Here is a 234,676-nt window from a genome sequence, read left to right as displayed (position 1 = left end):
CATTCATTCATTCATTCATTCATTCATTCATTCATTTTTGGACATTTATACCATTGCTCCCAGCAAGCTGGCTCGTGGCGGTTCACAACAATAACGTAAAACCACATAACACGTTAATAATAATCCTAATAATCCATTAATAGTAATCCTAAAAAGGATTTGAACTCTTTATTAGGACCCCGGCACAGTACAAGAAGTACTGAACTGAGCCAGAAAGACCGTTTATGCACTGGAGGTTTCATGCCAGGCTGCTGGCTGGAGTTTTAGTCATGGCAGGTTGCCCCACCTCTTCCTGTACCCACATGCGGGAGCATTTGGCCTGGTGCACCTTATCCACCCCCGATTTGTGCTCCTGCATGGGAGCTGGGGCAGTGAAGTTCCCAGTGCAGAAACGGTCAAAGTGAAGCAAAGAGCCCCCCCCCCAAAAAAAAACACCCCAATTTATACACAAGAGCAAATGGATCTTCCTGCCAGTGTGTGCTATCGGTCAGTTTCAATTTAAACGGACTGGATTCGGCAGATAGGATCTAGCCACATATTTACATAGTAAGCTACGATCCTGTCCGCACCTCAAGCTCGGTCCTGGTATTCAGACACAACACAGCCTAGCAAGGAATGTATAGCTGGAATAAAATGTCTTGCTCCGTAAGGTGCATTTGGCTAGTGTTTGGATGGGAGACCCCCAAGGAAGTCCGGGGTTCTGAATGTCCCTTGCCTCGAAAAATCCGATGTTTTGTTTACCTGATCCTCCTTGTATCTGGAGATCGTTAGGATTAGAACCAGGCAGGCAGAACAGATGTGGGAGCACTGTGCCCCCCCCCCCAGGCCCTTACTTTAAGTTTCCTCCCTGAGATGCTAGTTTTCTCGGTGCTGGGGACATTCTGGGGAAAGGAAGAACAGTCAACCCTGTGCCAGAGTATAAACCTAATCAGAGTAGACCTCTTCCCCCCCCCTTTCAGTAGACTTAGGAGGGTGTAACTCTGCTTTGGACTGCACTGCAGGGAGTTTGTAGGAGGTGTACTATTTGAACTCAGGACTTTCTGGGTATCGGCTTGAGTGTTGTCTAAATAGCGTGCTTTATCACTCCCCAGGAGTAAAGCTACATAGGATGAATTAGAATGTACCACCAAGTCTGACCTAAAATTCCAACGTTAATATTTACATTGTTGTTCTTTCCTAGAGTTCCAGATCCTACATCCAAGGTGAATTTTAAAATCTTCAAACTCTTCTTGATTTGACAGGCAGGCTCCCCTTCCCATCCGGGGAGGTGGCGGATTTGTCCCTAATGGAAGGAACAAGAGGTGGGAGGGGGAGGGGAGGGCAGGCATGTTGTGGCTGACAAGATGATCTTTCAATACATCCAAGTCAGCCTGTCACAAGGAATTAGGCGTCCAGCTCATCCAAGGAGCCGGACATGGAATGGCACAGCGCAAAGGAGCAGGGGTCACCTTGCTATACAATAATATTATGGGATGCCTGCGGCCCTGTGACTGAAGTCTCCGAAACGCAGACAAGAGTGCGCCGGGTCTTGACGGATAGGGACAACTAGCAGAGGGGGAGTGAGAGGGGTCGGCCGCATTTTCTCGGGAGGGGGAGACACACGCCCGGTGGGGGTGGGGGGATTGGAGAGAGGACAGATGGTTGTCTCCTGTCCTTTGGCCAGCAGCCGCGCAGGGTGGAGGGGGGGGGAGACAGGCAGACGAAGAGGGCCGAACATCAGTCAGGTTGAATAGAGGGCTGGAGAGAGGCCATCTCGCTTGGAGAAAAACTGCAGAGTCCGTGCAGAGATCCTTCCTGCTTTGAACTGTGGAGTGGGTTTGGGGGGACCTGGACCAGCTTGCTCACACATGGAGGTGGTGCTCCACTGAAGCATCTGGGCTGGAGCAGGGTATTTTTTGTGGGGGGGGGCAAGGGGTGAGGAGGAGTTGGAGCATCCAGACATCATCTCTGAATCCCCCCTCCCCGGCTTTGTTTCACACCTGGGCCCATTCTGCACACATTGGATAATGCAATTTCAGCAATGTGCTTTCGTAGCTGGATTTTCCCGTGCAGAACAGGATAATCTACTTCTAAAGTGCATTGAAAGTGCATTATCTAGTATATACGGAATGGGTCCTTGTCTGAAGCCCATGGGATACTCTGAATCTTCCTGACCACTGGATCCCTCACCTCTGCAGTCGAGGTCCCCTCTCTATCCTCCACCAAGGTCAGGAGGATGCTGGATAGACCTTTGTGCACGAGGAAGGGAAGGCGACTGTAAGCCACTTTGAGACTCCTTCCGGTAGTGAAAAGCAGGATATAATAACCAACTCTCTTCTTCTTCTTCTTCTTCTTCTTCTTCTTCTTCTTCTTCTTCTTCTTCTTCTTCTTCTTCTTCTTCTTCTTCTTCTTCTTCTTCTTCTTCTATATTGTTAGGAACAGTGACATGGAGGTTCGTGACTGAGTCCCTCTCCACCACACATGTTAACTTCAAAATGCAGCAGTAGCCCCTTCCCGCACATGGATATAAAGACAGGAGCACTTGGGCAGAAAGGTTTTTGCTCTGCCCACTCCTGTCCACACAATTTTCCTGACCAGGAATATACCTGCTTGAAGTGGAAAAGGTACAATGTGGATGTAAGTCTTCAGGAGGGAAAAAGATAGGCACAATAGGGGGTTAAGTCTTCAAGAAGGAAAAAAGACAGGCGAGTTTGTGTCTTCAAGAGGGGGAAAAGTCAGGCACACAACAGAGGTGTGTATCTTTATTGTTACTGGGGCTTAAGGCAGCCTAAATGAGGGGTAGCATATCAGTGAGAGCAAGCATGCTAGTTTGCTAGCACGACAGCCCTGGGCTATATCGCAGTGGTCGTTGTGAATTTCCTGCGTTCTGCAGGGGGTTGGACTAGATGACCCTGGAGGACCCTTCCAACTCTATGATTCTATGACTCACTGCTACTTTTTGCAGCTAAATTATATACTTCGGATCCAGTTATGGATATTCATGGTTGGATCTGGGGAGAAAAAGCAGCATGGTATAGCCTGACTTTGTCAGATCTTGGAAGCCAAGCAGGGTTGGAAGGGAGACCACCAAGGCCGACTCTGCAGAGGAAGGCCATGGCCAACCACCTCTGCTTCACACTGGCCTACAGAGCCCCGTCCTGGGTCACCATAAGTAAGTTGTGACTTGATGGGGCTCGACCGTTTGGCCCTTGAGCCCTGTGTGTGGCCCCTGAGGAGCAAGCGCTACTGAACACAGCTGGACTCAGACCCGAGTAAACCCACCCAGAGATGCAAATGAAACAGGCGGTGTTCAGATACGCAGGTGCCTGGTTGCGTTCGCAGCACACGTGAAGGACGCAAGCAGCAGGGTGGGAGTCTGCGCCTCGGTTTCTGCATCGGAGGGGCTCGGGAGGGGATGCCCGCTGACCCTTTCCATTGTCCCACCACTTCTTCATCCATCATCTTCTCCTCCTCCTCCTGGTTTCCTTCTCTGCTTGTGCCTAAATGGGCTCTGGGGAGGGTCCGGGCAACAGCTGCCTTTGATCAGTCCCACATCTGGGAGAGCCAACACAGCAGGAATGCCGAGCGCTGATCAAAGGTGGGACCCCTCTGACAGCGGAGCTCTGTATTAATAGGGGGGCTGGGGGTGGCCAATCCACGCAAGCCCAGCCCCGCCCCCACCCCTCTGCCTTTGGGCCTGCTTGTGCCACGGCTGTCGAGAGCACAGGGAGAGATTCGGCTCTCTTCTTTCTCCTTGTCAGCAAGACCCCGGGTTCCTCCCAGTGGCCTCTCTCCCCAGTTGTTTTACTGTGCCTTTGTGGCCCACCAATCTTGGGCAACTCCTAGTGCCGGTTGTCTTGTTTGGGTCTTCTTCTCAACAGGCCAAGGAGTCAAAGAAACCCTGTGAAATGGTCACCTGAGCTGGAAGTGGGTTGACTACATACTGGTTTGTGATAAATGAGCTCACTTCTTTAGTTACTTTATTATAATGGTAGTGGTAAAGGTATCCCCTGTGCAAGCACTGAGTCATGCTCAGAACTAAACCCCAATGTGTGGAATGAGCATAGAGTTGGCGATGATGCACACCAAAGCTCACACCTTGAACAAAACTGTGTTGGTCTTAAAGGTGCCACTGGTGTCTTGCTACTTGAGACCTTGAATCTGTGTTCAATAAGGTTTAAATTCAAATTAGGATTGCAGAAGGTGACCTTTTAGCAGCTTAGTAGGCTGTTTAGGCTGAGAAATGGGAAATGGCCCATAGTTACTCTCTGGTTTTCACACCTGAGCAGAAACAAAGCATTTATCCCACTAAAATGTAGAGCAAAGGAAGGATTTTAACCCAGCCATCCGCTATTGGATCTAGAGAAATTGTCCTTTAGCAGTTGAGTCCCAGGACTCACAAGCTTCTAAACTCATTGACCTCAAATGACTTGGCTCTGCTCAAGATCTGACTGAAAGTCACGCCAAATGGTCCGGTCCAACTAGCATGCTCCACATGGTGTCAAACATCCAACCAACTTAGAAAAAAAATAATTGGATACTTTTATTTTTCCTTCTTCCAAGAAGAAAAAAAGATGCAACTTGATACAGGTGCCACCAGACACAACTGCAGGGCATTCTCCATAGGATGCTTATGAGAAACCTGAAGACCTGTTTGGTAACTTACCTTGCTAGCAGGCCCTGTCCTTTCCATAGATGCTTAAAGATAAAGGTAAAGGTATCCTCTGTGCAAGCACCGACTCATGTCTGACCCTTGGGGTGACGCCCTCTAGCGTTTTCTTGGCAGACTCATTATGGGGTGGTTTGCCAGTGCCTTCCCCAGTCATTACCGTTTACCCCCCCAGCAAGCTGGGTACTCATTTTACCGGCCTCGGGAGGATGGAAGGCTGAGTCAACCTTGAACTGGCTGCTGGGATCAAACTCCCAGCCTCATGGTCAGAGTTTCAGACAGCATGTCGGCTGCCTTACCACCCTGCGGCACAAGAGGCTCTTTACTTTATTATACAGACGGATTAAAGAAGCTTCATCTGGAAGATTCGTATTACAATACAGTGAAACATCAGGATTATGAACTTACAACATTTCTAACAGCAGAAGAACTTGTAAGGAACTTATGACATTTCTAACAGTCGAACATTATAGCTATATATCTGCGTAACAGTTAACTGTACCCTGTAATTCTATTATTCTGTGAGCATTGCTGGAAATCAGGAATTGTTCTGTGCATCTGTTGGGTGCAGTTTGTGGTGGGAAGGACCTTTGAGAGCTCCAGTTGGTGGACTTGTTTCATTGGCCTCGACCGAAAGTTTGGCGGAAGAGCTCCATTTTGCAGGCCCTGTGGAACTGGTTTAGCTCTGGCAGGGCTCTGATCTCTCTTACCAGTTTGTGTAAAGATCAGTACCCATGAAGACAATGCATGCTTCATAGGGTGGGCTCTATGGGATTCACTGAGGTCCCTGTCCTTCCCATTCCCCATCCTCAAATTTCCAGGGATTTCTCAGCCTGGATCTTATATCTCTACCCCACATCCCCCATCCCTTGCTGATGGCCAGGAGGGACCTGGCTGCTCTAGATCAGTCACTGCCAGAAACAAGATGCTGGACTAGATGGACTGTGGTCCCAATTAAGCCAGCCTCTCCTTTTCTTATCACATTTATTCTCCTCTCTGGGCAGAAGGCAAAACGTGTGAGAGGACACCTGCATTTACAAGTGCGGAGCCCAGCAAGTGTGGTCAGAAGAAGAGAGCGGTGGGGAGGAAGGCAGGCCTGACATGGGAAGGCCGTCCCTGACAGCCTGAAGATGTCACCCTGAGAAAGAAGCGAGTGGCAGAGGACAGGAATTGGCGGCACCTGTCAGCAGATGCCAGCCTGCTCCGTGGCTTGGAGGCAGCTCAAGAAGACAGGCCAGCTCCGGCCTTGGACAGGACAGAAGCTTAGGGGGGCATCCCCATCGAGCCAGCTCAGTTTGCAGGTGGCTTTGCCGGCTGACCTAGAGATCGAAGGTCACAGCAGGGTCTCAGCCTTGGCTCAGCTGGGAGGGATGGAGGGGATCTTGGGGGTCCCCATGAATCCTGAAAGCAATTGTCAAAGCAATGCCTCCTCTTGACTCCCAAGAAGAAAGGAGAAGTCAGGCCAGCAGGAGCAGGAAGGATCCTGTCTACTCTTGGAGTGTTTAGGGGGCAGGCGGAAACACATTGAGTCAAATGCCTTCTGCCATTTCACACATGAAAACGCAAATGCTCTTCCCATGCCTGGGCTGTCCGCTGTTCCCATGCCAAAGATGACTGCCTGGTCTTCATCGCAAGCCGCAGACTGGGCGATGTGTCCATGGACGTGCAGTTGCACAGGTGCTGAGGTCACAGAGATGAGAGATGCTTGATGTGGCAGGCAGTGTGATGCAGTGGTTAAGAAGGCGAAGGCCATTTTGGGCTGTATCAACAGGGGCATCACATCAAAATCACAAGATGTCATAGTTCCATTGTATGCGGCACTGGTCAGACCACACCTGGAGTACTGTGTGCAGTTCTGGAGGCCCCACTTCAAGAAGGACGTAGATAAAATCGAAAGGGTACAGAGGAGAGCGACGAAGATGATCTGGGGCCAAGGGACCAAGCCCTATGAAGATAGGTTGAGGGACTTGGGAATGTTCAGCCTGGAGAAAAGGAGGTTGAGAGGGGACATGATAGCCCTCTTTAAGTATTTGAAACGTTGTCACTTGGAGGAGGGCAGGATGCTGTTTCCGTTGGCTGCAGAAGAGAGGACATGCAGTAATGGGTTTAAACTTCAAATACAATGATATAGGCTAGATATCAGGAAAAAAGATTTCACAGTCAGAGTAGTTCAGCAGTGGAATAGGCTGCCTAAGGAGGTGGTGAGCTCCCCCTCACTGGCAGTCTTCAAGCAAAGGTTGGATACACACTTTTCTTGGATGCTTCAGGATGCTTAGGGCTGATCCTGCGTTGAGCAGGGGGTTGGACTAGATGGCCTGTATGGCCCCTTCCAACTCTATGATTCTATGATTCTTCTTATTCTTCTCTTCCTCCTCCTCTTCCTCCTCCTCCTCCTCCTTTTTCTTCTCTTCCTCCTCCTCCTTTTTCTCCTTCTTCTCCTCCTCCTGCTCCCCTTCCTCCTCCTCCCCATTCTTCTTCTAACCTCTCAATTTCTGAGATGGGCTTTCCCCAACCAATCAGACTAATGGCCTTAGATAGAAATACTTTGGGGATATAAAATCATCCACCTAATGGATGTTCACTCCAAAGCATCTGAAGAAGTGAACTCTGACTCATGAAAGCTTCTGCCGGGATAGATTCAGCTGGCCTTTAAGGTGCCCCTGGACTCCTGTTGCGGCTCACACAGCTACCCATCTGGAATCGCCACGGAAACCGATGCCAGTTTCCTGTGCAGAAATGATGAACCATTTCCCCCATAGAGCAAAAAAGGCATCCAAACGGCATTCGAGCAGCCAACGAAATGAACGCACTACGCAAGGATGCAAATCCTCCATGTAAACACATAAGGAATCGGCAAGTTTGAACTTCCGTGCCTGTCAGCATAAAAGAGGTGATCTCCAGGTACATGAAGACAAGGAATAATATTGGGAGCTGAGCCTCCGGGTGAAGTACTCTCTCTTCTCCTGACCTCCCTGTTTTGTTCCGGAGTTATTTTTGGAAGTAAAAGCTTTCCATTTCCCTCCCTTCAGACCTACAAAGTGCCAGTTTAGGGTTTCTGTCCACCCAGCCAGAAAAATGGTGACTGAGCCTGGGCAGAATTAACCTTTCGATTCAGCAGACAGGAATCTGAAGCTTTCTCAGCGGATGAACTCCTGGCGTTAAAAGCAACATCTGTGGGATGAGGCCTCATCTGTCCAGGGATCCCGACAGAAGCCAAGAGACCGCTGCCAACTTGGTTCCACTGGCCCCGCTCTGCAACCTTTCGCCGCAGCTGGCTGTGCGGAAATTGAACTTCTGGCAATAGCAAGACGAACGTGGTCGTGGCAGCAAGGCTAGGAACGACGTGGGGTTGCCCCTAAGAGCAGAAGGCGGAAAAAAGTAGTCGGGGGTTCCATGAAGTTTCAGGGGCCGCTTTTGGCTCAGCCTGGAGGAGGAGAGAGCCAAGGGATTGGAGTGAAAAGAAAGGTGTAGGAACAGGCGAAGGAGAGAATATTGCCAAAGATGTAAGGCAGGAAGGAGGGAATAGCGTCCAATTAAGGCTGCCAGTTTTTCAGACTGTGCTGATAACTGCAGCTTAAGGAATGAACACCAGTTGAAGCCCCGAAAAAGAAGTCAAAAAACTAGGGACAACCACGGTATCTACAGTTTGGCAGGTGAGATTTAAAAAATATCCTGCAGACATAAATTAACAGTTAATTGTTGCCGTCCAAGCAAATGACTTGAGGCTTATTTCACACAGTTGCCAACTGCTTGGAGGGGGGGGGGAGTCCTGTTCCTTTAAAAGGGTCATCATGGGAGATTATTTTCCCACTTGCTGTTATTCACCTCCACATTGATTCTGCACTTACTTTGTTTATTCCATTGTGGAAACTGCTGAATTCAGATCGATTTGAACTCTTCCTCTATCTCCCCTCCCCCATTGAAACAGAAAGTGCTCTGCGCTGGATTGTTGAAATTCAGAAGGGGAGTCTCTTTCTTTTCTTGAAGGGGGAGGGATTTGGAGAGAGCAAAGGCGGCGGGTAGGGGGGGAACCAAGAGGCAAATCTCTGCTGAGAGACGTTAGGGCTTCTGGAGTGCAGTCACTTTAAGGGAAGCCTTGCAACGTTTTGGAAATTTACAAATTTCAGGGTACGTTTGAACCCAGGTCTTCCGGATCTTAGTCCTCCAGCCCTCTGACCATAATGGTTCTATGGGGTTTTTGCTTGAGGCCAAGGTGGCCACCTGCAACCCCTTTTAAGTCTGCAAGCATGTCTTTCAATCTTCTGTTGATTTCATAGTTGTCTTCGGAGGCTTCTTAAGTAAGTAGAATTCCGCTGGGGCAACTGAGGAACCAAGCCAGGGAGAAGCATGAATATTGGTCGCGAACTCCAGCAATCCAGTTGACCATTTTATTTTATATTTTTATTTCTTGATTCACCCCCAACAAGTGGCTCGTGGTGGATTACAAGATTGATCCCCAATAAACCCCCCAATAAAAACCCATGAAAACAACATACACAACATACAATATATAATAAACATGGCGGTAAAAACAGCCCTAATCCCACAATGTCCGACGGGCAGCCGGGCATCAAGGGGGGAAACACCTGCTGGTCACCAGTGTGGCTTGATATGGTGATGGATCTTCCTCGGGGGGGGCATCTTATGACGGCACTGACCTCATCCATAAACCTGGTGGAAGGGCTTTGTTTTACAGGCCTAGCGCGCTGCCCCCCCCCCCCGGGAGGGTCTGAAGTATACATCATCTCCCCCATTCTCTAACGCCTTGGCAGGTGGGAGTAGATTGTGATTGGCTGCCGCCATATTATGATTTTTAATGTCTTTTAATGGGGTTTTAATTGAGATTTTTAAGACAACTGATACCCGCCATGAGCATTACCCAGGGAGTGGCGGAAAATAAATCTAACAACAACAACAACAACAACAACAATAACAACAATAACAACAACAACAACAACAACAACAACAACAATAATAATGCCCAAGCTCCCACAGGGCCTGTAGCTCTTCCGGGAGCTCATTCCGCCAGGTGGGGGTCAGGACAGAAAAGTCCCTGGCCCTGGTTGAGGCTAGGCGAGCTTCTCTGGGGCTGGGAATGACCAACTAGTTGGTACCCACAGAGCACAAGGTTAGCTTCCCTTCACATCAAGTATGACGGTGTCCCCAGCCTCTTGAAGCCTACGGGCACTTTTTGAGTTCTGACACAGGGTGGTGGGCACAACAAAAAAATGGCTTCTACGGGAAGCAGAGCCAACAACAAAATGGTAGGCATAACTCTAATAGTAAGTGACTCTTCTACAATGCAGGTATAATAAGCTCTCTTTAATCTGCACAGCCCATCAGAAGCCCTGCAAATACTTGGTGAGTGCCAGGAAAGGTCTTGGTGGATACCATGATGCTCCTGGACACCGTAGTGGGGACGCCTGAACTATGACATCCTACAAACCTCAGCCCTTACCAACCTTGTCCTTTGTCTTTTTTCCAAGGACATGGATGATGTCCATGTCACAAACACAATGGAAGGGTCGGTCTCCAGGATCTGACACATCTCCCTCAGGCCCAAACAATGCACCATCAAGGACATCCTTGGCATTCATCAGCATCAAGTCAATACAGCTTGACCAAGAAAACAATCCTCCATCACTCAGTTTTGGAGACGGCGACGGGAACCTGTTGGGAAGCCTGACTGACACAGACCCTAAGGAAACCTCTATCTGTGTAGAAGGCACTTGGAGGAAAATATGGAGAAACCGTGTGTGGTGGAGAAAGACTCCCCAAGGCCCATTATCAAGGTCCCTGGGGCCACCCCCAAGCCCTATAAAACCAAGTGTGTGCTGAGCATTCTGTAAAGGTAAAGGTAAAGGTATCCCCCGTGCAAGCACTGAGTCATGTCTGACCCTTGGGGTGACGCCCTCTGGCATTTTCATGGCAGACTCAATTTGCCAGTGCCTTCCCCAGTCATTACCGTTTACCCTCCAGCAAGCTGGGTACTCATTTGGCCGACCTCGGAAGGATGGAAGGCTGAGTCAACCTTGAGCCGGCTGCTGGGATTGAACTCCCAGCCTCATGGGCAGACAGCTTCAGACAGCATTTCTTCTGCCTTACCACTCTGCGCCACAAGAGGCTCGTGAGCATTCTGTACTCAAATTTAATTTTCAGCCAGGTGAGGTCGGGATCTTAGACTTGTAAATAAGAATTCCACGTTGCTTAGTTAGAATCTTTATTCAAGCTGTGTCACTCTGAACTCAAAGAGGATTCTGGCTAGGCCAGGTCAAACAGTACATTGTAAGGCCCACATGAACCCCCCCCCCCACTAGTAAACAAGTGCATTGGAGAGAAGGGTTTTTATTTGGGCATCAGATCTTCCGAGGTAGCAAGCTGCAAAATCAAGCCTAAATAGATGGAGATCATTCAGTGCAGACAATGGCATGAGTAGTCTAGTCACGTAACCCCACTTGGTTTCTGTTTGTCCTCTTCTGTCCTCAAACCTCAGGCCCGGAAAAGAAGATGTTTCTCTAAAATCTTGTGTACCCAGTGGGCTGGTTGTCCTGCAAATGCCTCATAGAAAGGAATGGAAGTTGGTCAAGAGCCAGCACTGCTTGTGGTGTGCCTAAACGCATCCCATGTTTGCCTCTGGTGAACAGATTTGGCCGGGTTTTCGCACTGTTTCAAAAAATCTCTTTGACCAGAACGTGACAGCGGGCTAGAGAAATATCTGCGGCCCCCCACAGTCTAAGAGAGACCTCTCTCAAGTGGGTTTCAACTTGACTTGAAACTATTGCTTGCCCCAGGGGCTGCCTTTGCCATTAGTCCTGTCTTCCTGCTCCGGCAGGAAGCTCTTGCCTCTTTTCCCACCTCCACCAGCCCCCCAACCTCTTGTTGTCCAGCTCAAATCACACGTTGTAATGGGCTGGCTTCTAGAAAACAGCTCTGCTGTGTCCTTGCCCCCAGAGCATCTTTTAAAAACCAGCAGTAGAGCAAGTTAGTAAGTCTGCCCCCATCAGCGCTACAGTTCTCTCCACGGGCTGGTTACAGTCTTGTAAAAAAACTTCTGCCTGGAAGGAGAATCGCTCTACAAGTGTTGATCATGGAGGTTATTTTATTGGCTGTTTTTTTTTTATTTTAAAAACAAAAGCCCCAGACTGTATTTGGGGGAGCAGCCAATGTTCGTGGCTGCCCTGTGTTCAGAAGGCAAGCAAATCATTAGTCTATTAACAACCACCCCTTGGCCTGTTTTCCAGCTTTCAAAACAATGCGCTCAAAATTGGCAGCCGGGTCAGTCTTAAAACGTTCGCTCTTGCCTCCCATCGTTCGCAGCACCCTGTAAACCGAGTGGCTTTTGCCTTCTTCATCAGGGGAGTTCTCCTGTTAGTTTTTCCATGCGTCTCTGACATATGGAGCTATTTAAAAAGAGAGAGAGAGAGGGAGCAACTCAGCCTCCTCGCTGTGTCACGGAACTGCTGCGGGATTCACCGGTGTGGCCGGGCGCAACCCTGGGCCCAAAGGAAACGTGCCTTTTTTTATGATCCAGGAAATTGAAATCCAGGCCCGAGCGAAGCAGGGTGTCCCAGGCCTGTCCAAGTTACACATCATAATTTGTCCTTGAGGCCGAGCCGTTTAAGATGGAAAGGAGGGGGGGGGACTGCAGAATGGTTCTTTGGGGGGGAGGGGAATAAAGAGACCACTGGGGCTTATTCACTTCCCCACCCAAAGGCTGGCTCATCCCTCCGTTTTGCGCAAAGTCCACCCCTCCCTGGCAACGTTTGCAAGTTGGAAATCACGGATTGCTCTCAAAAGGCGGTGTGGGAGGGGACTGCCAGGGGTGTAGCTGGTCATGAAGGAAAGGGTCAGTGACTGGCTGAAGGTCATCCATGACTGAGTGGAGATTTGAACCCCAATCTTCCAGATCCTAGATCACGAAAACTAAAGGCCCTTATGGGAATACAGTGGTATAGAAATCCAATAATTAATTAATTAAAATGGTTTTGTTAGGTGCGAAGTCGTGTCCGACCCATCACGACCCCATGGACAATGACCCTCCAGGCCTTCCTGTCCTCTACCATTCCCTGGAGTCCATTTAAGTTTGCACTTACTGCTTCAGTGACTCCATCCAGCCACCTCGTTCTCTGTCGTCCCCTTCTTCTTTTGCCCTCGATCGCTCCCAGCATTAGGCTCTTCTCCAGGGAGTCCTTCCTTCTCATGAGGTGGCCAAAGTATTTGAGTTTCATCTTCAGGATCTGGCCTTCTAAGGAGCAGTCAGGGCTGATCTCCTCTAGGACTGACCGGTTTGTTGGCCTTGCAGTCCAAGGGACTCGCAAGAGTCTTCTCCAGCACCAGAGTTCAAAAGCCTCAATTCTTTGACGCTCGGCCTTCCTTATGGTCCAACTTTCACAGCCATACATTGCAACTGGGAAGACCATAGCCTTAACTAAAACCGTTATTGTTAAAATGGTTATTGTTAATAATTACAGGGGTCTCGGCGCCTGATCCTGCATGTACACGAAAGCTTATACCTAGAAGTCAACTGTGGCTCTTTCAACATGTAACGCTTGATTCTGATTCTGATTCCCACTAGTGGGGCTTTGAGGTTAGCTCAGCACTTGTCTGGTGTGGTGACCTCTATACCACGCTGGGTCTCCTCTTCTTGCCCCCTTGCGAGAAGCCAACAGAAGCAAACAGACAAATTAGGATATCAGCACCGATAGACCCATGAGTGTTTTTTGTCAGCATGCACGGCCCATGCTTGGTACACGTTTGCACACTGGGGATTGGGTGGGTGCATGTGCTTTTTCACACTCCTCGGGGGTTGATGGGAACAGGGCAGGCATTCCTTGATAAGGAAGATGAACCCCACCAGACTTCTGTGATCTCTTCTCTCCTTCTGCCTGGATTCTCTCCAGCAGCCGAGAGAGAAGGGTTGGGGGAGGCTGGCGATGGAGCCTGTAAAGTGCTGCTCAGCTATCAACGCTGGCATTTGTCAAAGGAAGCGACCGCTTGCCAGACAGAGATACTATTTCAAATGCGGATCTCGCTTTTTTAAAAGTGAAAAGGTAGGAGGCTATCTTACAGTAAGAGCATAGCTGGGGCCCCTCGTGCTTGCAGGGAAGATAAGGCAGTGCTGGATCATTTATGAATGTTCAAAAGTTAGATCTCTTCCCCCTCCCCCTGCCCCTTTCCCAGGGAAGCATTCCTCAGGCAATTTGCAAAGTCAGGACAAGCGACATACTTTTGAAAAATCCGAGCGGCATAAAAATGTTGGCAGGGTTTGACTAGGAGGAGAGAGCAAAGCACCAGGCTGCTTAAAGAATAAAATAGGGTTTTTTTATTCAGAAGAGAAACAACTATGTACAGAAAGAAGAGAGGAGAGACCTAACTATCTAGCTAGCTGTTGTCTGCAGTCATGCTTCTTTTCAACTGTTCTGGAGGCAAGAGGGGGCAGGGGGGAGGGAGTGTACGCAAACAAGCAGGAAATCCCCTGTTGTACCAATCAGGACACTGGAGAAGATGATTTGAAAAAACATCAGGAAGTTCCTGTCCTGTCTATGCTGAATATATATCTCTTCTGATACCCCCCTGCAGGACAGCCTTCAAATTCTGCGCAGTTATGCACTCTGCAGATCTTGCATATTCCAACAACAACAAAAAATCAGTAAGAGTATCAATAAAACCAGCGGTTTAAAAAAGCAATCAGTAAGATGATTTTAAAAAGTAGCAGCCTCTTAGAATCTCAAAGCACAGGTCTAGATGCTTAGAAGAAGAAGCCGTTTATCAGGGCTGTGGCAAGCCCAAGGTCACCCAGCTGGCTGCATGTGGGGGAGGAGCGGGGAATCAAACCCAACTCGCCAGATTAGAAGTCCTCACTACACCAAGCTGGCACTGAAGACTGCCACTTATTAACAAGCCATAAACCGTCCACCAGCCGCACAAGAGCAAGGGTAGAGTGGTGGTTATGAGTTTCGGACTGAAATCTGCAGGGAAGATCCTTGTGCAGTGGTGCCAACCACTGCCTAAATAGCTTTTAAAAAACCTAAGCTCTCTAACGTCCAGTCAGGAGCCCACCTGGCCACGCCCACTTTCTAAAAACACTGGCAGGCACCAGGAAAGGTATGGGGGGGGGGAGCATGACACCTATAGGCACCACACTGGGGATACCATTGATACTAAAATTCGGAACCTGGGTGAGCCCAGATTATCTCTGGGCCCATCCCAATAGTGTTTCAAGTGTTATCTATTTATATGGGGGGGGGGAGTGTCAGGGGGATATGGGGAAAGGAGGCTTGCCTTTGTTGTTTCTCCAATAGCTGCACCCCACTGATTTGGCCCCATTACCCTAAGTCAAGCTTTCTCAACCAGGGTTTTGTGAAACCCTGGGGTTTCTCGACAGCCCTGGAAGGGTTTCCCGAATGGGTGGGACTTAACTAATTTTTAATGTATTGTTAAACATTTATCAGGTGATATGATCATATATGGTCATGTCAACCCGTCCCCGCCCCTCCAAAATGGCCTATGATGGGCCTGGAGGGGGTAGAGAGGTCCCTGGGTGGGCGTGTCCACAGCTATGTTTCCCAGCAATATTCTGCACGATTGTGTCTCTTCTGGGGTTTCTCAAAGCCTGAAGAAAATTACAGGGGTTTCTTTTGAAAAATCCGCTGGGGGGGCACTGCCATCAGCAGCTGTTACAGTGCCACACCAAGGGAGAGCCCCAGCCATGGTGGCTGTTGAAGAGCACCAAAGGTGAGCCGATGGCAGAGTGGCAGGGCAGCCCCCGTGGAAGCAGCTGGGGAGGAGGATGAGGAGGAGCCGCGGCCCGGTACCGACTGATCTACGGACTGGTACTGGTCCCCGGACCGCGGGTTGGGGACCACTGCACTACACCATGCTGGCTCTCGAGGAGATTACACCTTCAGGCTGGATAACCAAGGGACCCATGGTTTTCTCCCACACCCCTATGCAGCAAAACCCTCTATGACATCGTAAAGCCTTGTTTTGTCAGTATACAAAAGGAAGTGCTGGGGGGGGGGAAAGATAGAAGAGAGGAGGTGGATGCCGGAGACCAGCTTCTGTGGCTACGCCACACTCTGTGAAAGCAGCACGAAGCTTACATAACGGCCAAAGGTGCAGGCAGAATTACGAGGCAAGCTTCCCTATGGGTATTTACTCCTTCTCCCTCCCGGAGCATGCTGGGAAGTGAGGAAGTTCACACTGGGACAAAGCGCCTGGAAGGGGAGGATGCCATTCCGGAGCTTTCTCTGGGGAATGAGAAGTCGAGACCCATCAGCCAGAAAAGAGGCAGCAGCGATTCAGAGAAAGGGAGGGAGGAAGAAAGGAAGGAAGGGGGGAGAAGCAAATCGAGGAATGCTGCTGGAATGAAGACAGCATGGGCAAGGCGGTTGAACAGAGCAGGAGAGATATTCCACTGGAATATGGGGGGAATATGGAGAGTCCTGGGTTCAGATCCCCGTTCTGCTCTGAAAGTGTACGGTCATCTCTTTCCCCACCTGGGAGTCTCTTGAAAATTCGGCTTGGGTGTGTGTTTGCATTTAGAAGCTCAGGAGAGCCTATTTTCAGAACAAGAAATGTTCTGGTTAAGAAGAAGAAGAAAAGCTGGGGGTTTGTACCCCTCCGTGTACTGCCTGGCGGAGTCTCAAAAAGCTTTACAATTGCCTTCCCTTCCTCTCCCCAAAACAGACACCCTGCGAGGGAGATGAGGCTGAGAAAGCCCTGACTGTGAGTGAAGAAACATTAGAGGCCCCCTCCGAATTCTACTCAGGTCTATTCAATGGAGAAAGTTTCCTTAGGATTGCATTGTTAAGGGAATCATTCTTTAGTTAAGGAAGGTGTTCGTTGTAAGGACATAAATGTTTTGGAACAGGATCATAAGCCGTTGATCCATTTCTGATGCTAATAATTCAGCAACAATTTAAAATTTTGCATTAGGGTCTAGGAGACCCAGGTTTGAATTCCCACTCTGCCATGGAAACTTGTTGGGTAACTAGTTACACTCCCTTAAAATAATCTCCCTCACAGGGTTGCTGTAAGGATAAAATGGAGAAGGGGGAGGAGCCAGCGGGGTGTGGTGGTTAAGAGCAGTAACTTCTAATCTGGAGAGCTGCGTTTGGTTCCCCACTCCTCCACATACAGCCAGGTAGGTGACCTTGGACAAGCTGCAGTCCTGATAGTGCTGTTCTCACTGAGCAGTTCCGTCAGAGCTCTCTCAGCTCCATCTACCTCACAGGGTGTCTGTTGTGGGGAGAGGAAGGGAAGGCTACTGTAAGCCACTTTGAGACTCCTTTGGGTAGAGAAAAGCAGCATAAAAGAACCAACTCTTCTTCTTCTTCAGTAATAGCAGGGCTCTCTCAGCCTCCCCCACCTCACAGGGTGTCTGTTGTGGGGAGAGGGAGGGAAGGCGATGATAAGCCGCCTTTGAGACTCCTTCAGGCAGCAAAAAGCGGGGCATAAAAATCAACTCTTCTCCTTCTTCATGTTGCACGCCCTTTAGGTCCTCATTAGGGAGGGAAAAGCAGGTCTAAATGAAGTAAATAAAGAATAAATAGTTCAGACACTGAAGCACACATAGACACATGCGCTTGGCGCCCTGGTTCTAGAGGAATCGCTTGACTGATTCTCCAGTTAGTTGGCCCCCTCCAGGAAATGCAGCCACTTCTCCGAATGAGGACTACGGCCCTGGCTGAGCCCCTGACAGCTACACACGAGATGACTTGGAATTGTCTCTGCGGATAAATCCAATTATAAGCATAGACGCGAGGACTGGGGTGGAAATGGGGGGAAGGGAGAGGGGGTGGGGGGGTGATGGAAGGTCCTGAGCCGGGACGATGGAGAACCTAGATCAAAGGCCGAAATTCATCAGAGATAACAGAATTATTTATTTTTCCTGCTACTAGGGAACTCCCCCCCCTTTCTGAGGCCCCCCATATCCTACACGCTCCTAAGACTCCAGACAGTCTATGCCTCTCTGCGTTTCCCATCCCCAAAATGACAGGTTCATTCCATCACACTGGCAGGTTGGTCCTAAAAGACTTTTTGATCTCTGACTTCGGCAGTGTTTATGCAGGACGATACCAGCGATGTAGGCATGGTCCACGGAGTCCCTATTAATATCAGTCAGCTTTGGGGATAAAAGGCAAAGGGAAAAGGCCTGTGATTCCCAGAGTTGCTTTGAGAATCTTGGCCTGTTTGTAGAGAGGGGAGAGAACTTTCTTCCTTGTTTGTTTGAGACAATTGTATGTGAGGCCTACCTTACCTACCTTAGGTAGGTTATCGAACATGCTGTTCTGCTAGGACCGCCCTGAGACAAAAGGGAGGGCAGTAGATAGGTAAGTAGGTAGGTAGGTAGGTAGATAGAGTGAGAGAGAGACACAGAGAGACACAGAGAGAGACACAGAGACATTGTCAGAGAGACACACACACAGAGACAGACAGAAGACAGACAGACAGATAGATGAGAGAGAGCGAGAGAGACACAGAGAGAGTATCATCCATGGAATGGCAATGCGGTGAGCAAACGTTCCTGGTCAAACTGGCTCCTGCTTCATGCATTCCAGGCTTCCCCACATTGTGCACACAAGAGGCATGAGAATGCTATGTTCTCTTGGGGCTTCCATGCAGTTCAGAAAGGCTTGCACAATAGAGTTTCCAGATGGTCTACACCTAGAGAGGGTGCACGGGCACACACACACACACACACACACACACACACACACACTCCTCCATTCCCCCCTCCTCTTCCATCCCAGGTAGAGTGGAAACTGTAAGTCCTGCTGCCTGCTGCAGTGAAGAGCTCGGCCCCTCGCTGCCTCCCTGCCCATCCCTTGCCCCTTCTTGAAGCTGCCGGCGGAGCGGGGTGACTCACAGCTTTGAAATCCGTGCAGGATGCCAGCCGCAAACAGGGGCTTTGGGCCATCAAGTTGACAGATGGCGCCCAGGCCGCCCGGCTAGGCACCGGCTCATCCATATTCCCGGTTAAAAGAAATATTGCATTTCTAAAGGGGAGAGAAACATATTTAAGAGATAAAGGGGAACGCAAAGGGGGTTTGCTGGCCATTAATTATGGGAATAAAATTGAAGAGGGGGGGCTTTGCTTTCAAGTCCTCTTTAAGCCCCCTAATCTTCAAAGAGATCCAGGGGAAGGGGAGCAGCGCTTCGAGAAAGCAGCTCCGCCAGGCGGCAGTCTCGGGCCGGGAGATTGCGGAGGGCCTGGCAAAAGGTTACTCCAGCAGCCCTCGGGAAAAGGAGCAGGGAAAGTCACTTGAACTATGCTTGACCGGGCTGAGATGCTAAAAAGGAGGGGAAGCAGGGAAGGAAATGCGAGCATCAAAGAGGTTGCCCAGAGTCAGGAGGAGCCTTGTGGCCACCTCCTCTTCTTGCCGGGTGACAGCCCTTCTGTGCGGCTGATCTTTCTCTCTCTTTTTTCTTTTCCCTTCTCCGAAACAAAAGAATGAGCTGGCTTTTAGGGCCGTTGTTTCCCCGGGTTACAGCAGGAAGTTGGCCCAGATCCTTCGAAGCACCCATGTGATGTTATCAGTTTGGGCTGGCTGTGACTGTGACTGTCCTCTGGCAATTAGGGATCGGGGTGTAGCAAAAAAAGGGATGTTGTGCTCCTTAATGGCTAGAAATGTCTCTCCAGCCTCTTGGGAAGCATCCCTGCTGTGTTTTTTCTGGGGAGCTGCTGCCATTCATAATAGGTCACCATGAGCTGGACAGACCGACAGGATGACTCCATATAAGGCAACTTTGAGTGCTCAAATGAGGAGAGCTGAATTGTCATACTGCCTTTGTGTATGTGTGTGTGTGTGTGTGTGTGTGTGTGTGTGCGTGTGCTTTCTGCTCCTGATCTTTGGATCTATTCCTTCATTGTACCAATGAGGACTCAAACTGGCTTACACCATTCTCTCCATTTTTATCTTCACAACAACCCTGCCAGGTAGGCTGTGACCTGCCCTAGGTCACAAGCTTCTGTGGCATCAGTGGGGATCCAAACCCAGGTCTCCCAGCTACGAATCCAACTCTCTGAACCACTACACCGCATTGGGATAGCCATGTTAACCATCCGGAAACAGGTTGCACCCTAAAGACTAACACAGTTTTATTCTAGTGGGGCTCTCTATACAATTCCTGCATTCATTCCCCTTCTCTGAGGTCACAGCATTCCAGCCAATAGCGGACTCTAACAAACCCACCAGCTTGGCTTGTCTGCGACCACAGGGGCAGCTCGGCTGTTTTCTGCCAGAGATTTCATCATGCCTTAAGACATTACTATTATTACAATATTGGCTGAGGGAAGAGAAGAAGGCGGTGCTGGCTGTTTATGACAGAATCCAGCAGGCAGCATTCTTCAACCCCAGCGCCAAAACTAACATCAACGCCATCTTAACATCGTCAAGAAACCCCAGAGTTTCGCAAAACCCACGTTGAGAAAGATTGCTGTAACCACTACCCCATGCTGGACTCCCTGCTTGAGGAGATCGAGAAGAAGAAAAATAAGAATTGGTTCTTATATGCCGCTTTTCTCTACTTGAAGGAGTCTCAAAGTGGCTTCCAGTCGCCTTCCCTCCCCTCTTCCCACAACAGACACCCTGTGAGAGAGGTGAGGCTGAGAGAGCCCTGATGTTACTGCTCCATGAGAACAGGACAGGGCTATGACAAGCCCAAGGTCAGCTGGCTGCATGCGGGGGAACGGGAAATCAAACCCGGCTCTCCAGATAAGAAGTCCGAACTCCTAACCGCTACGCCAAGCTGGAACAAGAGATGCCAAGGATTGAACCTAGTGCCTTCTGTATAGAAAGTAGGCATCCTCCTAACCACTTTGCCACACTGCCATAGCAAACAGGCCATAGTTATTGGTATATCCTTTGGAACTGCCCTTGCTAGGCTATACTGATTGTCCTTATTTCTTACTCCCATGCTGAAGGCCCTCGCTGTGCCTTTCATGCAGCTATTGTGTTCTCCTGTTTCATAGATTGCGCTGATTTTATTAGCTGAATGTTTATTTTAATGTTTTTATGATATATTTACGTCTGATGTGACCTTGATGTGACTGCTTTGGGAATATTTTTGCGGAGAATGACGCTAATAAATAACTTAAAGGAACAAATCGTGATATGTTTTCTTCTTGCAGGATTGTATCCGTTTTGGACAAATTAGTAATTAATTCAATCCTTTGCCATAATGTGTTATGCTGTCCTGCCATGGAATCTTTTTTCTTTCCTCCTGCTTTCTGTTGAACTGCAATTAATATTTCTGCTGCTAAACGCATGTTTCTTATTAGGCGCTGATTAGTCTTTTGTACATAATGTCAAATATTTCTATGCAGTATTATTTCAAGATTAAATGGAAGATTGCAGCCCTTTATCTCTTTGATTTCTTTCTCCCCAATAAATGTTTTATTTTGGGACACTCCCACCATATGTGTATAAAATTAGCTTCACTACAATTACATCTCCAGTAATTTCCCTTTGATGTTTTAGCAATCTCTGCAATCTTATCCGGTGTTAAATGCTGTAAGGTTTTATAGTGGCTCTCTTTAAAATTTACACATGGGGAAACCGTAGGCCCACTTGCAAGAATATTGTGCCATTGTTTTGAAGATACTTATTAGCTTTTCTAGGAAATTTAATTATTTTTGAGAAACGTGTCAAGATTGCAAAAATTACATTTGGGATGTAGTCCTTTCTCCAAGTCTGGTTCCAAATGCCAGCGATTGCCAATCAAATCCATATCTGTGAATGTCGCACAATACCAACATTGTGAGACCGAGATGGTATGAAGCCACTATATACTGTGGAGGAAAACATCTTTTATTATTCTTCACTAATGTCATTAATATTCTGTGGGTTTTTGTTTTATTTACCCAAAGCATATACACATTTGTGTTTGCACCAATCCTCTGCAATCCTATACCTACATTGTTGATTGGCCAGGAATTCTAGAATTTCATCTGGTCATGAAATTGGGGTCCATGTGGATTGGCAGGTAGTTTTGAATTTCCTGCATTCTGCAGGGGGTTGGACTAGATGACCCTGGAGGCCCCTTCGAACTCTGGACTACACCAGCGCTTTGAGACTCCTTTGGGTAGCGAAAAGGGGCTCTTCTTTTCAGACTTCGCTACCCGAAAGAGTCTCAAAGCAGCTTACATTCGCCTTCCCTTTCCTTTACCCACAACAGACACCCTGTGAGGTAGGTGGGACTGAGAGAGCTCTAAGAGAACTGCTGTGTGAGAATAGGACTAAGAGAACTGAGACTAGCCCAAGATCACCCCGTGGGCTGCGTGTGGAGGAGCGGGGAATTGCTCTTAACCACTACACCATGCCAGCTCGCAAAAGGCACCACAGGGAGCCCAGAAGCTTTATTTGTGACCTCATGAGACCTTTGTAGCTGGCTGGGAGATGTTAGGCATGCTTACCTAAAAGTCAGCTGATCTTGTGAGAATTTGGAAATTGGTAACACCAGCTACTCAAGTGGTCGGCTATGTATGTTGGGAGGGGAGAGGGAAGGGGCTAACCCTTAGCCCAGGGGTAGTCAACCTGTGGCCCTCCAGATGTCCATGAACTACAATTCCCATGAGCCCCTGCCAGCCTTTGCTGTCAGGGGCTCATGGGAATTGTAGTCCATGAACATCTGGAGGACCACAGGTTGACTGCCCCTGCCTTAGCCCATGCATAACATTACTGGCCAAAAATATCACATGCTGTTGTTAAATGGTAAAATGTAAAAAGACAGGCAGAGGATGCTTGTATTTTTCCCATCCCAGGGCTAATAGAGTACTCTCTCTCTCTCTCTCTCTCTCTCTCTCTCTCTCTCTCTCTCTCTCTCTCTCTCTCTTTGTGTGTGTGTCTGTGTAAGTAAGGAAGAGGCATATAACAGGCCTTTCATTTCCCCTGATATCTCAGAAATGGGCCTTCATACTGAGGTTTAGGCTAGGGTTGTGCGCGGCAGCCAGCCTGGAGCGGCTGATTCGAACGCCGCCACGCACAACCCTAGTTTAGGCTGAAGACAATTTAATCCGAAACGGGCAGATGAGACTGAGACCCATCTGCGGAGAACTGCTAAAGAATCCCCAGCCTGGCCAGGGACATGATGCACCCCCGCCCCCACCCCCACCTTTGCAATCTCAGGCAAAAAGCAAAGGAGAAGGAGTGTTGAGCTCCTGGTCGCAGACCTCTGTGGTTTGTGGGCTGAATTAGTCTTGGTGTCCCATGTTGCTGTGGTTACTTAAATGAGCTGATAGGTCAAGGTTTGTGTCACAAGAATCTCTGTAAAAGCAGACTGGCCTGAAGTTACAGAGGATACATCTCTGCGGAGCATAATACAATTCCCAAGAACACCAGTGGTAACTTAGACCGGGGATTTCCAATCAGGAGGCTGAGGAAGCCTGGGGTTACATGAGAGCTACTGGAGTTAAACACAAGGCATCTCCGGTGGTTATGCAGCCTTTCCCAGAAGTTTGGATGGTCCCTGACATCGCTAGACATCGCTGGAGTCCCTTTCCCCTGTTCCTCTTTCTCCACAGTGGAAATGGGAAATGATCACTCGATTGATTGGCTGGCTCTCACTTCTCTGAAGGGGTGTGTCGCCACTTCTGGGGTTCCAGGGCTAATCCTGCATTGAGCAGGGGGTTGGACTAGATGGCCTGTATGGCCCCTTCCAACTCTATGATTCTATGATTCTATGAAATACATTCCAGGGGTTCCTCTTTGTTCAAACGGTTGAAAAAGGCTGGCTTAGACAAACCAAATTCCAGTAGCACAAAAGTCCAACAAGGAAAGATTTATTCAAGGCGTGAGCTTTCGAGTGCAAGCACTCTTCCTCACTTGCACTTAAAAGCTCACTCCTTGAATAAATCTTTGTTGGCCTTAAAGGGGCTCCTGGACTCTGATTTTATTGTGCTGCTTCAGACCAACCCGGGTACCCATTTGAATCTTAGACAAACCAAGGATCCTGTCAGCTGCTGCCAGTCCAGCTGGCAAATTCCCAGTTTGTCTTGCAACCTACTCCCTGTTCTGATCCGATCTGACTTCCGTTTTGCACATTCTGGATCTCGTTTGGCTGTTTTCGGATCCCCATATCCATCAACACAAGGAGAGAAAGGGGATGGGGGGGGAGAAGAGAGATTATTATGGGGCAATTAAATTGATTTCCAATGGCCTGATTTGCTTTAGAGCCCTGAGCACCGGCACTCCTCTCCCCCACGAGGCTCCCGGAGCAGAGGAAAGCAAACCCCTATAAATAAAAGACACTGGAAAAGATATCACAGGCGCTCCAGGACTAGTTTGGGAAGCTGAGCTGGAGATGCAGGGGAGTATTCTGGTGGTTGAGAGGGGGGGGGGAGAGGCGGAGGACTGACAGGGTGATTTAGAACCTGACGGGAAAGCAAACAAAAGCCATTCACTCCGGCATCATCCAACCAGAGCCCTGGTAGGTTGTATTTTCACAAGTGAGGATGGATGGTAAAAACGGCTGAATCCCCCAGTGGGCTCCCCACACCTCCATGTGCAGCCTGACGGGGCCAGCTGGTTTATCTTGCGGATGATGCTTGACATAACATTGCTCCCCCCCCCCCGTCTTTGGGCTTTTGTTTCTTTTCTCTTTTTGGGGGGTGCAGGAAGGAAAGAAGTGGGCTCCCGTGTCCCAGCATGGTGTCGCCTTTACTAGAGAGCCCGTTTCGCATAGTGGTCAAGAACTGGGCATGATTCCTGACTGTTCCGTGTGTGGCCAGCTGGGGGAGCTCGGGCCAGTCACAGTTCTCTCAGAGCTCTCTCGGCCCCACCCACAGTGTCTGTTCTGGTGGGAGGGAAGGAGGGGCGTTTGTAAGCTGCTTTGAGATTCCTTCCAGTCGTCGAAAGCAGAGTACGAAACCCAGCTGTTGTGTCCTGTTGTGTCTGTAGACCTGCAGAGGACCGAGCTTGAGGTCCAAGGCAGGATCGGGGCTTACAGTTAAATTGACCAATGTGCAGCTAGATCCCATCTGCCAGATCTGGATGGTTTAGACCGAAACTGGCCTGTAGTGAGTGCTGGTGGGAAGTTCCATTGTGGGCTTATGTATATAAGTTGGAGTTTTTGGTAGGGGGGGCCTTGTTGATTTGGTTTTGGTTCTTCTCCTGCCATGTCGGGGTCCTAAAAAAGAGCTCCAATCGCTTCCAGTGTCCGTGTCCAACTGAACCCACCGGTTTAACTCCTTGTTCTTGAGGCCCCACTTTGCCCTATGAAGCCTGCTGGGCGACCTTGGGCCAGTCACAGATCTCTTAGAGCTCTCTCTGCCCCACCTACCTCACAGGGTGTCTGCTGTGGGGACGGGAAGGTGATCGTAAGATGCTTTGAGACTGCTTTGGGTCATGAAAAGCGGGGCATATATCCCAATTCTTTTTCTTCTACTTCTTTTTTAAAAAATCTCCATTTCTGAGATGGGCTTTCCCTCACCCAGTCAAACTAAGGGCCTGGGATAGAAATACTTTGGGAATGAGAGGAAGAGAATGTGCTTGTAAGCTGCTTTGAGATTCCTTGGAGTAGAGAAAGCGGGGTATAAAAACAAACTCTTCTTCTTTGGAGGAAGGATGGGCCAGTATACAAAATCTGTAGTTTCTGGCATTGCTGGTTTACAGGTTCAATTTCTGCATGTGTCCCATGGCCCATGTAGATTAGAGCATATCTACAATGCAGGCTTACACTGGCTAAGTAGCCCTTCCCTCTTCTCGAGAAGCTCTGCCCCTGTACTTCTAAAGCGGAGCCCATTCGTAGCACTAAACGCCCAGATTCTTCGAAGGCCCCATCTGTGATATTTAAAGGCATTTGAAACCAAGAGACTTCACTGCTGCCACTTTGCTACCACTTTGCTACTGTGCTACCAATCCTGTGACCGTAATTCTCAAGTGAAAACATGAGGACGTTTTTGCATTCACGTGTCAAAGCTTTTCTGCATGTCCCACGAGAGATCCATGAGCACATCAGAAAAAACACACTGGATCAGGCCAATGGTCCATCTAGCCCAGCATCATGTTTCCCAAAGACGCTAACTAACTCCCTCCAATCCAGAAGGCATACGGACAAGACGTAGGGGCTGAATCAAGCCCCCCTCCCTGAGCTACAGTGACTCTGAACTGGAAGCTCCCATCTGTTGGCTGTTTGCAGATGAACACATCTCTCCTGAATTTGTTTCACCCCCTTTTACAACCAACACTGCAGGTGCCCATCCCTGTATTCCGGGGCTGTGAATTCCATACGTTAAATGATGTTTTCTTTAGTATCTCTGAATAGCGTCTGTTGAAGACAAATAACACAGCAGGAAACAGGAAAGTTGCCTTCTTGCCTCATTTGTGACTTGCCACGGTTAGAAACAAGATGCTGAAACTGTCATGGGTGACTAAATTGTGGCTTTTACAGATGTCTGTGGACTACAATTGATTTATTCGTTTGTTTGTTTGTTCGTTCTTTGATTTATTATTATTATTATTATTATTATTATTATTATTATTATTATTATTATTATTATTATTATTATTATTATTATTTAATTTTTAGACCGCCCTTCTCCAAATAGGTCTCAGGGCGGTTTACAACATAAATAGTTAAAACACAATAAAATCCCCATAAAAACCCCAATTATTTATATCCCACCACTCCCCGGAGGCTCATGGCGGTCACAATTACGATGTAATATACAATACATAATTGTATGTATTGTATACAATACATATATTGTATACAACAGTGGTCCCCAACCTTTTTATCGCCGGGGACCACTCAACGCCTTTTACTGAGGCCCGGTGGGGGGGGGGTAGTTTACTCCTCTACTCTCAACCACTGCCCTAACGCTCTCTGATCGCTATGGTAATGTTTAAACATCCCTTCAGAATAAGATACAGACATGCCACAACAATGAAGTGTGTTGTAAAGGGCTGGGGGGGGGATGAAGTAAAGGGCCGGGGGGGGGGAAGGCGTCTTTCGGGGCCCACCTCCAATTAGTCGAAGGACCACATGTGGTCTGCGGCCCACAGGTTGGGGATTGCTAGTATACAATATACCAAACATGAAATCTCCCAGTAAAACACCCTTGAAGCTAAAAACTATAAAACACCCTTAATCCACAGTTCAAGGCATAAAGCGACGAAAAAGCTATAAAAATCCCTATTATCCCCCTCCCCCGGGGGGTGGACATCAGGGGCAATTGTAAGCCGCCGACAGAATGGTCCAAAGGGGGGGGGGTCAGATCTACCTTAGCGCTCCCTGTGCTGGGAGGGGCTCGTGAGAATTGTAGTCCACAGAGACCTTGAGAGCCACAGTTTGCCCCCCCCCCTTGACTAGATGAGCCCTGATTAGCAGGGATCTTTCTGTGTTGCATCCTTAGACGTGAGAATTAGATTGAACTTCCATGTTTAGAGGCAGCATATCCCTGAATACTGGTTGCTGGAGTGCCAAAGGAGCACTAGCTGCACTGAAATCCTATTTGGACTTTGGGGAGCCCCTGGTTGCCCTCAAGGGGAAACACGATGCGGGGTGCAGTGGGGCCTTGTGGTAAGACTTTTCTTGCATTTGTTGAGCTGCAGGTTCTCAAAAGGCGTAGCGGAGAGGAGAGTTCACTTCTGACAGGTGCACGACCTCCTTCCCATCCCAACCACAGCCCCCCCCCCACAGGTGACTGAGCCCAAAAGCAGTGGAGTGAATTGTCTGGCCTGCCCATCCTTCCTCCTGCCAGACCCAAGCCGCTGTACGCAGCCACTTGCTAACCAGGGAGAAAATACACTATTAATGAAGTGTACCTGATTGCTTGCTCTATGGCCAATCCATCTCCATCAGGGGCAGGGGCTGTTGACAAGGGGAATGGAAGCAAATAAGTCGATCCTCCCAGCTAAAGTCTGGAAGGGGGAAGGAGGAAAAGCCCCCCGGGAACAGAAACACTCCAACACGAGAGCCGGTCCACTCAAGACGCACAGCAAACGGTGAAACCCGGGCCTGTCTCAGGAAATCAATTAGATGGGGAGGACGTTTGGGTCACTTTCCTTCTGCTTTTCCACTGAGTGTGTCCCCATCCCCCACCCCCTGAAAATGGCTAAGGTTAAAGTTATGGAAGTGCTTCTCCCAGCTGCAGAACGGACCCTTTTCTGTTGTTCATGTTCACAGCTAGAGTGCAACGGAGCTTGCTTGCCAAGGGACCTGCAATCCCTTTGCTTTCAGGCTAGAGACACAGAGAGAGAGAGAGAGAACTGGTGGGCAGAATGCCTCCTTGGCTGCTTACTTTAGAACAGGGGTAGTCAACCTGTGGTCCTCCAGATGTCCATGGACTACAATCCCCATGAGCCCCTTCCAGCAAATGCATCTGGCAGGGGCTCATGGGGATTGTAGTCCATGGACATCTGGAGGACCACAGGTTGACTACCCCTGCTTTAGAACATCTTGATGGTGGGCTGTCTCAGCACGTGTTTGTCAGGAGGGATGCCCGTCACATTGCAGGTTTCCTCTGACATCTTCACACCCTTCTCACCCCTTCCTGGCCCATCATTGGCCAATTTGGGTGGGGTGGGTGGGTCCACATGACTATATATGGTCATATCACCTGGTAAATGTATACGCTTGAAAATACAGCATGCACTGAGTATTTACAGCATGGTGAAGTCCGGTTGCTTTTTAGTTACATCACCACTCTGGTGCAAAAGTGAGTTTTTTTAAGTCAGCAGTTTTGTTGTTGTTGTTGTTGTTGTTTTCTTTAGTAATCTTACTTTGGTAATGAAACACCCAAGAAGCATTGCCTTTTCAGCAGATTATGGTCTTCGGTTGCCTTCCTTGCCCCACAGACCATAATGTTCAATGCCTAGCCTCACGTCCCATCACATCAATGCTGGGTTGTGCAGAGAGCCAGAAGTAGGGACCAACAGGAGGACAGCTAGAGACTGACATTTAGGGAGAAGCCGAGCTTGAATAGTTCGATGCTGAGTATTTAGTTTGTCTCTTAAAATGTTTGTTTGTGGCACTCTCAAAACAGATGTGTGGGGCAGATCAGACTCTGGATAAAACCATAAATCTGGGTTACGGCACTAAAATCCAAACAGCAGAATTAAATCAGAAGCAGCCCAAATCAAAGTACAAACATTAAGATGTGGTTTTTAAAAAGTTCAGCAGGAAGCGAATTACTTAAAGAAATGTAACCGCAAAGCTCTGATCTGGAGGGCCTGGGCCCGCCTGTTCTCAGCAGAGCAAGAAAGCAAGCAGGGTCAGTCCTGGTTATAGGGTTGCCAGCTCTAGGTTAGAAAGAACCTGGAGACTTTGGAGGTGAAGCCAGGAGTGGGCGGGATTTGGGGCAGGAAGGAACCTCAGTGGAGTGTAATGCAATGGAGCCCACCCTCCAGAGCAGCCATTTTGTCCAGGGGAACTGATCTCTGTTGCCTAGAGCAGGGGTAGTCAACCTGTGGTCCTCCAGATGTTCATGGACTACAATTCCCATGAGCCCCCTGCCAGCGTATGCTGGCAGGGGGCTCATGGGAATTGTAGTCCATGAACATCTGGAGGACCACAGGTTGACTACCCCTGGCCTAGAGAGGAGCTATAAAACCAGGGAATCCCCATGTCTCCCCTGGGGACTAGCTTCCCTACCTGGTTAGTATTTGGCTGGGACAGCACCAAGGTCTGAATTTTTTGCTGCAGGAATCCTCGCCTCACATAGCTCCACTCTTGGAGTCATCCCTGGCAGAGAGCAAATTAGGATGTTGGCTTCACTTAGGGTTGGAGGTGCAGTTTAGGAAGAGCAGGATTCAGGGAAGGAGCTTGGTAGTGATTTGACGCCATAGAGTCTTCCCTCCAAAGCTGTGATTTTTCTCCAAGGGAACTGATTTCTGTAGTCCGGAGACAACCGTTCTAATTGTGGGAGAACTCCCAGCCTCCCCAGGAGACTGGTGACCCCATGACTCTTGCTAAATGGGAAGGCCCTTTCCGGTGCTTGACCAGATCCGGGACAGAAAGTAAGAACATCTGAGAATGTTGGGAAAGCAGGAACTTTCCCTCGTAGTCCTAGAAACTTTGGTGTGCGCGCGGGGAGGGGGTGCTGGTGTCTGGAGAACAGCTTGAGTCTGGTAAATAGTTTTGCTGTCATTCTAAAGTTATTTCGCAAGTCGGCAGCTAAGCTTCAGCACAGCCTGAGAGCACAGCGAGCCCCCTGGTCCCCCACCCATCCTTTTGTAACGTCCCAGTGGTTAATTTCTAAAAGGTGGTGGGGCGAAGGAGCCCGAGGCTCACGAAAGCTTCTGTAATAACAACTGCCTTGGTAAGGTACCACAAGCACCTTTGTGGCTTTCTCTGCCCTGGCAGCTCTAACTGTTGATCCTGAATCTACGGGGGCCAGTTGTGGTTGCTTGATAGACACTCTGCACAGATATGGACCCACAGGTCAGTCTCTGCTATGGCAAACTGAGCCCCACGCCGTTCCCAGGGAACGTTTGCGGCCTTTTAAAACGGATTCCTCTGTTAGCAAATAAACATAGTCATAAACAATTGTCCAAGTGATGGCTATGTTTTAATTTTTTTTTTTTTAAGTAGTCGACCCACCTGAAGATTGGAGCAGGGGTCAGACAGAAGAGTGAGAACAGTCTTCAAACTGCTGTGAAGTACATCTGTTGCCGCACATGGGGAGAGGGAGGGAAGGAGACAGGCTCACTCTATGAGAGAGGAAAAGGTCAAAAGCAAACCCTTCTTAAAGGGACCTCAGCTTGCATGCACTGGGATCTCTAAACACTCCAGATTCTGCCAGGCTCCACCCATTTCTGTTTTATACAGCCGTTGTGGGTATTTGCTGTGTTGTGATGTTTTATTTACTTATATAATTTTAAAAAGAGCCTCTTGTGGTGCAGGGTGGTAAGGCAGCCGACATGCTGTCTGAAGCTCTGACCATGAGGCTGGGAGTTCAATCCCAGCAGCAGGCTCAAGGAAATCTACTTGCTGGGCAGAGACCTACAGAATTCCACGCTCCGGCAGGGGTGGCCAAACTGTGGCTCTCCAGATGTCCATGGACTACAATTCCCATGAGCCCCTCATGGGACATCTGGAGAGCCACAGTTTTGACCACACTGCCTATTGTTTGTCGAGAGGCTGTTACAACTTGGAAAACAATTTCCAGTGCATGCACTACCCATCTGCTAACACTAGGGGTCCACCTCATACACAAAACGGCAGCAGAGCCTGGCTCAGCCCCGTGGCTGGACCACAGGCCACCCTAAAGATGGTTCTTGATGCTCTTTTCTTTCGCACCGTCTGCTTCCCCAGGGGTGGGAGCCCTGTGAAAGGAAGGAATAACGGCCTGCTGGAGGCTCATTCTAGATTGGTCCCCCCTCAGAAGCAATTCAGAAACTCCAGCTGAGGCAGGATGCCACAGTTTGGCTATGATGGTGACCTAGATCAGGGGTAGTCAACCTGTGGTCCTACAGATGTCCACGGACTACAATTCCCATGAGCCCCTGCCAGCATTAGCATGATGAAACAGCATGATGCGGCAGCATGATGAGGTAGCATGATGTTGTGGTTGAGAGCAGCAGCATCCCCTGTAGCCTGAAGTGGGACAGTCCTCTTGATCTTTCAGAGTCTCCTTGTTGTCAGAAATAAAGTTGCCAGATAGGCTGGCACTACACCAGCGTGGTGCTGGGGTGAAAAGTGGTGGCCTCTAATATGGTGAACCGGGTTTGATTCCCCATTTCTCCTCTACATGCAACCAGCTGGATGACCTTGGGCCATTCACAGTTCTCTTAGAGCTTCTCTCATGGAGAAGTTCTCTTAGAGCTCTCTCTGTTCCACCTACATCACTAGGTATCTGTTGTGGGGAGTGGAAGGGTAGGCGATTGTAAGCCACTTTCAGACTCCTTTCAGGTACCGAAAAGCAGGGTGCAAAAGCCCGACTCTTCTTCTTCCTCTTCTGCTGCTTCTGAAGACCCAGGGTGGGGCAGTGGTTAGACTAAAATTTGTCATGGAAGCTCACTAGGTGATCTTGGGTCAGTCACTCAGATCCTACCCTACCCTACAGGATTTTGGTGAGGTTAAAATGAAGGAGAGGAGACTGACGAAAGGAACTTTGGGTAGCCCTTGGGGAGAAAAACAGGATATACATATAAGCAAATAAATGAATATATGAAAGAAGTATATAATAATCAAGGGCCCTCATCCAAAGTACGAGACTTTTTTTTTAACCTTGTGGGGAAAAAAATAACCTCCACGAATTCAGGATTGCCGACTGAAGCATTAATTTGGGCATCATTGCCAATGTGGTGCTGTGGCTAAGAGTGGTGAACTCTGATCTGGAGAACCAGGTTTGATTCCTCACTCCTCCTCCACATGCAGCCAGTTGGGTGACCTTGGGGCAGTCACAGTTCTTTTAGGGTTTTTCTTGCAGAGCAGTTCTATTAGGGGTCTTTCCACCTCACCTGCCTCACAGGGTGTCCATTGTGGGGAGAGGAAGAGAAGGGTATTTGAAAGTACTCCTTCAGGTACTGAAAACTGGGGTTCTCCTTCTCCTTCTCCCTTCTCCCTTCTCCCTTTTCCTTCTCCTTCTCCTTCTCCTTCTCCTTCTTCAGAGTGGCAGAGTGCTGGGGAAGTGTTCTATGTGCCTAATTTTTTATTTAGAAAAATTGTATGCCACCTCTCCAGGAGTCTGTTCACAAAATAAAAGGCTGTTCACAAAATAAAAAAATGATAACAAAAACACCTGTTTCGTTCCAATACCATCACTGGAGCAGATCCCAGAATATTTTAGAAAGATGCCTAAAGGAATCACAAGTAGGGGACTAGTTTTCTACCCAGAAGCCTTGGCTTTCGTTGGCGTTGGCCAGCAGCTGTGGGTCAAGGCCTGGTCTCTTCTTCTCAACCTGTCCCTCACCCCCCTCTCTATAAATTGATCAGCTGAGTGAATATCAGTTCCTGAGTGGCAGGAGATACCAGGAGGTCTTGATAAGATGTTTCAAGTGGAAGTCTGCTGTAAACATTCCCAGTGGGGCTGTTAGATTAGAGTGCTGGGAAAAATGCCTCCCCGTGTGCCAAGAGAAAGGGGCGGTGGGAGGGGGGGGGAGGCTGCAGAGCTGTTGACAACCAAGGGGAGGAGTTGCCAGGCCCAAAAAGGGCTGAAGGGCTTGGCTGACAGGCCACAATGCTGCCCCCTCTCAGTACCACAGAGAGCGTGATGTATACATTTTAAGCCTACTAGCTCTACCATAGATTCAGGTGGTCTGATGTAGCAGGACAAGCCTTGAGTCCAGTGACCCACTGAAGACCTACAAAGCTTTATTCAGCTTGCACACAAAAGCTCACACCTTGAATAAAACTTGGTTGGTCTTAAAGGTGCCACTGGGCTCAAATTTTGGAGCAATGGCTAACAACTAGGACCTGCCCAGAGCATTACATCAACTTTGGAGGTCCCCCAACTGGTTTCTCTCTCAAAGCCTGGCTTACCCATTAGCAAAGTCTCCATTTCTATAGTATTGATCAATTAATTTCATCAAGGCATTGTTTCAGGGTTTCCATGCTCTGCTCTAGCCCCCAAAGAACAGAACTGGCTATAAAAAGGGAAAAGAGAGTATCCATCTCCGTTCTCATATTTGTCTTTCCATGCATGAAGCCCAGCTCGTAGGTAAGCTGCCGTTTCTTATAGAATCACTGAATCATAGTTAGAAGGGTTCCCACAGACCATCTAGTCCAGCCCCCAGCTCAATGCAGGATCAGCCAAAAGCATCCAGGGTAAGTATCTGTCCAGCTGCTGCTTATAGAATCATAGAACCATAGAGGTGGAAGGGGCCAGACAGGCCATCTAGTCCCACCCCCTGCTCAATGCAGGATCAGCCTCAAGCATCCAGGATAAGTATCTGTCCAGATGATGCTTATAGCATCATAGAATCATAGAGTTGGAAGGGGTCAGACAGGCCATCTAGTCCAACCCCTGCTCAATGCAGGATCAGCCTAAAGCATCCAGGATAAGTATCTGTCCGGCTGCTGTTTGAAGACTGCCAGTGAGGGGGAGCTCACCACCTCCTTAGGCAGTTGATTTCACTCTTGAACTATGTTTCACTACCAGTCCCGTGGAGTCTCAAGGCGTCCCTTCCCTTCCCAGTTCATCGGAGAGATCATGCCTGAGAGAAATGGAGGGAGACCACAGTGGTGGGGGAGGGAGAGGAGCTCATTTCACAGCCACATGGAAGAGAGTCTTAGAAACAGTTCCATATGGGACATGCCAGACCCCAAGCCAAAGTGAAAACCTATCCGTGTGACTGGGAATGGGCATCACAAAATCCAGGAAGCCAAGAGGCTCCCCCTTCTACAATACCACATTGAGGGGAAATGCACAGCAAGGAAGGCCGGGGAATGCATCCCTCAGATCGGATGACGGCCGCGTCTGTTGCACACCCTGGGCTCTGCACTTTCTTACTAACAGATGATAAATCCACCGGCGTTGGTGCTGAGGCATAACCCTAGGAGAGGAAAAGGAGGTTCACCACTGGCATCTTTTTCCACATTGCATTCCTTGCAAGTTGTCGGTGATGCCCACAGATGAGGGGTGTGGGTCGCTGCAACGGCAAAGGATTGCCATGTGCAGAAGAAACAGTTTGGGCTCCTTGAAAATCGTTCCCTGCCTGGTGGCCCTACAATGACCTCCTTTCCTGGAGCAAGAGCACACAGAATATCACTGTGTCACTTTGCACGAATTAGTTAGGCTGGGCCCACCTGTTTCTTTGTTTATTGCAAACGCGTGTCCATTACATTTGCGTGAACATTTCTCCTTTCCTTTCCTTTTATGTTTGTTCTTATTTATAGTAATGCTTTCGGTTCCCCAATTGACAAGACTGATTTTGTAGGTTCGTTTGTGTGACGTATGGGCCCGATAGGCATCGTAGACAATATTTCGATGTACGTCTCTTTATGCCTGATAATATACTGTATTGTCCTGATTTACCAGTCCACAAATAACATTGCCAAGTGTACACATTTTAATAGAAAAATTCAGCACAAGGAAACAATTTTTAAAAAATTGGGTTCTAGTTCAAAGAAGAAATGAAGTTGATTCAGTATTTTCAAGCCAAACGGACAGAACTGAGAAACACAAAATCAATCCTACATTTTATTTTGATGGTACACAATGTCCACCGAATGAGAAGTCAGTTACCTACCTGTCTCAAACCTGGCCCTAGATAGCCTGATCCACACATGACATTGAAATCACTTGGGATCATAGAGTTGGAAGGACCCATCTAGTCCAACCCCCTGCACAATTTTTGAACTGCAAGTGCACAGGCTACAGACATAGATATATAAAAGGCCACCTACTCCCATACATCTGATCTCCCCACTCTGCTCATCTTTGGGAACACTGTGTTGGGTGTCCCATCATCTGAGCCAAAATAAGTGGCAACCCAAGGAAGGGCCTTCTTGGGTGTGGCACCAAGACTGTGGAATTCTCTCAGTAAGGAGATTCACCTATCGTCCTGGATCATTGTCCGAATTGGACAGATGGTTAGGGTGCAAACAGGATGGCCTTTCAGAGAGTCAGTTTCAATGGTAGACATGGACAAAAGTTTTCGTAATATCCAGTCAGTTGTTGCTGATGTTGTTGTTGGCAGGTGATCCCATGGTACAGCCGCTGCCATGATCCTAGATTCCATACCGCCTCCCTCATCCATGCAATTTTCTGTCCGGTGTCCATCTTGATCGTGTCCAATCACCACGTTCCTTGTCATCCTGGTTTCCTTTTCCACTGACCAGTCCTGGCACAATCGGTTTCTCCATTGAGTTGGATTGCGTGACTTGGCCAAAACAAGTGAGCCGGAATTTCATGATTTTGCCCGCCAATAATATATCAGACTTTATGCCCTGTAGTATTTCCTTGTTTGTGACTTTTGCTGTCCACGGAAGCCACAGAAGCCTCCTCCAACGAGGGATAGCACTGATGCACCTTGGATGGTGATTGAAAATGTGGGTTGTTTGATTCTCTGCTCCCTCCCTCTGGAGAGCTCCTGTGGTTTTCTAAGAAGCCACATCTCACTTCAGCATGTACAGCTGTGACCAAAGAAACAGCTGGCCCTCCCAGCTTTGTCCTGGATCGATAGCACCCCTGCTCACACCAACCCTCTTCTTCAGCGCTGGTGGCCTAAATTATTTATCCCCAGCCAATTGGGGTGAGGGCTCTCCAAGGGCTCGATCAATCAATGGACAAGCGTTTCCCATCCAATTTGGTTGTCAGACTCTAGAGACACAGAAACAAAAGGGAGTGGGGACCAGTGGACAACGGAGAGCTCTCCCAAGAGTTTTCTTTCCCAGGCCCGCTTCAGTCAAAATGGGTATCCAGAGATGACCATTCCTTTTTTCATCAGTTGCAAAACTGGCTGAACCCAACTCATAATTCTGGAAGCTGCCGTCATGCTCCTATCTTAATCATTTTCTCCCCCACACTAAAACCCTCCAAGTCCTACAGACCCTCTGATCTGTCATTCCCCCCCCCCCTACACACACAGGGAACTAAACAACTTTTCAAAGGACAAAGACTTCTTTTTTTGTGTATCCAGAGATGGGGGGGAGAGAATTGTTATCCCTTTCTCAGCACTCCAGCAGCAATCAAACGGAGCTGTTCTTGGCTGATTCCCAACAGATGTTACCCTAATGAACAACAATTTAATCTCAGTTCCTTAATATAGTGCCGGGATGATAAAGTCTGAAATGGCTGTCATCGTTGGAGCAAGGAAGATCTGGTCATTGTCCTGGCCTTAGACAGTCCTCTGACGGTGATCATGTGAAAGGCATCCATTTGTCCCCCCCTCCCAGATTTAAAACAGTCCGTTCTCTGCAGCAGGAGAAGAAGATGGAGACGGAGATGCAGACGAAGAAGAAGAAGAACAAGAAGAGCCATTGGTTTTGTACCCCGCTTTTTACTACCCGAAGGAGTCTCAAAGCGGCTTCCAATTGCCTACCCTTCCTCTCCCCACAACAGACAGTTTGCGACTGGCCCAAGGTCACCCGGCCGGCTGCGTATGGAAGACCAGAGAATGTTGCAACCACCTTTTATGTCAGGGGTAGTCAAACTGCGGCCCTCCAGATGTCCATGGACTACAATTCCCAGAAGTTCGCTGGCAGGGGCTCGTGGGAATTGTAGTCCATGGACATCTGGAGGGCCGCAGTTTGACTACCCCTGCTTTATGTGGTGAACCACCCCGAATCCATTTGTGGGGAGGAGTGATACACGCATTAAATAAATACACCTGGTTCTCTTAACCACGACACCCAGCTGGCTCTCACCAGGTTTGAGATACCTACTAGAAGGCTACAGATGCCGGTACAGACCATAATCTCACAGTGTCTCATGCCAGACAAAGAGTCTGAAATGGTATGTGGATGGAGCATAATAACGGCTGAGAAAAGGAAATGGGCACCAAGCTTCTAAAATGCTCCCTGGCGAAGTTTCTTCCTTCTTAACCAGTTTCCATTTTTTCCCCCAGTGATCTGCCATTCTTCAACCCACTGGGTGTTTTCCACAGTGTGCAGTTGACACCCAGAAAATTTGCATTGGTGGGAGGGCGAATGAGTACATGGGTGATCAGCTGCCATTATTTATTCTCTCTGCTTAACTTCAACATGATTTTGTACACCCCTCCTTCCTTGCAGGGGTTTGTTTTTTAAAGCAGGAGGACTCGTCAACCCTGCTAACTACTCATTCTGAACATCTCAATAAACCTGCATGTGTTAAAGTGTCAGGGCACTTTTCTCCAGGCTGTTGGCAATTTTAGATTGAAACACTCTTATACCTCCCAGTAATTTGCAATGAGAAAAAAAAAATTGCATATGCAGCAATTCCAAAATGTGAGTATTCAAGAAGTTCCAGTTCACATAAATGTGAGTTATTTTGGCTCAGTCTTGCTTGTAACTGCCACACTGGTGGTGGTTGTTCCCCCCCCCCCCCCCCAATCTCCAGACAGTCTGGAACTTTGCATTTTTAACCTTTTTCCTGGAAGGGATTCAAGATTTTCAGATACACCTAACATAATTTTTTTTTGGGGGGGGGGGAGACTTTGCAATTTTTGGCTCCTTCGTATCGCTTAGTTTTACTTATGGCTCTTCATATTTATATTTATATTTATATTTATATTTATATTTATATTTATATTTATATTTATATTTATATTTATATTTATATTTATATTTATATTTATATTTATATTTATATTTATATTTATATTTATATTTATATTTATATTTATATTTATATTTATATTTATATTTAACCGCTGCTCTCAAATGTCTCGCAGCAGTTTACAAAAATCCGTGCATACAATAAAATCCCATTTAAAAAACCCATTAAAATATACTTAAAACACAATATCAAGATGTAAGAGGCTCAAAGGAGGCTCAAAGGGGGCTTACAGTCACCTTCCCTTTCCTCTCCACACAACAGACACCCTGTGAGGTGGGTGAGGCTGAGAGAGCCCTGATATCACTGCTTAGTCAGAACAGTTTTATCAGTGCTCTGTTGAGCCCAAGGTCACCCAGCTGGCTGCATGTGGAGGAGGAGCGGGGAATCAAACCAGGCTTGCCAGATTAGAAGTCCGCACGCCTAACCGCTACACCAAACTGGCTCCCCTTCTGCTTGTAAATTTGTAAGTAAAGCTGCTTTTACCAAGACGCTTGTGATAACGAAACTTTGGGAGGGGTTCTGTTGGGGGAAGACTTCCAAGGCAGCTCGGTGAGTCCTCCCTCTTTGGTCTCTCCATCCAGGGAGCCAATCACCATCTGCCACAGCCTTCCCGCACCACCTGGCAGCTTTCCAGGGGGAAGGAGGCCGCACCTGTTTGCAATGTACAGCAGTCCTTATGGCCGTCCGACGCAGCTGTAATTAAGAAAGGGCCAGAGGATCAGATATCCCAAATGGCATCTCCTCTCCAGCTCCATATTAAAATTCCCTTGCAATAAATGCACAAATAAATCGCCGCTGAAAAACGAGACTCCTCCGGCAAGCTGCTCCGAGCTGAGCTACCTTGACAGAACTCCTGACGGATTTCCTCTGATCATTTCCCACTCCCGCCGTGTCGATGCCCTGGCTCAGTAGCTTATTATTTACAGTGCTGGGGGACAGCAGCTTTGTGGGGAATAACCCCTGTTTTCAAGTTTATCTTTAGCACCCCACTGGAAACAAGTACCTGCGATCACATCTTACGAGGGATTAAATTTGCCAGGTCTCAAGATTTGGGGTTTATATGAAGAGCCACAGGATGAAATCTTAGGTCAGCTACAGCTAACTCCCATACTTCATGGTTTCTTCAGAGACTTCTTTGTATGTCTATGTCTAGAGCAGCAGCCTTTCTCAACTTTTTTATCATTGAGTAGCTCCTGAAACATTCTTCAGGCTTCGAGAAACCCCAAAAACCCTAGTAGTGGTATGATAGTGCAGAATATAGTGGGGAAGCAAAGAAGAAGAAGAGGAGGAGGAGGAGGAGGAGGAGGAGTTGGTTCTTATATGCTGCTTAATGTTTAAGCATTTTTAAAATAAAAATAAAAATTAACCCATTTGGAAAACCCAGGTCTATCGAGAAACCTCAAGGTTCCATGAAGAAGAGGAGGTGAAGGAAGAGGAAGAGGAAGAGGAGGAAGAAGAATAAGAAGAGTTGATTATTATATGATGGTATATCTTGCAAAAAGATGCCTACCATTCTATAGAAGAAGAAGAAGAAGAAGAAGAAGAAGAAGAAGAAGAAGAAGAAGAAGAAGAAGAAGAAGAAGAAGAAGAAGAGTTGGTTCTTATATGCCGCTTTTCTCTACCTGAAGGAGGCTCAAAGTGGCTTACAATTGCCTTCCCTTTCCTCTCCCCACAACAGACACCCTGTGAGGGAGGTCAGGCTGAGAAAGCCCAGACATTAGAACAGCTTTATCAGTGCTGGGGTGACTGCTCCATGTGGATGCAATGCACCATGGATCTTAAGATCATAAGGACTAGATGTCGCAGATCCATGACTAGAAATTGCCGGCTGCCTGTTTTCCCTGCAGAAGCCTGCCATTATTCCCTCAGAACAGGATTCCCAATAACCTAATTAAGCTCTTGATCCTCCCAGACTCAACCCGACCCGGGATGATTCTGAAAGGGTGGGGGAGACACATGTCTTGGTCATTTGAGCGTGTGTAGCGTGTCTACTCCGGGACAGCCTCAGGAGAGCCGGCGGCCGACTGTATCTCTCTGTTGTTTTGACCCCAACCTTTCTTCTTCATGCCGAGATGTTCGTGGAGCTGTTGAATGCGGCTTTCAGTTGGGTGACCTCTGAGGTCATTTGTTTTCAGAGCATGAAATATGGCCGCCTGGTAGACAGAAGCAAGGAGATAAAACTTTGCTGAGGAGCTTTAACAGGCCGATGAGCCGTGACTAATGATGATTGTGGCTCATCAATCCGGGGCATAATTTATTCGGCCATTGACCACTTAGCATGCTGCCAAGGGAATTAACTCTTTCAGGGAGAAACCTGGGTCTACCAGTTATGGATTGGAAAACTCCTGTCTGACCTTCGAGGTTCTTCAGGGATGCGCTTGAGGCCAGACTTGTGTCTCGTCCCACCCCTTAATCCTCTTACCTGGGGAAGTGTTCATAGTTGTGTGTGTGTTTGACTTTTTCTTACCTCATGTCTCTTGGCTCATTTCTTTCAGGGATGCTAATTGTCCTGAAAGCCTTGTGCTTTTTGTGGAATACAGATTTTGGATGTGTGAAGAGATATGTGTGTGTGAAGTGCCACCTGGTCGATTCCGGATCATGGTGATCCTTGGAATTAACGTCCCACCAAATGTCCTATTGTTAACAGCCTTGTTCAGGTCTTTCAGACTGAGGGGTGTGGCTTCCTTAGTTGAGTCCATCCATTTCATGTTGGGTGTTCCTCTTCTCCTTTAACTTTCCTTAGCTTTGTTGTGTTTTCCAGTGTCTCTTGCCTTCTCAGAATGGGACCATGGCCTCAGCTTAGTCATTTTAGCTTCTAAGAACAGCTTCATGTGATCTTGACCCTACTTGTTGGTCTTTTTGGTGGCTCATGATATCCTGAAAAACTCCTTCAACACCACATTTCAAATGAGGAAATAACTGTTTATAAAATACACCCAAGTGGAGTACCCTCGCAAACAATCTAGCCCTTGGCCTGGCCTAAAAGCCCTCTAAGGCAGGGGTAGTCAACCTGTGGTCCTCCAGATGTTCATTAACTACAATTCCCATAGCCCCTGCCAGCAAATGCAGCTGGCAGGGCTCATGGGAATTGCAGTCCATGAACATCTGGAGGACCACAGGTTGACTACTCCTGCTCTAAGGCACCCAAAGACATTCCATTGGAAGTGACCATTCTCTTCCCCATTGTGGCAGTCCCTAGTCTGACCTCTCCTGGAAGCAACCAGAAGGAAGCTGCCACATCAGCTCCGTACCCCCACATTTTTTTCCAATGGGGAAAAAATGTAAAGCTCCTCTAGTTCCTCCAAGAGAGCCAGCTTGGTATACTGATTAAGAGCGGTGGCTTCTCATCTTGAGAGCCGGGTTTGATTCCCAGCTCCTCCACAGGTAGACAGCTGGGTAACCTTGGGCATGTCACAATCCTGATAGAGCTGTTCTGACTGAGCAGTAATCTCAAGGCTCTCTCAGCTCCACCTACCTCTCAGGGTGTCTGTTGTGGGGAGAGGAAGAAAAGGCAAGTGTAAGCCACGTTGAGACTCCTTCAGGGAGAGAAAAGTGGCATATAAGAACCAATCTACCTGTGAAATCCACTTTGAGCTCCTGTGAGAAAGTGGAGCAAAAATAACATAAATGAAATCATAAATCAAATCAACAGCTAGGAACTGGGAACCATCTTCAGCTTGGAAGCCCTCTTCTGCTTCCTGATTTTACTCTTCCCTGGCAATAATCCCACAATAAGTTTGTGAGATGCTGGGGTTTCTTGATGGCCTTGGAAGGGTTTCCGGAATGGGTGACAATCTTTTAAAATTGTTAAAACATTTATTAGGTGACATGATCATATATGTCGCCCCCCCCCCCAAAATGACCAATGATGGACCTGCAGGGGGTGTGAAGGGGAGGGGCCCCGGGTGGGCGTGTCCACAGCTCTGCTTCCCAACCCTATTCTGCACAATCGTGCCACTTCTGAGGTTTCTCAAAGCCTGAAGAATGTTTTAGGGGTTTCTCAATGGTAAAAAAGTTGAGAAAAGCTGTTCTACAGCATAGAGGTCATTTGTTGGCACAAAGCTTGACTGATTCCCTACGGCCAAATAAGAGGGGAACTAAAATCTGTCAACTTGAAGAGTCGCGTTCTAGATCCTTCGTATGCTTTGGCTCCCAGGAACCCAAGACGGCCTAGAACTGAAGGAGTAAACACACACAGTGCAATTTCTTCTCAATGGTTTATGTGCAATTTGCCTGAAAGTTACCTAAGAGAATCCAAGAGGGGTCAAGTTTAACTTAAACCAAAAGCATGCCACTTGCCTGCTTCTAATGACAATCACAATAAAGATCTGAGAAGCTTGGATTAGGTTGCTCCTAGGAAATGGAAGTCTTTATGGAGGCTGATCAGGTTGAGGTATCACCTTGCTCAGAATTTAATCACATGAGGTATGTATGAACCTTCTTTTGAAAAAGAGAATCTCAGGAACATTCTTTGGGAGCTCAGGGTAATATGGGTCATTGGAGCCCTCCAGTTGACTGGAAGATTACACATAAATACTTAAATAACTTAATGATCTATATCTTGCCCACCAGTGACCCACAGCGTATTTTTGATTTTCATTGAAGATGAGTCAGTAGGGCAGCCTTTTCCAACCTTTTCACCATGGAAGAGCCCCTGAAATAACTTGTCCGGTTTCAAGGAGCCCCGGAAGTGATGTCATCTGGCCATGCCTCCTTGCCACGCCCCCAGAAGTGTCATGTCACCAAAAGTGACGTCACCACCCATATTAACAAGCAGGCTCAAGGAGGACTGGAAGGACGGGTTTAAGAAGTGGTTTAAGATGGGGGTAGACATACAGGATCTACCCCTCCCAAGCACAGATACCAGGAGAGAATTCACTCATGCTTGCAAAGGGGGGAGAGGGAGCAGTGGAAGTGGTTGGTTCTCTGCCGTGTGGCTGAGGCCATGAAGGCTGGAAGGGAAAGGCTGCAGATCCCCTCCAAAGTTTGCAGACCCCCTGGGGTCCATGGACCCCTGGTTGTGAATCCCTGCAAGAAGGCTTTATGTTGAATGCTCTGTGTGTGTGCTCTGCAGTCCCTAACTGGATTGTTTGGGAAACCAAACCAAGCAAGCAATAAGAATGACATCCAGATTGCTACTGCTGGAAACAACAGCTGCAACCATATAATCTGGCTTCCCCTGGGTGGGTGGGGCAAGGAAAAGAAATGCGCAGTTGCCTACCTGAACTGAAAGATGGAGGATTTCACCTGTGCATCATCACTTCTCCAAGGCTGACCTGGACCGGGCACTTGGCAGAACAGGCTAGCAAGCACTTCCCCGCAAAATGTGGCATCGTTGCCCCTTGTCACCTGAGCAACCCCCCAACTCCCCCATTCTTTCCACTGCCCCATTTGTGCCTTGTTGCTTGCTCTGGAAGTGATGTCAGCAGGCCACCTCCCTGCCATGTCCCAGGAATCGACCTGCCAGCAGGAGTGGCATCACCCAGACACTCCCACCGGATGTGACATCATGCTCACTTGGGCATGAAATTGGGGTCACTGTGGGTGGGCAGGTAGCTGTGAGTTCCTGCATTGTACAGGGGGTTGGACTAGATCAGGGGCAGTCAAACTGCGGCCCTCCAGATGTCCATGGACTACAATTCCCAGGAGCCCTTGCCAGCATTCGCCAGCGAATACTGGCAGGGGCTCCTGGGAATTGTAGTCCATGGACATCTGGAGGGCTGCAGTTTGACTGCCCCTGGACTAGATGACCCTAGAGGTCCCTTCCAATTCTATGATTGCTGTGAGTTCCTGCATTGTACAGGGGGTTGGACTAGAGGTCCCTTCCAATTCTATGATTCTATGAACTGAAAAAGGAATGAAAAAGGAATGCCAAATTGCATGCACACATCTTCCACGATGAATTGCAGATTTTCCATTCCGTCCTTTAAAACCCTACCAGAAAACGTGGAAGCCCTGAGAGTATGGCTAATGTCCAGCTGCGCATATTGGGAAGAAAGGCAGGTCTACAGAGCTCACGACAACGCCCCTATTGTTGCTTTTAGAAGCACCATCTGAGCAGGTGGCTCCCTTCATGGGTTTTTGCAAGGCCTTTTCTGGCTGCGACTGGATGACTCAGTCGTTTCCTCCCAGCCATGGAGATTGTTTCTCTTCCCTGTCTCAGGACGGCCCTTCCTACCCTCCACCCCCACAACAGCAAATGACCTTCCTCGCGCTGTTATTGTTATCAGTCACACACAACCCCCCCCCCCGGCCCCAACAGCCCTATGAAGAGATATGAAACGACAACTTTGCCCTTTTCTCTCCCCAGGTAAAAGACCACACACACACACACACCCCAAGGGGACATGGCCTGTGGCCCCTTCTGCCCCACCTGTCTACTCCTCCATAGAACTGAGTGAAGGGTCGAGCAGGAAAAACCTAGAGAGGATGGAAGGAGATGGATGAGACGAAGGAAATGTACATGTCTCAGCGTCTGAAAGCATGAGAGACCGACAGACTGTTCATAGGGTGGCTCAGATGAAAAATAACATTTTCGTCCATGTTGTTCCCCACAATAATCACACTAGGGATCAACAGAGGCTCTGTGTTTTGTTTCTTATATTTATTTATATTTCTGCCAGCAGTGGGAGTTCTCTGCGTTTCACAACTGGTTTTCTACTTTTGTTTGTTTCCTGTATGCATGTTGGATGGCTTTGAGAGCCAGTTTCTATGTGGTTATGCCAGATAGATAGATAGATAGATAGATAGATAGATAGATAGATAGATAGATAGATAGATAGATAGATAGATAGATAGATAGATAGATGGATGGATGGATGGATGGATGGATGGATGGATGGATGGATGGATGGATGGATGGATGGATGGATGGATGGATGGATGGATGGATGGGCGGGCGGGCGGACAGATGGCTAGATAGATAGATGGACAGACAGACAGACAGATGATGGACGGACACACTCATTGATTCTCTCTGATTCTCTCTGTGGATATAGATATGGACTTTTACAGATTTTGCATTCATTTCTTTAAAGCCCCGCTAGAAAATGTGGCCAGCCCTGCAAATATGGCAAAGGTCTGATGTGTGTATGGGGAAGGAAGGCAGGTCTACAGAGTTCATGACCATTCCACTATATATATCCCCTGCAAGATACCTTTTATATTCCGCACAATCATGCCCACTGCAGATTTTGCATATTCCAACAGTTGTGAGCATACTGTGGGTGGCAGAAGAACTATGTTAGACACAGCAGGTAATAAATGAACCCTGTTCGCCACCCTAAATTCCTAGGAAGGAATGTGAGATGAAATTGCAATTAATAATACCTTGATAATGGCATGGAACCTGAGAGATCAAACACTCTAATTTTATAAATCCGGTCAGATCATCAGAATAATTCAATTGCAGAGATGGGATCTGAATCTGGCTCTCCCTAATCGAGGAGTTAGCTTGGTGTAGTAGTTCAGAGCGGTGGCTTCTAATCTGGCAAGCTGACTTTGATTCCCTGCTTCCCCACACGCAAACAGCTGGGTGACCTTGAGCTCATCATGGTTTTCTTAGAGCTGTTTCACAGAGCAGTTCTCTTAGATCTCTCTCTGCTCCACCAACCTCACAAGGTACCTGTTCTGGGGAGAGGAAGGCACTTATAAGCCACTGAGAATCCTTTGGGAAGTGAAAAGCGGAGTATAAAAACCAACTCCTCCTCCTCTGGACTTCCAATGCTATGCAAATGCTAATTTTCTAGTCACTGCAGACGAAAGATCTGAATAACAGAGAAACTCTCAGACACTGTCCAATCAGGGCAGCCGGGACAGAGGTGACCAAAGGCCCATGTAGACTAGCATTCTGTTTCCTAGAGATTCTGGCAAGATGTTTTGGGGGAAATCACAAGCAGGCAGCAGCCCCTCCCTTTCCGCATCTTCCCAGCCGCTGTCATTCAGAGATGCATCAAGCCTGAACATGGAAGTGTCATTTATCTTTCCTAATATTCATTGAGAACATGGAAACTGAGCAACGGAGGCAAACCTCCAAAGAGAGCAAAGAGGAGGCGGGAGAGGACATCATGAGGGTTGCTGGGAAAACCAAAGGGGGAAAACTGAGCTGTCTGGGTACAGGGCCTTACTGTCTCCAGTCTCCAGCAGCAGAGATAGCCAAGACATGACCCAGCCATTGCTGGCCTGATACAGGGTGAGAGGTCATCAGGAGCCAGATAAATAGAGCCTCCTCTCAGCTTTCCATTCCCAAGGTGAGGGGTGGGAGTGGCGGGGTGGTAAGGGGGCTGGATGGAAGCAATTGCAAATGCTTTCATGGAATCATAGAATAATAGTTGGAAGGGACCTCCTGGGTCATCTAGTCCAACCCCCTGCACTATGCAGGACCCTCACAACCCTATCGCTCATCCACCGTAACCTGCCACCCTTTAGCCTTCACAGAATCAGCCTCTCCATCAGATGGCTCTCCAGCCTCTGTTTGAAAAGTCTTTTCTTCCCTAGGTTAAAGACAAACTAGGCCAAGTCCTCAATTGGCAGTCATCGTTACAAACCTCATCAGCTCGTGAAAACGCTCTCCACCTGCACCTTTGGGTGTTTGCCTCTCTGGTGGGTTCATCCGAAATGAGAGTGTGCCAGCCAGCCAGCCAGCCAGGCGCACAGAGACAGAACTGCTGGAGACCTGGGAAGAGAGCTGAGCTTCAGGGAAAGAGAGCAAGACGTTGGCAATGCTCAAGTATTATGTCTGTGTTTTACAGCTAGGCGTTTCGGGTGCCACTGGATTTATTTTGAATTGCTCTCAATCAGAGGTAGCCAAACTGTGGCTCTCCAGAGGTCTGTGGACTACAATGACCATGAGCCCCTGCCAGCATGGTTGCAGGGGCTCATGGTCATTGTAGTCCACGGACCAATGGAGAGCTACAGTTTCACTGCCTCTGCACAGTCTCACCTGTGGCTGCCACCCTGACTGCTATTTTGCTTTAATGAATTGGTTTGATTATATATTTTTTAAAAAACTGTATTGTATTATTGTTGTTAATAGAAGCAATAGCAGCAGTTTGTAAACTCCGTTGGCAATTTGTCTGTGGATTTGACAAACTCTTCTTTCCATGAAACAGATCGAATCTCTAGCAACCTTAAGCTCCCATCCCGCACGTATCGGTTTCCTTATTACATTTCCCTCCTGCCCATGTTCTGCTCCTCAGTATTTTGTGCTCACGATAGCTATATGGGTTAGCTTAGCTTAAGTAAGAGCGTCCCCAAGTCACCTGAAGATATTCATGATGGAGGATGGATTTGAACCCAGGGCTCCCTACTGGGGGTGATCTGTCGCTAGCATCGCCACCTCACCAGTTCTTCAAGGACTCTTGCGAGTCACCCACACACACACACACACACCCGTCTCCGCAACAGTTTTGGCTATGTCTCAATGGGTTTTTGAACTTTAACGGTTTATACCACGAGCCATTCCCATATCCAAGTCACTGGAGGGGAGGAGGGTGGGGGTCTTAGCCAGGGGTTAATGAGAAAAGTAGATTTCCCCTCCCGGTTTGAAGCTTGGCATGAGCATGAACCCAGCTGTGGGTCTTCAGAGGACTCTGCTATCTGTCAGACCTAATGGATGACCAGTTCCATCCTCCGAGCAGGTCTGGAATTTCCTTAGTTGAACTTTGGGACAAATATAGGCTAGAAGAAAAAGAGAGGGTTTCTACCGTGTGGGGGAGGGGGGAGGTTTTTCTCTTCCCAACTGAGCTTTTTGTGTGGTTCTTCGGGCAGCAGACAGCCTTTCCCCTTCCCCAAAAGAAGCCGTTTTCACAAATGACACAATCCTTCATGCATCATAACCGCTGCCCGGGATTTCTTTTTTCTTTTTAAACCTGCTCTGCTCTTGTGACTTTCACAGCAACCCGACATGCAGAAATCAAGCAAGCAAAGGTTTTCCAGCCATGCTAAGGAAAGCATCCTCTTGCTAGATTTCTGTGTGCCAGGCTGCTGCTATATACACAGGCGGGGACTACTTTAAAAAGAAGGCAGCCCTCTTTTCGTAACAGCTAGTGGAATCACAGCCATGCTGAACTCGTGTATCTGGCCATGCATGATGCTTGCAGTGACCATGTGCATACGCTATGCAAATAGCCTAAGATTGCCCAATATCCAGAAAAGCTGGCTGAAACCAGGAGGGGATGCAAGCTGGCGAGACTGCTCAACATGACAGGCAACCTGCTGCCTTCACCAGCTTTCCCCACTCTGCATGTTCTTGCTGTGAGTGAAAAGGCAGTGGCACAGGGGGATGATGGCATGAATTCAATGAGATCATTTCTTGTCTGTGACACTCTAGGATTTTCCCCAGTCTCTTTGGTCTTTACCATAGAGATCAGGTAATATTCCTAGAGTGCTGTGCAACACAGAGATGTTACTTCCAGGTCTTCCTTCCATCCCCCACCCCTTAATGCTCCTGGGGGGGGGAGCAGGTGCAGGCCTGGCAACTCTACCTGGCACAGAGATCTGCGTTAGTGCTAACTAATATTTGCATACTTTGCTACTGTGAAAAATGTGGGACAAAAAAAAACGAAACAAAAACAGGAAGTGGAGTTGGCAGCCCTCTAATGAAAGAAGGTCTAGATCAGTAGTTGAGGTTTGCATGCAGGAGATCCCATATCTCTACTTCAGAGACCTTCTGAGCCACTGGGCCAGCCCTGACCTGTGGAATTCAGAGACTGAACCTGGAATCATCTGCTTGCAAATTTTACATTCTGCCACCGAACGAAAATCCTCCAGTGCAAGGAAATGACAGCCTGCCTTTCTTATGCCACTCTTGACCCCAAAAGAGACAAGTTCTGGTCTTTAGACTTAATGGCAAGCAGCATCTCTTTGATTCATTGTTGCAGTCTGAATTTGTTCTGAATTCAAATCACACTTTGCAGACCTCATAACCACTTCAACCAAACTAAAGACTCCCTGGTATTGCCTCTGACTTTCAGGGATACTCCATGCAAATGGAACATCACACAGCACTACTGGTCAGCCTGCAAGCCCTTTAACAGGTTGGGGACGTAGCTGGTCCCCCAGAAACACAACGGCTACCTTGATCCATTTCACAGGTTCTCAGACTGAGCCCTGGATCTTCAAGCCGGGGGTCAGCAGGAGAGAGACGGGCTTGCAAAGGGATCTAAAGCTTTCGGGGCTGGTGGTTTCCCATCCTGCCAGAGCTGCAGCCAACGCCTGCAAAAGAGATAAAGGTGGCCCAAATCTATCAGGCCAATTAAGCTATCATCCTTCTCAGTTCGTACCCAGTGAAACTTTCCCCCTCTCGACTGAGACTTGAGTTTTAACGCCGTAGATTTGAGGCTTGCTTTTTAATAAGATCATTTCCACACACCCTTTTCCGTGCCTCCTTTAACCTTCTTCGGGAAATCCTTGAAAATGCCCTCCCCCCTTTCCTATTTCCAGCAATACGCTTTACATTTGGATCCGTGGTCCGCACCAAGGCTATCTTGAGACTGTTTACACTGAGCCACAAGTACAATTATACCGACGTATCTAATAGTCCGCTCTGTATATGTTACCAAGTACTTAGGGTCTTTTAAGAAAAGAAAGCCATTATGGCCACGTGATTATCCTCAAAGCCCTTCGGAGGGATTTTGTTTTGACAGAAGGGCATTAAGGGGGTGAAACTGATAGCATAAGTACCACTTACAGACTTTGATCATCTCGGGCCATAATTCTCCGAGGGAAAGTTTTGTATATATTAGGGGGGGAAATTAATTTTATTACCACTGCAGGTTCTTCCCTCTGCCTCTCCCCATAGCATACATTGCAAGTTCGGGGGGAAGGAAAAGCTGGATGATCCTCTCCTGATGAGAAGCCTTTCCAGCAGGGGAGGAGGTTTCCGAGTCAACAGGGGCCCCAAACTTCTTCTCGTTGGAAAGAGAGCTGATTGTGGGCCACTTGCAGGGATGTGAAAAGGCATGGGATGTTTTTCAAGCACTGAGGGAGGCCTGGGACGTCCTCATGGTGGTCACTCAAACACTTTACGAGGCAACATGCTATAAAGGAAGGCGGAGTTTCCCTGTTCTGTCTGAATGCTCTCATACAATGCAAACTTCCTTTGCATGCAGAATGCTAAGGAAATCATGGAGAAAAGCCCAGCCTAGCTGTCTTAGGACCTCACTTAGGGCCTAATTGTGACTGAGTCTGCTAGGGTAGCCAGCTGTGGGTTGGGAAAGGCCTTGGGGCTGGAGCCAGGAGTGGGTGGGATTTGGGGCAGGAAGGGACCTCAGTGGAGTACAATGGATCAAAGCACCCTCCAAAGCAGCCAGTTTCTCCAGGGGGACTGATCTGGATTGCCTGGAGATGATGTGTAAAGCTGAGGGATCTCTTGGTCCCACCTGAATCAAAATGCATCAGGACATTGTGGTGCTGCCCAGGGCCTATTCTGCACACGTAGGATAATGTACTTTCAATGTGCTTTGGCAGCTGGATTTTCCAGTGCAGAACAGGATAATCTACTTCTAAAGTGCATTGAAAGTGCATTATCCTATGTGTGCAGAATAGGCCCAAGTCTGACCTACATCCAGCTTGGTGCAGCTAGCTGGGTGACCCTGGACCAGTCACAATTTTCTCAAGAGTTCTCTCAGCCCCACCAACCTTACAGGGTATCTGTTGTGGAGAGAGGAAGGCAATGGTGTTTGTAAGCTGCTTTAGGATTCCTTCGGGTAGTGAAAAGCAGGGTATAAAAACCAACTCTTCTTCTTGTATATAAATATACAAGCTCTTCCACCAGGCATTAATTTGAGGCCGACCAACTCAAAACATCAGCTGGTCCCTACCTCAGACATCCCTTCCATGACTGAACAATCTGAGCTACCCAGGAATCTTCAGGATCTGGCCTTCTAAAGGAGCAGTCCGGGCTGATCTCCTCTAGGACTGACCGGTTTGTTCGCCTTGCAGTCCAAGGGACTCGCAAGAGTCTTCTCCAGCCCCAGAGTTCAAAAGCCTCAATTCTTTGATGCTTGGCCTTCCTTATGATCCAACTTTCACAGCCATACATCGCAACTGGGAAGACCATAGCCTTGACTAGACGCATTTTCATTGGCAGGGTGATGTCTCTGCTTTTTAGGATGCTGTCTAGACTTGCCATAGCTTTCCTCCCCAGGAGCAAGCGTCTTTTAATTTCTTTGTTGCAGTCCACAGAGGCAGGCAATGGCAAGCCACCATTGAACATCTCCCACCTTGCAAACGCTATGGGGCTGACGGAAGTCAGCTGTTGACAGAAGTCAACCATAGCTTGACAGGTCTTCCTTCTGCCATCAGGGTGAGCATCCCTAGTCTCCTACCCAAACAAGGCAGCATGAGATGGCCACATGAGTCCAGGGTTCTGTCTCGAACAGGGATCAGCCACTCAGACATTCGCAAGATGCCCTCCGGGGGTGAAAGGGCGGTGAGCAGGTCTTCCAGGCAGATTCCACCCCTGCCACCTCTTTCTGTAGAAATCAATCATGGCTTTCCTCCTCATCCCTCCCCTGCCAAAGCCCACAGCCTCTGAGAAAGGAAATGCCTGAGCAGAGATAGGACCTGTAGCTCAGCGTTGTGTCTGCCGTAATTAATCTTCTCTCTTTCTGCTTCTTTTTCTATCCTTTTGGGCGTCCTTTGCTGATGGGAATGGTCTGCTGGGAGCATTTCCACCACCTCTTTTGTCCACCCCACCCCCCAACGGCCCGAGTTGGAGCCAACGGGAACTGTTTGTTTGGAAAGGTTGCCGGTTATCTCAATCCTTTCCACCTCTCTCCTAGCGGAACTCCTTAACTCCTAGCTCTGGTGATGAGGAAGCAATTGCTAGAGCTATCTCCCAATGATGCTCCGGGGCTGAATCAGCAGGACCTGCCAATCTCCTGGCCTTGGGCAGGAGGCAGAGCAGACATCATTTTGTTGGCCTGAGCAGGGAGGCGATGGTTTTAACCTCAACAAACTCTGGGCAGCTCTGCTACGTAATAGCAACGCCACTCCTGCCTGCCAGAGGCTTTCTCATAAGTAATGTTAGTGATCTTTGCCAATAATGAGGCTGAATTATTGACTCTGCTTGCAGGACCCCATTTCTCTCAAGCTGATTACTCTGTATTGTAGCCTGCCAAAGACACTGTCCAACTACTTCTGCAGTCCCACAAGGTCTTGGCTTCCATCTTGGCACAATGGCGACCGTCCAGTTGCCCATGAAAGGCCGACGTTTCGCACTTGCACTGAAACAAATATGGTCAACAAACACCTCATCTGAGAAACAAGCTTGGAACCAAAAGTAGGTTGAGAAAGGTAAAAATTATTATTAGAATATATGTTAAATACATGTTTTACTGCACAGTGGTAAACAAGGTCCATTAAAAACAATACATTTAAATTGGAGGTTTTTTTAATAGCCAAAACCCAAAACAGTGCCAAAATATATGACACAGGTTGCAAAATGACCTGACTGACTTTGATCCAATTGGGTGTTCTTCAGAGGTCAAATGACAACCCACACATGCATCAAGAATATCCATATACAAAAGCCCCTTTTTGCCACCAGGAAGATTACATTTAGGTCTGTACTACCATGAGGTGCCAATAAATATCCTGGGTCTATATGTTAGGAATGCATGGGCTGTGTGCATATCAAAGGAGTAAGCCACCTTCCTCCTTTGATATGCACAAAGCTGCACAGTTGATTTCCTTTCTGTCCAGGAATGATTTACAGAATTGGTTTTTTTTAAAAAATCAGCCTGGCGATCGTGAATTCTTTACATCTGTAATTCAGACTGAGAATATTTATTTGCACCTCATTGTAGTGCAGACCTAAATTTAATCTCCTTTGTACTGTCTGCACTCACAGTTTCTCCCCACTCTCGATCCTGCCTAATTCCGATCGATCTGAACCCGGATCTTGTAACAGATCTGCAACATTTCTTTTTTTCTGACTGGAAGCAGCTTTCAGTCAGACACTGCTTTCTGCACGTGAATCATTCCATAGAGTTCCTGGTGATTCCTAGAAAGATATGATGTCACTTCCATGTTTTCTCTGTAATGGATATAATAACAATGTTCCAACAGTGATTTTTCTTCGTTTTTCTCCTGCCTGCTAACAGTGCGGTAAAGGACAGTAGGGGCTGCTGCCAGGAGATCTTCTGCCATAGAAAGAGACATGGAAGCTCTAGGTAGGGGGCTGGTTGTGTGCTGGAAGCACCATCTGAAGTTGAGTCTTTAGGGGCAGGTCCTTCACCAAGGACTCTGGATCAGGAGGGGGTTACGCAGCGTTCTATGTCACCTGAGCTTCCTGATCACTCTGATGGTGGTCTCTGGTTCCTCCTGAACCTGTCCTTGTCATTTCCTCAGAAAGCCCATCCTAGGGTCACCTTCTTTGTGGGGCTGTAACTGAGACCCTGTAAATCTTTTTCTCACTCTTCTCCCCAATTGCATCCTCCTTAGGTCCTCACCCAATCGCAGCCATACCTTCTCACATTTCTCTTAGTCCCATGAATGCTAGGAGGGTTAAAGGGAATGAATACATCATCCCAATGTTATAGGGCCGTCTGAGCTGACAGGGAAGGGTGCTTGGAGGTTGGGACAGTAGGATTCTCTGTTTCCCCCAATTCCTCCCTCCCAGGGAGCTCCAGAGTCCTCAATCAGGGGTGAACCCCATGTGGGGCTGCCAGATCCAGATTGGAAAACTCCTGGAGATTTTTGGGATGTAGCCTGAGGAGGACAGGGACCTCAGTGGGGCACAACGCCACAAAGTCCACACTCCAAAGCATCCGTTTTTACCAGGGGAACTGGTCTATAGTCTGGAGAACAGCCACAATTCAGGGGGATCCCTGGGTCACACCTGGAGCCTGGCAGCCCTAGTCCCCTGGCCAGGTGGTGGGCTTGATCAATTGCCCCATCATGCTGACCGCGATGCCTTTTCGACTTGAAATCCCCAAGGCTCTAGCGAACGGAGGTGCACCACCTTAAATTGTACACCCTTGCTCAATAATCCCATTTGATTTATGATGACTTGTCTGGACTGTGTACTTTCCCCTGTGCATCCACGTATAAACACTGAGGGTTTGGGAGGAAAAGGGAAAGGCTTACTGCTTAAAGACCAGCTCAGCTACAGTCGGGGCTTCGTCTACTCCAACACCCTGATCGTTTCCTTTCTCCCACAGTGCCCTCTTGTACAATGCATTGTTGTTGTTGTTGTTGTTGTTTTTAAAGGAGCAGAACATTGTTTCTTCATGCGATTTAAAAATTGCTTCTTAATGCACCGTTTTAAAAGGACAGTGTGTGCGAGTTTGGATAGTTCAAACAGCACACACACACACACACACACACACATACACGGCAAACTTGTGTGCCATGGATGGCGTAGGAAGGATCATATGTCCTTTTGATAGGGTACTAAAAGGACATCAAATTATAAAGGGCTTTCCACACACACATTTTAAATTAATTAGTCATGTCTTCAGGATGGCCAATCCGATATCAGTTTACTCAGAGGCTTAAGGTTAAACCAGATGCATTACTGGGGGTTCTATGAACACAGCTGCTGGCCTTTTTACTTTCTTCAAAAGCAGGTGCCCAAGTCCGTCTTGCAAAGTGAAAAAGGTTTAAAAGGACCCCACAGAGCTGTCATTCGCCGTGAAAAGGAAGTACATCGTCATCCAAATAATATTTATTTATTTATGAACAAGTAAAATCCAGTTCATACAAATGATTATACCAACAAAACCACTTCTTTTGAAATATCCATTTAAAACTAGAGCGCTCCGAAGACTTTTTGACCTGGAGGGTCCTAGATTCCAGATTCCAAGTTCCAGTTCCAAATTCCAGTGGTAGGAAAGCAGATAGGAAAGGAGAGAGGCCCATATCAATTTTGGTCTCAACTGTATGCCTGATGGAAGAGCACCGTTTTGCAGGCCCTTTGGAACTTAGATAGTTCTGAGGGGGGCTGGATCTAGGCTGGCAGCTCATTCCACCAGATTGGTGCCTTGGCCGAAAAGGCCCTGGGTCTGGTTAAGGCCCATCACACTTCTTTGGAGCCAGGGACCACCAACAAATTGGAATCAGCACCACACAAGAATATTCGGGGTGCATACTTGGAGAGGCGGCCCCTCAGGAATGTAGGGACCAGACCACGTAAGGGCTTAAAGGTTAAAACCAACACCTTGAACTTGACCTGGAAATCGACTGTCAGCCAATATAGCTGCTAGAGGACTGGTCGGATATGAGCCCTTCATGGGATCCTTGTAAGGACCCAGGCAGCCACATTCTGTACCAGCTGGAATTTCTGGATCCAGTCCAAGGAAAGACTTGCGTAGAGTGAGTTACAGCAATCTAGCCTGGAATTCACTGCTGCAGGCTGTGACGGTGGCTACAAACAAGACGGGATTAGCTAAATTTATGAAGCAGAGGTCTATCAGTGGCTCTTAGAAAAAAATGTCAAGATAGAACACTATATCCAGGGTACTGATGCTCTATATGCCTGGAGCCTGGGAGGGTTTCTAGAGTTCTGGTCCCACTGGTGGACCTCCTCATGGCACCTGGATTTGAGAGCCAGTTTGGTGTAGTGGTTAGGAGTGTGGACTTCTAATCTGGTGAGCTGGGTTTGATTCTGTGCTCCCCCACATGCAGCCAGGTGAGTGACCTTGGGCTCACCACAGCACTGATAAAGCTGTTACAACCGAGAAGGAATATCAGGGCTCTGTCAGCCTCACCGCCCTCACAGGGTGTCTGTTGTGGGGAGAGGAAAGGGAAGGGGATTGGAAGCCACTTTGAGCCTCCTTCAGGTAGGGAAAAGCAGCATATAAGAACCAGCTCTTCTTCTTCTTCTTCTTCTTCTTCTTCTTCTTCTTCTTCTTCTTCTTCTTCTTCTTCTTCTTTGGCACTGAGTGACACAGAGTGTTGGATTGCAGGAGCCGTTGGTCTGATCCAGCACGCTTTGTCTCTGCTTTGTATGCTGAAGATCCCAGGTCCAATCTCCAGCTGTAAATGTTCAGATAGTGATGGGGATAACCTTTACCTGGGAAAGCGGCTGTCCTAGATAAAGTAGGGCAACGCTGACCTAGAAAAAAAAAGTGATCTGATTGTATACAGCAATTTCTTACGTAGGTTCGTTCTGTCGAAGGAAATATCGTGTGGACCACCAGAGGGAGCACTTCCCCACCAACCCACTATTTGGGGGATGGGGGGGGGGGAAAGGAACCACGCAGGTTGGCGTGGTCAGATGTTTTTATTTTCTGGCAAATGCTACCATTTTAAGGCAGAAGCCGTTTATAACCCTGCTTAGCTTGTGAGACCTGAAGGGATTGGGCTTGACTGGGCTATCTAGGTCTTTAAAGTGCTCCTGGACTCCAAATCCTGGCAGAAGCATACCTGTCTTCCCTTTGCAGATGTTGAAGCCTCTTTCAGCTGCTGCTTGTGCTGCCTCCTAAACATTCAAAAGCTCAGAAGGTGCCACTTGGCCCACTTCCAAGAAGCACTCAGTGGGCACCAGGAAAGCTGCCCGTGGGGCACCACGTTGGGGAACCCCAAGCAAGACTGCGACTTTGGGGAGAGAACACCGATGGTGCTGGACAAGAATGGGATTCCCTCCATCCCAGGATGTCCTCTGGATGCTGTGAGGTGCCTGCTCAACACTGAAAACCTGGAAGTGAAAGCATAATGAGGTGCTCATAACAAAACTCTCCAGGAGCAAATGTCTCCCTTTGACCATCCGTTTTGATGATCAATGCTGAAAGGAATGACAGAGGAGAACTATTGGGGTGGAACTCGACTGGTGGAGTGGACAGGGGCAGGTAGAAGGGAGAGCATCAAAGGCCTTTTGGATGTTGGCTCTTGAGGGTCCCCTTGGAAGGGACTGTGATTCAAGGCTCTGCCAACACTTCTGTCTCTTCCTGCTTTGCCATGCACAAGGACCGTTTTTCCCTTGGTGGGGGTTTCTCTACATCCACGCCACTGTTTGTTTGTTTGTTGGTTTATTATATTTATATACCGCCCTCCCCTGAGGCTCGGGGTGGTTTACATGGAACAGGAGAAAAACAGTACAGATAACATGATAAATTGGATAATAACACTACAGTCGTAAAGGTAGAACAATATAATAATGGAACAAACATGGTAAAAACATCCATTTAACTGTGACGTACTGACGGCCCCAGGGGATGGGCATATTGGTGGTGGTTTCTGTGGGAGGGGGGCTCAGAGGTCAATGGAAGGTGATTGAATTCAGGTCGACCTCAACCAGATGCCTGGCGGAAGAGCTCCCTTTTGCAGCCCCTGCGGAACTAAGCCCCACAAGGGCTCTGATCACCTCCAGGAGCTCGTTCCACCAGGTGGGGGCCAGGATGGATAAAACTCTGGCCCTTCTTGAGGTCAAGCAAGCTTCCCAGGAGCCAGGGATCACCAGGCAGTTTGTCGTAGAGGAGCATAAGGCCCTTTGCGGGGTGTAGGCGGAGAAGCAATCCCTTAGGTACACTGGGCCTTAAAGGTCTTTACCAGAACCTTAAGCCTGATCTGGACTTCAACTGGAAGCCAGTGCAGTTGTTGAAGGATGGGCCAAATGTGGGACCTCCATGGTGTTGCTGTGAGGACCCTGGCTGCATTCTTGGCCGGTTGTCATTTCCGGATCAAGGTTAAGGGCACGCCTGCATGGAGGGAGTCTTGCCAGGGTCTCCATCACCTGCCCCAGGGGGAGGTGTTGTCCGCATGCAGCGGGACTTCTGACCTTGTCAGTCCTGTGAAACTCAGTCTGACAAATGTATTGATAACAACTAATGACAGTCTAGGATTCTCTTGAGGATTCCGCTCTCCCGGTTTCAGCAGAGCGGCCAAAGCAACATCAGCCACGGGGAAAGGCACCGGCAACTGCGTTTACTGAGGCCCCATCTGGATTCACTCTTTGCCCAATTCAGTGAACATATATTTTTTTTGTTTGTTTCCATTTAGGAAGATCAATACGCTACTGGATGGTATACAAGCACACACACTCATGCACCAACATACACACACGCTCTCGGTCTCACCCCACCCGCCTTGCTAACAAGGTAAGCATCCGCATGATGTTCTGGGAGCATGAACCAGAACAGGAAGAGGAGCCCAGGGACTCTGAGAGCAAACCTTCCCCCCCCCCCAAGTCTTCCTTCTTTGCTCTGCTGTGTGGAGTGACATAATTGCTCCCTCTGCGGCTCCAGTCGCATAAGAACACGAAAGCACCAGTCCTCTTGGACAGATCCAAGTGTAGCAGCACTCTGTTTCCAGCAGTGGACAGCCAGGTGCCTCTAGAAAGCCCACAAGTGATGCCAGATCCAGGGGCGTGAGAGGTGTGGCCAGCAGACCTCACGAACAGGGCTCCTCAAAACCTGAAAGATTATTTCAGGGGCTCCTCCATGGTGGAAAAGGCTGGTCTAAGGTCATCCAGCAAGTTTGCATGGCGCTGTGGGGATTTGAACCCGGTTCTCCCAGATAATAACATGCCAATAATATACGAGTATGACTTTGGGCTGTACCATCAACTTCCATGCAAGCCTGCTTTCCTTATCCATCTCTCTCCTTCAGCGGACGATGGCTCCAACAGCATAGCGATTGCCTCTCTCTTACAGTTTGGGCATCAGCCAAGCTAGCGGCTCCCTTTGTCCGACAACGCGTCCCACAGAGCCAGCATTTACCAGCCCGGTGGGTGCTTAAACCATTTGCTAACACTTTTGAGTGTCCTAACAGGTTTATTTTTTTTTCCCCCAGCCCACCTGCTCGGTGTTTCAGTTGCCCCCACACTCATGTAGGCTCGAGGAGATGGAACATACCGACCTCTGACCCCTGAAGAGCAGTAATGGATTGGCGTATTGATCCCGGCACTTGTCACTGCGAGTCGAGGTGCCACGGTTAAATCCCCCAACCCCAAAGCGACGCCTGGTTTCTGTACATCCCCACTTGGGCTAATGCAAAGGCAAGCGAACACCATGTCCGACAGGCTATTAAGCGGCCGGACAGCCTGTCCCTTGTCAAAACACACAAGGTGTCACGGTCCCCGTGGGGATCCTGCTGCCGCCCGCTCTCTGCAGCCGCCCCTGACCACCGCGACAGGAGTTACACCACGGTCTGAGCGCTCTGAGCGTTCAAGGGTAATGAAACCTTCTTCCAACAGGAATGCAAGTGAACAAGGTGCCCACGTCCGGGGCAAGCTGCCTTCTCTCATGCCAGGTTTATGTTTTTGATTTGTGGCTTTCAGACCCCTGAATTTCATCGGAGCAGTTAAAATTTTCAAGACAGGCCAGTATTGTTGACCGATCTTCCTTTCAATGAGACTGGTTTGCTGTCCTGCTTAAGAGCATAACTAGCGCAACCGAGAAAGCTTGTCTACTCATAGAATCATAGAATCATAGAGTTGGAAGGGGCCATACAGGCCATCTAGTCCAACCCCCTGCTCAACGCAGGATCAGCCCTAAGCATCCTAAAGCATCCAAGAAAAGTGTGTATCCAAACTTTGCTTGAAGACTGCCAGTGAGGGGGAGCTCATCACCTCCTTAGGGAGCCTATTCCACTGCTGAACTCCTCTGATTGTGAAATTTTTTCCCCTGATATCTAGCCTGTATCGTTGTACTTGTAGTTTAAACCCACTGTGTCCTCTCCTCTGCAGCCAACAGGAACAGCTTCCTGCCCTCCTCCAAGTGAGAACCTTTCAAATACTGTAGCATTCTGGGCAAGAACTTCAGAAACTAGCAAGCGTCTGCCTGGATGTTGACCAGTGATGATGACCATCTCCAACTATGTCAAGGCCACACATGAAGGTGCCTTATACTGAGTCTGACCATTAGTCTATCAGTATTGTCAGACTGGCAGCAGCTCTCCAGGGTCTTAGGTTGGGGCCTTTCATATCACCATCAGCCTGGTCCTGTGTAACTGGAGGTGCCATGGATAACACCCAGAGTCATAGAATCATCGAATCATAGAGTTGGAAGGGACCTCCTGGGTCATCTAGTCCAACCCCCTGGACTATGTCTGTTTGTTTGTTAGATTTCTATATCGCCCTTCCATATGGCTCAGGGCGGCTTACATACAACATGGGGGGGATAAATGGAACAAATTAATATATAACATAAACCAATACAACAACAACAATAATTTAATAACACAATTTCAGGGATTTTAAACAACAATATAACAGGAAGGTGACTGTAAGCCGCTTTGAGACTCCTCCGAGGAGAGAAAAGCGGCATATAAGAACCAACTCTTCTTCTTCTTCAGTAATATCAGAGCTCTCTCAGCCTCACCTCCCTCACAGGGTGTCTGTTGTGGGGAGACGAAAGGGAAGGTGACTGTAAGCCGCTTTGAGCCTCCTTTGGGTAGAGAAAGCAGCATATAAGAACCAATTCTTCTTCTTCTCATGGACAGGAGAAGATCCCACATTTCCCACCCATGTGACCTCCTTGCACTTCAAATCACACACCCTCTGCTACGTGAGATCAGGACAGATCCGCTGGGTCTGCCAGTATACACAAGGAATCTGGCCCTAAAGAGCAGCAGGGACCCCCTTGACTTTGTTTACTGGAGCCTCAGGAGTCATTTATCTCCACGTCTGGAGCCCCTCTGTTTTCCATGAAGCCTCTCCCCCGTCCTCACAAGGAAGGGAAGTCAAGATGCGGGCAACCTTTGGTGACACCTGCAGCAATCCAGCCCTTGAAAAGATACAGGAGGAATTCTTAAAATATATTTCTCACAGACCACAATATATTCCATATGCTTCCAGACTGGCGGAGAGTGAAAGTGGTGTATTCAGCTACTTCTGGCAAATGTTTCATTCCCACACTGGGGAAAACCTTATCAGTGCTTTCTCCTTTCTTCACAGCTGGAAGGAATTTAGAGGCAAATCCTACCATGCTGCTGCAGAGGAAAGCTTAGTTCACAGAAGCACTTAAAACCCACAACTGTTAGGTAGTTGGGACTTTGGGTTTCTGCACAGGCCGGCCACCGAAACTGGGGAGTCAAAGATTCCTTGTGTGGATCAAGTTTGTTGTGGGTGTAACCTGAAGACTTTGATCGACAGAAGTATCTCACCAGGATGGTATGCATTCTATGTACAGGAGATGAGTCAGGGCCGCTCAAAATTCTGCCACTATAACCTGTCATTCCTTACTTATTGGGACAATCCTGTTCTTCTTGGGCTTTTGTCACTGAAATGAACTGCTTGGCAAAATGAACGTGGGACATCTGCAATATTGGGGTGCTTTTTTTTTTTTTAAGTCCACTCAAGTATTTCTAACGCATCAGTTCAACTTCAGAAAGAAAACCAAGTAATTTGTAAACCCAGTGTCTGGGGGGAAAGGGGGAGAAAGGAATCCCTGTGCATCCTCCTGCCGCCAACCTGGAAAGGTCATGTCATGTGGTATTCACAACCATCCATCTCTAGTTCCAGGTTCTAGGGTAGATGAAGAATGATAGAGGTGGATCCATGATTACATTTCCGTTTTGCAATTGCCAAGCTGTGATAGAACTAGACATTGGCTCTGGGCTGTGAATTGGCTAGACAGCCAACATGGTGTAGTGGTTAAGAGTGATGGCCTCTAATATGGAGAACCTGATTTGATTTCCCCCCACTCTTCCACATGCAGTCAGGTATACTCCTCTCAGACCCACCTATCTTATAAATTGGGATGTCATCTCCAGGTGGGACCCGGGCATCCCTCAGAATTACAGCTCTTCTATAGACTTCAGAGATCAGTTCCCCTGAAGAAAATGCCTGCTTTTGAGGGTGGTCTCCGTATGGCATTTTACCCCACCGATGTCTCTGTGCTCCCCAAATTCTCCATGAGCTTCCCAACAAGGATCTGGCAACCCTACCTGCCCATCTACTGCCGATGGCCCAAATGCACCTGGTCAGCTCTAATCACAAGGTGCCTGTTGTGGAGAGGAGAATAGAAGATGACCATAAGCTGCTTTGAGACACCTTAAGATAGAGAAAAGTAGGGTATAAAAGTCTTCTTCTACCACAGCACTTAGGTTACCAGAATAGCTCCATGCTGAGGGAAAGGGGGAGGAGCTTGGACGCCTACTCCAGCTGACCTCACTTCCTACCCAGTTTGTTCCGGAGCTCCTCCATGATTAAAAAGCTGAAAAAGGCTGCTCTACTGTGTTCACAGTGACAGAGAATGAAAGACGATACCAACAATGCCCTTTCCCTACTAATGTAGGTCATGCTTGTTGCCTTTAACATGTTAAAAGTGTCCATGTGAGTCTCTGAAAGAATTAACAGCAGATTTTTTTTTTTAATGGTGCACATGCTGGGCATTGAAGAAAAGTCCAAAAAGTTTTGTTTTGGATAGGTCCAGGGGGCAGAGCAAAACCTAAACACCCACATATGATAACATATCAAAATCTGAACTGATTACATTCTGTTCTTATATAAATCCAAATTCGAAACCCTGTGATCTTGGGAAATAATCATGGCAAATGTTTATGTTGATTGTTAATTATTTACCTCATTTATCGTCATTATCAAACATAGACTATATCAATCTCATAAGAGGACAGAGCTCGAATTTTTGTGATGCCTTGCTGATGTTGTTTCATCTCAATGGAGACAGGAGAGGAATGAGAGAGAGACAGAATCAGCAGTAAGTGACAGGCCCATTGACCAACCAGCAGAATATATCATTGTAACCACCAAAGAAGATTGCATCAGTTTATGCATTACACATTTCTGCTCATCATTGCACCATCTATCTAAACATCTTTATTGGTGCCTACCTCATTCACAGGGGAAATGCAAACCTCTGTAAATTTGCCTGTTGATCTTGAGACTCTCAAGGGTTGGCTTGGGCTGGCTGCCTTCTTGGGGCGCCCAGCCCTTCTTTCCTGTGCCCATTGGTCAGTGAGAGAGTTGTCTCTTCTCTCTCCTTCAGATAAAACATTGTTATTCTGGAAGTTAACATTGTTATTCTGGAAGTCTTCAGCTAATTTGATTTTTTAGAAGTGAATGCATTTGAGGAAATTAAAACAAATTTAAAAAATAAATCTGAATAAAATTTCAAGGCACTTCAGACTAAAATCACTACCTTTTTTTTAAGGTAAAAAGGCTAGTAAGGAGGGCAATCCAGTTACCTCTTCTTATAAATGTTGGCCAGGTTATTTATTTACATTCTGCCAAACCCAACCTCTAGTTATGCTGCCCCAGCCAGACTGGAGTATTTATCCAGCTCTTGAATTCGGGGCATGAGTGTTTCCACTTAGCACATGACCTGGACTTCAGCAGCCGTTTCTAGATGCTGTTTGTCTGACATCCATTGGGGGACTTTGTATGGTGGCAAAGAGCAGTGCTATCTAAGTAAAACATGACCTTGCCGAGGGACATGCAGTGGAGGAGGAGGAGGAGGAGGAGGAGGAGGAGGAACAGCAGCAGCCAGAAGGTTCTTGAAGGAATGAATGCAGGGCTATAGTCGGAATATTTCGCAGAGCCGGCCTCTCGGCCATGCAACTGCCTATCTACAAAGCAAAATGGATTAGAAGCTGGCTTTCAATCAGGCTGAATTATGAGCTCAGCGATTTGCTGGACATTTTACATGAACCAGAAGATGTGTTATCTGATGAAAATTGCTTAATTTAATATCCTGGCTTGACAAGGCAGCGAACTGTACATCTCCTAGAGAATTTGCCAGGGCAGATGATTTTACTTAGCTGCGAGGATTAAGCAATCCCCTCTCTCGGCTCTTGTCACCATTTAAAAAAAAATGCCCCCACAGTTGTGGAGGATGGCTAGAGACGGTCCTGAGCTCAGCTAGGTGTGAGCGTCAATGGGACATACAAAGCTCATCAAGCCCCAGAACAAATCTCCTTGGAGCATTTGTTTGTACGGTGTCAAATTTGTTCCAAACCATTAAGAATTGTAATAGAACTTTCACATGCAAAAAGCTCCCTAAACTTTATCTCGACGCACTTGTTACAACATCCCTGCAAGGTGGGCCAGGATTATAGTAACTTTCCTTAGACCTCCCCCCCCCCCTTAATGACTTCATGGCAGAGATAATGGTCCTCATTCCGTTGTGAGTGAAGGCATATTCTTTATTTTCGTTAATGGTGTCATTCTCTGCTCTTTACACATTTTGTAGATTTGTTTGCATTCTGCCTGTATAATGATGATCTTGCAGTCCCTCCCAGGATGCTGTCTGGGGTTCTACTCATGTTCCATTTTGTTCTCGCAACAACCCTTTGAGGTAGGTAAAACACGGAGAGAGACTAGCCCAAGGACACAGAGCTGGGTGGGGAATCTGAGAACTATAGTCTCCAGAGTTGTAGTTCAACATACTGGTTGCACATTGTACATTTTCAGGTGCAATTTATATGATGCCATTTAATTTTTTGACTTAGTTCTCTTATGCCATGCTCTTCTCTCCAATGGAGAAGAGCAGCATCCACGGTTGTCTTCCCCTCCATTTGAACCCTCACAAAACCCCTAGCCTGTGGGTAGGGTAAGAGGGTGTGACTGTCCCAAGGATACCCAGATGGCTTCCATGCTAGGACTGGTAGCTCCAAGTTGGAATGGAGCCTGAGGAGAATGAGGTTTGGAGAGAGAAGACACTTCAATGGAGCTTCCAAAGTGACTATTTTCTCCAGGTTAAACTGATCTCAGTCACCTGGGGATGAGCTGTAATAACAGGAGACCTCCAGCCACTAACTCAGGCTTTCCCTACCAGAGTTTCTCAACCACAGCAGTAATGTCAGGGCTCTCTCAGCCTGTTGTGGGGAGAGGAAAGGGAAAGCAATTGTAAGCTGCTTTGAGACTCCTAGTAGAGAAAAGCAGCATATAAGAACCAACTCTTCCTCCTCCTCCTCCTCCTCCTCCTCCTCCTCCTCACCATGAGGTTTCTTGATAGCCCTAGAAGAGTTTTCCAAATTTGTGGGAGTTAGCTAATTTTTAATTTTTTTAAGGGTTAAACATTTATGGGCTGATATGACCATATATTGTCATGTTGACCTCCCCCCCAAAAAATGTCCTATGATGGGCCTGGAGGAGGTGGGAAGGGGAGGGGCCCCAGGTGGGCATGTACGCAGCTATGCAATATTCTGCATGATCGTGCCAGTTCTGGGGTTTCTCAAAGCCCGAAGAACATTTCATAGGTTTCTCAATGATAAAAAAGTTGAGAAAGGCTAGACTGACTAGAGGTTCAACAAAGAAGGCCAGTTGATTAGCAGGGGGGCAGTTTGCTAATGAAGACACAACTCATATTTGGTGTTAACATGGCCACAGCTGTTTATTGAATACCTTTTAAACACTTGAAGATGATTATCAGATCCTCTCTCAGTCGCCTCCTCTCCAGGCTAAACGAACCAAGCCCCTCCAGCCTTTCTCCACATGTCTTGGCCTTCAGGTAGAAGCATTGCAAACAGAAAGGAAGATGAGGCTTTGTTGCCAATCCAACCAAATCCAAGCAAACAGAAATCCTGACAGCCACTGGCCATGGTTGGCCAATATGTGACCAATGTGAGTTCATGGCAGGAGTGGGATTCAGACCTCTGTGTGATAACAACTTGCTTTTTCCAGTTCCCCTAGACGCGAGAACAGGATAAAAGTAACTCATGGAGGAGGAATCCGGAAGGACATTCCATGGCTACTGAGAAGAAACAGACCAGAGGCTACACAGAACGGTCTGGAGGTTTTATGACTCTGAATCAAATTCGTCTTGACTTGGCCTTGAGAAATCCCATGAAGTGGTGTGCAGTAGACCTGCTGTAGTCAGATGGACCTCCAATAGATGGATGGTTCTTACATTCTTACTTAGATAAAAGAGCTATCTGGAACTTTCTAATTGTTTTGATTGATAGGCTTTCACAGGGCACCCTAGCTGGATAGTGTCCAAACTGGGTTGAGATGCCTTGAACTGGTGACGCCGAAGCTGGTAAGTTCTGAAATGCTGACGCTTCATTAAAAGGCCTTATTGATTTGATTGATGCTAGAGCAGAGGAAGTGTCTTTTAATAACTAGGGACTCCCGGTTGCTCTTGGGCTTGGAGGAAAAGGTTACTGGACTCTAGAGGTGACAGATGCCTAGCCTGATAGAAACTGGAGGGTGATAGTGGAATAGGGGGAATTGAGTGGAAATGGGTGATTGACAAATAGGACTCTGGCGATGATGGGAAGAGCTTGGCAAAATCTAGGGACTGGTTATATGACGAAACATGGTTTTTTCCAATAAAAATGCACAGCATCCATCCCACAAGGGTGGCCCATGTCTGTCCTCCCCTGACATAATATCTGGTCAGACTTATATTGTGAATTAACAAGATACTGTCATCCCCATCCCCTTCCTTCAATGTGGAAATTGGGAGAGCTGACTGGAAACATGGTGATATCACAGCACAAGGAGAATCCCACAATTTATTTATTTGTTTGTTTGTTTATTTGTTTGTTTATTTATTTATTTATTTTTCGCATTTATATCTTTCACGTTTATATATATTTTTTCACATATATACAAGAGACAGTGACATTCAGTCGGCCTTTACAGTTGCTATCATTAGTTTACCGACATGCACAAACCGCGGAGAAGTCTAAACTGCATGCATTTCCCCTCTATTTTTCTAAATGTAGGGTGTGTGTGAGTGTGTGTGTGTGTGTGTGGGGGGGGGGTTCCTCCCTGAAGAAGTATGGAAACCTTTTTTTTTCCCCAATCCGTCTTCTGTAGCCTTCAGTGGTACAGTCTAGCAGGTCGGACAGCCGACTGTATGAGATACGGCGAAGATTAGACTGGGATCATTGCAGAAGTGTGCCTATGAATAATGAAATGGGGCTTGCCTAACATTAAGCCAGTGTGCAGGGCAGGCTTTCTCCGTCTGGGTATTGGAACCCTGGGGTTTTTTTTTGGTGGCCCTGGAAAGCGTTTTCTGAGTTAATTCATTTTTTACATATATTTGAAATTTGCTAAATATTTATTGGGCAATGTGATCATACATGGCCATATTGACCCCCTCCCTCTTCCCCAAATGGACAATGATGAGGGGGTGAGAATGGGAAGGGCCCAAATGAGCATGTCCACAGCTGTGCTTCCTCACCATATTCTCCAAAATTGCGCTACTTCTGGGGTTTCTTAAAGCCTGAAGAATGTTTCAGGGGTTTCTCAATGGTAAGAAAGTAGAGAAAGGCTGGTATAGAGCCTCCCTCCTTCCTTTCAGTGCAGGGATGGTGAGCACTACAACAATTAATAGAAACTTGGGGGTGGGGGAATCAAGTATTTATGGGCAACACCTTCCCCACATGGTAGTCAGCAGAATGATACTCTGGAGAGAGAACCTTTGGCCACCGGCAAGCATTGGATGAGACTCTTTGGCTTCACTGAAGGGTTACGGCTGTAGGACGGGGAAAGATTTATTGTAGGTTCTGCACTGGAGCAGAGCCGACAGCCTTCCTTGGCTTGCGTGGACCTTGATGAATTGGCTATTCACGCCCAGAGGTATTTTGAAAGATCTGCAAGCATATTTGAACAGCCTGGTATTTCATCTGATTGAATGGAAAGGCAAAAAGGAAGAGGCTAATTTCTGGGCGCTCCCCCACCAAAGTCATCCTGGGCTGGATGGTTATTACTTACAGTATAATAAATAACACGGAGAGGAATTTCCCCTTCCGAACATCTCATCCAGGGGCAGCGTCAAGAGGCAGCGTGATAGCTAAAATTGCAGGGAAATTAAGTCTGAGAACTATATATTGCATCAGGGGTAGTCAAACTGAGGCCCTCCAGATGCCCGTGGACTACAATTCCCATGAGCCCCTGCCAGCGAATGCAGGAATTGATTAACAGCACATCGGGAGGGGGGGGAGGAAGAACATTTGAGTCCATGTTTTGCCCATGAATGTCCAAACCGCACTCCATTACCTGTCTTTACTTCTCCTGTGCAGTTATAGAAGAAGGTGAGCAGAGAAGGGTGGGGAGACTTTGGACTGTGCTATTAATCTTCAGCAAAGTCTTTTGCCAGCCCCAGCAACAAAAAAGACCCCTGCAGGGATTCTTTACAGGCAAGTGGATCAGGGGTGCCCTGAGCTATGGGAAGGCATGGTATAAACCAGGGGTAGTCAAACTGCGGCCCTCCAGATGTCCATGGACTACAATTCCCAGGAGCCCCTGCCAGCATTCGCTGGCAGGGGCTCCTGGGATTTGTAGTCCATGGACATCTGGAGGGCAGCAGTTTGACTACCCCTGGTAACGTTTGAATAGAGCAACACGCAGCCCGTCATGGTCTGGATGAATCGAGGGCCCAAAGATCCACCTGAAAAAGCATGCTATAAAAAAAATGCATTCTGAATCAGGAGACAGGGGTCACCTTCCCTCCCCAATATCCATCATGCCTTAACCTGGAACATCCATTTTGATCAAGTTGAAGGTTTCATTTTTTTTTAAAGTACATATTGCCCCTCATAGAAGACACTTTGGTTCGATTCCTGCAAAGCATTATTTTTCCATATCCTCTATATTTCCCCCCCTGTGCTTTACTTTCCCTGTCCAAAGCCAGCCCAGTCCTGGCTGGCCACAAGAAAGACCCCCATTCATCAGGTTCCCAAGATCTTATACACTGGCAGGCCTGCAAGGGGTTCCCATTGACACGGCTAACGCGGCAACATATGGAACCAGTTGGGCCTTTTAATCCCTTATCGGAGCGTATGTCTGGAGTGGTATTCCTTCACATTTTCCCCCTCCAAGTGTTCCTGCAGCCATACATATTATGGGCTGTTTTAGCTCTTGCCTTCCTTAGTTTGCTTGTAATGGCTTTTCTTATGGAATGTTCACCTTCACAAGCAAAGGCTCACAACTGCAAACGATTGTTCTACATTCTCCCACTTTTTGGATACTCTCAGGTGAGGTTCTGATGGCCCGGTGGTGTAGCACAGGCTTCCCATGTAGAAGGTCAGGATTCAAGGCCTGGCATCTTCAGTTAAAGGATTTCAGGTAGCAGAAACTGGGAAAGATCTATTTGCACATAAGATCTTAGAGAGTTACTGCCAGTCAGAGCAGAAAGTACACAGCTCCATGCACCAACGGTCTGATTAGGGGGTTTATAGGTTTATATGATCTACCCTGTTTCTGTTGACTGGCAACAATCACCAGTTTATCATAATTACACAGATGGTGTGCATTCTTTCAGATGGTTTACTCACTTGGAGAACTGTGTTCAGTTTGGGGCACCCCAGTTGAAGAGGGATGTAGACAAACTGGAGCATGTCCAGAGGAGGGCAACAAAGAGGGTGAGGGGTTTGGAGACCAAGACATATGAAGAAAGGTTGGGGGAGCTTGGTCTGTTTAGTCTGGAGAGGAGATGACTGCGAGGGGATCTGATAACCATCTTCAAGTATTTAAAAGGGTGCCATATAGAGGATGGAGCAGAGATGTTCTCTCTTGCCCCGGAGAGATGGACCGGAGCTGGGATGAAATTAATTCAAAAGAAATTCCGTCTAAACATCCGGAAGAAGTTCCTGACAGAGCGGTTTCTCAGTGAAACATGCTTCCTCGGGAGGTGGTGGGTTCTCCATCTTTGGAAATCTTTAAACAGAAGCTGGATAGCCATCTGACAGAGAGGCTGATTCTGTGAAGGTTCAAGGGGGTGGGCAGGTGACAGTGGATGAGCAAGAGGGTTGTGAGCATCCTGCATTGTGCGGAAGTTGGACTAGATGACCCATGAGATCCCTTCCAACTCTATGATTCTATGATTCTATGGTTTTGACCTAGAACTCTATGGCCTTCAGACCCTGAAACCCTCCTTCCCAGGAGCATCCTGCAAACACTCCAATTGCCACAGGCCAAGAAGGCCATGTGAAATCCGCACCAGAATCTTGCGGAGGATTCCTGAGGTGGCACGCTACCAACTCAATACACCAAATGCATGCGGTTACTCGGATAGCAAGCCAGTAAGCCATGTGAAAATGGAAATCTCCCTGTGATGGCTTCGTAGGGTTGCCATCTGAGTAAGGACAACTGCTGTGAAGTTTGGGCAGGGAGGGATGTGCAAACAGGGACATGGGTGATGTCATAATGTCACTTGCAGTCCAATCTCTATTTTATAATATTATTGTTTGTGATCTTGTTGGCTTATTATTGTTATATTGTTATTACTGTTACCTGTTACCATCTGTTAATTGTATCTCTTCCTGTTTTCTGTAAACCGCCCTGAGCCCTCGGGGAGAGCGGCATATAAATATAATAAATAAATAAAATCAGAGGCGACATGATTATCGTATTGGATTCCTCCAAAGCTCTATGGTTTAAACTGCTCACGGCTCTCACAAGCTATGCTCCCTCCCTTGGTATCCTGCGAGGCAACCTCATCTCATAGTTGCCAGCCTCCAGGTGGGCCCTGGAGATCACATGGAATTACAAGCGATCAGTTCCTCTGGAGAAAATGGCAGCTTTGGAGGGTGATCTCAATGACTGTACCTCACCGCAGGCCCTCCCTTCCCTACACAATAACTCCTGTGCTTTCTTTGAGGCCCGTTTTATGGGAAAGGAGTTAAAAAGGGGACTGGGAGGTAACTGGGTGGACAAATAGCTGTGGTGAGGTCATCCCCACCCAGCAATGGCTGTTCCGGACTAGGAAGCTGAGGAAACAAACCAACAACGAGCCTGAAGCTTCAGAAATTCAAAATCAACATGATTTCTCTCTCGGCTTCTCTCCTCTTCCTTCTTACCTGCCTGCCTTCTCCCTCCTCATTCATGGCAGAGGGGGTTAGAGATGTTCACAGACCCGAAGGCTTGAAAGCGGTTCCTTCAGCAAGCGCCAAGATTTTCTAACCGCTCCACAAGAACCTTTTATGTGTTTTCTAAATCATCTGTCTCTGCCCCCCACTTCCCTCTGAATGAACAGAGGGTGTTGCAAACACATTTTCAGATCCTTCTTTTCATCTCTCTCTGTCCGTCTTTCCTTCTCTTCTAAGCCTCGGCTACTGCAAAGGGAAGCGAGCTGAGCTTTCAACGTCATTTTTTTGGATCCGAAAGAGGAAAGTAAGTCCAAAGTGTTTTCTGTGGGAGGATTTTCTTTCCATTTCAAGGCAAGGTGCAGGCTTAGCTGGGCTATTTTCTTGCTCTTGGCTTCTCTCTCTCTCTCTCTCTCTCTCTCTCTCTCCCCCCCCCCAAAAAAAATAATAATATTGGAGCCCATCAAAGAAGGATTTGTGGAATGACTGAGCCGCCTTTGCAAAGATGACTCTCGGAGGCCCAGCCCATTCATGTGTGTCTCTCCGGAGACAGACGAGGAGACCGCTAACCGTACAGTAGATGAAACTCTTCCTGACATCTCAGTAATTCAAGAGAAGAGCCCTGGACCAGATTTGGAAGGCTGGAAACAGGAGCTGGCCCAAGAATGCAAGGACGTTTCCACAGCGGTTGAAATGAAAAGCTCCAAATACCAGGGTTTTTTTTTTAATCTTACCTTGCTGTGGGAGAGCAAACACATCCTTGAGGGAAGCCGCTCCGGGGGAAAAAGCAAATGCACAAATCCAGAGGCTAACTAGGCAAGGGCCTAGAGTGCCAAATCTATGTCAATGTTTCCTAGCTATTATTTATTTATTTGAGTTTCATACCGCCCTCCCAGTAGCCCGGCTTAGGGTGGTGTACATTATATAGAATATACAATCGTTTAAAATTTTTAATTGGAATAGAATAAACCAGGGGTAGTCAAACTGCGGCCCTCCAGATGTCCATGGACTACAATTCCCAGAAGCCCCTGCCAGCATTTGCTGGCAGGGGCTTCTGGGAATTGTAGTCCATGGACATCTGGAGGGCCGCAGTTTGACTACCCCTGGATTAAACAGTTCAGAAACAATAACAGCATTCATAGAATCATTGGAAGGGACCTCCTGGGCCAAGTATGTAATATCTGCTTCAGCTGCCCAGTTTAGAAAACCCTTCTAATTTCATCTGGCTGCTGCCTCGGGGGCTGCCCTGCCACTCTGCTGCCGGCTCACCTTTGGTGCTCTCCGGCGGCCACCATGGCTGGGGTTCCCCCTCAGCGTGGCACTGCGCAGCTGCTGCTGGCAGCGCCCCCCAGTGGGCGGCGGGAGGTCGGGGGCGCCGGCGGGAAAGCAAGTGGAGCAAGGGCTCAGGCGGCAGCGGTGACGCCCCTCGGCAAAAGACTACCCTGCCCCCCCAGCCTTAGTAAAATTGTCAAGTGTTGACTGGTCCCCGGTGATAAAAAGGTTGGGGACCACTGATATAAGAAGTGTAGTTGCCTCACAAACTCACATAGGGAAAGACAGGCCTTTAGATATGTAGGTCCCGTGTAGGAAAAAGCCGTAGAGGTGGTGATGGGAAGTGCCATCAAGCTGAAGCCAACTTATGGTGACCCCTAGAGGGTTTTCCAAATAAGAGATGATCAGGGGTGGTCTGCCATTGCCTGCCTCTGTGTAGTCTACCATCTGAGGACTAGCTGACCTTGCTTAACTTGAGCTGTCCAGGTCAGGGCATCATAGAGGTAGGAGCCAACTAACTGACCCTGCCTAACTGCCTAGATCCGGCTAGCTTGAGCTGTCCAGGTCAGTACACTGTAGTGGTAGGAGAAAACAAATTGAATCTAGAAGTAAATGGGAAGCGCAATGCAATGGAACTGAGTATTTCTTGTTAACTGAACAGTGAATAACAGAAGCTTCTGGCATACATAGAATGTGTGACAGTACTCAAGAGCAGTCCGACAAAGAGTGTGTGGCAGTAATCCAACCTAGAAGATACAGGTGCATGGGTCACCACACTCTGTCCAGGAAGGCTAATACCTTGTGGGACTAGTGTAGATGGAAGGCCATCTCTGCCATCCTTGCAAAAATATTGTTCTAAGAGGGCTCTAAGAAGACTACTAGATTCTTGACATAGTCTCTGAAGGTTGACCATACTGTCAAATAGAGATCATTCAATCTTCTGCAGGGTAACAGATTTGTATTGAGCACTCCCTTTTCCTCTCCTGTTTCCTGGCTCTGGCACATTTGTTTTGTTTTGTTTTGTTTTGTTTTGTTTTGTTTTGTTTTGTTTTGTTTTGATTTTTATCCCTCTTTAGATGTCAGGCCAAGATTTTTTTATTTAAATGGGCTTTAAATTATGGGATGATTCTTCTATTGATTGCTTGTTCCCCAATGCTGAGGTTTAACTGGTCAGAATCATGTTGTTTTTATTGCTAGTGGTGATTAGTTTTAGGACTGATTTTGGTTTTCATTTTTAATTGTTTTGTGAATCTCTGCTTGAATCTCTATAAATATTTTAAAGAAGAAGAGTTGGCTCTTATATGCCGCTTTTCTCTACCAGAAGGAGTTTCAGAGTGGCTTACAGTCGCCTTCCCTTTCCTCTCCCCACAACAGAGACCCTGTGAGGGAGGTGAGACTGAGAGAGCCCTGATATTACTGAAGAAGAAGAGTTGGTCCTTGTATGCCACTTTTCTCTACCCGAAGGAGTCTCAAAGTGGCTTACAGTCGCCTTCCCTTTCCTCTCCCCACAGCAGACACCCTGTGAGGGAGGGGAGGCTGAGAGAGCCCTGATGAAGCATTCATCTGCCACATCAGGTCTCACAGAATTCTGAATTGTGACTATGGCTTTTCAGGAAGAATTCAACTCCATTTAGAACAAGTCATTTTCATTTTTCTGATAGTGCCCCTGTTTTTTCCCTGGATTCAACTTCCATTTATCGATGTCCTGTCAGTCTATTGCTGACTCCAAAAATCTGTCCAGAGCCTCATCTGGGTTAGATGAACAGGAGACAATAAGTTATAACATTACATTCCAGATCCCTGAATGATCTGCCCCAGTGGATTCATGCAGATGTTCAAGACATGGGAGAAATGTTGCAGGACCCTATAGCAAATCCCTTCTGGATGCAGGCCAACAAACATGAATGGATTCACGGGATCGTGGCACCTTCATTTGCCATCCCAGAGAGTTGGTTGATACTATTGTTGATAGTAACATGTCTGCCATGCTGCATCTTGGATTTTCAGTTGACATCAGTCAACGGTACCAATGGTGTAATGCCATTATGATCAAGCTGTGTATGGCCATATAACAGGCTTCTTCAACTAGCATTTCGTGAAACCCTGGGGTTTCTTGACAGCCCTGAAAGGGCTTCCTGCCTCTGACACATCCATCATTAGATGTCAGACCAAGACTTTTTATTTCAATAGGCTTTAAAGTTTGGGGAAGAAGAAGAAGAAGAAGAAGAAGAAGAAGAAGAAGGATTCTATGCCACTTTTTTCTGCCCAAAGGAGTCTCAAAGTGGCTTACAATCACCTTCCCTTTCCTCTCCCCACAACAGACACCCCGCGAGGTAGGTGAGGCTGAGAGAGCCCTGATATTACTGCTCAGTCAGAACAAGCTTTATCAGTTCTGTGGCAAGCCCAAGGTCACTGCATGTGGGGGAGAAGCAGGAAATTAAACTCGGCTCGCCAGATTAGAAAACCACCTTCCTAACCACTACACCAAAAAGCCCTAGTATGGACAGAACCAAGATTTTAGAAGTTCTTCATCTGATGTTTGATTTTAAGTTCTGCTCAAGCTAAACCATAATTTCCTTTGCTGAGATCTCCCTTCCTTTCACTTGCCATCACGGAGACTCTGCAAGAAGTGACAACAGCTGAGGAAATTGCTTTAGGATGCTTAAGGCTGATCCTGCGTTGAGCAGGGGGTTGGACTAGATGGCCTGTATGGCCCCTTCCAACTCTATGATTCTATGATTCTATGAAGATGGCGACTTCCAAGGTATGCTGCCACAGTATACCATAGATTCTAGGTGAAATCCCCCCCCCACACACACACACACACACAACATGGGCACCATTCCCAAATCTCTAAGAGTTTCTGAGGCCTGAGCTAGCAACATTCTTTTGTCTGCAAAAATGCCACACGAGGCCTTCTGGTTTGATGCCAACCACTGGTGGGACAAGTTCTGTCAAAAGGGTAGAGAAAACATCTGATTTCCACTTGCTGCGAGATCGGGAATTCGAGGATCCAGCTGTAGAAATCATTGGCGATTGAAAATGTTTATGATTTTTTTTTTTGTAAAGCTGTGTCTCCTGCAGACCTCGCCTGCCACCCAGTTTCTCTTCTCGTGGTACATAAAAAAGTCTGCTGCTCGCTTGGTGTAGGAGGGGGAAATTGTAATCTAATAATATAGGCCCCGGCGATCTCCTTGGCAGCTCCCATCACATTACGGCTCTTGGGGAGCTCTCCCTTTTCAAACGGTTAGGCCATGTCCGTCTGGCTTTATAGCCTCCCTCCCACTCCCTTTCCAAAGCCAGGGTGAGTCATTTATCTTGTTTGGTTGCATTCAATCACTTTTTAATATGGAAAACTTCTGTTACCTTCCTTTTTTTTTTTTGAACCTGGAATTATCCTGGATGCCTCCTCTTTGTTGGACAGAATATCCTTCTTGTGACCACAAGTGAATGCAGCTATTATTTTAATGTGGTTTAAGTCCTGGCTCGTGCAAAGAGGCAGTAACTATATCCCTTTTTTTCCCTTAGCCTTTAGTCCCTGGTAGAAGCAAGATCCAATATCCTCTGGTCTTTCTTCTTGTCCTTTTCATATATATATATGACTAAAGACAGGGAGGGATCAGAAGGCATAAAATATCGTCATGATTTATTGAATATCCCGTTCTTTTCCTTTCTTTCTCACGCTTTTGAACTAAGATTCGGACTCAAAGCTGCTGCGAAGATGGTTAATTGCTGTATCATACCGCTAACGTCCATACCGCTAATGTGGCGCAGACTGGTAAGGCAGCAGAAATGCTGTCTGAAGCTGTCTGTCCATTAGGTTGAAAGTTCAATCTTACCAGCCGGCTCAGGGTTGACTCAGCCTTCCAACCTTCCGAGGTCAGTAAAATGAGTACCCAGCTTGCTGGGGGGTAAACGGTAATGATTGGGGAAGGCACTGGCAAACCACCCCATATTGAGTCTGCCATGAAAACGCTAGAGGGCATCACCCCAAGGGTCAGACACGACTCAGTGTTTGCACAGGGGATACCTTTACCTTTACCTTTACCGCTAACGTCCAGCCTGCTGAAGTCAGGAGAGCATGAAAGCACGCACACTGTGTTGAGGTTATGTCAGTTGGTATCAAGAGAGGATATAACATGGCTTTGTTTTTGGGGGGTTGCTGTGGTCCAACAGGACTACCTGACTTTCTTGCATGTTATATTGGAAAGGTCTTTTTTTCTGATAAGTGAATGAAAAGAAAAAGCAGGGTCGAGTCTACACTTTGCTTTCTATCCACTCCCAGCCCGAATAAAACCCTCCCCTCTGCACTTTATTCGATTTACGTTTTGATTTTGGGTGCTTTAAATTTTCCCTCTGCAACATCCATGATTGATTTGTGGTGACCCCACCTTTCCCACGCAATATACAGGAGCAGATATAAGTCAGTATGTTTGAAGACCTGGCTTTTAAAGCTCCCAGTAAAACGTGTAGATGTTCTGAGTTTTGCGGAACAACAGAGAGAATACTATAACTTTATTCTCAGAGAATCCAAACACTTCATTTTGTCCCTACATTTCTCCAGCTTGGAGGAGATGGCTCCAGTGCTCTCCCCTCATCCCACAGTGTACCTGATTCTACAGCACAAAATGCATTAAGCAGAAATCTGATGCAATCTGATTTCGGTGGAAGTGAGTTCTCGAAGAAATGGTCTTGGGACACTATTGCTCCTTTGCAATAGACCCTCTTGGGTCTCTGCATTCCACGCTGGCCAGACTCCTTGAAGGTAATATGGCTTTCCCCTTGCAGATTGCAACCTGAGGCAACAGTTTTTAAACATGGAACCATATCAAATGATTTTCTTGACAATCTAGTAACTCAAGAAGAACCATGGGCTTTCCCCCCTCAAGAACCAGAGCGGCAATATTTCCACAGAACTCCTACTTAAGTAAGGTTTACTCCTCATAAATCACATCCCTTCGCCAGCCGGTTCTTGATCAATCTTTTCCAGGTGTTCCTCCCAGAAACCCACAGAGGCCTTCCTTGTAGCCTGGAGTTTTTGATTAGCTTATAATTATCTGATGTTCTTGAAACATTATTGTAACGTGGCAATGGCCTCTTCCTCGCTCTTCTCTGCTGCGGGAAATCCCAGCCAGTCTTCAGGAACTTCTGATAAGATTAAAATTTGATCTGATTTCTTAGCATCGGCCCTAGTGAAAACGTTTGTTTGGGCAGAAGCCGGTGCATTGTGGGAGTTGTAGTCCTTTACAGCCATGGGCAACCAATGCAGGAGGGGAAACGATATAGTTAAATGTGGGTGAAATTCCTTGATTGTTGCCATGTATTGAAGTGTTGAAAAGTGCCTTGTGCGCTTTTATTGTTCTGCTGCTATGTTCTTCCCCCCCCACAAGCTTTGTGCAATTTTTATTAATAGTCACACACAGAGTTATTAAACTCCAGATGGAGACAAATTAAGCCTCTGAGAAAGGGGTAGGATATTTTTCTACAGGCCTGTTAACAACCTTGTATTTTCCTGAATTTTGGAGAGGAAAATCTGATGACATTTCTGTGGGATAGCTGCAACCCAACAGCGTTCCTTTTGCATTTGGCCACTGGCAGCAGGCAATCCCCCATCCTTACTAATTTGCAGAGCAGGAGAAAAGTGGGGGGAAATAGCACTGATGCTGGTGCTCTAGGAATTTCCCCTGGTCTGTATGGTCTCTACCATAGAGTTTAAGGCAAATTCCTGTAGCATCATCCAGAAACGCCAACAACTCCTCTTGCAACTCCACTCTACTGGGAAATTGCCCCCAAATCTCCCCCAAATCACCTCCAGTGTGTGAGTGGGCATCTGTATGCAGTCTTACTCAATAATAGTCGGAAGTATTTGTCCGGAACAGGAAGTTCAGCTATGATACAATCTGAGTGGTGCTTCTGGCAAGTGGCACTTCCCCAACTCAGAATGTGAAACCTGAATCTGCATACAAGCTATCCAGTGTTCAGAAGGATTGCACTGCCTTTGTGCACACTCACAACACTTCTTTAGTGTGAATTCTCTTTCTCCTGATGAAATTCTCATTCACCCCTATGAAACAGCAATGGCCAAGCTAGCTGTTTCATAGGTGGATGTGTAGGCGTTCTTTAATCTTAACCTCTGTCTCTCTGCAAAACTCAGAGGTTGTGAATATGAAAGATCTTACTGAATGTCATGACAACTTTGCCTGTACAAAGAGCTCAAGCTTCTTTTATGACTTCCATGTTCAGCTTAAAATCGCTGTCGTTCCTTTCCTGCCCCTAAGCAAAATTCAATAAATATTACTGCTAAAGCTGAATCCCGTTTGGCGTCTGTTGCATGGGAATAATGTTAAAATAGCACTGAAATGACAGTAATGTTAAAAGCAAACCAATAAGATTACGGAAGTAATGGAGACAATGAATTTCTAGCACCACAATGCGACGCCTATACATAAATTTCCCAATTTGCTTCAAAATGAAAAACATTTATTTCTAAACCGTGGTATCTTGTTTGCTAATCAATACTAAAAATTTCAATGTTGAATATTGGTGCACAAGGATAATATCAGACAAGCCACCGGTTAAGGCTGTGTTTCAATATGTTTTTCGTCAGCAATAGTATGGGCAATTCCGCACATTTAAAAAAATAGCATTATGACAACAAAATGGCGTAATGCTGGCCATTCCTCACCTTCTGGCTCCCTTGCTTTCCTCTGCCACCTTCTCACACTTCTTGGCACTTCACATGCCTGCTTGAAATGGCGGAAGAGAGCAATGTGATTTACATGCAACTCTCCTCCACCTGTCAATCAAGCCAGGCAGCCAATCACCTTTCTCCGTGTTTTAAAGAGTCTGCAATGCCAGCTTCTCCATTGAGACACGTGAATCTAATCATAGATGTATAGTGCTTTTTTAATGCCACCCCTTTTGTAATCATGAGCCTTGAAGCTTTTAAAAATTAATCTCCAGCACAATTACATTACATACATTACATTCACAACTACCTGCCCACCCACAGTGACCTCCATGCCCAGATGATGCCCTACCCCAAATAAAAAGAATCCCTGGCCAGACTGGCATGGAAGAAATTTGTCCCCTGATCCCAAAAGTGGTGATCAGCATTTCCCTGGGCATTCAAGAAAGGGCCACAAGAGCCAAGCACTGACACAACCCTTCCTGCTCACCCACTCACAATCTGCCTAAATTCACAGTATCAGCCTCTCCATAAAGAGAATAAAAGTGTTAGAGATTAATGGCTAAGGAGCAATGCAGTAAGGCCACCTTGACCAGGTCTCTAGAGAGGCACCATATACTTTTTCTAAATAGATGCAGAAATAAATAAACAAGGTATATGCGTATATGAGCTGGGAAAGAATACTCAGAAACAGTCTAGCTATTTTCTGCCAAGAAAACCCATAAATACCAAGTTGATTCCAAAAGCGATCCAAAAAGAGTTCTCTCATCGATAACAGTCACATTAGAGCCGTTCCCTCTGGCTTTCGCACAAAGGGATGAAGCCCAGTTTGGGGAGCAAAAAGCCGAACGCATCAAGATATGTTATGTATTTATTCAGTTGGCCTGGAAAAAAGCTATAAAGCACACATTTTGAGTAAAGAAGGGAGATTTATGGGGGGTTTGCAAATCTAAGTCATATCTTACTGTGTCCCCCAGGCTGGGAGACTCTAATCATTAACATACCCCGAGCATGGACACACGGTGGCCGGAGAATTGTTTCCTTCTGGCCACGGCTCTTGCTGGAGACACAGGAGGGATTGAGCTACTTTGCCTGACAGTTGGGTAAATGAATTGCCAATTCCTTCTGAGCTTGGAGGGGGTTTCGCCAGGTTTCTTTTTCCTGAAATGAAAAAAATGGGGGCATTTTATATGCTTCTTTGATCACTCGGAGGCTTGACAAATTATTTTCCGAGGAATTTCTTTAGCCTTAATACTGTAAAGCGGGGAAATGGATTGATTCTCAAGCAGGCACTTTCATGTTACAGAAATTGCAACTGGGAAGGGTCCTCTTCTCCTCCTGTATACAATCCTACATCCTCTGTCTACATTTGCTCTTCTGAAATGGGGCCGACTGCACAGATCCATTCATGAAGAGAAGTTGTATTTAGTATTTGCAAAAAAATTGAATGTATAATCTGGAGCTCAATTTAGCCTGGAGTTTAAACTACATGTAGAAAGGGACTGGCTGGACATCAGGGGCAGGGGGGAAATCACAGAGTAGTTTGTTAGTGGAACTAGATGCCTAAGGAGGTGGTGAGGTCCCCTCCACTCATGTTCTTCAAGCAGCGGCTGGACAGTTATCATGGCTGCTTTAGGCTGATCCTGCATTGAGTAGGGGGGTGGACAATGTATGGCCCCCTTCTAACACCTTGATTCTGTATTTTTGCAATCATCATGGGACTGCAGGGAAAACAATATAGCATCAGACTGGGTGTTTTATTGTTGAATGTAATGATTTGATTGTATGTTTATGAACAAAATAAAAGCCCTGCCAGATCAGATCAGTGATCCATCTTGCACAGTGGCCAACCAGCTCCTATGGAGGTCCAGCAACCCGGCATAGAGGCCAAGACTTCCCCTGGCTGATTGCCTTTGAATGTGAACAAAATGTCTTCTTGGGCTCCAGGGACCATGTTCAGCATCTCAGAAATCCACCCAGACAGAAATAAACTGCAAAACAACACAAATCCCAAAGGGGGGGGGGTGCTGTATTGTTCTGGCATTTCTCCATAGAAACGCATCAGTGCTGATTTTTATTTCAAATGCATCTGTGTTGTGGCATTACTGCATAACAATGTGGAAGTGCCTTTTTTCAAAGTAATTGTGGGGCTGGGGAGGGGCGAAAGTTTCAGTCCACAAGAGAACTGCTGTGCTGTGATTGGTGGCTTGCTATGATTGACAAGCCAAGGAGCAGAGGGATAGTTTGGTTTGTTTTCTCTTGCAGCCTTATCAGGAGGCAAAAATCTGTGATGTGGAAGAGGGAAAACATGGGAGGGGTCTCCCTGTGAGGAGGGCTGCAAACACGAGATTTACCATCCCACGTTTGCAAGCAGGAAGCCACTCGTGTTTTGCCCCTCCGTGCGGAAACGGTCAAAAACATGGAATTCTAATAGGTGCTGCTTTCCAATCTGTCCAACCTGTGGCCTTCTGAGAATTCAGGATTTCCACACCCACTAGATAATGGACTTTCAATGTGCTTTTTCAGCTGGATTTTCCTGTACAGAACAGGAAAATCTACTTCTAAAGTACACTGGAAGTGCACCATTAACACCAATGAAACCCTGGCCTCCCTACCCACAAAACAGAAAAAACACAAACAAAAAAAAAAACCACCAACTGCCCAACCAAATCAGGCTCCCTCTATAAGGCCGTTCATAAATATAATTCAAAATAAGTTAATTAACGTAATTTGATTAATTTGATTAAAATGTTAAAAGCTGTTACCAATCATTTATCAATGTAAATTAATTGTATAAATTCCTGTTGTCACCCACCTTGAGCCAACTGGGAAGGGCGGGTTAAAAAAAAGTTCTTATTACTGTCTAATGTATACAGTGGATTTCTGTACACCTTGGATAATGCACTTTCAATGTGCTTTTGCAATGTGCAAAAATGGAAAATCTATGACTAAAGTGCAGTGAAAGTGCATTATCCAACCTGTCGAGAATATAGGGAGGTCCATGTAGTCTCATCCAGACAAGGACACAGAGCTGCCACCCTCCAAAGGCAACCTGGACATCTCCAGGAATGACTGCTGATCTCCAGACAAGAGATCTCATTTTTTTCCCTGGAGAAAGTAGCTGCTCCAGAGAGTGGACTTGGTGGTGTCATACCTTTTCCCTAAACCCCACTTTCTCCAGGCTCTATCCCCAAACACAGACTTTCCCAATCTGGATTTAGCAGCCTAAACAAGAACAAAGAGACTGATCCTGTGAAGGCTCAAGGGGGTGGCAGGTGACAGTGGATAAGCGATAGGGTTGTGAGTGTCCTGCAAAATGCAGGGGTTGGACTAGATGACCCAGGAAGTCCCTTCCAACTATTCTATGATTCTATGAAAAGATATGTGCAGAACCAATATCTCTAGTCTGCTGAACGGTGTAGGTGTGAACATCCTGTTAATAAAATTAAAAATCCACTGCAATTTATTTTAAAAAATACAAGGTTAAATACTGCAGACCTGACATGAGTAGAAGGTTATACGAAACCCTTCCAAGGCGGAAATCACTTGGCTGGCAGGGCCCAGCCACGCCTGAATTCCACCCCTGGATCTGGAATTGCGTCAAGTGAAAAGGCTAAAGCCTGTTACGGGAACAGGGTAAATATTTCACAGGTGCTGAAATGAGGAAAGTCAAAATCAAAGGGCTTTCAAGTCTTTTTCAGTGTATCATGCTGGCGAGTGAACAGAGCAAATCTGGCAGAGGAATTTGGCTGAGGAGAAATTGGTGAAAGTGTTACATGGAAGCATCCCCAGCTGTGTGCAGGGATTAACTCAGGCTACACAGCAGTTCTGCCTTCTCCTGTGTGACCTCCCTGTCATCAGGGATTGCCATTGGATGTCCTTTCCCAGGTGTTCCCACCTTCAGAAGTTAGACAGGTGTCTGTCTAGTTGTTCCTGTTATAGCCCACATTTCGACTTCCATAAAGAACGTAAGACAATGGTGCAACAGTTAGAGAAATGCAGCAATAATAATATCATTTGGAACTTCTTGGCACCAATCCTGTTGTTGGACGGAGGAAGGGGGACACCTTCTCAGGTAGAACATTGGAAGCCACAGGGCAGACAGCATATATCTCTCTCCTCTCTTTAGGGCAAGGTGGTCTCCGGGGTAGGGGACCTTTTCTCTGGCTACATCTTTATCGATACATTTTTGGTGCCAGGCAAAGTCTGTCCTCAATTGTTACCCAAGACTTGAGTCCCCCCCCCCCCCGTGTGTTTTATTGTTGTTCATTATTTATTAATTCATTCATTTTTAATTTTAAAAAAATTAATTTATGGTTTGTTTGTTTGACGTATGTTCCTGCAAGCCCCATGTGGAAAGGCTGAGGGACCTGGGAATGTTCAGCCTGGAGAAGAGGAGGTTGAGGGGGGACATGATAGCCCTCTTTAAGTATTTGAAAGGTTGTCACTAGGAGGAGGGCAGGGAAAGGTTCCTGTTCGCAGCAGAGAGGACCAGCAGTAATGGCTTTAAACTACATGTAGAATAGTACCAGCTAGATATCAGGAAAACATTTTTCACAGTCTGAGTAGTTCAGCAGTAGAGTAGTTCAGCAGTAGAATCTGCCGCCTAAGGAGGTGGTGAGCTCCCCCTCACTGGCAGTCTTGAAAAAGTGGCTGATCCTGCATTGAGCAGGGGGCTGGACTAGATGGCCCCTTCCAACTCTTGGATTCTATGATTCTATGTTAATGACACTTTATGCCATGCTTGCTCTTTGTGTTGACTTAGAAAACTTCTTGGGATGGAAAGGCACACCCACTTTTTTTAACAAAGAGCAATGGATTATGTTGCACGCATGCTAAAGAGACATGATATTCTTTGCAATGTCTTCATACGCTGCGTAGTGCGGTAACGAAAACTTCATCCCTTCCCAGGCTGAGGCACAGTGCAAATTAAGCCCCAAGTCCAACCAATGCACTTCTGCCCCAGTTGGAATTAATGAAAGATTTGTTCCCCTCTTGATGCTAATCGGGGTAGACGTAAACCCAAAGGAATCAAATGGGGGGAAGGACCTTTCAGATCCAAGGTCAGGAAGGGCCTGTCCCTCCTGGAAATAAGGTCAAGTAGCCCTCCACTGCATAGTGCTCGACGGGGCATCCGTTCCTACTTTGCCTTTCCCAGAAGATGTGGAAGGAGACTCCAGCTGCTCCTGTAGGCAGACCGTGGTAGAGTATGAACATGACGACGAACCGTTTCTGTTTCTCGGGATGGTGGTTGCCGTAGTCTCTTCACAACCACCAAGTGCAGGTTGGTCTCCCAGGTCAAATCAGCAGCGTGATGTCACAGGTTAAAAAGGTAGTGAATGCAACTTTGGCCATACACACAGGGCCATACTAGAGGGGATGGCATCCGCAGGTCCAACCCATTTGACAATTGAGGCTGTGTGTGTGTGTGTGTGTTTGTGTTCTTTGGCTGGTTCCAGTGTCTCAGTCCTTGAAGAGGCACAGGGGAGAGCATCTCACCCAAGTGCGCTGTGGGCCCCCATCAGGATCAAATCCTCACCACGTTGTTAAATGGCCTCATCAGGCTTTGAAATGCTGGTGGGATTCACTGCTCGATTGGGGGGTGCTGTCTGAACCAGTTTGGCCCCCAGTGTCCAGATTGCATGTTAACAGTCTATTCTGTGCTTGTCAGGCCTCACCTGGAGTACTGGGTCCAGTTTCGTGCACCACGTTGGGCTGCAAGGTGGCGATTCAGCACGTGAATTTGGTAGCAAGTACTGTCAAATCAATCATACTTGTGTCTATGTAAAATGCCAGCAAGTCATAGCTGCCTTAAGGTGGCCCCGTAGGTTTTTCGAGGCAAGAGGCTAAGAGAGGTGGTTTACCATTGCTTCCCTCCTTCGTGTCACAACCCTGAAATTCCTTAGTGGTCTCCCATCCATATCCTAACCAGAGCCAACTCAGCTTCCGAGATCTGAAAAGGTTGAGCTTGACTGGGCCATCCAGTTCAGAGTTACCTCAGAGTAAATGAACAAGAACTGGAAGGCTTCAGAAGTATGCATGTTGACTCTGCTAATCGCATGGGTTTTACTGTTGAGTACATTTGTGCATTTGATCCAACAAACTGGACTCTACAGTGGCACCTTTAAGACCAGCAAAATTTTATGCAAGGGATGAGCTTCCATGTGCATGCACATTTCTTCAGGTACAATGGCAGAAGAAGTGTTGGTTGGTCTTGAAGTTGCCATTGGACTCCAAATTTATTCTGTTGCTTCAGGCCAATATAACTACCTGCTTGAATCTATTTACTCAAATGTAAACCTTGTGGATGCTGATATAGCGTGATGGCTAAGAGATGCCACAGAATTGCTAGGGGGCCTTAGACTAGTTACCTTCCATTTTCATCTGCAACAGGGAGATAATAAAGCCCTATCTAAGAGGTTATTGTAAGGATTACAAGATTACATATGTGAAACATTTTACAGCATCATGCACTGTAAAGTCCTGTATTTCTTTTCTTTTTTTGCCATTGTGTTACAGCCATCTTAAGGTGACCCTGTAGGACAGACCTTATGATCGTGGAGGAGCCCCTGAAACAGTTTTTCAGGCTTTGAGGAACTCCAGACGTGAGGTCAGATACCCACCCCTCCCTGCCACATCCCCAGGAAGTGACATCACTGGAAGTGACATCACCACCCACATTAAGAGGCAGGCTCAAGAGAGACCACTGGGGGGAGAGACAGAAGGGCGTTTAAGGTGAGATTAGGAGTGTAGGCTCCGCCCCTCCCAGGAACAGAAACCAGAAGAGAACTCAACAGAAGCCCCTGGTTCCTTAGCTTGTGGGTAAGTCCATTAAGGCAGGGTCCACAGATCCCTGGTTGGGAATCCCTGCTGTAGGGTTTTCAAAGCATGTGACATTCAAAGGTAGTTTGCCATTGCCTGCCTCTGTATCATGACCCTGGACCTTCTAGGTGGTCTCCCATAAAAATACTGGTGAGCTCCCCATTGCCTACAGTCTTCAAGCAGTAGCTGGACAGATACTTCTCATGGATGCTTGAGGCTGATCCTGGACTAGATGGCCTGGATGGCCCTTTCTCATGCTAAGGTTCTACGATTCTATTAACCAGGGTTGACCCTGCTTACATTCTGAGACTTGGTAAAATTGGACTAAGGTGGGCTTACCAGAAGAGGGTACATGTTCTACTATGTAATTTTAAACAGGTGCTATTCTATTACAGCCTGGGACATCGGTTAGAAAAGATATACCATGAAGAATGAAGAATTCATGATCAAGCTTACATTTAGTCTGTGATTTTGTTCAACAAAATAAACGAGAACAAAAAGGGTGTCCAGATACCTTGTACTTCATAGCACATGGTATTTATTAGACATAAATTGCCACACAAGAATATGGAAAGGTTAGATAGGTAGAATTTTTTTGTTCGTAGCAACATACATTTGACATATCTGCATCCTTACATACCATCATTCGCTCACACTCATCCTCTCTGGCGTGCATACACATATACCCTGTTTTCTTAATTAGGGTCACTTGTAATTTTTAAGTACAGTTCTGGGGGGGGGGAAGGCAAAGGAGGAAACAACCTTACAATCTGAATATCAATAAAAAAAATTAAAAAGTTTTCAACCAGCTGCCTTGCTGACTTTATCGCCTGTTATTACTCATTCGAACGCCTGTTTGTCAATAAATAATACCAGTAAAATATTACATCTGAAGCACCCTGCAAATGGAAGATTTTTTTTGACCTCGTCAGTTTTCCCAACCCCCTCTCAAAAAGAAAACCCACAACAAATTTGCTTAACATCTCATTGAATGCGTTAAAGTAATATTCTTTAAATTTTCCCATTTCCCCCCTTTTGTACAAAAGATAACCCCCCCCCAAAAAAAAAGAACAAAAAGTCATTTTGCAAACATGTTTGTTTTTATAAAACTCACTGGAACCCTCTTGTTCATTTCAGATATTTTTCGTGTTGTTCACAAAGGCCTACGAGGCTCTGATCTTGATTTCATTCTTGAGCTTAGGTAGACTGAGCATCATGGTGGAGGTGAAACAGGTGGAAACATCCTGAATTATTCCAAACTGCTCTTTCTTTCCTACCATTTGTTTATTAAAAAATCACTCCTTAGGTTTTGGTGACCTTTTTGGCAAAATGTCTTCTTTAAATGGCCCTCACTTTCTCTCCCTGCCCTTCTTGGCCTCCGATCATCCTGAAGCAGCTGACTGGTTACACCAGCCCACATTCGTTTTAGGAATCCAAGGGTGTTGTCTTGCCGGATGTAGCATGGCGCTCTTATCCTCCTTACTATAGTATTGTGTGGGTGGGTTGTCCATGGACTCCACAAGGATGGAGGACAAAGAGTGTTAGGGGAATGAATGCTCTAGACTGGGTTTTTGGCGGGAGGGGAGGAAGATGCCCTATTTGTAAAATGTAAGGATACGATTCCTTTCGTGCTCTGCACCTGGACGTCTTTCCAGGTACAGGAAATGGAGATTCAAAGGAATTATGCACACTAAGCAGCATTCATGGAAGAGGATCAGAGAATGACTCAATCATCCCTTGCGGGGAAAGAATCAGCTCCTCCAAACTGGCAATGTTCATGCCCAGAATCAAAGCTGCTGAACCTTTGGCACAGCCTCAGTGGAGACTACTCCAAATTGTTCCCTTGAACTGGTTGTTGAATGGCTCCCATATTCCAGAGCAAGTTCACATGAAGGATTAACTACTTGTGGACGAAAAGGCTCACCCCAAGGAACAATTTACTGGCCACTTACATCCCTGCCTATATCCGATTTAAGAATGGGAAATTTTGAAGATATACAGAATTTGGGTCTAGGAATAACAGGTTGAAGAGCTATTCCATGCTCATATGGCACCCAGGGAACTGGAGTTCTATCATGGGAGGAGGCAGCATCTTAGAAAACAAGACTCTCAGCACTAAGTTACAAATTTCACAACTAGCCGGTGTACGCCATGATAGTTAACATATTACAAGAACTAATATCAAGCCATGTAGAGCAGGGGTAGTCAACCTGTAGTCCGCCAGATGTCCATGGACTACAATTCCCATGAGCCCCTGCCACCGTTTGCACAAACAGTGCAATATATATTTTACTGGCTTAACTATTGGGTAAGGTGACCAGATGTTAACATTGGTAAAGCGGGACACCATTGACCGGGGAGGGGGGCTGTGTTCTTGATTAAAAATTTGGTCTATTTGGAGCAACAAAAAGTTTCATAGAACGCAAAAATAGTATTGTAATATATATTTTTTTTAAAATTCAACATAAGTACAATTTGCCAGGTACCCACAGATGTCACTCCAAAAGTGGGACAATCTAGTCTCCTTACTATTGGGTTATGTATTGCTGCTTGCAAAGAGTAGCTGTACCCATTTTCCTCAAGAGCTTTTGGTCTCCCCCCCCCACACACACACACACTTCTTCCTCTCCAGTTTTATCCTTAGATCATGGCTACATTTGCCATGCAGAAAAGGCACGATTGTTTTCCTCTCCTGGAAAATGGCATGAACCCGGGGCTCCTGAGAGCCCATTCAGATGCACCAAATGCATAGATGCTGGCTCAGAAGCATCTATGCTGGCAGCATGTGTGCTGTTGTCCCCATTGCCACCCATTAGAATTCACTTCTATCCTGCTATCACGGTATTCCGTGTTCCTCCACCCCATGTGCTAGCTAACTGTATGATGTAAAGCTGGAAAAGGAAAACGGAGAGTTTCGTGATCTCGGGGCATGGCAAATTCTAGGGGATAAAACATAACGGAAAAGCCAGACGCATAGCTGCCATTTCTAGCAGCAGCAATGTGTCCAGTGAAACAACCCCAGCTTGGCCCCCAAGCAAGGTTCATGTTTAAACATGCAGTAGGAAAACGCTAGAGGGCGTCACCTCAAGGGTCAGACATGACCCAGTGCTTGCACAGGGGATACCTTTACCTTTACCTTTAGGATTAGGTGAGCCATTAAAAAAAAGTGCAGGTCTCTCTTGCTTAAAAGAAACAGGAAGGAGACAAACGTTGCAGCTAATTTGACAGGAACGCTTTTCTGTTCTTGGACTCTCGAGCATAACCCGGCAGATTATGAAACAGGCACAGGGAAGAAAAAGTCGGTCAAGGAGTGGATGACAAGTGGTAGGTTAAAGGGTCTTACCTGTGGAATAATGGTTTTCCCCACCACCCCTTTTATGACACACAACACTGAGGAGTCACAATCAGATTCCCCAAAAGTTAGCTCACTGCAGAAAGTCAGCAGAGAGGGGAGAGCCGTTAGGATCGGGGCCATAGTGCTGGAGAAGGGGGAGGGGAGATATTCTTCCTTTCATCCTTGCCCAGCTACTTTAAGAAGAAAGGCAAAGACAACCAGCTTACAGCAACCCCCCCCCCAAAAAAAAAGGCCACCTTCACAGGAACAAAATCATTATGCTATCTTTGCTTCACACTATGATCCTTATCCATAATGTTGCACTCCCCCCTGCCTTCACTTGTAGTTCTGTTTTGCACATCTGGGGATCGGATGATGGATCACCCACATGACCTTTCAAAGGGAACCCCACCTACTCTTCAGGCCCACCCATTTTTTTTAAGTCACCGTTGAAACGGACAATTCCCCCCCTCGCCCCCCAAGTGACTTGAAAGGATATATATCTATATATATTATCATTTATTATATAACATGTCAATCTCAACACCAAAGAAAGAAAGGAAGGAAGGAAGGAAAGAAGGAAGAAGCGCAAGGTATTCTAGCTGGATGCTCAAGCACTCTTCTGTGTGTCAAAAGACAGCAAAAAAATAAAAATATAAAATAAAATCCCGTGAGTCAACTGAAAACGAAATTTTTAAAACGTTTGGGTGCAGAGCCAACGCAAACTCCGTTGGGCAGCAGTGTCCGGGCATAGGGCCTGTCAGGGGGAAATATGGGGGGGTCAGCTTGTTGGTGGCCTTTAGGAGTTAAAGAGGAGGAGATACAATACCATGGTCGGGCCGGATAGGGCAGCATTGTCCGTCTCTTGAGTGCTTGGATACGAACATTCAGTTAAAGCCAGTCTCCCCGACCGCTGACTGTTCCGCAGTCTAATTTCCCCAGCCGCTCTCTTGCGTGGCCTTGTTAGCTGTTCTCACTCCAGTCTGGCACCATGCCCACTCCGTGCACAGAGTGGTACTGATGCGGGGAAAGGGTCCGGGGCACCCCGTGGGAATAGAGGAACTCGGGCGGTTGGAGGCTGCTGGGAGCAGACTGGATGCCCGCCTGAGGTCCACATTGCCGAACGATAGGCTGGTGAGGGACGGAGGTTTGATGCTGGAACATGGCGTGGGTGTCCCCGATTTGTGGCGAGGTATGATTCGCGACAGTGGTGAGGCGGGGCATCAAAGGGCCGGAGGTAAAATGGGCAGAAAAATGCTGGTACGGGAGCCGGTCCATGGGCTGCATGGCAGTCACTGTGCAGCTGCTGTAGGAGGGCACGGCAGGCCAGGTGTTGCAGCTGATGTCTTCCAGGCTGGGCACAGCCTCTGTGGCTGGGGCAGAGCTGGCGTACATACAGGCTTGACGCTGGGCCGACTCAGTCCGGTACGAGCTGGCACTGAGTCCCTGCTGCTGGGAGTAGCTGGAACGGTAGAAAGAATCCTCTTCAGCGGGGGACGTTTCCATGTAGGGCTTCTTGTACGGATGCTCTGTGGTCGAACATTCTTCATCTGAGGATAGAAAACAGACTGTGAACAATTTGGGGGGTGTTATAAGGTAAAGGTAAAGGTATCCCCTGTGCAGGCACTGAGTCATGTCTGACCCTTGGGGTGACGCCCTCCAGCGTTTTCATGGCAGACTCAATCCGGGGTGGTTTGCCAGTGCCTTCCCCAGTCATGACCGTTTACCCCCCAGCAAGCTGGGTACTCATTTTACGGACCTTGGAAGGATGGAAGGCTGAGTCAACATTGAGCTGGCTGCTGGGATTGAACTCCCAGCCTCATGGGCAGAGCTTTCAGACTGCATGTCTGCTGCCTTACCACTCTGCGCCACAAGAGGCTCTATACGTATAGGTAGGTGTAGATTACTTTTAATGGCATAAAAATACAAATAAATACAGATAGCCACAACAAAGATGGATGTAGGTGATTTACGCTGAAAGCCAATGTGCAGGCTAGTATTTTTGCAAATACAAAAGATTGACTTTTAACATAGAATACAGTACATTTGCAGTTTTAGCCAACAGAGTATGATTCTTCTTGTGAGGAGGAGGAGGAAGAAGAAGAAGAAGAAGAAGAAGAAGAAGAGTTGGTTCTTATATGCTGCTTTTCTCTACCCGAAGGAGTTTCAAAGCGGCTTACAGTCGCCTTCCCATTCCTCTCCTCACAACAGACACCCTGTAAGGGAGGTGAGGCTAAGAGAGCCCTGATATTACTGATGAGGGAGAAGAGTTGGTTCTTATATGCCACTTTTCTCTACCTGAAGGAATTCGCTGGCAGGGGCTCCTGGGAATTGTAGTCCATGGACATCTGGAGGGCCGCAGTTTGACTACCCCTGATTTAGAGCAATGCTGCCTAAACAGTTCAATGCATCATCAGCGATTTATGTCTACTGGATAAGGTGGATGGTGGAGTGGTCTCACTTTTGGAGGGACATCTGGGGGTACCTGGCAAATTGTACTTACGTTGAAATTTTAAATATATATATTGCAATACTATTTTTGCATTCTATGCGTTCTATGGAACTTTTTGTTGCTCCATATAGACCAAATTTTTAATAAAGAACCCCCCGGTCAATGGTGTCCCGCTTTACCAATGTTAAAATTTGGTCACCTTACTCTAAGGGGCAAAAAAGGGTAGAGAGATCTGAGGGAATCTGTTTGCTTTTGAATTGCCTTCAGCATGGAAATGAAGCAAGGAGGGAAATTGCCAAAAAAAAACACTCTCAGAAAACCCAAGGAAACAACTGGAAAGTGAACTGAGTGCCGAAGGGAGGCAAATCAATGCAGAACAAAAAGGAAAAGCTGATGGACATGCACAGCAAAAGCGAGGGAAACCACCCGTGCATAATAGGCCCTCGTTCTGCTGCTTTTGTATGTACATGTGCAAGCTGGTAATTTGCCTTGAGTCTCTCTGAGAAAGGTTGGCTATAAATAAAGTCAATGAAGAAATAAACAGGGAATGCTGCTTTCTGCTAAGAGACTCCCAACAGCCTTTTTGCAAAGCTCTTACAGCTGTGTTAACCTTACCTGCCATGATGTCAGAACTGTTCGGGACTAGCCCATACAGAAAATCAAGTCTATTTTGCCTCTCCCGTCCAAATAAAATATCCACATTCCACAGAATTTTATCTCCATTGCGAATCAAGCTCCCATCTCTGATATAACAATGTTTGGCATTTGTTTAGGTGTTTTGAGTGTTCCAAGAACCCCACATCCTTTATCTTGTTGAGCATCCATAGCAAGTAGTATTACAGAACTTGAAAAGGGGGTTAGAGCCATGGAGAATAGCTCCATCAGTGACTACAGGAAACCTCCACCTGCAGAAGTATTCAATGCCAGGAGGCAATGCCAGGGGAAGTTCTCAGCCTCTATGCCTTATTGTTGGCCATCCAGAGGAACTGTTCAGCCACTGTGTAAGGCAGGATGCTGGACTCAATGGACCACCGGGCTGATCCAGCAGGGCCCTTCTTATTGTCTAATATTGTTATTATTCACATGTTATAAATGTAGGGTTTGTCACCCGTATGACTTGGCAGAAGGTTCCTAAATCTGACCTGAACTTACCAGGAGCCCTTATCCAAGCCAGGAATTCACCAGGTGCAAGCCAGGGGTGGTCTTAGACACAGGGGATTGGGGCAGTTGCCCTGGGCTCCAGGCAGGGTGGGGGGCCCTGCCCCTCTGGCAACAGAGGGGGAAGAAGAGGAGAAGCTGGTGGTGGCCATGTGCTCCCTCCTCTGGGGCTCAGGTGGCACTCCTCATGTGCCAGGCACACCAACTTGCTTTGCGCACTGAGAGGACTACCCCTTTCTTGAGCCTCAGGAGGGGATAGGCCGCAAAGAGGTGGCAGCAAAACTGGGGCTGCATTCTGTACTTCTGCCCCAATCCCTAAGTGAGTCCTGGGGATCCCCTGGTTTTACAGCTCATCTCCAGGCGACAGAGATCAGTTCCCCTGGAGAAAATGGCTTCTTCAGAGGGGGGATTCCATAGCATTAGACTCCACTGAGGTCCCTCCCTGCCCCAAATTTCGCCCACTCCCAGCTCCGCCCCCCAAAATCTCCAGGTCTCCCCAAACCCAGAGTTGGTAACCCTTGCCCCAGAATTACTGAGACCACCCCTGAATGAAGCTTCTCAACATCAGCTCTTTCTGCACCGCTGTACCACACTTACGGGTTGTCATGAAGTGTTTGTAACCCTCGACCTGCTACATTAAACCCAAGGACTATTTCCTAAAGCCACAACCTTGACACAACCAAGCCAACAGGAAGCCAGAATGTCTGCAATCCGGGTTTGCTTTAGGGCTTGTACGCTGACTGGGGCCTCCTTCCCCTTTCTTTCTGAGCCCAACCAAGGAACCCTGGGCTGAAACAAATGCTGGTTGCAAAGCCAGCGGCAAAGCAGAGATGCCACTATCAGCCCCATCTCAGAAGAAGCACCCGCCCTTTGTTGCCCCAGGCCCTTTGCTGTCACAGGATGCCTCTTCCAGGCTACCCCCCTTCAAAATCTTCGACCCACAAGCCAGCTTTTTCTCCTCCAAGCGATTGCTCTAATCCTTTGCAGATTTAATCCGTTAAAACTCGCACCATCTACCGATGACTGTTGCAAGTCACAGGACTAGCAGTGGCCCGTGGTCTTAAGTAGATGGGTGGGGGTGGGGGGAGCCCCTCCGCTCTCTCTAAATGGCACCCTAAGGAGATCTCAGCGCGAGAATGGCGCACTGCGAGTGGCGCAGGCCGTGGATGGAAGGAGCAGCCGGGGATTACAACCACCGGCCTCCTTTCTCACTGCTTCTCCCACTGAGCCCCAGCTTCCTTCCGCAAGTTGCATGAGAAATGCTCCAACCTAGCTTGGGGCTTGTAACGATGATGATAATAGATACTGTCACAGAATGAATAATTACACAATATAGGACAGGCAGGGTCTGTAGCGCGAAGGGAAAGCGTGTGCATGAAACGGAGCAAAAACTGTGCGTGCAGAATCAGGCCGTCTAAGACAAAGCCGCGCTCCTGGATACCCATCTTTGTGGTCTCCAGGTAGCATCTTTTGATCAGCACATGCAGGTGAAGAGGGACACGGATAGATAGACTGGATGGAGGGGCTGGACTGCACCGGGTCAGACCGCAGGGGTGGGGGGAATAATCGCTATGTTTAAAAGCCCCCTGTCTTACGTGAGAAATGAGAAGCTCAGAAATTGGCTTTCTAGGGTGGCCAACCAACAAACGGGGCCTGGAGATCTCCCAGGATTACAAGTGATCTCTAACCTACAGAGATCAGCTCCCCTGGATAAAAGGGCTGCTTTGGAAGATGGACTTGATCATTATCCCCTGCTGGTGTCTCTCCCCTCTCAAAATTCTATGCTCCCCTGGCTTGGCTCCCAGTTTTGTTAAACGGATGAGAGCAGCAGGCTTTAACCTGGAGAATTTGGCATGATTCCCCACTACTCCTCCACATGCAACCTGTGAGTGACCTTGGGCCAGTCACAGTTCTCACGGAGCTTACTGTTTAAAATGTACTCCCAGGGTCCATCAGAATTTTTGTGAGGTCTTTGCCACTGAGGAAAGCACTTTGAAAGCGGTTTTTATTGGTTTTTATTGGACGGTGCTTTGATGGATACAAATAAGTTAGAGATAAAAATTATCTTTATTATTATTATTATTATTATTATTATTATTATTATTATTATTATTATTATTATTAAATTGTGACCCGCCACTCCCAAGCAGGCTCATGGCGGGTTAAAGATGTCCAGTTAACATCCCCCCAATTAAAACCCCACTAAAATGGACAGAAAATACCAATACAATAGACCAACAACCCAACAACATGGCGGAGAAGGAGGAGGAAGGAGATATGAGGTAATAAAGGTTGCACCTTGACACCAAGGGGGCCCCATTGATCTTGCCCCACAGCCCCAGCCTCAACCATAGTCCTTCTTTCCTCAATTGCTTGCTTTACTTTTACTTTACACTATTCAGCCCCTGTTCAGGATTCTTGGTGATTTCTGTATCTTCACTGAACTAGATGCTTGATTGTTGTTGCTTTTTAGCCTCCTGCTGGGACCGGGGGATCCCCTGGAATTACAGCTCATCTCCAGGCAACGGAGATCAGTTCCCCTGGAGGAAATGGCCACTTAGAAGGTGGGGTGGTGGCATGGCATTATATCCCAGTGAACGTCCCCCCTGCCCCAAACCCTGCCCTCTGCAAACTCCACCCAAGTCATCAGGTTTCTCCAACTCAGAGCTGACAACCCTGTGCCTTACCGGTTATATGAATGCATCTGTATGCACACCGCATGCCCTCGAAATGAGATGCCAATTCAGAGATTTAATTTCTAGTTACGCTAGAGAGTGAGCCCCATTCTAGAAATGGCCACATATAAGAATGGGTCCCTAATAAAGCAAAAATAATGATTTTCCGAGTGCGGGGTGGGGGTGGGGTCTGTCTCTAGAAGGCAGGGCAAGATTAAAAGTCTCTCCTTTAACTGGAGAAGCTAAAGATTAAACCAGGTGGCTTCTGCATGAAAATCTGCCCCCAAACAATGAGCTTTGCACACAGCGCCCGTTTCCTGTGGGGTCTAGAGACTCCCTGGAATTACAAATGGTCTCCAGATTACAGGGGTCATCTCCATCCGAGAAAATGGCTGGAGGAGGGGCTCTCTGGCATCATACCCCACAGAGGTCCCTCCCTGAACCCTGCCTTTCCTAGAACCCACCCCAGATCTCCCGGAATTCCCCAGCCCAGCGTTGGCAACCCTGCAACCGCAGTTTTCCTGCTCCTTGCCGACTTTGCGGCTCGCTTGATCAGCCCTCCCTCTTTGGCCGTCAAAAGAGGGCCAACCAATTCGGGTTTCCTGAATGAGTACAGCAAAGCGGCGCGAGGAAAGGCCAATTTACACCCCAGAGATGTCCCGTTCAAAGCTCTGCAGAACATGCCGGAAGGTATCTGACAGGATGCGGCTCCTCCGGGATTAAAGCATGTGGCAGCTTTGATAAACGAGCCTTTTGCGGCTGGTCAGGCTCCCGCCACCGGGCAGATAGCGAGGAGACAGTGAAAGGGGAGGGCGAGGGCCCCCACGGCCACCGCACAGGGCTAGGCCCCGACCGAGGGACCGAGGAGGGGGAGATGCGCTGGGAGAGAGATAGTCCTCTGGCCTGGGACAATGCAAGGAAGCCAGATAAGGGGAGGGGAGGGGAGAGGAAAGGAGCCGAGGGGAGCCACCCACTTAGTGGGAATCCCCAAACTAGAAGGAAACCTTTGTTGATTCTTTATCACGCTGTAAGGCTGGGGACAGATGATGGATGGCTTCTCTGCGATTAGGCTGGCAATCGGAGGGCCTGGCCTTTTCTTGCTAAGGCGAGATATTGGGGATACTGGGGGAGGGAGCTGGCTGAAGAGAGAGGGCGGCTGCTGGCTGGCCTGGGCCTCACACCCCTGGCACCTCCAGGTGTTTGGAAAAGACTAATATTCGCCATGCCGGGGTAGCTGTGCAAGGCTGGGGCTATAGGGGGGGGGCGAGAGGGGACAATTCTCAGCCCCCATAGGCTTTCACAGAAACTAATTTCCCACACCAGCTCTGGGATTCTCCCTAAAAGACGACAGCACTGGAAAGAGTCTAAAGCAGGGGTAGTCAAACTGCGGCCCTCCAGATGTCCATGGACTACAATTCCCATGAACCCCTGCCAGCATTCACTTTATACCCTTTGCAAGACCCACCCTTTAAGAGCAGCAGCTTCTGATCTGGAGAACAGGCTTCGATTCCCCCCTCCTCCACATGCGGCCAGCTGAGTGACCTTGAGCCAGCCACAGTTCTCTCAGAGCTCTCTCAGCTTCACCTCCCTCACAGGGTGTCTGTTGTAGGGAGAGGAAGGGTAGGTGATTGTAGGTTGCTTTGCCTTACAATCAATCTGTTCTATGCAATACCCCGCAACGTTTTATGTAACCTGCCCTGAGCCATTTGGGTGGTATAAAAATCAAATGAGTGAGTGAGTGAGTGAGTGAGTGAGTGAGTGAGTGAGTGAGTGAGTGAGTGAAAGTTTTGAAGGGTAGATTCTATGGTATTATACCCCCACTCCAAACCCTGGCTTTTTACTACCCAAAGGAGTCTCAAAGTGGCTTACAATCGCCTTCCCTTCCTCTCCCCACAACAAACAGGCACCCTGTGAGGTAGGTGGGGCTGAGAGAGCTCTTGAGAGAACAGTTCTAACAGGACTGTGACTAGCCCAAGGTCCCCCAACTGGCTGCAGGTGGAGGAGTGGGGAATCAAACATAGCTCTTAACCACTACCACAAACTGCATGCAACTCGTATTAGCAGGTTGTCTCCTATCTCTTATGATCCCCTTCCTTCACCTTCATTCTTTGGGCCATTCGCCCACTTGGGTCCCATGATCCCTAGCATCACCTCCTAGGCAGGCTCATCACCTCCTAGGTGCACCTGGAGATGATCTCCAGGCTACATTTCCCTGGAGGAAGCGGTGGCTTTAAAGGACAGACTCTCTAGCATCATATCCCCCTGAACTCCCTGCCCTGCACAGACTCTACGCTCCCCCAAGTACTGCCCTCCAGTCTCCAGAGATTTCTGCAATTGGAATTTTCAAACCTATGTTTTCGTGCTCCAAGGACCCCAATAGTATAACAGTATTACATTTGACAATAACACATCGCATTGCACAGCCCTGAATGAATGACCTAGCGGCATGTGTTTCATTGTGATTGTCCCTTAGAATGACGTTTTTAAACAATCACCAGTAACTTCCAAAATGCAAAAGTTGCCATATCCAAAACTCTCACTTGCATATCCCAGTCTGTTTCACAGCTTGGACAAATGTTTTGACTCATCCTGCACGACTACTCAAGACAACAGTAAACTGAAACACGAACCCCTCCGCCTCCTGAATAAGCTTGCATGAACCATTTAAGTATTGGAATTAATCCCGAATCCCTTTTGGTGGCCTCCCACCCTGATAAGCTATCTTTATCCCAGGCACCGGCTATCTTCCTGGATGTGGATTCAGTCTGCCTACCGCTATGTGCTCAACTCTCTGTATTCCATCTTGGTTGCTTTCTTTAAAGCATTTGAGCTGAAATTGTCAGTCCTGATGGGGCTATACATGGAGCATCTAAGACAACTAAGACAACTAAGACAACTAAGACAACTAAGTAGCTTCAGTTCATAGAATCATAGAATCATAGAGTTGGAAGGGACCTCATGGGTCATCTAATCCAGGGGTAGTCAACCTGTGGTCCTCCAGATGTTCATGGACTACAATTCCCATGAGCCCCTGCCAGCATTTGCTGACAGGGGCTCATGAGAATTGTAGTCCATGAACAACTGGAGGACCACAGGTTGACTACTCCTGATCTAGTCCAACCCCCTGCACTATGCGGGACACTCACAACCCTATTGCTCACTCACTGTAACCTGCCACCCCCTTAAGCCTTCACAGAACCAGCCTCTTCATCAGATGGCTCTCCAGCCTCTGTTTAAAAATCTCCAAAGATGGAGAACCCACCACCTCCCAAGAAAGCCTGTTCCACAGTTGGTATGAGATGCAGCCCCATGCAGGACAGATTGGCACAGACTTATCTGGCTCTTCTGGAAACAGTTGTCAGTCCCAGCGTGCCTCTGGGTTCATTTCAAAATGGAGGTTGGCAACCTCATTCTACATCGAAGGGTCACCTCTTCCCTTATTAGCAGCCCAGTCATCAACTAAGAGCAACATGCAGCTGTCACAGTACACTGTGGTTTATAAACCATGGTTTCATGGATCCCCAGTTCTGAGATCTGAGCAATGGCAAGTCATTAAAACAAAGATTTGGGGTTGGTACCAAAATGTGATTCCAAAGAAGGGGTTAGATGTATCAGTTAGATCAGGGGTAGTCAACCTGTGATCCTTCAGATGTTCATGGACTACAGTTCCCATGAGCTCCTGCCAGCAAATGCTGGCAGGGGCTCATGGGAATTGTAGTCCATGAACATCTGGAGGACCACGGTTTGACTACCCCTGAGTTAGATGAATCATTTTTCTTGTTGTTGTTGTTTCCTTGATTTTGCCTTCCTCACAGAAGCCCCCATCCGAAATCGCTGTGGTCCACATGGATCCCACAATTCTCTGCAAAGGTGATCAGAAGGACCTTTCTACTTGTACCAGTTGCAAAACTGGAAGGTTCCAAAACAGAGTTCATAGCTTGTTTATTAAACAGACCATACTAGGGTTACCAGCCTCGAGTTGCCCCAGAATTACAACTGATCTTCAAACTTCACAGATCAATTCCTTTGAGGAAGCTTTGGAGGGCGGACTCTATGGTATACAATAGACTTGAGGAGAATTCCTAGAGTGGCATCACGTCTTCATTAAGCCCTCTGCCTTCCCCAGGGACAACCTCTAAACCTCCCAGAATTTCCCCAGCTGGAGTTGGCAACCCTAATTTGTGATAATTGTGGTTTCTGGCATTTTCTACAGATTATTAATTCCTGCTTTTAGTTGTTTATTGTACACTGTCTTGACTTTGGGCCAAAGTAGGAAGGGGTGCTGGCTCTGTGAGAGAACCCAGATTTGGCCTGGAGAAGATTCAAAGTTCAGACTCTGTCATCTCCAGCTCAAAGGAGATCAGGTTCCCAGTATATATATATAGAATATAAACTGCTAGAAGTAAACTGAGGTACAGACATAAGGAGGAGTCGTATCTGGACAAAGCTCTCCCATACCTGAGAGCTGAAGGCCGACATTATATGCAGAGAATTTTGATTAAAATGTTGGAGTTGGTTGAAATATTGAAAACTTTTAGGATAAGTCAACCACCGACGAAAGGTCTACTTTGAAAACGGAACAAAATCTAGAGTCCGTTCTGGTTGTTTTCATATACCATTAAAATTGAGATTGTATAAAAGATATTGCTAAGTGATTTTGACAGCCTGGGACAGGTTCTCTCTTTTTCTGTTAGGATATTTATTCAGAACCACCTGTTTTTTTCCATGTTGTAGTTGCTTTAGAAGTTCTCCATGACAGCTTAAGCTGTTGGGATGGGGCAGGATTCGGTGTGCAATTCCGTTGGCTCAAAGCTGCCAAGGACCAATGAAACAGGACATTAAAGCCTCTTTAGGATAGACATGGCCGTTAGTCAACAAGAGAACCTGGACTGTGACCGTGCCACTAGCAGGAACAGACTTGAAGAAATGAACAAGGGTCCTACGGATGGGTAAAATCAGCAGCCCATATCCTCACGTAATTGGATACTGCGCTCTCTCTGTGAGACCACAATAAATTCCAGCTGAAGTTCCAGATGAAATCCCTGGTGTCCCCCACCCCACCCCAATCCTCCCCAGAACCCACCCCCAAAACCTCCAGGTATTTCCCAACCCAGAACTAGCAACTCTACTAATAGTGGCATATCAACTTGCTGCTAAAAGTAAAAATCTGGCATCCCCAGTCCTAGGAAGATTCTTGCCTATGTAAAGACTTCAACCATGGTGGAGATCTTGAAAGGTGCCGAAATGCTAGGAAGAAAAGCACCTGACCTTTTCTCTTGGTGCAGTGGTAAATCTGGCCGTGGTCCTGGGATACAGGGTAGGGGTTGGCAGGTGGGAGCAGGTCCTGGGAAGTGCTGGAGACACCGTTCTCACACTGGAACTGAGAGCTGATGTTCGAAGAGGCGGACAGAGCTCGGGTTTCCCCACTGAAAGGGCTGTGGTTGGAGGCCACTTTCTGCCTGACCGTGCTCCTGGGAACCACCGGATACTCTTTGCTGGAAACACACGCAAAAGAGAGGGGAGTATATTAATGCAGTGCTGAGCTTTTGCTCCCGTCCTCCAAGCAGAGCCACCTTTCACGATAAGGATCTGACCACTCCTTATCCCTGCTGCCCTACTAAACCCATTCACAGATTAGAAAAATGCAATGATTGCTTTAAATTAGATTTTAAGATTTTTTTAAAAAATCAACTGATGTGTTTCCTGTTAAGTGGAGATTTGATTTTAAAAGCATAAGAACGATGAAATTCGTTGGCAGCTTCAAAGAGAAAGTCCTTCTCTTTTATCATGCATGAGACATGCTTCTAACTAGAATGACACCTATGCAGCATCACCTGAAAGCAAGAAAGAATTATTTCCCTGCAAAACTATTGCTTTATTCAGATATAGGTCTGATCAAGAACTTGATCAAAATTCTTAAAATCAACTAAGGATGCACCCATACGTTTGCTTGCATGGGGAGGTGAGGTGAGAAGTCCTATTATACAGCAAAGTCTGGATCCGGTGACACCTTTAGGACCAATTCATTTTAATTCTGGGTAAAAGATTTCAGGTACATACACATTTAATCCAATACCAGATAAATGTTTCCTTAAAAAAGAGTTCGGCTTACAATTGCCTTCCCTTCCTCTTCCCACAACAGACACCCTGTGAGCTAGGTGGGGCAGAGAGAGCTCTGACAGGACTGCTCTTTGAGAATAGTACTATCAGGACAGTGACTAGCCAAAGGTCACCCAGCTGGGCCCAGTTTCCCAAATTAGAAGCTGGTGCTCTTAATCACTACACCAAGCTGGCCATAACCTTAAACTCAACTTACTAGGCAGCAAATCCCTTTGGGCACAGTGTGACTTACTTCTGAGTAAAAATGCGTAAGAATTAAGCTGTAAGCCACAAGAGACCAAAATATAGATACCTGTCAGAGATGCATTGGTCATAAGGCTAACCATTTCCATATGGCATGGCTGTCTATAACAAATGGTCCCAAGTCAGTAGGGTGACTGGTTATATCATTTCACAACGGGCTGCTTGTAATCCTCTCATTTATCTTGAGAGATCCTAGAGAAACTCCACCGGGAATAGGCAAAATGAGAAGGGAGGCAACTTTCTTATACCAGTGAAACTTGGATCACTCCTTTCAAACAGAAATGTGGACGACTCTCATTATTAGCACAAAAGCAGCAAAACTAGTCCACTGACAGAAAAGTTAAGGGTGTCTCCACGCCACTATAACGCCCAAGATAAGATGGATCCACATGGGTAGCCGTGTTGGTCTGAAGAAGCACAACAAAAATTGAGTCCAACAGCACCTGTGAAGAAATCTTGGTTGGTCTTAAAGGTGCTATTGGACTCAGTTTTTGTTGTCCCCAAATATATACGTGACTTTGTAAATTATTTTTTTTAATGATCTAAGCGTGCTCTGAGTGAAACAGAATGTTCAGAGCAGTTGACAAATAAATACAAATCAGGGATGAGAATTTAACCTATCCAAGCCTCTGAGCATGTGTAGAATCCTGGTAAGAGGGGGGAAATATTCCCTCCTCCTGCAATTCCTTACAAACCACCAGCTTCTGTTGGTCTAGGACAGCCTTTCTTGACTTTTTTGCTGTTGAGAAATTTCTGAAATGTTCTTCAGGCTTCGAGAAACCACAGAAGTGGCTGGAGTGTGCAGAATATGGTTGGGAAGCAGAGCTGTGTCCATGTCTACCTGGGGTCCCTCCCCTTCCCACCTTCCTCCAGGCCTGTCACTGTCCATTTTGGGGGGGGAGAGGCGTCAACATAACTATACATGGTCATATGACCCATTAACTAATTAAAAATATATTAAAAATTAATTAATTCCCACCCATTCGGAAAACCCTTCCAGGCCTATCAAGAAAACTCAGGGTTTCACGAAACCCTGGTTGAGAAAGCCTGGTCTAGGATCTGGGGGGTCCCAATCTGAACTCCCACCTCCACCATGGAAATTTGCTGGGTGACCTTGGTTTGATTGCACATTCTCAGCCGAACCTCTCTCACAAGGTTATTGTGAGGTTAAAATGGAAAAAGGCAGAACAATGTAAACCCCTCTGGTTCCCCGCTAGGCAGAAAAGTGTGATATAAACAAGGGAATGAACATTAGAGGGAAAAGCAGAGGCAGTTCATAGAACAGCTGGTGATTAGATCTGAAAGTTCCCTTGTCCAATAAGCACCCCCTCCGTACCCGGTTATGGGAAAACACGAAATGCCGCTCGTTTGCCGAACAAGAGAAACCGAGAGCAGCGTATCATCATAGGCTGATTTCATCTAGTGGGGAGGGGGGAGAGAGAAGGGGCTTGCAGCTGCACTGGCAAAATTAGGAAAAGCCTGAAAAAGCCTCCCTTTCTGATGAAACATCCCTTCGCAGGCGAGAGAAATGCCCTGAGATTATCAGTCGATGGGCGAACCGAAAAAGAGGCACGCTCATTAGAACCATATGCTTTGCACTGTCTACAAGACGACACAGTCTCTTCCCCAGACACGGCGCACTCTGAAATCTATTGTTACGTTGACATCAGGGCTGGCCCAGCCCAAGACGGAGAAGGGGTCACGGCTCAGCAAGCTGAACACATGCTTTGCACGCGGATCGTCCCCGTTTTAATCCCCGGCGTCTCCAGTCCCAGATGTTGGGAAGAGCTTTTTCGGCTCGAGACTTTGGGAAGCTGCTGCCCTGGAGGGGAGGGAACGAATACAGAGCTAGGGGGACGCAGAAGAAAGGTCTGTCGGTGAGCCCAACAGTGGGAGGATGTTGTCATGTTCTAGTCAAAAATGAAGGACTTGGTTTGCATGAAAAAAAGTCCCAGGTTCAACCCCTGGTATCGCCAGATAAGGACCAACACAACCCAGTCACTCTGGCTGGATGAGAGCAAAAGGCCCTTCTCTGCAACTACACAGGGAATGGAACAGCGGCAGGCAGGGTAGTTTCCTCTTGTGCCTTCATATGTGGTCAGAGAAAAGAGGAATATTTTCCATATTATTATTATTTAATTTATTACCCGCCACTCCCGTCAAGCCAGCTCGTGGCGGGTTACAACGGTGCAAGACCATAACAATCCCCAATTAAAACCCCATTAAAATCCCCATTATAGAAATAAAAAAAAACACAGCACAACAAGAAGGCGGTAAATACTAGCCCTCCCAACATGGAAAGGCTACTGGCCATAGCGACAGAAGGTACAACATCTATTCACGTCCATGCTGGAACTGGAGTGACATCAGATCTTCCTAGGGTGGCCCATCCACTCTTCCTCTAAAACTGGCCTCAACCATAAACCTGGCGGAAGAGCTCCATTTTGCAGGCCCTGCGGAATGCCGAGAGCCCTCTAGCAGTCAGGAGGAACATATCCCATCTGTGCCTAAGGCAGGCTTTCTCAACCAGGGTTTCAGGAAACCCTGGGGTTTCAGGAAACCCTGGGGTTTCTGGAAAGCCCTGGGGTTTCCGGAAAGCCCTGGAAGGGTTTCCCAAATTGGTAGGAGATAATTAATTTTTGATATATTAGTAAAATTTGCTAAACCTTTATCAGGTGATATGACCATGTATGGTCATGTAGACCCGCCCGCCTTCCCATAATGGCCAGTGATGGGCCTGGAGAGGTGAGAAGGGGAGGGGTCCCGGGTGGGTGTGTCCACAGCTCTGCTTCCCAACCATATTCTGTATGATCGCACCGCTTCTGGGGTTTCTTGAAGCCTGAGGAAGGTTTCAGGGGTTTCTCGGTGGTAAAAATGTCAAGAAAGGCTGGCTTAAGGAATGCAAGCTGGACTCTGTTGTATTTAGAGTGCTTTTCCCCATCTTATACACGGGCCTTCAAAATGAAGTACTTGCTCAAGTTATCTAGTTTTTTTGTTTTAAAGAAAATCCAGGTTTTGTATCCAGCTGGCACTAACTTGAGTACATGATGTCAGCCAGGGTTGCAAGCAGCAGGATCTCCAGATCAAGCCAAGGAACAACACCTGGGACTCCCGGAGCGACTGCTTCAAAGGTTGCCAACTGTGGATTAGGAAATCCCTGGTGATTTGGGGATAGAGTCTGGGGAAGGTAGCAACCTTAGTGGGGCATCATAACCACCCTTCAAAGCATCCGTTTTCTCCAGGGAAACTGATCTGTAGTCTGGAAATCAATTGTAATTCCAGGAAATCTCCAGGCCCCGCCTGGAAGTTGGCAACCCCTTAAAATCACGTCCCAGTGGAGCAAAACAAAAACGGGACTCTGATATTTTTCTCACAGGATCCCAAAACACTTTGGTGACAGAGACACATAAGATGACTTTAGCTAGCAAAGTTCAGTTACAGCAAACATCTTACTCTTGTTACAGACCAATTTGTGTTTTTGTGAGAAAAAACAGGGGGGGAGGGGGATGTTCTGAATGCACTCAAGTCTGGCATCTGTATTACAAGCCCATTATGGGGGGGATGAAGGGGGAGCCCGGTTTAAATAACATATTTGTCATCTTGTGTGAAAGTGCTCCACCTGTCAGTTGATATTTGTCAGACAACATCAGAATGCCTCTTTTCCACGCTCATCAATTCCCCACGGATCTCAACGGGGACACTCTGGGGTAACATTCTTACTCTCACATCACTGCCTCAGCAAATCCCTCCCCCCCCCCACACACACACGCACACACAGACACGCAAATCCCAAACCGTGCACTTTGCTAAAAGCTCATAAGTACCTGTAGGATGCGGTATGTGCTTACTCCAGAGTAATTTTCCCTGCACTGGTTTCTCCCTCTCTTCCTTTCTCTTGGGTTATACTTATGGTGGTTGTACGGTCAGCCACCCTCTTTTGCCCCCGTGGTTGTTAGTGGACTAGGCCTAGTTGTTGCAATTTCCACCGCCTTAGACATTTTGCGGTTGTTCTGGTTATTTTATGTGTACTGAGTAGTAGGGGTAGTTTTAGAGGGGTAGTTTTATCAGGGTTTTTCATGTATGTTGTAACCCACCACGAGCCTTTTGGGAGTGGCGGGCTAGAAATCGAATGAATGAATGAATGAATGAATGAATGAATGAATGAATGAATGAATGAATGAATGAATGAATGAATGAATGAATGAATGAATGAAACGAAACAATCTGGGGTCATATTTCAAGCAACTTCAAGCGAAAAGCCAATTCTGGAAAAGGAGCAATTTCATTTGGAGACAATCTGCTCCTCCCCAGTCAAGCTCCTCAGTCAAGCTTCTGCCAAAACCATATTTTATGCTTTTGCCACCTATCGCCTGTATTGCTTGGCCTCTTTCGCATTGTATTGCATGAATCGCTTGACCTGCCTTGCCACGGGTTGTTTCCTGTCCTCTCTGCACCGACTGGCTGTGAAGCAGTGATATCACCAACAGTGCAATCCTATGCAGAATCATTCCAGTATACATCGATTCCGTTTGGTGGGTTTAGACTAGAACAGGGGTGGCCAAACTGTGGTCCCCCAGATGGCACATGCTGGACTAGAGATACTCTGCATAAGCCAGTTCCAGAGGGCAGCCATGTTGGCCTGACGTAGAAAAATAAGAACATAAGAAACATGTCACTTCAAGAAGGACGTCGATAAAATTGAAAGGGTACAGAGGAGAGCGATGAGGATGATCTGGGGCCAAGGGACCAAGCCCTATGAAGAGAGGTTGAGGGACTTGGGAACATTCAGCCTGGAGAAAAGGAGGCTGAGAGGGGACATGATAACCTTCTTTAAGTATCTGAAAGGTTGTCACTTGGAGGAGGGCAGGATGCTGTTTCTGTTGGCTGCAGAGGAGAGAACACGCAGTAATGGGTTTAAACTACAAGTACAAAGATATAGGCTAGATATCAGGAAAAAAAATTTCACAGTCAGAGTAGTTCAGCAGTGGAATAGGCTGCCTAAGGAGGTGGTGAGCTCCCCCTCACTGGCAGTCTTCAAGCAAAGGTTGAATACACACTTTTCTTGGATGCTTTAGGATGCTTAGGGCTGATCCTGCGTTGAGCAGGGGGTTGGACTAGATGGCCTGTATGGCCCCTTCCACCTCTATGATTCTATGATTCTAACATCAGAGAAGCCATGTCGGATGAGGCCAATGGCCAATCCAGTCCAACACTCCATGCCACACAGTGGCCAAAACCCAGGTGCCATCAGGAGGTCCACCAGTGGGGCCAGAACTCCAGAAGAACTTCCCACTGTTGCTCTCCAACACCCAGAGCATCATTGCCCCACACATAGCGTTCCAGCTATATTTTGTGGCTAAAAGCTCTGCTCTACATGTTTATTCAATCCCCTCTTAAAACTGTTTATGCTTGTGTCACCACTTCCTGTGGCAGTGCTTTCCACATGTTCATTACTCTTTGAGTGATACCAAGATATGTGTAGGCACAGTTACTAATAATCCATATCCTGAATAACACAAGAGGATGTGTGTAACTGCAGCTTCATATAATGCTGAGAGTGTTGTATCCATCTTGGAGCGCTTGACTTTCTTTCACTTTCACACTGCATTGGACAGACTCACATGTCCGCAACCTGAATTTTATATCCAGTAGGATATAAAACCTTTTCAATGCTTAGATGCACAATGCGAGCATGTATTCATGTACGTTACATCCCACTAGATTCTTTATAAAATGAAGGTGCAGGAGTACTTTGGAAGTGGGAAAGGAGTTGGTAACAGGGCAAGCACTAGCCAATCAGTGCTATACTCCTTTCGTTTCAGCTGTAAAAAGCAGAAACCCTTTGTATCGAATGCAGTGCCAGAAATAAATATCCTTAGGATGAGAATGTAGCCGGAAAGACGATCACCGGCTTCTGTCTTTAGAGCATCTCTGCCGATTTTACCTCTGCATTCTTGACATTCTGTGCAGCTCCATGTCATCGCTGCCTCTGAACCCTTTTGCAAATGGGTTGTTTTCAATCTTGAGCTGGGTGATCTGAAAAGAGAAGGATGAAAAAGAAAGGGCTTTGTTTATTCTGACTACAAGCCATTGGCTGACCTGCCCCCGGATGGCCCAGGCTAGTCCAGTTTCATCAGATCTCAGAAGCTAAGCAGGGTCAGCCCTACCCAACATTTGGATGAGAGACCTCCAAGGAAAATGGGGGTTGTATCATGGAGGCAGCCAACAGCAAACCACCTCTGAACGTCTCTGGACTCAAAAGACCCATGAAGGGCTGCCAAGCATCAGCTGTGACTGGAGCACGCTCTCCATCATGGCCACATTCTGCCCACCCCCTAAAAAACTTATCAACTAAGTTTCCTCTCTGCAGATCTGTCAGATTTTGAACTCTGGTGCTGGAGACGATTCTTGCGAGTCCCTTGGACTGCAAGGCGAACAAACCGGTCAGTCCCAGAGGAGATCAGCCCTGACTGCTCCTTAGAAGGCCAGATCCTGAAGATGAAACTCAAATACTTTGGCCACCTCATGAGAAGGAAGGACTCCCTGGAGAAGAGCCTAATGCTGGGAGCGATCGAGGGCAAAAGAAGAAGGGGACGACAGAGAATGAGGTGGCTGGATGGAGTCACTGAAGCAGTCGGTACCTATTTAAACGGACTCCGGGGAATGGTAGAGGACAAGAAGGCCTGGAGGATCATTGTCCATGGGGTCGCAGTGGGTCGGACACGACTTTGCACTTAACAACAACACTATAAGCATAGGAATCCTTGTTAAAAAAAATCATTAAAAATCATAAAAGCAGAATAGTTTGGGGTGGATCCCAAAGAGCCTCCACCCCTATTGAGCAAAAGTGTGAAAATTAAGGCAAATGAAGATTAATCATCTTATTTTGATCTCCCAGGTCTTATTTCCTGGGCCTATGCAGGATGCTGGAACCTTGGGAGGGGGATTAGCTCCCTCTCAACAGAGGAAGATCCTACGGGGGACTCCAGCCAAGTGAAAACAGCCACTGGCAAGGGAACAGAGCAGTCACTTGACCTGCATCAACACCTCCGTCTTCTTCTTCGGGGTCTGCTGAGCTGCTGACACGTTGCAGTCAAAGCCTCATAGGAATCAGCCCAGGAGCCCAGGTCTTACTGGAGAATGGGATTTAATAAGTCTCCTTCAGACTGCCAAGACATGGAGGGAAATCACAGGCTGCTCCTGTTTCTGTTGCTGGGCTTATGTATCTGAGCTCATGCTGGCTGTCAGCTCCCCCCACCCCCCAGTGAGATTTCTGCACTTTTATAACAGTTCCAATTCAGAACTGAGCTTTTTTCCCCAGAAAGAAAATGCAGAAGCCAGAAAGGCTTCACCAGTGGGATTTAGGGTCGGGCACGGCTGAACCGATGACATCATCATCATTAGAAGAAGAAGAAGAAGAAGAGTTGGTTCTTATATGCCGCTTTTCCCTACCCGAAGGAGGCTCAAAGCGGCTTACAGTCGCCTTCACAGTCGCCACATCGCCTTCACATTCCACATTAAAGGCACAGGAGCCTGGGCAGGGAAACCTAGGGGCAACCTTGTTCGTCTCCACCAGGGGTAGTCAAACTGTGGCCCTCCAGATGTCCATGGACTAATCCATGGACATCTGGAGGGCCGCAGTTTGACTATCCCTGGCTAGCCCTCATTTGCCTGATTGAAGAATGTCAGGAAAAGAGCTCTTCTGGGCCAGGCCAGTGGGTTGGTCTCATCCATATTAGAATCCCCACCCCAGTCCATCGGACAACCTACAGGAGAGAATGCTGTGGACGTAGTTTACCTTGATTTCAGTAAGGCTTTGGATAAGGTTGTTATTATTATTATTATTATCATTATCATTATCATTATCATTATCATTATCATTATCATTATCATTATCATTATTTAATTTTTAGACTGCCCTTCTCCAAATAGGTCTCAGTGCGGTTTACAACATAAACAGTTAAAACACAATAAAATCCCAATAAAAATTAATGTCAACAATAAGTCACATATAACATATAAGCAGCGGTGGTCACAATTCTGACCGTAGTTACCCGACTCCCCCCCCCCCCGGTATGATATTCTTATTGGCAAGTTGGTAAAATGCGGTATGAATCCTATTACTGTTAGGTGGATTGAGAATTGGTCAAGCAGCCGGACAGGTGAGGGGTCAGTTTCCTTTCCGTGCTGGGCCATATTTATGCCAAAGTATTCATTGGCAGAAATGTCACCCTGCTAATCAAATGACTATTATACAAGCTTTATTTATTTCTGCCTTGCATTACCTTAGGAGGGTTTTTCCTGGTGGGACGTGCTTAAGGTTGAAAAACGAAAATAGGCCTGTACTCCACAACTACTTTTGGATTTTGTGCCTCATGCAGGGCGTGTTTTTCGTTTGTTGGCTTGCTATTTTTCTACTTCCCAAAGCTGCTGGCAGAGATATAATGCCTCTGTACATGGAGGTTCCGTTGACCCATCCCGGCTAATTGACACTGATGAATGCATCCTGCATGAATCGACCTACCCCTTTGAAAACCCACCTAGGTATTTCAGAGAAGCTATTTTCTTGGTGTGCAAATAACATGGCATCTTTTCCAGCAGGGCTGCTGCAGTGGGGGAGTTGTCTAATAGAATCGTGTGCACTTCCAGGCTAGAGTTGGCAAGCCACCACTGTTTTGCTAGTCTGCCCAGTGAAACCACATCCTGGCAAAGACCCAGCATGGATTCTGAGAGGCTAATAAGCTCCAGACTGCCCAGCCAGCGATCCTGTGCCACCATCACCTCCCCCAAATTCCCAGGCTCCACCTAGGTGGTTTCTGTCCTGCACTGGAAACAGGAAGGGAGGCAGGGAGAGAAGCAGCATCTTTGAAAAAAAAAAAAGAACATGCCCTGCGAATTTTGTACCAGGGAACTGGGCAGGAGTCATTTAAGGATTTGCAGGGCCCATAGCATCATGGCAGGTTGAAGGATTCACAGGGACCAAGCAGAATACAGCTGCAGTGGGAGGAGCCCCCCACAAGGGAAAGGGGTGTCACTCTGAGTGTCCTTAAAGGGGGGAAAGGGGGAAGAGAGAGGCTGCAGCCCTGTTCCATGGGAGGGAGGCACAGCTCAGGGCCCCTGAAAGCATGGGGCCTGTTGCATGTGCAACACAGATAAACCGGCTCTCGGACTGGGCTGGGCCAGCATCAAGAAGTGGGGGACGGGACGGGTCATCAGCTTTTCAGCCAGTCTGCATACCTGTAGCTACCAGTGAGTTAACGCAACATGTACAAGTTAACTGCGTGATAAGACAAGATTTAGGAACTTGCCAGAATACTCAGGTAATACTAAGGTAGAAACACAGAGAGAGGTCTTCATCCCATTCATGCTGGATAATGCACTTTCAATGTGCTTTTGCAGCTGGATTTTCCTGTGCAAGACCGGGGAAACCTATTTCTAAAGCGCATCGAAAGTGCACAGTCCGGTGTGTGCAAAGCCGAAGGGGTTGATTGTAGCCCCCCCCCCTAATCTCGGCTTTAGCCCATTTCCAGAGGGCAGAATGCCTGCAATCTGCCCCAGCCCCCCTCCGGCCCCAGAGATCCCAGCCGCCACGCTCCCTCCTCTTCCTCCCTCCCCCTTTTCTGTTACCTTGTGATTCTGGTAAGAGGTCACGGCGATAAAAGCCGTCTCCGGAAAGACGTGGGTGCAGAAGGCCGTGTTTTTGGAGCCGAAGCCGTTGTTCTCGTCTGCCTTCACGATATGGAGCCGCGGCTGGTATTTGTGCATCGAGTTGAGGATGATCTGGAAGAGAAGGCGACGGGCAGGCGTCAGACTGAGATGGGAAGCCGGTGATGATGGAGACCAGGATGGGGATCGGTTAGGGAAAGCGGCATGCACAGTGCCCGAGTGCCCACAGGCCGGGGAAAGGCTTAGCATCCCCAGAGTGATAGATAGATGGTTCTGTATGGGAGGCAGCCTGGTGGCGGAGTTAAGAGCCATGGACTCTGATCTAGGGAACCAGGTTTGCTTTCCCATTCCTCTTCCCATTGCAGCCACCTAGGTGACCTTGGGCCAGTCACAGTTCTTTCAGAGCTCTCTCAACCTCCCCTACCTCGCAGCATGTCTGTTGTGGGGAGAGGAAGGGAAGGCCAGGGTGAGCTGCTTTTGGATCTATGAGGTCTGCCAGGTGACCTTGAGTGAGTCGCAGTTTTCTCAGAGCTTTCTCAATCTCACCGACCTCACAGGGTGCCTGTTGTGGGGAGAGGAAGGGGAGGGGAGTATGAGCCACTTTGGGATGTATGAGGCCTGCTGGGTGAGTTTGGGCCAATTCCAGTTTTCTCAAAGCTCTCTCAGCCTCACCTATTTCACAGGGTGTCTGCTGTGGGAAGAGGAAGGGTAGGCAATTTAGAGAGAGACATGTAGGATATAATGATAATTTAGGCATGAAACTGGGGTCACCCTGGGTGGGCAGGTAGTTATGAGTTCCTGCATTGTGCAGGGGGTGGACTAGATGACCCTGTAGATCCCTTCCAACACTATGATTCTATGAAAGATCAACTCCTCTTCACTATCGAGTAACAGTTACAATGTTTTGTGAAAAGAGCTCCGAGTTCAAATGTTGGCATTCCTGAATTAACTGGGACCCGTCATACCCAGCCTCACCTCCCTCATAGAGCTATTAAGAGGTTCAGACAGCAGAGGAGAGAGGTCTAGAAGCAGTGCTAAAGGGTCTTCTCAAAAGTAAGTTTCATTTTATTCAGTGGGACTTACTCCAAGGAAAGTGTGGCCCCAAACCTACCTCACTGGATTCTGTTTTTTTTTTTTTTGGGTGCTGGGCAACATCTGGGCATGGAATTGGGTCACGGTGGGTGGGCAGGCCATTGTGAATTTCTTGCGTTCGGAGGGGGTTGGACTAGATGGCCCTGGAGTTCCCTTCCACATACAATCAGATCTGCATTAGACGACAGGAAGTCTCCAGAGAGAGCCTTCGACATACATTCCTGCATTCTGTTATAGATTGCGGGAAGGGGAGGAGCTAGGCCATGCCGGATTTTGCAAGCAGAAGTAGCAATTTTGAAAAGGGAGGATGCGCGGAAGTTGCAGCCGGGGACAGCCGTAAACCACAGGTTCGCTCTCAGCTTTCCTGATCTACCTGGCAGGTCTGATGCCAGGATCAACGGCCCGGACCAAGGACAGATAGGAGGACTGCCAGCAATGGGGGCAGGGGAGGGATGGCCTGTTCCCTTTAAGGGAGGATTCATGCACGAACAGGGCCGGCTGAAACTGGAGGTAGCTGACCCTGCCAGATAAGCAACCACAACAGAAAGCCCTTTAAGTGTCTGTTAAAGGGACCGAGCAGCACCTGACCTGGCTTGCCCCGATCTCAGGAGCCATGACTAGTATGTGGATGGGAGACCTCCAGGGAACCCCGGGACGCGGAGGCAGAATTTATCTTGCCTGGAAAACTTTAGACAGCTGTGGTCTGGCCGCACTTTCCACCAGCAAAGGAACTTTTTTTCTCTCCAGGCGGGTGGCAACCCCGCCTGCCCCTGACCTTCTGGAGGAAGGAGATTTCTTCTTTTTGTTGTTGTTCAAGAGAACAAAGTTCGAGGCCGGGGGCACCTTTTAGAGCAACGAAGTTGCGAAAGAGGAGCTTAAGGCGTTTCGCTCAGCAAAAAACCCGTGCGAGAGATTCTCGGTGTGAACGCAAGGGATCGCGAATGCTCCCCTCGCTCGCCACCGCCGCAGGAAGGAACCTCCGGACTGAGGCCTCGAAAGGAAGGGAGGCTCCGGGTCGTCTGCCCCCCGCCCCCACCTCTCCTTTGCACGGGGAAAGAGACGCCCAAAGCGGGTGCCGTCGGGGCGAAGAGCCCGCCTCGCCAGGGAGACGCTGTCCGGGCTGGTGGCAGGCCGGCTCCGGCGCTCCGCGGAGGAGCTTAACCCCCCGGGGCCAGGGGAGCGCCCCCGTCGCCGATGCTGCCCGGACAATGCCGGCCGTCGAGGCTGGCGACGAGGAGACAGACGCGAGCCGCCCCGCCGGGCCTGCGCCAGGGGGCCCCGGGAAGTCCGCTCGCCTCGCCAAGCGCCTCTCATCCCGAGGGCTTAGCCAAATTGCTCTGACATCCCGCGGGGCCGCGGCCATCACCGGGGAACGATCTAATGGCTCTTAATTTCATTACGGCGTCGCTCGGGGAGAGGCGACCGGCGCGCCCCCTCGGCCAGCTCCAGGCGTCCCTCCCTGGTGCCTCCCCAGCGCCGGCGGGAGCGCAGCCGGCCTCCGCCTCCGAAGGGGCGCCGCCCAGCGTCCCTGCCCTCGAGGGACAAAGGGGGCGCCGGGGCGTCGGGCCGGCTCCAAACGGCGCATCTCCCGACGGGCCCAGGCAGACCTGCATCACAGGTTTGTGGGAAGGGTATATGGGAGGAACGGGGGAGTGCTGTGGCCCTTGGGGCAGTGGCAGCCAAACTGGGACTCCCCAGGTGTCCTTGGACTACAATCCCCATGAGCTCCTGTCAGGCAGACACTCAATAGCCAATGCAATACGAATAGGGTTGCAAAACCGACCAGAAATCTAAAAACAAGTGAAGCAAAGCATCCTGGCACATGAAATTATGCGAAAATTCCACAGCAGGGTCCGAAGAGTTTCAAGGAACAACGCACAGTCCCTAATAATTTTTCTAAGCAACTTTGTGTGACATTTAGTACAACGCAAGTCCTTTTGCCGGCATAGAAAAGCCCCCTTGAATAATTGTATTGGGAATGTTCATTCCTGCATGAGAAGATTAAAGACTGTCCTTGCACCCTTGGCTCTTTTGGGGCTCAGCCCTCCCTAACAGGAATCCCACAGATGGCTGCAGTGCATCCTTGGGCACAGAGATTCTGCTTAGCCCACAGTCAGAAATCTCCTGTTTTCACAGGTACTGGCAGTCATTCATAACAAAGGCTGTTTTTTGCTAGTAATGTGAAGGCTTCAGGTGCAGCCTCCTGGACAGTGCTACCAAGCTCATAAGCAAGAAGGAAGAGAAAGTCTTGCCGTCTTCACTGTTGCCCATGTCCACAATTGTTGGCCCATTCCGCACCCATAGGATCATGCACTTTCAATGTGCTTTGGCAGGTGGATTTTCCTGTGCGGAACAGGAAAATCTACTTCTAAAGTGCATTGAAAGTGCATTATCTATCTAAAGTGCATCGTCTATTGTGTGCAAAATAGGCCCTAGGTTTTCTGCATTGTGTTTCTTGGAGGTCCTTGCTGTCTGTTAAGTCTCATTGAGAAAGGCAGGCTGTAAATGTCTTTTATCAAATCTGAGATACGCTACTCTTGGATATGCAGGTTGCATCTTTGGCTTGTGGTTCTAGTAATTGTTGACACTTCCCTTGATTTACTTAATAATTTAAAAGCCATATACACTGGTTCAAAGACATTTTTTAAAATGTGGTGGAGCTCAACATTTCCTAGAAAGCCACACCGAACTGGTGAGAGGGGAAAAAAATTCTGGACATGCTCAGAGGCACTCTCTTCTTGGCTTCTGCATCTCATGTTCCTCCAACTAAGCCCCTCTATGCTACACAGATAGCAAGTGTGCAGCTACAGTGGTGACAGCCTGCTAAACAAGCAAGCGACCCAAGCGACTCACACGAGTCAATCTGTATGTTACTAAAGTAAGGGGGAGAAAGATGAATCAAGTCACCATTTTCACCACCCCAGGTTTAAAAAATGGTGGTTAGTGAGACCTAGGTGAAAATTCCTGCCCAATCGACAGTGCTCAGCCCAGGATGGCCCATTAGGTACCTTTTCCTGGGGTTCTATCACTGGTAATTAGCTATAATATTGACACAACTTCAGAGGTAGTGTAACTCTAAATACTGGTTCCTGGGATTAGCAGGAAAGTTAGTCCAAACCTATGAACCTCCATTAGGCATAAAATGTAGTTAAAGTATGTAAAAATGGTTAAGGTGTGCGTTTAGGAGACTTCATTATTCACAGTCATTTCCTGAAGACTCAAAGCTTATTTCTCTCAACATGCCAGAAACTGGGGAGGTACAGTTTATTTAGAAATTCCATGTCAGATTGCCAACAGGACCAGAGAGAAAAGTCCTCACTCTTTAATAGTGGCTTCATATGTACAAATTGACGGGTGGTGTTTTTAATGGCATGGAGGCAAATTAACGATATTGGGTAAAAACATCCTATTGTGCTGCATGTGTGCTGTCAAATCACTTCCGGGTTAGGGGCACACCCTATGAATTAATCAGCTATGAAACAGCCAACTGTTAACGCCTTGTTCAGGTCTTGCAAACTGAAGGCTCTGGCTTTCCATCCCATTAAGCTTCTGTTCCCCCCTTCCAAACAATTGATAGCCCTGATCGAATCTTTGAATTCTTTGCAGATGGGGAAGGAACCCAAAGATCAATTCTACAGCATCCAAGGACTGCAGACGTGGCCAGTGCTGGAGTTTAATTTTTAAATTAAGGGTTTTGACAGCTGAAATTATTAAGATAACCACAATTTGTAATCTGATAACCACTTTACAAGCACTAGCTGGCTTCAGCACTGGGTACCTAGAATACATTCAAATGTAGTAGAAGAAGAAGAGTTGGTTCTTATATACTTTTCTTACTTATACTTTTCTCTACCCAATGGAGTCTCATAGCGGCTTATATTGGCCTTCCCTTTCCTCTCCCTTCTCCTGTGAAGGAGTTGAGGCTGAGAGAGCCCTGATAACACTGCTTGGCTAAGACAACTTTATCAGTGCTGTGGTGAGCCCAAGGTCACCCAGCTGTTTGTATGTGGGGGAGTGGGGAATCAAACCCGGCTCGCCAGATTAGAAGTCTGCACTCCTAACCACTACACCAAGCTGGCTCTCTTTCTTTGCTTGGATTGAGCCATAACTCCTTCCTCAAATTCAACTTGGGCATTGTCCACTAATTAAGTTGTTTCCCATTCAACTTGTTCCCTAAAAAATTGACTGCCATCCATCCAAAGACATCCTTATAATCACTGGATTGTTGCATTCAGTTTAATCAGTACATGAGGCAGAATGAGGTGGTAGAGTCTTGAGATAGTGGAATGGACTGTTCCAAATCAGGGAAAAGATGAGGGGTGACATTATTTTCTATGTAACCCTCCCTCTTACAAGTAGTTGATTAGCACAGCTGTTTTTTCAGGCTGTTTTTAACGTGCAGTAACATAAAAAATGGTGCAGTCTACATTATCATCTCGCAGTTCTACATAACTCATTTTGTAGTATGTACAAACCAGCCCTAAACTGGGTTGTTTCTTTTTTTAAAAAAGAGTTTTAGTTTACTTTAAAAGAGCCTCAATCATAGCAAAGATGGGAGGGTTGTGACTTCACAAGTGCTGGACAATCAGAGCTGTGCACAGCTCCATTGTGTTATAAACTTGGAGATCTGATTTTACCCGAACTTGACACTGGAAATGAAAGATGGTTTGTCTGAAAGCACTCTGATGAGTACATATGCCCCCAACACTCAAATAATGTTACTTCTGCTTGCCCCTCAACTCTTCTAAGGTATCTATAACTTGATTTGGGAAGAATATTAGCTGGCCAGCATATAGAACTGATGCCAGCCAAGCTGCCTCAATTATACTTGGCAGCTACCAACACCTTTTAATCCCCCTGGAAAGTTTTCTTGTGGAGATTTTGGACAGAAGTCTGGCTGGAATGCCAAGGAAACTGGCATGTTTCCACATATGCTTGAATAATTATGCTTGATGAGGTTTTCCTCAGTCAATGGGGGAAGCAGACTCCTACATTCCACAATTTGGAATTATAAGAGGCTACAGTGCCAAACTGTTCACGTTTCATTTTAAGAAGGCAGCTAGAACCCCTGGATCCAAGAGAGGGTTTTTTTTTTGAGGGGGGAGTCAACTTTTCTTTCTGCTTCAGGGAAGAGGAGGGCAGCAGTTGTGTCACTTTAGTTGCAGATTATATACAAATTCTTTCCATTAACTGCAGTTTCATACGAAAGATGGCTGCGGACTTCGTTATCCACTGATTTCGCATATTCATCAACAAAGCTGGCTGCCCACCAAAAGTTCAATAAGCCTTGTTGTGTGATATATTTACAGAAATTTTACCCTGCCCATTTTCCAAAGGGCTCATACAAGGTTATCCTCTCCTCCTCACAACAACCTGATAGGCTGAGATACTCGAATATAAGCCGACCCGCATATAAGCCAAGACACCTAATTTTACCATAAAATCTGGGCAAACTTATCAACTCGCATATAAGCCAAGGGTGGGAAATGCTCCATGATCACAGGTTCTCCCATCCAGCCTCCCCCAAAACAAATACAGAAAAGTCAAGAGGATGAATAGCTGCTGGTTTTGGTACCCCGCTTTTCACCCACAGGAACTAAGAGAATAGTTTCGAAGGAGTGATTAAGAAGAGGAAGAAGGGAAGGCAAAAGGAGAAAAAGATCAGAGTCCCTCAGTCAAACCATTGATGTCCTACAAGCTGCCAGAGCAACAATTGGCTGGCTGGAGCAGGCTTTTATTTCAATTACCATATATACCCGCGTATAAGCTGAGGAGGGCTTTTTCAGTGTGAAAAAGGTGCTGAAAAACTAGGCTTATACACGAGTATATAGGGTAAGTGCCCAAGGTCACTCAGTGAATTTTATGGCAAGGAGAGAAATGTTAACACTTCATGCCCATTTCTAACCATTTTACTGTCATGGTTCTCTTGTATTTCTTATGCCCCCAACATTGGAATGTCAAACTTGATTAAGGTATTAAAGGAAAGATATATAAATTAGTAAAAACAACTAACTAGATTTCAACATTCAGTTCACAGAACAGACTAAGCCTAGGGGGTGTTCTCTGTCCATGGCACCCATTGCTCTTTGATTGCTAGTATTTCTGTTGGAGTGAACTACTCACCATGCCTAGACATTGGGGAAGAGGAAATACATCACTCACAGTGTAAGGTAAAGGTAAAGGTAAAGGTAAAGGTATCCCCTGTGCAAGCACCGGGTCATGTCTGGCCCTTGGGGTGACGCCCTCTAGCGTTTTCATGGCAGACTCAATACAGCACAAACCTTCTATTCCCAAACAACATCAGAGACCTCTAAGCAACTGCTTGAGTTCATTCATGTCGATGTGAGCATATCAAACTAGCATCAACTAGAAATAAGTCTTATCTGTTATCTTATATTGATGATTTTTCAAGATGTACAGTGTTGTTATTTGCTGAAGGAAAAATTCCCATCTGAGGAGAAATAGACTGTTGCCATGGTTTCTAACAAGTTCGACAGGAAACCCCCAAGCCATCCAGTCTGATCATGGTGGTGAGTTCCTGTCTAGATCAGTGCAAGTATTCATAAAGGAACGTGAAGTCCTGTACATACTTACTGTACCCCCCCCACCTCAGAACAGAATGGAGAAGAATCACTTTATAATGGGCATGTGCTTAGCTCCATTCTAGTGGAACTCTCTTCCAAGTAAGATCAGGGCCATGCAGGAGGACATGAAACAGTTCTGCAGAGCCTGCAAGACAACTGTTCCACCAGGCCTATGGTTATGGCCTACAGCAGGGGTAGTCAAACTGCGGCCCTGCAGATGTCCATGGACTACAATTCCCAGGAGCCCCCTGCCAGCATTCGCTGGCAGGGGGCTCCTGGGAATTGTAGTCCATGGACATCTGGAGGGCCGCAGTTTGACTACCCCTGGCCTACAGAATACCATTAACAAACTGCCCTCTTTCATAGCAATACCATCTGCATATCACTTATAAGCAATATCCACTCCCCATGCCCCCCCAATAGAGAGAAGGCAGGTGGTCTTTAACTTTTAACATATGCTGGATTTTAATGTTAATTGTTTTAATTTTTGTTTTACTGTTTTAACATGTTCATGAGGAAGAGCAGCATAAAAATCTGAAAAGCAAACAAATAAATAAATGGTCAGATGCATGCTAATTGGCTCAGGCTTTCCCTTCAGGCACTGGAGAGAAACTCCAATGACCACAATTTATTTTCAGAACAGACTGCCAACCAAAGCCATAAAGAAAACTCCTTATCAGTTATGGTTTAACAGAACACCAAGCATAGAAAACATTAGAGGTTTTTGATCTAAGGCTTATCCAAATAAGAACCCAGAGCTGAAAAAGGCATATTTGTAGGCAATTATCCAAAGATCAAGGGATACAGAATTTAAGACCCAAATAGTAACCATATTACTATGATCAGAGTGGCGCAGTTTGATGAGTGACCAAGAAACAACATGATTGCTGCTAGAGACCATCCAGAGGGAGATGGTGACAACAACCAGAAGCCCATGGATGTAATCACTACACAGACATAACCAGTCTCAACCAGAAAAAGAGGTAAAAGCCAAAATCCCTGAACCAAGTGGTCATCCAGAGGAGCCCAAACCTGCTACACAAACAAGACCCTGAACCTCAGACACCCATTTTGGGCCAACAAGGGAAATATGGAAGATGGACATTTATCATGACCTATGTTGATGATCGGATTATTTGCCATGAAAATCAAAATGACCATGCTGAGATTATATCCCAATTAAACAAGGAAGTAGAAGACAAAATGCTAGCTTTTACTTGGGAATTCAGATTGAATGGGAACTATGTAGAAGCTACCATATTAGTCAAAAGGAATAGGAACTATGTAGAAGCTACCATATTAGTCAAAAGCAGAAGTAGAACTATTGCAAAGCCTGGGTTTGGAAGACATTGACCCAATTCCCACACCAATGAAATCAGTCTCCTACAAAGAAAATGTATCCGAGGATCCACTGCCAAACAACAATAACCACAGAGCTGCTATGGTTAACAGCCATAAGTATATTATCCAGAAGGGTTAGCACGCCCACCACAAAGGATTGGACCACAGTAAGATAGATGGGGAGGTACTTAAAGGGTACTTCACACCTTCAGTTGAGTCTGGCAGCAACGAATAATCCCATATTGTTGGGGTATGTTGATGCAGATTGGGCTGGAGGAAGATCCACTAGCAGTTATGTATTTTTCTACAAAGGTAGTGCTACAAGCTGGGCAAATCAGAAATCAGAAATTGTTGCCCACTCATCTACTGGAGCAGAATTGTTATCCACTTCTGAAGTTTGCAGAGAATTAAGAGTGGCTTATAATGTTACTGAAGGATTTTGGTATTAAGGGAATCTTTGGCAGTTCAAATGTTAGATAATAACCAGGGTTGCATAGCCATCTTTTAGGGGGGGAAACAGCATGCAGACAAAGCATATTGGAATTAAAGGTAAAGGTATCCCCTGTGCAAGCACTGGGTCATGTCTGACCCTTGGGGTGATGCTCTCTAGCGTTTTCATGGGAGACTCAATATGGGGTGGTTTGCCAGTGCCTTCCCCAGTCATGACCGTTTACCCCCCAGCAAGCTGGGTACTCATTTTACCGACCTCAGAAGGATGAAAGGCTGAGTCAACCTTGAGCCAGCTGCTGGGATCGAACTCCCAGCCTCATGGGCAGAGCTTTCAGACTGCACGTCTGCTGCCTTACCACTCTGCGCCACAAGAGGCTCTTTTGGGATATTGGAATTAGGAACGAGTATATAAGGGTCCTGAAGGGAAAATGCTGGATAGCCATCTGACAGAGAGGCTGATTATGGGAAGGCTTAAGGGAGTGGCAGGTTACAGTTGATGAGCGATAGGGTTGTGAGTGTCCTGCGGGGGGTTGAGCTAGATGACCCAGGAGGTCCCTTCCAACTCTGTTATTCTATGATTCTATGAAATGACGTGGATCCTGGTCCAAAGACACATGATGATGCAATCATGTCAAAGACAAGCAGGTCTGGGTCTCAATGTTGAATGGGAGACCCCCTTCAGAACTCTATGAATGGTCCACAGAGCTCCAGGGCACATCCTTTGAAAGTTGCATGGAACATTTAATTTAAGATTTATATACATAAATGTAATCCAATGTGTTCAAAGACAGTGCCAATTAGATCAAAGGGATGGCCACTGAATACTTACAATGCCACTGAATGCTCTGCCTGTTGTTGTGAACCACCGGATAATGTAGGGTTTTGTGTAGATGGTGTTGGGGCAGGAGGAAGTTGTCACAGCTGAAGGGCCAGCCGTGCGTGGAAGAAACCTTTTCCATCACATACTGTTTTCTCTATGCATAAAAGGTTTGGTGGATGTTGTATGCATGGGACACACTGAAACACAACAACACACCCACAATCGCCTTGCCTGCAGCCAGAGACAGTTCAGTCCAAGTACACTTTGACCACTCGGATTCTTTTGAATGATGGGGAGGGGAGAGGGGAGGGGAGGGGAGGGGAGGGGAGGGGAGGGGAGGGGAGGGGAGGGGAGGGGAGGGGAGGGGAGGGGAGGGGCCCCAGATGGGCATGTGCACAGCTAAGCTTCCCAACCACATTCTGCATGATCTTGGGGGTTCTGGGGGTTCTCAAGGGTAAAAAGGTTGAGAACGGCTGACTCGCATACTGAGATTTGAGTGCCAGGAGTGAAATCCAGGAGATTTTGAGTGCTGGGACCTCTTTTGTTTAGAAATAAAGAACAGGATTTGGGGGCTTTGCAAAGATCTTCCCACCTGTCTGAGTCTTCCTTGTGCTTCTTAATTGGTTATAAAACATAAAATAATCATTGCATACACTCTTGTTTATATTATGAACTCTGTCGCCAATAAACAATGCAACACGCATAGGAGCAGATATCACATCTCGTTAGAGTAAGGCAGTCACCTTTTGCAAACAGACAAAGCTCCCTAACAGGAACAGGAAAATGTGAACAGGAAAATGAACCTGCAGCCTTTGCTGGTTTCCCTCCTGGACTGAAACACACCATAACACACATCGGTATGGTCCAGGTCTAGTTAAAGAACACTTAACGTTGGCCACCTGTCCATCTGCCAGGGCCTTAATCCAGCAAGCAATGGAATCAATGAGCTTCATCCAGCTTTTTCCCCACAGTTCCCCTTGTTTAATTTCCAACATGAGACGTGCCGGAGGACAAGGCTCCTGGAAAGTCATAAACGAGAGTATCCAGTGATTTCACAGTGGTGAAAGACGAGGACTCTGACCATGCTCCACTCATTGTCTGCTCCTCCTGTTGCACACTGGAGTCTTCAAAGGGTGGGAGGAGCTCTGGCTGATGCATGGATTCCATGAGAAGCCAGGAAACCACTCAAAAGTGAGTCCCAAAGTCAACTGCCACAGACCAAGGTTAATGTGAATAGGAACTGTCTGGTACTTACATGTCCAAATGGATCAAGATGATTGTTGGTCAGCTTGAGTTTTTGGAAGGAAACCAGCTGTCTCATCCAGTGGGCACCGGTGGCGGGTGAGTCCGGATGGACATATAATCTCCCAGGCATGGCTGGTTCAGCTTTCCCGGTTACTGACCTAACCAAAAGGAAAGAAAATGTTTTTTCGAGATGCTATTTTCAAAGAGTTTGAGGTCTACCCAATATTCACCACCGAATGATGGATGCCACATCATTTCATCTGAAATAGTCTTTCCATGCCTCTGTAGCACTCAGAATTAGCGTATAGTGCAGCTGAATGAGGTGGTACAGTCCTAGCATGTCAGAACTGTCTGTACCATTTCATTCTGCAAGTGGGGAAAATGAAAATGAAAAGCCATGGTACATTTTTTAAAAATGTTTTAGCACAGCAGGAGAGCACCTGGCCATTTTGTTTGCAGCGAGAGGGAATTTATTATATGATTGATCAAAAATGCCACCCCCACGTACAACCTGAGGTGATATAATCCACTCCCCCCTCTGGGAGCAACCATTTGATTTTTCAGGGGTCCAATAAACCTAATGTTAGAGCCATTCAACACATGGTGAAAACTGAGGGGACGGGATTCTGGACTGCCTCATTGAAGCTAGGGAAGCTCTCTGAACTGGGAATTATCAGGTATAGAACACTCCCAAGTTCCATTTTCCTGTATGCAGGATGTTGATCTCCATACACCCACACCCAGGGCAATAAAAATACTGAATTCTAGCACCTAATTCATCGAGTCTTGTAGACCATTTATGAGTTTTCATGTTGCAACTAAGGAAAATGAGGGGACGAGCCAGTATGTAATTAGGAGAGAGATCATCTCATCTGGGTACTATATATTTCCACCATTCCGACAGGAGGCTACCTTTGCTCAAAAAGGAGCGCCTCTCCGTCTTTCAGAGAGGACCACAGCCTTTCCGAGTTGAAGACGAGGGAGAATCCTTGACCATTCTTTGACATTGCTCCAAACAGACTCGTCCCACCCAAAGGCGGACATGTTTCTTGGCATGTCCCATCCTCCCTGCTGTACTTCTGGGAATCCCCATATCCAGCAAGCTACCAAACTAAAAGAGCCAAAAAGCTAACTCAGTGAGATCTCACTTAACTAAGGCTTAGTCAGTCAAGGGAAATGGGTGCAAGATTACAGGTGCTTTCTCTTCCACCATGAACTGCGGAAGATGCTTTAAACCAGTGATCCCCAACCCCCGGGCTGCTTCCTGGTGCCAGCCCGCGAAGGCCTTGGCACTGGGCCGCCGGCAGACACAAACATGCGGCAGCTCTGCACATGCGTGTTTGCCAAGAGCTGCCACATGTGCGCATTTGCGCCCACTGGCAGGGGCACAAACATGCACGTGCGGCAGCTCCACGCATTCACATTTGCACAGCGATGCCACGCATGCACGTTTGCGCAGTGATGCTGCGCATGCGCGGCGCCCAGGCTGCCAGCTCTCCCCCACCCCCGGAAGCGGTCCTCAACCTGGGAAAGGTTGGGGACCGCTGCTTTAAACAACTCCATTTAGGTGGGTTGGTGACTTTGTTCGCAGCCCTAACTCACCCAGCACCCGATCGCTCTGAACAACCTCTCTCTCCCCCCCCCCCAGCTCTTTCCTATATAGCATTACGTACCATTTGTTATCTGCAAATTTGTATCTGTGGTCATCGGAGGGCACAATGTCCATCAACAGGATGTACTTGGTTTTGGGGTTGAGCCCTGTGACTTTCACTTTGTAACTGGGAAACATACGCCTGAAAACGAACAAAGATAAAGTAGTTGCACATCAGGAAGAAACTAGCAAGGAGTCCCAATGACTCTTGAGCCAACTGCAGCTGGCCATGGTCGGTAGAGCAACTCTGGTAAGGCCCCTGTTCTTCTACTCGGGGGTCCTCTCTACTATGTATCACTGGAGTTTCTGCTCTGTTTACAGAATCAGGTTTGAGTCTGGCACCACCTTGGAGACAAACAATGTTTAATTCTGGGAATTAGCTTTTAGGTGTCTGTAACCTTCTTCAGGTGCTCTGTCTACAGCTATGTTTCGAAGAGCTCGGATCTCTGTGTGCCTAAGAAGTAAGAGCTGTTTTGCACAGCTGCCTTTGGCAAACGTACATAGGATTGCAGCCTCATTCGTGTATGCTGCACCCATCGGTCCTCCCAAAATGGTGGTTTTCAGCTATGCAGAATGAGGCTCACTTCCCAGATGAAGCTTAGCTCTACCTGCTCCCAGGTGCTCCCAGGTGCGTGGTTTCTCTTTCACAAGTCATTCACCTCACCTTCCAGAGCCCTTATTCCAGTTCCCTGAACCCCCCCCCCCTTGCGATTTTCCCCTCCAAGACAAACATTTTCCAGATTGGCTTCCATTCGATTCTGGGCACCGGTGTCCCTCCCAACCCATCGTGGGATGCCCAATACGGAGGTTGCAAGCAAAGTCCTTCAGTGGATGGTGCCCGTTTTTGGTGGTCGTGGGGAAACTGTCGGCTACCCTTAGCTTCTGTCAACAAGGTTTCCTTCTCCAACCCCCCCATCCCCAGCCTGAGGACAAACGGCCTGTTGACATCCATAAGCAGACAAGGAAAATCCTGGCGACCATTTCTTACCTTCCAGCTTTCGTGATGATCATTTCTGTCCCCACGTCGTGAAATTTCAGCCACAATTCCCGTTCGTGCAAGAAGACTTTGATGCCCTCCATGCCCTGGGAAAGAAGCAGGGAAGAGAGGGGGATAATGGCAGAATCAGGCAAAAATCAAACCCTGCAGGAATTGGGGGGGGGGCTCCCTTTCGCCCTCTGCCCACTAATCTGTAAACTAATCTATATATCTATTGAGTGTGGAACCAGGAATGAGGAGGCCCGAGTTCAAATCCTCCCTTGGTCTAACAGGCCTCCCCAGGGCTGTTGTGAGAATATATTGAGGAAGAAGAGAATTGTGCGTGTGATTTACTAGTGTGTGCAGATTTACTAGGCCAGGGGTGGGCAAACTGTGGCCCTCCGGATGTCCAGGGACTACAATTCCCATGAGCCCCTGCCAGCATTCGCAGGGGCTCATGGGAATTGTAGTCCATGGACATCTGGAGGGCCACAGTTTGCCCACCCCTGTACTAGACAGTCCAAAGTGCCCTTCCATACGTGGATCTCTCCCGTTCGTGCTGCCATCCAATATACAATCCTCGGAGAGCGCCCCCTATATTCCAACCCCTGTCGTTTTGAGATCACCCGTGGGCGCGAAATCCCCGGACCCGCAATGGAAAGACCTGTGCCACATAGGTGCACGCGCAGCTCGGCGTTTCGTGGAAATGGTAGCGTCAAACTCGGGTCTGGTTCAGCATCACGTGTGAAGCGACCCCAAGCGGCTGCACGCCTTTTTCTAGAGACTCGGGAAGTTCGCGTCGAGAATCTCAGGCGCAGGGACTCCAAAGGAGTCGGAGAGGACCGAGGACCGAGGCTTAATTCGGTTGCAATAGCCAGGCCCTTTCCTGCCTGCCACGATACCTTTTTGGCCATAAAGGCCAGGCTCAAACGGGGTCGTAGGGAGGGGACGCGGCGCGGGAAGGAGGGAGGGAAGGAGGGAGGGAGGGAGACAGGCTAAGGTTCAAAGAAGCCCCGCGGTATTGGGCCGGAGATCAGCCCAGCGCCAGCGGTCGTGGGAGCCGCTTGTAACTCCCTGATAGGAGCCGGCCTGATAGGCTCCGGGCCAAGAGCATCAAAATAGAAGGGGCTATAATGGGATCGCCGAGCTGCGGCGTGCGTGCGCAAAGAGTGGGCCGTGATGGGGGAGGGGGAGGGGGAGGGGAGAAGACCGGGGTGGAAACCTGGGAGGGATGCGGGAAGGGGAAAGGGCCGTAGCTGGGACCCTTGCAGAGGGAGAGGGAGAGAGAGAGAGAGAGAGAGAGAGAGAGAGAGAGAGAGAGAGAGAGAGAGAGAGAGAGAGAGAGGTAGATGTCTTGCTCTGCCGTAGGACACCTTGGCTCGAGTCCAGCAGCACCTTAAGAGATCAACAAGATTCTCAGGGTGGAAGGTTTAGTGCAGGGGTAGTCAAACTGCGGCCCTCCAGATGTCAATGGACTACAATTCCCATGAGCCCCTGTCTCATGAGCTCATGGGAATTGTAGTCCATGGACATCTGGAGAGCCGCAGTTTGACTACCCCTGCTTTAGTGAGTCCCTGCTCAGGGGAGCTTTGACCCCTCCGGGATGCCGTGTCCAAAGGGACAAGCCCGACGCGGCTCTACCCAGGAGCTCGGCAGACGCCTTTCCGCTCCCCTCGGCCAGGTGGCGGCGGCGGCTGCTGCTAAATGCATTGTTATTCCCAGCCTCCGGGCAGGAGCAGAGAATCCCGACGGCCGGAGCCGAATCGCTATCCGCGGGCTCCGGAAGCTCCCCGCTCCGGTTAGGGTCGCCCCGAAGTAGGTGGACTGAGGTTTGCCCCAGGAGGGCAGCATTCGGCGGCATCGAAACGGATTTGCATGGGACCCAAACAGCAAGGGTAGTCACCGACATAAGCTGTCCACTTTTTGCCCTGCTTTTTTTGTTCCCCCCCCCCCAACTCGGAACCGAAGCGGCCTCAGGGAAGCCCACTGGCTCTCCCATCCCCCCACCCCCGCCCCCAAGAAAGAACTGGGGCTCTATAGGTGGATCCAGGGGGCCAACCACATTCCCAGGTCACCTGCATCCCAAGCGCCCGTTCTCCTCCTCTTTGCGCAAGTTGACTCGCTTTCTTTTTGTTTTTTTAAACTAAATTAAGACTCCTTCAGACCAACACGGCCACCCACTTGAATCTGATTTTTTTTTTAACTCTCCCCCTCCCCGTAGAGAGAAACAAGCTTCCAGTTTTAAGGCCGCGAACCTGGCAGAAGGCCCCCGCGGCAGAGCTTACTCTCGAGTAAGCCTGCACGGCGCTGATTTCAAGGGCTGCGACCGAAAATGCGCGGCGTTCGGCCTACAGGCTTTCCCGGAAAGGGCGGGTGGGGAGTAGGCCGCCGCAAGCAGAAGCAGGTTCGTTGTTTATAAGGCGCTTGTATCGGCCTTAAGGAGTCGAGAAGCGGCTTCCAATCGCCTTCCCTACCTCTCCCCTGGGAATCAGACCCCCGGTTCTCCAGATCAGAGTCGGACGCCCTTAACCAACCACCCCACACTGGCTCGCTCCCCTCTGTCGCCCCCAGGCTAAGTAATTTCCCCAGCATTCCCACTTTTTAAATTAAAAAAATAAAACTTTACTTTTTGTTTTAGCTCTTGTCTGCTTCGAAACTCCTGTAGTCCGGCGGGAGGAAAGGTGGGGGATGGGGAGGTCAAGGCAGCGGAATTACTTTCTCCTGTAGACCAGAGGTAGTCAACCTGTGGTCCTCCAGATGTCCATGGACTACAATTCCCATGAGCCCCTGCCAGCGTTTGCTGGCAGGGGCTCATGGGAATTGTAGTCCATGGACATCTGGAGGACCACAGGTTGACCGCCCCTGCTGTAAACGATTAAAACTTCTCTCTTTTAAAAATGTTTTAAGCCTGTGAACCCGGTTCCGGAGGAAAACTCTCTGCGCCACAAACGCGCCACGACCTTCCAAAAACCCCGACCCCATTCCCGGGCTTCTTCGAAGTCTTTCGCGGCCCGAAAATCGCAACCTCAGAAAGGGACCCGCCAGAAAGTCCCGCAGGTTCCAACCGGACTGGTTGGAAAACTTCTGCCCTCTCCTGTGTGTGTGTGTGTGTGTGTGGTGCACTTGTGTGTGTGAAGTTTTCCTCCCAGTGCCCTCTGGATGTACACAAATCCACCTGCCTGCCTGCCAGCATGTACCTCCGCGTGACTGCCTTACAAGTCCCTTCGCATTTCACCATGACTTGTCCCAGAGTCAACCCCGCCCGTCAAAGGTGGTTGGGTGGGTGGGGGGGGTGAGGATCTGCTCTTTCATCTGATCGGGTGTCTGTGAACCCGGGGAGGGGGTGCCGGTTTCGACAGGAGATTGGCTAACGGAGCATATATATAATATTCGAAGGGGCCTTCTTCTGGTTATGGAGATCCCTGATCGACGGCAGAGGCCACCAGGAAACAAAAAGCTCACTCCTTCCCTTTTGCTCGGTGAGGTAGAAGATCCTTTTGGACCTGTGCTGAATGTGGGCGCCACTTCTCTTCGGGGTCCAAAATGCAGGGAAGATTCTGCTCTCTTGGCATTATCTCTCCCCCCCCCCCGGAGCTGCAGCAAGGGCCTTGCCAAAATGCAGAACGACGCCGGTTGTCTGTATGCGATCCCTCCACTGGGATGCCGGAGCCAGTCGAACCCCGAACCCCCGACCGAAGCGGGCTCTCCAACGCCATACTGTCTACCGCGCCTGGCCACCGACGTCCGGCGTCCAGGACCACCCCATGACGATTATTCCCGCTCTCTCACTAATAGACATCGCAGGCTGGCCGAGGAGACCAGTGGGACCCCCTCACCCGCGCGCCAACCCCGGGTTTCCCGCTACCCCCCCCCCACTAGCCCCCCCTCCCCGTCGGCGTACCTGTTGGGTAAAGGCGGCCTGGGGCGAGGCGGGTTGCTTGCTGCTGGCCCCCAGCTGACTGTCCGGCTTGCCCTCGCTGGCCAGTTCCTTCGTCTCGGATTCGACTGGCGTCGCCGGGAGCCCGAAGCCTTCGTCGGCATCCGCCATCTTCTCGGCTGCTGAGCCCCCCGCTGCCTACGCGGCACAGGCGGAAAGGAAGAGAAGGAGACGGGCGGTCAAGCCGGGCCTTGCGAGGCGCACCGAGCCGGGCGGCGGGGACCCTTGGCCGCGGTCATTTCACACCCGAGGCCGGTGGGGAGGTCGAAGGAGACACGCACACGCCGCCGTGGACATTCAGGGGCTGTCTGAGTCAAGGCCCGGGGAGCCCAGCCAGAGGGGTTGCTTTTGGAACTCCCTACCTTGCTTTCATCCCGCTTTTTGCTAGGGAATGTATAAAGGAATGAGAAAAACTATCTGAGAGCCAAGTGTACCAATGACGCCTCTCTCTCTCTCTCTCTCTCTCTCTCTCTCTCTCTCTCTCCTCCCCCCCCCCCAACTGCACCTAAGCAGAGTTACACTCTTCTACGTTCCTTGTGGTTAATGGACTCAGAAAGAAGTCTAACGTTTAGGATCGCACCTTTCCCCCCTCCCCTCCGCCCAGGAGCTCGTGTTTCCTCCCTCTGATAATCCCCGCGACGCATTTCTTCTCTATACCTTAGGAAGGCAAGATTGCACCCTGTCATTTCGCCCCATACTGATGCGTGTTATTTATGCAGCCGGATGGTTCCCTTCTGGGCCTGGGATCGGGCTGCGGCCGACACAGCTCAAGTCCCTTTGATGCCCGTGACTTAAAGAATACACGAACAGCGCCCAGGATTGAGGCTCTCCTTTGCTGGATGGCGTGGCCTCTCCCCATCTCTTTCCCCCCTTTTCGCTCCTTCTCGATTCCCTGCCATGTATGAAATACGAAGTGTGCACGTAGGTAAACACACACACACACTCACGCACACCAGCTGGAATGTTTACATACACTGGGTCTCTCTCTCTCACACACAAACACACACACACCGGTGCACATGTCCGTAGAATCACCCAAAGAACCATATATTTTAAGGAGACACAACAAGTCTAGGAGCGAGCTCGATCAAAGGGAGTATCTGAGGTTTGTGTACACGGGCCAGCAATCGTGCACACCCGGATGCTCTCAAAATGAACAGAGAGGATGGGGGAAAGAGAGATTAGTGGGGTAAGAGGGCCGAGAAGCCATCCACCCCTGCCCTCAGGTACCTGTCAAAATTATCTGGGAAAGTCCCCATAAATACTCCCTCTGGGTCCTTCATTCAGAAGCCTCTTCACTTTCACTGCCGATCCCGATTTGATTTTCCATGCTTCCCCTGCTGACGCCTCCCCCACAAGATCTTCTCTAAACCTTTCTCAGCTTTTCCATTATGAGATCTCCTTTCTTTGTTATCATGACCTGCAAGTCTGATCTTAATTATATAAACAAGTTTTTTTTCCCCCTCCCCAAAGACAACTTTGATTTTTCTTGACAAGCACAGACAGACTACGAAATTCACACTTACTGGATCTTGGGCCTTGCAGTAACCCTCTTCCAAAAATGGTATTTTGGGGACCGAGTTAGGAATCAGAATTCGGAGGGGAAGGGGAGTGACATCTGTTGTGACATATGAAATCAAGGTCAGTTTTTGCACGGTCCTTTTTGGCCTAGGGATGGGGGTCTTCCGAGGGACCTTAAAATAACAACCCGGCAAGGAAAACACAACTGAACACTTTCTGACAGTCCCGATCCTAAATATATTATTTATTTGGGGAGAAAATGCTCTGGGATTTAACTGCAAATAATGGTGAGGGATTGTTTATTGGTTTTGAGAGCCATGTTTATTTGAAGGCCTTCCCCCCAGAAAAACAACAATCAGTAGGGCCTACTTTCTGAATAAACCATGGTTTCAGTCTGGCTGTAAGACCTTTTAATTTTGGAGAATATTTTAATTTAAAAAAATTAAGGCTACCTTTGCCAAGAATAATTCTACTGCAAGCAATGGGAGATTGGCCGAACCGAATAAAGCAGGGGTTCCTAGCAGCGGCCTATTACTGAGCTTGTGATCCATGTACACTGTGAGAAAAATGCCCCAATTCATTCCCAGTAATTTAAGAGGGGACGTAGAAATCTTCAGCATTTTTGAATAATTGCAAGGAAATATTACCTCAAAACAATTGTGGGCCAAACACAGACTAAACCCATGCTTAATGTGAAGCCTGTTAGAACATTTACTATTTAAATAATTGCACTTTCTGTCTAAATTAAAGCAGATTATTCATATTATAGTTTAGGAAAAAATGATTAGGAGGGAGGAAATAACATCCAACAACATGCAGATGAAGATGAAGATGAAGATGAAGATGAAGATGAAGATGAAGAAAGAAAGAAAGAAAGAAAGAAAGAAAGAAAGAAAGAAAGAAAGACCTTCCTGTAAACTGGTGAGAAACAGGAGGGGACATGGATTTGGTGGAAACAGTATTTCAATCCACCTCGGATTAAGAAATCAGAACAGATTGGGAGCCTATGCATATTTACTGGGGGGGGGGAATAGTATGGATAAATCCCATCGAAACCAATGGGATTTGCTTTTAAATTAGATTCAAATGGGTAGCCATGTTGGTCTGAAGTAGCACAATAAAATCAGAGTCCAGTAGCACCTTTAAGGCCAACAGAGATTTATTCAAGGCGTGAGCTTTCGAGTGCAAGCACTCTTCCTCAGACAAGGATTGAACTGGGCTGCAAACATCAAAGGGATGTTTTTCCACTCTTTAAAACAAATGAGATCTTGGCTTTCTGTGTGTCTGGGGGGGGGGGTCCTAAACTCTGTGTGTGTGTATGTGCTTGGGGGAGGAGGCCTAGTATCCTTACCGTCTTCATCTCGGAAACGCTGGCGAAAGCAGAGAGGGAGATGCACGAAAGCCCTGACAGTCCACGGAGCCTGGTTGCGGCTCAGATCGCCGAGGAGCCCCGCTGGCAATCCAGCGGCTGGAGGGGGGGGCACCGAAAAGCCATCTGGCCGGCTCAGCCCAGGTCACCTCCCGCGGAAGCGGAGCAAACAAAAGGCGAAGCAGCGACGCGCTCCCTCGGCCTCGTCCGGCCCGCTCGGCGCCCAAGCTCGCCTCTCTCCCGCAAGTTCGGTCCGCTGGTGGTGCCGCCGCCGCCGCCAGGCTCCCGCTCGCCACATAATGAAGCGGCAGGCGGCAGGAGGGGCGGCAGGCCCGGCGCCGAGAAGAATGGTCGGCGAGCAGCCGAGAGCCCCCGAGAGAAAATCAGCCTTGACAGAACCAGGCCGCGGCAGAAGCCGGATGGAAAACGCAGCCACAGCGGCGCGCTGGAAGCACAGCGTTGGCGAGTCGGGCGCTGCGGGGAGAGGAGGGAGGGAGGGAGGGAGGAAGGGAAGAAGGAAGGGGCTTTCTCGCCGAGAGAAATGCTTCCCCGCACGCATCGGCGAGGCCCTGGCAGGCTAGATCTCCGGCTTCCAGGAGCCTGCGTCCCCTCACCCCCACCCCGGGGCCAAAGAAAGACGCCCTGGAAGGGCCACCCTCTCTGAAGGGCCTGGCACTGCTGTCCCCACCCCGCCTCTTGCTCTGCCTTCGGGCCTTGCACCGGCTAACCGCTCGCTCGCTCCGGGACCGCGGAGAGCCCCTTACCTTCGCCTGCACAGCTCCGGGCGATCACCGCATCTCTCGCGCCTCTCACGGAGCTCCCCGCATCTCCGGGTCTCGTGTCGGAGTCCAGAGACCCTCTTTAGAGCAGCGGCATGCTTGAGGGTTTTTCTTTTTTTAAGGGAACATTTTAAACGGGGGGAAATCCCCGCACAGGCGCGCGCGCGCTCGCGCCCACCGCGGGCGCACAACCTCCGCCTTCTCCACCGTCGGTCTTTCCCGGGCGCTCCCGGTCCAAGGCGGCCACGAAGCCTTCTGCAGCAGCCTCCCCCTGGCCCCAACGAGATGGGGAGAGACGCTCCGCCCCCGGCCCCCGTTCGGCTCCGAGGCGCGCACCGAGAAAGCGGCAGGAGGGACGGGAAGGAAGGGGCTCCGGACGGAGCTGCTGCCGGAACGGACTCGCCTCTTCCCGCGATCGGGTGCAGAAGGCAGGAGCGAGCCGAGGGAGGGAGGGAGAGAGAAAGCACGGCGAGAGAGGGCCGGGGCGCCAGGCTCCAGTCGAATGCGCCCAGGCAGAGGCAGCGAAGCGTCGCGGGCGGAGAGCGGAGCTGCCTGGCCAACCAGCGGCTCCCCTGCCCCGGGAGGCCGCCTCTCCTCTCCTCTCCTCTCCTCTCGCTCCCTCCCTTCCTCTCCTCCCTCCCTCGCCCGCTCGCTCGCTCCCTCCCTCGCCTCCCCCAGCTTATTTTTCTTGCAGCCAAACAAGGCACAAAGAGACGTCAAAAATCTTTGCCCCCCCCCTTTCTCCTCCTTCCTTTTGCCTTTCTCTCCCAGCTTCTCTTCGCCCCTCCATCTCTTTTCCATCCATTTTTCTCAACCAGGAACATGCAGCTCTTGAGACAGCGTCTCTCTCTCTCTCTCTCTCTCTCTCTCTCTCTCTCTCTCTCTCCCCCCCCCCCTTCTTAAGGGGAAAAACACGCACCCGCAGGCAGAGAGAGAGGGAGAGGTGGATTCTCTAAGGCAAACCATACACCGATGCCTTGCGCTCCCCCAGCCTATTCCCGAATCGGGGGGGGGGGGGGGGATAGATTGGTGTGTGTGTGTGTGTCGTCAGAACGTGTTTCTTTTCCTCGCAGAGAGCAAAGGGAGGGGGAAAGGGGGAGATAAATATAGAAAAAGAGAGCGAAGGCAGAGTAAAGGAACCCTGTCCCTAAAAGCACCTTTCCCATTTTCAAAGGAGTTCTTTTCCTGCAAAAAAAAAAAAGGGGGGGGGGAATTGTGACTTGCATTTTGTAACGGGAAAGTAAAGGGCAACTTTCCTTCCTCCCGGCTAAGCAGCCACCTTCCCCCAAGCAGATGGAATTCCTAAGGTGAAAAGATATACACACGCTCCAGAGCCCGGCTACACTCAAAATAAGCAAGCCGTCAGAGCGGCCCGGGGATCCCTGGGTGTGTTTTCTCTGTCCTTCCCGTCTCGGTTCCCTTTTTTTTTCTTTCTTTAAAGAAATGCCTTATTTTGAGGGCAAAGTTGAATAGGTCAGAGCAGGATAAACAGATCCTCGCGTTCTGGAGTCTGAAAAGGGCCAGGCTGCTGGTGCCGGGCGAGAATTCCCTCTTCGGTCGGGAGGACAGAAAGCCCGTCGGTCCCCTGGACCGTTTCCTGCCATGTAAAGCCTGAGATACGGAAGCCACCTGGGTCCTTGTTCCTCTGCCCGACAGGTCAAAGACAAGTGCAACTCGTCCAGGGGAGACCCGGGGGAAAGCCCCGCAGCCTTGGGTCCCCCAGCCGGTTCTGCAATTCGCCGGCGATTCACTACAAAAGTTTTCCTACGAGTCCAGCGTAGACTTCAAAAGCGACTGCGCCGGCTGGATCCCTCGCCGAGGAAGGAATCCAGCGTCTGTGTACAGATCGGCACCTTTGGTCCGACGTATTGGGTGCAGAACACACAAACACACACACAAAACCTGAGGCACACTCTTTCCCTACCCTCCCTGTATTACAGACGTTACTGATGCAGAATACATTTTATTATTAACACAGGCACCCGTTCTTTACACACATGCGATCACACTCCACGTGTGTGTAATATGGCGCGTTCTTGTTATGCACAAAAATGACCGGTGTGTGGGATACAAAGCGTCTTTGCCTCTTTAGCTTGACTCCAATCTCTGCTCCCTGCGATCTCATGCCTGTCGCTGTCCTTCCTTTTTCTCTTTACCTCTACGCTGCTCTTGAGTTCTGTCTCTCTCCACACATCCAGATCCATCGTAGCCGTGCTCCCCCCCGCCCCCCTTCCTGCTTGGTTTCCAAAAGGCATCCTTAGGCCGGCGACTCTAATGCATAGATTACAGTCTGCTGCTTGTGCTAAATCTATGTGCACATCTGAGTTAAGTGCTATTTTGCGGAGGTGACCTTCACTACAGGACGCAGAGAGGGCATGTGTAAATTTTATACTGCAAAACAGTGTGAAAATGTCGAAGCCCGTACATTCGGCCTGAACCTAAACTCAGCAAGTGGAAAAGCAGACTCCGTCGATTTCACTGGTCTAAACTGGAAGGCTGTTCCAGAGAAATCATCCGGATTCTGTTTCCTACCCTCTACTCGGTCGGAAGGAAGACATAACTCTTTAGGACCCAATGCAGATACTCTAAACAAAGAAAGGCATTTTCTTTCTCTTGTCCCTTGTAAGTTTCCAGCTAAAATCGCCCGAAGAAATTTTCGTTTAGATTTATGGACAAAGTTCCTTGTTTTCACAGCATTTCCCCAGACTCTAAAAGTATTCTGCGTTTCGCCCCCCAGAAAAATCAGCTTTCTTGGGAAAATAAATAAGCATCTTCCAGCCCTAGCAGCGTTCCGAGGACCTCCTTAAGTCTTCCTAATTCTGCAAGCTGAATTTGGAAGACAGAGAAGAGGGGGGGGGGCAGGGCGGAAGGAACTTGCATTTGCGCCTTAGAACTTGGGCGCTTGCGTGTATGTGGGCCTCCCTCTCTCTCTCTCTCTTACACACACACATCCTGCCCCCTAAAGAAAATAAGTAATTAAGCTATCCTTTTACTGAGCCGCCACAAAATAACCGCAGCGCATCCAGTTGTGGGCACACCACTATATAAATACCAGCCCTCCCCCCCCCGCACCTTTTCTCCCCCCCCCTTCTAAATGCGAGCAGCCGGAAACTTCCGTGAGCGCCTTTCTTCAAAAGTAGGTTCCCTGCAGAGTCCGGGCCCGATCCAACCAAGCTGCCCAAGCAAAGAGAGGCCTTTCGAAGTCCCCTGAAGTCGACGGGAGGGCCTAACTCTGCAAACCGGCGTCTGCAAACGTGCAGAAATCCGCTGGACGGGACCAGAATCCCAGTTGGTTGGATGAGACCCATCCCTTTTTTTTATTTGCACCCCTCCGATTGGAACAACCCCCCCAGCCTTCCCCCCCCCCCCCCATGCCTCCAATAAAGCGCACCGGCCTAATGATTTCTCTCACCTTTGGCAAGCCAAGTAGGCTCCTGGAGAGGGACTCGGAAGAAGCGCGGAAGAGCCTGAGACCCGATTTCCCTTCTCCAGGCCGAGCGAGATCCCGAAATGTCAGCTCTCGGAAGCCAAACCTCGGGCCGGGGCGCCGTACAGTATCTGTCAAGGCGAGACAGGCTCCCGGCTAGCGAGCGATTTGTGGTCTCGGGCAAATTAAATATTACTGTTTATTACCAGCCATACTCCAATAAAATCCAGCGGGTCCAAAACTTTCGCTCCTATCTCACCAGCGCCTGCACCTATAGGACACGGAGACGTCACCGCACACGCAACGGCCCTCTTCTGTCATGCTTCAGCGCAGCGGTAATGGAAGGTTAATCTGCCTTCTTCGGCTTTAAAGCGCCATCAGTCAGCCCTCTCTTCCCTTCCCCCCCCCCCCTGCGCCTTTTTTTTTTCTTTTTTGGCTGGGGGCGACGCGAAAGAATGCGGCTCTGTTGGGAAGGGGAGATGGAGGGAGGGCAAAGGAATGCGCGAGCGGGCAAAGGGGTGCCCCACGAGCTGCGGGACCGTCAGCGCCCTATGGGGAGAAATTGCGGAGTGAACTTTGGAGCCGGGGAGTACGAACTGGCCGTGGGGGTTGACCCGGGAGCGTGAGTGGACGGATCCCACGCTCCGGAGACCTTTCTTCGCTCGCTCTTTCCCCGCGGAAGTTGCCCCAGAGGAGCAAACAACGCTCCCCGCCGCCCACGCGCGCCCCAGGGACTCTTTGCAAGCCATGGGGGCATTTCAGTGGGCGTGTGTTGGCCGTCTTTAAACTGCATGCTGCCGCCCGCCGAATTGGGCAGGGCGGGCAGCTCTCCTTTCTTTTGCAGGATGCCAAAGCGGACTGCGAAGCCGGCTGCTCCCCGCAGCAGGCAGGGTGAAAGGCGGAGAGAGGGGAAAGGAGGAAAGGAAGAGCAGAAGGGAGAGGAGCTGAGGTCACCCGAGAGAGGATCTACCTAGTCGGGAGATAAGTAGCTCGGCTTAATCTCACCTTTCTTTCTTTTTTGGGGAGGGGGGAGGTGACATCCCTGAGGCTTCTTCACGCCCTTTCTCCCTGTTCCCTTGTGGACTTCTCTTGAGGAGCTACAAACTGGCCGAGGATCTGACCTAAGGCCCAACTCAGACAGTAGCTGGGCGGAGGTAGGGTGGAGAGGGGACCCGCGGGTGGGTGGGGGTTGAGCCTCCAAGTTGTGCGGCAGTTCGCGGCTGGGGTCGGCCGCGGATACAAGCGCTGTCCCCAGAGGGCCCTCCAGTGCACGTGGGCGAATGCTGCCCTGGGGCTGTACGGATTCGAACGCTTTTTGAAGAAGGCCTTTCCCCCTTTAAAGTACACGTAGGGTTGGGTTGCGACCCTTAAAGCAAAACACGCCCATCAAAATAAACGGGCCGAGTTCCAGTCTTCCCTTGCACTAACGTTTAACCAAGCTGGAGAGGAAGTTTTTCTCCTGGCTCCCTTTGCAAAGAGGTCGGAGACCCCACGGGATCCATCCGATGCCTCCTGTTAGCGGAGAAACCTCCCTGCGTAGATCCAGTCCTACCCACACTTTCTACTAAATAAAGTAGGACTCTGTTTTGAGTAAGTGAGTAGAAGCGAACTGCAGGGTTGAGAGCCTGCAAATAGTTACTGAGGAGTAAATCCCATTGAAATTACTTGTGAATCAACTCTCATTGGATCGGGCCGCAAAGCCTCGCATTGTCCCTCAACAGGGAAAAACTCGGTTTTAAGAGCCGAGTAACAACTTAAAACATTTCTTGCTAGATCGACTCCTTAGGTGGCAAGAGATTGTATTATTTAGAGAAGCGCTGGCATATTTCTATCCTGTGCCCTTTGAATCTAGCCGGGCTTGCTTCAGAATACACAGATTCGGTCCTGGACCAGTTTATATCTTGAATAAAATTTAGTTGGTCCCGAAGGCACCACTGGGCTCCAACTTTGCTGCTTCAGTTCAACACGGTTACCCACCTAAAATCTATTTGCAAATAAACGGGATGTGAATCGCTAGGCGCAAAATGATGCAACGCTATTTGTAATTGACATTTAATAGGAAGGAAGACGCTTAGATTTCAACTGAAACTTACCATCAAGTATTTACTTTAAGGTGGGAGGGTGTGGATGTCTGGTGCGAGTGTGAGAGAAATATACCTGTTTAGTTTTTAATGAAGTTTACTTCCAGGAAGATGCGTTTAGACCTGCAGATGCAGCACTCAAGAGGCTGACTCTGGCGAAACTCACCTGGTATTACTTTCAAGTCAATAGGCTGCAAAAATGTTTTTCCTGTGGCCCATAGTGCAGTTCGCAGTAGACTTGTGTAGGTTGTATGACATCTGGCCTAAATACTATTACATGATATAACTGCAAACCGACTACAGACGAATCCACTTTGGAATAAACCGGACGGCTAACAATCCAGAGGCCACTGGCTGAGGAACAGCCTCTGACTTGAGAGTATTTTGGTTTCTGGCCACGCAAGCAAATTCCATCTCGCTTTTCTTGGAAATAAAATCCTCTGTTACCCTAGGATTTGCATCCCAAAAATCGTATTTATTTGCAACCTCCTACACTTGATGCGTAATTTTTTTTGAAATTAATTCACTAATTAGCAGTATTGGGATGAGAGAGTCTTCCCTTCCCTTTCAGCGACCCATCTTGGATTTGGGATGGCTGGATTCAGAAAGAATTTCAAATGGCATTCCCTTACTCATAACCGTCTGGAGTGCGTTTGCCGAAAAGCGGCATACACTACAACTGTAGGTAGCCAAACATCGACTACAGGGAGTCACAGCACAATCCTAAGAACGCTGCTTTGGGAGTAAGGTCATACCGAAGGCCCTGCGTAGGATTCTGAGACTGGGTGAGACAATTTCTCTTCAAAGCACAGAAGCCCAAGGAAGGTTACCAAGGAAAGGGAGTCAAGAAATCTGAAATGAAAAAGTGAAAGGGGACAACAGGTGTGTATGTGTGTGGGGGGTTATTCATCCCCCACCCCCACCCCAGGCTCCCCATTGCTCCTTTGCCTGGGACTCACCTTACAGGAAAGTTCTAACCAAAGCCTACTGGAAGAACTTAAGTACAAGTGGTTATCCCACCTCCACCCAACACCCCTCCCCCCCCCCGCTATTACAAGAAAGCATTCCAAGCGAAATTTAACAGAAAATAACATCCCCCCCCCCCTATGTGTCCCTATAACCTACATGAGAATTCCTTGACAAGCCAGGGCTAATTTTTCTAGTTCAGCGAACCTTTAGGGCTCCGTTTTTATATTATTTAACACCCTTTTCTGGGAACAAAATTCCTTTGCAGGTGAGAGAATCGGGGTCAATTCTCTTTTAATTCCTTGTCGAATTTCCGGACCTATTTTGTTATATCGGCTAGAGTTTCTTTACAGCGGGCGTGATCTTCTAAATAGTCATAGCAACCCAGCTAACAAACCACGGCCCCAATCCAATCGAAGTCTAACCCGACTGGAGATAAGATCCTGAGCCCAGATCCATGGGCTTTCCCATCCACGCATGGGGATTTGACTGAATCAATCGATGAGCTCTGCATTAAAACCAGTGAGGAAGGTGATTGGTTCAATTAGTTTTAAAAGGACGAGCTATAAGAACCAGTTCCTGTTTACTGGCGTGGACAGTCCTGTTGTTCAGTGGCTTTTGTTCGCCAGTCAGCACACTACGGTGGCTGCTGGATTCGGCCATGATTTAACCCACGAAATTGTGTGTGTGTGTGTTGCTAAACTGGCGCTGCGCACAAACTGAATCAGGCAGCCAACCTTTTGAATTTTCTTCCCCCTCCCAAATTTACTTTCGATGTCATGCTTCAAATGAGACCCCTGTTTCTCCAGGGGAGGGGGAGGTTCCCCCCACCCCAGTCTCTCACTCTGTCCCGGCACCCAAAGTGGGTTCTTAGTGCCTTGCTGCGGAATGAAACTTGGAGGCCGCTAGATTCTCTGGCCTCCACCTTGGAGAGTCACAGGTGGACACAATTTTCAAGAAATGACCCTTTCAGGTGCTGTTTTATTTTCCTTAGATGAAAACCCTGCAATATTCCCTCCCCCCCTCCTCCTGCAGTCCATTAATCTCTCCCTCCGTCTAAGGGCTCCATGAAATTGGAACGCAAACAGCCCTAGAGTCGCCTTGAGAAAGAGAAGATTGTATTTCGGCAGAGAGAAGCCGCCTTCTGAGAAGGAGCCAGGCGGTGGGACCTGTTCGCTCAGAGCTTGGCAGCTGAACAGCCCGACCGGTCCGGGAGCATCAGGCCCAAATCTCTGGGGTCGCTTCTGTCTCCGGGTCGATGCCCCCTGGAAGGGAGAGCTAAGGGGCCTCTCCCTGCCACCGTATTCTAAGCCCTATTCCCATCTTGACTGTTCAGAAGAGGGCAAGCCAGCTTCTTCTGTTACAGTATGCTGCCAAAATTAAGCGATCTCTCCCCCCCCCTCCCATGTATTTTTGTTGAGCATGTCTGTTCCTGCATGAAGTTCCTACACGTGACTGGCTAAAACTAATCTCTCTCCCAAGCATGCTATTTTAAATATTTTCTGTGTGTGTGTGGGGGGAGGATTTTTTAATTGTGGGGGGCCACTGCATGAAGACCCTGACTCAGTTTGATGGTCTCCGTAGCTGCAGTGAAAGCCCGGTCCCAAACTAACTCTACCAAGACAGCAGGACTTCAGAGCTCCATAGAAAAATGTCGGAGCACCACCCGAACTGTCTATGAATTGGCTGCCCAGGGTAAGAGGAGACTGGAAACCAATATGCATTCACAAGAAGGCTGTCTGGAGTCCTTGGCCTAACTCTGTGAGACAGAGCCCCAGTAAGTCCCCCTGATACTGGGACTGGGAGGCACATTCCCCTTTCGTATGCTGGTACATACCCGTTAGGTGCTCTTATCTACCCAGGGCAGTAGGTATGCAATATGATAAATAGCTTAATATAATGACAGTAACACTGCACTAGATCTGCTTTAGATCTACATGGACAGGGAAATAATGTGGAGAAGGGAATAAAGAGTGGTGAAAAAACAATGCCAGTTTTCGAATGACGCAGCATTCCTGATCATAACAAGCATCCCTTCTGACCAACGAGGAGTGCTGTGTAAATTGAAAACATCCTAATTTTGAAACGGGCAAAAGGGCCAGAATACAGGATGGCCATCTGGTCAGAATATCAGACTAGGATCTGGGGGACTCTGGTTCGGATCCCCATGTTGCCACGGAACTTTGCTGGATCCCCTCGGCTCAATCAGAGGCATTCAAATCTACCTCACAAGGTTGCTGTGAGGATAAAATGGGGGGGCTTAATTTGGGTCTCCAGGGGGGGAGAGAAAAGCAGGGTACAAGCGAACCAAAATAAATCCCTGGTTTCTCTTGGTTAGAACTCATTTGTTGGGCATGAATGGAAACAAACAAGCCAATCAAAAGGGGGCGGGGCCTCTGCTTTTCCCAGGGGAAAGTCGCCCCCTCTGCCTCACACACCTCCCTTAATCAATCCGCTAATGGAGGAGAGCCCCGCTCGGGAGGCCAGAATAGCCGCGCTAATCTCCCCATGCCAAACATCGCGTCAATCAACGCCCGATTGCCACCTAAGAGGGCAAACGCGACCCAGATAAGGACCCTCGCCGAAGAAGGGGTGAAAGGCCCTCGCGCCCCTTCTCCCGCCCTGACAGCCGATCTAGCTCGTCATGTCCTTGGGGGTCTCCGGGCAGCGGCGGACCCAAGAAGACCACAAAACACACACAGAGACACATGCACGAAATGCTTCAATACCAAAGAGACCCCCCGGACTTCCTCCGTCTTGCTTCTTTCGCTCCATCGTTCGGGAATTGCTGCCCCCAAAGGCAACCATACGGTCCCCCCTGAAACTCGGCCAAAGGACGTGGAAGGGGAAGGAGGGGAATTTGGCCTCCGCTTCTCTGGTCTCCTCCCTTCCCCTCTCTTGCTTCTCCTCGGGTCGAATTTTCCTTGGGGAAGCTTTCCGGGCTGGGGTGGGAAGGTGGGGGCGGGCAGGCGGGAGCCGTTCTGGTTTTGCTTTGGAAAAACCCAGACAATCGACGGCGTTACGTGCGGCTATACGAGCGATAAAGATACGCCACCGGGGGGGGGGGTGTGTGCAAGCGTCAGTGTAAAGCCACTGAACACGGCGGCTCGAGCCCCTGAAAGGACGCGGGCATGCGCTCAAGGCACAGGCAGGGAAGCACATGGGCGACCCAAGCGAAGACGTTGAAAAGCGTTTTAAATGCCTTTAGTTAAAGGTTATGGCTCGGCTTCCTTCCAGAGAATGGAATTCTCATTTTCTTTCTGAAGGCCTTTGTGACCTAGAAACGCTGCCAGTAGAACAACCATCCAGCCCAGGGGCATTAGAAGCAAGAGGCAACTTGCAGGCTGGAAAACTCTGCAAGGATGGTTCGTTCTTTCTTTCTTTCTTTCTTTCTTTCTTATCCCTCAGTGGAATATAAAACACAGTTCCAGTTGCTTTCAGATCTTACCTAGAACTTTTGTGACTCTTCTGCTTACCCTCAACTCTGTGCATTTTAAGGGATCTATTCACGCACATTCAGGGGCCAGGCACGGAGTGCAGAATGACGGGGAGACCTGTGCCAGCCTAAAATAATGATCAACTGCAATCTGTCCATCTTCAACCAATGTGGATTGGAAAAGAATTCGAGCAGCGATAGCCCAGCTATCAGCGACCAGCTTCCACTGCTAACCGCCCAACTCCTTGTTGGTACCCATTTGACAGCACCCAGTCTCCAGTCAAATCTGCCATGTTGCTTTCCTAGTTTGGAATCTTCTGCTGCCCTTGGAAAGGTAATTTCCTCGGGAGGCTACTTCGCTACTCTGAAATAGATAGTCCTCCTGCACAATCAATAACAGCTCTCGAATTGCTAAGAGGCTGCCCAAGCTTTAAAAAGAGAACCGCCTGGCTGCAGGTTTGCGGTTCGATTAACACAGGGGTAGTCAAACTGCGGCCCTCCAGATGTCCATGGACTACAATCCCCATGAGCCCCTGCCAGCTGGCAGGGGCTCATGGAAATTGTAGTCCATGGACACCTGGAGGGCCGCAGTTTGACTACCCCTGGATTAACAGGTCTGTGCATAGTTTACGTGAAATGCGTAAGGCCCGTTTCCGACGTTTGCTTGTGCAGGATGTTTCCCCAAAGAGATCGTGTCCACCTGTGCTTAGGATAGCAGAGCGGCCAGAAATATATACGCCTCCCCAATATAAAACTTCAGCCTAGCTCCTCAGCCTTGTTCAGCAGGCACGAACAAGATGGCGCTCAGGGCCTTGTGAATGAAGCAGGACTTTCTATCGCACAAAGGACCAGGGTCTATTAAAACCCCACTATTGAGGACCGAAAGCCGTTATGACTGCCCTTTGCGTTCACACCAGATAAAATTATTACCGTCTGTTAAATATGCACACATTCCACGACCAGCATTTCATTCCCGAGGTGCAGGAAAAGTTGCAGGCGCTTGGGTTGTAAAAATCTGGGTCGGGGACAAAAGGGGGAACTTTCCCAGTCGATGGCCTTCTGGCAAACCACCCACGGACATTTTTTTTCCAACCCAGCCTGCTCGGGTGAAGAAGATGAAGTTTCCTAACCGTAAATGATGTCTCTTTTATGGAGCCTAGAGGGGGGGGGGGTGTGAGAATCCTGCGGTCTCCATCAGAAAACCTTTCGCCTATCCACTGTCTTTTATCATGCACGGTTATATTTATTTGTATTGGCCAATGAACACATCCATCGGTTAAAAGCGAGACAGCTGGGGAGGCGGGAGATAAGATAAATAAGCCAAGCCCCCCCCCCCCCGCAAGTGTTTGCTTGTGCGTGGTCCCCGGTCCCGTGTCTCATCCCCAGTTTTATTCCCGGAGCCTGGATGAAGGATCCAGACTTTGCTTTAGGATGCTTTGGGCTGATCCTGCGTTGAGCAGGGGGTTGGGCTAGATGGCCTGTCTGGCCCCTTCCAACTCTATGATTCTATTATTCTAAGGAGAGGGCATGCTCGGACGACAACCAAAAACTAGTCCCGTCTGATTGACAGACGAGAGAATCCAAGCCCATCTCGAGGTTTGCTCTGCAAGTCGAGGGGAAAAACTTAAGGCACCGTCTAGTTGAGAGTAAAAGACAACTTAAAATGCCAGGATCCAGTCTCTAAGAGTTTAATATCTGGACTCCTTGACTTAAAATGAGAGAATCCAGGCTCACTGAACTTAAATGGGTAGAATCCAGTCTTGTTGACATGTCCAGTGGTAATGAAGAGAGCCAGCTTGGTGTAGGGGTTAAGAGCCGCAGCTTCTCTGGCCAGCTGGGTTTGAGTCCCCACGCCTCCTCTACGTGCAGCCAGCTGGGTGACCGTGGGCTAGTCACAGTCCTGTTAGAGCTGTTCTCACAGAGCAGTCCTGTCAGAGCTCTCTTGGCCTCACCTACCTCAAAGGGTGTCTGTGGTGGGGAAAGGAAGGGAAGACTATTGGAAGCCGAATTGAGACTCCTTAGAGTAGTGAAAGGCAGGGTCTAAGTACCAACTCCTAAAATTGTCCACATATCTGACTGCTTTTCTCCTTATGCCCCCCCGCAGGGCACTTTGCTCTGTGGGTTTGAATCTGCTGGTAGTCCTCGGTCCCCAGGAGTTACATCTGGCCTCAACCAGAGCCAGGTCCTTTTCAGGCCTGGCCCCAACCTGATGGAATGATCTCCCAGAAGAGCTGAGGGCCCTGACAGAGGTACCGCAGTTCCACAGGGCCTGCAAGACACGCGCTGCATTCGATTGAGGCCGGGCTAAGGCTAAGGAAGATCTGGGTCCCCTCTTAAAAGTCCTTGGGAAGCCCTTGGACACCTGTCCATCTGGCCCCCTTCTGAGGCCAGTAAGGTGGTGAGAGGGAACAGATGGGGCTGTGCTGCCAATAGTATATTTTATATTGGGTTTTTTTTTGGGGGGGGGATATTGTAAACCGCCTCAAGCCAGCATGACCCGGAGTGACGGTAAATAAATAAATAAATAAATAAATAAATAAATAAATAAATAAATAAATAAATAAATAAATAAATAAATACTTCCCTCAGCAGCAAAATCGAATTAAGGACAGCTGGATCGGGAGGGGGAATTTCACTGTTCTTCCCAAGAGGAATGTTTCTCCGGCTGACTGTGGAGGAAGTCTTCAACCCTCCATCTCACCGGAAAGAATTTTAGCCACCCTCGACCAGCAGTTTGCAGTGACGCCTTAAGCGGATCAATTCAGAACCTAACGAAACGCGCTTTACTCCCAGGGGAACTTTCTCAGAGTTGCCTTGTCCCAAAAGCAGCCCACCGCACCGTCTTCCTCTCTTCTTACACACAAGACACCAAGTTCAGTCGTGAACCTGTCTTCTACAAGGTCAAATCAATCAAAAGGCAATGAAAAGTAAAATGAATTAAAATCGATCCGGACTGAAGTGGATCGAAGCCCCAAATGGGCTCACATTGATTTTTTATTGAATTTGCTTTTTCATGCCCACGTAGACTCTCACCCTTCCTTCCCCCCAAGTAAAAGTGAGTTTCGGGAAAGGGGGTGGGTGGGGATTTAGGGTGAACATCAAGGGGAGATTCTTTTTTCTTCCAGATGGCGTAACGTTCTTTAGGTGCTCCCTAGTAATTCTGTCCTGTTCTGACCCGCTCTTACGACGAGGCAATAGGATGGCTACGAGGTTAGTATGTACGCCCTGGCGTAAAAGGCTGAAGTTATGAGCCGTGTTTGCTCTGGTGCCTTTTCCTAACTGGATCGAGTGAGTATTTATAAGTTCAGGACCTTGACTATAGCTGTGGGTCTTGGGAGCCTCTCGCTAAAATCATGCCCCCAATTCAGAAACCGGGCGTGGGGGAGGGGAGCTGTTTAGCGTTCGGGTGCGCAGGAGCGAGCTTTTGGCTCGCGTTTGCATCTGGTGGCGTTTTACCCACATCTTCTAAATGAGTAATCAGCAATATCCCAAAAAGGCGGGTGGTGGTGGTGGTGGTGGGGGAGATGGAGAGTTAATCGTAGTTGCAGGCAAACTCCAAAGCGAAACAAGACCCTCCTCGATGTCTACGAGATCGCTAACAAGCTGCTGCTGGCGAAGAAACAAGTTCTCAAGATAATATTTATTATTCCATGGGATTCAAAGCGTATTCGGGATCGAATTGTTTGGGGGTGTTCCCCTTATGTGTGTGCGTGTGCGCGTGTGTGTGACTGTATGTGTGTGTTAATGGTTCATTGGAACAAGACGAAACACATGTTAGTTTAAGCAGGTTTATGGAATCACTGTAAATTATATAAAGGTTACGACTCTAGCAGGAAATGCAGGGTAAATGAGGGGGGAGGGGTAGAGTCGATAGGAGCCAAGAGGCAGGGGGGAGGGCCGGGGCTCCGGTGTCTCCTCCTCTGCCCCTCCACCTCTTGGAGGATTAAAGGCCTTGCCCCCTCCTCGGAGGCCCTCTTTGGCGCCGGGTGGCGTGTTCTTAATCAGTTGTCCATAAGTCCAGTACACATCAGGAAAAATTTAATCACGAGAAGCCAGACCTAGCTTAAAAGGGAAATCGCCATTTCCCTCCCTCCCCGCCCCCCTCCCCCTTCGCCATCCTGCTACGGTCATAACTTTAGCTAGGCAGGCAAATATTCCAGGGGTTGAAATCTGGGGATGGGAGGGGGTCAACCATGCCCCTAAGAAACTGCAGAAAAGAAAAGGAAAAAGTGAACCCACCAGGTAACCCAAAACTCCCCTTGATCTTCTTATGACTTTAATAAGGCAATAAGCGGTATTTTGGAGGGGGGGGGGCCTTTGCGGAGGATCCGCATCATAAAGCCTTCCCCCCGTGGACATAAAAAGGACTTTGAAGACGGTGCGGAACCGCAAAGGGATCCTTTCAAGCTCCACGGCTTTCCTTTCCCTTTGCTTAGACCCCGTCGGCTCGGTTCTCGGGGGCAGCGTCCAAAGGGGGCCGCTTGAACCTTCTTGCGGGGAAAACCGGGGGAGAGGGGGGGATAATGCCGATACTCCTGTTTAAACTGACTTTGGACGTTGCCTATCCGAAAGCTGCTTTTGGAGGCGCCAAGGGGGAGGGAAAAGCCACCCCCCTCTGCGCAGCCGCTCCCTTCCAAATTGGTCAACTAGCTCAGCGGCTTCGTTTCTCCTCCTTGCCCGGGTCCTTTTTGTTCCCCGCCCGGGCGAGTCCTGCGGCCTCCGGTGGCCGCTCACGTCTAAAAAACCTCCACCCCAAAAGGTCTCTGTGTGTGTGCGATTGTGTGTGTGTGTTTCACAGCACAATAAAATCATAGTCCAGGAGCACCTTTAAGACCAACAAAGATTTATTCAAGGCGTGAGCTTTCGAGTGCTGACGCCTTGAATAAATCTTTGCTGGTCTTAAAGGTGCTCCTGGACTCTGGTTTTATTGTGCTCCTTCAGACCAACCCGGCTACTCATTTGAACCGCAGCAAAATGTGACTTCTCGGCTCTTTGTGACCTCACACGCCCCTTTGGAGCAGCGGGGCTCCTGTCCAGCGACCGGGCTTGACGCCCCGGGTCGATTTCAACGCACTCTGATACTGGCCGTTTCCGAGCTGTGTGGCCGCGTGGTCGGGATAACTGTGGACCCACAACGGTCAGTTGTCACCTCCGGCCTCCGGAGACATTTCACGGACCCGTCTCCCCCTGGGAGACCCCAAAAGCCGACCCTACCCGTACTTCTCTCTCCAAAGAGCTCATTCTCCACGGAGCTCCATAGTCTGACCTTACGAGCGCTAGTCTGCATGCTCAGGGAGCCGTGCATGGAAGCATCTGGGGCCGGCCCAGGGCTGCACCGAGGCTTGGGCTGCCGGCTCTTGAATTTTTCATAGTGCAGCTTCGGGAACAGCGGCTTAAAGTCCAAGTCGGAACGCAAGGGCCGGCTTCCTCGCTAAAGGGAGAGAGTTGCTCCCGCTTTCTTAAAGGTGCCACTGGACTCTGATTTTTGTCTTTTTGTGCTGCTTCAGACCAACACGGCTGCCCACTTGAATCCCGCAGGATGCGTTTCTTTAAATGTCCCTTAAGCCCTTCGGTGGGAGCCAAAACGAAAGCAGGTTCTGAAAGGGCAAGCCCGACATCCAAGGGTTTCCCCCCATCCCGTTTTTGCCCCGTCCAGTTTTTGCCTTCCCAAAACCCCCTGGCTGCCAAGATATCTTCCCAGGGGGAAATCTCCCCACCCGTGGCTGCGGCTGGGCCAAACCGCTCGTCTAAAACAGCGAGGAGATCCTTTGCAGGGGCTTTTAGTGCAATAGCAGCGACAATAACAACGGCTCTTATTTAACCCCCCCCCCCTTCAGTTCTTCCGTTCACCCTTTGGGTAGTCATTGAGCTCTGGACTCTTTCAAAACCGTCGCGATATGACACGTTATTAAAAGAACCGAATGCGCAAAATAGCAGTAAACAGATAACTCATTTCGAGGCTGCGGCTGTTGTTCAGCCTAGACTTTGCCTCTCCGCCGGCGCCCCCCCCCTTCAACTTCCCACCTTCCTGCCACAAAACGACTGGCCGGGGGGCAAGGTCTTTCCTTGGCTTTCCTAAAATAATTGCGGGAAGATTTCGAGACCAGCGTCGCCCAAGACCAGAGGTAGTCAAACTGCGGCCCACCAGATGTCCATGGACTACAATTCCCATGAGCCCCTGCCAGCGGATGCTGGCAGGGGCTCATGGGAATTGTAGTCCATGGGCATCTAGAGGGCCGCAGTTTGACTACCCCTGCCCAAGACGGTGAATGTGGGGGGCGTAGGTGTATCTGGGCCTGTTCTTAGGGGAACAAGCTAGGGGAGAGCGCTCCATAAGCAAACCATGTCGGTGAAGATGGGCGCGGGATAACACGGTTCGGCTTCCGAAAACCGGGTTGCTTGGTGGTTAAGACCGCCGAGACGGGGTTTGATTCCCCGCTCCTCCCGGTGCAGCCAACTGGGTGACTTGGGGCTCGTCACAGCCCTGATAGAGCTGTTCCGAATCGAGCAGGCTCTCTGAGTACTTAGTCCCACCTACTTCACAGGGTGTCTGTTGTGGGGAGGAGGAAGGAAAGGCGATTGTAAGCCGCTTTGAGACTCCTCCGGGCAGTGAAAAGCGGGGTATAAAACACCTACTCTTCTTCTTCCGATAGCGTTTAGATTTGCCACAATGCATCTAAGAGGATGGGAAAGGTACAGTGCAATTCATTTCGACTCAGTGGACCAAAATGGCTCCCGCCATAAAATGACTTTCATTTCCCCTTGTTGCTTATTTTTGGACGTCTCTCCCCCTGCCCCCGCTCCTTGCATTGCTCTCCCAGGGCCTCAGCGACCACTCCCCCAGCCCCATCAGAGAGAGAGAGATCCCTCTTTTAAGAAGGACTTAATTACAATTAAGAATGCTCGCTCTAGCCCAAGGATTACCCAAAAGTAATTTTCGCCGCGCTCATTGGTATTTATTCCCTTGTACAGAGGATCGCAGTCCCTGGGTCTGCTTGCAGTACCACGGTGCTCTTTTAGCCGATAGTCTACTAGAGAAGGTAGAGGCACAAAGGCTTCTTTCAAGCCACCTGCGGAGTTTGGCCGAAGGTGTGGGAGCCGGTAGCTCAGTTTCTTTCTAAGCCGGGGGGGGGGGGGATTTTAATATTTGTTTCCTTTCGAATTTAAAGAAGCCTGCCCTTCAAAAGCGGCAAAGGAAACTCGGACAGAGTTTCCTTTGCAGGAAGACTGCATCACTGGCAGTCTTCAAGCAAAGGTTGGATACATACTTTTCTTGGATGCTTTAGGATGCTCTGGGCTGATCCTGCGTTGAGCAGGGGGTTGGACTAGATGGCCTGTCTGGCCGCTTCTAACTCTATGATTCTGTGATTCTATGATTCTAGAAATTCCAGGCGTCAAAAACTCATGAAGGACGGTCCCCGTGCGTAGTTTCGCTCAGGCGCCCCTTCCCAGAAAAATGTCATTGAGAGGGCTCCAGAGACCTGAATTCAAATTCCGACTTTAGCCGTGACATTTTCTTGATAACCTTGGATCTCTCTCTCCCCCCCCCCCCCCAACCTACCTCACAACCTTATCGTGAAGACAAAACACAGCCGCAGAATAAAAAATATCGTGCCTTCACCCTCCGGAGTCACCAAACGACCATTTTATTGCTTTAATACTGTAAATGCAACTGGATCCCAGCGTCCGGTCCAGCAACGGTAGCCCCTGTTTGAAAAAGGCACCCCCGAAACCCTTCCCTCCTTGAACCCCCTCGCCTACAAAATCTGGAAAAATGTAGACATTTCCTTGCCTAGTCCCCAACACTATAACTCACTTTTAAAACACACACACGGTTTTTAATAGACTCGCCAGGAGCTTTCCTGGAAGGCCATCTCCCAACTCTTGTCGAGGGGCAAAAAAAAGGAAAATCAAATCAAATTGCAACCCCCAGGACGAGGGAGGGGGAGACCCCCGCCCCCCGCCGCCCGCGTGGGTGCCGGCTGCCCGCTCCTGGCTGAACCTGCTCTGGGCCGTTTCTCCGAGGAGGCGGCCAGGATCTTGCCGAGGGAAAGGCGAGTCTGGTTCTAAATTAGTTCTGCATACCTCTCAACAGCTGGGGACTGCTTTGCCCGAGCGCCGAATAAAGCCGGGAGTGTGTGTGTGCGCGCGCGCGTGCCTGCGCTGGGGAAGGACGGCTGGAAAGTGCGCCCAGAGGTCATAAATTTGACAGGCATGGGGCAAGATTTAAGCCTATAATTTGGCCGGGGCTCGCTACCCCGTTGATCCCAATGGCGATGTTTAGGCTGACTATTAGCTTTATAATTGCTGATCGCCAGCCTGGCTTGTTAATAAAAGGGGGGAGGGAAGGAGGAAGGGGAGGGGGGGTCGATGGTTGGGGTTGCTATATTTGGAAAAGAATTTTTAAAAGTCCTTCCAGGAAAGCTGCAAAAGAGAGCTGGCTGGTCTCATCGGCAGACTTGCAGAGAGGAGGCTGGGAAGAAGAGGGTGGAAAACCAACCCCTCCTCCCAGGAATAGGCTACAATTTAGGGTTCCTGAAGTGAAAAGGAAAAAGTGCTGGGGTCCAGTCACTGCCTGAGATCCAGGTTCTAATCCAGGGCCCAATTCTGCACACTTTCATTGTGCTTTTGCAGCTGGATTTTACTATGCAAAATAGGAAAATCCACTTCGAAAGTGCATTAAAAGTGCCTTACCTAACATGTACAGAATGGGCCCAGGTTGGCTAATGCACTTTCCATGCACTTTCAAAGTAGATTTTCCTATTTCGCACAGGAACATCCAGCTGCAAAAGTACAGTGAAAGTGCATTACCCAATGTATGCAGATTAGGCCCAGCAGCAATTTGAAGACTGACATGGTTTCTAGGAGAGAGGATGACCAAACTGTGGCTCTCCCGATGTCGATGGACTACAATTCCTATGAGCCCCTGCCAGCTGGATAGTTCAAGAACATCTGGAGAACCACAGTTTAACCACTCCCAAGTTAGAGTGTGGAATTTGTATCTGGAGGATCCAGGTTCAAATATCCACTCTGCCAAACAAATTTGCCAGGGGACTGCTGGGTGACCTTGGGTGAGTCGGTCACTCATTTTCACTCTAGCCTACTTCACAAGGTTGTTGTGGGGATAAAATGCAGAGTGATGGAAGCAAGCTGCTTTGAATGATGAATCTGATTCCGTGGGAGTTTCCCTAGCAAACATTAGAATCCAGTTTGTCCAAAATGTGTATGTGTGGCCATTAGAAACAGTGATGCCTCACTTGTAAAAAAAATTGTTTTAAAACTTCTTTTCGGCTGCCTTGAGGGAGCCAGATGGAAAAGCAGACTAGTCACATGCAAGCAATGAAATAAAATCATAGAGTCAGAAGGGACCACCAAGGGTCATCTAGTCCAACCCCCTGCAGAATACATTAACCTCGCCTCTGGCCTCCCCTTTCTTTGGAAAACAGAACGTAGAGGGGAGAGGAGAGACGCTTGTTGCAGTGGTCTCAAGCGGATGGGCAGCGTTTCCACATTCACCAACTAACACGGAACTTCTACAAACGCCGTGGGGATGCCCGATGAAAACCGATTTCGATTTTTAGCAGGATTTCAAACAGGGTTTGAGGAGAAGCCGGTGCTGCATAGGAACGCAGGAGGCGACCACTTAAATACAGATTTTTCGCCCCACATTTAAATCAAAATGTGCTTAAATCTTGCTGTGCTTAAAAAAAAAACAGTGGCAGGCAAGTTTAGGGTAATATCTTTATTTAGCACCTTATTTCTCATCATCATATGGGGCAGTAGAGAAATTAAATATTATTATTAAATCTCCGCGGTGGGGAGTGGGGAGAGAAGGGGGGGTCCAATAGTCTCAGTGGCCTTTCTCCTTGTTTTCGCTGTGTCCCCGGATCCGGCTGGCATCAGCTACACCCGGGGTAGACAAACTGTGGCCCTCCAGACGTCCATGGACTACAATTCCCATGAGCCCCTGCCTGGCAGGGGCTCATGGGAATTGTAGTCCATGGACGTCTGGAGGGCCACAGTTTGCCTACCCCTGCACTACACTATCCGGAATAATAAAAGGTATGTATGCCTTGAGCCCTCACCCATCCAGCACTGGACCTGGAAAAGGTAAGAAACCAACCACAAAAAATATAGACACGCACACAAGCACTACTTTCCCTTCCAAATCAATCCCCAGTCCTGATGCTCCACCAGATGGCAAATAAGGCCGATGGAAACAACCAGAGGCCTCCCATCCAAATACTAGCCAGAATCGACGCTGCTTAGCTTCCAATGGCTGACAAGTTCACACCAGCTTAAGTTATCCAGGTCGGAGCCAAATAATTTTCCTTCTGATTGCACCTGTTCCAGCGGTTATTTTGATAGTTACTCTTCCTGGCCCTTCTCGCCGCCATTTTAATCCTCCCAACAACCTTGTGAGGTAGGTTAGGCTGGAAAAAAAAAAACAATCTGTCTGACCCAATTAAGTCACCCAGTAAGTATCTCAAGAGTAAGACCTCCTGGGTCAGTAGCCGGGTTAGTCTTGAGCAGCAAAACAAAACGGGGATGCGGGACGCCTTGAGGACGAAGGGAAGATATTCCGACCCTCCTTTCGCTCCCGACCACCTGCCTGTCAGTCCCTGGTCACTGGACGTCCCTTAAGGCAGCTGCTGTCAGTTAGCCTAGCCTACCTCTACAGGGTTGTTGTGGCGATAAATGCGGGAGACTATCCGGTGAATTAACACGGGATCCAATTCGGGAGTGCGGCATACACGTGTAAATGGTTCGGACGCTAGCGGCACTTTCCCCTCTTCCGCTGCGGGCCGCCCAGGACCTAACGCTTAGCCGGCAGCTGCCAGCCGGCAGCGCCACAGATAAGTGAAAGTGGTATTTTTATAGACTGATAAAGCAAGGCTTATCTGGGTTCCCCTCCTCCTTTTCCCTGTTACTACCAAGGCTCCCTAATCGGTCACTTGTCCAGGGCGGTCTCTGGCCCTTCTGCCCACCCTATTCCTTCCAGCCGAGACTGCCCGCAGAGATCTATTTTTGTGGCTCAGCTCGAGACCTGCAGCCTGGGCAGCTCTCCTTAGGTTGCTCGGATGGGCACCTCCCATGGCACATCCACTCGGGCATCTGCGCCACCCTAGGGAATATAAAGAGGCTCACCTATGCGCAGCTATGTTTCTTGTATAGTTCTAAGTTCTACATAAACCGCCCTGAGCCTTCGGGGAGGGCGGTATATGAATGAATGAATGAATGAATGAATGAATGAATGAATGAATGAATGAATGAATGAATGAATGAATGAATGAACTAGATCGGCGCTTTAAAGTCGTACCACCGTCTTAACGGGAGCCAAAACCTGTCAAGCCAAGAGCCGAAAAGGAAGCAGAAGTGACTGTACTAACTGTCATGGTGCGCGCGCGTGCGCAATGTATCCTAGCCCCGATTCCGCTTTAAGTAGTTTATATTGGAGGTGGGGCCCAATTACAATTTGATTTCTCCGAATCAGTTCTCTTTCTCCATAGATTCGGTGTTCCCTGGTGCAACCTCGGAACACAGTTCGAGTCCAGCGGCACCTTTAAACACCAACAATTCTGAAGGACTGTGGTTGCCCACGAAAGCTTCTGTCTTGATTAATACGGCGCCGGTCTCCCCAGGAGCCACCGGACTCCAACTACCAGACTGAATCGATGGCTTTAGCCCCCCCCCCCCTTCCGTGGGCGTAGATTTCTAGGTAGTTCATCCCTACTTGAGAACCAGGTGAAAGTATGAATGGACGCCCTAGCAGCGCGGTTAAATTAATACAATTTAGTTAATTAATATCATTGAGTCCCGAAGCAGCTGCCCACCGGGTATAACCCCAAGAATTTCTCCCGCGCAGGCGCCATGGAAACGAATCTTACCAACTCCCAAATGTGCGCCAGCTCAAGCCTTTTCACCTGGCCAAGAAGCCAGCCCCGGCCGCTCCCCGATGGATTTATGAGCACTTAAGCAAACGTGCACATTTTGCTACGTGCAAAATTTATCCCCTGCCTTCCTGCCCTCGGAGGGGGCCACCCAGGTGGCGGACAGATTAAAAACATATATAATATTTTTTTTAAAAAAATAAACCCTAATAAAACTAAAACAAAATCCCCCACATCATTCGAAGAATTAAAACCTGGTTAAAATGCACATAAAGTACAATACAGGTGCGTAACAGGGAGCATTTAAACCAGGAGGGGAAGAAGGGACGAGGGAGGGAGCCCCACCAAAAATCTTCATGAGATGAAGAGGATGGGCGAGTTTCTTTGGGGAGGGAGGTCCAGAGTTTCTGAGCGCCCGGAAGCAAAGCCAAGGGCTGGCTAATCTCAGATATATTTTTTTATATCCCACTTTTCACTCCCTGAAGGAGCCTCAAAATGGCTTCCAATTGCCCACCCTTCCTCTCCCCACTACAGACGCACTGTGAGGTAGGTGGGGCTGAGAGAGCTCTGAGAGAACCGTCACCCAAATAACCCCGGCTTTGGTCACTGGAGGGAAGGGAAGGCCCCGTCCCTCCTTTGGCTGCATTTTGGTGTTAAATGCGAGGAAGGATTTGACTCCCTTCTTCCAGCCGGGGCTTCGAAGTCAAACATCTCGACAGACTCTTGATGTCTCTTCTTCTGCTCAGAGAGCAAGACGAGGGTCTGTTACGGGTGCTGCTCCAGTTGTCCTTGAAAGGATTGTTTCTGTTCTAAATGAACTCAGAAAGCTGGTGCTGAGCGATCGGGTGCAATTAATTCCTACGGCTCACATTAAAATGTGGATCTAATCAGATTTCAGCTTCCAGAGATCTGCGCGTGCCTATCGGTTCAAGATGTCGGTCTGGCTGCCTTAGGCTAGGGATAGTCAAACTGCGGCCCTTCAGATGTCCATGGACTACATTTCCCATGAGCCCCTGCCAGCGAATGCATTTGCTGGCAGGGGCTCATGGGAATTGTAGTCCATGGACATCTGGAGGGCCGCAGTTTGACTACCCTTGCTTTAGGCAGTCAGGAAAAACTACGATCTCATGAAAACCCTGCAGGAGGAAGAACTTGCTCCTGTAGATCAGAAGTCCTCAGAACTGGATCAGAAGTGCACGGAAGAAACAGGAATTTTAAAAAAATATTGAACGTTGCTGTCCTAAGCAGAGTAACTCCTATTTAACTTGATTCCCACCCACCCCCAATCCCGCTGTCTTGAGATTTAATTTCAATGCTGATAATGGTAGGTTTTAATGTGTTTTTTTGCTGGTTTTATGGCTGTCCTGTTAGAGCTGTTCTCACAGAGTAGTTCTGTCAGAGCTCTCTCAGCCCTATCTACCTCACAGAATGTCTGTTGTGGGGAGAGGAAGGCAAGAAGTGTTTTGGGGGGTAGTTAAAAGCAGGGAAAAGCAGGGCTTTCAGAAACGGCCTTCCTAGACAGAACACAATGCCTTCATCTGATCTCGAATTAATTTAGTGGATCATCTTTGTCCCGTCAGTTTTGGTTGGGATTTAACTAGGCGCTGGGTCATTTCAACAGGGAAACAATCTTACTTTGGGGCAGTGGCCAGGACTTCTTCCAGAGGTTCGAGGTGGCTAACGGAGGTTGACCCCCTCCCCCAACTCCGTCCCAGTCCCCCTTTAGCTTCCTCTTCCCCCATTTTTCTCCTGGGAGAAAGGGGGGGGGTTGATCGATCCCCTGACCTGCCACTGCCAGGCAGGCATGAATCAAACCGATTCAAAGAGCCAGTGGAAAGGTTAGCCTGACCCTTCCTACCAGGCGGCACGCCCTCCCCCCCCCCCCATGTGCGGTTGCCCCTGCAAAGGCTCAGCCATGTAATGGGCTTCTAATGAAGCTGGCCTAGGGGCGTGATCTGCTTGGTTTAAAGTTACACCTCCAGGCAGTTTCCTTCGCTGCCCGGCTGGGAGGGGAGGATACGGAGGGTCTGTGGGCATGGGACTGAGACAGGGTCGGTTCAGAGGGAGGGAAGGAGGAATCCCAGGCAAACCCAGTGAATGTCCCCTTGTGAGTTGTTTCATTGACCCTTTACGCACTGGAGGTTTCATGCTGGGCTGCAGGCTGGAGTTTTAGTCATGGCAGGTTGCCCCACCTCTTCCTGCACCCACACGGGGGAGCATTTGTCCCGGTGCCCTTCAGCCGCCCCCAATTTGTGCTCCTGCACAGGAGCTGGGGCAGTGAAGTTCCCAGTGCAGAAACAGTCATTGGCTTGTTTCCTGAAGGTCTTTCTAGACCACCGTTTAGTAATGGCTCGAAGTGGTTCAGTTCCCCTGAGTATTTGGACAGGGCGGGGGTTACTTAGTTTCTTCCCAAGGGGCTACATGACAACTGTGGAAAGAAAGTATTCCTGGTGAAGGGCATTGAAGATACAAACGGAATGCTCTGGAGCCCTGCTTTCATAATTGCACTAACTGTGAATTGTTGGAATAGGCAATGTCTGGTGTACAAAGAGAAGAGAAGAAGACTAGGTCAGAGAGTTCAGGACCTTTCTCTCCTGTTAAGTGTGCTTTCTTGTCTGTCCCTAGATTGCTACTTTCTGGGCAATAACCTCCTTCTCAGAAACTACGCAGTCTCTCTCTTCTTAGGTAGCCATGTAGGTAGACGCCTGTCCCTATCTCCCCTCTACACCAGGGGTAGTCAACCTGTGGTCCTCCAGATGTTCATGGCCTACAATTCCCATGAGCCCCTGCCAGCATTTGCTGGCAGGGGCTCATGGGAATTGTAGTCCATGAACATCTGGAGGACCACAGGTTGACTACCCCTGCTCTACACTATCACAGTATGTTGTTCCATAAATAAATCCTTTTATCTTCTTTATCCTAAAACACAGCGTGTTTATATCGATGACTTATTTACCCTGCTAACATGAAAGCCAGAACTGCCCCAGAATGGAGCCTCTTGAATGAAATTGGTTTCCAAGGGGATCCCCTTGCTGCTCTTGCTACCTGCTGCCCTTCTAAACTGGCACTTGGACCAGAAAACCTAATGAATGCAAAGCACATACGCTGCTACTGAATCCCCCATGGATGCTTCAGACTGACACGGCAGCCCTGGTGACTCTCCAGCCTCGGCAGCTTTTGTTCTCAGCCATGCCTTGGATGCAAGGCAGAAGATTTGCAGAGCTTCAAGACAGAAATCAGCCTGTTGCAAGGGGGTCACAAGCGAAGGTCAGCAAATGCACACAGATGGCCCTTTGGCGTACTCAGACTAATGTCAGGGTCAACAGAAGTTCTTCCCCAAAATTATGTTTGTGGCTTTTGTGATCTATTTATGTGTGTGTATTTAGGAGTCTGGTCAGGGGTGTACTTATTCGCACACTTCCCAGCTTCCTGCGAAGCAGTATAAGTCTCACCTTCTACAGAAGGGCTCTCAGATCTAACACGAATGGTGAGGAAGGATTTTTAACAGCCTTCAGTTTGGCCACTGAGATTTAAACATTCAGCTTGATCCTTTGCGTGTTTCCCCAGAAGCAGATCAGTCTGACTGCTAAGTCAAGGTGCAAAAGACAGGAGCTTGTAAATTCAAGGGTGCCTGATTAGGAGCAAAGACATTGTGGTTCTGACTATAACAGTCATGCCTTATTCCTCAAGCCAGCCTTTCTCAACTTTTTGGAGTAGACAAGAAAGGAATTTTCAAGCTGACGATGGCAAAAAGTTTATTTAAACAATAGAACGAGTTCCTAGGTCTAAAACCTTGTTTTCGTAGTTTACTTCATCGGCGAACTTATATTTTAAGCCATATAACTTGGGCCTATTAATAAATGGCGTCATTTGTAACATAGCGACCTTCATGGACCTTTGATATTAATACTTAAGTTATATGGCTTGAAATATAAGTTCACTGATGAAGTAGAATACAAAAACGAGGTTTTATACCTAGGGACTCGTTCAATTGTTTGCATAAAGTTTTTGCCATTGCCAGCTTGAAAATTTCTTTGTCTACTTTTCTCAACTTTTTTAGCACGGAGAAACCCCTGAAACATTTTTTTCAAGCTTTGAGAAATCCCATGGCTTCTCTCAAGTTCTCCTATAGATCCCCCACCCACAGTGAGGGTGCTTTGCTTGGGACACCCCATGCTGCAGCTGGCATGATGGTCTCATACCATGTATAGTCGTAGAGGACTTCTCTTTGTAGGAAATATTATGGGGGAATATTCACATAATTACCAGAATGCACAATGGTTAAAAGTTTTGGCAGAAGCCATGTCTTCCTTGTGTGTGTGCAGGTAAGAAAACAGCAAACAAAACTGAGATTTCTTTTTACCTTTTTGTTCTAATTTAACCACTTTATTATAGGAAATACATTTCTGGATAGAGAGTTGGACAGGCAGAGTTAGAATCTTTTCTAACTAACTAGGATGAAGAGGGTGTAGGAATCCATCCTGCCATCATGGTACCAAAGATGGAGGAAGAGGCTATGTTCTTGTGAAAGGGGAGGAAGAATTAGGAAACCCCCCATCAATCTGTACCAGCCATTTTCAATGGGCCATCCCCCCCCCATGCATTTGAAGGGGGGTGAAAAATGTAAAAAAGGGAGCCAAAAGGTGACTGAACTGATGAAATACTCTTTTTGTCATGTATGACATCATTCATTGAGGGATCAATGAAGGGAAAGAAAGGGAAAGAAAAAGAAAAAGAAATGACGTAATCTGTTCCTTTGTGTGTGCTTGAATTAATGCATTAAAAAATGAACAAACATGCTCCCTTAAGATAGAAATCTGTCTCGTGTATGCATAAGACAAGGTATGTTGAGCATAATTAGGTCACTCTTAGCATAGGCCTTTTTTAGCCTAGTTCATCGCACAAGCGGCCAGCCTACTGCAGGGAGTCCTGGAACCTGAGAAGACCTCCTAAAAGGCCCAAGACCCAAAAAAGATTGAGAATCTTCCATATAACTGAGGAATAGCAATGCAATAGAGATAGGGAGTATTGTCTGTGTCCTGGCCTATCTGTCTTTCCAACTCTCTGGCAGTTCCCTGTGGAGGTTGAGCCTAGGAGCCATCACAATGTCCTTCACTTCCAACACTTTTGTTCTGCAGTGAGATCTGGACCAAGGAAAATGAATAGTGCTTACCTACCTGCAGGGACGCCTGCTTTTTACGACGATGTGCCATTAATTAACCACTTATTTCTGATAAATTCCTGCGGGATGAGCATCATGCTAGTTTCTGATTGCTGAGTGGTTCTGCCCATATCGGTTAAAGAAGGTCTGTTCCCCCCTTTTCAAGCAAGTGCAGTAGGCCTGCCCCACACTTTCTGTTATGGTTTTGCTCTGGTTTTGTACCTTCCCTCCCAGCAGGGAGGATAACTAACAAAAAGCATGGCAGACAGAGTGGTGTAGCTGTTAGTGCATTAGTCTGAAACACCTCGGTCTGAATAAGCCACAGAAGTTTGGGCCCAACTTACCTTAAAACTACTTGGTTCTCTACCTAATTAGCATCATGCTCCTGGGCCCATAACCCTCTCTTAGTAGAGCAGATAAGTCATTGATATGCATGCACTATTTTTAGGTTAAAGGAGGAAAAGGTTTATTTATGGAAGGACATTTCTGATAGAGCAGAGGAAGAGATAGAGATAGGTGCTGCCTACATCTCTAGCTCAAGAGAGGAGTGACAGAGAAGCTTCCATGAAGAAAGAGGAAATTGTCCTGAGAGTTATCAGTCTAGGGACAGACAAAAGGCACACTTAAAAGATAGAAAGGTCCTAAACTCTCTGACCTAACAGTCTTCTTGCTGCCCCCTGCAGGGTCATCTTTTTCCTTTTAACTTTGTATACCAGACATTGCCTACTCCAACAAAAACAGCCTTTCTCAATTTTTTTACCATTGAAAACCCCCTGAAACATTCTTCAGGCCTTGAGAAACCACAGAAGTGGCGATCATGCAAAATAGAGCAGGGAAGCATAGCTGTGTACATGGCCACCTTCCCTTCCCACCCCCTCCAGGCCCATCACTGGCCATTTGGGAAGGGGAGCGGGTCACCATGACCATATATGATCATATCACCCAATAAATGTTTAACTACACACACACACACATTAATTAATTGATTAATTAACTCTCATCCATTCAGGAAACTCTTCCAGGGCCATCAAGAAACCCCAGGATTTCATGAAACCCTGGTTGAGAAAGCCCGCCTTAAAGGGTTGTTGTAGCAAGGATACAATGGCGATGGGGAGAGTGGTATCAGGCACTTTGGATTTCCATTGTGGAGAAGCAAAGGATAGAACTATCTAAACTATAGAGATAGCTCACTCATTCCAGGCCTTGGCGGAGCCCCAAACCATCTCCCTGTCTCATAAACCCATAACTGATGTCTTTGAATTCAGTTCCATTGGCCCCCTGTGCATCATTGGTGGGAGGGAGAAAACCCCATGGAAGCAGCATCCAGGGGAACCCGCAAAAAAGGAGCCAGCCTGAGATTACGACAAAATAAACATCTCTCTTTAATCCTCTGCCATCTACAACACAGCCGCCAGCCCTCCCCATCCTTCCACGAGTGGCAGAAGACGGGGAGAGAACAGACAAGGCGAAAATGGCAGAAGCTGGAGCCAAGAATCTGACATCGTTTGGTGTTACGGCAGGGCTCCTTTCGACTGGCATTAACCGCTAGTGGGAACTGAGGTGAGGGGGGTTGTGTGTGCAGTAAAGTGGCTGGTTTTTAAGGTGCCCGCAGAGCAGACGACGCATGCTTTGCGAGGGAGAGGGGAAGAGACGAGCTTTCGGTCGGCATGTATTTATTTGTACTTTCCCCTCTTTTGTTCCCCAGTACAAAGGGAGCCATGCATTAGGGATCTGTTTTTCTGAAGGGGGATCAAAGGCACATGGAGGGACCGGAGCCCTTCTAAGCCACGTGCCAAGAGCGGCTGCAGTTAATCACGGCCATCAGCCTCTTGCATCTCTGCGCATGTTTGGGTTTAAGGAGACCACGCCGTGTTGGTTCTACTGTAGGATGAGCTAGTCCAGGGGTGGTCAAACTGCGGCCCTCCAGATGTCCATGGACTACAATTCCCATGAGCCCCTGGCAGGGGCTCATGGGAATTGTAGTCCATGGACATCTGGAGAGCCGCAGCTTGACTATCCCTGAGCTAGTTTTTCGTTCTGGTGCGAGTTGCGGGTTTGCAGAAGAAGAAGAAAAAGAAGAAGAAGCTATAAGGAGCTGCAATTCCGTGATTCAGGTCAAAGCAGAACCTTGATGGTCACATTTCCCCTGCGGCTGGTCACTAGGTTGCTTGTCTGAATACCTCCCCTACCGAAATCCCCGCACCCAGAAAAGGAGCCTGCTGCCCTTTGCCCTGCTGGGCTAGCTTTCTGCTTTCTTCCTGAGTAATGGAGCCCTGCTGTCAACACACGTCCCCTGCAGATGAGAGCATAAGAAAATCCCAAAGTCCTCCTCCATTTCATGGGGAACCCAGCGTACGTTTACCCATTGGCTCCACCCATTGGCACCCACGGAGCTCTTTCCTGACACTCACTCTTTTCTTTTCCTTAGTGCTTCTGCACCAGCTGACCTGTGGCTTTCCTTCCTTGAGGGGAAAGAGCAGCTGCTTCTAAGCAGTTCTGGAGCCTCAGTGTTGGGTCTACAGGAAATGCCCACTTCTCCTTTACAGACTCTTGGATCTTCTAATATTTGCTTGGGAACCTCCTACCCTTCTGTGGTTGGTGTTAGCAGGGTGGATCAGTCATTGACATGCACACACTATATTTTAGGTTAAAGGGGGGAAAGTTTTATTTATAGAAGAACATTTGTGATAGTGCAGAGAGCAGAGGATAGATGCTGTCTACATCCTAGCTCTAGGAGGAGGAGAATGAGTGCAAAGCTTCCGTGAAGAAAGAGGGAATTGCCCTGAGAGTATCAGACTAGGGACAGACAACAGCCACACTTAAAGATAGAAAGGTCCTCCTGAACTCTCTGACCTGTCTAACAGTCTTCTTGCTGCCCCCTTCAGGGTCTTCTTTGTCCTCTTAACTTTGTACACCAGACATTGCCTACTCTAACAGTTGGCCCCATGGCTGTCCTTTTGTGGCAGATAGATCCAAATGGGTAGCTGTGTTGGTCTGAAGCAGCACAACAAAAATCGAGTCCAATAGTACCTTTAAGAGTACCTGCACTGGAAAGCTCATGCCTTGAATAAATCTTTGTTGGTCTTAAAGGTACTATTGGACTCAGTTTCTTTTGTAGCAGAGCCCCTCTACCTTTCCTCTGAGTTCTGACTGTGCCCCCAAACTAAGGCGACCAGATTGTCCCACTTTTGGAGGGACATCTGGGGGCACCTGGCAAATTGTACTTATGTTAAAATTAAAAATATATATATTACAATATTATTCTTGCATTCTATACATTCTATGAAAATTTTTGTTGCTCCATATAGACCAAATTTTAATCAAGACCCCCCCCCTTCCCGGTCAATGGTCTCCCACTTTACCAATGTTAAAATCTGGTCACCTTACCCCAAACTCAGCAGACTTGGGAACCTCTCTGGTCCCATGTCATTCCCCAACCCCCAATGACCCACCAGGGGTTCCAAAGGCTCCCAGGTATGAGCACGGAGGCCAAAGCCTGGGCTTATGCAGCAAATGATATTCCATGGTTCACCCTCTCCTACAAAAGACAGGCATTAAGGCACAGGCATGGGCCAAGCTGCCGCAGCGGAGAAAACTGTTTTGTGTTGAAATTCAGCCAAAGGTGCGTGCATACACAATGCTAGCAAGTCACAACCAACTTATTATGGCAACCCTACCACGTTTTCCAGGTGGTTTGCCATGAAAGATATTAAGCATTGATAAAGTATTAATATCCTGGAAGTTAGCAAGTGTGGATTTTAGCACAGCATGTGTGAGGCAGAGTGCATGTGGGATGAAAACAACAAACAAAGAAAGGCTTAACTAATATAGTAACTATTTAATAAAGAACTTAATGCTACATACTTAGAGGTAAAGATAAGGTTCCTATTCTAATCGAAATAGCTGGATGGAGAGAGATGCTGGAGGCATCTCCCATCACGCTGCAGTCTGGAGAGATGGAGGAGAAAGGGGAAAGAGACTGAGGAAACAAGAAATTGCCCTCTAGGGACAGGTCAGTAAGATCAAAGTTGAGCAGTCAGTGTCCCTGTCTATCTCCCTAACTCTATGGTAAAGAGTTCCTGTTGACAGTCTCTCAAGTCAGGAGACATCACACAGAGAGCTGTTTTCTAACATGCCATGCCCTTCCTTGGTGGGTGCAGTGACTTCCTCAGTGGTCTCCCATTCAAGTACCACGCCTCCCCAGATTCCAAGGTCTGACCTTACAACGCTTGCTACTCTTAGGGGCAATTTCCTGTTTCTTCTAGGAAGCTTCTCTCTCATTGTCTCTGTGCTAGTCAGCCTATCTATATCTCTCCCCTGTACTATCCAGTATGGTCTTTCCTTAAATAAATCCTATTCTCCTAATCCTAAAATACAGCGCGTGACTTATTTACTCTGCTAACTGTTAGAATTAGCTTTTCCTATTTCGCACAGGAAACTCTGGCTGCAAAAGCACACTGAATGTGTATTATCCAATATGTGCAGAATTCTATGGGGCTGCCATAAATTGGCTGATGGCAAAGGGGGGGTTGGTATCCCCTATCAATGCACAGCAGAGAGCAGTCTGTTTTTCCACATGCTCAGAAAAGCATTGGGTAGGAAGATTCCATGGGGGATCTTCCCCCTTATGCTGAACATGCAGGTAGAAAAGGGGGAGGGGATGCAAACAGTTCATTGGCAGGGGCTCATGAGAATTGTAGTCCATGGACATCTGGAGGGCCACAGTTTGACTACCCCTGGTCTAGTGTGTTCACCCGTTAACCAGGTTCAGTCTGGGTTAGGTGTCCCATTCTGCACGGGTGGGATAATGCACTTGAAGTCCACTTTAGGAAAATCCAGCTGCAAAAGCGCAGTGCATTATCTCAGGAGATATTTTTGAAGAGGACTGCTGCAAGCAAGAAGATTTCGAGTTCTACCTTTTTGAGGCTTAGATGCATCTTGCAAGAATCACCTGCCCTCTTTCCTAAGGGCAGAGCGTGGCAAATCCCCATGAACTCTTTCCTATATTTTTTCCAACTTATCTTAATTCATTAATTAAAACAATTTATATCCTGGCTGGCAAGAAACTCCATTATCACTCCCCCCCCCTCCCTTCAACCCCCTCCTTGAAGGGAAATTGGAAAAGGAGCGGCCCAAAGGAAGAAGCAAGTACACTTCGAACCATTAAACTTTGTGAGCACCAGGAAAGGTGCAGGTGGGCAATTTGGTGCCCAGGGGCGCCATGTTGGGGACCTGTGATCTGAGGAGACATTATTTTCAGACTGGGCTTCTGGGGCTCCGGCTTTGACGAATACATCCCCCCTCCCCTTCCCTGGGGGGTTTTCTCTTTAAAACCCCAGTACCAACCAAGAACCCCTCTATTCAGGCTCTCGATATACCAAGGGTTTTATGCTCATGGATGTGTGTTGTCGGTCGATTTTAGAGCTCTTCTGGGCACTCGCGCTAGACGTTTTATTTGGGGGAGGGCGGGGGGGGGAGGAGGCGGGAGGCAACACTGTTTAAGATAAAGGGCCAGCTGGTGAGGGGCCGACGTAGAAGAGAGCAATTAATCCGCCGCGGAATCGGTCAAAAACGAAAACATTACGTAAGTGGCTTTGATGGGCGGGCGGCAGGAGGAAGGGTCCGCTCCAGAGGGTCTCTCCGGGGACCGACGGCCCTTTGTGGATGTCAGGCACACAAGCGACGTTTCATCGCGGATCGCGAAGAAAAGAGCTGAACAAGAGATTTAAGGAACATAAAGCAAAACGACCCCGCCGCTTTTTTTGAAATCCGGCCAAAGGGGGCAGTTAAGCGAGGGAAACGGGCTAAGGCAAAAAAGGGAGACGGGAGAACGAGGAAGCGCGCTGGTGGTTGGAGTTCTCTTCTCTCCTTTTCTCTCTGTTAAAGGGAAACGGGTGACTTAGGCCAGGGGTGGGCAAACTGTGGCCCGCCAGGTGTCCATGGACATCTGGAGGGCCACACTTTGCCCAGCCCTGACTTAGGCAGTGGGGAGACACATTCCGATACAACTGAATGGTCCTGGGTGGTTTTGAGGACGACCTAGATTGACTCCCGCAAGAGAAGCCGGCCCTTTTAAGTCAGGTTATCGCCCTCGCGTCTCCGAATAGGGGTCTGAGAACAGACTGGTTGCGGTTCTGCTCACTTCTGAATCTGGCCGCACCCAGATTTTAACTTTTGGGCTTCCAAACCCAACAAATAATTGTTCCCATTGGAGGGGAGCGGGGGGGGGGGGGGTCGGTCAGAAGCGACCCCCCCCTGTTCTTTTGAGGCCCCAGCACTGGGTGACCGTTGGGTGACCTTGCATCGGTCACACATTCCCAGATTGGCCTACCTCACAGGGTTCTTGCTCAACTCCTGGTTTTCTAGTTTTCTAGTGGGGTTGCAAGGCAATCCTAAAACCCTTGTGCTGAGGCATAGGTGGTGTATAGGTTAAAGTGTGAAGGCCTCTAATCAAGAACTGGTTCCTCACTCCTCCACATGCAGCCAGCTGGGTGACCTTGGGCTAGTCACACTCTTAGAGCTGTTCTCCCAGAACAGTTCTGTCACAGCTCTCTCAGCCTCACCTATCTCCCAGGGCGTCTGTTGTGGGGAGAGAAAGGGAAAGGTGTTTGTACGCCGCTTCGGGGCTTCTTCGGGGAGAGAAAAACAGGGGGCAACCCCCCCCCCCGCTCTTCTTTTCTTTTGGGTTGGACTCTCTTTGCTCCGGGTTGCGCTGTCGGGGGAGAACTTCCCGCGGATTGGTCCTTTTCACCACCCCGAGATCGCGTTGCAGTTTAGCAGCCTGCAGGGGACGGCCGCGTTCGAGCCCCCTCCCCTCTCACTTCAAAAACCAACCACCAGCCAAATTTCCCTACACACACGTAATCCCAAAGTTCTGGTCATGTATGCGGGCATTCAAGTATTTATGGCTTAATAAAATCATACAACAATCCCCAGCGGCGACATTATTTCCCCTTCCAAACCAAGTTCATAGAACAAGTTCTGCTTTCAATCTGGGTACAAAAAGAGAAGGTTTCTGTCCGTTTTATTTTGGCACAAGAATTCAAGGTCAAGGAGGGGGTTATGGGGGATTTGGGGGGATATACTCCCCTCCCCAAAACGTGCATGGGGCCGATAGGGAATTCAGCCATAAATAATCAAGTCATTCCTTTTCTTCTAACTGGAAAATCTTACACAGGTTAAGGTCCTTCTGCCAGACCTTCACGGGTGAAGCATGATATTGGGAGGAGAAGACTATTCCCCCCTCCCCATGACACTTTTCATTTATGAGCGGGCCCCTGGCTCAGCGGCAGAGCCTCTGCCTGGCATGCAGAAGGTGCCAGGTTCAGTCCCAGGTCTCCCCAGCTAAATGCATCTGGCAGTAGGTGAGGATGCCAGCCTGGGATACGAGAAAAGCTACTGTCTAGACCAGGGGTAGTCAAACCGCGGCCCTCCAGATGTCCATGGACTACAATTCCCAGGAGCCCCCTGCCAGCTGCCAGCTGGCAGGGGACTCCTGGGAATTGTAGTCCATGGACATCTGGAGGGCCGCGGTTTGACTACCCCTGGTCTAGACTCTAGATCATAAAGCTCACGCCCTGAATAAATCTTTGTTGGTCTTTAAGGTGTGCTACTGGACTCTGATTTGATTGTGCTACTTCAGACCCACACGGCTACATTTGAATGGATACAACCCAAGGGGACTTTCTTCTGACTAAATATCCGAAATATTGTCAAATATTTATCCCATCCTTCTTCCAAGGAGTTCAAAGCCGCTTCTCCGGTCTGCCCCCTCCATTTTATCTTCACAACAGCCATGTGAGGTAAGTTTGGCCTAGAAAAGAGCTACTGAACTAATACCAGAGTGGTTCATGCTTCAGCCGGGATTTGAAGCTGTGTTTTTGCCTGGTCCATCAGCCTAACCACTACCCAGTCTTTTGATTAAGACAATGGGGTTGAAGCGATAGTAATAGCACTTGCAGGGCTGCATACAGTTGTGCTACAGACAGGACAGAGCATCTAGAAAGTAAATGATGATCGAGGCTGATCCTGCCTTGAGCAGGGGGTTGGACTAGATGCCCTCTAGAGTCCCTTCCAGCTCTATGAGTGTCAGTACTAAAGCAGGTCTCCATATAATCAACAGGAGCTCCAGATATTCAGAGCAGTTCCAGGGAGGGGGGGTGGGAAAGAGGATTCCCGGTTCCTGTTGAACATCCACTCCCTTTAGAGCAGGGATTGCTAAACTGTGGTTCTCCAGATGTCCATGGACTACAATTCCCATGAGCCCCTGCCAACACAATACCATGTGATCCTGCAATATTTATGTGGACTACAATTTCCATGATCCCCTGCCAACACAATTCCTATGAGTGCCTGCCAAATGCCCATGGACTACAATTCCCAGGGGCCCCTGCCAGCACAATTACTGTGTGTTCCTGCCAGATGTCCATGGTCTACAATTGCCATGAGCAACTGCCAGATAGCCATGTACTGTAATCACCATGAGCCCTGCTGGCAGGGGCTCCCTGCCCATGTAGCTCTTGGAGTTAGGCCATCCCTGCTTTCCAGAGAGAAACTGGCCATTGGCTCTACCACTATGCATGAAATTCAGGTAACCAACCCCTGAGCCCTCTGAAGACAACCTTGTGATGAACGAAAAGGAAGCAAAGGGACAAGAGTCGGTGGAACTTACTTTTGAGTAAACCTAATTTACCAAACATGCTACGCCACGCCACGCACTCTCTTGGCCTGCGGAAAGAGGGTTTCCTAGCTGCTCTAGTGAGACAGAATAGCTGAGGAGTGATCTGCCCAAGGACATCCACATTTCCCAGGGCAGGGGTAGTCAAACTGCGGCCCTCCAGATGTCCATGGACTACAATTCCCATGAGCCCTTGCCAGCGAATGCTGGCAGGGGCTCATGGGAATTGTAGTCCATGGACATCTGGAGGGCTGCAGTTTGACTACCCCTGTCCCAGGGTAACAGGAAGACACGCAAAGCCACTCCCACCTCCTCCAGCTGGGCTGTGAGTAGGGTTAGAAGGCAACCCGCGCATCATGTGTGCTGTGCGATTAGGCCAGGCTTTCTGAACCAGGGCTTCGTGAAACCCGGGGGTTTCTTGATGGTCCTCGAAGGGCTGGGAGTTGATTATATATGTATATATAGTTAAATTTCTTAGACGTTTATTAGGTGATATGACCATATATGGCCGTTGATTCACCCCCCCTCCCTACAAAATGGCCTGGGGAGGGGAGGGTAGCTCCACCCAGGTGGGCGTGGCCACAGCTCTGCTTCCCAGCCATATTTTGCACCATTGCGCTGCATCTGGGGTTTCCTGAGGCCTGAAGAATGTTTCAGGGGTTTCTCAAGGGTAAAAAGTTTGAGACCGGCCCCGTGAGGCAGTGCCCGCCTAACCAGCCGCAGGGGTCTGGCTGAAATAAGCAAGAGTGAACCCTTTTCTGTTTAAAATCGTTTCCAAAGCCCTTTGCCCGAGGGCTGGACGGCGTGTTCCTCCCTCCCTCCCCCATTTCCCGAGTAAAAGGGAGGCAACCGCGGGTTTGAAACGCCAGAGAAAATAGCCGTGACAAGAGTCACCGCCACCCTCCACCCCAAATCACGAGGCGCGTCTCCCCTAAAGGAAATGAGTTTAGGGCTGCAGTCCGACGCAGGTAAGTACGACTGCGCTTACTCCTAAGTAAATACGCCTCGGACAGGGTCGCTCAAGTTCCCATGGACTCCCCTCCCCCTCCCCGGCTTGGAAACCAGTCTGTTTCGTTTTCTTCGGTTCATATCTGCGCGCGCTCTCTTCGGAGGGAACCCCGTTGAACCAGACGGATCTTCCTTCCGATTAGGATTGGTTTGCGCGGCGGTCAGAGCGAAAAACCCTTCTACGCCTGGCTCCTGCGCACGCTTATGCAGGACTGATTTTGCGCCTTGGCTTCTTGCGACGACACCCGATAGAGCTGCAAGGCAAACGCGGACCGAGGGGTTCCCGCCCCCCCCGCCCCCCCCGCCCCCACCCGCCCCCCACAGGTACAACGTCGGCGCTCTTTGCCAACCCGAGGCCTTGAATTGCCTTTCCGCGCCGCTCTTGATGGCCGCGATCCCGATTGGCCTGGAACTTCTCCAGGGTCCAAGGATGCGCCGGACTCCCATTCCGTTCGACAGAGCTTACCTTGGACGCGCGGTTAGGTGGATTGGGCCCAAGGCGTGGAGCGTCTCTGGGTGAAAGCCCCCTCCCCCTTTCCCGCTACCTCGATATCTTGCAGACCCCCCCCCTCCCACCCTCCCACTCAACTGCGCTCACTTTAAACTGAACTGGCCCCTCTTTTAACGTTAAGGATCTTTGCCACGGTGGGTTTTCTCTTTAGTGAAATGTCTTCCCGCTGAGAAATCTCTGCCGCGGTTTCTTTGCTTTGGGGTGGGGGTGGGGAGTGTACTATTCAAGCACCCTTCGGGAGGGTGGGGGGCGACCCCAATACTGACTAAGGGGCAAAGCCAGGATCCTGGTTTTCTTCGCCCCCATCGTTCACCACCCCTCTCCTTTCCATGAGCTCCAGAAACTGAGCGTCGCGTCCCACTGCGGATTTGCTTCCGAGGAAACCTGCAAGCAGATTTAAAGCTGCGAGCGTTTGCACATCTGCATGGAAGGGGCGGCTTGGAGCGCCCTGAAATTTGCTCGGCGGGGCAAGAGGTTTGAGGTCGCCTTGTCCGAAGGATCAGAGCGTTTCTGTAGCTCGGCCCCGACGCTTCGGCCGGATGGTTCACTGCTCCCTTAAAGCTGCAAACGGCACTGAGGCTAGCAATAAAGAAATATTTAAAATAATTTTTCAAATGGCGAAAGACCTTTCCCCGTGGGGGTGGGGGTGGGGGTGGGGCGACGACACGGTCCAGCCAAAATCAAACCTTTCTCCGCCTCCCGAATTGTACAGAAGTACGTTTGCTCGCATGTAGGCCCATTGAATTCAGTGGAACTTACTTCCACTTAAGCAAACATCGGATGAGAACCTCAGATATGATTCATTTTCGTTGGATCGTGTTTTAAATGTTTTTTTCCTCAGGTGGGGGGGGAGGGGAATGAATCCAAAATAAAAGGGGAGGGAAAGGAATTTATTCCGAGGCATTGCAACCAAACGCTGTGTCGCCCAGAATGGACCCAAAGAACCGGGTTCTGTTCTGGGCTATGCTTCCCTCAGAAACCACCTGGAGGAAGTGGGCATAGCCCCCATGCGAAATAACCCTAACGGAAGAAAATGAAGTAAGAAGCCGGTCGTAGGGCATTGCTTCCGTTCATAGGTCCCGATCCGGAACATTTCCCCCGAATGTCAGGTCCGCTTCCTTCTACATAAATTTCAACCCAAAACAGACCAGAGGGACATCAGAAAACACGCTCTCCCAAATACTTATCTGCCAAATTATCTTCCCAAGGACTGTAGTTGTACCGGGATATCTGATTGTTCCCTCTACTTCTCCCTTCCCGATTCTCTCAGCCTACGGACTGATCAAGACCAGAGGAAAGCAGTTGGAACTTATTATAAATATCTCTGTTTAGCCAAATTGCCAATTTATCAACATTTTACTCCCCCGCCCCCGCACGTGTGCACAGAGAACTATGAAGGAGCAGGCAAACAGCCCTCATGTCTTATGCTGTATTCAGATTTTTAATAAAATAAAAATACCGCCATGCGGTAATTCTATTTATTTACCCAGATAACTTTTTCATTAGGATTGCTTTCCTGCACAACTCTTATTTATTCATTTGAAACATTTATATGCTGCTTTCCCACTCAAATAACGCCCCCAGTTCTTAGACCTGGTCCCTCCACTTCGGACATTTTGAACCAGTTGAGTGGCGACCACTGTAAATCCTCCAGGTTCATTGTCTAGTGGGGGGTGGGAGGGCTTTCAGTGGATGATTCTCACCTGCCTATTATACCTCTATGATATACAGGAGGCTACATTGTATGGCTTGAAGGAGGGACTAGCAACAACCTGGTTCAAATCTCCTCCAGATTCTTGGACCAGCTGTTTTCTCTAACCTATTGTACAAGGCAGCAGTGAGGATAACATGGAAGGTAGGACAACCCTTCATTTCAGATCTGGAAGCAACTGCAGTCAGGGTGATCCCACCCTTGGTTGCTCAGAACTAAACCCCAAGGTGTGGAATGAGCATAGAGTTGGTGATGATGCACACCAAAGCTCACACCTTGGACAAAATTTTGTTGGTCTTAAAGGTGCCACTGGTGTCTTGTTACTTGAGACCTTGAATCTGTGTTCAATAAAGTTTAAATTCAAATTAGGATTGCAGAGGGTTACCTTTTAGCAACTTAGTAGGTTGTTTAGGTTGAGAAATGGGAAATGGCCCATAGTTACTCTCTGGCTTTCACACCTGAGCAGAAACAAAGCATTTATCCCACTAAAATGTAGAGCAAAGGAAGGATTTTAACCCAGCCATCCGCTATTGGATCTAGAGAAACTGTCCAGCAGTTGAGTCCCAGGACTCACAAGCTTCTAAACCCATTGACCTCAAATGACTTGGCTCTGCTCAAGACCTGACTGAAAGTCACACCAAATGGTCTGGTCCAACTAGCATGCTCCACACGGTGTCAAACATCCAACCAACTTAGAAACAAAATAATTGGATACTTTTATTTTTCCTTCTTCCAAGAAGAAAAAAAGATGCAACTTGATACAGGTGCCACCAGACACAACTGCAGGGCATTCTCCATAGGATGCTTATGAGAAACCTGAAGACCTGTTTGCTAACTTACCTTGCTAGCAGGCCCTGTCCTTCCCATAGATGCTTAAAGATAAAGGTAAAGGTATCCCCTGTGCAAGCACCGACTCATGTCTGACCCTTGGGGTGATGCCCTCTAGCGTTTTCATGGCAGACTCAATATGGGGTGGTTTGCCAGTGCCTTCCCCAGTTATTACCGTTTACCACCCAGCAGCAAGCTGGGTACTCATTTTACCGACCTCGGAAGGATGGAAGGCTGAGTCAACCTTGAGCCGGCTGCTGGGATTGAACTCCCAGCCTCATGGGCAGAGCTTTCAGACTGCATCTCTGCTGTCTTACCACTGTGCGCCACAAGAGGCCCTTATAGAACTGAAGGTTTTTCTGGCTTGGAGGTAAACAATAACACCTGGAAAATAACACCCCAAAAGACAGAACATTTTTTTTCTCCCGGCAGCTGGCAACCCTTCCATCAAATATCTCCCCTTCGCCACCTTTTAAAACATCCTGCTAGATGATTCTGGTGAAATTGAAGGCCTGCATAGTGCTGTGTGTGCTATTTGAATTGGTCCTGATGAAAGTTATGACAGGCCTTTGGCTGTGGATTGCAACCTCTGCATACTGTAGAGTTCCCCTGTCACTGAATGTAATAAATATCTTCTGGGGGAAACACTGGATGTATTCTGAGACGTGGAGAAATCAGACTTACAAAACACACCCGCAGAGTTCTTCAGTTCATAGTGGGGCACCTGCCCTTCTGGTCAGTTTAAGTTCAGAAGACACACTGTATGAGCCATCTAAAGTGCTGGAAACAGCTCTCTGTGCAACGTCTCCTGACTTGTGAGGCTGTAAACAGGAACTCTCTTTACCATAGAGCTAGTGAGATAGATAGGACACTGACCACTCTCACCTTTGATCTCACTGACCTGTCCCTAGAGGGCAATTTCCTGTTTCCCCAGTCTCTTCCTCTCTCTCTTCTCCATCTCTCAAAGTCTGCAACATGGTGGCAGGGAGATGCCTCAAGCATCTCTCTCCATCCAGCTATTTAGATTAGAATAGGAACCTTATCTTTACCTCTAATTATGTAGCATTATGTTCTTTATTAAATAGTTCTTATATTAGTTAAGTACCACGTTTGTGAACCTGTCTTTCTTTTCTTGTTGTTTTCTGAAAGAACACAGCGAACCATTTTAGATTTCTGCCCATGGGGCGTTCAGAATTGGGGGGGGGGGGGCAGCTCTGCAGCAAAAAAAAACAACAACAACAGTACCAGGTTGTATTGGGGCATCAGCCTCCATGGGCCCCTTTGCCAGATGCAACCGGATCCCGGAGTGCAGAAAAACAAAATCTGTGTAATTCCTTTTACTAAGATCAACCAGAATGGTGCACATCAACAAGCAAGCTTTTCAGTTCTCCAGAACAACTATTTTTTTAAAAAAAGGGAGGAAGGGGGAAAGTATATTTCAAGGCAGGACTTTTGCATGCTTCTGTTTGGAGACTGCTGGGGAACACAGAGACAGTGGGATGCGGGGCAAAGCCAAAACAGAACAAAAATCCTGTGGCACCTTCATGACCAACCTTTCTTTCCAGGTGAACATCCATGAATCACAACACCTTTCTGGAGAGGGGTGGTGGATAAGGTTGCAACTCTAAGAACTTCCATGGTGAATGTGAAAACCAAACATCCAATCAAAAGGCTGGTCGGTGCTTAACCTAAAGGAACTGGAGGCTCTTCCAGATTCCAGCGACCCATCTTCTGACTTCTGCCTGCTTTTGTATCCATTGGGAGATGAGAACTTTGAACCTGAGGGTGGGGGTACTTTTACTCACAAAGAACACCAGCCACAAAAACAATTTAAAGTGCTTTTCGGAATATTTAGTTAATAGGCTCAAAGAATCCAGTGTATGGATTCAAGTGACATACAAGGTGTGTGCAGGCCTCTTTCTACTGACGTTAACAGCAAATCTAACTTGCCTTTCATGGATTGGAGACATCAGTTGGAGTTTTCAAACGCGTGCGTGATTGGATATTTTTTGGTTTTTTTGTTTGCAGCTTGCAGCTTTTAAACTATCATCCACTCACTCACCTGTAACAGCATTTACATCCACCCCCCCTTCCTTTTCTCTCATTTGCCTGCCGTCTTTTCCTGTGTGGTTTCCTACACTACATTGTAAGCTCCTAGGGGCAGCCGCCTTTCTGGCTATTGTATCTGCGGAAGTGTGCGTGCACGAAAGCCCATCCCTTGAATAAAAATTCACTGGTCTTACATTTGTTCTGCTGCTTCAGCCCAACACGGCTGCTTGCCTAAATCTACTCACAGTAAAACCTAAGGATCTACTGGCTTCTGAAGGGGAGCTAGTCTTCTTTCCATACATCACTTTGTAGATGTAACGCTACTATTACTAGTGACTACCCCTCTGGAGAAACAGTTATGCAATTTATGTAGGGTTTTGGAGAGAAGACATCTTCTGGATTTTAACAAACAAACAAAAAAAGTCCTGTTTGCACAACTCTGGGTGCCCACCCCAGATCAGAACTCCAGATCCTTTCACCCATAGCCTGACAATTCTCAAGCTTCCTTCTTGCTTTAATGACTGCAGGTTGCCCAGTGCAATTTGATTTGCACTTCTTGTTGAAGAGAAAAGCCGGCCTCTCACCCAGGATGCCCCTGGACACAGTTACCTAGCTTCACTGTCGCGAGTGTGTGTCTGGAAACAGCGTTGTAACAGAATCCCAGCCACCTTTGCCCTCGTCCCTGCAAAAGCAACTCCCGCCCCCTCCCTAAAACACAAGATCTAGATGACTTATTGGGTATGAAGAGGAAGCCCCCTTATTCTGGCGACATTCGGATTGGCCGCATCGTGGCAATTGACAAGCAAAACAGTCCGTAATCTCCCAGCTCGCCCCGCGGGGGGAGGGAGAAGGTGATTTGTTCCCTTCAGCAGGGGTAGTCAACCTGTGGTCCTCCAGATGTCCGTGGACTACAATTCCCATGAGCCCCTGCCAGCGTTTGCTGGCAGGGGCTCATGGGAATTGTAGTCCATGGACATCTGGAGGACCACAGGTTGACTACCTCTGTCCTCCAGGAACAAAACGTTACCAGGACACCCATTTAGACTGTCCCCGTCTGCTTTGCAACGAACACGTTTAGCAATGCCTATCCGCCTCCTACCTTTCCCCGGGCGGGCAGGGTCAGCTACAAGCTCTTTATTTCCGCCTTCAAGAGGCAAGCAGGGAAGCCGTAGCGGTCACAAAGATCTGGATTCATGTGGCAACCAAGCTCCCCGGGAGCCCTCGCCCCGCTTAGCCTACCTTACAGGGTCGCTGTGTGGATATAAGTGGCCTGAGCTCTTCGGAGGAAAGTTAGGGCTGAACTGCTAAATGATTCAGGGCCGTGTCTACAAGAAAACCCACATGTGTGGAGGCGCGACCCCGGCGTTATTCAGGGGGCAACGCTGCGTTATTCAGGGGTCACACGAGCGGGGCCAACGATCCTGCCGCGGGAAACGAAAGCGCAATTGCACAACTGCGAACAAACAAAACAAAACAAGACCGTCGCACAATCGCCCAAATGGCGCAAGCACACTTGTTGCCAACGCATTGCCTTACATGGAGGAGGCATAAGCTCGAGGTCTGACGCATTCCACCTCAAAGGACCCACAGGGAAGTTCTGGGGAAATAACCGAGGGGTGTTGCAGAACAAGCTGAAGGCCGCTTGAGATGTCCACGGGTCACCTTGCAGAATGCCCGGGTCGGATTCTGGCACAAGCGTTGGGGGATCTGCTGCCTGCCTGAACTGAAGGGGGGGGGGGGATATAGACGGCCTCGACGTGTGCAGAACCTCATAAAGACGCGGTTGAAAACCGCCCCCCCCTCTCCAGATTTCTATGGGCAACTGTAAGAACACGTGAAAATCAGAGTCCAGGGGCACCTTTAAGACCAACAAAGATTTATTCAGGGCGTGAGCTTAAGAGTGCAAGCCCTCTTCCTCAGTGACAGTGGGAATATATAGCCAAATTTAATTCTGCTCCATTAGTAAAGTGTCACACATCCAAATACAGCCAATGATAATTCTTTGCCAAAACAGCCAATCAATCCCTTGGAATTCAGTTGTAGTTCACAAAAACATAGGAGAACACGTGTGACAGTTTGTCGGATCCTCACTTTTCGCGTGCCACACGGTGGCCATGTGCCACCAGGCCCTTTCTAAAGCCTAGAGCCAAACGGGGGGAGCGTGGCTTTTAGTGCCGAACGGCCGATCGTGGCTCAAAACCGCGTGAACCACGCGGGCCGTGGAACGTGCCCCTGCCGCCCTTGACACGCGTGGGTGCCTGCGGGTTGGGTGTGTGTGAGTGTGCGTCTTTGCGCGGCTGTCCCCCCTGGCGACCCTAACCGCGCCCGTCTTCTATCAGCCACCCAGCCGAGAGGAGGACGTCAGAAAGCGACGCCTCCCGAGGACTTCCGTGCAGCGCCAGCCGAGGACGGACGCACCCAACACGGAGCACCGGGAGCCCAGCCCACAGCGGCGGATCGGCACTTTTGGCCGCCTCCGCCGGCAGACCGCAGTTCAATCTTCAAATGCGCGCCTTCCTCCCCCTTTCCCTCCCGACGGGGCCTGAGCATCGCCTCTCCAGAGCTGTCCCGGCGCCGTCTCCAGCGCCTTCCCTCTGCTCACCGCCGGGCCTCGACGGCGACTTCGTGCCCCGTCCCCTCCGTGCCCCTGCCGCCCCCTCCTCAAGCCCCAAGAGGGAGAGTGTTTGTTACCTTCGGGCCCGTCGAGCGGCACAGAGCCAGGGCAGCATGGAGAAGAGCGCGGCGCTCTCCCCCGACGGCCGCCGCCGCCGCCGCCGCCTCTCCCCGGCGGTCGCTTGGCCACTGGCCCTGTTTCCGGTGGGAAGGGACGACGAGGGGGCCCGCAGAGCTCTCCTGATAAGGTATCGCCGAGTCCCTCTCGCCCCGCCGTCGGCACCGCCGCTCTGAGCTCGGCGGGACCTCTAGCCGCGGCTCCGGAACAGCCAGGAGACGTCGAGTTCTTTTCTGGGAACAATCACTTCACACCAGCGCCTGCATTCCAGCTTCCTTGCGCTTGGTTCCCTACCACCAAGGCTGAAGTCACACCTTCTACTGGGCTGTTTAGGGCTGGGCGGTGGGGCAAGCTGCCGGTTGTTAACCTAGTTCTATAAGGGTCCACTAGGCCAATAAAAACGGGCTGCCAGAAACTTTCTTTCTTTCTTTCTTTCTTTCTTTCTTTCTTTCTTTCTTTCTTTCTTTCTTTCTTTCTTTCTTTCTTTCTTTCTTTCTGGATAGAACTATCTGGTAGCCCCTTTTCTCTGTCATTTCTTGAACCGACACAGTTCAGAAGTTTTGACTTGAAAGTGTCTTCCCATGAACCAGCATGAGAGTCTGGAAACAGTTTTTGCCAAAGGTGGGGAAAAAATGGAAAGTGATTTGGAAGTCAGTGTTTAAGCCCCCCCCCCCTCTCTCTTTTGACAGGTCTGAAGGTATTAAAAAAGACCAAGAATGGAAACCACTTGACCTGTGCAGACCTAGGCACAAACACACAGGGCACCATCACACACAAGGGTGGTGACCACAATGGAACGGTTGTGTTCTAAGCCACACGCCGATATCTGTAGAACCTGTCAATCATCATCAAAATCCTACATAAAACTAAAGAACTCACACGTCTGGCCAGGGAGGTGGTGAGGAAGTCGAAAGACACAGCAACCAAGTCCATATAAAACCAAATGGAGAAAAATGCCATTTGAAATTCAGCTATTTGCATTACTATTTCCTCTGTTTGTTAGATTTAACGCCATTCATTCTCATCAGATGCATCTCTACATATTTTCTTCAGAAAGGTGATATATATATTTAAAATGCACATACGTGCAAGGTGCTCACATGAGAAAGATCTGTGGTTTCTTTTCAGTTGTGCAATAAATCTGGCCACATCCTAAATATGTTCATACTGAAGCAAATTTTCTTTCCCAAGTAAGTGGTTAATGTCGCAGCCGGGGAAATACCAGAGGTTCCATTTTGACTTAAGGATCAAGGCCCGGTTAACTTGAGATTCCGAGTTAAGACAGTTCAATTAAGATAAAGCAGCTCATATTGGCTAGATTAATTCTTTCACATCAAATTGGACCAAAGCAATGGGTTTTGCTAGTCTTGATGCTGATTGTTGTTGGTGGTAACCAATTCCTCTACTTTCTTTCAAGTACAAATTGCACAGGATTTGGGGGCAGAGATTTCACAGGCAACTTTCTCTGCACCTTTAGAACTTGGGCCCCTGTCATTGGAAGTAACTGGTAGCTCCTAGGTTCTGCAGGAATGTATAACTTTTAAATTGCATATAGCAGCAGGGTGGCCTGGGCTGCCTATGTCTAATTAACAAATTAACCCATAATCCAGTTTGCAAAAGAATATCCCTTCTGTAGACACTGCCTCCTTGAAGGGGGGAAAGATCATGACAGAGAATGATCTTGAGAATGATCATGACGGAGAATGATCATCAATATCCTGAGGGCCAATTGCAATAATTTTTGAATATCAACATGGAACAATACCATAGATTGGGTCAGGCCGAGAAGACTCATGGAGGCTGAAAGGAAGCTGTGTAGGTGAGACTTGCATAACAAATTTAATTTACAGTTTCCTCTCTCGACCTTTAAGAAATTTGTTTCATGCAAAACAAAATGTGTTTTTTTTTTAAAGTTACAATGGCTGAATGCAATGAATTAAAACATCCCAGATGAGGGTTAATGTTTGGCAGAATAATTGTGCATGCATCAGATTTCAGATTAGCTTCCAGATTTTTTAAAGTAGAATTTGGCACTGATTGAACCCATAATTTAAGCCAAATGTCAAAGCGACTTTTTCTCGCCTCCAAATTTCAGTGGCAAGTCCCTATCTGAAGCCAGCCCTGTAAATGGATTGAATTAGCATTATTTCTCCTTCCTTGGAGTTATGTTGGAGTTATGTTGGGAAATTCAGATACCACACTTTCACAAAGGTGCTAGTCTTAGGGCTTCCCGAGTTATGTCTCAAACAGGAAATGGCTTAAATGTTGAAAGAATGCCTGAATTGCCATTCTCTTGGCCTTTAGTGTAGCTTTTCTCATTCCTTTTCTCTGATCATTCCAAACACTTTTGAAAGATGCTACAAAGCCATACGATAGAAGTTTGAGGTTTGTTGTTAATTATACATAGGCACATGTCCTAAATGGACACCACAGCTGTGATCTCTGAGCACCATTCTGAATGTTTCTTTTGACCCACAAGACCAGGCCTTCAATAGGACAGTCTGGTGAGTGATTTTTGGATCATAGTTAGGGGAGTTGTCGAAAGGCCTACCACTTTCCAAAGTAAGGCTTATGGCTTCCGTGGATCGCGTTTTCCTCTGCCTTCTGTTGCTCATACTGACTCATGTCAGCCTACCCATCTAATTTACTATCTTCTAAGAGGGAAGGGGAGAGGAAAAAAGAGAGATTATATGTCTGAAATCCCATGAGTTTGCATAAAAGGTGCAGTTGTGTCCTCTAGAATGCTAAAAATTAACTCTTTAGTGCTGTTCACAAGTGACAATGAATGCACATACAATCTGTTTAAAGCATACAATTCTTTATAGATGCATTGAGCAATTCTTATGTTGCGTTCAATGCATGCGCAGCTGAACATGTGATTTAAAGCCCAGATTTATCCAGGTACTGTAAACTGTAGGCATGAGAGCTGTTTCTTTTAAATGGGTGTGCACACACGTGTGCAGGTTGCATGTGCATTCACTGGATGGCTGTCTCAGACAATGCACAGCTGTGAATAGCCAAGTGAATAATCTCTCAGATCTAGTACGCGGCCATTTGTAGCCTTTCTTGCTTTGAATCTTAAACTTCTTACAAGAGGATAGAGGCATGCTCAATAACTAAAGAGTTCCTGGTAGCAATCCTCAGAACACATTCTTGGGAGTCCGCCTCATTGCATAACACAGGACTTCCTTTCAGTAGACCCAGAATAGGATAGTATATGAATAAAATAATCAATTATTCATTTTGATTTGTTTCCTTCGTGACCATAGACAATCAAAAATTTCTAGACAAGATGATGTCAAGAGACTTGATTTTTTTTTAAACCGGAGAGGGGGAGAATCACAATTGTGCAAGGTTTTGATTTTCAAATTTAGACACCAATATTCAGGACAGAAAGCGGGCTGTGGAAATTTCAAAAATACATCTTATTTGAGGGGCTTTTCTCTTTCCTTTCCTTTCCTTTCCTTTCCTTTCCTTTCCTTTCCTTTCCTTTCCTTTCCTTTCCTTTCCTTCCCTTTCCTTTCCTTTCCTTTCCTGTCCTGTCCTGTCCTGTCCTGTCCTGTCCTGTCCTTTCCTTTCCTGTCCTTTCCTGTCCTGTCCTGTCCTGTCCTGTCCTGTCCTGTCCTGTCCTGTCCTGTCCTTTCCTTTCCTTTCCTTTCCTTTCCTTTCCTTTCCTTTCCTTTCCGTAGTGAGAGCTTTACTACATGTTCTTGCATGTCAGCTGCCAGATACTCTTAAATGTTACATGTCCAGTACTGTTAAATATTGACTGCAGATATAAAATCACTGGATGTTAAATGCTGGTGTGGAACATCACATGGCTGCGCATTCACAGAACATTCAGAAAATTGCTGCCTTCCCCTTTTCACAGACACGAATCGGAGAAGAATTTTGGGAGACAAATTCGTTTCAACTCCAGATGTCATTGGTGTGTTTAGTTAGCCCATAAATAATCCCAGGCCCAGTTCTGGTTTATTTTTTAGTATATAATATGGGCCACAGAGTGCTAGAAAGTAATGACTGACTATTTCCAAGTATGCACGCTGGCTCCCATGCCGTTCCTGGTGTACGAGCCAGCCGGCAAACAGTGGGAGAACAAGCGATGCCGTTTATAAACATCCATCTCCAGTAATGAGCCCTCTAGGAAGAAATGAAAAATAGCCAAAGTCTGGTAAAGTCAATTAAGCTGATTTTAAATAAGAGGTTACTCAGAGAGGCCAAAAGTTAACATGTAAAAGGCTTATTGCAAGTGCGTTTGGGGAAAAAAAAGAAAGAAAGAAAGAAAAAGAACTGTGTTGGAGCATTTGAAGACATTTGGTTGCTATTATGGACAAATGGAGCTAATAGGGCCGGCTGACTGGAAGAACAGGGCATCTGAGAAGCAGGCCTTGTAACCAGAGACTGCAAGGTTGTGGGATTAAAGAATTCCAAATGGCCCCTTGCAAAGTGACCAATGCAACTATTGCGGTTGGTTCTCAGAGGGTTCTTAATGAATATGCTTTAATTGCAAAACAACAGGCACAAACATGGCCAGTATGGTGAAATGTTGGGGGTTCTTGCTTGCTTGGCCATTTATGGTGAAACCTTCGTGGGATAGGTGGTCTCATGATGTCTTTAAGAGACTATCCAGGTATCACCTTATGTTGTAACTGGCAAATTAACTGTTGAGGCAAGGAAACTAAGAAAGAAGAATTAACACTGGGGAATCCAGAACTTAGAATAGAAAGCTCAGGGGTGACACAGGTTCCTAGCCGTGGGCACCACTGCAAACTGTGTGTACTCATGACTAAGAGTTGCCTGGAGTGGCACAAGGGAATAGGAATGTGTAACATCAAGTCTTGAATCTGGCAAGCACTACAAGGCCTGTTTTGCCCAGGCCTGCAGTAAATATAAGCTTGGCCTTCTGCCTATGTGATTTCATTTGACTTTCCCCCTTGCCATTTCCGAAAAGCGCCTCTAGCCAACAGACCAGTTCCTTTTGCACGCTGCATTTAAGTTCCAATTAAGCCACCAACCTGAGGAAATCTGTACTGGAAAACGAATCCCCCCAAGTCGAGATTTGTGCAGGGCCCATATATGACCTTATGAGTAAGAAAAGGAGGGCAGCTGGTATTAAGCTAAATTGAGTCATCCCAGTGGTTCTGCATTAAACACATTAAAAATGTGTTTTCTCCAGTAGGATCCAGATCTGAATGTTTTAACACCCCAGGCTGAAGTCAAGTACATTCAGTCCCTATCTGTTATGGAGAACATCAGACACCAACTGGGATGGGGGTGTTGAAACAATTCAATGATCCGGATGTGTGTTCAAATGGGTGGTTCCATCAAAGGGGGACACCGTTGTAAAACTGCATGCATCCATGTCATTGGTACGCCCTTTGGTACATTGGTACATCAGTGACGGGTTTTCTCCTTGGGTAAATTTCAAGGCAATGTTATGAAGCATAATGCACAATTTCCACCATCTCTGCACTCTGTGATATTTTAGCTTGCTCATCAAACCATCTCCTGTATCATTGTCCGGTCACCTGAGCATTTCTTTTCACACCGATAGCCATCCAACTTCTGATAATTTCTACAGGTCTGCAAAAAGTCTGTGAAACCTTTTGAACTGAATGTTCATTTGACACACATACACCCAGCCAGCTGGGTGGGTGACCTTGGCCTCATCACAGCATGATAAAGCTGTTCTGACAGAGCAATAATATCAGGGCTCTACCAGCCTCACCCACCCCACAGGGTGTCTGTTGTGGGGAGAGGAAAGGGAAGACGATTGTAAGCCTCTTTGAGACTCCTTTGGGTAGAGAAAAGTGGAATACAAAAACCAATTCTTCTTCTTCTTCTTCTTCTTCTTCTTCTTCTTCTTCTTCTTCTTCTTCTTCTTCTATCTGTTTGCAGAGGAGAACTGGGAAAGCAAGGCAGCATATGCGGGAGAGGTCTTCCCATCTTCACAAAACCCCTGTGAGATAGCTTCAGCCATGACACATCACACTAAGTGGTAGGACAGGGACTTGTCCAAGTCCAAAGCTCTGTCCGCTACTCCACACTGGCTCTCTACAATGACAGATGCAGAGGACACCGAGACATTGACGAGTGTGATGAAGAAAATCCTTTGCTCCCGTCCACTTTTGACAGTTCATCCAGACTCACCAGCAACTCCTCGTGATGTACAGTCAGACACACTGTTTTTGCAGAAGGCCACTCACAATAGGCTGAAATGGGTTCATCTTAGTAGCTCCATTTAGAATATTCTCATGTCAACCTGTCTCCCTTTGTGATGTCCTTGGGGAGCAGCTCAAGGCCTTTCTTTCACAAGTAGAGCTTTTCTGTTTGGCATCTTCCATGCTCCAGGCTGTTGCTCCAATGAATAGTTGACATGAGGACAAAACCAATTCGACTGAGTGAAAAGTGCTGGCAGAAACCGAAGTCAAACAGGCCCCGTGCCAGTAGGATAATTCTTGCTCCAAAACTCTTGGATCACCTAAGGAGTCAAATGAGTAGCCGTGTTGGTCTGAAGTAGCACAATAAAATCAGAGTCCAGTAGCACCTTTAAAGGTAAAGGTATCCCCTGTGCAAGCACTGGGTCATGTCTGACCCTTGGGGTGATGCCCTCCAGCGTTTTCATGGCAGACTCAATACAGGGTGGTTTGCCAGTGCCTTCCCCAGTCATTACCGTTTACCCCCCAGCAGCAAGCTGGGTACTCATTTTACCGACCTCGGAAGGATGGAAGGCTGAGTCAACCTTGAGCCGGCTGCTGGGATTGAACCCCCAGCCTCATGGGCAAAGCTTTCAGACAGCTGCCTTACCACTCTGCGCCACAAGAGGCTCTTAGCACCTTTAAGACCAACAAAGATTTATTCAAGGCATGAGCTTTCAAGTGCAAGTGCTTGCACTCGAAAGCTCACATCTAAGGAGTCAGTTCTTTTTTCACAAGTCGAACAATCATAACGTTGGGGTTCCACTCATTTATTCATGTACGTGTTTAGTATATATATGTTGCTTTCCCGTTACAAATGTTTTAGCATATGAAAGGGTCGGTCCATGTTGATGGTCTACTCTGGCTACAGCTCTTTTCGTATGGAGAGGATTCTTTATATTACCTTCATCATCACTGATAGAGAAACCTTTACTGGCATAACAAACCACAATCCAGAGAGAACAAGAACCAAATATCAAAGAAAATGTACACAAAGCCACGTTTCTGCCTCAACACACAATGGCTGTTTATTTTCAGCATATTCCCAAGAATAACTGCAATCCTGGCAAGTCTGCAAGGATCTTGTTCAGATAACAATGATTTTATAATGAGGGATTTGGAATTGCATTTGGAGTGTAGATCTGCCAAATAGCAATGAATAGCAACTCACTGGGCCCAAAGAGCTGGGCAATCCAATCCAATATGAACTAGAGCAGGGGTAGTCAAACTGCGGCCCTCCAGATGTCCATGGACTACAATTCCCATGAGCCCCTGCCAGCGAACGCTGGCAGGGGCTCATGGGAATTGTAGTCCATGGACATCTGGAGGGCCGCAGTTTGACTACCCCTGAACTAGAGTGTCCGTGACTTCACAGCTATGTAAGCAGTAACTTTCAGATGCAGATATCTGGTGGAACTTTCCCCAGGTCACATTGGAGGTGAAGGAGTCATCATCACTGCAGATGCTTGGGCATGTGCAACGGCAATGGTACTTCCACACCTGTGACTTTTCTGCGCACTTTTTTTCACCTTTTTCAAACTTTCCCCCTACATGGGGGTTCTGAAATGAGTTTTCACTAGTTCTTGGGGCCTTGGCTATCACAGCTTCTGGTCTTCGTGTATGTGTTGTAGGACAGCAGAGGCTCTAGTAACCTTTGGAATGGAAGTAAATGGGGCATCATGGCTCACAGCAATTATACTACAGCAGTTGCTGAATTTTTAAAAGGAAGTTCTCGGAAAGCCCTCCAGTGGGACAGGTACAGAAAGGAAAAATTACATTTATCTGGGGGCTGATGGCACAAAAACAACACTCGTGTGGGCAGGATCACTGGAGATTAGCACTATTCCTTCCAGGTGGCCTAGCGATACACCAGGACTGTGTTTTTTCCCCCACCCACAGATGGAATAAAGTCAGTAAGGGAAACAATACATTGAGAACACCTGGAAAGGGGATGATTGCAGTGCAGTCTCATGGGGAAGATCCTAAAACACTGTGGCAGTTTAGAAAACAAAGTGGAGAACACCTTCCGTATGGAAGCCACCTTACAGTCTCTTGGGCAGAGAAATGTCTTTGCCAAGCTTCCTATGATCTTTTATGAAGAGGATGCCCAAGATTGAACATGGGACATTACTCTTCCTCCACAGTTTCTTCCCAAAGATTCTCTCCAAAAACAATAACATTACTGGATGTTAAGAGGTTCAAGGGGATGGCCATTCAGCAGAGAAGCCACACCCTCCTAGTTCCTTTGGAAAGCCATATGAAGTTATTTCTCCATGTTTACTTCACACACACACACACACACACACAGTGTGTTTACACACACACACACACACACACACAGTTTCAACCTTTTGATCAAGGAGGAGCCCCTGCAATAATGTTTTAGGCTTTGAGGAGCCCCAGAAATGACATCAGTTGGCCACGTTTCCCTGCCATGACCTCCAGAAATGGCATGTTATGAGAAGTGACATCACCACCATGCGTTAACAGGCAGGCGTGAGGAGAACTGAGGGGAGTGACAGGAGGCGGTTGAAGGTGGGAGTAGGCCTACAGGCTCCGCCCCCTCACAACCCCAGAAACCACTAGAGCAGGGGTAGTCAACCTGTGGTCTTCCAGATGTCCATGGACTACAATTCCCATGAGCCCCTGCCAGTGTTCGCTGGCAGGGGCTCATGGGAATTGTAGTCCATGGACATCTGGAGGACCGCAGGTTGACTACCCCTGCACTAGAGCGTTCACACTCGGGAGGCAGAGAGAGGGAGCAATGGAAGGAGCCAGTTCCTTAGCTTGTGGCCAAATCTATCAAGGCAGGAAGGGGAAGGCCATGGGCCCCCTCTGTAGCTCCCTCAGACCTGCAGTAGGAAATCCCTGATATGTGTGTGTATGTTGACACACATTTTCTTGTGGACTCTTAAGTACTATCTGTATTTAATTGTATGAAAAGTGCCAATAGGCTTTGAAGCAAATGGGAGACAAAAATGAATTCCTTGAGCGATAGCGTTGTGAGTGTCCTGCATACTGCAGGGGGTTGGACTAGATGACCCATGGTGTCCCTTCCAACTCTATGGTTCTATGATTCTATGAGAGCAAAATTCCAAGGAAGAATGAACAAAGGGAGCTACTTGAAGATTATGCGGAAAGATCCTGTCCAGATTCATCCATATTCACAGAGTTCATCATGCAAGACCTGACTCTGGTACTGGTAGATCTACACCAGGGGTAGTCAAACTGCGGCCCTCCAGATGTCCATGGACTACAATTCCCAGAAGCCCCTGCCAGCATTTGCTGGCAGGGGCTCCTGGGAATTGTAGTCCATGGACATCTGGAGGGCCGCAGTTTGACTACCCCTGATCTACACCAACCAACCCACTGTCCACATATTGTTGCAAATAAGGGAGGGGCTGGATCGTCCCTCTGCAAAAGAATTTAATTTATAATGTTTTTTAATGGTTATTGATGTTCATGGTGAAATCGACTTCCCAGCCTCAGCCTTTTGGATGCTGATAGCAAACACTCCATTTATGAAAACGGTTCAGATTAACATGGATTTGATTCGTTCTCACACGTGCATTGCAAGACGTGGAGCCTTAATGAAGTTGGAGTCCAGCGGCACCTTTAAGACCAACAAAATTTAATTCGGGCCATGAGCTTTTGGGTGCACGAACACTTCTAATACACCGAAACAGACTTCACCAGCCATTACAACTAGGTTGGGGGTGGGGTGAGGGTGGGGGATGGGGGTTGTTTTGCCAGGAAGGGCTAATTGGAGTCAAGATCCTTAGTAATCATTTATTATCAGTATTGATGGCAATATACTTAATAACTTGTTGACTTTGCATATTAATAAAAGAGTTATTGCTAGCACTATTTGTCAGTCACAGCGGTTGTGGTCCTTATAACAGCAGTTGTCCTATTTTGTCAAATGCCTTTCACCTTCATTTTTCACCTCAGAAGGCCAGTTCCGGGAAACACAATTCCATAATCCGGATTCCGGGCTCTGAAGAAAGGGGGGGGGGGAATTCTGATTCATTACGTGTTCCATCAAATTCACATAGAACTGTTGGCAATCCTGTTCCGGTAAAGGAAAGCGCTGATATTGACAATGGGCAGGTCTACTCAGAAATCAGTCCAATTTCATTCCTTGGCTGTTACTCCTGGGAAAATATTCTTAGGCCTACGGAGCCTTTGAGTATAAAAGGCCCTTCAAGTCCAGATCAAAAATCTTCCTTCAGCTAAGAGCGTTTTTAAAAGAAGCAGGGCGGGGAGCCCGGCTTGCCTGAAACAAGGATGAAAGCAAATGATGCTTTGAACTTAGCTGACCCACGTGACCCTCGAAAATCAACAGCCCAAATGGTTAGTACACAGATCACATGGATTTGTCTCATTAGGTCTCCATCAAAGTGCTTCTGATTTCAGTAAATCGGATTAAAATAAAAGGAGACGGGTTGTTTGGGTTATCTCTCCCTAGCATCTGCCTAACTGCTTACTAGAGCTAATGGCCAATTGGTGCTGCTGGTGGTGGGGGGTAACTTTTGCTGTGCATTTCCGGAGGAATCAGGGAGATTCCTTCGCCCCCTGCACACAAATCAGTTAAAGAAACAAAACCAGGGGGCAAAGGAGGGGGGAGAAGTTCAGATCAACTGCCGGAAAAAAATGGTACAAAAGAAGGCCGGTCTTGTTGAATAAAATTATAATGTATGTGGAGCATTTATATGGCGCTTTAAAAAAAAAGTCATAGGGAACAGGGTAAAAGCCGGAATGGCCCAGGACAGCCCAGAACTGGCTAGTCTGTGTCTCTAAAGACAAGGCTTCAGGATAGCCTTATGTTACCTATTGCAGTTCAAACACCATAGGGTTGCCTGGTTCCCCGGCCACCGGTGGGGGTGGAAGGGTAGGATAACCAAATCCAGGTCAGGAAACTCCTGGAGTTTTGGGGTAGGACAACAGGGTATAGTGCCATAGAGTTCCCCCTCCAAAGCAGCCATTTTCTCCAGGAGAACCGATCTCTGTAGTCTGGAGATGAACTGTAATTCTGGGGTATGCCCAGGTCCCACCTATGAACCGCGGAAAGTACAGGAGCCCCTTCAAAACAAATGCATTTATTGTGGCAGAAGCCGTTGTGAGCCAGACACAACTTCAAAGCAAGGTTCATAGACCTAAACTTCTAATGAGGGACAATGACTTTCTGTAGAAGCGAGCCACTCCTGTCTCCTTGGAGCCCTGCCCTGAAGGTATCAAACATCTATATAATTCCAGTCCAGCAGCTCCTTGTACCCATGTCTGTTTTTATACTACTGAAGGTGATGCTTTATATATTGCTGGAAGTGAGCTCTGGCTAATGACAGCTCTTGCACGCTCATAAATGTGCCAATTTTTTAGCCCCCCTCCTCGACTCTGTCACACTTGGAATGTGTTTACATCCCCCGAATTGTCATAAAACTCAAACGCAGAGAAATCAACCAATCTGCTTGCATGTGTGAGCTCTCCTCCCAGGGACTGCTTTACCAAGGGAAGGAATTTTATCCAAGAGAAGCCTGGTCACTCAGCAGGTTTCTGTGTGTACTTTCACTCACGGCTCAAGTCCCTCTGGAGTCATCTGAAACCATGTGCTCTGCAAGTATTCATGCCTCTTTTCTGTTCTGCTTGTGGCATCTTTGTGCTTGCATAGAAGGCTTTCAAGAGGAGATGCTGGAAGAAAACATAGCTCAGTCCTGCTTCTGGGTTTCTTTGGCTCCCTTCCGTGAATTTATCTCCCAGGATTGAGGCCCTTGGCATGGCAAGGATGTTCCCTGGAGCTGGGAATGCTCCACAAGCGCATCCCAGATCAAATGCTGGAAAAGAGGCCATCCACACTGTGTAAGAATCCTGGTATAGAATTCTGCCATAAGGCAGGGAAGTTACTTTTAGGGGTGGGGTGTCAGGGAGCATTTTAATAACCTAGCACAAGCTTTCTCACCCAGGGTTTCCTGAAACTCTGGGGTCTCTTGAAAGCCCTGGAAGGGTTTCCCAAATGGGTGCAAGTTAATTCATCTTTATATATAACATTTGTTAAACGTTTATGACCACATATGGTCATGTCGACCTGCCCCCCCCATGGCCAATAATAGGCTTAGAGGGGGGAAAGGGGAGGGGCTCTGGGTGGGCGTGTCCACAGCTCTGCTTCCCAGCCATATTCTTCATGATCGTGCCACTTCTGGGGTTTTCTCAATAGTAAAAAGTTGAGAAAGGCTGACCTGGTAGCTCTCTTTGACCTCTTACCGGCTTGCCTTCTGTTTAGGTGAAATGGACAGAAGTCTTAAATGCTACACAGCTATAAACTTTCGTGTATATGCATACTGCATTCAGATATGCCTGCACATGAAAGCTTATGCCTTGACTAAAACTTTGCTGGTCTTAAAGATGCTTCTGGATTCAAATGTTCTATTCGGAAGAGCATTATTGATGAGTTTATAATATGAGGAAGGGGGGTAAGGGCAGAAGCAAATACTTGACAAGGATGTATGAAGGGCAGGCTGCATGTTGCCGGCTCAGGACTCTCTTTTGCGGCTCTCTCTGAAATTCTTTGAACGTGTCCCTCTAACACGCACCCCACACGGTGGCCTTTGACCTGAACCAGCTCCCTTTTTTGTTAGCTGCTCTTAATAGATGCAAAATAGAGAGCCAGTTTGGTGTAGTGGTTAGGAGTGCAGTCTTCTAATCTGGCATGCCAGGTTCGAATCTGCGCTCCCCTACATGCAACCAGCTGGGTGACCTTGGGATCTCCATGGCACTGATAGAGCTGTTCTGACCGAGCAGTGATATCAGGTCTCTCTCAGCCTCACCTCCCTCCCAGGGTGTCTGTTGTGGGGAGAGGAATGGGAAGGCGACTGGAAGCCGCTTTGAGCCTCCTTCGGGTAGGGGAAAGCGGCATATAAGAACCAACTCTTCTTCTTCTTCTTCTTCTTCTTCTTCTTCTTCTTCTTCTTCTTCTTCTTCTTCCTTCTTCTTCCTCCTCCTCCTTCTTCTTCTTCTTCTTCTTCTTCTTCTTCTTCTTCTTCTTCTTCTTCTTCTTCTTCTTCTTCTTCTTCATCAAAAAAGAGCTATCTATCCATTGCCTTACCCACCTGGAATTGTTCCAGAGTCACATTTCTGTTCTGTTTCTTTCCTTCCAGTTATCAAAGGATTTCAAGTGAATTTTGGTAAACAGCAACATGGGGGGGGATGGACCCCACCACTGGGCCGGCATGTGTTTGTATGTCCATGTGTGTGTCCATCAGGTTCACAGACCATCAATTTGGTGGAGGCCTGTGAAAGCTTAGGGCATAAGTGTTACTTGACATGGTAGCTGGATTCATGGGATTCCGTGGGGTTTACTCCCACGGACTCAGCCTCAGTTTTTAAGGTTCCAGAGGACCCCTTGATGTTGATGCTGCAAGAGACAACCTGCATCAAGCAGCCTTTGGGATTTAATTTAATCTTGTAGAGTGGGAAGATATGCACAATTACAAATAGGCCGTCAGACTCTTTCTCTGCTTCTAATGTGTGTTTCCAGCCACGACTGCATTGCTGTTTCTTCTTATGGCCTCTTTTTATTTATGGAGATGGTCAACATCTTCGTTCAAATGCACCATGACTAGCAGAATCTCTTATGAAGCAATTGTCCCCGATGGGGAAAAAGATGATAAACTTGCATGCTGGAGAAAATACTTCCCCTGATCTTTGGTAAACCACTTTTTGGGTGTAGGGACTGGTTTACTTGTCTGCTTATTTAAATATTTATATCCCACTTTTCCTTGTGGCTCAGGACGGCTTGCCAGCAGGATTGAATCAAGCCAAAAGAATAAAATTCCAGATACCCATTTCCCTCCCAAGGAGGCCTGATGGGGGTCCATCTCCAATCCCTCTCAGTCACCAGATTGCCACATTCTGAAGTGGTTACTATTCCCTGGTGACTCAGAAAGCTCTGGACTGAAGCTCAGAAAGGTGAGAGTTGGTGAACCAGATGCAGCTGATAGAAGATACTTAGGCCACGGGTGACCAACTTGTGGCTCTCCAGAATTCCAAACAGGGGTAGTCAACCTGTGATCCTCCAGATGTCCATGGACTACAATTCCCATGAGCCCCTGCCAGTGTTTTCTGGCAGGGGCTCATGGGAATTGTAGTCCATGGACATCTGGAGGACCACAGGTTGACTGCCCCTGGACTATAGGATCGGAGTAGCAGCAGCGAATACCAACAGCGCCCTCTTTCTCCCTCTAGTACAGTTTCTTTGGGGTTGGTTGTACTTAGTTATTGTTTTTACTGTCACATGTTTGTATTGTATTTTATTGTGTATGGGTTTTTTATTGGGGTTTCTTGACATTGTAACTTGCCTCAAGCCTTCGGGGAGAGGCAAGTAATACATTTAAATAACAACAACAACAACAACAACAACAACAACTACTACTACTACTACTACTACTACTACTACTACTACTACTACTACTACTACTACTACTACTACTACAATTCCCATGAGCCTCTGCCATGCCTGTTTTAGGGACTCATGGAAATTGTAGTCCATGGGCATCTGGAGAGCCACAGTTTGGCCACCCCTGCTTTAGGCTTTTATGCCAACTCAACTCACTTTTAAGACAGCAGGGATGGAAGCCTAAGAAGAAGGTGTAGAGCTGGGTTTGGGGTTTTTTTGTAACCCACTTTTTACAGCCCAATGGAGTCTCAAAGCAGCCTATAGCAGGCTTCCCTTCCTCTCCCCAGCAGTCGCCCTATGAGATCAGTGGAGCTGAGAGAGCTCTGGGAGAACTATACCTGGCCCAAGGTCACCTAGCTGGTTACCTTTGGAGCGGGAATCAAACCCAGGTCTCCAGATTAGAGGCGGCTGCTCTGAACCACTACACCGCACTGGCTCTCTGCACCCCTTAAGCCTGTAAGCTGCTCCAAAGAGGCAGGCAGTATCCACCCAAGTGGGTCAACCACTTCCGTTAATTAGGCCTCTATTGGCAACCAGGCCCGGGGGTGGGAATTACTGCTGTCCGACTCCGGAGTGAATAAAATACACGGGCATTGGCGAATGTGACTCTTCTGACTTTTAGCTGAGATAGCCATAAAGCGGAGGGAGAAAGGCCAAGGGAAGGGAGGGTGGGAGAGAATCTCCCCGGTGGAGAGGTAGTCTGCAGAGGTTGCTGGGGGTTCTACAACCAGGGCAGGCAGTCCCCGTCGTCTTGCCTCGCTCGCTCGTGGCCTTGGAAACCAGAGGACCGGCGCTTGTGATCCAGGCAGGCCGAGCGGTTTTAGACGGCCGCCAATGCCCTTGTACCCTGCGGGGTCTTTTACTTTGCCGGGCTGATTGCACAGCCGTCGGCTGCCGGCTCCTTGGGTAGGACTGAGAACGGTCGGATTGCCTTGTTTTGAATGGCGCCGGCCGCCTTGAGTCACAGTGAGGAAGGCGGACTATTAAATCCGACGCCTGTTTGCGATCCTCTGCCGGTAGCGTGAAAACGGCGCGGCTTCCCTCCAAAAGATCCGGGTCGGGCGGGAGCCTCGAATGAAACGCGGCCTTTTGGCCACCCGCGAACCCCGTTTCTCCCTGTCTCTTGTGAACGCCGTCTCGATGCCTTCGGGGACAGACTGTTCCTTCCTCCTGTCCTCTCCCCCGCCGGCGGGAGAAGAACAAGCGCGATCCCCCCCGTAGAGCGCAGGAAAGGATCCCGCGAGGCGCGCAGGCGGCTTTCACAGACTTGGCTGCTTTTCAGCGCTCCAGTCTCTATTCTGTTGCTCGGGGGCGGCCGTCGAGGGCGGCTTTTCCCAACGCTTTCCCTGCGGGGACACTGGCCGAGTTGGACCATCGCGCCGGCCTCCTTGCTTTTATGGAATCCCCAGTTACGGAGGGACGTAAAAGCGACGCTATATAACTCCCGTTCCCAACTTCAGGTCCAGGATCAACAAAAGGCGTGGAGCGCTGCCAAAACCGAGTTGGGCTTGGGAGGGGAGGGAAGGGAAGGGAGGGGAGGGGGAAAGAAGACCCGTCCTCTTGGCACCATCATCTTGATTTTATTTTATTTAACTTATGGTTCAGGCGAGCACCGGCCGGTTCATAATAACTGATCCGGCTAAGAAGCCCATTGAAGCCCTAGAACAGGGCTAGTCAACCTGTGATCCTCCAGATGTTCATGGACTACAATTCCCACGAGCCCCTGCCAGCGTTGGTTGGCAGGGGCTCGTGGGAATTGTAGTCCATGAACATTTGGAGGACCACAGGTTGACTACCCCTGCCCTAGGATCCTATAGAACCGATAGGATTTCCAAGCGCGTGATTTTAGCGCTGGATTCGTGGCGGGAGAGAGCCGCCGGCCGGCCCCCTTCGGGCGACCTTGGACCGAAGTCCTAATTGCTGCCCCGTTACGATACTGTTTATTTTAAACATATTTTTTAAGGGATCGGCTTTGGAAAGAATAATAGCATCCCCAATTCGATCCCTTCGGGTCCTTTTCTCCCATCTGAGAGCAAATCCCAGACAACGCAGAGGAATTTCCTTCTGAGTCAATGCGATGAAGCCCCGCGGCCTCCCGCCCTTCCTATGGAAACGAGTTTTATGTGTCTGCCTATATATCGCCTTCAGAGGGATCAGGCCCGTTTCTCGCCTCCTTTTAGATCCCCCACGGTGCTCCCAGGAGCTCAAGGCGGCGCCTGTGTTGGTTTCTCCTCCCAGTTTTTTTGTTCCTGTTCACAACAACCCCGCGAGGTAGGAAAATGGAAGAGGACTCCAGTGGCGCCTGCCTTTGAGATGAACTTGGTCCAAGGGCGAGGAGGACAATTCAAGGGGCCAGGCAGGCCATCTAGCCCAACCCCCCCGCTTAGCGCAAGATCAGCCTAAACAAGGCATCTAAGCCTTCGGTTTAGTCGAGTCTTGGGGAGGAGTCAGTAAAAATTATGCTATTAGTGGGCACGATCCAAGATTAAGCTGCTGGTGCCGCTCGCGTAAGTCCATTTGCTGGGCTGAAATCTGGGCAAAAGCGCCCCGAAGCGCCCGTTCCGTTTAACAAAACGTGGACACGGCAGATCGCCGGCGATTCTAAGCTCTGAATAAAACGCTTAACGTCGGCTGGGGGATGCCGAGAAACAAGAAAGCCCGTCATCTTTCAAATGTCAGATACTTTCTCAGTTAATTTTTGTTTGTTTGGGGGCGGGGGGGGGATACGCTTCTGGGTAAGGAACAGAAAAAAAATCCGACCAGCTTTTACGGTAAAAAGGAGGTAAGAGAAGAAAGAGAAAAGAATCATGGTAAAAAGGGGTTATTTCTGACTGTGGGATGCAGAAAAGTCTGGAGTTTTGAGTGGTTAGAAGAACCATGACAAAAGATTGATAATAATGTTGAAATGTAGCTTTCATATATATATATATATATATATATATATATATATATATATATATATATATTTTAAATGACCAAAGTATTAAAGAAGGGGTGGGGGAGAGGGACAGACAGAGAGAGAGAGAGAGAGGAGCATTTTCCTGATAAATTTTTCAGCTATTGAAATGGGTATCAGATAGAAGATCTTCCTAGGAATTTTTACTTATAAATCCTTCCTTCCTTCCTTCCTTCCTTCCTTCCTTCCTTCCTTCCTTCCTTCCTTCCTTCCTTCCTTCCTTCCTTCCTTCCTTCCTTCCTTCCCCTTTATGTGCTCTCATTTTTATAAATAAAGACTCACCTTTAAAATGAAATGGAACAAATATCTGTGATCTGGACCCAACCTTCCCCGCTCCCTCCGCTTTAATAAAGCAATAAACCTCGGATTGCAGCCGAAGGCACCGATCCGCGCATGCTTCCCCGTAAACACATTTGTCCACGTGGTTAAAATTTGCGTGCAACTTTATTTGCAAAAAGTTAACACAGTTAAAAGTTTGGGCTAATGTGGCTTGTGGGCGATATAGAACTCGACTTGACAGTTGAGGAAACCAACTCCTTAACAGCGATAGGTGCAAAAACCACATCTCCGGGAAGTGGGTCGCTCAGAGAAACCGCTGGGAGCCGAGAGCAATCCAAAATCTGGTAGCTTTTAGCATCAGGAGCCGTTTCCAAGGCTTGCCCTGGAATCCTAAAAATCATCGCTCCAATCTAAGGCTATTGAAGTCGATATTGAAGGAAGGGTGTCGCCCTTTCCAGGATTGCACAATAAATTCTGTTTTAAATAAAAATGGCTTTCCAACCGTGCTTCTGCCATCTTCTAACGCAGAGAGCCAAGAGGGAAGGCCAAGAGGGATATTTCCTTGGAAGAAAAGGGCATCTGATTTCCCTGGGATCTCAAAAAACAGAAAGGAGTTTAGGATGAAGTCTTCATCAGCATGATACGACCCAAATTAAGCATTTTGTAGGGCAGGGTTGAGGCTGGAAAACCTGCGCTTAACTCTCCCTTCGAAACGAACGGTGCTTGAAATTTGGGTGGACGCACACTGCCTGCTGCAGCGGCTCACTGAACCCAGAGGCCCCGATCCTACAGCTGGCAAGGATCGTGTGAATTGACAGCTCACGCTGTTAGGGCCTGGATGGCTTTTCTTTGACCCTGAAGAAAGCAAAGAGGACTTACTTGGAAGCGACGCGTCCCGTTAGTCTGTCCCAAGGAGGAGTCCTGTGGCTTTGCTCCCTATCTTTCTTCCCAGTCCGTCCGCCCACGGGAGCTTAAGCATATTTACTCGAAAGGAAGCCCTGCAGCGCGCTACGAGGCTTCTTCCCCAGTGACTTGGTGCAATCGGGGCGCTGGAAACTTTTCGCCCGGGTTGATCTGAACGTCTCTCCAAGAACGCAGAAGGGAGCCTATTTTTAACTCGATGGAGTTTCAGAATTTCCGCGTTCCTCGACCCTCGCCTTTTGGAAACACACCCTGGATGCTGAATTTAATATTTCAAATTAAAGTGCAGGATATGCCGTGTCTGGCCAATGAGGCAGAAATATCTGCCTATTAAGAACCCCTGGAATAATCAGGAGAAAGAGGCCTAATTTACCTCGACACCTCTCTCTCTCTCCCCCCCCCCTCCCCGTTGCCCGGAAACTTTCCAGTGGAGGCCGGGCAAACACCCAGCCCCAGAGGAAGCAGCCTCTTGAATCTGACGTGGGCTCCTTCCTGTCTGCTTGATCCCGCTGGAGGGACCAGCAGAAGACCCTCCGGGAGTGTCCCACGGCCCTGGGAGCTACCCAGAGCTTTCAACATCAGGAGCATTTTATTTGGTGGAAACGGGATGCTTTCTGGGCGTGTTCACACCCACGAAGTCACCCACGTCCGATCCGCTTTCAATGCCCTTTGCTGGGCGAAATGGCCAAATCCACTTGGGACTGGTTGGTGAAGTGGATTGAAGAAGCTGCATTGTTTAGCAGGTCTGGAAGTGCCCAGAATTCCAGCCCGAAATTATTATTATTATTATTATTATTATTATTATTATTATTATTATTATTATTATTATTATTATTATTATTTATTTATTTATTTATTTATTTATTTATTACTCGCCTCTCCCCAGAGGCTCGAGGCAAGTTACAATATTTAAAATCCCAGTAAAAACCCTATACAAAATAAAACAACAATACAATAAATTCCCTCCACAATTACAATAAGATGAGGCGGTAAAAACACAACTTCTACCTACCACCTACCCTGAGGACCAACCCACACCTGTGCCAGTTTGGTTCTGCGGCTCAGAAATTCACCAAAAGACGGCTGCCTACGTATGCACAGATGGGCTTTCGCTTTAACATCCTCTTCGACCGTCTTCATTGTTTCCCCTCCTGTAGAGCAGGGGTGGCCAAACTGTGGCTCTCCAGATGCCCATGGACTACATTTCCCATGAGCCCCCAGGGGATTTGTAGTCCATGGACATCTGGAGAGCCACAGTTTGGCCACCTCTGCTGTAGAGTGAGCTACACGTGGGATCTTCCATGGAGATAGATCAGGATGGGTAGCTGTGTTAGTCTGCCTGGAGTGGTAGAGAAGAGCAAGAATTCAGGAACACCTTAAAGACTAACAAAATTTGCAGCAGGGGGTGGGGGTGGGGGTGGGGTTGGGGGAGGCACCTTTGTGAATCACTGCTCACTTCTTCAGATATGTTGTTGTCCCTCCTGTCATTTGTTTCCCCATCCTTAAAACAGAGCAACGCAGGATCAGTTTGGATCCGATCCTGTCTCATCCCAAGGAATTGGTGCCTTGGTCCCCAAACACAAGGACCACCTCTCCATACATACTCCCTTCACCCTGCAGGGTACCCCCTTCTAAAAGCCAGAGCGTGAAGTATGGCCCCTTTCCACTTTGGCTTCAGTGGTGCACCCCAAAGTTTTCCAATTGATCACCAGCACCAATGAGGTGAGCAGCAAGCACAACAGCAGACATATGGACTGCCTGCTGGCATCTGGGGTCCAAAGCCTACCTAGCAGGCCAAAGAGCCTTGGTTGGCTGTAGTTTCCTTTGTCCATCCCTCCATTTATAACTTAATTCCTCCTTCCCTCCCTCCCTCCCTCCCTCCCTCCCTCCCTCCCTCCTTCCTTCCTTCCTTCCTTCCTTCCTTCCTTCCTTCCTTCCACTTGCTCTGGGGCCTTTCTTGGCCCTTTTCTCTCTGTGTCAATATATATCTCCCTATTGAGGTATTCACCCCATGCATCCGATGAAATAGGGTTTAGTCCACATAGACTACAACCACCAGGTATCACAGAAGAAGAACATGTCTTAAAGTCACCCCCTAATCGTGGGCCAATCTGGAGAATTTCAGCTGCTACTGTTTTCGTTTTTTTCCCAGGGGGGAAAAAGCAGGGCTAACATGGTTAATATTATCATGCCCACAGGCATTCAGTTTGGAAGCTTGATGCCTACCATCACTACTTGGACCTGATTAACAAAGGCAGCCCAGCATATTGTGGATCTTGCATTAGTAGGTTCTGTTGCATGGATGTTAATTGCTGTGCAGATTGGTCATGGCCTGTCTTCCAGTTGGAAGCTCTGGCTTGTGTCACATCAACTATTCAATCTTCTTCTGTAAAGCAAACAGGGTGGCTGGAACCGTGTATGTTTTATGGGGACTCTTTTGTGGGGCCAGGACATTTTCAAGGAGGGAGGGCTGAAGTTTTGGCAAAAGGAAAGGTTCCCATGAAAAGAGAACGCAGTGAAAATCGGAGACATTTTAGGATTTTTTTCAGGCTGTGAATGAAGTTAACAATGTCTGGGAGACATTTTTTTTTTCAAATTAAAAAAAGAATTAAGAAGTGGTCAGTGACCAAAGTTTTGTTGGAAGGAACATTTTCCAGAAAGACCTTATTAACTCAGTTATAACTGGAAGTTGATTTTTAAAGAAAAGCTCTGGACATTATAAAGGCATGAGATGTTTATAAAACAGCTTTTATGGCTTCCATTCATAGGTTTAAATATATTAAAAATTATATGTAGTTATTATTCCTGAGCACCGAAACACCAGTCTTCTTGTGTCAAATAACAAATTATAGACAGGTTTAAAATATTTTCTATGGGATGCCACTACATCAAGACAGACTCCTTTCTCCGCCCCCTCCTCTAAATGAACTATTATCCAAATATTCAATTCATTCATTCATTCATTCATTCATTCATTCATTCATTCATTCATTCATTCATTCATTCATAGCCCACCACTCCCAGGCAAGCTGGTTTGTGGCAGATTACACAGTTTAAAAAACCCACAATAAAACCCAAATAAAATAAGACTTTAACTCTCCCGGGTGGTGAAATTAACCCCTCCCTCCCTACACAACTTTCCAGTACCTTGTGTCTCAGGGGGCAGATGATAGCTGGGGAATAGGCAGATGCTCTAGCCCAGGGGTAGTCAACGTGTGGTCCTCCAGATGCTGGCAGGGGCTCATGGGAATTGTAGTCCATGAACATCTGGAGGACCACAGGTTGACTACCCCTGCTCTAGCCAATTGATGGTGGGGGGTAGATCTAATTGTCCTAACCTCACCTAAAGACCTGGCAAAAGAGTTCCACTATACAGGTCCTTTGGAATTGGGAAAGCTCCGGCAGAGCCCTCAGCTTTCCCGGGAGCTCATTCCACTAGATCAGGAAGGTACTTGGCTTTTAGGGATGGACAGCCTAAGAATGATGAAATCCACATTTTGCTAAAACCACAATTCCATGACATATACAGTGAGATTCTAATGACACGCTGTCAACCTGGAATTCATGTGTAAATTTGACATTATCCGATGGAGTCTCAACAGTGACCAGTAGAAGCAAGCCCGATAACATAAAGTAACTGTTCTTCCTCACAAGGTGACACCATTCAGATTCCTTTTTGTTAAGGCTTTAGCAAGTGAGAGAACTTCATGACAACCACCATTATAGGTCAAACTGGGGCACGTTCCAGCCATCCACCAAAAGGATGATGGTACAATGGATATTCCACACCTTTAGGGAAATCAATAGGATTTGCCCAATCAATAGGATTTGCCCTTCTGCTCAAACTGTCATTTGAATACACAATTGCAACTAGTAGCATTCTCCAACAATTCTCTGTTTATATATCTTTGCGGATTTTCAAATACATATATGGTAGGAATACCTCAAGGAAGGTAGGTTACTTGTCAGGCCCCTTCCAGAAGAAAACCGTTTCTCATCTTTTAAACCTTTTCAGGATGATATGCCCATATATGGTCATGTCAACCCCCCAAAAATGGCCAATGACGGGCCTGGAGTGGGTGGGAAGGGGAGGAGCCAGGGTGGGCGTGTCTGCAGCTCTGCTTCCCAACCATATTCTGCATGACCACTTCTGAGGTTTCTAGAAGCCTGAAGAATGTTTCAGAGGTTTCTCAATGCTAAAAAAGTTGAGAAAGTTGAGAAAGGCTGGCTTAGACCTTGTGAAAAAGCAGAGGACCAAATTTCCAGATTAGGGCTCTGTTTTGTGCTCTTCATCAGGCTGACCAGTAAAATGTGCCGTAGGGAGTCTAATTTGCCACATTATACAATTATGCAAGTTACACAAGTTATACATTATACAATTATGCAAGTTAGACTCCCCAGGTCATGTTTTATTGGAAGTGATTCCCTTTCTATCTATCTATCTATCTATCTATCTATCTATCTATCTATCTATCTATCTATCTATCTATCTGTCTGTCTGTCTGTCTGTCTGTCTGTCTGTCTGTCTGTCTGTCTGTCTGTCTGTCTGTCTGTCTGTCTGTCTGTCTGTCTGTCTGTCTGTCTGTCTATCTATCTATCTATCTATCTATCTATCTATCTATCTATCTATCCCCAGAGGCTCAGGGCGGTTTACATAAGAACAAGCAACAATACATAAAACAGTCTATAATCTCCATTTATGTTGTTGTTGTTGATGATGATGTTATTGTTGTTACTCATTTATGTGCAAGCATTATCTTTTATATGCCCTGAAAGGTTCTGAATTTGAATTTGATTATGTGGAACAACTAACCACACAAAGTCCTTATCCGATGAAGAACGCAAAACAAAGCCTTCATCCGGAAACTCTGTCCCCTGCTTTTTTACATGGTCTAACCGGAAGAAAGGAAGAGTCTTTTCCATGTGCTATCTTGCACAAACTTCATTTTGTCTTTGAAGCATATCGCCAAGACGGGTTCTCGTTTTTGTTGCTCTCTGCGCTGTGTTCCCCAGAATGGCTTGCCGACTGACGAAGGCCATCCGTTGCACAGGTGCAAAAGCAGCACACGCGCACCAAACGTTGTGGATTGTAAAAGATGCACCACTTGACCACGAGCATCCCGGGGCGCTTACAATCCAAGCCATCCAGCCAATCGTGAGCAAGCCCCAAGAGAGGCTGCCTGGCCAGCTGCCGTGCTGAACGTGCTCATCAATCCACTCGAGCATGACTAGTTTAAAATTGAACTGCGAGCATATGGAGCACTTGACTTGAGAGAAAACAGGCATTGCGAGCCGGGGAGGTTTGATTTTTGCAGATGATTTACAAAGATTGCAATATCGGTATTCCGAACTACCTTCTGCCAGATAGCTTCCCAGAAGCATGTGCTACCTTCAATACTCCCCCCTGCAAAAAAAAAAAAAAAGCCCATTTGGTACTGAGATGACTGAATAAAGCTATTGGGAGATGCTTTTCAAGAACCTATCACATTAAAATCCTGCTTGTGTTCAGCTCTACTGTCTACAAAGAAAGTCTGTTCTGCAAAGAAGTTTAGAATTAAGACTTTGTGACCAGCGATACAGTGATCCTTTCAAATAAGGGCTCAGAAAAATCAAATATCTCCTATCCTCAGACCCCATGTCCTTTGGAACACCCCTATACTCCCCTACTGCAGATATGTTCACAGTTCTAAACAAACTGGGGAAGGAAGATCGCCTTAGCCCTTCCTCCGATATGTCCAACGGTAATATCCCCCTGGATATGCGGCAGTCGGGAGGTTGGGGGGGGGGAGGTTATGAACTTTTTTGTTCGACAACAACAAAGCCTTTAATAGCACATTAAAATAAATACAATATAAGGAAGAAAAGTGCAGAAGGATCCCTGCAATACAGAATAAACAAAGGCAGATATCATGCTTTAGAGTGGGACAAAATACACTCATGATCTCTCATGGTGAGCTATAAAAACTTTGCAACTGGTTCAATTATATCAGGGTTCCGGGATGTCAAAAGAAGCTGAGTCTTAAATTCCTCCAAAAGCAGCGAGTTAAGAAATTTAGCTCGGATCGCAAAATAAAACAGACAATGGGAAAACAACAACAACATGTGCAATTGATTCTAGGCAAAGCCTAGCTGCACATGGGATCTGTTGAAATCTCCCATAGAGCACAGCATAAGGTAGAGCATTAGTTCTGGCTAGCGCAAATGCTCTATGCTATTGTGGGATGGTTAGAGGATCGAAATATGCAGCTAGGGACTGACATATGCAGCACAGGGACTGAGGAACCTTTATTGTTGTTTTTGAATTGGTGGGGGTGGAAAGAGCTGCGAAGTCACAACCAAGCTCTCGAGGGAAGAGACGAACAAGAGGTGGCTTGCATTTGCCCGCCTCTGCGCAGCAACCTTGGTTGTCATTGGCGGTCCCCCATCCAAATGCTGGCCCAAGCTGGGCTTTCTTAGCTTCTGAGATCTGACAAAATTGGATTAGTCTGGGCCGTCTAGGGCTTATTTTGCTCATGTAGGGTAATGCACTTTCGACGTGCTTTTGCAGCTGGATTTCCCTGTGCAGAACAGGAAAATCTACTTTGAAAGTGCATTGAACGTGCATTAACCATTGTGTGCAGAATAGGCCCAGGAACCTTTGGAATTCCAGGGGACTTCTTCTCAGGAGATGGGCCCTAGACTGCAGCCTGCTGAATCTATGAATATCCTGCACCGGGTAGTGGGAAGGCACTCTTAACACTTCTCCCTGAAGTGGGGACCCGCTCTGGCTTGCAATCCCAGTCCCAGATACAATAACAAGCCCCCCCCCTTTCCCCTTATTTGACTGCTGAAATGAAAAGAGGATGGCGGGCGGGAGGGAGATTTGGTAGGAGCTGTGCTATCTGCACTCCACATGTTTTCTTTCCCCCCATATGTCTAATAAACATATATAAAAGAGATGAGATCCCTTTTTGTAAAAAAAGAAAAGAAAGAAAAGAAATGGGGAGGGGGGGAGGAGGAGGGAAGAGGCCACTTTATTACCTGCAAGGGGAGGCTAAGGTCTTGCCAGAGGAATGTAAAACACATTGTGGGTTTGTACGAAGGGACTAGTTTTGCCCCCCCCCCTCGCTTAGAAGTTTCTGGTATTGGCTTGCTTCTGCTCCAGACAAATCCCAAACCCCAGGCCATGTTCAGAGACCCTCTGTCATTTGTTCACCCCACCCCACCCCCCACTTGCTGCCATTTGCGAAGAGCACTTACCAGTTGCAAGGAAGGAGCTTGTGGTTACATTTGGTCTAGAACAGGGGCAAATGCTGGCAGGGGCTCATGGGAATTGTAGTCCATGGACAGCTGGAGGGCCATCTTTTGACTACCCCTGGTTTAGAACCTGGGCGACTCCAGCAGAATTTATTGGCATGAAGAGTAGCAATAATAGAGTCCTGAGAATGACTTCCATGTGTCGAACCGTCAATGGCTGACTGCAATCCAGTTTGGTGTAGTGGTTAGGAGTGAGGACTTCTAATCTGGCATGCCGGGTTCGATTCTGCGCTCCCCCACATGCAGCCAGCTGGGTGACCTTGGGCTTGCCATGGCGCTGATAAAACTGTTCTGACCGGGCAGTGATATCAGGGCTCTCTCAGCCTCACCCACCCCACAGGGTGTCTGTTGTGGGGAGAGGAATGGGAAGGCAACTGTAAGCCGCTTTGAACCTCCTTCGGGTAGGGAAAAGCGGCATATAAGAACCAACTTTTCTTCTTCTTTTTCAATCGGATACCAGGTTCATTCTGGATCAAAGCCAAAGACGTGGAGTAAGACAGAGGTCATGCTGATGTTGCCGTGGCTTGTGGTCCTCATGGTCAACACAGCTACAGGGCTGGATCCGGGGATTTGAAGGCCCAGCCGTGAAGGGGAGAAATTCAGTTTTGAAAGGAGAGTTACAGTGTCTCTAATCTTACTAGCACCATCTGCAATCTGTGAATGATAGTGCCAGGAGGGTGGTAGAGACTCCATTTCTGGTCTTTGGGCCCTGGAATTTCCCAGCTTGGTTCACTGTTTTCAGGGGCCATTGGTGCTAACATGAGAATGACCTGTCCTTAGCAGAGTATTCTCAGGGCTCTCTCTATAGGATTCTTGTCACATTCTTCAGGCTTTGAGAAACCCCAGAAGTGGCACGATCGTGCAGAATATGGTTGAGAAGCAGAGCTGTGGACACGCCCACCTGTGGCCCCTCCCCTTCCCACCCCCTCCAGGCCCATCATTGGCCATTTTGGGAGGGGTGGGTGGGCCGACATGAACATATATGGCCATATCACCCGATAAATGTTCAAAAGGTTTCAAACATATACAAGGAATTAATTCACTCCCACCCATTCAGGAAACCCCTCTAGGGCCATCAAGAAACCCTTGAAACCCTGGTTGAAAAAGCCTGCTTTAGAATATGCAGAACGATAATTTGGAGGGTCATGTGACCACTGAAAAACTACCAGATTTATTGTAGCATAAGCTTTATGGCCAAGGACCCACTTCATCTAGTGCAGGGGTAGTCAACCTGTGGTCCTCCAGATGTCCATGGACTACAATTCCCGTGAGCCCCTGCCAGCGTTTGCTGGCAGGGGCTCATGGGAACTGTAGTCCATGGACATCTGGAGGACCTCAGGTTGACTACCCCTGATCTAGTATTCACAAGCCTTGTCAGTGGGAAACCCAATAGCCTTTAGGGTGTCTGAGAATTTATTTTGGGTATAACAGAATAAAAACACACAGAGATGCTCTTCTGACAGCGGGGTGCCTCCGAATGCTTTACTCCACTGCATGGCGCTGAAACGAGAGGCTAAAATTAGCTTAGATTTGACGCACTTAGCTTAAATCCAACACACATCAATGGCTATCAGGCACGATGGCGAGCTGAAGCTTTCATGAAGCTGCACCCCTAGAATACCACCGACTAGAGCAGTAGTTCTCAACCTGGGGGTCAGGACCCCTTTGGGGTCACCACAACACGAGGAACTGTATTAAAGGGGTTGCGGCATCAGGAAGGTTGAGAACCCCTGGACTCGAGCAACAGCACAAGGGGCTTTGAACAGCAAGCCCAATTTGCAGACCTGGCATATGGACCTGGTAAGCTACTGTGGGAAGCTAGCCTAGAATGGACCTTCAGTCTGATCCCCCAGAGTTCTCCTTACGTTCTGACGTGTGTGCTGGGCAAGATCAGCCTACTCGGAAGTAAACTGGGTACCGTGGAATTTATTCCTGTGCGAAGGTACTGTCTCTCTGGCCACAATCCCCGGCGACTGTCAAATCCCATTGGCCTTTTAGAAGACTGCTCTGTTGCAAATGTGTTTTGGATGGCAACTGTTGACAGAAAGGGAGTTGTGGTTAAAGCGAAGCGTGTTCCCCTCTGCTCTCGCTGAGCAGAGATGGAGTTAAGTATGTGCCTTGAAGGCCTTTGCTCTGTCTAGAGATGTTAATAATCATTCACAGTTGCTCAGCACTCCGTTGCAAAAGGGAATAAAAACACTGATTAATCGAGATTTTCAAGAGAAGTCCCCCCCTTCCCTTCCCCCAACGCCATCCTTCAAGCTCTTTAGAAGTTCCGCCCCCCCCCCTCTCTCTCCCCACTGACTTCCTTTCAAGGAATTCTGAACACATGAATGGAGAGAGAAACAGAATGAATGGGACACTTCAAAGAACATAAAAACCATTACGAGGAAATCTGTTTATAGAGAGAATGAATGATTATGAGGGAAGATGCCAGCAGAAAGAGGGGAAGAATGGTTTGCTTGCTGCACAGTTACTTGGACTTGTGGTTCTCATCAATGGCTCTAGCAGTGTCTCTCCCCTCTCCCCGCCCCTGCGCTTTGTACATGCAGCATAAAACTTTTCCTATTCCAGTGGCATCTAATCAATGTTTTGCTTTGGCTGCAGCTATAAAAAAAATGGGGGGGGGGAACTAAGAAGGAATGTAACTACTTTTTATGTAGCTGCCTGTATGAAATCTCTCTATATATTTTAAAAATAAAATCAGTCCCCTCACCCCCGCCAGAAAGTGCTCCAAGCAACCCTGTTTACCATGGTGGGTCCCTGTTGAATGGCCCCTGGTTACTGTCCACATTTTTCTCCCTTAAGGAAAATCTGCCTAGTATGAATTCCTCTTGCAGTCTCTCTCAGGTTCTTCTGATGTGGGGTTTCTGAAGCTCTGCTCCCCAAGGCTATTCAAAGCCATCAGTTTGGACCTGAGCAGTTTTTAAAAACTCATTCATTCATTCATTCATTCATTCATTCATTCATTCATTCATTCATTCATTCATTCATTCATTCTTAAATTTCTAGACCACCCCTATCTGCACTGCCCTCTCAGGGGGCTTAACAACAATGTTAAAATAGAATAACAGTTTAAATCAATTAAAACCACCGTAATAGGTTAACAGTTAACCTACCAGACAGTTGGTGATCTCCAATGAGTTCTTTTGGTTGGAGCAAGCAGGGAGCTAATCGGGTTGCAGCGGGAGAGGCCTGTATTAGGTGTACATTTTGATTCATCCAACCTGGCCTCAACCATCAGCCCAACAGGGGCCTTGCCTGGGCCTATGGAACTTGTGGGGAGAGTAAAGAGAATGAAATTGTAGGCTGCTTTGAAACTTCTTCAGGTAGAGAAAAGCGGCATATAAGAACCAACTCTTCTTGTTATTATTATTTTGCTTTTGTAGCAGAAATATTCTTGTGCATCACCAACTTAAGCAGTCGTCCAGCATGTCAGGCCTGATGCTCCTCTGGGTCCACAAAAAACTCACTCGAATAAGCAGATCTTTGTTGTGGTACTCAAGGGCGTGTTTGACAACTGCAGAGAGGCCACCGAGAACCATTTTGTTACTTTATTCCCATTAACGATCAGGTAGTCGGAGAACTTGTGATGTGCGGTTCCACGATTTTAAACATCAAATACAGTGATGGGAACAGAGTACCTGTTATGCCTGTCGGCATTTGGCCACTGATGCAAATGAGGGTTTCTGCCAGCCAAGGAACTAACCCATCAAAGGAACCAGATCACTCTGCTTATGGCCAATCCGATTGTTCTGCTTAGGGCTAATCAGATTGCTCCACTAGGACCAATGAGACTGCTCTGCTTAGAGCCAACCAGAGGCAGCAGCTGGCTGCCTGAAATGTATAAAAGTGCATGAGTTTGCCTGTTTTTCTCTGTTCAGTAGTTGTCTGTTGCTTGAGTTACTAAATAAAAAGAGCTTGCAGTCTGTGATCACTAAACCGGCAGACTTAATATTACCAATATGTGTGTATCCTCCCACCCCTTATCTCTGAAAAGGAGGTAAATATACATTTTCCTTGGGAAATTACGTTGTGTCATAAACAGAATGCATGAGCTTCCCAAAGCACAAGCTTGTTCAAGGATGGTGCTTCATGTTAGGCTGGAGCACCACAGACTTCGTTTGAGATGGTCATACCAACAGCCGACCAGTCCCCTTGCTCCAAACCATGTTTATTTCCATTCAACGGTGCCTAGGCCTGGCGCACAACCCCCATCATGCAAAACCCCTTAATTAAAGCGTCCAGGAAGGCCTTTCAAAGCTTCTTTCGCTCCCTGGCCGAGCCCTGTTGGCATCTCTCGGTGAGAGCCCTCATGTTTCTCGAATCACAATGCATAATATATGGAGCGCTGCCAGCCATCCGATCATGAAAGCCCAAGGCCCTGGTGCAAACATAAACTCCTCAGGCTTCACTCTTGTGGTTTACTGTGAGGTCATCGGAGGCCACTCAAGGATGTTTATTCAAGGCGAATATATTCTTAGGAACCGTGAATAGCAAAGCCATAAATCCATCAGTACGGTGGGGCCCTAATGTATGAGATGAGAAGGGCCCGGGATGTCACCACAGCCCTGCAAGGCATTCCATGCCCCCCGAGGTGCCGTTTTCATTGCATGTAACTCACGCTTTTATTACAATGGTTTTCTTCTTGCAAAGTAGGAGATTTTTTAATGTCTTCCTCCTGAAGCATTTGCCCTGTCTACAGCACCCAACAAATGTAGCAACTGCTCCGATCTCTCTGTCCTGATCCTTAAAGGTGAGGATTGGGGCCACACAGAATCCTTTATGCTCCTGATTTGTAAAATGCCCTCCTCCTCTTTCAGCTCCTCCTCGTTGCTCATGTTGTTTGCATCTGTTGTCACCAGGCCTCAAATGCCTTATTTACCTGGCCCTTTGTAAAGGGCTAAACTGGCTGGCTCTTTGTTTGCAGTTTTGTATAAACCCAATTTGCTGCTGCTGCTTTTGAAATGTATTCATTTTACGGTGTTACTGGATGGTGATGAACGTACTGCTCTCGTGCTGCTTGTTGTGTATGGTCTGTTAGGTGTTATTGTGGGTTGTGATTTTTACGTGCTGTGTAAGACACTGCCCCAAACAAGGCTTAAGTGAGCAAATGTATGACGTGAACAGCTGTTATGCATACTGAAGGCTTTGCTTCCCTCCCCACTTTTAATTTCTTTGTAAATCGGGCTTTCTCAACCAGGGTTTTGTGAAACCCTGGGGTATCTTGATGGTCTTGGAAGGGTTAGAATCATGGGTCAAAATGTATTGGATGGTATGACTATATATGGTCATGTCGACCTGCCCCCCCCTCCCCAATGGCCAATGATTATCCTGGAATGAGTGGGAAAGGGGAGGGGCCCTAGGTGGGTGTGTCCAGAGCTCTGCTTCCCAACCATATTCTGCACAATTGTGCCACTTCTAGGGTTTCTTGAAGCCTGAAGAATGTTTCAGGGATATCTTAATGATAAAAAAGTTGAGAAAGGCTACTCTAAATTGTAAGATCCTCAGGGCAGGGACCTCTCTGGGCAGCCTTTCTCAACTTGGGTTGCAACGCAACAAAGTTGTATCTTAGAGGCCAGCAAGAATTTTGGGGTAGAAGCTTTTGAGAGTCATGAGAGCTTTGGTCTCAACTCCTTCTCCTTCCCCTTTTCACCAGTGTAAAAGCTGGTTGGATCATGTGTTAATACACTAAATAAAGCACATATATTAGAGCAGGAATTAGTCCCCGCAAACATTCAGCATCTGCCCACTTTAGTCCTTCAGCTCTTGAACATGGAAACTCAAATCTGCAATTTTGGAGGTGAAATTTTACCGCTGCGCTCCAAAGGCTTGGATTCGTTCGCCTCCCTCGATCGCTTTTGGCAGGCCTGAGATAATGAAATCTCACCGGCTCTCCGCTGACAAATACTATTAATTGCTTGTCAGTTACCACATGCAGTAAAATATTAAATTGGTAGCATGCCAGCCACGAACTACCGAATCTCGAAAATAAATATTACGGGATCTCTGTCCTTTGATGGATGGTTTGACCATTCTGGAAAATCTTCCAGCTAGCAGAGGATAATTCTGATAGGATTTTTTTTTTCTGTTTTAAGGGACAAATTAATTGCAGCTTCCATAGGGGGGAAATCACACACACTGAATGAGAATGCCTCGCTTACATGTTTGCTCTCATGGAGGCTGGCTAGCAGCATCATGTGCATTCTCTTAACAGCCTCCCAGCCTACTTGGCTGACCTTGTCGTTCTTGGTGATTTAAGTTTTGAAGAAGGCATGGGTGAGGATTGCACTGACATTTAAAGGCAGTCTGGGTAATTAATAGCTCTGGCAGCATCCATCTCTCTGGCCATATATCTGCACAACAGTATCTATTTTTTGACGCAGCTGACACGCCATTTCCTTTGGCAGCCCAAGGGCGGCTCATCTTTAAATTAAACTCGTCTCCAGCCCTCTCCAACCTGTGAGCCTCGCCGAGGCAGACACTGGTGGCTCATCTCTTCCGGAGACTGTGCAGGCGCGGAGAAGGAGGGTGATATATGGGCCGGCGACTGCCCCTCGCTGGAACCAAAGGGAACTCTTGAAGCCTTAACTAATGACATGGGAAGTCCCTTTGGTATCTAATCACCTTTAATGTTCAGATTTAGAAGACAACTTTAAGGGAAGAGAAAGAGATTAGCAGGTCAGGTCACAGGGCCAGGGGAAACAAACAATTGGGTCTTTCAAAAACCAGCTTGATATTTGGGTTCTAGTTTTTTTTTGGGGGGGGGGGCAGTAAATGCCACATTTAAAAAAAAATTAAAATCATGTCCAGACAAAAGTTCAGAGGCCACGTTCTCAGAACAATCTTGCAGAATGAGAGGAGTGGCCATTTTGGGGAAGCTTAGGGAGGGCATAACAGAGGCAGGTCATGTTCTCAGAGAGGTGACCAAGTTTAGGAGCTTGTGCTTCAGTAATGGCGTCTGTGAAATCAGAAGAAGGTTGAAAAGGATGACTGGCTCAAGGCCACCCAGTCAGTTTCATGGCAAGTAGGGATTTGGATCCAGGGCTGATTCTGCACTTATTCTCCCCCACCCTGTGGATCCTGCTGAATTCAGATCAATTTGAACCTGTGTCTTTCTCCTTTCTTCCCCCCCCCCCTCAATTGAAACAGAAAGCCTTCTGCACTTATTTGGGGAAGCTCAGAGCAGGGAGGGGAGCGGTGGTCACGAAGCTGAACTACTTTTCTTGAACTGGTGAGGGGAAGGGGGCTTGGGTAAAGTCCAGCCAGCATTAGTGCTTTACTTCTTCTCTTTTGACTCCCGAGCCAGCAGCAGCCTTTCAAAGAACGAGGCAAACCTCTGCTGAGAGAAGTGTGGGCTTCTGGAGCACAGTCACTTTAAAACAGGGAGGGAAGCCTAGCAACTGAGAACCAACAAATCTTTGAACTGACACTCTGGCCAATCAGGAAAGATTGCTTTGCTAAGTCAGTGTTGCAGACATGGAGCAGAAAGTTAATTTGCAAAAAGCAGAAATCTACACTTACATTGGTGGCAGTTTTTCAAATATTGAGGTTTATATCCACTCCCCGATATCACGGGGAAAAGGTAAGGTCACCCTGGATCAATCATGCATGTTGCAGAGAGAAAATATAAAGCGGTCAAAATCAAAATGGAAATTGAATTCAGTGTAGACGGGAGGGATTCATTCAGTCTGGGAGTGGATAAAAAGCCCTGTGCAGACTTGACCCAGGTGTCCTAATAAGACACTATAAGCTCTGTACCACTCATCATTAACGGAAACATGCAGAGCACTTTCCGTATGAGATGAGGAAATTGGAGCCAAGCATCTTTTGACTTTCCAGTTTGTTGTTTGCCAAATCCTCAGCTTTACTAGACAAGACCAGGGAGAGTATGTAAATTTAGCCTCTGCTAGTGAACTCTATGTAGTGGAACTGAACAAAGAACTGTATTTGATTAATCTTTGATTAATTTAAATGCACCTGCATATTACTGAATCTGCAATATAGGCTTCTTTTAGAATATTGAGGGGAAAGTGTGTTAACTTGGAATAACAAATGTTCCCACGGATCATTAGATGATGTCATTTATAATATTTACATTGGGCATTCTGGCTCTTACAATTTCTTTTCCTTTCCTTTATTAACGCAGCCAGGAACTCCCATTAAATTCCTCACCAGGTCTTTTCCCAGCCATCTTTCTACTCTGGACAATGCATTTGTTGCACAAGATCCACCAAAGCACACAGATATGGAGGAGAGATGTAACTTGAATGGGAACACAAACCCTAGAAGATAGCCAGCTATTTATTTGTTTTTTTTTTCAAACCATTTATTAACCCCCTTTCTCCCTTGCAGAACTCAAGGTTGGCTACACTACAGCAAGGATAAATACACATTACAAACAATTTGAAACAACGATGATAAAAACACATAAAGGATCACAAATTCGATTTTAGGTCTAGCGATAGATTAAAAAGTCTGCTACACAAGTGCTCAGCCTCTCTTTCCCCACGGACCTCGTTTTCAACTGTGTGCTCTTCTCTAGATCATTCCAGATGTTCTCCAGGCGGTCAGCACTTGTGGTGGCTATAGATGTAGGAAGGGACAAAATTAGCATGCCTAGAATACGGGATAAAAATAGACCGAATTTCAGAGATTAACAGGACGCTACATGGGGCCTCCCAAAAGATCCCTGATGCAAAGGAGGAGGAGAATTACCTAGTTGGGCTTGGCGCCCATTGTCATAAGAGCAGGCTAACATCCTGAAAGACCTTTATTGATGAGGTTCCCAGGTAAAAGGGACAATTAAGCGCTGGAAAGCAGCACCTGACAACCACATGGGCTTCTCAAGGCAAGAGATGGACAGAGGTGGTTCATTGCCTCCATCTGCATAGCAACCCTGGTTGCTTTTGGTGGTCTCCTGTCCAAGTGCTGACCTTGGCCAATGCTGCTTAGCTTCTAGAGTCTGATGCATGCAGGCTTAACAGGGCTATTCAGGCTCCTAGCTTTCCCTTACGAGGGCTCATTCAGCACCTGTAGGGTAATGCACTTTCAATGGACTTTTGCACTTGGATTTTCCTGTGTAGAACAGGAAAATCTACTTCTAAAGTGCATTGAAAGTACATTAACAAAAACGTGCAGAATGGGCCCTGATTCAATAAACACATTGGTTCGATGAGTAACGTTTGGCCAGTGTGTTGTAGTGGTTAGAGTGTCCGACTAGGAACCGGAAGACCCAGGTTTAAATCCCCGTTCTGTTATCGGAGCTTGCTGGAAGACCTTGAGCCAATCACATGCTTTCAGCCCAACCTACCTCACAGGGATGTTGTAAGGATAAAACAGAGGAGAGGAGGAGTGCAGTCAGCCACTCTAGGGTCTGACTGGGGAGCAAAGGGGTTGCAAATGAAGTAAATAAAATGCACTTGAAGTTCTAGTTTCCTGAGAAATTGAATCCTGCCCCAAGTCTAGGGATGCCAGTTCCCAGGTGGGGCCTGGGAATCCCCTGGTTCTACAGCTCATCTCCAGGTGACAGCGATCAATTCCCCTGGAGAAAATGGCTGCTTAGGAAGGGGGACTCCATAGCATTACACTCCAATGAGGTCCTTTCCCACCCCAAACCCTACCCACTCCTAGCTCCACCCCCAAAGTCTCCAGGTATTTTCTAACCCAGAGCTGGCAGCCCCACCCACATCTCCCGTTCTCTACATTTTAATACATAAAAGATCCATGTTTATAAAACTAAATGCCTAAAGGCAGTTGTTAGGGGGACATGCAGAAGTTGTTGAACATTAGGCCCTTGTTCTAAGGAACTTTAAAAAGGAAAGCTACATAATAAGCTGTGTACACTTGCATATATGTGCATAACCCCCAATTCCTTGATCTGAAGTTCTTAGTCAATCTCTCACTGATTTCTGTGAGCCACATACTATCAGATTATCTTTCCCCACCGGCTTTGGGTTCGTAACTAGTTTCTCTAGTTTCTCCCTTTGGGTTTCCAAGAGGCTGGACAATTCTTTAAAAGAAGCACTGGGTGTGTGTAGCTTTAATAAATTGATCCTACTAACAAAAATAAGGAGAAACCTTTCAATCACTGATCAAAGTTCTGCACAAGGGGAGTTCAAAGGTCCAAGCCGTGACCACATCTCTGATGAGACAATCTGTCTCTTTTCTTTTCCGCAGAGTGATCACCTTTGAGGAATTTGTGTCTAACCTCAGTCCCGCACTGCTTAATCCTCACAAACTGGTTTGGGTTATTTAAAGATGAATGGCAGGGAGGGCATTCGAATCCCGTTGTTTATCTTTTCCCAAAGTGTTTTATCACTATGACTCATTATGAAGACCTGAGTGAGCTACCAGGAATTCCTCTCCCTTCAGAGACCACCAGCCCCCTGTGGTCTTTGGATCCAGAGGGGATCAGCAAACTGTCTGAGGCAATGAAAGCTTGGAGGGATAAGCCAAGAAACTGAAGACACATGACAGGTTGAATTCCCAATTCACATTGATTGCCCTGGTGGAACGTCCTTGATTTCCACGAGCAGAGGCTCTCAGCTACAGGACTGCTATGGATGACTTTCTCCCAGGGCCAGCTTCTCTTCTGTAGCACATGAAATACATAAAAGATGCTGAACGAGACATCTCAGGCTTTCGGTCAAGGAAATAATTGATTTGTTTGTAGAGAGGGGACGATGAAGGGTGTACTCTTAATAATAGTATGTGAAATGCATGGCACATACAGCTATTCATAATCAAAGGAGTTGGACTGTAAATGTCTGGCTTACTTTTCTGTGCAGTTTCATTAACATCCCAGTAAGCCCCAAAAAGATGAAAAGAGAACTAATTGTCCATCCAATATTCTTTTTTAATACACAAGTTTGTCCATCAGTGAAATATGAGTGTGGAACCTGCAAGGACATGTGGAGGTTCCCTGCATTTCCCCCTCTATCACTTTCCCCATCCTATTTCCTCTTTCTGTCCTCCTGGCAGTCCCAATAACCTCTTTTGTTTCCCTGATTCCTCCTCTCCTTCCCACTCACCAGCGAACCTTTCTTTTATCTGACCCCAGAGTATTCAGCTTTATTGAATATTTATTGACTCCATTGATATGACACCTTCCTCCTCAAAGAGGACCCAAAGCAGCTTGCATTGTTCTCCTCTTTTGCTGTTCATCCTTACAACAACCCTGTGAAGTAGGTACATCAGAGAGGCTGGTACTTTTAAGACCAACAAAGTTTAATTTCTGGGTACAAGCAAGAACTGACTTAGCATTAGTAATGAGATAAGAAGCCAATATCTCTGTTAAGCCCAGGGGGTTCCATTGTCCTGAGTGTTGTAAGAATATGTAAATCAGCCGTCTCTCCTTCCAGAATTTCTGAAACGCCTTTGCAATAAAACAGTGACTTTGAGGTCCCCCACTGAGTTCCTTCGGAGGCTGAAATGTTCTACAGATGTCTCAGTTTCGTGATTCTTGATGTCAAATTTGTGTCCATTGAGAAAGCGAGAGAGAGAGAGTCAATTACATTGTTTAAAAGATTTAAAAAAATAAAACCTATCTCAGCTAACGCTGCTGGGGTGTTCATTAATCGAACACCCCCGCAGGACATCGAGTGCCAGACTCACGGTCTAATACATGCTCCTTGGCTTGTACCAGTTGAGACCGGCATGTTTTATGTCTTCCATTTCCTCCCTCCATGCCTCCTTCCAGAGCTGTTATCAGCAACCCTGCTAATGTTCGACTCCCAAGCGATGCGCTAATCAACCAATGTCTTTAATTACTTTGATGGGGGGGGGGAGGGAGCGGGGCTGGAAGCGCCGCCAGTCCCTCCTTTGAGTTGACGGAATCGGTCTGCTCGCTTTCAACCTGACCAAGCGCGGCGTTGTGTAGTCAGAATACTGCCACCTCCTGGATACGACGTAGAACTACACAATATTTCCTACGAAAGAGTAGCAGCACCTTTTAAGCCCAACTGACGGAAGAAGAGGGCCCGCACACGAAAGCTTGCATGCAGAATTAAACTGTCTCGGGCTTAAAGGTGCCACTGGGCTCAACCTTCGTTCTATTGGTTTATCGTATGGCATCTGTGCAGTATAGCTAAGAGAGCCTAAGAATGGTTGGTGGCCAGGCAACAGGTGTTTTGCCATTGGCTGCCCCTGTCTCGTGACCCTGGTATTCCTTGGAGGTGGCCTTCCAAGTCCTAGCCAGGGCCGACCCTGCTTAGCCTCCGATCGAGGCTGCCTGGGCGATCTGGGTCAGGATAATATTACTTTAGGGGTGGCCAAACTGTGGCTCTCCAGATGTCCATGGACTATAGTTCCCATGAGACCCTGCCAGTATGGTACTTGCAAGGGCTCTTGGGAATTGTAGTCCACAGATATCTGGAGAGCCGCGGTTTGGCTGTGCCTGCAACAAGGCTACCTACCTGAGTCTATTGACATAAGAGCCTGTGAGTGAATCAGAAGATTGAAAAATGAGACAGTGTAATATTTACTAAAATGCAAGACTCCTGGTTCCCTCCAGGCGTGCCATTCCATGCCTTTTTGTTGTGGAAATACAAAGGGAAAGGCATAATATACAGGATTTGTATAAAATTATGATGATATTCAATTGCCAGGGTTTTTAAAAAAGAACCTGAAAATGAGGGAAATGAGTATGGGGGAAAGGCCAGAGGGCTGGAAAACAACAGGATAGGAAATATCTGTTTGTGAGCTCCTGTGTTTTTGAAAAGGATAATTCCGGTTACAAACACAGGAGGAAGGGGGCCAAATACTATTTATCCAGCAACCTTTTCCAGTCCTTCAAAGTAGCTGCTGGGACTGAGAATTATTTGTTAAGATACAAATCCTGGATCTTTTGGATCTCATCCAGTTTGAGCCCTAAAATGGCTTCAATATCAAAGATGAAAAAGTCCCCAAATCCTAGAAACAGGAAGTCCAGATCCCTTGACACGTTCTCTAGGCTTGATACGATCTCTAGTTGCCAAGAGAATTTCACCTGTAACTCATTCTGTAAAATCATAATCCATATAGGAACGAATATGTATATTTCATTTGACTTTGTTTTATAAAAAACATTAAAATGGTACAAAAACAAAGTAAACTGCATTATGATATCAAAGACGGGAATTGCAGATGGTGGTTAAGAATCTAAGCAATGGACCAAGGAGCCTCCAAGTTCAAATCCTGCTTCTGTCTTGAAGTGACTGGCAAGGAGGAACCTGTCTGCTGTTAGCATAGCAGAGCTATTTCATTGATATGCAGACACTGTTTTAGCTTAGAAAAGAAAGTTTTATTTACGGAAAGACATTCCGGATAGAAAGAGGAAATACAGGATATTAGAGTCTGAACGTATAGCAATATTAAGCTGAAACTTTCTATGGTAAGGAGCTAAACAATGCCTGCTAATTGTTGCAGCTCAGACTGATCTCAAAGGGAGAGCTGGCGGAGGCCATGTATGCTGACAGCCCTTTGCAGCTGAACAGCCCCTCCCCTAAGGACATATGTACTGAAAGTTACTGGGAGCCATTTGGGGAGTCCGTTTTGGCTGCAGAGCAAAATGAACACCTGCCAATGAAATACGGAGAGACGTGGTGGCAGCACACAAACAGAGGGGAGCATGCTGTTTTTCCGCACCAGGGGATGTCAGCAAGTTTTTTGTTCTATTTGCAGAGGAAACATGCTCCAACACAAGTGTATCATGTGAGAAAGAACAGTTGGTTTTATACCTTGCTTTTCACTGCCCGAAGGAGTCTCAAAGAGGCTTACAATCGCCATCCTATCCTCTCCCCACAACAGACACCCTGTGAGGCTGAGAGAGCTCTGGAAGAACTGCTCTGTGATAACAGCTCTATCAGGACTGTGATGAGCCCAAGGTCACCCAGCTGGCTGGAAATGGAGGAATGGGGAATCAAACTTGGCTTGCCAGATGAGGCTGATGCTCTTAGCACGATACCACGGTGGGTTAGGGGTAGGTGAATCAAATTTCAGTGTCTGGGAATAGGGTTTCAGTGTACTAGAGTGACCCTCCCAGATTAGTGAAACCAGCACTAATAGTTCACAACTTGAGCAAAATAATATCATACCAGTTCTTTAATGGGTCCTTAAAGTGTTCTGCGGGGCTTACAAGGCAGAGCTGTTCTCCAGGGCTGGTTGAGGGATGAGGACCACTGTTAACACCTGCAGGCCTCCCTGCCTGAATCCACCCACCGACACCCACATCGCCCTTCCCCATCCTGTAGAAACAGATGCCTCGGATGGAACAGGCAACTGTGATGTCATTTTATATTTTATGCTCTTTATACTATTTGCATAAACCTCTTGTGGCGCAGAGTGGTAAGGCAGCCATGCAGTCTGAAAACTCTGACCATGAGGCTGGGAGTTCGATCCCAGCAGCCGGCTCAAGGTTGACTCAGCATTCCATCCTTCCGAGGTCGGTCAAATGAGTACCCAGCTTGCTGGGGGGTAAACGGTAATGACCGGGGAAGGTACTGACAAACCAGTACTATTTACTATTTGCATGGGTGTATTTAAAACTTTTGCAAGCCACCCTGAGCTGTAGGGAAGGTTGGCAGATAAATGAATTTGATAATAATGAGGAGGAGGAACATGTTTATAAAGTATTCAGTTCAAAGAATCCTTACAGAATACAAACAGTTAACAAATGGTAACAGAAATTCCTTTGCCGGGAAAAGGAATACATGTGTGATGTCTTAGTGCCCTCTGGTGGCGGAACTTTAGTATTTCCCCACGAGAAACTGAAAACAGAGCTGCTGCAATTCCTGCAACAACCACACGGCGATTTCAAACAGGAAATTTTTTGCCCTCTCCAATGCAAATGGCGAAAATACACATATCAAGAAAGTGTCATTTATCTTAGATTTAATCTTTATTCTTATTTGTAGCCAAAAAATTAATTCCGCCCTGAGTTATCACCTGCTCTATGCTCATCATATTTTGAGATCCTAGGATCCTATCTAATACGTGATGGTGAAAATATAATTAAAATATAATTAAGGGCCACATTCACTGATGAAGATAAGGATACCCGGGGAAAGTTTACCTGGGAACCCGTTTTGATTGTGTGTAATTATTTTGGATGATATTTACTATCATTTGGATAACTATAAGAAGAAATTAAAGAATTCTTCATTGGATTTTGAATAGACTGGATAATTCCTATTTTTTCATGAGATTGTGATATCACAAGGAATTGACGGTTCGATAGGAGGACTGATTGGAGTTCAGTCTGAGGCTGTACTTCGATGTACCCTCCGTGGTTTTATATTCATTTCCCGAGAAACAATTTTTTTTCTTGCCGGGGTCATGTGTTTTCTTTGAATGTGGACTGCAGGTAATTGCCTTGTACTCTAGAGGCCTTGAAAACGAGCTAACAATGGTGACTTAATGGAAATTTCCTTTTGGGTCAAGTGGTAAGAGCGACTGGCTGACCGTCTTTAGAGTCAGCTGTCCTAAGTTCAAGCCACGGCATGAGATTCAGTCATTTAATGGATTCCCTTTGCCAGCTAGATGGGCGCAGGGGATCCATGCATGTTCCCACGCTCTCCACCAACAGCAGTTGAGGCTTCAGTGCAAAGTATAGTGAATCTTTGAACCATATGTCTGTAAACCATACCATTAGTATGCAGGGTTGACCCTTTTAGATGTTCTGTTTTCCTGTTTTCCCAGCCATGTGAAGAACGGATCTGTAGCTCTAAATTGGTTTGGTCTTTTTTATGCTAGCTTCAGTGGTTCTGGGAGCAAGCTCTTTCATGGAATTGAATCAGAGAGCAGGAGGGGGCCATACAGGCCATGTAATCCAACCCCCTGCTCAATGCAGGATCAGCCTCAATCATCCAGGATAAGTATCTGTCCAGCTGCTGCTTATAGAATCATAGAATCATAGAGTTGGAAGGAGCCAGACGGACCATGTAGTCCAACCCCCTGCTCAATGAGGATCAGCCTAAAGCATCCAGGATAACTGCTTCTAGAATCAAAGAATCATAGAATTGGAAGGGGGCAGACAGGCCATCTAGCCCCACCCCCTGCTCAACACAGGATCAGCCTAAAGCATCCAGGACAAGTATCTGTCCAGCCACTGCTTGGAGACCACCAGTGAGAGGGAGTTCACCACCTCCAGCAGCAAGAATCCTGCAAAGATACAGTTTGGAGACCACTAAAAAAACCCCACAATAATTAAAAATCTATTTTAAAAAAATTTAAAAAATTAAAAATTAAATTAAGATTTAAAATTTGACTGAATAAAAAAACCCAACAACAACCAGACAGTATAAAATCTATATAAAATGGAAGAACTTCTATAACCTTTACTAGTGCTGCATATCTTAATGGTGGCAGCACAAAATTTAGCAATACCGATGATATTCTTTAGTTTCAGTAACTTTAAATAAGTATATCTTGTATAATTCAGCTAGAAGCCCTTCTTTGCTTTTCTTGGACCGTTTCTGCACTGGGAACTTCACTGCCCCCAGCTCCTGTGCAGGAGCACAAATCAGGGATGGATGAGGTGCACCGGGTCAAATGCTCCCCCGTGTGGGTGCAGGAAGAGGTGGGGCAACCTGCCACGACTAAAACTCCAGCCTGCAGCCCGGCACGAAACCTCCAGTGTGTAAATGGTATTGGTGTGGTCATTCAGTGCTCATTTTTCTTCTTCACCTGCTAGCTTAACTTTCAGGAAACAGGCTTCTTCCGTCTAATTTTCTTGGTAAATAAAGACTATCATCATCACTTCTAGGGTTTATTATTATTGTTATTATCTAACAAGAATAATTAGAATTGCCCTTCTTAGAAAAAGCATTTCGATCCTTAAAAATAAACATCCAGCCAGAATTCAAGCACACAGAAATGCATGTCATGTGCTTTCTCTTCCTGTTCTGGGGCATCAGAGATGATGCATACCAGTAGGCTGGCCACAGTGATCCTTGTTCAAATGCTATAAAATTATTTCAAAGCATTTACGGACAGACTTTGGTGTAGTTACTGGATGCCAACATACCAAAAGACTTAATTAAAAAAAAAACTCTTGTTTTAATATGACAGCTTTAAAAAAAATGGCGCAAGCTTCTTTTCCCGTAAAAGTTTCCCCCCCAGTAAACAGCTTGGAGGCCTTTCCCCACCGCTGTTCATTTTAAAGAATGCAGTGCTGTAAAATCTGGGTTCAGAGCTCCACTTGACTTGTGCAGCTCAAGACTTACATTGACATTAGTGATGCTGCAAGACAGGGGTAGTCAAACTGCGGCCCTCCAGATGTCCATGGACTACAATTCCCATGAGCCCCTGCCAGCATCCAAGGAGGCCTCTGAGTTTGAGGCCTGGAGACTTTGGCTTGTAGTTCTGGCTTCTCTCCCCAAGAGAGAGCATGTGAAGATCTGTTCTGCCCAGGTGGGATGGATTCATGGGCTCAGGGGAAGAACCCAGCAGCTGCATGCAGAAGGGCCAACCCCAGTCCATCTTGGAATGTCCATCTTATGGAGCCCCTCCAAGCAAGATCAGGTCATCTATCCTCGGGCTGTGCTTCCTTCCCTTGCGGAGACCCATCCAGGGTAAGGAAAGAAATTTCTGCAGCAGCTTCTTCCTCTGGCCATCGCCATGGAGATCTGCTGGACCTGTTGTGTGGTCAGGATTGGCCTGCAGGCTCCAAGGAGCAGAGGAGGAGCCATTTTGGCTGTGGGGTCCCAGTTCACGAAGGGCGATCTGCTCCTTGACGGTTGCCTAGCTGTCGTATTTTCATGTCGTATTCTTGCAAAGAGCTCCGGGTGGCAGACTCACTTTTCCATTTCTTTGCCATGCCCTCGCCAACAGCAACCCCACGAGTAGGGCTGCCAACCTCCAGGGGAGGCCTGGAGATCTCCTGGAATCAGAACTGATTCCCAGACAAGACAGGCCCATTCCCCTGGAGAGCAGGGATTCTCCTCCCCAAACCCCATCCTCACAAAAATCTCCAGGGATTTCCAAACCAAGAGCCAGCAACCCTACCTGTGAGGCAGGTTAGCCCAATAGGTCATCCAGCTTTAAGATTAGCCAGTGAGTTCTCTGGCTGGGCCAGGCTTTGAACCTTGACCTTCTCTGCCTGATGTTCTTACCACAAAAGCATGCTTTCCTTATTTCCTGCTTTAGAAACAAAACAATCCTAGAAATAAACTGAGCATCAGTGCAGGAATATCAAATCCAGCTGAATATGCATATGCCTATAAGGTCGGAACCAATTGGGAGAATGGGCCCTGTTGGAGCATGCAATATCATAGAATCATAGAGTTGGAAGGGGCCATACAGGCCATCTAGTCCAACCCCCTGCTCAACATTGTCCAATGTACAAAGTTAAGAAGAGGAAGAAGACCCTGAAGGAGGCATCAAGAAGACTGTTAGATAGAGAGTTCAGGACCTTTCTGTCTTTAATATGTGCCTTTTGTCTGTCCCTAGATTGCTACTCTCAGGGCAATTTCCTCTTTCTTCATGGAACTTCTCAGACCACTCTCTCTTGAACTCGCTAGATGAAGGCACCATCTATCTATCTCTCCTCTATCTCTCCAGAATGTCCTTCCGTAAATAACCCTTTGTTCTTTAACCTAAAACAGCGCCTGCATATCAATGAAATTACTCTGCTATGCTAACAGGCCCTCCATCTGCAAGTCAAGCCGCCAAAAAAAAATGCCTGGGCTGTCTACAGTGTGGGAAAAGCTGTGAGATCCACCTGTTGGCTGCGTTCTGTCTCAACACCTTCCTGCCCGTTCGGTGAAGTCTCGCGCTCACGCTAAATTATTAGGTGGAGCCCAAATGCATCTCGGAGCGATAAGGATCTCTTTGCGCATAGGCCCAAGTCTTTATTGGGCCTGTTTTACGAGAGGCAACATGCTTATTTGGTGGGATGATCTCAGCTTCTTTTCACAAGGTAACGTTGTGCAGAGGCTGCTCGGGTGAGAGTGGCGTTTACGAGTAAGGCAGAGCGAATTTTCCAGGCTGGTTCGTGCTGATGCTAATCTGGGCCAAATCGCTATATTAGCCTCTCGCTGCAAAAATAACAGCGGGTTCAGGGGCGCCTGAAAGACTGGCGAATCCTAAGCAAACGCCTTGTGCTTGGCTGAACGCTGAGGACGCTTTTGCGAGCGTAACCTGCCAAACGTTTGAGAAGGCTCGATGGGCGTTCGCTACGGTCGGACAGGGTGCTCGCGATCCGTGTGCATGGAGACGCTTTAGGATGCTTTGGGCTGATCCTGTGTTGAGCAGGGGGTTGGACTAGATGGCCCGTATGGCCCCTTCCAACTCTATGATTCTATGAGATGTCAAGGAATCTACACCTCCTGGCCATTTCCTGGGGAATGAATCGCTATAAGAGGCCTTGGTTGGGGGGACCTTTACTTTCCCTGGCATGATGTCTTCCCAGGCTGATGAATACATGGAATGGCCTGATCCTGAATCTGACCCTTGGCCCATCAGGGTCAGTACTCTCTACTCTGAATGGCTCTCCAGATGCCTTAGGCAGAACTCTTTCATATGACTTGCTATTGGATCCTTGAAATTGGAGATACCGGGGACTGAACCTGGGACCTTGTGCATGCCAAGCAGATGCTCTGCCACTGAGCCACAGCCCCTCCCCAATGGGAGTTGTTATTTTCGTGGCCTAGTGGATTTAATCAATACATTTGCAGTGCACTCAAGGGTAGCTGGTGTACCACTGCCTAGGGCAGCCTTTTTTCAACCTTTTGACTTAGGAGGAGCCCCTGAAATAAATTTTGATTGATGCCAGCTGGCCACGCCTCCCCACCACATCCCCTGGAAGTGACATGACACCAAAAGTGACATCATCACCGGCCCCCTTCATCTTCCTTTCACTCCCTCCCCCCGCCTTTACGACTAATATGGCGGCTCTGCCTCATGTAGGCCGGAAAGAAGAGTAGGAGCTGAGAAGACAGCCCAGACCCCTCATACCCCACCACAACCGATCCCCCCCCTTGATATTTATACCCACGGCCTACCCATCGAACCCTCCGGGTGAAGGCAGCCAGTTCCCTAGCTTGAGGCCAAGTCTTGGCCTTTCGACAGAGCCCTCTCAGGGCTTTGAACTTTAAAACATTAAAATACATTGGCTAGGAAGGCAGGATCACTAAGGGAATGCCACACCCAACAAAAAAGCCTTCGTCCACTGGCAGAAGACAGCAACAGAAGGGGACCAATCAACAGTTCCAGAACTTTGGTGCCATGACCAAGAAGGCCTTCTCCTGGATCGTCAGCTGCCTCAGAAGGAAAGGGGCACCCAAAGCAGGGCCTCTGAAGAGAATGGTTGGACAGATTCATAAGGGAGTAGGGGGTCCTTCAGTTATGTTGGTTTCAAATCATATAGGGCTTTGAAGGCCAAGACCTTGAATTGTCAACACTGGAAAAAAAAAAATTCCAGGCACAATTCAAGATGCTAAACCAGGGCCAAACTGTGGCTCTCTGGATATCCATGGACTACAACTCCCATGAGCCACTGCCAGCATGTGTCCCCTTCTGTTGTTGTCTTCTGCCAGAGGAAGAATGCTTGTTTTGTTTTGTTTGGCATTCCCTTAGTGATCCCATCTTTCTACGTGTGCAGTTTAAAAAAATGTTTGTATGTATTTAATTTGTTCTAATGCCTTTGAGATGGGAGTTGATTTAAAGGGTTTTTAAATACTTGCTTTGTTTTATATTGGGGTTTGTATTCCACCCTGTCTTAGTGAAAATATGATTCTATCGCCTATGTTTTCAGGTGTTAGATGCCTTGGTGATCCTAGTACGGCGGGATACAAATTTTGTAAATAAATAAATTCTTCAGAAAATAAATAAGTGAATTCTTCAGAAACACTTAAAGAAATGAGGCCGTGTTGACAGAAATACCACCTGAATGCCTTGGAGACTAAAGAAAGCTTTTGAAATAAATTTATTTTATTCAGGACACATAATGGGAGTTATTGCAATACATTAATGATCTAATAAAATGAAAGAACATTCTTTTGCCATAGGGTGCCAAAATCTCTCGTAATAACAATCATAGGGATCACTTGAGATCAAATCCTCTTTCAGTCACAAACTTGATTCTGGGCCAGCTACTCTGTCTCAGCCTAAGCTACCTCACAGGGCTGTTGTGCATTGTTCTGCCCTCCTCCTTTTATTCTCATTCTGCCCATATATCCTGGGGGATAGAAAGGAGCAAAAAAAGAATCACAGATCTGAGCCCCACTTTTCTCATTATTATTATTATTGAATTTATTGCCCACTACTCTCAGCAAAGCCAGCTCGTGGTGGGTTACAAGACAAAATAAGTAAAATACAAATCCCCTTTAAAAAAACCCTAAAACAGAACAGTTAATATAGAGCCCCTTGTGGCGCAGAGTGGTAAGGCAGCAGACATGCAGTCTCCTCTTGGCCCCAGCCTCAACCATAGACCTGGTGGAAGATTAAAATTAATTTTAGAATTTAAATAAGGTCTTAAACTTATAAGGGCCAGCTGGCAAGCCAAGAAACAAACTCTGTCTTGGAGGAAAAAAACTGTTTGGTCCCTTTTTAAGTAGTAGAACTCTTTGCAAGAAGGAGCTCAATTTCCAGCCATGGTAGAGGAAGCCAAGAAAACAAGCCGGCTGTCCATTCAAAAGTGGCCACCAGATGGCAGTACTATTGCCTAAGTTAAGTAGTTTTTCTCTCCAGTACCTCTGGCGTAATTATGCTACTGCAGTACCTTTCTCCTCCACCTTGCAGGGCTGGCAGCAGCTTCATTGTGAATACATGAGATTAAGATCAGATCAGAAGTGGGGGAAAGGGGTTAAACTCCTTCCCCATTGATGTGTCTTAGATCAAATTTGCAGCCTTCTGCAAGAAGTATGGCTTACCATCCACCAGAAATCCATAGGAGCACAAATCAGAGATCATGGAGACTGAGGACACAAAGATTCTTTGGGGCTTCCATCTGAAAACACCTGGAGCATAACATCCTTGATATCACAGTTGTAGGATGAAATGACAAACCGGTTTTGGAGCCTTGATGATGCAATCCCAGGAGGCAGCAGAATAAAAAAGAAAGAACAGGAGAAGTCCACAAAATGCCAAGACCAACAAATAGAGAATGCAGAATGCCCCCCTTCAATATCCTTTAATAAAGCTTTGTCAAGTGGTCAGGTTTTAGCTTGTTTGATGGAACATAGGAAATGGTGTGACAGGGTTGCAACATTAGTCAATCACATCAACCCCACACCAGCATTAGCTTCTCCTGTTAAGAAATATTAGAAAACAACAACACTATAAAAAGGCTTTGTGAATGGTACTGTTTCTTTGTTTCATCTCAGTTCTTCTTGCCTTATATCCAATACTGCAATTCCTCCCCCCCCCCACACACACACAGAATTATTTTATTGTTTTCACTTTGCTTTTAATTTTATTATTTTTATTCTGATGTTAAGCTGCCTGGGAGTCTTGCTCGATGGGGAAGTGAGATCTGGTTGATCGATGTGCTCAACATGATCAGTGTACATGGCACATTTACAGAGTTAAGATATACTAGGCAACATACGAGGGCAAAAAGAATCTCTGCCCCCAAGGAGCTCACAAACCCAACCAGCCTTGACTTTTGCAACTGCTATGAGATGCTCTGCTCAGAGTTGGCCTGAAGCATTTTGTTGCCACAGATGGGAAACTGAACTGAGACTGCCTCCACTTGGGTCAAAATCCACTGAGAAGGCTGAAGTTTTTAAGCAGAGGCTAGATACCCATCTGACAGAAATGCCGATTCTGTTAACTTAGGCAGATTTATTTTGCATGGCTTACTTCTGAGTAAAGATGCACAGGTTTGCACCTTTTTTTTTTTTTTTTGCTTGCAGAATCTTCCTTATCCGACCCCCCCCCCCCCTTCCTTGGCCCATTCCGCACATGTTGAAAAATGAACTGTCAATGCACTTCAGAAGTAGATTTTCCTGCAAAAGCACATTGGAAGTGCATTATCTAGCGTATGCAGAATGGGTCAGTGTGTATCTTCTTGAGGAAGCAGGGGCTGTCTTTTAAAAACTTCAAGGCAGACTCTTTGGAAAGCAAGCAGATTGTGCGTAGGATTGTGTGTGTGTGGCTGGGTGATTATCTCAAAGGATGACCAGCAGGTTGTTTGCAGTGTCAAGCCGCTGGCTTGAAAAAGGGAGAGGCCAGTCAAGGCTTTCCTGTTCAGATGATTAATTTCAACTCTCTCCTCTGTGATCCATGGGCGGGGGGGTCCCCAATTTGTTTCCCCCTCCCACAAACAGAGCATTTTTCATTGTTCAGTTCGGTTAACCTTTTGCAGGCATTACTCAATATTAAGCCCCCATGCACCCTTTAGAAAGTGACAACATAAAAAGCACAGTTAACTTGGAAATGCTCTTGCACAACCCTCCTGTGGACTTCTTTTAATAGGGACACAAGCTATAAATAAATGCAACACAAATCATGAAAGCATCATGGCAAGGACATGTGACAACAGGATATTGACAACAGGCCGGAGTAATATGATTGGTGGAGTCTCCTCTGACTGACAGCCGCTGTCCAACTTCTCAGCCAGAATTCATTCACATTCCCCTACTATTTATTTCTTTTGACTGGTGATGCAGGGAAATGAAACTGGGATCTTGGGCATGCCAATGAGGTGCTCTACCACCAAGCCATAGCCCTGCCGATTGCCCCCAGGTGTTTCATGAAAACTGTTTAACTTGTTGAAACTTCTCTTATTTAATTCATTTTTTAAAAATAAAATGACACGGTTCCAGCATTTGATTTAGCTTACAACAATCAACTTTTTAAAACAGCCGTGGATTATTTTTCTTTTCTTTGAGTGCGTGTGAGCGTGTTTGTTTTTCTAGAAAGCGCAATCATTTTTTTAAAAAAATATTTTTTTAATGTTCCCATCGGAAGAAAATGTCATGACATTTCTGGCTCCAACCAATGAGAGCGAAGCACAGTTGGCTTTTGCCGCAAGCATGCAAAACGGGTTTTCCTCAAGCTTGACGCACAAGAGACGGTGGGACAGCCGAACACAACATGTGCGCTCCCGTTACGAAAATCCTCAGGCATCCAAAAACATTATCAAACCAGATGCTGCCAATCCAGTCAATATGCAAAAGTGCTGGGAATCTACGGCTACCAGGGTTAACCAAGAGAGCTGTACCTCTCCTTGGAGCATGTCGGCTCAGTTTGGTGTAGTGGTTAGGAGTGCGGACTTCTAATCTAGTATGCCGGGTTCGATTCTGCACTCCCCCACATGCAACCAGCTGGGTGACCTTGGGCTCGCCACGGCACTGATAAAACTGTTCTGACCGAGCAGTGATATCAGGGCTCTCTCAGCCTCACCCACCCCACAGGGTGTCTGTTGTGGGGAGAGGAATGTGAAGGTGACTGTAAGCCGCTTTGAGCCTCCTTCGGGTAGGGAAAAGCGGCATATAAGAACCAGCTCTTCTTCTTCTTCTTCTTCTTCTTCTTCTTCTTCTTCTTCTTCTTCTTCTTCTTCTTCTTCTTCTTCTTCTTCTTCTTCTTCTTCTTCTTCTTCTTCTTCTTCTTCATGTCTCAAAGATGGACAATCAAAGAACCCATAACCCCCTTCTTCTTCTTTGGCAGCATCTTTCTTTGCTCCTGTCCTGTTGCCAAAGTTTTTTTTTTTTTGTGGGAGGGGGCGGAGTGGAAGTGAAAAAGGGTCTATTTCTCAAAGACTTTAACCAACTGCAATTCATTAGCGAATTAAATGTGAGAACAGGCGTCAGGGTGTGGGGCACTCTATGGAGAAGCGCTGCCTCAGGAAATTAAATATCACTGCTATCTTCCTTATCATCAAGTCCAAACATGCCAGAGCCCCATCACAAGCTGAGAACCATCCAGGAATGGGGTGGAGACATGGCAAAGCAACCCTGCAGTCCAAGTTCACAGCATAAAACAACACATTACGCCAAATGCCTGATTGCCAACGCCCATCGGGGCCTCATCTCTCAGCGATCTCGGTGAAGACAGGCACGCAACGTGAAGTCATCCGTTGGGTTTGTGTTGCCCTATTTTCACCCGGCTCGGTGCCGGTAGTGGGTGTGTGGGTGAGTGTCGGTTTGGGTGACGCAAGAACAATGCAATCCTAAAAAGAGTCCCATCCTTTGAAAGCCACTCCTGGCAAGGGGCTTAAAGGGGTGTGATTCTGTTTAGGATTGTGCCGCGTGCAACAGCATCCTGCTCCTCTTCCTTGAACGGAGAGAAATTCCAGGACAATGAGTAGGAGGGCTGATTCCCTTTTGAGGAGGGAGCACTAGGAACTTACAGTGCTGTGAAAAAAGAAATGCTTTATCTACGAATAAAGCCTCGAGGTGGGACCTGGAGAGCCCCAGGAATTACAGCTCATCTGCATGGCCAGCCTGGTGTCGTGGTTAGGAGTGCGGACTTCTAATCTGGCGATCCGGGTTTGATTCCCCGGTTCCCCACATGCAGCTAGCTGGGTGACCGTGGGCTTGTTACAGCACTGATAGAGCTGTTCTGATTGAGCAGGAATATCAGGGCTCTCTCAGCCTCACCTCCCTCACAGGGTGTCTGTTGTGGGGAGAGGAAAGGGAAGGCAAATATAAGCCGCTTGGAGACTCCTGGTAGAGAAAAGCGGCATATAAGAACCAACTCTTCTTCTTCTTCAGTAATCTCAGGGCTCTCTCAGCATCCCCTCCCTCACAGGGTGTCTGTTGTGGGGAGAGGAAAGGGAAGGTGAATGTAAGCCGCTTTGAGACTCTTTGTGGTAGAGAAAAATGGCATATAAGAACCAACTCTTCTTCTTCTTCAGTAATATCAGGGCTCTCTCAGCCTCGCCTCCCTCACAGGGGGTCTGTTGTGGGGAGAGGAAAGAGAAGGCGAATGTAAGCCACTTTGAGACTCCTTCTGGAAGAGAAAAAAGGGCATATAAAAACCAATTCTTCTTCTTCTTCAATTCCCCTGGAGAAAATGGAAGCTTTGGAGGGTGACCTCTATAGCATTGTACCCACTGAAGTCCCTGTCCTCCCCACACTGCACCCTCAAATCTCCAGGAGTTTCCCAATCTGGGTTTGGCACCCCCACATCACCGTCCCCTCCCTTTTGGCCAGGGAGGTTCTGGCACCCTAACTTTTGGTTCCCTGCCATGAAGTGCTGGACCTGAGGCTCAGACCCCTCTATGGAAGGTTGCTCCTTTCCTTCATCCCTGACCGACTTTTCAGTTCCCATACTCAGCGCCAGATAGCCTCGTGGCTACGGACGTTTTTGGCTATCCTTTTGTGCCTAGAGGTGTCAGCTGCAATCCCTGTTTTCCTTTGAAGATAAGAACTGTTCTGTGTGAACTCGAATAATACATTGCTGGCGGAGTCGGGGATTTGCCTCTATCAATGTTCTTTGAATGCGGCGGCCTTTGTCTTATGCATCGCAGGGCTTTTTGCGCAGATAAATCATTCTAAATGTTTTCTTTCCAAACAGTAGTGACACCTCTTAGGTTTTGTGCCGATGAATCCGTTGGCAGTCCTTACAAGATCCCCATGCACCACCACCACCACAGGCCGAGGGGATGGGGTAACCCCGCCACTCCCACCAACACACAAACACTGGAACCACAAAACAAAGCATAACGAATACTGTGCAGTCCAGTGTCCAAACCCTAGTCTGATAGGTGCATGCTGTCATCCAGGAGCAAAGCTGGTAGCCTTTGGCTGATCTACTGAATAAACAAGCCAGAAAAGTCCTGAAGGTATCTAGCCACTGGATGCCATTAAAGGTTTTTGTAAGAGCCTCTTGTGGCGCAAAGTGGTAAGGCAGCCGACATGCAGTCTGAAAGCTCTGCCCATGAGGCTGGGAGTTCAATCCCAGCAGCCGGCTCAAGGTTGACTCAGCCTTCCATCCTTCCCAGGTCAGTAAAATGAGTACCCAGCATGCTGGAGGGTAAACGGTCATGACTGAGGAAGGCACTGGCAAACCACCCCGTATTGAGTCTGCCAAGAAAACGCTAGAGGGCGTCACCCCAAGGGTCAGACATGACCTGGTGCTTGCACAGGGGATACCTTTACCTTTTACCTTATGATTACTTTAAACTGCAATATATTTAGCGGTAAAGGATATGTTTGCTCCCAAGCAGGTAAGAACAAATTTACACACCAAGCGCATAACCTATTTAGAGCATGATGACTGCCTGTTCATTATGCAAACTACATCATGATTATCACACCAAAAGAACACCTTGCAATTCTGGAACGACCCATGCCAAATAGTAATTGCTACTATGATGGGAAAAAATTGAAGGCCAGATCTCTAACCAAATCTGTGACCTGCCAGCCGCCCATCCACCTGCACGTGCACTAGCATCCAATGTAGTATACCCCAAAAACCTATGCTTCCTGCTGCATCTGAATGTATCTGCAGCAAGTTACCCAAAGTGAGCAGAGTCTGCCAAATAGCTACTTTAGTAAACTGATCCAAAAGTTCTGACCACACTGACAAATCCTCTTTTATCACCTTGGTCATCCTTGGTCAACCAAATATGGTGGTGCAGAGCCAGCACCCTGAATGTGGAATGTGCCAATAAATGCTAATATAATTTGAATATTTATAGTTTGTGGACGCCTAACCCTTTGGATCTTAACTACTGGTTGGTTAGGCTTGTTGGTTTGTTTGTTTTTTTTGCTTCATTATCCCCTTTTTGATCCACTTCTCTTCCATCCCCCAAGTCTCCAGGTATTTCCCAATGTGAGATATGTCGGCGTAGGAAAGCCGTAAAGTCAAGCAAGCCACTTCTGCCAGCGTCCGAAGAAGCAAACATATTTCTAAAAGCATCCAAGTTCTGACAACCAAAAAGATTGGAAGAATAGCCCTGAATAGCCAGGCTGGAAGTCTGTTGGCATTCTTAGAATGTTCATTGAAACATCTTGGCAGAGATCAGAGGACCCTTGGTGAAGGAGTAATTATTATATATATCTCTCTCTGCAAGATTTTCTCCAGCTCCCTGATTTTCAGTTTGCAAATTATCTGATCTCGTATACAGAGCAGCCAAAGCAATCTATCATTAAGTTTGGCAGAAGCAGATAAAGAAACCCTACACTGCAGTTTCCACAGAGAGAGAGAGAGAGAGAGAGAGAGAGAGAGAGAGAGAGAGAGAGAGAGAGAGAGAGAGAGAGAGGTGCAGGTGTCTGAATCCTTTGAAATCCAATGCCCCAGGAAACTGCTGGGTGTGAAAAAAAAATGGATCAAGCATATATTTGATGACACTTCTGATAACGCACCTATCCAGTTTAATAGTCATAGAAATTTTCTCCATCCCTGATGCTTTATGCTGGAAGTGCAAAATACATGTTCTCTGTAAGAGCTCATTCATGCTGTCGTGGTTGGCATTCGGAGCTTATAGGAAAAGACTAATATCCATAAAACCTGAATGTGTCGTGTCAAGCTTCTTCCCGGGGATATCAGGTCAAATTCTAAATGAGATGTTACCTTACCTTCTGCCAGTTCACTCCGTTGATTATTTACAGAAAGGAAAGTAACCTACAACCGGGAACCTGAATGATATTCCTCCGAAGAAGAAGCTCACCAGGAAATGCATTGGGGTTTCACAAATATTCAAGATTTTCCCTGTAGCACCAATTCTCCCCCTCCCCCCATGTTATTTGATGGACTTGGTGTGACCTTTTCTTCTTCCATTTGTAGTGGTTAGCATGTCAAAGCATGACTAGGGTCTAGTTCCTGTCTTGGGCACGATGTTCTCAGGATGATTTTGAGCTCATCCTTCTTATTTATTCAATAAAGTTCGAGGAATTAGAGAGCTGGAAGGGACCTCCAGGGTCATCGAGGCCAACCCCCTGCGGAAAGCAGGAAATCCACAATTCACAAGTTATCCAATTCATTTAACACTATTTTATCATAACTATATTATTAAGTATACATTGTATACCCTGTTCCTAAACGCCAATAAAGGCTTCTGTATCTATCTAATAGAGACTCTTGTGGCGCAGAGTGGTAAGGCAGCAGACATGCATTCTGAAAGCTCTGCCCATAAGGCTGGGAGTTCAATCCCAGCAGCCGGCTCAAGGTTGACTCAGCCTTCCATCCTGCTGAGGTCGGTAAAATGAGTACCGAGCTTGCTTGCTGGGGGGTAAATGGTAATGACTGGGGAAGGCACTGGCAAACCACCCCGTATTGAGTCTGCCATGAAAACGCTAGAGGGCATCACCCCAAGGGTCAGACATGACTCGGTGCTTGCACCTTTTTTATATATCTAATAACAGGGTTAAAACATTTACATATTGAAACTGAAAATCAAACATGAAAACAGTTAACCTTCTAGAACTCAGGGGCTCATCGGATTCATTTCCGTTTCTTACGCCAGCGGGGCATGTGGGAATAAAGGGCAGTGGACTTGTGGGTAGATGGCATCTACATTTTATTTCCATGTGCTCCTATTTGTATATGTTTGTCAAGAGGCCAGCTGTCAAGTCTACAGGCCTCAGGGGATCAAAAAATCTTAAGTAGAATGCCTTTATTGACCTCTGATGAAGATCTTATAGATTCAGGGTTGGCCAACATGTGCTGGCAAGGGCTCATGGGAATTGTAGTTCATGGACCTCTGGAGACCCACAGTTTGGCCACCCCTGCGATAAGCAATGATACGGTTAAAGCCCGGCATTCACAAACAACAACAACAACAGGATTTATAGCCTGCTGCTCTCAGAAACTGGCTTGTGGTGGGTTACACAAACAATACTTACAATCTAATACAATAAAATCCCTTTTAAAAACCTCATTAAAACCCCAATTTCTAGAACTTCCACAGATGGCAACCATAGCCTCACTTAAGACAAATCCTTACAAAGGCAACATGGGGGCCATAAACCTGGTGGCCATAAACCATAAACCTCAGCCATAAACCTGGTGGAAGAGCTCCATTTTGCAGGCCCTCTGGAAGGCAGAAAGCTCTCCAAGGGCCTGCAGCTCTTCCGGGAGCTCATTCCACCAGGTAGGGGCCAGGACCATAAAGGCCCTGGCTCTGGTCGAGGCCAAGCAAGCATCCCTAGGGCCAGGAATGGTCAGCAAGTTGGTATCTGCAGAGCGCAAAGCCTGCTTCTTCTTCTAGGTTCTTGTGTCCTAACCTGGGACCTGGTGCAAGCTAACAATCCCATTCCAAGCAGAATTATACTCTTTGAAACCTATTGATTTTAATGGACTTGGAAGGGTGTAACTCTGCAAAGGGCTGTCCTGTGAATACATGCCCTCTGCCACTGAGCCAAAACTGGTCCCCATGTCATTCTTGCTCCACACCTTCCAAGGTCAAAACCTTTTTCTAGGGCTCTCCCTAATCCCGAACAAAATGGGTGTTGAAGACCGTAGCTGCATTTGCACGGTTGTTTTCATTCCTACTAATGTTTGTACTTGCAATAACAGCCTTTTAATTAGCGGTTGGTTTGGATGGATTTCATTGCATTCTTCTCTTTGTTAGTCACTGAGTATGTCTCCTTTACGCGTATAAATCATTCTAAATGTTTTCTTTATAAACAGAAGTGACACCTCTTAGGTTTTGTGCCGATGAATCCGTTGGTAGTCCTTACAAGATCCCCAGAAGGAGAAGGCTTATGACAAGTGGTTTGTGTGTGTGTGGGTGGGTGTGTGGGTGTGTGGGTGGGGGAGGAACTATTTCCAAATTCATAGGAAGTGGATAAATTTGTATCCTTCATGTGGCCTTGGCTTTTTCCTGTTTGGTTGCCCATCAGTGCAAAAGTTGAGTTGTGTTCGTCAGTGACAGCACAGCCCGAAGCAGAGTTACACCTTTCTAAATCCATTCAAATCAATGGGCTTAAAAAGGTGCAACTCCGTTTAGGATTGCCTGGAGAGTTTCTTTATAGTCTTTGGCCAAATGTCGAAATGTGTAAGCAGGATGCTAAATCAGGCTTGCTTGACGAAGAAGTGTCGGTTTTTATATGCCACTTTTCTCTCCCTTAAAATGTCCCAGACCATTTTCACCCCATTCCTTATGTCTTCCCTTTGCCCCATTGCTCCCCCAGCACTAGTTTGGGTGGCTCCAGAAGATTTGCATATAGGTTTGCAACCACCAAATGCATTGCACTCCAACCGTCAAGTGTACAGATGTTAAAAAAGAAGAAAAAGACCCTTGCAGGCGGGTAACCCACAGCTGTGAAGCACTTACCAAGACATAGTTCAGAAGAAGAAGAGATGTCTCTTATACCCCGCTTTTCACTCCCCAAAGTAATCTCAAGGCAGCTTACAATCACCTTCCTTTTCCTCTCCCCACAACAGACACCCTGTGAGGGAGGTGAGGCTGAGAGAGCCCTGAGATTACTGAAGAAGAAAAAGAGTTGGTTCTTATATGCTGCTTTTCTCTACCCAAAGGAGTCTCAAAGCAACTTATATCCGCCTTCCCTTTCCTCTCCCCACAACAGACACCCTGTGAGGTGGGCGAGGCTGAGAGATCCCTGATATTACTGCTCA

The 234,676-nt window shown here is 47.7% G+C and overlaps 1 protein-coding gene across 4 annotated transcripts; it reads right to left on the bottom strand.

Moving 5' to 3' along the window:
• Nucleotides 1-85,754: 85,754 nt before the first annotated feature.
• TBX5 (T-box transcription factor 5) lies at nucleotides 85,755-196,181 on the bottom strand. 4 transcript variants are annotated; one of them, XM_077307999.1, is made up of 9 exons: nucleotides 195,890-196,181; nucleotides 128,948-129,121; nucleotides 125,059-125,153; nucleotides 124,093-124,212; nucleotides 122,430-122,577; nucleotides 110,849-111,001; nucleotides 107,166-107,257; nucleotides 100,127-100,353; nucleotides 85,755-90,123 (listed from the first exon to the last, which is right to left on the bottom strand). In XM_077307999.1, exons 2-9 carry the CDS (start codon nucleotides 129,092-129,094, stop codon nucleotides 89,537-89,539), a joined length of 1,569 nt encoding a protein of 522 aa, XP_077164114.1. In that variant the 5' UTR covers nucleotides 129,095-129,121; nucleotides 195,890-196,181; the 3' UTR covers nucleotides 85,755-89,536. The 4 variants fall into 4 exon arrangements, with proteins under 4 accessions (XP_077164114.1, XP_077164113.1, XP_077164112.1 ...); XM_077307998.1 differs by lacking the exon at nucleotides 195,890-196,181 and adding an exon at nucleotides 177,090-177,308; XM_077307997.1 differs by lacking the exon at nucleotides 195,890-196,181 and adding an exon at nucleotides 136,065-136,357.
• Nucleotides 196,182-234,676: the final 38,495 nt, after the last annotated feature.

This window comes from Paroedura picta, chromosome 13 (assembly GCF_049243985.1).
Source record: "Paroedura picta isolate Pp20150507F chromosome 13, Ppicta_v3.0, whole genome shotgun sequence".
Classification (NCBI taxonomy): domain Eukaryota; kingdom Metazoa; phylum Chordata; class Lepidosauria; order Squamata; family Gekkonidae; genus Paroedura; species Paroedura picta.
Note: the sequence above shows the minus strand (reverse complement) of the source record. Positions and strands in the feature narration are given on the sequence as shown.

What these genes read in the sequence shown, in the direction of transcription:
- TBX5 (XM_077307999.1), bottom strand. Translation starts at nt 129,094, where the DNA reads ATGGCGGATGCCGACGAAGGCTTCGGGCTCCCGGCGACGCCAGTCGAA. An exon ending in AGAATGTCAAGAATGCAGAG is followed by an intron (nt 100,354 to 107,165) that starts GTAAAATCGGCA and finishes GTGTGTTTCCAG; the next exon opens with CAAAGAGTATCCGGTGGTTC. An exon ending in CCACTGCACCAAGAGAAAAG is followed by an intron (nt 90,124 to 100,126) that starts GTCAGGTGCTTT and finishes TTCTATCCTCAG; the next exon opens with ATGAAGAATGTTCGACCACA.